This window comes from Choloepus didactylus, chromosome 1 (assembly GCF_015220235.1).
Source record: "Choloepus didactylus isolate mChoDid1 chromosome 1, mChoDid1.pri, whole genome shotgun sequence".
Classification (NCBI taxonomy): Eukaryota; Metazoa; Chordata; class Mammalia; order Pilosa; family Megalonychidae; genus Choloepus; species Choloepus didactylus.
The window spans coordinates 159265308-159524399 of NC_051307.1; the positions used below are offsets into that span (position 1 = coordinate 159265308).

General features: G+C 39.2%; 3 protein-coding genes and 4 pseudogenes across 7 annotated transcripts; 2 read left to right on the forward strand and 5 right to left on the reverse strand.

Annotated features, from left to right (window-relative positions):
* Window positions 1-19088: 19088 nt before the first annotated feature.
* On the reverse strand, window positions 19089-62347 carry IL20RB (interleukin 20 receptor subunit beta). Of its 2 annotated transcripts, none has more exons than XM_037827988.1 (7): window positions 61985-62347; window positions 47482-47608; window positions 46485-46675; window positions 42357-42481; window positions 39206-39356; window positions 35919-36061; window positions 19089-19918 (listed from the first exon to the last, which is right to left on the reverse strand). In XM_037827988.1, the coding sequence occupies exons 1-7, from the start codon at window positions 62055-62057 to the stop codon at window positions 19811-19813; spliced, it is 918 nt and encodes a 305-aa protein (XP_037683916.1). In that variant the 5' UTR covers window positions 62058-62347; the 3' UTR covers window positions 19089-19810. The 2 variants fall into 2 exon arrangements, with proteins under 2 accessions (XP_037683916.1, XP_037683925.1); XM_037827997.1 differs by lacking the exon at window positions 61985-62347 and adding an exon at window positions 48090-48133.
* Window positions 62348-71580: 9233 nt separating this feature from the next.
* Window positions 71581-176340, reverse strand: NCK1 (NCK adaptor protein 1). Of its 4 annotated transcripts, none has more exons than XM_037844397.1 (4): window positions 176251-176340; window positions 89923-90166; window positions 74487-75199; window positions 71581-72458 (listed from the first exon to the last, which is right to left on the reverse strand). In XM_037844397.1, exons 2-4 carry the CDS (start codon window positions 90146-90148, stop codon window positions 72264-72266), a joined length of 1134 nt encoding a protein of 377 aa, XP_037700325.1. In that variant the 5' UTR covers window positions 90149-90166; window positions 176251-176340; the 3' UTR covers window positions 71581-72263. The 4 variants fall into 4 exon arrangements, with proteins under 4 accessions (XP_037700325.1, XP_037700331.1, XP_037700337.1 ...); XM_037844403.1 differs by lacking the exon at window positions 176251-176340 and adding an exon at window positions 175901-176178; XM_037844409.1 differs by lacking the exon at window positions 176251-176340 and adding an exon at window positions 158374-158393.
* LOC119526237 lies at window positions 107492-126386 on the forward strand (annotated as a pseudogene).
* LOC119526246 lies at window positions 126563-128833 on the forward strand (annotated as a pseudogene).
* Window positions 144976-147194, reverse strand: LOC119540304 (annotated as a pseudogene).
* A 5292-nt stretch (window positions 176341-181632) lies between the features above and the next one.
* On the reverse strand, window positions 181633-243225 carry SLC35G2 (solute carrier family 35 member G2). Its single transcript, XM_037828011.1, has 2 exons — window positions 243092-243225; window positions 181633-183076 (listed from the first exon to the last, which is right to left on the reverse strand). The coding sequence occupies exon 2, from the start codon at window positions 183056-183058 to the stop codon at window positions 181820-181822; it is 1239 nt and encodes a 412-aa protein (XP_037683939.1). The 5' UTR covers window positions 183059-183076; window positions 243092-243225; the 3' UTR covers window positions 181633-181819.
* Window positions 221678-222458, reverse strand: LOC119527701 (annotated as a pseudogene).
* Window positions 243226-259092: the final 15867 nt, after the last annotated feature.

Here is a 259092-nt window from a genome sequence, read left to right on the forward strand (position 1 = left end):
TTGCCTCTTCTAGAGGACCCAGTCACAGAACTGGATTCCAACACTCACGGAAACTTACAAGGAGTAAGTTCCTACTGTGTGCCGTGCAATATGTCTGAGCCCTAAACAGCAAGTGCCTTGAGCCCATCCGAAGCTGTGTATGACCAAGAGCAGCAGAAAGTCTTTTTTTCCTTTTGGGAAAAAGGTCTGTTTAATCATTTCAGTAGAGATAGACATGAATAGTAGAAAGTTGTGGAGATTCCACAACTCTGAGATGTTCCCTATTCTCACACCCTGAGTCCAAGAAAAACAGGAGACACCAGTGGCCCAGGTTTTTTCTTTGATGTGGAAGTGACAAGTTGTGATATGGCCTCACAACTGCACTGATAGATGTGTTCCTTTGGGAAAGATTGTTTGGTTTCTTATTACTTTACCCTCATCAAAATCAGTGTACTTTTCTAAACTGGAATTTTATTTCAATAATGGAAATTTTTCAGCCATTAATTCTCCGCGTATTTCCTCTCCCCTGTTCTCATGATTTTTCTCATTCAGGAACTCCACTTGGGTGTATATTTGGAACTTCTCAATCTCTCCTCCATAGCTCTCAACTCTTTATTCATATTTTCCATTTTCTTTCAGCACAGTATTACATGTGATTGTTTTTCTCTATATCTTTTAGCTCACTTATCTCCCTTCAGCCAGACTAGCCTGTCGTTTATCCTGCCTTTTATAATGTTTATTTACTCAATAAAAATATTTTTCATAACTACACGTTCTTATTTAATAATCTCCTGCTTCCATTGCAAGGATTCTATTCCTTCCTTACCTCTTTAAACATATGAAACAAGATTTTAAATTAAAAAGAATATCCAAATATAAAACCCATCACACACTGCAAGGATATAAAAAGACTGAGTTGTCGGACATTACAAAGGTTTTTGAAGAAGATGTCTTTAGAGAGAGCTGTTGGAGTGGTCTGAGTTCCACTGCCCCCAGAGAAAGGGTCAGAAGAGGGGAGTTTGCTTCTTAACCCCAAGTCTGGTTGTCTGACGTAAAGAGCTTAGAATGTCCTCCTGACATTGGGAAACAAAGAGAATGTGTGACTTGTTCATTTGCAGTTGGCCATAGGGCCTGTGAATGGGGAAGTGTGCGGGAAGTCACCACCCTCACCTATGATTGTAGGTAAAAGATGCTTGAGGGTTTCCCATTGACCTAATATAGGTCATGTGGAAAAGAGGGTCACCATGAAGATTTTTTAAATCTTGCCCAATATATTGATCCAAAAGGATAATAGGACCCAAATAGAGACATCTTATATGGGGTAACAGAAAGAAAACCAGAGGCTGAGGAGGGAAACTGCAGCTGGAAAAATAAAATTCACTATAAAACTCCTAGAAGAAAACGTAAGGGAACATCTTCAGGATCTTATCTTAGACAATGGATTCCTAGACTTTACACCAAAAGCACAAACAACAAAAGAAAAAAAACAGATAAATTTAACTTCACCAAAATTAAAAACCTTTGAGGTTCAAAGGACATTATCAAGAAAGCGAAAAGACAACCAACAGAATGGTAGAAAATATTTGGAAACCATTTATCTGATTAGGGTTTAATATCCAGACTACACAGAGAAAAATCAACAACAAAAAAGACAAACAACCCATTTTAAAAATGCATCAAGGATGAAAGAAAATATACAAATGGCTAAGAAGCAAAGAACATGTACAGATTCTCCAAAGAAAATATAAAAATGACCAATAAGCACATGAAAAATGCTCGACATCGTTAAACATTAGGAAAATACAAATCAAAACCAAATTGAGATATTACCTCATACCCACTAGAATGGCTATTATTTTTTTAAAAAAATGGAAAATAACAAGTATTGGCAAGGCTGTGGAGAAATAGAAACTCTTATGCATTGTTGGTAGGAATGAAAAATGTTAGAGCTGCTGTGTAAAACAGAAAGTTAAGTATGGAATTACCGTATGACCCCACAATCCCAGTTTTAGGTACATACCCAAAAGAATTGAAAGTAGGGACTTGAATAGATAATTTCACACTGCTGTTCATAGCAGTATTATTCACAATTGTCAAATGGTGTAAGCAATCTAGTGTCCAAAAACAAAAGAATGGATAAACTAAATATGGTGTATACATACAATGGAATAATATTCGGCTATAAAAAGTAACGAAGTTCTGATACATGCTACAACATGGATGAATCTTGAAGATGTCATGTTGAGTGAAATCAGTAGGACATGAAAGGACAAATATTGTATGATCTTATTAATAAAAAATAATTAGAAAATGTGAATTCATAGAGTCAGAAATTAGAATACAAGTTATCAGGGGTGGGGGTGGAGAATGGGGAGTTAATAATTGGTACAATGTTTCTGCTTGGGGTGATGGAAAAGTTTTGGTAATGGATTGTGGTGATGGTGACACAACATTGTGAATGAAATTAAACCAGTGAATTGTATACTTAAAAGCGATAAATATGGAAAATTTTGATTTGTATATATGTCACCAGAATAAATTTAAAAAAAAAAAACCCGTACTATGCAACACAAAGAGTGACTCCTAATCCAAACTATGGACTATAGCTGATAATATAATTATAGTAATATTGTTTCATCAATTGTAATAAGGTACCACACTGATGCAAAATATTAATAGGGAAAACCGTGTGTGGGGGGGATATATGGGAACTCTGAACTTAATGCACGATTTTTCTATAAACCTACAATTGCTCTAATATTTAAAAAGAACAAGCAGCTTTATCTCTTATAAGAGTTCAAAGTTTTTATTATTATCTAGAACCAGAATATTTAAATTATGAATTAAACTGTGATTTTAGATGACTGTAGAGCTTTCTATTACCCTTGAGTGACCAGAAAAGTCATCCATTGGAAGGGAAAAAATCTGCCCCTACTAGGTAAATGTTAAGGGAGAGTGGGAGATGACCATGAGATACTGGATTTTCAGATTATCCATTATTTCTATTTCTTCCATTGTGAGTTTTTCTGTTTGTTGAGTCTATTAAATATGCCTTATGATGAATTTCCTTCTGTGGTTTATCTTTCTGCATTACTGCTCATTCTGCATGGGAAGTTTTCCCTGCACAAGTCCTTCCATGTTAGGTATTTTGCATCTACCTCAGCCCATTCCTTCCTGGTTTTATACAATTTGGCCAGGTCTTATGTTATGAGTTTGAGGTGTTTGCCCTCAGTCAACAAAATTCCTGAGGCTGCACCCCTGTATGGCACTGGTTCAGTTTCCATTTTGATAGATGCCCCTTTTCCTCCTGAGCTGTGGGCAAGCAGCTCATTTTGGAGTTTTTCAGTCCCAGTTCACTGGACAGTTAAGACACCCAGTCTCTTCATTCAGTAAACATGGATCCAGTCTTCTGCCAAGCAGGGGGTTAGCTCATCCCCATTACCACACAAGCTTTGAAGTCCAGCCCTTATACGCAGTTCCTTCTAACCTTCTTGGACTACTTCATCAGCTTCTATTCACCCTGTAATATTCTTCTTCATTCTTGGTCCACAAAGAAATATATATATATTCATATTTAACACACATATATATGTATGTGTTTGGGGAAGGTTACAGAGGGGATTTGATGTGTTCTCACTTTACCATCTTGAGCAGAGTTATTCTGATCATGTCTCAATACTATTGAGCTAGAAAGTTACCACCCCAGGTCATCTCAGGCCTCCAGCAGAGGACAAGCCCATTTCCAAAGTGGCAACATCTTCCCCAGTGATGGGCAGAATTTGCTTCGTGTATTGAGTGGTTTGGGCTGAAATCCCTCCCTCTCCTCTCCTGTCCTTCCCAGAAAAGTGGATGCCTCTGCATGAGAGCTGATGAAGGGCGGGCCAGCCCAGCATCTTGGAGAGCCGCAATGCCAGAGGTGTCCCCAAACCTTCCTTCCCACAGTAAGGAGCCTGAGCGGGGGCTCAGGACCTACAGATAAAAATCTGAGGTGCAAACGCAGATACCATGTGGTCAGACTTTCTCTCCTACTCCAACAGGCTCAGAAGGCTCTGGCACTCAGTGGCTGCTGCTTTTCAGGCTCCTGTTCTGTCTTGTGGCTAGACCATCAGCTAGCCTGGCCTTGGCTGTCCTGTCCAAGACCTAAAAATTCAACAACCAGTCAAGGCAAGGGGGTAGGAAGAGGGGGACTGAGCACTGCCACAGAGAGTCTAGACCCAGGGGGCAACACAGATACCTCAGGAACTGCATTTGCTTGGCACAGATGCAGCCCATATAGCCACACCCCACAGACACCAGCACCCACACCCTGTCCAGAAGCAGAGCAGCTGCCCAATCAGCAAGGAAGTAAGCAGGCTGGAATCAAGGGCCACCATGCACCAGCCACTGCACTAAGAACTTTACACACATTATCTCATTTAATTATCTACTCATCCTGACATGGGAAGTGCTGCTATTAGTTCTACTTTCTAGATGAGGAGTTGATGCTCAGAGAAGTTATGTAATTGCCCAAGATCGAAGTTTTTAAGTGATAGAATCAAAAACTCAAACACAAGAAGGCTGAAGCTGGGACAGAGTCCTTGGTCCCATCCTGAGGCTCTCCCGGATGCTGAGCATGTCCATCCTTCATCAGCTCTCATGGTCGGGTGTCTCTTCTTCTGGGCAGGTCAGGAAGAGCCTGGGCCTGGTGTGGACCACACGCCTACCACGGCACTGGGGAGTCGGGAGCAGCGGAAGGCCTGCAGCCATTGAAAGAAAAAGAGACCCTTCCCCTGGCCCTGCAATGAGTCAGAGCAGGAGGACCCTCAAGGACCATCTAGTCCAATCTCCTCTGTTTACTGAGGCAGAAACCGAGTATGCGAGTCGGGTCAGTGACGTATCTAAGCTCACACAGCAAGGAACCAGCTACACAAGGATCAAACACATCTCCAAACAAGAGCATCCTCCAGTTTAGTGTTTCTGAACCCTAGCCGCCCTTCCAAATAATCTGGAGTTTTGTTTTTCCTTTTTCTTTTTTTCAGTGGCAGATTACCAAACTCACCCCCAGGAGATTCTTCTTCAAGTGGTGGAATGAGAGACCCAGGCATGTTTCCAGGTGAGTCACTCTCCAAGTGACTCTGGCATGCACCAGAGGCTGGGGTCTGCTACTCCAGTCCCTTTTCACTTTCCACCCTTGATTCCTTCCTCTGCTTCCAGGCTTCTAGAAGGAGTAGATTGCCACCCTCCACTCCTCATCACCCCAACCCACCCAAGCTCCATGCAGTGCGACCCTCAGCCCCCACTGTTGAAAACGGCTCTCCTACCCAACCCAGTGGCCTCTTTTCTGAGCAGTACAAGATGCTTACAACCACCTTCTCCTTGCAATTCAGCTCCCTCAAGTTCTAGGAAACTCCAAGGATGGAGAGAAAGAACACATGGACCTCTGCTCAACCTCAATTCTCTGCTCATACCTCCTTATCTTGTGTTACTCATCCAGTCCCTCCCTGTGTTGAAAACTGCCATGCTCTGGCACTGCTACTCCTATGGCCTTCTGGGCATCAATCACCCCAAATCCAACTCATCCCACATAACCATGTCATCCTCACCTCCAAGCATGGCCCATTTACCTTCCTAGTCTCTGCCCAGACTCGGAGTGATTATCTCCTCCATCTTCTTCATTGGCCACATACACTGACCACAGGCAGGACTGACTGTGTAATTTGTGGGACCTAGTGCAAAATGAAAACGCCAGGCCCCTTGTGCACAAAGCAGGAAAACATATACTGTAGTTACAGGTATAAAGCTTTTTCCTTTCTTCTGCAATCTCTCTCTGCACTTGTCATAGAGTTTCTTATTTGGTGTTTAATATTCTAAATAAAGAAAATTTTTAAAATTTAAATTATTATTATGAAGTTTACTGTTCAACTTTATATTATGCAACACCAATTTTAAATGCAAGTATCAGAGGATTTAGTTCATGTGCCAAATTACCAGAATTATGCAATTCGCATTTTGTGACTTGTCCCCAGAGAGTCCCTCAGGCAGGCCAGAAGAGACAAACACAAACCAAACTCAGGAAGTTTGGAAGGAGCCAGAGAGGATCCCCCAGCAAGTGTAGACAGTCACAGGGGTCTGAGGCCCCTGCCCCGAAATGCAAGGTGCCCAGTGCTCACCGGAGCTGCACCTCCCCTGGGGATGTCAAACAGGCATCTGCCATTCCCACAGGCCCAATGCCCCATCCCACAGCAGAGGGTGACCCCCAAGAATCTTCAAACCTCCATGCTGGGACTCTCTCCATACATACCTGAATAAGGAGTGGATGAAAGGCTCACCCTGGCCTAGACATGGACTCCTACCCGCTGCCACCAGACACGTCATGATGTTGCCAGCCCAGAGTGGGGACAGCTGTCACCATGCCCTGTGCCAAGATGCCACAGGATGGGTGTACCTGCGCTGACACCAGGTCCCTGCTGGAAGACACAGCAGTAGACATGAGGTGGGAGTAGGGACAGAGAGGCTGGACAGTCCCAGGGTGCCAGGAGATAGGGCGAGCCCACCTGGGGGAGGCAGCAGAAGCTGAGCCACAGTGAGCCCCCGGCACACACGCCACTGCCCATCAGACTGCTCTTACAGAGCACAAGTCCCAAGATGAAATTTGAGATTCAAAATACCTACCAATAAACCCCAAGTGTGGGCCCTTTTGAGCACGAGGCCCTGTGCTACTGCACTAGCCACAGGCTCACGAAGCTGGCTCTGACCACGGTCTGTCCACAGTTCCCCTGGAATGCCTCACCTGGCTGATGAAACCACCAGGCTTCCTGCCCTTCACCACATCCCTCCTCTGTCCCGTGGCACTGCTGCCAGCATGGGAGGCCTGCCCTGACTGGGTCTGCCCTGCCCACCCTCCCTGGGCTTCCACTCAACCCCCTGCCAGGAGAGGAGATCACCACAGTCAAGACGTGTTAAGCCAAGGAGGCTGCAGTCTTTACCACTCAAGACAGCCTCCACTTCACCACGAGGGCCTGAGTGGTTCCTGCTGGAGACACGTTTGTGGGTTCTCACCCACGCTCATCGTGGAGTGGGCCCTGTTGGCTTGGTGTTATCATAGGACCCTGGTCCCATGGTCAAAACTGTATAGACCCGGAACGGACTCCCAACCCATGAGCAGGCTCAAGCAGACTCTTCCAAAAGAATCTGAACCAAGAGACCCAGATTCAGGAGTTGATCACTGATGATCCCTGAAGCTGGGAAGGTCAGGAAGCTCGGGGTCTGTGAATCGCTAAGAAAGAACAGAGAACCAGCTTGCACCAGGGGAAGAAAAAAGCAGATGGCCACAGAGACAAAGACACAAGTCCAGAGGAAGAGCTGCAGAGCTGATTTGGCTGCTGAAGCCAACCCAGAGGGACGATTCCAGGTTTGGGGAGCCCTGAAGCATAAACAATTTTACCCTCTTTATAAAAAAGAACACAAAGTTTGAGTACAGAATTAGGCACAGAAGTGAAGATTTAGTTAGAAGTCAGAAAGTAAATCACAACGTACATTACAAACTACTTGACATGCCTCTGTACTATTTTTCTCACATTCTGGTGACTTCCTCTTTGTAGGTCAATTTTGTAGTGTCACTGTCTTTAGAGACAAAAGAAAGGTAATCTAATCTTACCTCTAGCATGATTGATCAAAATGTGCTTTTTGCTACGGAGAGTTTAGAAAACTTCCCCTCATTTTCACAAGTGGATATGGGCAAGGTTGTGTATGTTTTCAGGATTGTTGCGAAGTTTGGAAAAAACTCTAAAGAGTTTCCTTTACATATGAACTACGAGCTTTCAGGGCATTTCAAGTTCTCTGCATTTGTGTGTATGCATGCATGCGTGTGTGTGTGTGTGTGTACACACATGCTCTGACTAAAGTTAAATACTTAAGCTCTCTTTGAACTGATGACGCTCATTGTCCAGTTTGTCATCTTTGTACGGACTTATTATAGAATTTGTGTTAATTTACTCATCAGGAAAGAACTTTCTTTTTGATTAGTCTTGTGGAAATAAGACCACAGACCCATAATTTTTTTTTTAAACAGAGCTTTTGCTATTTACTTAAGAACTGAGTCCAGGGAGAAATGAAGAGGGCCAACCGCCAGCCAGAAGCCAGGGTCCATCAAACCGCAATACCTAACTGTCTATTTTAGGGGTTCTTTTAATACATGGGTATAATTAAAAAAAAATCCTGATTAAATTTTTAACATTTTAGAACAATTTTAGATTTACAGAAAAATGAGCAGAGAGCTCATATATCCCTCTCCCCTATCCACAGTTTCTCTTATTATTAACATCTTGCATTAGTGTGTATATTTGTTACAATTGATGAAAATATTGATGCATTATTAGTAGCTAAAGTCCATAGTTTCCATTAGGGCTTACTCTCTGTTTTGAACAGTTCTACAGATTTTGACAAATGCACAATGCTATGTATCCATCATTATAATATCATGCAGAATAATTCCACTGCCCTGCAAACCCCCTGTGTTCCACCAAGTCATCCATCCCCACCCCAAACCCTGGCAACAACTTATCTGTTTACTGTCTCAGTACTTTTGCCTTTTTCAGAATGTCGTACAGTTGGAATCATACAGTATGCAGTCTTTTCAGACTGGGCTCTTTCACTTAGCAATATGCACTTAAGGTTCTTCCACATCATTTAAAAGCTTGAAAGCACACTTTTTTTAATCACTGAATAATATTCCTTTGTATGGATGTAACAGTGTATTCATTCAGCTACTGAAGGACATCTTGGAGGCCTCCAATTTTTGGCAAATATGAATAAAGCTGCTATAATATTTGTGTGCAGGTTTTTGTGTAAACATGAGTTTTCAACACATTTGGGTAAACAGGAGTGTGATCACTAGGTCATACGGTAAGCCTATGTTCGTAGCATTGTAAGAAACTTCCAAACTTGTCCAAGGAGCTCGCACAATTTTGCATTCCTACCAGCAACGAATGAAAGTCCCTGTTGCTCCACATCCTCACTAGCATTTGGAGTTGTCAGTTTTTTTGGATGCTATCCGTTCTAATAGGTGTGAAGTGGTATCTCGTTGTTTTAATCTGCAATTCCCTAATGACATGATGTTGAGCATCTTTTCATGTGCTTATTTGTCATCTATATGTTATTTTTGGTGAGGTGTCTTCCAAATCTTTAGCACATTTTTTAATTGGGTTGTTTCTCTTATTGTTGAGTTTTAAGAATTTTTTGTGTATTTTGGATACAAATCATTTATCAGATATGTGTTTTACAAATATTTTCTTCAGATCTGTGGCTTGTTTTTTCATTTTGTTAATCCCAATTGAATGTTGATATTTTATGTGGCATTGTCCAACTCAACGTCACAACTTACAGGCTATTCAACATCTTTTCCCCTTGAGTCATAAAATACCTTCTGACTGATATATTCATGTTTATTAGCTTCTATAATAACATTTTTCTATTAAAAGACTCAGCAAAAATGCATTCTATTTTTTAACTTTTTTTTTTATTGTGAAATATATATGCAGAAAAATGATAGATTTCAAAGTACAGTTTGGCAAGTGGGGGTTGCGCACCGTGCACTTCGGCGGGGAAACCGCTTGGGAGCGTGATGGGTCTAGTGATTCCCAGGATCCCATGTGAAATGACCCTGGGCTGTGCGACTGAAGTTTCAACTTCCAACTTCCCCTGCTTGCAGCCAGGCCGGGAGTGCCTGGCGCTGCAGGGCGGCTCATTTTCTCATCCCCGCCTCTCTGCCCATGCACGCCATGAGTGCTCCGGGCCTCCACGGAGAAGGGATATGGGCACAATCCAGTCATGAGATTGGCTCTGCTCTGCATCTTCCCCGCCCCCCGCCCCTCACCTGAGGGGAGGGCCCTCAGTCTCCCCCAAAACCAGGTGCCCAGAGCGGCCTGCCTCAGGGGTGGGGGTGGGCACTGGGCACCCCAGCAAGGTCTCCGTGTGTGGGTAAACAAGCCTGCTGGCTCCCAGGCTCCCACGCAGGAGCTCCCAGCTGTGGAGCTGGGCGGGAGGATCTCCTCGGCCGGCTGCAGAGGTAGGAGTGAGAGAGCGCTGCTCCTTCAGCACCCACTCTGGCCTGCAGGGAGCAGCCTGCCCCAAGTGTGGTCACGATTGAGTATGCTCACCCCGTCCGCTCAGTCGTAGTCTCTCCACTTTTTCATCAGGTCCTCTCTATATAATGCAGAAGTCTCTCTCTGGTCTTGTACCCTGGAACCGCTGTCCGTGTTGTTTTCTGTCTTTTCCCTAGTTGTTCCGTGCTGGAGGGGTGAACTCTGCCTTGCATGATATTTTTATAACTCAACGTTCCTTGATGTAAACTCTTGCTCCTTTTTGTGTGTCATTTTGGACTCATGGTCCTCAGATTTACTGTCTGGTAATTGTGCTCAGCCAATGCTCTATTTCTGACACTCAAGTTGTCTCAACTTTGGGCAGTAGGAGTCCCTTTCAGATTGGCCCTTTTAACCCCACTAACTTTTGGAAGCTTCCTGGCTTTTTGGCCCAGCATGTTGTTCAGGCTCACCTTGAACTTTCAGCCCAAAGGATGGAACCTGCCTTTTCTCCCAGCTTGCTTTCAGGGGCAAAAGAGTATTCGAGACCAGGATGTGGAAACCAAAACACATTGTGGGGTGAGAAGCCCCTGGGCCATTTCAATGGACAGAGCTACAAAAGGTATGTATTTTTAATTTAACTGATTTTTTTCTTTAAAAAGCACGAGTTAATAATTACTTCTCCAGTCTAGGTCTAACAACACAGTGTTCCTACTAATTCTTCATTCTACAGTTGTGCTTCTTTTTCTCTTATGCTAAAGCTCTAGATTCCCAACCAAACAATTATTTTTATTTTTAACTGAGAAGAAAATGGTTCTATAGTAACTACATTAATGCAAGTTATCCAATTGCCTAATAAAGTTCAAATTTTTCTAGGACTTATTTTTTTGTTTTAGACTACTTTCTGCTAAGGATTTGCAAAGACAACCTCTTTAGTCTAGAGTCATTCTTAATTTCTCACTCTGTTTATCTCTGTGAGCCCCTATGTGGTATATAGTTTTGGTTCAGCTGTTTTCCTTCACTTCCAATTTGAAGGCCCTGGCATTCAAACAGTGGACAGATGAAATCTGTTAGAAGATGGAGACTGAAAGCCACTAGGAGCGAGAGAGGATGTAGTAAGATGACAGAGACCTCTTTTCTGTGAGCTGATGGAGACCTACAGCAGTGCAGGGGCCAAAATTCTGCATATTGGTTTCACTTCACTACCATCTGGTCCATCTACGATGGCCTAATACAAGGTATACAATCAAGATTTGTGCACATGATTTCTGGCTGAATGAACAAATCCTGGTTCCTGTTATCTGATTTCAAAATTTATGTTACTTTCAAATGTTCAGCTGGTTTTCTTCTTTTAACTGTTAGTCCTGTTCTAATCTTCCAAGCTTTTTAACTTATTTTGCTCCTTTTTATGAGCTGTAGGGTCTCCCTCCTTTTAAAGTATTCAATATTCCCTTACCAACCTAATATATCAATATATATGTACTGTTACATATACAGTGAAGAATCCAATTATTCTCCAATTAGTAGTAGCTTGACCAAGAACTACTCAAAGTTTTGAATTTTCTCATGCAGGAGTGTCAATTTTTTTATGATTATCCAAGAAATAATACCTGTACATGCAGTAACTTAAGATTTTGGCCTGAAATTCTCTTTCAATTTATAGGTCAAAATTCAAACTTGACTTCCTATGTATAACTGTTGTCCTTATTTCAATCACATATAAACAGAGCGTTGCAGCCCATGAGGGCCATGCCAGTCCAAAGGCCAAAGAAGACAACAAGCATTTTCTGATACATGAACTATTACTTAGAGCTTAGTTACAGGGTGAGAAGTCATGGAGAGATCATGACAGCTCTCTCAGGCTGGGCAGGCATCACATTCACAGGGAAGATGACCAAACCATGAAAATTGGACAGAAGGCCTTTTATAAGGGTTTAAGACAAAGGCCTTCCTAAGGGTGGGGGGAGCATAGATGCAGGAACAGGTTACTTTGACCTGGGGGGTGGTGAAGGAAGGATTAGAATAGAACTTGAACAATTACATTTTGTTCTTTTTGTGAGACTAAGAGCCTCTCACTTCCTGCCTGCTTGCATGAAGTTACATTTTAATCATTTAATCAATTTACTCTTTTTCCCTTTACTGGCTTAGAAAGACAATAGGTTAAACATTTAGCTGCCTAGGTCCTGCAGACTGCTGTGCACCAAAAGATCTGCAGGCCTGTTTTGCTCAGGCCACGGGTTGAAACACAGAGTATAGAATTACAAATTCTCAGAAGTCTTTGGAAAACTACAAATACTAATTATCCTAATTCTATGCAAAATTCAAATTTCCCAAAACCAAATATACAACCGTATACACTTCAATAAAGTTTAAAAATATATAATCAGATATATCAAATTATGTCACAATTAATTTTTTAATGACTAAATGATGAATCAGATTATTTCACCTTTAACCAAGTCTTAGAAATTTCAACTGGAAACTTTTCTGAAGAGTCATACAATTTCCATATTATTGGGTTCTAATAGAACAAGTTCATAAAAGATACCATTATTTATAATTTCATATCATACTGCATCATATTTACAATACTCATTAGCTATTTAGTGTTCATGGAGAAATCCAAATTCTTGCCCGGAATCAAATATGCCATGCCCCAAATTCCTTCTATAGGAGTTGCATTTATGACTTCAGAGTAAATCACAAATTTTGATTCTTTGAATTTAAGGAAAATGGATACATTATCTGGTTTCAATTTTTAATGCCTTTTAAATTTTAAAATCCCCAATTTTAGAATAAGTATTTTGGGGGGGAAATGAGTAGGAAAATGACTCATTAGCCAAAGAAAAGAGTGGGCATCACCCCCTACAGACAGCCCGCCACCACCGCATCTACATGCATCTCTAAAATCTGGTCTTTTTGCTTTCGGGCAACATGTTTAGACACCCCACCCCCCACCCCCCACCCCCCCCCCCCGCCTTCCTCCCAGCCTCAGGCTCAAGTTTCTTATTAATTCTTCAGCTTCAGGCTTTCCCTTACCTATCCAAAATCTAACTTCTCTTTCAGAGAGGAAATGGAAGGGGAGGGGAAGGGAGGGGAGAGAAGCAGGGCAATCATTGGTTTAAAAACAGTACAGTTCATATACTTTTTAATTCCACAAACAGACATCCAGCATCACTTATTCCATCTGGCTAAAAATCAACAAATCACATTCAATAAAGATATTCAAAAACATCCAACACATTTCAGACTTTTTACCAAAGTTTAACTGTTTGTTGGGAGGGCGCCTTTCCAAGAAGAGGGACCCTGAGGTCTCTGGATGTCATTTTAATTCAACAAATTTAAAATATATTTGTAACCTTCCAACCTTTTTTTGTAAGTGAACAAAATCCTCTTTCCTGAAAAAGCGATTACTTCATAAATTAAAACTGAGTTGCTTATAGTTACACATGTGTAAACTTCAGTACCTACTCGCCACCATCTGCTAAATTAAACTCTTCATTTAAAACACATTATTCTTCCACACGATTGGCCCTTCATAAGCTAGGCTTCATTTGAGAAGAGGGCTTCTTCCATTATGATCTATTTTCAATTGCAAGACTCAAAAATCCAGGTTAGACAGTGGAAGGGTTAATTTCAATGGAACAGCTTCACCTAAGAATGCCTTTCAGAGTATTTAATGCAGGTGGGATTCTAGTTCCTGGAATGTAACTTCCTAAGTCTGGAAACGAAGATGGTGTTTTATGGGCTTAATTTTGTATGTAGGCAATTGGATAGAGGACTTGCTGGCATCTCCAGGAAATTGGGAGGCTTGATAGGTGAGTAGTTTTAAGTAATTACAGGAGCAAATTGTAAAAGTTACTAAGGCTTGTTTGGGCCCTCATTTTTCCAACAGCCAGGTTTGCTAAGAAGTTCAAATTTCCCCAGGGAGTTCCGATGGAGGGACCAAGGACGTGAACCTCCTCCCTGGGGACGTGAACCTCCTCCGCACGTTTGCACTTTTGCTCTTGCAGCTTTTTGCATGAACCTGAGGAGGCTTCTCAATTTTTCCTCTACAGTCCTTTGTGGGTTTTACACCCTCTCCCGGACTTGCAACCTCTCACTGAGGGAGGCAAGGAAGGACTGTGTTTTCCTTTTTGTGAATCTCATTGTCCCGCACAGACTGTGCTCCCATCTCTGGCACAGACTATTTTGTCGTTGTTAAATGCTGGAGGACCTGAGGGTGCCAGGACTGAGCAAGAGAAAACTGCAATTTGGGGTCAACTCTGGTGTACCAGTTCCAAATTCCAGACTGGAGACCACCGTAGTTTAATATGACTGCATGGCAGTGGGACCCCTCCTTGCTGATCCTTGGGCTTAGAAGAACCCCCAGGAAGTCAGTCTAGCCCAGGGATGAAAATTAGATGCACAGAAGAAAAAACACCCAAAAAACATCTTCATTTTCTTTTATGCCCCAAATCTTTCAGGCCTTAGTTTTTTGGTTTTGTTTTTGGTGTTTCTGTTTGTTTTTATTGTGGTAACATATATACAACCCAAAATTTCCCATTTTAACATCTTTCAAGTTATCAATTCACAATTTGATTCACAACGTTGTGCTACCATCACCACTATCCATTACCAAAACTTCTCCATCACCCAACAGAAAACTCTGTACCAATTAAGCATTAATTTAATCTCTTCCTTCAGAGACTGGGAAGGGAAACACAGAAGAAAGACAGACAGACAGACTGAGCCTGCAATGTCTAAACAAAAGGCTTTGCCACGGAACTCCTTGGCAGGAGAGAATATGAGGAGGAGGACATGAGAATAAGACATCAAGGGGTCTTGGAACATGTGGGAGTTCTGCTGGCAGCTTCTAGGGGTAGAGGGGGTTGGGGGTTATCTCCAAACCACCTCCCACCCCTCACATTCTACCCTAGTTTTCAGGCAGCCTGAAGAGCTCCTAGAAAGAGAAAGAGAATAGAAGCAGGGCAAAAGGGCCTGGTGGAAGACAGACTGGACCCAGAGGAGTTCAGGCCAAGAACTCTGTTCACACTTGTCTCTGGAGCAGGATGGAGAATCATCACTGTACCTGGCATTGGGCCCACACCCTTTGTACCTTATGGTAAAAATAAAGTGTTAACGCTTTCAAAGTGTTCCACTGTTCACAGTATGGTCTCATGCAGTGTGCAGTTTAACTAACATCTGCCCAGCTGTTAAAAGGAGAGTGTGTGTTCACTTCCTCTCCCTCACTTCCATAATGGAGTCTCTTCTGTAATGTGAGACCCTAAAGATAGGGATTGATAACCCTGTTTTGCAGGTGAGAAAACCCAGGCTCAGAATTTAAGAGACATGCCCAAGGTGGCCCAGCTCTTCTGGTTGGAGGCTCTCTGTTCTTTCTCTTCCTGCCTCAGCCAGAAGTGGGGAGACAGCAGGCTGTGCACTGAAATGGAAAGCAACCTGGGTGGCGGCATTCACTGCCAGGAGGGGGAGCCCCAGGTCTGTGGCCCCTTCTCGACCTTCAGGGCTGGGCTCCCCGGCTGCTGAGAGGGAAGGGGAGGAGCTGGCGGGCCGGGGGGTTCGCGGGCCCTCCCTGTTCTGAGACCCTGGGCAGAGGGAGCCCAGTGAGCTTAATCACAAACAGGTACCCTCAGGAAATGACCCAGCTCTAAGTCTGGGCCCTCCTAATGCTCTGCTCTGGGCACTCAAATGCAAATTCTACTCACAACCAGTCCCGAACAACCTCTGTGGGTTCGCTGCTCCTCTCCTGGCCAGGAGGTTGCCTGTGTTCAAGAGGGGAGCAGAGTCCACGGTGGGGAGGGAGAGCCAGAGGGAGGCTCCCGGCGATGTGCAAGGGACCGAAACAGCGGAGGTTTGTTAGAGACCAACCCCCTGGAAGTTTTGTCTGAGCTCTCATTCTAGGAAACATGCTGAAATGTCCTTTATCCCGGAAGTATAGAAAGCCGCGCTGTTCAGCCGGAGCAGAGGGGGACTTTCCCAGCACTTACCACAAGGTGGCGCCAGACTCCCGTGGCCGTAATGCGGCCCTTCCCTTCTGGTAGCTCCGGAAGCTGGCAAGTGTCCTAAAGGGATGAAGTCAAGCCAGGTTCAAAGGGGACTGAGAGATGTGCACCCATGGAAAGTTAGCCTAGGCTAGAGATAAAAATAGGGAACACAGAAAATAAAAAAATCCTGTTTTTTTGAATAGGTGAGGAATGGTAGCACAGAGTCTAGACAAACAGAATCTACAATCCCTCCCTAAAAGGAACTAAAAAGGCTTTGGCATGGAATTCCTTGGCAGGAGGGGAAATAGGCAGGTGTGGGCAGTGAGGAGGCCTTGCAGGTGTCTATGTGGGGCAGGGTGGTCTTGGTCCAGGGAGCCATGGTGGTGGCAAAAAGTAGATGGATTCCAGAGAAACCACTGGAAACTGCTATGCTCCAAATGCAGATTTCTTTCATTGCAAGGTGATGCCCCAAAACAGGCCACCAATAAAATATAAGACACCCAGTTAAATTTTAATTCCCTTTGGGGCAGATCTATCTTAAAAATTATTTGTTGCTTATCTGAAATTAAAATTTAACTGGGTCTCCTGTATTTTTTTATTTACTAACTCTGGCAACCCTACCTCTGGAGCCTCAAATGCACACGTGAGGGAAACCAAGAATTTTCCAAGCCCCAGAGACCAGAAGACTTGGCGTTACCGGGGAGAGACCTGAGTGGCTCTGAACACTTCCAAAGAAGCAGAAGTAGACCAGGGCCAGGCTTAGTAGCTCCCATAGGTTAAGCCTATGTGAGGCCACGAGAATTCCTGTGTGGCCACAGGAATGCTGACAGAGACCCCCATATGCTGCCTCCATACTGCCCATCCATCCCACCAGCTCCCCAAGAGCATCCATGGACTAGGAAAACCAGGCCTGCACAGAAATACAAAGTTGTCCAGGCCCTCCCTGCCCAATATATGTCCAGTTCCTCTTACATCTCTCAGAACATCTTTTTTTTTTCCTCCCTAGGACTTGGCATCGTTTGTAGCTCTGCATTTATTTGGATGACTGTGAGCTTCAGGTCCTCCTCCCCCAGCCAGCCTGCTATGCTCTGGGAGGGCAAGGACTGTGTCCCCATTGTATTCCTGGTGCTGAACCCTGGCACATGGTAGGTTTGCAACAAGCTTTTGCTGGACGAATGAATAAACAAAAGGCCACAGAATCCTAAGTGCATGTACTGGCCAGGCCACTCTCACCAGGCCCAAATTCAAGTCCAGCCTGGCAAGAGACAACTGGCTGGCTGCTTTGACAGGACTTCTTTCAGTTGGTGTACCTGGGATTGAATCAATGGTGAGAACAAAGGAGCTATAAGAACTGGATTTGTGTGAGCATGTCTGGGGGAACTAGAATAAAAGAATCTTTAGGGCCGCCCCAGGTACCCAGGACTGCCCCCTCCCTTGGCAGCCAGCCAAGCTGGGGAAGGCAGGTGATGACAGTGATGCAGCTAAAGTTGGGACACTAGAGACCATTCTAAAGATATCTCCATATGTTTCCCCTTCTCAGTAGCCTTGTTTCTTTCCCTGCAGTCCTCCCTGCACTGGTGCCGCCAAAGATTTTTGTACCTTAAGGGAGAGAGTATCTGAGGAGGGGAAATTGCTGTCAGGTAGGAAGGAGAAACAGAGAAACTTCCAGAATAGGGGGAAGAGAAAGGAGAGTAATGTTTAATTTCTCTCAATACAGTTTTGTAATGTTCAGTTAGACTTATTCCTAGGTGTTGGACATTTTTCAATGCTATTATAAATTGCATTTTTTAAAAAATTTTATGTTTTAAATGTGGCTCACATTGTCCCCAAAGACTACTACTTCGATGTCGTGGTTTGTTGTCACAGGTCTCTGATCCGTAGTGCTGAGTCAGCTTACAGGCTGTGTGTATCGGGGGGCTGTGGGCAGTGGGTGGTGGGAGAGAGGGGTCAGTTGCACCACGCAGCCCTGGCAGTGATAGAATTTCACAGGGGCACAGTAATTTCCTGAGGCAGTTCTTTCTCCCGATTTCTTTCCAGATCTCAGGGTACCTGGCCAGAATAAATTGTTAGTGTGGAGTCCAGTTTGGGCCTGACAGCTCCCACTTGACGCTGAAATGGAACCCGGAATAGAAGTGCGAGTTTGAGAATGATGACGATGTGGCCATAGGTGTGGGAGGGAATGGGTGGGACAGAGAGACCATGAGGACTGTCTGCGATGATTTCATATCATCTGAGCCCCACGTGACTGCATTGGAGTGCACATGTTCTTCATGACAACTGGAGGCCCTCAGGCCTCTTGCGGTCCGCCCTGTTGCAGCGGACATTGTCTGCTGCCAGAGATGTAGGTCAAAAGTCAGACATTGCCAAAATTCTGGTTTCTGGATTTGCTGGGGCCCAGGAATTGGGGGTGGAGACAGACCAGTTCAAAGACTCCACAGCTGGGAGGGAGTGGGAGCTGAGAAGGGAGGCAGAGAGGTCTTGCCCATCCATCCCTTCAACCTCAAGAAACTTCCTCCTTCCTTTCTTTCCCTCACCTTGGCCCTTCTTACCTGATGGGGAAGAGTGGTGGGAAGAAACTTCCAGAGTTGAGTTGGGCCCTGGATTAACAAGCTGCAAGGGGGTCAAGGGCACCCTGAGTGAGCCATCTTAAGGGAAAGAGGGCTCCAAAGGGAACTCCTGTGGTGAGAGGCCTCCAGGAGAGACCCAGGAACACCCTGACCAGGTGAGGCTGCAGCTGGCTGCCTCGGTTGCCAGTTCTCATGTGGGCAGAGGCTGCCCCCTTCCAAAGTAGCCCCCATCCGTGCAGCCCAGGGCCTGCAGGGGGAGGACTGAGACTGCCCCTCCCTTGCCCCATCCCCTGCTTGGGCTCAGCCCTCATCCTCTCAACCAAAGGTGTTCCTTAGGGGCCTCTCTACACTCAAGATTAATGACATAACTAGAATCCTAAAGACCACTTTTTGGCAGAACCAAAAAGGTAACCCAAGGGGGCCCCTTTTTATTTTTCATTCTGCACTTTACCAGCTCTACAGGAAAAAGGAATACAGAAAACATCACACTTTTTATTGACATCATTCTGTATCTTCATCTCATACACATACATTTTACCTGTTGTCCACAGTATGCACACACTATTTACTCTTTCTAGAATTTCTTGTATCTTCAACATTCATGCACATCCCATTTTCAGTGGGGGTGTGGCCTCCCTCCAGGACATGTATTGTAGAGTTTACTGAGCCATTCACCTCTGCACAGGTATTTGGCTTGAAGTGAAATCAACACCATTGCAACTTCCATTTCTTTTCCAGGTTTCCTCTGGGAAAGTGAGCTCTCCAACCCAACCAGTGTGTAGGGTCTTTAATAGCTCTTGTTACCCATTTGTATCTTGTGCTCCAGAAAAGGTGAACCAATTATATAATGTATGGTGTCTCCAGTTTACCCACAGCCCTGCAAGTGCTGGGTTTTTATAATATCTAGTTTAACAGATATGTAGTTAATTTTCTCTCCATTTTAATTGAGAAAATTGAGGAGCAGAGAGTTACTTTTCCCAGGTTCACTCAGCTAGTAAAGAGCAGATCCAGGTCTAGAGGTCACGTCTCCTGACCCCCAGCTAGTGCTCGTCCACCAAATCACTCTGCCTCTGAAGTTGCTTCTAGACGTGGACACAGCAGGCTCTTCTGGCTTCTTCTGTCCTTTGTCCCTGGAGGATAACAGAAACGAAGCCTCCCCATCATGGTTCCTGTGTCATGCAGACCAGGTTCTCAGCTTCCACTGGGCCCTTCCCTAAGCCCACTAGATCCAGACCCTAAAGAGCTCCTCAGAAGGCAGCACAGCCGTGGCACAGGTGTCCACCTCTTCCCTTCTGCAGCTGATTAACTTCTGGGGTGAACTGGTTATTTTCTGGAAAGTAATTTTCATTAATAGTCATTAGATACTAGTAGCAGTAGTAAAGAATATCAAAAAGTTCCAACTGTTTGGTTAATTAACTTTCAAGTAGCAAAAAAGCTCAGAGACTGTTCTGACCCCTAGAGCAGGGACTTCTGACATTTGCTAAGACCATCTGTCAGTTCACTGCCCTGCAGTTCCCTGGAGCCCTGGTTGGTCAGTGGTCCATTCACTGGGACCCTGCCCCACAAAAGCAAGGTAATTCTGATTTAAAAAAAATAATAATAAATCTAAACTTCTTTCACCAGAGAGGTCTGAAAACAATGACTGGTCTGAGACAATCTTTCTTACTCATATTTCATGTTCTCCATCTTCTCCTCGCAACCCCAAAACATAAACAAAACTGGTTGTAACTTTTCGGAGGAACTCTTCCATACATTGCTAGCCCACTTACCTGCACCCAGAGTCTCCAGGTTCTGTAATTGCCTTCAAAAGCCCTTCCCATCATCACTCCAAAGAATGACACATGGGCACAAACTGGCACAATGGTTTGCCCCCAACTCAGTCCTCCAGAAGACACCAGCTTCATCAAGCCAGTTATCCTTGGTCCTTGTTTGTAAGAAAACAATTACATTTACAATAGCAATTAAGAGAGTCAAACACCTAGGAATAAATCTAACCAAGGATGTAATAGTGTATGCCCAGAAAATTACAAATCATTGCTAAAAGAAATTGAAGAAGACCTAAAAAGGGGGGGGAGGGGCATTCCATGTTCATGGATTAGAGAAATATTGTTAAAATGTCAATTCTTCCCAAAGCAATTTACAGATTCAATGCAATCCCAATCAAAATTCCAATTACCTTCTTTTCAGAAATGAAAAAGCCAATCATCATATTTATATGGAAGGGTGGGGCCTCTGAATAGCCAAAGCCATCTTGAAGAAGAAGAATGAAGTTGGAGGACTCACACTTCCCAATCTTAAAACTTATTATAAAGCCACAGTAATCAAACCAGCATGGTACTGGCATAAGGACTGACACATAAACAAAGGGAATCAAATTAAGAGCTCAGAAATCAACCCACACATTTATGGCCAACTGACTTTTGATAAGGAGGCAAAGATCACTCAATGTGGAAAGAATAGTCTCTTCAATGAATGGTACTGGGAAAACTGATCTCCATTTGCAAAAGATGAAGGGGGCCCCTACCTCACACCATATACAAAAATCATCTCAAAATGGATCAAAGACAAAAGAAAGGAAAAGAAAAGGAAACAGATCAAAACCATAAAATTCCTCAAAGAAAACATAGGGAAGCATCTTCAGAACCTTGTGTTTGGCAATGGTTTCTTAGACTTTACACCCAAAGCATAAGCAACAAAAGAAAAAATATATAAATTGGTCCTCATCCAACTTAAAAACTGTTGTGCCTCAAAGAACTTCATCATGAAAGTGAAATGACAACCTACACAATGAGCACAATGAGAGAAAATATTTGGAAACCACATATCTGATAAGGGCTTAATATCCAGAATTATAAAAATTTCAACTCAACAACACAAACAACCCAATTTTTAAATTGACAAAAGACTTGAATAGATATTTCTCAAAAAAAGATATACAAATGACCAAAAAGCACATGAAAAGATGCTCAACATCATTGGCCATTAGGGAAAGGCAAATCAAAACCACAGTGAGATATCATTTCACACCCATTAGAATAGTTACTATTTTAAAAATGGAAAAGTAAACATTTTGGAGAGGATGCAGAAAGGAACACTCATTCATTGCTGGTGGGAATGTAAAATGGTGCAACCACTGTGCAAGACAGTATGGCAGAACCTCAGAAAGCTAAGTATACCATATGACATGGCAATCCCACTACTAGGTATATACCCCAAGGAATTGAGAGCAGGGACTCGAACAGTTGTCTTTTGTTTGTTTGTTTGTTTGTTTGTTTTCCTTCCCCCATTTTTCTACTCATCCATCCATAAACTAGACAAAGGGGAGTGTGGTCCATGTGGCTTTCCCAATCCCGTTGTCACCCCTCATAAGCTATATTTTTATACAATCGTCTTCAAGATTCATGGGTTCTGGGTTGTAGTCTGATAGTTTCAGTTATCTACCACCAGCTATCCCAATTCATTAGAACCTAAAAAGGGTTGTCTATATTGTGCATAAGAGTGCCCACCAGAGTGACCTCTCGGCTCCTTTTGGAATCTCTCTGCCACTGAAGCTTATTTCATTTCCTTTAACTTCCCCCTTTTGGTCAAGAAGATATCGAACAGTTGTTTGCACTCCAATATTCATAACAGCATTATTCACAATTACCAAAAGATAGAAGCAACCTAAGAGTCCATCAACAAATGAATGGATAAACAAAATATGGTACATACACACAACAGAATATCATTCAGCTGTAAAAAGGAATGAAGTTCTGATACATGCAACAACATAGATGAAACTTGAGGACATCCAATTGTGTGAAATAAGCTTGTCACAAAAGGGCAAATATTATTTGATCATACTAATATGACTTAATTAGATAAGCACACTCTTAGAGTTAGAATCTAGAATATAGGCTACAGGGGATGGGGTAGGTGTAGGAAATAGGGAGTTAAGGCTGAAAATGTCCAGAGTTCCTATTTGGGACGATAGCAATGTTTTGGTAACAAATGGTAATGATGGTAGCACAACATTGTGAATGTAACTATCAGCACTGAATTATTTTTTGAATGTGGTTAAAAGGGTAAATTTTAGCTCACATGTATGTTACCAGAAAAAAATTAAAAAAACACATGGAACTATACAACACAAACAGTGAACCCTAAGTTAGTACAATTATTAAAATATGCTTTCATAATTTGTAACAGATGTGTATGCAAGGTGTTACTAATAGGATGGTATAGGAAATCTTGTATTTTATGCATGATTGTTCTTAAACCCACAACTTCTCTAATAAAAAAAGAAAGTGAAAAGACAACCTACAGAGTGGGACAAAATATTTGGAAATCATATATTTGATAAGGGTTCAATATCAAGAATACATCAAGGGGAGAACCTAAGATGGCAGCTAGGACAGACAGGGCAAAACACACCTCCATGAAAAATACTAGATAAAAACCAGAAAGTGACCCAGAACACCAGTTCCAGCGATGCACCAGCTGGACAAGGTCCACTAAATCCACAGAAACCGTGCACTTGGTGAAACTAGGAGTCTGCGTTCTGAAACGAGTGAGTAAGCCTGCTGAATGTCCAGCAACCATGCTGCTGTGTGAGGAAACTGTGGGTTGGCATTTGGAGGTGGACTAGTTCTTTTTTAAAGAACCCAAAAGCAGCTGCAGATACAGCAGTGAGAACCACACAGTGAAGCGCAGCAGGAACGGGCTGTGCAAATGCCTCAATGTCTGGCATGGGAGATAGCCTTTCGCACACCCACTGCTAATTGTCTCCAAACAAGGAAGGCAGAGGTAAGCCAAAAGGGGAAAGTAACCATGCCCCTTGAAGCCATCTTCCCAGCGGGTTGGGAACGCTCCTACCTGGCACCAGTGCCACAGCCCAGAGCCACACCAAAAAACCCAGTGTGACTGGAACTGTTTCCAGCAACGCGCATACACCACAACATCGGGCATGGACAGTAGCTTTTTGTGCACCCACAGCTAATTGTCCCAGATCTGGGAAGGCAGAGCTGTGAGAAAACTGGGAAATTGACACACCCAGCCAGCCATCCTTACAGTAGGCTGGGAATGCACCTACACGGCCCAACAGCCCAGAACTTCCCTTGAGGAACAGTACGCACTTGTGACATAGCACAACCTTCCCTCAGCAGAGGCCCTAGAAGGGCACCGCTTGGAAGAGGGACCCACTCAAAAATCCCAGGGACCACACACCAATACCAAGGACTTGTGGGTCAGTGGCAGAGACAATCTGTGGCAAGACTGAAATGAAGGTTTAGACTCTTGGAACAGCCTTAAATCTCCAGGAACACCTGGGAGGTTAGATTATTAAAGCTGCCCTCTCTCCCTAACCGCTCAAACGCCCCACAGTCAGGGCAGACAGCACCAACAACTCACCTAAACTTGGTGCACCAATTGGATCCCACAAGAATCAGACCCCCACACACCACAAAGACAAAGTTGGGGAGAACTGACTTGAGGGGAATAGGTGACTCACAGACACCATCTGCGGGTTAAAGTGTACGCCACCAAGCTGTAGATCTGACAAATTAGAGATAAGTCTGTGAACAGTCCTACATATCCTAAAAGAACCCTATCAAGTAACGCAAATGCCAAGAGGCCAAAAACAACAGAAAATTTTAAAGCATATGAAAAAAACAGACAATATGGAGAACCCAAACCCAAACACCCAAATCAAAAGATCAAAGGAGATGCAGTACTTGGAGCAATTAATCAGTGAACTAAAGACAAGCAACGAGAGCATGGCACAGGATATAAAGGACATGAAGAAGACCCTAGAAGAACATAAAGAAGAATTGCAAGAATATATAAAAAAAAATAGATGATCTTATGGAAATAAAAGAAACTGTTGACCAAATTAAAAAGATTCTGGATACTCATAGTACAAGACTAGAGGAAGCTGAACAATGAATCAATGACCTTGAGGACCACAGAACAGAAAATGAAATAACGAAAGAAAGAATGGGGAAAAAAAATCAAAAAAATCAAAATGGACCTCAGGGATATGATAGATAAAATAAAAGATTGAAATATAAGACTCATTGGTGTCCCAGAAGGGGAAGAGAAGGGTAAAGATCTAGAAAGAGTATTCAAAGAAATTGTTGGGGAAAACTTCCCAAACCTTCTACACAATATAAATAAAGCATAAATGCCCAGCAAACTCCAAATAGAATAAATCCAAATAAAGCCACTCCAAGACATATTCTGATCAGATTGTCAAATACTGAAGAGAAGGAGCAAGTTCTGAAAGCCGCAAGAGAAAAGCAATTCACCACATACAAAGGAAACAACATAAGACTAAGCAGTGACTACTCAGCGGCCACCATGGAGGTGAGAAGGCAGTGGCATGACATATTTAAAATTCTGAGAGAGAAAAATTTCCAACCAAGAATACTTTATCCAGCAAAGCTCTCCTTCAAATTTGAGGGAGAGCTTACATTTTTCACAGACAAACAAATGCTGAGAGATTTTGCTAATAAAAGACCTGCTCTACTTCAGATACTAAAGGGAACCCTACCAACCAACAGAGAAACAAAGAAAGGAGAGAGAGAGATAGAGAAAGGTTCAGTACTAAAGAGATTCAATACTGGTTCATAAAAGGACAATAAGAGAGAGAGGGAAAAAATATATCTGACAAACATAAACCAAAGGATAGGATGGCTCATTCAAGAAATGCCTTCACAGTAATAACATTGAATGTAAATGGATTAAACTCCCCAATTAAAAGATATAGATTGGCAGAATGGATTGAAAAATATGAACCATCAATATGTTGCATGCAAGAGACTCAACTTAGACACAGGGACATAAAGAAATTGAAAGTGAAAGGATGTAAAAAATATTTCATGCATGCTACAGCCAAAAGAAAGCAGGAGTAGCAATATTAATCTCAGATAAAATAGACTTGAAATGCAAGGATATTATGAGAGACAAAAAAGGCCACTACATACTAATAAATGGGGCAATTCAACAAGAAGAAATAACAATCATAAATATTTATGCACCCAATCATGGTGCCACAAAATACATGAGACAAACACCAGCAAAACTAAAGGAAGCAATGGATGTTTCCACAATAATTGTGGAAGACTTCAACACATCACTCTCTCCTATAGATAGATCAACCAAACAGAAGGCCAATAAGGAAATTGAAAACCTAAACAATCGGATAAATTAATTTGACTTGACATATATAGAACATTACATCCCAAATCACCAGGATACACATTCTTCTCTAGTGATCACGGAACTTTCTCCAGAATAGACTATATGCTGGGACATAAAACAAGCCTCAATAAATTTTTTTTAAAAAGTTGAAATTATTCAAATCACATTCTCTGACCACAATGAAGTACAATTAGAAGTCAATAACCATCAGAGACTTAGAAAATTCACAAACACTTGGAGGTTAAACAACACACTCCTGAAATAAATGGTTTATAATATAGAATGTAGGGGAACTAGCGATAGAGAGCAATTAATGAAGGGGGAAAGATAACCCAATAAGAACAGATAAGCTATCATGGGTAAATTTAGCATTCTGGGAATGCCCAGGAATGACTATGGTTTGTTAATTTCTGATGGTTATGGTAGGAACAAGGTCACAGAAATGTTGCTAAAGTATTTATTTTAGGTTAGTTGTCTTTTTCTTACTCCCTTGTTATGGTTTGTTTGAAATGTTTTTTTTATTGTATACCTTTTAAAAAAAATTTTTATATAGTTAATTAAAAAAAAGAGTTAATTAAAAAAAAAAGAAAAAATATGCAGAGCCCCCTTGAGGAGCTGGTGGAGAATGCAGGGGGGTTGGACTTCCCCACCTCGATGGTTGCTGATGTGCTCACAGACACAGGGAACTGGTGGTTTGATGGTCTGAGCCCTTTACCACGGGACTTGCCCTTGGGAAGACTGCTGCGGCAAAAGAGAGGCTAGGCCTCCCTATAATTGTGCCTAAGAGCCTCCCCCCGAATGCCTCTTTGTTGCTCAGATGTGGCCCTCTCTCTCTAGCTAAGCCAACTTGGCAGGTAAAATCACTGCCCTCCCCACTACATGGGATCAGACACCCAGGGGAGTGAATCTCCCTGGCAACGTGGAATATGACTCCCGGGGAGGAATCTAGACCCGGCATCATGATATAGAGAACATCTTCTTGACCAAAAGTGGGATGTGAAACGAAATGAAATAAGCTTCAGTGGCAGAGAGATTCCAAACGGAGCTGAGAGGTCACTCTGGTGGGCACTCTTACACACAATATAGACAATGCTTTGTAGGTTCTAATGAATTGGAATAGCTAGCAGTAAATACCTGAAACTATCAAACTACAACCCAGAACCCACGAATCTTGTAGACGATTGTATAAAAATGTAGTATATGAGGGGTGACAATGGGACTGGGGAAGCCATGGGGATCACACTCCCCTTTGTCCAGTTTATGGATGGAGGAGTAGAAAAATGGGGGGGGGGGGGGTACCCAGTGTTCTTTTTTACTTTGGTTGCTCTTTTTCACTTTGGTTTTTATTCTTATTGTTTTTGTGTGTGTGGCAATGAAAATGTCAAAAATTAATTTTGGTGATGAATGCACAACTATATAATGGTACTGTAAACAATTGAATGTACGCTTTGTTTTGTATTACTGCATGGTATGTGAATATATCTCAATAAAAATGAATTAAAAAAAAAAACCAAAAACCTGGGATTATATAACATAATGAACCCAGTAGTAGACGATGTCTGTGGTGAATAGTACAAATATAGGAATGTTCTTTCATTAACTATAACAAATGTACATCACTAGTACAAGATGTTAATAATAGGGTGGTATATGGAAAAAATACACCTAATGAAAACTATGGACTACAGTTAACAATATTTTAGAATTCTTTAAATATAAACAAATCTGTAGAGACAGAATTAGATTAGTGGTTATGTAGGGCTGGGGAAGGATAGTGGGATTCAGAGGTGACTGCTAAGGGGTATGGGGTTTTTCTTTTTGGAGTAATAAAAATGTTCTAAAATTGATTGTGATGATGAATGCACAACTCTGTGATTGTACACCTTGGATGGATTGTATGGTATGTAAATATACCTCAATGAAACCGCTGAAAAAAAAAAGAAGCATGTTCCTGGAGCAAGTCTGCTGCCAACTGGCTGCCTTCAAAGCATGAGATTGACACTGACTGGCTGATTCAAAAAAAAGTTAGTCTTCTCTGTATATATTATGATGGCCATGACAATAAAATTTTGTCACATCATGCAAAAAAAAAAAAAAAAAAAGAATACATCAAGACTCCTATAACTCAACAACAACAAAAAGACAAACAATCCAATTTTTAAATGGACAAAAGATTTGAAGACATTTCTCCAAAGAAAATATACAAATGGCCAATAAGCACATGAAAAGATTTTCAACATCATTAGCTATTAGAGAAATGCAAATCACACCCACCAGGATGGCTATTATTTTTAAAATGGGAAAAAACAAGTGTTGGAGAGGATGTGAAGAAATAGGAAGCTTTGTAAAATTTTGGTGGAAATGTAAAATGGTGCAGCCACTGTGGAAACAGTTTGGCATTTCCTCAGAAACTTAGTCATAGAATTTATCATATGACCTGGCAATTCTATTTCTTGGTATCAACTCAAAAGAATTGAAAGCAGGGTCTTGGGCAGATATTTGTACACAGAATTATTCACAAAAAGTGAAAGCAACCCAAGTGTCCATCAACAGATGAATGGATAAACAAAATGTGGTATATATGTACACTGAAATATTTCTCAGCCATAAAAAGAAATGAAGTCTTGATATATACTACAATATTGATGAAACTTGAAGACATCATGTTGAGTGGAATAAGCCAGACACAAAAGTACAAATATTGTATGATTTCCCTTATATTAAATATGTAGTTATAATGAGCAAATTCATAGACACAGAAAGCAGAATAGTGGTTACCAAGGGCAGGCAGTGGGGGATGGGGAGTTATTGCTTAATGGGTTCATGTTTCCATTTGGAATGATGAAAATTTTCTGGAAATAGATAGAGGTGAAGGTTGCACAACACTGTCAATGTACGTAATGTCACAGAATGGAAAATTTAAAAATGGTTAAAAAGATATTTATGTTATGTAGAGTTTACCACAATAGAAAGTTTTAAAAATAAAAAGTCAAGGAAGCCCTGTGCAAGAAGGGCTCACTGAGTGAGGGCGTTAGGTGGAGCCCAGCACCAATTCTTTGCTGCTGGTCCTATCAGAGGCTCAGGACACTGGCTGTCTCAATCTGCAGTGTTTAAACTTGATCAATTTTTAAATTCTAGAGCAGCCCTGTCCAACAGAAATGCAATAGGAACCAAATACGCAATTTTAAATTTCTATTAAACATTTTAAATATTTTAAAAAGTAAACAGAAACACGTGAAATTAATCTTGCTAACATTTTATTTAATACAATATATCCATAATATTATCATTTTGCCATGGAATCAATGTAAAAAAATTCATGAGATATTTTACATTCTTTTTTTTTGTTCTGAGTCTTCAAACTCTGTTGTGTGAGATGTGCCCATCTCAATTTGGACTAACCACAGTTCAAGGGCTCAATAGCCACATGTGACTAGTGGCTACAGTATTGGAAAGTGATGTCTAGAACATTTCAGAAGGTGCAAAATTGTTGACCATAGGTTAGAACAAACTTTAAACCAAGGCTCAATTGATTTTTGAAAAATATTTGAATTAGTTATTTTTTTTATTTTTTTAATTGTGGTAAAATATGCATAACATAAAAATCATTTCACCAGTTTTAAGTGAACAAATCTGTGACATTAAGTAACTGACAATGTTGTGTAACTTTGAGCACAAGCTATTTCCAGAATATTTTCATCATCCCAAACAGAAACTCGTACCCACCGGGCAATAACTTCTGTTCCCCCTCCCCCGCACCCCTTGTAATCACTGATCTGTTTTCTGACTCTATGAATTAGTTTTCTTTTTATGTTCTTTTTTTTTTTCCCCACTTTTTCTTTCTTGGTTCTGCCAAGCCTATGTACTTACAATTTCAGTAGCAGCTGCCTTCTTAAGAAATAGCTCAAAATAGTTAACAGCAGAAGAGCATAGCCAGAATTTAGGTGATTCAATGCTTCAACAATAATCCAAATTGGATGTTATACTTATTAAGCAGAAAACACCTGGGGAGAAGGAGATTTAAAAAATATACCTGGAGCTCATCACATCTCCTTGTAAATCTACATACATAACCTCTCCTATTTGTCACTATGGAGGATTTTTTCTTTCATTTTCCAGTTATCTTCCCCAATCACTTTAGACTGATTTGTTTTCCTATCTCCCCTTTATGGATTAGTTTTTAACATTTAAAAATCAGAAGATTTCTCATGAAATACCTGTATTCCTGGGTCCTCTTCTAAAACTTTGAAGATTTGGTGGCACTGGCTCACATTCCCTCTCAGCAGCACACCACTGTGGCTGAGAAGCAGCTGTGTTCTTTAGAAGGAGCTTATTTCTTGCAATCTTCACTACCCCTCCCAACTGAATTATATTCATGGCAATACACATGCATTTGAGGGGGGGGCCTGCCTGAACTCCCACAGGCATCTGAGCTCACAAACCCCACTTTCTATTAAGGATAACAAGGTCATACTTGGGATGACCACCCTTTTGCTTGTTACTCACATTACAATGGAATATGACAAGAAGCAAGAAGAGAAAGAACGAAGTGCATCATAGGGAAAAAAGAAGCATTTCTGGGTGAAAGACAAAAGAAATTCTATTCTTAAATAGTGCATATACACTGGGCTGATATTAATACGATTTTCATTATATATGTTTTTGCTTTAAACTGTTACTTGGTGATATGAACTTGAATAGAAAGAAATTCCTAATGGTATATTTCAGAGCACAACCATCAGCAACTGTGAAATTGTAGATGTAGACATGAAATATTTTATCCATACAGAGAAATTAAACGCTAACCAACCTAATAGGGATTTTTGAAGAATTGTCAAGGATTGCCACTTGGTGATTTTCCATAGTTTAATTTGGAAAGATGTGTGGATTTTGCAAGGATGGCTGGAAATTGCTATTTAATAGTTTGGAGGATTATTCATAAGTAATGCAAATGTTGGCATCCAGGTGGGCTGAGCTAAAGTCAAGGTGGGGGTGGCAGGGAAGTGGTAGTGGTGATACACAGCTGCAGAATGTTTGGGAATTAATAGAGACTAATGATCTGTTTCTTACACAGCACTGTGGGAGAATTCAAAGACTCAGAGAAAGTGTCTGCTTTAAAAATCTGAGAGTGAAAACAATAAAAGTTAAAATCCTCATGGAAAAGAAGGCATGTAGGAACAGACACTGTAATGTTGGAGGAAGAATAGAAAAGGAGAATAGAGAAGCAAAAGATATTCAAGCGTGGTGGTATCATTCCGCCATGCTCTAATGAACGTGGTCATGCTGGCATTGTCTCCAGTCCTCGTCTCTGGTCTAACCTAAGCTGTTCATTTTTCTCCAAAAGTTACTTTTAGGGTACAGCTCATAGTGCATTAGGATTCCTAGGAGTTCTAGCCACCTGAGGACTTTTCTTGTGTACCTGAAATCCGATAAGGAACTGACCCTTTATATGATTATTTCCCTGACCCTTACTCTGCTCCTCACTGGGTCCTGAGAAAATAATACTGTTCCTGATCCTGGGACAGGGAGGAAAACTCCTGGGGCTCAGAATATAGGTCCAGAAGAGGAAAAATGAGGGAGGATGCTCAGAATGGAATGACCTATATGTAGAGGGAAATCATAGGCAACAGCATTGAGAAGGAAACCACAGAAGTTGACTAATTGGTGAAGCCCAGCTGAGGAAGGCTGATCTTTACACCATTTATGGAAAAGAAGAGGTAGTGACACCCCTGACCCAGGAATACTCTCTTAAATTTTGGATTAGTTCAGGGATTCCTCTTTCATTGCAGGATTCCACTTCTACTTATAGCAGGGGAACACAAATCAGACTGAAACTTCTACAAATTAAAAACTTTTAAAACTGACCAAAATTTAAAATTAACTTCCATAAATTACTGGAGAGCAATCAAAAGTTGACACTTGAAGGAAGGGAATGTCACTGGATGAGTTTCCAATTTTTTACAGCTCTTTGCCTGAGGGCAAGTCCCACTTGAAGCCACAATGATGGCAGAATTATTGGCTTGAAGAATAAGAGGACAGAATTTGGTGCAAACACAGAAGATAGAAAGTGAGAGGAGAAATCCCAAAAAAAAGAGAACCAAAAAGAGAGAGCCCCAAATTCTGCATGTAAATTTGATTCAGTCCAATCTGTGACTCACCTCTGAACTATGCAGATGTGGGGCAAACTCCAAATAGTCCATCTAAGGCTAAAAGGACTAACAGATATCAACTGCCTATTGCATGGGAGACCAGAGTTTAGAATTTGCATTCATCCAAGTTGTACTGCTTTGAATCTATTATGTATTCCAGAAAAAGCCATGTTCTTTTAATCCAATCTTCTGGGAGCAGACCAATCATAGGCGGGACTTTTTGATTAGATTATTTCCATGGAGATGTGACCCTGCCCATTCAAGGTGGGTCTTAATTAGTTTACTGGTATCCTCTATGAGAGGATAAAAGGCAGAGACATTTTGTAGAGAGATCAGAGATACTTAGAGAGAAAACATCCAGAGACAGTTTGGAGACAGCTGTTGAAGCCAGAGCCAATACAGACCCAGATGCTTGGAGATGCTAAGAGATGAAGCCCAGAGTTTGCCCCAGAGAAGCTAAGTGAGAATTCACAGACACTGGAACCAGAAGCTGAAAGCAATGCAACCCAGGAGAAAGGACAAGCAGATGCCAGCCATGTGCCTTCCCAGTGACAGAGGTGTTCTGGATGCCATTGGCCTTCCTTTAGTGAAGGCATCCTCTTGTTGATGCCTTAGTTTAGACACTTTTATGGCCTTAGAACTGTAAATTTGTGAACCAATAAACCCCCTTTATAAAAGCCAATCCATTTCTGGTATTTTGCATACTGGCAGCTTTAGAAAACTGGAACACAAGTTAACTGCCTACTAAAGCAAACAAACAAAAATCAGTGCTCTTCAGAGGCATATAACTAAAGCAAACAAACAAAAATCAATACTCTTCAGAGGCATCAATCTGTACAATGTATTATTCACAATATCCAGAATATAATCCAAAATTATTAGATGTACAAAGAAACAGAAAATGTGAAGCACACAAAAATAAAAAGCAATCAATGGATACTTTGACCCTTATGGTGAAATTAGCAAAAATTTTAAAGCTGTAGAAAAAGGTATTATAATTATGCTCAAGGACATCAGAGAAGTTATTCTCATATTGAATGAGCAAATTGAAAATCTCTGCAGAAAATATTAACTGTAAAAAAGAACCAAATGGAGATTCTAGAACTGAAAAATAAAATACCTGAAATTTAAAAACAAAATCTACTAGTAGTACCTTAAAGCAGATTAGTGATAAGAGTCAGTGAACAAGAAAATGGTTCAGTAGAAATTACCCAATCTGAAGAACAGAGAGAAAAAAATGTTTTTAAGAAATGAATAGCACCTCAAGGACCTGTGGGAACAATATCAAAAGGTCTAACATACATGAAATGGAAGTCACAGAAGAGAAGACAATGGGACAGAAAAATTATCTGAAGAAAAATGGCTGAGATTTTTCCAAATTTTGGTGAAAAAATATAAACATACAACTTCAAGAAGCTCAATGAACCACAGGCAGGATAAATTTAGAGAGCACATCTAGGCACACTTTAAGTTCAAACTGCTGAAAAGCAATGGTAATTTGAAAGCAGCAAGAGAAAAAAAGGACACATTTCAAACAGTGGAACAATGTTAAAAATTATAACTGTCTCCTCTCCAAAAACAATGGAGCCCAAAAGATAGTTAAACAACACTTTTAAAGTATTGGAAGAAAGAACAATTGTCAATTAAGAAGTCTATATTCACCAAAAATATTCTTCAATAATGAAGGCAAAATAGAGACATTTTCAGGTGAAAGGTAGCTAAGAATTTGACACCAGCAGAACTTCATTACTAAATGTACTACAGGAACTTTTCAGACTGAAGGGAAGTCACACCAAATGGAAAGACAGATCTCAGGAAAGAAGGAAGAGCAACAGAAATAGTAAATATGTAGGTAAATATAAAAGATTATTTTAAATGCCTTTAAAATACATATGACTTTTTAAAACAAAAATATTGCAAGACTCTTACATTTCATATGAAGTGATACAATATTAACTCTGGGCGAACTGTGAGAATTTAAGGACACAATTGCTAGAACAACCATGAAAAAAATAATATGAAGAAGTTTAACTAAAAAGTCAATTGATAAAGTAGAATTCTAAAAATATTTAACTCAAAAGAGGTAGGAAAGGAATAACAGAGAAGCAAACAAACAGAAAACAGATGGGAGAAACACAAAATAAATAGTAAAGTGATGGGCCTATATCCAACCCTATCAATCATTACAGCAAATGTTAATGGACTAAACATTCCAATTAAAAGGCAGAGATTGTTGAATAGACTTAAACAGAAAAGCAAGACCCTACCATATGCTGTCTATAAGAGATGCACTTTAAATATAAAGACAGATGGGTTTAAAGTAAAAATATTGTAAAAGATACACAATACAAACAGTAAACCAAAAAAAGGCTATTTTGATATCAGGACAAAAATATTATCATAAACAATCATAATGATTGTCATAACGGTAAAAGAATCAATTACTTAGGAAGGCATATCAATCATAAACATATATGCACCTAAAACAGTTTCATTATATATGAAGCAAAAATTAACATAAATAAAATGAGAACTAGACATCCATAATCATAGTTGGAGATTTCGGCAAACTGCTCTCAAAAAGTATTAGAACAATTCTACAAAAAAAAAAAAAAAAAAAAAATCAGTAAGGACAAAGATGAGCTATCAAACATTTTCACCTAATTGATATTTATAAAACACCACTCCAACAACTGCTTCTTTGAGCCTCTCAAGTTCTTGCTGAAGGGAAATGAAGCCTCTCCCTGTCCCCTTGTGTTTGATAAACCATGTTGTTTTTATGTTTGATGGTAAACCATTCAGTTATTCAGCATGGGCTGGAGGGAGAACTGATGAGAAGAACATTGGTAAGCTCTATGAAAAGGGCTAACTAAATAAGTTTAATATATGTAAAACCTCAGAAAATTTTCTGCGTTTTAGAAAGCTCTGTGCTAGGATTGGCTAATGTGGTTATGACTACCAAGCATACTAGAGAGAAAAGGAGAGCTGGCATTTGGATAACAGGGTGGAGGGATGTCCTGAAGACGGGATTATAAGCACAATTATTCCTCCTGTGTAGGGAGAGAAAGCAGGACCATGCAGCTGTCACAAGTGACTAATTCCAAAATAAAACACTTCTGGGTTGCTAAGGAACCATGGAAACGTGTAGCTTGCAGGCAGTACTGGTTCGCTCTGCGGCTGAGAAGCTGACTGCTAGTTGCCCCTCTCAGGACAGCACTATGAGAAATACCTGGGGTGGTGGGGATTTTTGTTTGTTTGTTTTGCTTGCTTGTTTGTTTGTTGAGCGGCTGTGTGTAGTTGGGATGCTGAGAGAGGAGAGGGCGAAGGAGGCAGCCAGATGGAAAAGCTGCTGGAGGCCATCTCTGTTTCCCCCACCATGGCTTAGGAGCACACAGGGCCTATCCCTGTGTGAGGCTCAGACTTGTGTCCCAGTGTTCTTAGGAGTAAGATAAGAATCCTGTGCTTGGGAGGAGCTGGGAAAACGGGTAGTGATACTATCCTTGGATAGTCACTGTGCAGATCCAGATTGCTTCCCCCACCCCCAGGCAAAGCACAGTCTGTGACTTCCAAGTTCACACACACACATTCTTCACCCTGAGAACCGATGAGGCCATTGGCATGTGAATTGAACATGTTGTGTCAAAACATGTTATTGGATGTAGCCACTGTTAAGATTGTGGGAGGGACCAGTCTGGAAACTTAAGACTGTGCATGACTCCTGAGATAACAGGCATCCAGGGCTGTGCCACACACTTGCTCCTTTGGCCAGGCTGGATGCTGTGGGTGAGAAGAGGTGGCCTGCTGGGAGTCCCAGGGAAGTCACCACTCTCTGGAGAAGGGAGGTCTTCTCCAGCCCTTCTGCTTAGAAGTGAAGTCCTGTAAGTGCTCTTCCCCCTTTCTGTGCAAATGTTTGTAAACCCACAAAATGTGTGCCCATGCCTAACTAAGGCCCAAACTACATCTGGCCAGTGTCATGCTGAAAGGAGAAGAGAAAATTCCTACCAAGGTGTCAGGGAGGACCACCACGGGGCAACAAGAGTACCGGAGCAGCTGGCCCATTTTCCAGATGGAGAGTGGCACCACCACAAGGATCAGCATGAAGACAACAAATGCAAACAGGGCCAGCGCCAGGGGGAGGGTCTCTCCTGGAAGCAAAAAGATAAGAAACAGCCTTACAGTGAAGACAGAATCCCCAATCCCAGGCCTCCCTCGGTCTCCTGGAGTTGGTTCTGCACATTGGCCAGGACAGTGGATGCCAACATCCTAAGAGTTGATGTGTCTGCTCTGTTGACTAAATTACCACCATAAAAACCATTTTTCTAGACTCCAGATTAAGGCATAGTCTCCAGAAAGTCCTGGGGAAGATTACTATCATTTTCTTAGGAAGAGAAAGGGAGGAGGTGAGCATCACATATTTGGCCACTAGCCATGTTAGCTCATAGCTTGACGCTGCTGCCAAGGGGATGGCAGAGTACCAGGCCCTGGGCAGTATGGGGGGGGGGTGCGGAAAGAGAACAGCAGAGGGGAGATGGGCGATAACCGAAAACAAAGCATGCTCCACAATTTGCTCTTGGCATTGATTCATATTATGGGGGGAAATACTGAGTTCAGAAAACAGTCACAGAATATATCAAGCACCTATTATGTGGGCTAGGGCTACTCCCTCCTGGCACTGTGCTAAGGGCTGGGTGTGTATTCCTTGTTCCTCACAACAGGGGTGAGTATCCTGCTTTCAGAAATGAGGAAATGGATGTTCAGAATAGCTAAGTGGGTTACCTAAGGTCACTAAGGTGGGGCTGACTCCAAAGTCCACGGTCATTCTACTTAATCTATGGAGCAGAAAGTGCCAGTCGGAGCACTGAACATCCGGAGATTAGGAACAGGGGAGGGAGAGGAAGACGGGTTATTTTCCCATTTCTCTGTTCTATGTGACCTCAAACAATTCATTTAACCTCTCTGGGCAGGGACTGCTCATCAGTGAGGTGAAGGGGTGGCAGAACCAATGAAGTCATAGAGGAGCTGGTGGACTCACACACCTGGCTGGGGGAGCTATATGTTGGCCCAATGCTTTTGGAAAATATTTTGGGAGCACACACATCGAGAGATGCAAAAATGTTCATACCCTTTCATCTACTTCTAGGATTTTGATTCCAAAAAATAATCACAATGAAGAAATGTATAAAGGGGTTCATGGCAACATCTGGACTTCACCAACAGCCTCATAACTGTCTTCCTCTCTGTCCAACATGGCACACATACACCCCGTACCACCTTCTAGGTGTGCTCTGATTTATTTTCTTCATAGCAGTTACCGTCAAGTGAAACTACCTCATTTGTTAACTTGTTTATTGTCTATCTCCCCAGTTAGAGGGTAAGCTCTAGGAGGGCAGAAACTTTATTCTCTGCTGTATCCCAGCGCCCAGGCCAGCAACTGGCATATAGTCAAGGTTCAGTAAATATTCATTTAATGAATGAATGAATGAATATCATCTTCAAAAGCAAATCAAAATGATTTAAAAATGGGAATGATGATTTAATATATATGGAACATCAGCATGGTAGGATAATAATTTAGCTATTAAAATGAGAATTAAGATACATGCAGGTTTGTTCATTATAGCATATATCTAGTGACAAAAGACCAGCAAGCCCAGAATATACTTATTAATAGGGACATGACTTATTTGGAACACTCCTTTATTGGCTTATTTTTCATCTTTTCTAAAAATGAAGTAGATCCATATGTATTGACGTGAAAAGATGTCCATAATACACTACTAAGTGAAGACAAGCAATTAACAGAACAGTAAGAATGTAAAGTCCCATTTGTGCATGTGAGCATTGGTATTATATTGTGCAATTGTACTAAGCATGTGATTTGTGACTACTGTATTAAGCAATACCAATTGTATTGAGCACTGGTATTGTGACAATGGCTTGAAGATTAAATGTCAAGCTGTTACCAAAGGAAATCTCCTGAGTGGTGTAAGGGAGAACGTTTACCTCTTACTTTATATTCTCATGTCTTGTTTGAAACTTTTAACAAGCTTGACTTATTATGATATTTAAAGTAGTGTAAAATGGTCATCAGAAAATCTAAATGGAAAATTGTATGAACATGATGTGAGTGAAAAAGCAGGTACAGAGTGTATGTACAACACAACTACAATATATGCCTACACATGGACAGTGACTGAAGGATAACATCCCCTTCGAGGGCAATTTGGGAACAGCAATCAAACTTCAATGCATATTTCTTCCAGCTTCCAGGAATTTTTCTTTCAAATATACACACACATGCAATGTGATCTATTATACAGACTAATTAATTGGAGCATTGAATGTAATAGCAAAATATTGGGGGAAAATTCAATGCCCATCAAACTAATTAAGATAATTTAACAATGGAATATTATGTAGCTAAAAAGAAGGATGAACAAGCTCTTTTTGTACAGACAAAGAAAGATCTTCAAGATACATTATGTGTAGAACAGTATTATTTTTGCTAAAAGAAGGGACAATCTATAAACGGTATTGTTGTTAACTTATGTATGTATTAAAAAGTCTTTAGAAGGATATACAAGAAGCTAGTACCTCTAGGGGAGTGGAAATTACATGCATGGGTAAGAAGAGTGTAAAAGGAGAGTTTTTAATGTATATCTTATACTTTTTTTGAACCATAAGAATGTACTAAATATTCAGAACAAAAATTTTTTAAAAGACTAAAAGATTATATGCAAAAATGTAACTAGTAGTGTTTGAGTGGCAGGATCATGAGGTATGGGTATTTTGTTTTATTTCTTTTCAAAAAGGTTTTTAAATATTGTAGGTTTTTTGCCATTAACAATTCAAGGGAAAAAAAATGAGTCAAATGAGAAGATTCCATAGGTTTTATTTACATAAGATTCCTGCCAGGTGAAAGAAGCTACAATATAAAATGTGGTGCCTGCTTACAAAGTTTGAATCTCTGATGCCCCTGGCTGTCTGTTCTGCAGCCCACCCCCCTCACCCAGCTGATCCACAGGCAGTTGCCATCTGGTAAACCAGCCTTGGACCATTTGGCCCCAGGCCCAGAAAGCTTTCAAGAGCAAAGTACTCCAGACTGCTACTCATGTGACCCCACACCCCTCGGCCCTAGGGTGGACGCCCACCTCTGGGGAAATTAGGGTGAAGAGCTTTCCCCTCACCAAGGGAACCCACCCAGCCTAGGGGGCAGATCAATGAGACTTGGAACCAGCATCACACCAAGGAGGGGCATGTGCAGGGCTCCGGACAACCGGCCATCTTACCTTGCACCTCGACACATTCTGCCTTGTTGAAGGCACTGTGCCTCCCGATGATCTTCACAAATGTCTGGGCCTTCACACAGTATGTGGCCCCTGGCTCCATGGTTTCCAGGTGCACTGGAATGCCTCTACTCCTCACCACTTTGATATGTTCCTTTAGGAGACCAGAAAACACAGTTACACCCAGAGGGTGGTGGGACAGCAAAGGGCGTGAAGAGCCAGGAAGTGAAAGCTGCAGACATTTCCCTCCAGGATGCATACAGGAACCTTCCTTCTCATTCATTCACTCATTCATTTATTTCTATTTATTGAGCACCTACAATGGACCAGGCATTGTTCTAGTAACAGGGACACAGCATTGAACAAGACTGACAATGTCCCCATACTCATGGAGCTTAAGTAGGGGTGACAGACAATATATAAATACTTGCCAGGTGGTGACAAGAGCTATGAAGAAACATGTAGCAGGGTAAGAGAGTGAGGAGGGGGCACCATGTTAAATGAGGTAGTTAGAGAAGGCCTCCCTGACAGTCCAACATTTTGGCAGACCTGAAGGTCAAAAATCTGACTTAGGAAGGGGCTTAGCATGGCCGCTGCTGTCAGGGGAGATTAGTGCACAGCAGCAGTGTAGCTGGTGGGCAGTGCCTCTTTACCCATCCATCTGTCCACCCGTCTGTCCATCCATCTGCCCACCCCTCCACCTCCACTCCAAGGCCTGTGCTCTCCATCTGATCCTGTGGAGTCTTGTCTGGGCCAAGCTCAGATGACTCAGGGTACACACTTCTCTCTCTCCACGGGCTGTGCCAGTTACAAAGGGTGGGAATGGACTCCAGCCCAAAAAATCTGAAAAGCTGCTTGTGCCCATCCTGCCCCATGCCCAGGCCCTGACCTGGCACCTACGCCAGTCCCCGGAGAGCCATATCCTACCACCGGGCTGCGATCCAGCGGGGAAGATGTCAAATGGGTAAATCCCGGAAACCAGTGTCATTGCTTGCCCTGCCTCCCACACTGCCATCCAGGGGAAGGTACCCCACCTACAGACCCCGGAGAGTGGGTGGTGGAGCATGAGTTCTGCCTCCCAGACACTGCTGTTAGATCCAGGATACCCTGGACCTGAAAAGGGCCCAATCAGGGGCTGGCAGCAACCTGCTTCCCGTGAGGCTTGTCCTGATAAGATGGGCAGGATCTATGAGATTCCTCTCCAGGAACAGGATCTTGGGAAACTGAATATTGAACTAAAAGCAGAGACAAAGAGAAGAGGACACAATAAGGGGCAGTCAGGCCTGAGAGGCCTTCAGGGGCCAGGCAAGGTGCAGTCACGGGTGCATGCAGTAATGAGTATGAGGGAGCAGAGACTGTGAGTAGCAGGGGAGTGGGCCACGGAGAGAGTGCAATGGAGGGAACCCAACACTGGGAAGCTGCCTGGTTGTACCAGCTCCATCATAGAGTCCCAGACAGCCCCTTATTGCTCCATGTTAATCCTTATGATAAAGCCTGTCTTTCCTTGTGCTGATTGGAGTGGGTCTCTGGTACTTGTCACCCAATTGGCTTGGACAGGGACTCCATAGCTTGACTGTCAGCGAGTTCCAGCTCGAGCTCCACCCTTTCTGCTGTTTAGATGCTCCATCTGCGAGGACTGACCTCCCACCCCACCCCAGCCCACGGGAGAAGGGCAGCATCTCAGGGGCATTCTGAGTGGCCCACCCACACATAATTAAACAAGTTTATTCATGAACCAGCTCTCAGCAACCTGCCTACACTTCTGCACCCTGCCCAGACACACACCCTCAAGAGACTTGTGCCAGACTCAAATGCTTTTGAAATCATCCAGTTGATCTAGAACAACCTGGCCAGCTGCCCCTAAACATGCCAGGAAGGGTGGCTGAGGAGACCAGCTGGTGAGGAGGAAGAAATGCATTGAAATGATGTATGGGCCCAACTAGTTTAAAGCAAGGAGACAGACACACACGTCAGTAGATCTGACCTGAGAAGGCTCCCAACCAAGGCTTGGGGTGGACTAAGGCATTTTTATTTGTTTGTTTGTTTGTTTTGGTTTGGTTTTTCCTGGGTTGTTCATCCTTTATTGATTTTTTTAATTCAGTTTTATTGAGATATATTCACATATCATACAATCATCCACAGTGTACAATCAACTGTTCACAGTATCATCATATAGTTGTGCATTCATCACCCCAATCTATTCCCTGAATATTTTCCTTATACCAGAAAAAGTAAAAATAAGAATAAAAAATAAAAGTGAAAAAGAACACCCAAATCACCCCCCTATTCTATTTTTCATTTAGTTTTTTGTTCCCATTTTTCTACTCATCCATCCATACATTGGATAAAGGGAGTGCAGTCCAGAAGGCTTTCACAATCACACAGTCATCCCTTGTAAGTTACATTGCTATACAATCATCTTCAAGAATCAAGGCTACTGGGTTGCAGTTTAACAGTTTCAGGTATTTGCTTCTAGTTATTCCAATACCTTAAAACCTAAAAAGGGCTACCTATATAGTATGTAAGGATGCCCACCAGAGTGACCTCTCAATTCTGTTTGGAATCTCTCAGCTGCTGAAACTTTATTTTGTTTCATTTTGCATCCCCCTTTTGGTCAAGAAGATGTCCTCAATCCCATGAGGCCAGGTCCAGATTCATCTCTGGGAGTCATATCCTGTGTTGCCAGAGAGATTTACACCCCTGGGAGTCAGGTCCCACATAGGGGAGAGGGCAGTGAGTTCACCTGCCGAGTTGGCTTAGTTAGAGAGAGAGAGGGCCACAACTGAACAACAGAGAGGTACTCCAGGGGAGACTCTTAGGCACAATTATAAGCAGGTTTAGCCTCTCCTTTGCAGTAACAAGTTCCATAAGGGCAAGTGCCAAGATAGAGGGCTCGGTATACCAAACTGCCAGTCCTCAATGTTCGTGAGAACATCAGCAACAATCCAGATGAATTTTAAAGAAGAGGCTGCTGGGATCATCAGCATACTCCTCATCTCTGCTTTCCAGGCCTGCTCATCCTCAGGCCACTCCAGACGGGGAGCACTGCCGAGGGCTGACTTTCCTAACCAACCCCCCAAGAGGTCTGTGCTTCCTCCTCCAAAGCCTCAGAGAAACAGAAGACTGACTCCAAGGCCAAGTCCGGAAGTCTCACCTTGGTGCCAGGCTCACTCCTCCAGTAGGCCACGCGGAACTCAAACTGGGGCCCCAAGTCTTCCAACTCAATAACCAGGTGGAAGCCATCCTTGGTGACCGCCATCCAGGGTGGGGTGAGGATGGCTGTTGACAAGACAAGGGGAGAATCAGAGCCAGCCTCAGACAGCCCTGGTTCCACTGGTCCCTGGAGGGAGGGGGTTGGCCGAGCTCTGCAGCATGCAGAAGCATGCACACAAATACTGTACTGTGCTCAGCTGGTGCTCAGTAAATGCTTTTTTAATTTCCTTCCCCAAGAGGCACATATACAGAAAAGTGACTAAATATTCAGGATAAATTCTCTCTTTCAGTTTTAAAATTTTTAATTCATGTTCCTCTTTTTACTTTTTCCACGGAAATTGCTCCTTCCTTGGCTCATCTAAGTGAGCAGGTGCTGTTTCTTAATGCTTGGCAAACACCTATGTGAGTGCAGGTCTATACTGAACACAATCGTGGCCCACTCTTTGCCCCTTAGGCATAAACACACCTAAAGGGGGCATTTGCCTGCCGGCTACCCATGTAGATGAGTGACACATACCAGCTGCTGCTGCTGACTTCCAAAAATCAGCGCATCAGCAGCCTATGAATGGGTTGGCCATGCTATTCTCAGCCCAAGGATTCTTCATCTCATATCCTGACTGGGGCTAATGGCATGTCAGGGTTTTACACATTCCCATAATCAACTCCAGAAATTATAGCATGAGCACAGATACCACCTTTCACATTGCCAGATCCCCAACAGGGAGGCCAGCAACCCCCGTGGATACATTTGCCTCAGCCAGCCAAGAACAGAAGGGCCCACACCAGCAAGCTCTACCTCCTCACTGCTGCTGATGGACCCATGCTTGTCTCTCAGAGCCAGACCCTGCAGGACCAGACGGGCCACCCTGGGCGGTTGGCTTTGGCTTGGGAAGCAGGGTGGGGTGTGTTCTGGTCTAGATCCCCTGGCTTTGGGGTCAACGGACACTCAGAAGAAAGGTAGCTCCTGGAGGGGGTTTTCAGAGAACAAACCATGTCCCCCTCGTCTACCTCATCAGGGGAAGGATATGTGCCTGGACATCTGAAAAGCTGCCTGGATTGGGGACAGGAGGACTTGGGAAGTCAGGGGCCATCTGTGCAAAAATATCCAGTCCAGAGACTTCACATGACCACACAGCTATCTGTGGAACTATCTCTGAAACACCTCCAGAAGAAAAAGAGCTGTTTGATTCCTCCATTTTAAACATAACTTAATTGGGTCCTCTGATCCCCATCTTTACTGAAAACAGAATTAGAGAAAATGGCCTAATGCTTCAGTTCACAGGATAATTTTTTTGACAGTATTGGGGTAGGAACCTCTGTTTATTGAGTACACACCATGTGCCAGGCTCCCACACACTCCACATACTCCTCTCATTTCATCCTCAGTAAGATAAATACTATTCCTGTTGTACAGGTGGCATAACTGAGCCTCAGAGAGGTTAGGTGACTTCTCCAGAGTCCAACAGTTTATGGCCAGAATTTGAGCCCATGTCTTTCAATGGCTCTAGCTTCTTCTGTGTGGGGTATATGGCCTCTGTACTAATGGATCTCAAGCCCGAATGCACTTGAGAATAACCTGGGGAGATTTTCTACCCCCACCCCCAATGAATAGGCCCTACACAGATCATTTCAATCAGACTCCGTAGGAGTGGACCCCACACATCAGTGGTTTTAAAGCTTCTCCTATGGTTCCAATGTGTAGTCGAGGTTAAGAACTTCTGCTCCGAACAAGGCTTCCCTTTAAGAGTAGGAGATGCTTTTCAGGAGAGCCTTCTACCAAGATTTTTCACATGCCCAGGGAAAAGTCTGGGTGGCCTTTTCCAAAGGCAAATGAACAGACTTAATGCCCTACAAGGCCCTGGTTCCATCTCAGCCCAGGGGCTAACTCCTTGCCCAGAGAACGCACAGGACTGCATCTCAGAGGAGGAGCTGCCTGGCTCCTTCCCACCTCCACTCAGGTACAGAAACTCCCGTTCCCCAGCTCCTCCCACTCCCACAGCCAGACCTTTTCTTATTTACACAGGTCTTCTGAAGCACCAGTTGTTACTGCACAACCCCGCCTACATACTTCAGTAAGTGCTCCCTTATCTTGATCTGACACATGCCTTCCTTTCCAATAACAGTGGCCAGCCCCCAGCCATGGGCTTGGCAGGGGCTCTGTGTTCCCAGGAGCCAGAAGAAGGAGGTGCTGGGTGCTCCTGGGCACTGCAGGCAGAGCTGCAGTGCCCTCCAGTGCCCTCAGCCTCCACCAGTGCTGGCTGCTTCAGCCGTGTCCTCCCAGCGCCTGGGGAAGGAGGCCCAGGCAGAGGAACTCCCATTCTGCATCAAAATTCCTTTAATGGCATCCAAGCCTGCTTGGCTCTTTTCCTGCCTCCCGCGCATCCCTCCTCTGCCCTCAGGCTCTCAACTCCAGGCATCCCTAGGACAATAATATTAATAATACTAATACCTACCAATAGTTGAGTTCTGTGATGACAGCCCTGCACTGGGCATGCTGCATATAGCACCTCATGTAATCTTCACAACTACTCAGGGGGCAGGCCTGTGGCCCTCTTGCAAATGAGGAGGATGGGACCCAGCCAGCAAGTGGCTAAGCCAGGATTTGAACCAGGTCTGTCTAACTCCAGTGGTGCCAACTTCCCCTTCAAATCTATCTTTACCTTCCTTAGCCCCTTCCAGCTTGGGCTTCACCCACCTTCTAACCCCTCCTGATTTCCATCTGGTCTCATACATTCCTTGGTGACCTTTGGCTCATCCATCACTGTAGATGCTGCGCCAAAACTTCCTCTGCCCTCACAGCAGAGGATCTTCTCCCACCACGTCTGGAAAAGAGGCCACCCAAGGCCCTTCCCTTGCCTTTCCTGCAGCTTCAAACTGGTTACATTCTCACTCATGCCTGTCTCAGAGGAGGAGCTGCCTGGCTCCTTCCCACCTCCACTCAGTTCTCCACCCCAGCAGCCTGACCGCCACCCCCAAGGTTCCATGGAGCCACTTTTTCAAGGGTCCATCCAGAAGCCTCCTTCAGGCCCTTCCAGCTCTTCTAATCTCCCCTCCGTGTCCCTCTCTCTACCTGCCCAGTCTCCTGCTGGTGCCTTTCCTTCTGCCCACTTTTTAAACCCTGGGATTGTCCAGGGCCCTGTCCTGAGTCCTCTTTTTGTCCCCCATATCTTGTCTCAGGACAATCTCCTCTGCTCCCAAGCCTTCAGCTATTAACTTTTGTGCTGTGTGCTGTGTGTCTGGCCTTGACCTCTCTGAGCCCCAGGGTCTGATTTCCCGCTGCCAATCAGACACCCACAACGTATCTTGCAAGTACTTCAGTCTCAAAGAGCCCTACGCCAGGGGTCTCTCCTCTTCCCCAAGACCACTCACTCCCACTGGATTCTCTGCCTGGGATGCTATTGTCCCCAACCCCAGGTGGAAGCTGGACACCATCAGTGCCTTTCCCCACTCCTTCCCCCAGCAACTTGTCTCCAAAGCTCAGTCCTTTCTTACACAGCCACGTGTCTCTTGAATTCATCTTGAATTCACACTCTGCCATATTTTGCCACCCACCTTGATCCTTCCCTTACTTCTTTCTCAATCATTTTCCAGGTGCTTGTGCAATAGAAAAACTATTTATTTCCCAAAATAGAATGGCAAATGTTTCTGGTGGTTCTGTTAAATGTGTAAATCCTGTTGCACAAAAAGGCAGCTCATATATGCAGTAAATGTGGGGTTAATGAGGGCACCAGACGGGAGGCCAGGAGAGAAAAGGCAGTCCTGGCCCCATCTCCCCACTTGCAGAGCAGCTTTCCTGCCATCAGATCCCCAAGGTCAGTGTCCACACCACCTGTAGACCCTGACAGAGACAGTCAGAAATGACTTCCAAACTGAAAGGACCTGCGAGAGAGGGCAGGTGGGAAGTAGTTGGCAATTTTTCAAATGTACAAGTTGGGATTGTTTGTGTTCACAGCGCTCTGGCTTTGCAAGACTGTTTTGATGATAGAGAGAGCTCCGGAAGTCTGGATGAGTGTGGATTCCTGAAGGAGAAGCTGGTAGGGGTGGAGGAATAGGGAGACAAGTGCCTTACTTGAGTTTCGATTAAAGGGCTGCTTCAGGGTGCTCCAGGCTGAGGTCTGTGAGCCCAGGGAGGCCCTGACCCGGAGGTTGTACAGCACAGAGGCAGTGATATCATCAGTGACATCGCACTTGGGGTCTTTGGTGAGTGAGCACCAGCTGCTGGGGATCCAGACGTGGCTCCTGTATAGGCTCTCATACTCCCTGGCCAAGGAGAGGAGCACAGAGCATCACATCATCATGTCACCTCCTTCTTCCAGCCTTAACGATAGTTGCAAGAACTTGCCCTCATTCTCCTACTTATTATGGGTCAGCAAATTAAGTATTTGCTTCACACCGCAGGTCCTCCACATTCCTCCCTCACCAATCACCCATTCTCTCTCACTCCTCTTATCCACAGACAGGAAACCCAAGCATAAACTCAATGCATCCAGGTCTCTCTGTCTCCACTGTCACTACCTAATCCCAGCCACCACCATTCCTTGCCCTGCTGAGGTCTCTTAACTATTCTCCTATTCCCGCTGTTCTTTGAACCATTCATCACTCAGCAAACTAGAACATTCCCCTCCTTAATGGCTTCCCTCTTCCCCATGGCTACGAGACTCTCTGGCCTCCTCTCCCACCCTTCGCCTAAGCGTGATGTTCCTGCCACACTGGCCTCCCTGCAGTTCCCTCTTCATGCTGGGTTCTTTTTGCCTTAGGCTGTCAGGTCACTCTGTCTCAATGCTCTGCCCCTGCTGTTCACATGACCGACTCTTCCTGTCCTTTGGAGATATCAGCTGAAATATCACCTCCTCGGAGGCCTTCCCTAACCGCCCAATTCTCTAGTGTATCACCCCTTCAGCTTCCTCCTAGCACTGATCACTATCTGAAATCACCTACAGCTGTGCTGCCCAAAAGAACATTCTGTGATGATGGAAACGCTCTGTATCAGCATTGTCTGATCATGACTGTGTCTCCAGGAACCAACTGCTGTCTAAGGGAGAAAAAGTATTTTTAAAAAAACTCACCCCTGGTACTCAACAGAATAGTATATTGGTTCTTCAGGCACAATCACTGGGCTCCACCTGAAGAGATGCTTCATGTTGGTTGAGTGTACAGAGAGATTCTGCGGGGCAGGCAGAACGACCACTCCATCTGGAATCGAGATAGACAGATGGGCTGACAAGTGGGCTCATATTGGGGGAATGCCACTTTTAACTAGTGTCTAATGAAAGGCCTCACACGTTTATGAGCTAGAAAAGACTCTAATTCCATCATACTTTTGTGAAGGCTAAGCTTTTGTGACCATCTTCATTGTTATTCTGCCTTTGATAAGACAATGGCATATTAATAACAATAATGGCAAGTATCTATTAATCACCATGTTCTATCTAGACCATGTGCTAAATTGTGATCCAGTTATCTCATTTAATATTCACAACCATGCTGGGAGATGAGGACCATGAGTCTCTCATCGTACCAGTGAGGAAACTGAGGCTCACTGTTTATAAATCCATGACCAACTGACCTGGATCCAGGCCTTAACCCTGCCATTAACTAAGTAACCCCACCATTAACTAAGTAACCCTACCACTAACTAAGTTACCCATGCAGACTCCTGCCAGCTTCTCTTCACCTCCCTTTGCTGCTACTGCCATCCTCAGATACCAAAACACATCCCTTCACGTTCCCCAACAAGGCCAAATGACAGCAGGGAAATGTTGGGAAGGGACCAAGCCAGTTCTGAGGCTCCGCCCCAGGAAACAGCTGGCCCCTCAGCCAGTCTGGACCCAGGTGACTGCCCGCACAGGTGTGTGTGGTGTGTCCAGATTATGCGCACAGGGGGTCTATGATTTGCACATGGAATTAGAGGCCTGTGAAGCTGCACCTATACTCTCAAGGTCTTTGGAAAACCCCAGGGCTCATTCTTGCGTCTAGCCCCAGAGTGCAGTCTTGTCGCTCTGCTGTGGTTCTTCTCCTCCCCCTTTCACAGGGTTCTCTTTTAACGTCCAACACCTGCCTCTCTTTGCTGTTACAGTTGCAATGATAACATCAAAAGCACAGTGTGTTGTGGAGCTGGGGCCCCAGCCAGAGACTTTTCATCTCTGTACCTGACTCCAGATTAGCACCTGCTGCTTGTTATCAGGCACTGTGACCACAAGGGGAAGGGGGCTTCCAGGGACACCCGGACTCGTTCCCCTGCGTCTCCTCTAGTGTAGGACCTTGGTGACATACCTCCATCTCGTCCTCAGCATCCACAGGCCTGCCCTACGAGGAAACACCTAGGGCCTCACAAGGGAAACTCCCTGTGCCCCCCATGCCTACCTCACACTCACCCAAAACACGGAAAGGAAAAGGGCTGGTTGGGGATTGAGGTGGCACAGGAGGGCGGGGCTTTGTCCTCTCTGACATTCTTCCTCTAGTGAAGTATCCAAAACATTTCCTTCCACCAGCTATTTGGAGAAAATAATACTATTAAAACATGAGGGATTCTAGCTCCTGACCCACCCAGTCAAGGAATGCAAGGCAGTCACAGGGCCCAACCCCTTTCCAGATTCCATCAGCCTCAGCCAAGAGCCTTGAATCCTCTGATTTTCTCTCCTGGCTCACTGCATATCTGATTATGTCCTTATTGTTCCTTTTTCCTCTCAAGTAGGCTAAGGGAGCTGTTCCAGTCAAATCCCTGTTCCCTTCCCCCCTCACCCCTACTCTACCCATTTCCATACACCAAAGGTTCTCTCCATGAGTCACTCCTCTAGGTGCCAATCTCGTTTCATGTCCCCAGCTGCTCTCTTTGGCTCCACTTCTCCTGAATGGATCCTGGAACACAGAAGACTTCTTTCTGCCCCTCCACAAGTTCATCTTGTGCCCAGCCCATTTACTGGGAATTGACCCCTAAATTTTCAACCTCTGTGGCTTGTTCTCTGCTCCCCAAGAGGTCAAACCCTGATGCCTCTGCATCCCACTTCACTTATTTAATTCATGACTTGGAGGGGTGCAATGAGAATCATCAAAACCATGCTTATAAAATGACAGGCACAAATTAGGTGCTCCTCTTCCCTAAATCCTATGGAAGAGACTTTAGGGCCATGCTACTTTACCCCAAGTACCCCAAGAGTTGCCTGTAGCCTGCTACTGTGAGGGGCTCTATGCTATTGCAGCTGGGGAGAAACTGGGGAAGTAGACAGGGCAAGAAGGAAACCATTCTAAAATTACTTCAAGGCCTTTACGGAGACAGCAAGGAGTCCAGCAGAACAAGGTCAGTTGAGAGCACTAAAGATGCTCTCAAGAGCCAGCAGCTGGAGCCTCCACCAGCCTCCAGCTGGAGCCCTTGAAAACCACAAAAAGATAAAATAGGTAATCTACACAGTTCCATAACCATTAACGAAATTAAATTCATAATTAAAAAACTCCTGAAAAAGAAGTCTCCAGGCCTTGATGGTTTTACTGGAGAATTCTACCAAACATTTAAAGAGTAATTAACACCAATTTTACACAATCTCTTGTCAATAATAGAAAAGAAATTTATTTTGAGGCCAATATTACCCTGATACCAAAACCAGGCAAAAACAGTATAAAAAAATTAAACTACAGACTAATATATCTCATGAACTTAGATGCAAAAATCTTCAACAAAATAGTAGCAAACCAAATCCAAGGAATTATATACCATGACCAACTGGGATTTCTTTCAGCTATGCAAGGCTGGTTCAATATTAGAAAATTAATTAATGTAATCCACCGTATCAACAAGCTAAAGAGACAAATCATATGATCATATTGACACAGGTAAAGCATTTGACAAAATCCAACACTTTTATGATAAAATCTCTTATCAAGTTAAGAATAGAGGGGAATTACCTCAATGTAATAAAGAGCATCTACAAAAATCCTAAGCTAACATTATACTTAATGTTTAAAAACTGAGTGTTTTCTCTCTAAGATCAGGAGTAAGGCAAGGATGTCCTCTTTCACCACTCTTACTTAAAATATACTGGAAGTTTATAGTGACTGCAATAAGGCAAGAAAAAGAAGTAATGGCATACAGGTTGGAAAGGAAAAAATAAAAGCCCTATTTTACAGATGACATGATTTGTTTCTGTAGTAAATCTCAAGGAATCTACCAGAAAACAAAACAAAAACAAAACAAAACAAAAACCTCCTAAAACTATTGAGTTCAGTAAGAGCACAGGACACACGATAAATATTTAAAATTAATTGTATTTCTGTATGATAGTAATTAAAAATTAAACTAAAAAGGCAATATCATTTACACTCATTCAAAAAATGAAATATTTAGGTGTAAATCCAAAAAACCTATATGAGATTTGTGTGCTGAAAACTACTCAATGCTGATGAAAGAAATCAAAGATGATCTAAACAAATGGAGAGACATAATGTGTTCATGGAATTGGAAGACTTAAAATAGTAAAGATGTCAACTGTCCCAAAATGATATAAAGAGATAATGTAATTCCTTTCAAAATCCCAGTAAAGGTTTTTGTATAGACAAGATTTTTCTAAAATGTATATGAAAAGGCAAAGGAACTAGAATAGCTTAAACAACTTTGAAAAAGAAGAATAAAATGGGAGAAATCAGTTACCTGATTTCAAGATTTACAGTAATCAAGACTGAAGTATTTGCAAAAGGATAGACACATTAGATCAATGAAACATAATGGAGATCCCAGTATTATACCCACACAAATATGCTCAACAGATTTTGACAAAGGTGTAAAAGCAACTCAGTGGAGGAAAGATGACCTTTTCAACAAATAATCCTGGACCAACTAGACATCCATAGGCAAAAAATTTGCTTCAACCTAAACCTCACACCTTATATAAATAGTAACTCAAAATGGATCATGGCTTAATGTAAACTTTAAAACTATAAAACTTTTAGAAAAAAAACATAGGATAAAATCTTTACGGCTAGGCAAAGAATTCTTAGACTTGACACCAAAAGCAAGATCCAATTAAAAAAAAAAAAACAACTGTAAGTTGTACTTCACAAAAATTAAAACTTTGGCTCTGTGAAAGACCCTATTAAGAGGATGAAAAGTCAAGCTACAAACTTGGAGAAAATTTTGCAAACCACATATCTGACAAAGAGCTAACATCTAGAATACCTAAGGAACTCTCAAAACTCAGCACTATAAAAGCAAACAATTCAACTAGAAAATGGACAAAAGACTTGAAGAGACATTTCACTGCAAAGGATATAAAGGTGGCAAATAAGCACATGAAAAAAATGTTCAACAGCATTAGTTACTAGAGAAAGGCAAATTAAAATCACCAGATAATACTACACACCCTTCAGAATGGCTAAAATAAAAAATGACAACACTAAATGTTGACAAGGATGGGGAGAAACTGTATCACTTATATATTGCTGATGGGAATGTACAATGGTATAGCCACTCTGGAAAACAATCTGGCAGTTACTTGTAAAACTAAATATACGTTTACCATTTCACCCAACAAATTGCACTCACAGGCATTTATCCCAAAGAAATGAAAATTTATATTACATAAAACCTGCACACGAATGTTCATAGCTGCTTTATTTATAATAGCAAAACTGGAATCATCCCAATTTTTCTTCAACAGGTTTGTTTGCTCTTCAACAGTTGAATGGTTAAACAAACTGTGGTACATCCATACCATGAAATTCTGCTTAGCAATAAAAAGGAACACACAATAGCTTAGATAAATTTTCAGGGAATTATGCTGAGTGAAGACAGCCAATCCCAAAAGGCTACATATAACATATAACATATTTGAAATGTCAAAATTTTAGAAATGGAGAACGGATTCTTGGTTGCCATGGCTTAGGAATCACGGCTGGGGAGCAGGAGAGAGGTGGGTGTGGGTATAAAAAGGCAAACGCTGGGAGATCGTTATGGTGCTGGAATTGTTTAGTATTTTGACCGTAGTGGTGGATACATGAGCCTACACACACACACACACACACACACACAAATACACAGTTATACTCACACACACTTACACACATGCACACACACGCACACACACACAAAACTGGGGAAATCGAAGATGGGTGGATTGTATCAATGATGTGAATATCCTGGTTGTGATATTATACAGCAAGGGATATCCCATCTTTTGTTGGCTATATTATGTTAATGCAATAATTGGCACTTTGTGACCCTCTTCTCCTACCTGTGGAAAAGGTCCAGATCTCGCTCCATTATGTGCAAAAATCCTCAGTCACACCCCTATATTAAAATAAAAGCTGCTTCTTTCTGAGTTTCACAGGCAACATCTCCAATGTCTTATGCTATTTTTACAATATACTCCAAATGTCATCATTGCTTTGCTCATGTCAATGTAACACATGCACATTGGGTATGAGACAGATAAACAGTAATGCCCATGAACTACTGATGTCAGGGGACATTTAACAGGGTAACAGGAAGTATTGTGGCACTACATGACGGGGGATCCATTTTGTGCTAGTATGCCAAATAGAAAAGGACACTACAAAATGGGAAATGTATTTTCAGCTTAGACTCCAGAGGAGAGTGACTCTTTCCACCCACAAAGGGTTTAGAAAACCTTCCAATTGTTAGAGAAGGTTACTTGTGGTCCTAAAACACAACTAAAGGGAAAGAAAGAACTTTGTTATCCATAACACAGTCTTGTTAACAAGGAACATCATCCATCAGCCAGGAGCAATGTGTACTGAAGTCAAGTCTCTGAATCAACCAGTTAATAAAGACTCTACCTGATGTAAATGTGCAAATGCAAAAACAAAAAAGTAGTCAAGGAGAAAGGAGAAAGCAAGTTCAAAGTGTGAACAGAAAAGACATACCGGTCACAGTAAGGAGGCTTCAGAATCTGGAAGACGTCTTCCCTCAGCCATACTGGTTGAGGATTCTCACCAGAGCTAAAGAGAAATACTGGAACCCACTGAATATTCCTTTGGTTCCTTGTGAATATTTATGTTTTTGTTATTACAGAGTGAACTGTAGTATCATCCTCATTCTAGAGGGCTGACTCAGGCATCTCAACAAGGCCCGCGGGATGGGGTCTCTGTTGGTGGTTCCAATAGAGACTTGAGCTGAGTGGCCATGTCCTGACTTAGGATTCTGGTACTCGGTGTGGGCAAAACTAACCCACCAAGATCTCTTATAGAGCACTGCATTCACAACACTGATCTCTCTCTCTCTCTCGGGATCAGTTAGTTTTTTATTGAAGCTGTAACAAATTATCACAAATTTCGTGACTTAAAACAACAAAAATGTATTATCTCACAGTTTCGTAGGTCAGAAGCTCAACACGGGTCTCATTTGGGCTAAAATCGAAATGTCAGCGGGGTGGTTTTCTTTCAAGAGGCTGTAGGGAAGAATCACTTTCCTTGACTTTCCCACCTTCTAGAGGCCCCCCACAGTCCATGCTCATGGTCCCTTCCCACCATTTTCAAAGCCAGCAATGATTGGTCGAGTCCCTTTCATGCTTCTAATTTCTTCTTCTGCTTCTGTTTGTCTCATCCTGAGAACCAGGAAAGGTTCTCAGCTTTTAAGGGCTCATGGGATTACATTGCCCCATTCTGGTAATCTGGGATAATCCCCCAGGATAATTAAGATCCTTAATTTAACCACATCTGCAAAATCCCTTTTTCCATACAAGGTAACATATTCAGTTGGGGGATTAGGGTGCAGACTTCTTTGGGGGGCCATTATCCTGTCTACCAAAAGAGACTTGCACTTCAGAGGATATCCATTAAATTTAATTATTCCTTCCAGACTTTCTCTATACCTGGCCCTTTTTGCCAGCTGGAACCCCCATTTGTGCTTGGCCAGAGCTTGAGGAGATCCATGACCAACCTTGGCACAGCACTTCATCCTCACAGCCTCTCCCTCACCCCACTCCCGGCTCCTGCCCTGAACAGGCAGCTCCCGTACTTGACTCCCTCACATTTGCCCTCTGCAGTATTAGGAGTTCAGACTGTTCTTGTGAGCCAGGGTTTGGGCTGGCTTTGGACACCAACCACTACCACCCACCTAGTAAACCTGTGTTCCTGTCCCAGCCCAGTGGATTCCAGGCCCATCAACTCAACTCCCTATAAATTCCCAGGGCTCAGGGCATGGAAAACAAATTCAGCCACCTTCAAATTTCCACGTTTTCTTTACCCTTTGACACTATTCTTCTGATCCCTCTTCTGGTTTCAAATTCTGTGTTTGCCCTTCCCCCAACCCTGCATTGCTATTTCCGTGGTCCCTACTACTCTCATTTTGAAAAATCCATTTTTCCACTAATTTCTCTGAATTTTTCTTCCTTTCCTTTCTCTTTTGCTCTGTAAACCCCAACGAACAAGTCATTTAACATTGCTGAGCTCCACTTATCTGTTCAATAGACCTTACGAACTTCCTTTCTCCAAGATAGTGAGGCCCCCATGAGATCATGACGCTTGGTTACTTACAGTCCGAGCGAAGCCCATCTCAGCCTTGGGCTGCTGGGTCTGTTCCAGCCACCCAGCTAGTTTACCATTATGAACATGGAAGCTGGCCTGGAGGAGCTGGCATTGCTCATATTGCTGCCCTTTCTTCAGGGGGTCCATAAGGGGTCCTTCCTCTCCACACGGTCAAAGTATCATGCCTGTCAGCAGGGCCCTTGGTCCCTAAATGCTTCCCGTGACAGCACATTATATTCAGAAATGTCCTGAATTAGAACCTTGTAAACAGATCCTGGCTCTACCATTCTCTGGCTCTGCAGTCTAAGGTCTTAACCTTTCTTAGACTCGGCTTCTTCATTGGTGGAGGTCAGAACTACTCCCAGGCTTATTGTGGACCCTCAGGGAAGGGGAAGCCTGTGCCTGGCACCATACCTGGCAGGTATTAATGCTCGATATTAGTAAGTCCTCCTTTGTGAAGTAGGCACTATTGTTTTCCCTATTTCACAGGTATTTCCCAACCCCACTTCTTCTCTCTGTGCCTCTTCTACCACTTTATGAACAATTTGAAGTCCTTTTCTGTCCACAAGAAAAGTCATCAGGCCTACGTATAAGCCCCTGTTCCCCAAGGCCATTCCTCTTTAAAGGCATTTCCCAGCCAGCCCAAGTCATCTTGGCCATCATCATCAACATTATTAACACACTACAATGACTCTCTCCATTCTCAAAAGGGAACCTCTCATCGGCCAGTAAAAGGCCTCAGGCTTAGGAAAAAATCCAAGGTCTCTGGTGTCAGTACCAGAGACCTTTCTTTATATCACTGTTCCAGTTTGCTAATGCTGCCGAAATGCAAAACACCAGAATTGGATCAGCTTTTATAAAGGGGTTTTTTTTGGTTACAGAGTTACAGTCTTAAGGCCATAAAGTGTCCAAGGTAAGTCATCAACAATCGGGTATCTTAACTGGAGGATGGCCAATGGCGTCCAGGAAACCTCTCTTAGCTGGGAAGGCATGAGTTCTGGTTTCAAAATGGCTTTCTCCCAGGACATTCCTCTCTAGGCTGCAGTTCCTCAAAAACATCACTCTTAGTTGCTCTTGGGGCATTTGTCCTCTCTTAGCTACTCTGGAGCAAGAGTCTGCTTTCAACGGCCGTCTTTAAACTCTCTCTCGCCTGCAGCTCCTCTCTCAGCTCCTGTGCATTCTTCAAAGTGTCCCTCTTGGCTGTAGCAAGCTTGCTCCTTCTGTTTCAGCTTATATAGTGCTCCAGTAAACTAACCAAGGCCCATGCTGAATGGGTGGGGCCACACCTCTGTGGAGATTATCCAGTGAAAGATCTCGTCCACAGTTGAGTGATCCCATCTCCACAGAAACATCCAATCAAAAGTCTCCAACCCAATCAACACCAATACATTTCCTGCCTACACAAGACTGCATCAAAGATAATGGTGTTTTGGGGGACATAATACATCCAAACTGGCATAATCACCATGACTGACTTCTTTAGTGTCTAGGCTCACTGCCCAGCCAAAGTGTGCCTTTCAGCCATAGCCAACAACTTGCTCTTCAGGGACAACTCCTGAGCCTCTCTTCCCCACCTCCCCTCCCCAGCCCACTGTCTAGCAAGCAGATGCAGGGCTCATGTGGATTCCAGGAGACCTCCTCAGCCTGGGTCAGGTACCCTCCATTCTTCTCGTGTGGCCCCTTCAGCTTACCTCATCATAGTCCTTTAATCATTAGCAACATGGTACAAAACTTAGGAGCGTGGGCTTTGTAGTAAGACAGTTGTGGGTTTGAATCCTAGCTTTATAACCTATTGGACATGTTCCTAACCTCTCTGAGTACAGGTATTTCAAATGCAAACAATAACCACGCCTGTGTAGATACAGCACAGCAAAGTAGTTAGGAGCAAAGAAAGTGGTTAAGAGTGAAATAGTCTGGCTCTGCCACTTACTACCTGAGTGTCATGAAAAAAGTTACTTATGCTCTTTGTTCCTCAGTTTCCTCATCTGTGAAATAGAGAAAACAATAGTACCTACCTTACAAATTTGTGGTGAGGATTAAATGAGATAATGCATGAAATGTGTCTGGCACATAAGCGCTCAATAAATGCCTCCTCTTATTACTACTACCATGTATGCATAAGCCCTTGCTCCACAGACTTTCACTGGTTTACAAAGATTTCCCCAATAGTCGTGAGGATTAACTATCTGGCACTTAGTGAGCACTCACTAAATAGCTATCATCTTTTAACAGTGGAAGCAGCTCCAGATATTCATGAATCCAGCCGACAACATGGCCTAAAACTTCTCTCTCAAATAGAGAGAGAAGTAACTTATTTCAAGAGAGTTACCATATATATATAATCACAAGAAGAAAAGAACAAGACTGAAATAAGACATGGCTGCTAAGCAGCCTGCTAATATTGCTCACTGCCTAAGTGACAAAGGCCCACATCCCATCTTCAAAAGGTATGCAACTGAATTCACACCTCAGGAAAGTGACAGATTATTCTAGTGTCTCAAAATATGGTCTTTGCTCCAGCAGCAACAGCATTACCCAGGAGCTTATTAGAAATGCAGACTCTAAGTCTGCATCCTATACTTTACCAGAACCAGAATCTGCATTTTTAACGGGATCTCCATGCAAGTCACATGTACACTAAAGTTTGAGAAGCACTGGTCTAGAGGCTAGATTAGTGGGTCTCAACCTTGGCTGCCCATTAGAATCACCCAGGGAGGTAGTTTTATATTTTTTATTTTGAAATAGTTTTAGACTTACAGAAAAATTGCAAAAATAGTAGAGAACTCCCATATACCTTTCAACCATCTTCCCCTATGTACATAACTATAGTACAATTATGAAAACTAAGATATTAACATTGGTGCAGTAACATTAACTAAACTTCAGTCTTTATTCAAATTTCACGTTTTTCTACTAATGCTTTTTTCTGTACCGGGATCCAACTCAGGATCCTACGTTTAGTTGTCATATCTAGTTAGTCTACTCCAATTTGTTCCTCAATCTTTCTTTGTCTTTTATGACTGATGCTTTTGAAGAACACTGGGCAGTTGTTTTGTAGACTGTTTCTCAATTTGGGTTTGTCTGATGTTTTCTCATCATTTGATTGACATTATGCATTTTGGGCAAGAATATCACAGAAGTGACTGTATCAGGTCATATCCTATTCTCTGTGTATCTGACAGGATCCTGATGTCAATATATCTTATTACTGGTGATGTTAATCTTGATCACTTAGTTAAGATGGTGTCTCCACCATAAAGTTGCCATTTACCCCTTCATAATTAATAAATATCTTGGGGGAGATACTTTGAGACTACGAAAATATCCTGTTTCTTTCCAAACTTTCAGCCATCAGTGGATATTTCTTGTAACACTTACTACTGTGTTGTTCTAATGGTTTCTATTTATTAATTGGAATTGCTCTGTAAGGAAGAAATGGTACTTCTCCCCCAGTCATTTACTCAATTATTTATTTGTATCAGTAGGGACTCATGGATATTTATTTTATTCTAGGTTAAATTCCAACAGTGTTGTTATTTATTTGTTACTCAAATTGCTCCAGTTTTGGCCATTGGGAGCTCTTGTAGGTTGGCTCCCATATTCTTTTAGACTTCCCCCCCATCCCCTATCCTTTTTTTTTTTTTTTTTAATGTTTTTTTGTTGTTGTTAATGGGCTTTTTAGTTTGGGAATTATTTTAGATTTACAGAAAAATTGCCAAAAAAAAAAAAAATACACAGTTCCCATATGCTCTTCACCCAGATTTCCTTACTGTTAACATGTTTCATAACCATGATATATTTTGTCAAAACTAAGAAACCAACGTTGGTACATTATTATTAACTAAACTCCAGACTTTCTTTGGATTTTGCTAGTGTTTCCACTAATGTGTAAAACTATTTCTGTCCCAGGACCCAGACAGGATACTATGTTGTGTTTAGGCTTCCAGCCTTTATTGAGCACTTCCTTACTGACTACCAGATGCTCCAGACTGGTCTTGTATTTTCCCTGCCCAGCAGGAATCAAACACTTCTCTAAGGAGCCCCACCCAAGGAGTTTTGAGAAATCTCAATGCTCAGGCAGCACTCTAGATTAATTAAATCAGAATCTCGGGTTTTGAAGTCCCAGCATTTGTATTTTTTAAAACTCCTCAGGTTATTCCAATGTGCATTTGGGATTAAGACCCACTGATCTAGACCTTTCTTCTGCATGCTAAAGTATTGTTGAAATTATGAATGTTAACAATCCCAAAATGCCAAAGACTTAAGTTTATTTCTCAGCACGTTCTTAAATTCCCTGAAGACAAGAGACTCTGTTTTGTTCTTCTCTGCCAGAACCCAGCACAGAGAAGATGTCAGAAATGTTGAATGAATGAAGAATGGACAATTGAACCAAGTCTTGGTTGCCTTAGTGAAATTGGCCTCGGACTGACTTCTTTTCTCCTAATTCTTCAACCAGCTTATATGAGTGCTTTTTGCTGCTCTAAGTCTTATGCTGAACTCCCATTACCTACAATCTTGAGTCAGTGCAAGGGAGGCAGCATGAAGGCTGCCCACCACAAAGACTCTGGACAAACCTTCCAGGCAGAAAACACTGCGTCCCCTCCCTGGAAGGACCCATGTCAGCTTCCCCTCATTGGAACTGCTGTCACTTCCCTCATTTGGGTCCTCTTCCCCCACCTTTATTTCCATCACCCTTATGGCAAATGCATCAGATAAGGCAGTGCCATCTTCTCTCTTTCCTTTATTTTGTCCCTCCCAACTCCTTCTGGCCTACTTCAATGTCTCAGCTTCTTCTGTAGAGAAGTTAAAAGGGCACAGCCTCCAGGACCAGCAAAACCAGTCAAATCCCAATTCCACTACTTATGAGCTGTGTATCCTTGGGCAAATAACTGAACCTCTCTGAGCCTCTGTTTCCGAGTGTATAAAAAGAAAATAATACCACCTACGCCGCAAGATTGATGTGAGAAGAAAACATTTTTCATAACCTAGAGCACAATCATTGTTGGTATTGTTATTGTTATTATTACAGGTACTGGGAATCAGTTTCCTGAAACACTCTCTGTTATTCGGAAGGGACAGGGCAAGGCACATGAGTTCCATAATATAGAGCAACAACTCTACTTATCTGTCCAGAGCTCTACAGTAACTAATAGAAAGAAGTCCATTTAGAATTTGCAGAATTCATTGCAGGTACCTACATAATCCAGAGGAAATAGTCAAAATTGCATAAAGGCAATCTCAGCTGAAGCAATTATCTACTGACACTGTCACTTGTTTGAGTGACCAAATAGATAATAGTAACTAACATTTGGGGAACACGTTGAAGTCTTCAAAGTGCATTTGTTTGCTCCATCTCATTTCACCTCCCACAACCCTCATGCAGCTATTACAACCATTTCACCGATGAGGAAACTGAAGTTACATAACTTTATCACTGAGCTAGTAAGGGAGAGAGAGCCAAAACAAACACAAGTCTTTGGGGCTCCAAAATTCTTGTGATTTCCACCAAACCACACTTTTCTTGTGTGTGTGTGGTTTCTTTTCTTTGCAAGTTTATAGATGCTGGAAGTGTATATTCACCTCCAGGTCTGTTTGAAACAGGAATTTTCAGGAAAAGGCTTAGAAGTCTAGACTGCTTCATTGAAGAAAATGTAAAGTTAAAAATTACCAGCCTTTCCCCTTCTCAATTTGACCTCCCCATCTTCTCCCTTTGGCTGGGTAGAAGAATAATTCCCTGGCAACTTGTTGCCCCTATCAACCTAATCCATCAATTAACTAACCATTCAACCAGCAGGCTTAGCCTCTGCTGGGGGTTATGGGGACATCAGGAAAGATGCCCAGGCCCTGCCCTCAGGCCAGCACAGGAAACAGAAGTAACCCACAGAAGCCAGAGTACATGGAGCAAGCCACATGGTCAGGGGTCAAGGAGAGAGAGGTCCGTAGGAGGAGACCCTTCTGGAATAGGCTTGAGATGGGGAAGGGAACTGGAGAAGGTACTTCTGGTGGGAATTAAAACACAGGCCAGAAGAGGAAATGAGGGTGAAATATGCCAGCTGTGAAGACAGTAGCCATGCTGCAGTCCATATCTATTTTCAAGGAATAGTGAAAAATAGGGTTGAATAAATAAAGAATAGGTCCTGAATAGGCTGGGTAATGAGAAAAAAAAAAAACAAACAGAATTTGGACAACAAGTGCTGAGAAATTGGGAGCTGTAAAGGTTTTTGAGCTAGAAAAGAACCCCATAAATTTAGTGTTTAAGCTAGGTCCACATGTTTACAAATCGCCTTAGCACTGATTTGTTGCCTGACTTAAACTAGCTAGAATAATTATTTCTCAGTGTAAAAAAAAAAGAAGGAAAAGAAAAAGGCATAAAGTACTGGAGACTTCCATTGACACTGCATGGTGCCCAGAAGCCTGGAATATTAAAATTAGAAATTTCTCTTAGACGTGAATTGACATGAAGAAATATCAAAGGCTAAAGAGCTGTGATTTTGAAATGATAAAACAGGTAGGTACAAGCAGAGTGTAGCAGAGAAAATTACATATACTCACCAGCTAGGAAAATGCCCCAAACCAATTATTTTTAAAACACTAAGGGATACCCTGACTGCTACCTTTTCTGCAGTGACCAGGAGAGGAGGGAAATCCAATTTTTGTAAGTCTATCCCCAATATTAAACTCATAAATTACGTCTTTTTATTCATGTATATTTTGTTAGAATCATTAATTATTTTACTTTAAGCTGTCCTGCTTCCAATTCACATCTCCAAGGCACACACAGAAAGACACAGATTCCTACATTGTACCATGATGTAAAAAACAGATAATGAATAAATAACAAAATGCATGGATCTCTGGTAACCTTCTGACTATTTATTTTGATACTTTAGCTTTCTAAATTGTTCTGTGAATGTTAGCAGAAAGATTTCTAAGCACAATGCAGACTTTTTCTTTTCTTTGGGAGGTGGGGGTGAAGGTTTAGGAAGTCAGGAACCTTTTTTAAAAAACAGACATAAGATGTTCAATACATATATTTTTCAGCTTCTTAATTGTCTTGAGTCCCAGACTATTGGCTGTCTTCCAATTCAAACTTACCTGTGAGGAAAGATGGGATCAAGGCATAGAAAAACCACATGATAAGACTTGTTGAGATTTCTTCTAGAACCATCCTGAGGGTCTGTGTTTGGTGGATTCAGTTTGGCCTGGAATGTTCTTTCCTTCTGGGATGAAGTGTCCTGTCCACCCCGGCCATCCTTGCTTCAGAACACAGATGTTGGGGCTGAGCTCCGAGACACAATGGAGTATGAATTGTTCCGGAAACAGGAGCCAGGCCCAGACAGCTCAGAAGGGGTGGACACCGCAGCAACCTCTTCTCTGCCCAAACCCAGTGGTTGCTTCAGGGGGAGTGGCCTAGGAGAGCTCCAGAGAAAAGCTAATTCTGGAGAGCCTGAGACTCTGCCTGGAGTTGACACCTGGACCTCAGGCTCTGTCTTGGGGGACCCTGGATGCCCTATGGCCCTCCCCTTGGCGTGAGCAGGCAGGATTATCTTCCCCCCTCATCAACTAGTTCTCTTCTTCCAACTCTAATTCCTGCGAATTCATTCAAGCAGGATACTAATTAGCTCTTTCTGCTAATATATACCCACTTCATTAAAAAGCAGAGAAGTTAAAAAAAAATTAAATAACTTTTAAAAAGTCAGGAGGCAAAGATGATTATGTAGTTCTATATTTGCTTGAATTTGCAAAAAGAGAATCTGGAAGGAAACAAGATTGGATATCTTTTCATACTGTTCGATTACTGAACCATTTAGATGTATTATTGAAAAATTAAAACCAACTTTTAAAATTGGAAGGTAAGCCCTATTTGGCCCTTAAATGTCAGTTCTAACCACTCTACATGTTCAAAGGCAATAGTGGAAAGAACATAGATTAATTTAGAGAAGAACAGATTTTGTTTCCAGTTTCAAAATTTACTTGCAATGTGACCTTGGGAAAGTTAGTCATTCATTTATTCATTCAACAAATATTTACTGAGGGCCTCTTATGTGTTAGATCCTAAGATATCACCAGTTCTTGTCCTTAAGAAGAACTTCCCAGTTGGTGGAGGAGATGGACTTGAGAATAATCATAAATCAATACTGAAAATGCAGTGACAGAACTATTCAGAAGGGGATAGAGGAGCACTAAGGAGTTAACAAGTAACCTAGCCTCGGGGATCAGAGAGGGCTTCCTAGAGAAGGTGAATTCTGGATGAGTATTTTAAGCACTTTTGAAAAGAAATCAGCCAGGTATGGAATGTTCAGGAAAACACAAGAATTGTGTTATAACAGGGGAGTAAGGCTTGAATGGCAAGAGGTGGGCTAATGGCAGACAGAAACAGGATGCTAGAAAGCTCTGAATGCCTTGCTAAGGAGTTTACAATTTATCCCAAGAGCAATGAAGGTCAAAGGAGGGGTTAAAAACCCAAATCTTATGTCATTTCCTGCATTTGAGCTTTAAAAAGTTTATGACTAGTGGAGAAAGCGCTGGAAGGGGCAAACTAGAGACAAAAGAGCCAGAAGGGAGCCATAGTGGTCAACTAAGGCAGGAGATATTTTTGGCCTTCACTAAAGTTTCCAATGGCTGTAGAAAGAAGTAACCAAATTCAAAAGACATGAAGGAGGTGGAATTGACAGCTCCTGGATATTGTTGAGTGGATGGGGAGGGTGGGTAAGGAGGAGCCTAACATGACTTTCAGGTTTTGGTTTGGATAGTTGGGTGGATGCAGCGCTTCAACTGAAACAATGAAGAGGAGGGTGGAGAGGGTGCACAGGCAGGGTTGGAGGTGGTGCAGAAAAAGTTTCATATGTTCAGCTTGAGACACTTTGAGATGCCTAATAGAGCACGGGGAGTCTCTCATTTGTAGATGATCTTTGCCTCAACTTTATGAATCTCAAGGGTACGGCACCATTTCCCCTACCTTCAGCATTTTAGTGGTAGCTGAGATCAAGAAACAAGTGATATCATTCAAGGAGACTAGGCAGATTAAGGAGAGCTCTGGATGTGTCCTTGGAGAAGGACAACATTTAAGGACCGGGCAGGAAAAAAGAAATAGGGGAGAAATGGTCAGAGAGGTAAGAGAAGCAACAAACTGATCCTGGAAACCATGGAGTGATTATCAAGGTGGGGGTGTGGTGGGGGTGCAGAAGAAAAAGCCAGTGAGTTAATCATTGGAACGTGCTCCCTGGATTTAGCAACTGGAAAACCATTTGTAATCTTAGCAAGAAGAGTTTCAGTGGAGGGCTTGGATTAGAAACTGGACTGGTATAGATTAAGGAATGGATGGAAAAAGTAGAAAGCCCAGTGTTCTGTTGATGAGAAAAGAGGGAAAGCAACTCCATGAGCCTCATTTTTCCATTTATAAAATACACAGTTGCTTAATAGTTGTAGGAATTAAAGAATGAAGACAAAGCATATTAGCACAATGCCAGGAATGCTGGTCTTCATAAGTGGTAGTTATCACACTTCTTATGATAACAACATTAAATAAATTAGTGTAATTTTCTTTTTCCTCATTAAATAAATTTTAATTAAACAGCTAGGACACTCTAGGTTGGGGCATAACATCAGAGAAGTGGTCCTTCTCAGAATTTTACAATATGGCTGGAGTGATTTGAATCAGCTCTTAAGTCTGACTCCAAGGTCCTCAATCCCTCTCACCACCTGAAATGGACTCCAATTGGCTGGCCCTTTGCTGCACAATCCTTTGGCTTTGGCCCTTGAACCAGCAAAGAGAAGGCTCCTAGTTGGAGGTACTTCCTGGAGGTGGTAGTTAAAAGCATGGTCTCTATAAAACGGCACCTTCAGCGTCCCTTCTCCAAGCTGCCATACCTGGCCCAATTCCCTAGCGGTCCTTCAGCGAAATCAAAGTTCTGCATTCAGAAGCCACTGCGTAGCAGACCCGACTGGCTGAGAGCTGGACTGACCTTGAGAACCACCATCTTACTATGGGGCTATTTCATCAACCTACATAATGAAGATGTTTAGAGTATAAAAGAAGAAATGAGTTGAAATAAACTTTCGGAATACTAATGTAGTATGCTCCATGTAGTGATTACAGCCATTCCTCTGAGTTTACCAGTTTTTGAGTTGTAAATATCAGAGAAAAGGTTATATATGAGCATATAAAAGTCAGCATTTGTGTGTTGCATCATTAAATGAAAAAAAATAATAATAAAAGCATGGGCTCTGGAGTCAGACCCTGGTTTTGCATTCAGGCTCGATACTCAATAGCTGTGTTTCTTTAGGCAAATCATTTAAACTCTTTGCCTTAGTGTCCTCATCTGTAAATTGGGGACAATTATAATGGTCACTAACATACAGGACTGTTGTGAGGACTAAACAAGATGGTACCCTTAGAACAGGGTCTGGCACAAAGCAAGTATGCAGTAAACATTGTATGTTTACCATTTTACTACACCATGAGCAAGAACACTTGGTGCACGTTCTCCTTGATGCTAGCACTGAGTCCATGGCCACTATGTCTGTGCCCTGACCTCTGGTCACCAGCTGCATGTATATGATCTCTCACTGCTCTCTGGCTGATTCTGGCTTGCCTTGCCTTTGGGTTTAGGCACACCCCAACTTGGAGTGCTTCATATATGCCTGGCCTCAACATCTGTCCCCAATGTGTACCAGGTTCCTATGATATGTGCTAGGAATTGTCCTAAAGGTTTTCCATGCACTATCTCATTTGACATAACAGCCTTGTGAAATAAGATTCACAAAACTCCCCACTTTCAGATGAGGACACAAGGCTCAGAAAAATTGAGACTTGCTGTGATCACAGAGCTAAGTTAGGGATGGAGATGGGAATTCCACCCAAGGTCTGCCTAACTCCAATTCTTTCCTTTCTACTATTTCCCAATTAATAACAAAGAAGGACTCACAATGTGTCCTAGGGGCTTAGGGGAGTGAGCGATTCAGGAGATTAGCAAATGCTTTATAGAACTGGCAGACGTCAAAATGGAATTCCAAGGAGGCACCCATTTAGATTTGGGGAGGAGGAGGAGATGCAGTCATAGTTCAGCATTCCAGCAGAGAGAATGACATGAGCAAGGCCCAAGGACAGAAAGCCTGAGGAAAATATCAAACTGAACTAGAGGGTGAATAGGAAGGGAACACGAATGCAAGGTGTTAATAATGGAGGAGGGGATTATGTGAGAACTCTGTACTTTCTGCATGGTTTTTCTGTAAACCTACTTCTCTAATTAAAAAAAAAAGGGAACACGCTTGCTTGCCTCAGTTTTTGTTTTAAAAGAAAGAAAAAGGAAGGGGTAAGCAAAAAGTAAATGGATGAGAAAAAGAATAAGACTCATTTAGCTATGCTGTGGGAGAGGAAGATTTGTTCCAAGAACCCCGAGATCTTAAGATGGATAATTAGCTCTCCCTGGGCATGGGTCCCTGTCCAGACGACCCTGGCCCAGTGCTGCCATGCCCTGACAATCCTTCACAAGCAAATATCTCTGCCCTAGGCTCAGCACACCTCAGGGGGCACTTAGAGGGAATGCCACCTGTCAGTCACAGCTTTTGAACAGTCTTTCAGGCCTGATTCATGATCCAACAAGCTCAGGCCATCAACCTCTACCTGGGCCATGCTAGTGGGTGAAGACTTACGGATGGCTGTGCCTCACCAGCTAGCTCCTACCCTTGCTTGGACACCTCTGACTCTGATCTTGCTTTACTCTTCTGGCTTTGAGTGCTTCTCTTTTTAGACCATCTCCTCAGCTGGTGGTGATCTCTTGTGTATGCAACATGCCAATCCTAAACTACCCTCTAACTGTTGCCTGCATTTCTTGGGTTGATTTCCACTACTTTCCATATATTTGGAGGATCATCCATACCCAAAGATGAATTGCTGGAAGAATAGACCTACTTCTTATCATAAAAGAAGGATTTTTTTTCCTATTCCACTATTTGCCACGTAAATCTTTAATTATGGGAGGAAAGGTATTGGCAGGAAGATAAAACTTTCCTGGAAAGTTAGAGAGAGGCAGTGGTGATGAGGAGGTTGGTGGATTCCTAAGCCCTCTGTACCTTGTAGGGTAGGGACTAGAATGAGGCAAGCAAGGATTCTAGGACACAAAATTTGAGGCATTCACTCTTAGGATCATGCAAATGCAGGCTCTGGGGCCCTGGCACAGGCTACAGTCAGCTGCTCCATTCCAATAACCCTCACCACCAAGTTTCATAAATATCTGTGCCCTATATTTTAGCAATTTGATGTTTTAGTTGGAAATTAACAATACTTTCCTAATGCAACCCATTCCCTCAAGTTTTTTCTTTCTATAACAAAAGGAATACAAACAGTGGAACTTCCCTTGTCTTAGACTCTTCTAAAACTCCTGCTTCTACCAAGTCTGCTCCAGAAGTAATTTTCACATTTTCAAGCTTTGGTTTTCAGGGTTCCTACATCCCTTTTTTCATCTCCTCTGAACACTCTTTAGTTTTTCAACTTCCTCCCTAAGGTGTATTGTCTGGTCACCAGTACAGAACACAAGGAACTTAACCTCCCTTGACTTCAACTCTTTCCTCAAGGTGTCATTAAGACTTAAGCCTGCCAAACTATCCTCCTTCCTGTAGTTGTATAACTTATTATTTTTTTAATGTGACACCTCTAACAACTCTTCTTATGATGGAGAATGAGACTTTATTCAGAATAGCCCTTTGTAGTTAAAAGTTCCATATTTAAACAAATACTATTTTATTCAATTTTAAAATTTGAAAACCAGAAATCGTGAACTGTAAAACGAAGAACAATGTGTGACTTTCAAGTGATTTTGGTTGCTGCATTTTCATTAAATCATGAAGTCACTAATCCTCGTCATTAGTGTTTCCATTATTTGGAACACACATGCTCAAAGGTCAATTTTATCAGGCCTCCTTTGATCATCCTATATAACACCCCCACCCTCATCAACCCCCTCAACCTGCTTTATTTTTCCTTCAGAGCACTTATTCTTTTGGCATTACATCACAAGCAATGTAAGTTCTATGAAAGTTTTGTCCGTTTTGTTCACTATTCTACTGCTAGGGTAGAACAGTACCTGTGGCACCTGGGTAATCAAATATTTGCAGTGGGTCTGACAGGATGGACTGATGATGGATAAATACCTCCGAAAGCTATTTAAACATACATATATTCATAATATATAGAAAAAACAATTCAAAGAAATTTTTTCCATCTTGACACCAAGTGACTATGGAGTTCCTGATGAAAAAGACTTGTCTACAACATCCCCCTAGAACTGTCTAGAAAACATATCAAAAAAGTAAGAGCCTGGCATAAATTCTTTCCTAAAGGGTCAAGAAAACAACTTTTTAATAACCATTCCTGCACTTAGCCTAAAATAGACAACACAAGTTTCATTCTGAAATCCACCCTTCTGTTTTCCATAATTTCCCAAAGGCTACCTGCAAAGTATTTCCATAGCTGAAGATATAAGTCATCTGAGCCTAGAAAGTAACTTAAAGCACCCAAATTATATCTTCACTACTTTAGACATAAAATTTTAAATGTCTATTTCTAATGTTTGTTTTCCTGTTTGAAAGTAATCATCATTCCATGAGGTACAAGAAAATATGAAAAGAGGAAATTGAGTACTTTGGCTTTTTCTGTCTTCTGTTATTTCTTGCAACATTACTCCACCAAGCCTAACTTAGGTTCTACTCATTCAACAAACATAAATCAACATCCTGTGCATACTTCCAAATCCAAAGAGCACCTTATTAATAAATTAGAAAAGTACATTTTAGCCCCTCAGCCACTTGGTTTAAGTCCTGTAACAGCAAGAAATCAGGGTGTGGAGGAAGCATAGTATGCTGATCTGTCAAATGTTTATAAGACAATAGAGTTGAGTCACATAAACTTGCTAAACCAATAGAACCAGCTATCAGAAGACAGGATAAGCCAATGCTTCTTACTTTGCGGAACAGTCAAATAATGGTTTTCCCCCCCACTCAGTAATTTGGCATTTTTAGAAGTCCACTGGATGCTGTCCAAAGAATGAAATGAGAATATCATATCAAAGGTTCTTTACAAAGGACCCCCTTATCTTCCAGCAAAGTAGTAAAATGAAAAAGTTTAAATCATGCTGTAATGCTACACTCTTTATTTACTGAATTGGACAGTGTATCTGGAGTGGTTCTATAATATGGTAGATTCCAAACTGAAAATTTTCCATGTTAGAGGAAGAACGGGGTAACAATGACTACATTTGGAGACGTGAATGAGGGAGATAAGGGTTAGAAGGGAGACTTTTTCATATTACCTTGTACAACAGTAGAAATAAGGGAGCACTGATACTAGGTTGATTATTGCCTTGTGGGAAATCCAACTTCAGTGTTGTCAGTCTCTTATTTTTCAAAAGGAAAACAGAGCTCTGAATTTTACATGGAATCCTCCAAATTGTTAAGTGGCTAACAACTAGACAACTAATTTTTAAAGCACTGTGTGGGCCAAACAATATTCCCAAATAAGGCCACTGTGCTTGGTTGTGCCCTGAACAATAGACCACGCCAAAAGATGGAGGTGAAATTCAGATTTCTCTTCTCACCTAGAAAGGGGGCTGGGTGTACCTGGAGGACTAGCTGCCTTTTACTAATTCTCACAAAGGTATTATATGGGTGGTGGCCCTGCTTCTTTGCAACCTCAGGATTAAATGACATAATTATAGCATTAAAGCTGGACATAATTTATGTGCCATGTGGCTATAAGGTTGACCTTATTCTAACAACCCAAGTTACTCATCTGCTAGGCCTTTTTATTTCTTCCAGCAATGGCAATGGATTGTACTTAGCCTTCTTATTTTACTTAGTGACAAATCTGTTTAACACACCGTCTTTAATAGTGCTATGTGTGTGTATTACTGTATACAGCGGTATGTGTGAATGTATACTCAGTTGAAATCTAAGGATTTATAACCAAATAAGAGATATAGCAGTGATAGCTTTTCTTTGTTGTTAAGTTTATACAAAGTTGTGAAAAGTCTTCTTTCAAGATTTCGGAAAAGTTATTTGTAAAAATGGGTAGGGCAAGGGGCGTGTGTGTGTGATGTATATTTAAATTGGTACTAAGCATTTCCTCACATATAGAAGAAAACCTCTGTAATACTCTACTCTGGGTCTAAAAATAAGCATATAGAGGGCAGTGTGTCATAACAGAGAAAACACCAGGCTGGGAATAAGGAAATCTAGTTTCTAACCTCAGCCCTGATATTACCTAGCCACGTACATGTTTTCTAAGGTTGTTCTAGTTCTTAAGAGAATTGCTTCAAGTGAAATTCATGCTTATAATAACAGCCATCAGTAAGGATTGGTTTAAGATCATTTAAAAAATTGAAAAATGTTACAGAAGTACAAAATTAAGTAGTTCCCAGTGAGGTTTTCATCAAAGTATAAGAAGAATACACAATAAATATGATTGGCACACATGGGCAATCTGGGAACTCTCTTATGATAAATCTAATTATGGCACAGAAATATGCATTCTATTTTCAGTGCTACTTCTTTCTCAAAATCATGCTCTATTAAAATCTGCTCAGTGGGGTTTGCTGTAAACAGCTCATGTCTCTATTAATTGCTCCTTTTTAACAAACATCCTTTTTTTTTCCATAAGGACAATGGGGGGGGGGGGACAAAGAGGTAGAACAAAAAGAAAGCATCATCAGAAGTTTGTTAAAAAATAAAGAGATGTTTACTACCTATTCATTTTACAACCCACTTTAAACTATTTTCCCTCTATTTCTATTCATGTGGTTTCACAGCAAAAGAGTATACATGACTTATTTCCATTAACTAAACTTAACTATTAATAATTACCTTATTTAACAGAGTGGCACTGAAATAGAAAGATAATGAAATATGGATTAAAAGGCTTTAAAAGCAGATGCAATGAAGATGAAGATTCTGTACATCAATGTCTTGATTCTATTTACTGACTCCTGTTGCTTAGTGGGAGAAGCCAGGGCTGCCACCCAGTGGCAACATACATCTGAATTAGGCAACTGCAATTCTTTTTAGATCAGTAATTCTGGCATACTGAATGCCTGTTTATAACATATCATAGAATGTAAACATTCATATACTTAGGCAACACTGAGGAAATTTTTGGAAAGATCTTACGACTTTCTACTGATTTTCTTTCACCTACAGAAGTAGCTTTAATATTTTATAATAGCCTCTCATCCATACACCCAAAATCTTGCTTGGTAAACAACAACATAATGGAGGCACCTGCAAAAATAAGATTTAAAAAATAATATAATTTTTTCTAACCATGAGCATATCCCATGGTTCCCTCAGGTATGGAGTACTTGAGAAAAGTACATCATTTTAGTGTCCTAGTCAACAAAACTCAAAGAAGGACAAGAAGATATGAAATACTATGCCTCACAATTATTGATGCTTGGGGTAAGAGGGGACAGATGAGGTGACAAGTATCTCATATCTCCTATTTCCCCAAAACTTGGCCACAGCCGTTTCACATTGGTGCACTCATAGTATGTCCAAGTACAAGAGATCTTTGGTAAAATAATGCTAGGAAAAGAAAACACTGCTAGAGCATCCATTTACACTTTGAAAAGCTAAATATTTTACAAAGACTCCTTTGTTCTCTTGAATAACCGGATGAGAGACAGGCACACACACACACAAAATCTTAAGAATTTAGTGACTTTTGCTTCAAACATTTGTAAATTAAAATTGTACAACATGAAACCTATATCCCATCTGTTTTGCTTTGCGTTGAAGACAAAGAGCAAATTTTTTAAAATAATGGCAGACACAACATACTTGGTATTCACACTGGCTGTGACAAATACCTGAAAATTTCTAATTTTTCATTTATTATTGCTATTCAGTCACAGAAAAGATTAACACTCTCCAAGAAATTTATTTTAGCATATGCCATATATCAATATAAGAATTTTATATGAGGAAAAACCATGGTGGAACAACTGACTTACAAGGAAATAAAGGAAAGGCAATAAAGAAATTCTTCCATGTAAAGACTTATGATCTGCATTATTTGATTTTTTCAAAATACAAAAACTTATAATTAAAAACAAAGAGAAAAACAGCAAAGAAGAAAACAATAAAACAGAAGACCAAGGATAAGCAATGGCTTTACGCAGATGTCCTGCATACGCAGTATGTATGTATATGCTCAGTTATAACAAAAATATTTATGTATTATAGTTGATTCTTAGACAGTTACAAACAGCAATTTCCAATCAAACACAACTGGGCCAACATTTTCTCAGTCTTCCAACACTTTCTCAGTCTTCAAATACATGACAAATTAAAGCTGTGTAGCAGTCACTTCTGATCAACAGTATCATGATAAATGCTTGATAAGATATAATTTTTCTCCTTGTTCACTGGTAAAAATTGGTGCCTTTTTGTAATGTTCTACAAGTTCTTCCATGGTGCTGAATTTGCGCTGCCCAATACAGTAGACAGTCTCTTTTAGTTGGACTTTAAAATGCTTGTTTTTCCCTTGTGCTTTTAGTGATACTGAGAAATCATTTGGCTAAAAGAGACAAAACACGGATGGTAAGTATTTTGAGAGATATCCATTAGCATTTTTGTATTAAACTATTAATTTTTTTTTACTAAATACTAGGCACTGTGCTAAATTATTTACATAGATTATCCCCCTTACTGCACAAAACAAGCCCATTTTACAGATGAGAAAACTTGGGCTCAGGAAAGTTAACTTGCCCAAGATCATCCATATAGTTTATAACAGAACCAGTATTCAAACCCAAGGTGTTAGACTCCAGAATATCTCAACTAATATACTCTGTAACACTCATGACAAAGCCTATAATTTAACTTCTGAAACACAAGAGCTATCTATCTGCTCTTCTAGTCAGACTACAGGAAAAACAAATAAGAAAATCTGAGACAACTGCCCCTTTCCAATTTGTAGTTGCTGTCTTAAAGATGTTTTGAATTCTCAAAATTGGAGGATACATGGATACGAATTAATCTGAACTGGAATGAAAGAGTCACAAACTCAAATGCCTACAAGGGCCAAAAAAGTAACATAAACAAGTGACAAAGTGGGGGAGGCAAGGTGAATGGACAGAGGGAATGACAGTTCATGGTCTGTCTAAAGGAAGCGGCTACTTCTCAGCTGTGATTGTTACCTTGTGAGAATATTGGCTCAATGTTGATAGGTCTTCCTATTTTAAAAAAGAAGTCTGAAGTCTGGATTTTTACAATAAAACTCCCAATATTTAAATGTTGGAAATGAATTCAAATGTTTAAAAAACATTGTGTAATCCAAACAATATATGAGCTCATTACCCTAAAGGTTATACTGCTGAAAATAATGATATATTTTGGCTAATGTCTATGGCTCAATTACTCAAAGGAAAACACACACAAAGAACACTGCATTCAAGCTACTTTCTTAATTATTTTGCTTGGTTTGGCTTTTTTGACCTAACACTCTTCTAAGCAGTCTAAATCAACCCCAGATGCCTCTTTTTATACAGTTACTCACAAAGTTTCAAACAGTGGGCTTCTTGTAAAAATAGCCCATATTTATGGTTACTTTCTTATAACCCATTCCAAGATCACTCTCAAACTCTGCCCATTGCTTGTCCCGGAAAGCAGAGGCCAGCTCAGGCATCTAACAGAAAACAGATCAAACCACTCTTCCCTACCATCAACCACCTGCTCTCCTGGGGGTTAGGTAGAGGTCCCATTTTCCTGACCTTTATATCAGACAATTCAATTAATCTCAATCTCAACCCCCCTCCCCACACACACACCTACACCCACACTCACACACCATACTTACAAAGGTTTTCTTCTGACTTTCAATCTTTTCTTATAACTACATATATACAAACAAACCTAATACTAATTATGATTTGTTAGTGGAAAAGGTCATTTTTACAAGAAATGAGAGTCATCAAATTCTAATATCCTAGATGGTAACCCCAAGAGCCCACATAACTATATTCTTATTTAATTTTTATGGTTTTATAGTTTTATTGTTTTACTAGTATTGCAATATAATTTACTGTTTATTGCAAATGTATTCCAAATACAGTAAGTGTTCAAATAGGTTATTGAGGTACATAATAAAAGTGTATTCCAACTTCCAAAACAACCAATTTATGAAGAAACCCAAATATCACTTTCTTAAATTTAGGGACTTCCTATATGATTAAAGATTGGAGTAATTATATTCTTATCTATTGGATCCAATATCAATTTAATAAAAGTTTTTCCAGTTTAGTCTACTGCAGTATTCTATTCTCAGTGAAGAAGCCGATGTTTAATTTCCCCCATTTTTCAGTTTAATGCAACAGAAAATACTTCAGAAATGCAAAATCAACAAATTAGACAAGGTCAAATAATCCAGGGTAGTATCAATGCCAGGACTATATTTTATTCAAAATAGATACAATTGGATAGAACACTGACTTTAGCTTCAGAACATTTATGTTTATATCCCAGGTTACAACCTGGTTAACTTCAGGGAAGCCACTTAATCTCTCCAATCCAATAAAAAAAATTTTACATTAGAAAACCAACTTACCGAAGATTCACTATCACGAATAAGGAAATCCCCTTCGTGCCCTCTCTCATTCAATGCCATTTCTGCTTGATGCCGGGTAACTTTTCCATAATACCATGGATTGCCAGCAAATTTTCCAGTGAGTGAAGGCCTAATGTAGTCACACTGAGGAGGTGATGGTTCCAACCCTGAGGTTAGTGGATTATTCTGCATAATGGTAACATAGTTTTTGGGCACCAGACCAACCATTCCATTGATCTTCCTGCATTTCCACCACTCAGGGTCATTTTCAGGCTTTTCAATAACATCCATTACATCTCCTTTCTCAAAATTAAGTTCTTCATCGTTGGATGAGCTGAATGGGTAAAGAGCCTGTACCACATGCAACACTTGCCCAGTATTTAGGTTATTGACGACTGCTGCTAATTTCTCTGACAGGGAACCCACATGGTCACCTAAAGGACTGTCACCTTCTTCAGTTACATAGTTTGAAGGGAACCATCCAACTTGTCCATTGTAGCTTCCCCGCCACCACCCATCACTACATTTCTCCATGACGATCACCTTTGTCCCTTTTATCAATGATAATTCATCCTCTCTCTCAGCCATGTAGTTAAATTTCACATAAGCAGGCATGTTGAGGTCATAGAGTCGTTCTCCTGGGTCAACAAAGCTATCATCAGCAGGAGATGCAGAGTCTGGCACACTAGGTTTTCTTTTCACCTTTCCAATGCCTGTTTAAATAAAAAGGGGGAACAAGAAGAGAATACAAACAATGCTTGCCAAAAAATAACTGAATCATTTAAAAAGGATCTTCAACTCTTTATACTCTCTTTAAGCCTTTAAACTTTAATCAAATAAGGACCTAATTTCAGTTATGTGACAGTTTACCTTCTCATCTTTTCTCTTGTCAAAGGCTCTGAAATAAGTGCATAATTTAATTCTGAAGTTGTCCTAAATTAACAAATTTTCTCTTAAATGTAAATAAAATTGTCTCAGATCTAAACCTAAGTATACAAAGGCTCCTCAAGCCCATACTCTTCTTGTCTTAGTTTATTAAACTAGATTCTACAGTTAGCTACACAGAAATAAAACAATTTAAATTACAACTTGATATGCAGTAGAAAATTTTAGTTATGTCTGAGTAATCTTCCCATATGCTTTCTGTTCCTAGATCCAGTCTGGTCTATTTACCCCATAGATTTATTTTTAAATAATACATAATTTGTTTTTCTCCCTCACTCCATCCACATGTAAGCTACGCAAGGGCAGGAATTTTTGTTTACTTTGTTCACAAATATACTCCCAAGAACCTTGTACAGTATTTAGCGCACAGTAGACGCTTAATATCTATTTCTTGAAAGAAATGAGAAAATCACCATATGGTACTATCATCACAAATATATGCTACATTAACCTCAATTTCAATCAGACATTTTTACTGCTGCATTCCCTTTAGTATTTCATTCTTTAAAATGACCCTTTGTCACTTTACCAAGAAAACAGGCATTCCTAGGTAAAATTTCTCAAATACCTTATAAATGTCTCAAAACTTAATCATTACTCTCCCTCTCTTCCTTCATGTAAGTCCCCAAACCTAATCCTTCTGGGTTCCTAATGTCATCTTACCTACCTCTTCTGGGTCTCTTTTTCCATCCCTGTTTCCCTCTTTTCAGTAGTCTAAAAATACACTCAGGTCTCCTCTATTCCAAAATAGCTATTTCAACTTTGTGACTTCTTTTAAACTACAGCATTCTTTAAAAAGTTGTCTTCCAGTTCTCCCTAACTTTTCACCACTCACTCACTCCTAAACCCTTACAATCTGGTCTTCTATCCCATAGTTCTACCATCCTCATGAAATATGTGTCAACTCTTCACCGCAAAATCCAACAGTGTCTTTTAGACTCTTTGACCTTCTCAAGCTCACTATGAAGCATCCAAGATTACAGACTACTCTCTCCATTATATTTCCTCCTTCTGTCTTTGACTTCCCTATCTCCTCTTTTCTCTCCTGATGCCTTTAAATATTCTTGTCTGCCTTTGGCTAGGTTCCTCTAAACTTTGCTATTATAACATTGCATTGTAGACTTACTGTCTTCCTTTAAAAAGAGAGAGAGCTTCCTGGGGCAGAAAAATGGACCTTAATCCCTGTACCTCCAGTGGTTAGCAGTACCCACACAAGCAGTAAGAACAAAGTGAATAAGTGAATGATTCTTTAGCTGAAAGTGTTTCCCAGGATGCTATGCTTAGCCTTCCCCTCTACAACTTCAAGGAAATTACACACTTTCATTCTCTTTAATCTCTATGTAGAAGATTCACTGATGTCTTTGCAGCACTAAGCTTTTTTAATTCAAGCACTTCAATCCCAACTGTCACTAGATACCTACCGACTGTACCATCAGCACCTCTAACCGAATAGCGATAGGTAAATAAAAACAACCTACCCCCTCCCATACCAACAAATCAACTTCTTCCTTCCAAATTCCTATACTTCTGGTTAACAGTACTTTCATTTTGTAAATTCTCCACCTCATGGGTGACATCACCCATGATGGAGGAGGCAATTCCATCTCTCCAGAAAATCAACTAATTAGCCTACAAAAACTGCCAGAAGCAGCTTTTGCAGAACTCTGGAATCTAGTCAAAAACTTAAAAAGCCTGAGAAAGGCATGGTGAAGAAAGAAGCTGCCTCTCTGCAGTGAGAGCTGTGCATTTTAAACTACCCACCTACCATTCCCCACATCCCAGATCAGTAGTGACTGTGAGGATGGCAGCGTGCACTCCTGAATCAAGGAGAGAAATGTTTCATCAAAGAGAAATTCTGGCACCAAAAAATACAATAACTGAAATGAAAAATTATCAATAAAAATAGTGTGATAATAGCATAAGGATACACATATAGAAATAGAATTGAGAGCCCTGAAATACACCCATATATCTACTGTCAACTGATGTTTTACAAGGTTGCCAAGATAATACAACAAGAAAAGAATAGTCTCTTCAGCAAATAGTACAGAGACATCTGGATATCCACATGCAAAAGAATAAAGTTGTACTCATACCTCACTTTGTATACAAACATTAACTTAAAACTAATCAAAGATCTAAATGTAAGAGGTAAAACTACAATATTTCTAAAAGAAAACACAGCGGTAAATCTTCATGATTTTGGATTTGGCAATGGATTCTCAGATATGACACCAAAAACACAAGCAACAAATAAAAAACAGATAAACTGGACTGCATTATAATTAAAATTGTTCATGCATTAAAGGACTATCAAGAAAGTCAAAAGACAACATACAGAATTGTGAAAAAATACTTGCAAATCATGTATCGGATAAGGGTCTAGGATCCAGAATATATAAAAACTCTTAAACTTAACAAAAAGACAAGCAACCCAATTAGAAATGGGCAAAGGACTTGATTTAGACATTTCTCCATAAGAGATACACAAATGGCGAACAATCACGTGAAAAGCTGTTCAAGTCAATAGCCATTAAGGAAATACAAATCAAAAATCACAAGATACTGTACTCACAAAAATAACTTTTATTTTTATAAAAATGGAAAAAAAACTCATGTTGGAAAGAATGTAGAAAATTAGAACCTTTGTACAATGTTGGTGGAAATGTAAAATTGTGCAGCCACTGTGGAAAATAGCTCGGCAGTGCCTCAAAAAGTTAAGCATAGAATTACCATATGACCTAGCAATGCCACTACTAGGTATATACACAAAAGAAATGAAAACAGGTACTCAAACAAATACTTGTACATACATGTTCATGGCAGCACTATTCACAATAACCAAAAGATTGAAATAATCAAAATGCCCCTTAAGGTATGAGAGGATAAACAAATTGTATATATACCATACAATGGAATATTATTTAGCCATGAAAAAAAGGGGGAAAAGTTCTGATACATACTACAGTGTGGATAAACCTTGAAAACATGCTACGTGAAAGAAAACAGATGCAAAGCTCACACATTATATGACTCCAATTACATGAATTATCCAGAATAGGTAAAACTATAGAGACAGAAAGCAGAATAACTGATGCCAGGGGCTGGGAGAAGGGGGAAATGGGGAATGATTGCTTTATCAGCATGGAGTTTCCTTTTTGGATGATGAAAATGCTTTGGAACAAGAAAGAGGTGATGACTGCATAACATTGTGAATGTATTAAATACAACTGTATTGAACACTTTAAAATGTTTAATTGAATTGTGTGAATTTTATCTCAATAAAAAGGACTTTTAAAAAATCCCCACATCAAATCCTTACTTATTTTCCCATGCCTCCTTACTTTCCACACTTTCCATTCTCATTATTCATACCCTAGTTAAGGCCTATTATGTCACACATGAGCCTTCACCACCCCCCTAACTAGTTTTCTTATCAATCCAATCTCTCCCTACTACAATCCATCATTCATGTCAACCAATCTAATCCTCTTATAATACAGCTCCAATCACATGGCTCTACTGTTCAAAAGCCAACAGTGGCTCTTCCCTGCCTATGAAATTAAGAGAAACACTCTGCCTAGATCCTACGGCTCTCTCTAGTATGCCCTCAGCCTTCCTTTTCAGGCTTATTAATATGGAATATTTTTAAAAGCAAAGACCTCAGAATCAATCCACCTTTTGGTTCAAATCCCAGTTCTACCACTTACTAGCCATGTAATCTTAACCAAGCTGTTTCAGTTTTCTGAGTCTAGAAATGGAGAAAACATCATTTACCTCACGAGAGTATTATGGGAATTGAATAAAATAATGTAGAGTAATTGCAAAGTATGTACTGAAATTACCCTAAATTCTAATAAAAACGGACTCCGTGACATCCCTGAATAACGTTTTTCACCTTCATGACTCACTGTATCTTGCTTGTCTGCCTGTTTCTCTCCAAAACCTTGTAACTTCCACCTCTCAAAAATCTACCCATTTAAGAAACATGGAGCAAGAAGATTAATAAAGTAAAAACAGCTTTTTAATTATTTTATTAATCTTCTTGCTCCATGTTTCTCAACCTCTTTCATTTCCCATGCTCACCCACCAGTGAGGTACGAGTTCTCCTTTCTTTAAACACCCTATCACTTCCTACATCTGAGGTACTTATTTTATAGCTTTTCCTGTCTTCTAAGTCTACATACTACAATATAAACTTACGAGGGAAGCATTCTATATCTCACTGATCTTTTGTATTTCCTATAGCACCTAGAACTGTGCACGTAGCAGATGCTCAATAAATGTTTTTTAAATTGAGTTAAATTCAATACTGATATAAGGAAATACAAAAATTGTTTTAAACCTGAAAATAGACTAGTTCCAAAATGACTTTTTTTAATTCTGAAAAAATGTTCTAAGACTAATTATACATTATAAATAAAAGGAATAAAAGAATTTTTAAACAGACCAATAATTAACATCTCAAAGGGGGAAAATGCAACAAAACAACCTATTTTAGTCTTAAGAGGCCAGAAATATTTCAGGGAAAGAATATGAGCCCAGAATAAGTCTTTTCTATGCAACAAAAAAGCCCTCCATCTTTCTTCTGAGCATGTCTTCAACCTCATACCTATTTCTCTCTAACAGACTGTTGCTACAACTAATGCTTCAGCCATATCAACCTCTTTAGAGTTACCAAAAACCCACGTTCTTTGCACATGATGCTTCCCACCTGAAACACTTCCCCCCATCCTCATTCTTCAAGAGTCAGTCCAGGCATCTTCCCATGAAGATTTCCTTATTTCTCCACCAGAGTTATTTCTTCCTCCTTTGTGCCACTAGTTATATATTTTTAGTATAACATTCAACACTCTGTATACCAAGATCTGTTTCTTTGAAATCAGGCACCATGTTTTTAATTACCTTTCTAACCCCAGTGCCTTGTCCATATTAAGTGTTCCATTAATGTTTACCGAATGACTAAATAAATGCATGCATAAACAAATATCACTAGTCAGTTACTTGTGCTGTTCCTCTGCTTGCAATTCTTTGAGAAGATCCTGTTTATTGCCCTTTGCTTCTACTGCTAGAAAACGGTCCTTCCAATCTCTCGCTATTAATGAGCTAGTAGATGCAAATGTACTTTACAAAGTTATACAAATATTATTATTAGTTTCTCTTAGTTTCTAAATTTTTCCAGCCTTGTGGTTAGTTCACCACCATCATCCTAATCTCAGTTAGTCCTCAGTGCATCAACTTCCTCTAATCTATTGCCTTTCCGACTCTAATCATTACTTTCTCTTCTTTCTCCATTCTTTAGTCAAAAAGGTTCCATTAGGAAAACTCTAACAAAAGACATCCGTACTTTGAATTTTAGTTCTGCTACTTATTGGTTATGTGAACTTGGTCAAGTTATTTAATCTTCTCTGAACTCCAGTTTCCTTGTTTGTAAAATGGCAGAGTATATCACCTACCTCATAAAATGTTTATAAGGAATTTTTTAAAGTTAATATGTAAAGCAGTTAGCACAGTGCCTAGCCCATAGCAGGCCTACAATCATTGGTAGTTATTATGTTCCTACTTTCTGGTGCTTCTGGCATTTAATTTTTCAAAAATACTTATACCTTTATTATCCCACATTATAGATAGGCATGGTGGCGGTTTGAAGGGGAAAGGCTCAGCTCCAAGCCTTGCAGGCAGGAGGAGGTGCACAACTCTGAGGCAGTCAATTTCATCACTAGCTTTGTTTTAAAAATAATTGTTGGTGATTCCAATCTTCCTATCACTCCTATCCACTGACCTTCTCTCTTCCTTTAGCAGTTTCTTAATCAGAACGATGCATTATAAACTCCTCAAAAGTTTTTAAAAACCTGGTTAAGCATTGTAAATATTCCAGCTTCACATGACAGTCATCCTCTTCCTGACGCAAGGCAAATCTTTGTACCCACAACTATTCCTTAAGCAACCTGGTTTCTAAATCCTTAATATGCAGGATGCTGGTATTTGGAAGCATCTGAGTTTCTCAATCCGATTGTTAAAGTATTTATCCAAATTTGTATAAACTACTTCATTTTTTATTTGGCCAGCACAACACACTAAGGAGTTACTGCATCCCTTTTCCTGAGCACCTGATAGACCTAAATCAATGATATCACGAAATATTGAGATTTTTACCATCTATATTACCACAGCAACTCTTCCTAAGTTTTTTACTCATGTAAACTGCTGCCAGGCCAGTCTCACCAATCCTTTCAATACCTTTTTAAAACTTAATGCAGGGAGAACCTAAGATGGCGGCTACATGAGACAGGGCAAAAAAACACCTCCATGAAAAATACTAGATAAAAGCTAGAAAGTGACCCAGAATACCAGTTCCAGTGATGCACCAGCCAGACAAGGTCTGCTAAATCCACAGGGACCATGCATTTGGTGAAACTGGGAGTCTGCATTCTAAAACGAGTGAGTGAGCCGGCTGAAAGTCTGGCAGCCGTGCTGCGGTGTGGGGAAATGGTGTGTTGGCGTTTGGAGACGGACTAGTTCTTTTAAAAAAAAGAACAGCTGCAGATACGACGGGGAGAACCACGCAGTGAAGCACAGCAGGAACAGCCTGGGCCAACGCCTCAGTGTCTGGCGTGGGAGACAGCCCTCTCCAGACCCGCTGCTGATTGTCTCGGGGCCAGGGGAGCAGAGGGGAGCCAAAAGGAGAAAGAAACCCCGCCCCTTGCAGCCATATCCCCCGCGGCCTGGGGACGCTCCCGCCCGGGGCTGGACCCACAGCCCAGAGCCGCGCCAAGAAACCCAGTGTGACGGGGAGTCTTTCCCGCAGCACCGCGCACATGCCACAATATCGGCCGTGGACAGTGGCCTTTAGTGCACCCACAGCTAACTGTCCCAGAGCTCGGAAAGCGGAGCTATGTGAAAAGGGGGAAATTAACACATTCCATTCAGCCGTCTTTACAGCAGGCTGGGAATGCCCCTGCACAGCCCAGTGGCCCAGAGCTTCCCTGGCAGGCCGGCACTTGTGACGTGGCACAGCCTTCCCTCAGCAGAGGTCCTGGAAGAACACAGCTGAGAAGGGGGACCCGCTTGGAAATCTCAGGGACCCTAAGCCAATACCAAGGACTTGTGGGTCAGTGGCAGAGACAATCTGTGGCAAGACTGAAATGAAGGCTTAGGCTCTTGCAACAGCCTTAAATCTCTGGGAACACCTGGGAGGTTTGATTATTAAAGCTGCCCTGCCTCCCTAACCACCAAGACACATGCCCCACATTCAACGTGGACAGCACCGACAACACACCCAAACTTAGTGCACCAACTGAACCCCACAAGAATCAGACTCTCACACACCACAAAGACAAAGTCGGGGAGAACTGACTTGAGGGGAATAGATGACTCACAGATGCCATCTGCTGGTTAGTTAGAGAAAGTGTACGCCACCAAGCTGTAGTTCTGACAAATTAGAGATCAATCAAGTAAAGCAAATGCCAAGAGGCCAAAAACAACAGAAAATCTTAAAGCGTATGATAAAACCAGACGATATGGAGAACCCAAACCCAAACACCCAAATCAAAAGATCACAGGAGATGCAGTACTTGGAGCAATTAATAAAGAACTAAAGACAGACAACAAGATCATGGCACAGGATATAAAGGACATGAAGAAGAGCATGGCACAGGATATAAAGGACATAAAGAAGACCTTAGAAGAGCATAAAGAAGAAACTGCAAGAGTATATAAAAAAAATAGATGATTTTATGGAAATAAAAGAAACTGTTGGCCAAATTAAAAAGATTCTGGATACTCATAGTACAAGACTAGAGGAAGCCGAACAATGAATCAGCAACCTCCGGGACCACAGAACAGAAAATGAAAGAACAAAAGAAAGAATGGAGAAAAAAATCGAAAAAATCAAAATGGACCTCAGGGATATGATAGATAAAATAAAACATCCAAATATAAGACTCATTGGTGTCCCAGAAGGGGAAGAGAAGGGTAAAGGTCTAGGAAGAGTTTTCAAAGAAATTGTTGGGGAAAACTTCCCACACCTTCTACACAATATAAATACACAAAGCATAAATGCCCAGCAAACTCCAAATAGAATAAATCCAAATAAACCCACTCCAAGACATATTCTGATCACACTGTCAAATACTGAAGAGAAGGAGCAAGTTCTGACAGCAGCAAGAGAAAAGCAATTCACCACATTCAAAGGAAACAACATAAGACTAAGTAGTGACTACTCACTACTCAGCGGCCACCAAGGAGGCGAGAAGGCAGTGGCATGACATATTTAAAACTCTGAGAGAGAAAAATTTCCAACCAAGAATACTTTATCCAGCAAAACTCTCCTTCAAATTTGAGGGAGAGCTTAAATTTTTCACAGACAAACAAATGCTGAGAGATTTTGCTAATAAAAGACCTGCCCTACTTCAGATACTAAAGGGAGCCCTACCAACAGAGAAACAAAGAAAGGAGAGAGAAATATAGAGAATTTTAACAGACTTATAGCGAACATTACATCCCAGGTCACCGGGACACACATTCTTCTCTAGTGATCATGGATCTTTCTCCAGAATGGACCGTATGCTGGAATATAAAAGAAGCCTCAATAAATTAAAAAAAAAAAAAAAAAAAAAAATTGGATTTGTTCAAAGCACATTCTCTGACCACAATGGAATACAAATAGAAGACAATAACCATCAGAGACCTGGAGAATTCACAGACACCTAGAGGGTAAAAATGAGGGGGAGATGAAAACATTACTGGATAATCAAAAGCTGAGGGACTTCCATCACTAGATCAGTCCTATAAGAAATGCTAAAGGGAGTTGAGCAGGCTGAAAGGAAGGGACACTAAACAATTGACTGAAACTACTTGAAGAAATAAAGATTTCCAATAAAGATCACATGGTAAATATAAATACCAATACTACTATATTTTTGATTTGTAACTCCAGTATTTACTTCCTACAGGATGTAAAATACATAAACTGTAATGATAAATCAGTGGTTTTGGACTCAATGTAAAATATGTAATTTTTGACAAGAACTACATAAAGGTGGGGGAATGATGGAGTATAGGAACATAGTTTAGGTGTCCTATTGAAGTTAAGTTGGTATCAAAGAAAAACAAGATTGTTATAGATTTAAAAGGTTAAATTTAAGCCTCACAGTAAACACAAAGAAAGTATCAGAGAATATGACCATAGAGATGAAAAGTAGAGTATAGGTTACAAGAAGAAGGGGAAGGGGCAATGGGGAGTTAAGAAATGAGTGCAGGGTTTCTGTTTGGGGTGAAGGGAAATTTCTATTAATGGATGGTGGGAAGGTGATAGCATTGCCACATTCTAAACGTGATTAATCCCACCAATGAAATGCTAGGGAGGGGGTGGAATGGGAAGATTTAGGCTGTATATATGTTTTCACAATTGGGGAAAAAAAAAAAAAAAAGACAGTCTAAATAGATGACAATTAAATGCCAAGGATGATCCTGGATGGGATCTGAGGATGGAGGAGAGGAGGCTCAAGGGGACACAGATGGGACATAAGGAAAAAAAAAAGGAAATATAGAATGTAAGCTTTGTATCAATGTTGAATTTCTTGAACTTCTTAGCTGTGCTTAATGGGACTGCATAAAAGAAAGTTCTTGTTCATGGGAAAGGTATATGTGAATTATACTGTTTGTTCAAAGATGTGTGCAGCTTACTCTCATATGTTCAGAGGACAGAGCAATAGATGATGGATGATAGACAGGGAGGGAGGGAGGGCGGGAAAGAAAGAAATGGTGGTGTGACAGGATGTTAAAGTTGGTGGATCGGGGTATCGGGGGGGTCGGGGTATGCTGGAGTTCTGTGTATGGAGTTTGTATTGTTTTTGCAACTGTTCCTGTAAGTTTGAATTTATTTCAAAATAAAATTTAAAAAAACTAAAAAGTTTAAAAAAAGAAAAAAAGAAAAAAATGCAAATTTTACATTAATTTCTGTTCATATTCAACTATTTCTACCTAAAGTTTTTTTTATTTTTTTATTTTTTTATTAGAGCAGTAGTAGCTTTATAGAAACATCATGCAGGAAGTACAAAGTTCCCATATACCCCCCTCACATACACTCAATTTCCCTATTAGCATGTTAGTTTGGCACCCAACCTTTTAGCTTCCAAAATTACTACTGAACACAGTATATTAGTTATTGCTTCCAGCATTAGGTCTTCCTACTTTAAACATGATGGCTTTCCTTCATGTAAATCATTGACTAAATGTTTAAAGGAATGGGCCCACAGGAAGTGTTACTGCTTCTTCTGATTCCCTAACAAACTATTATTAGGTTCTTGTACTCTTACTTCTCTAAAACCAGTTTCTCTCTCATGGATTTCTCCTGATTTCTATGACACATGTAGGATTGCTCAGTTACTTTCCAGGACTATAGACTTTTAGTGTTAGAAGGGACTTCCCAGGATCATCTACTCTTGTGCAACTCCCTCCTTCACAAATACGGAACAGGAAATCAGGAAAGTTTAGTTATATACTCTAGTCCACATGGTTAGTTAAACAGTATATCTAAGAGCAGGACTAAGGCATTCTAACTGTACAAATATAAGGTACTCTTTTCATTACAGGTTTTCATGTAAACATTTGTATTTTCATCTGTTCACTTCATCTACATGAAATAAAATAAATTATAGATTTTGATTATTCTCTGTTCTCTCCAAAACAGTATGTTCTTTTGTTTTCAAGAGTATTCTTCTGGCTACCACAAGAAAGCATGCACTTTTCTCTACTTTTTATATATGTTCAAGGGGTAGGTGGGTGAATAATCTGTCTCTATTCTGACAAGTTGACTAGCAAAATAAATAAAAAGTTTTGGGGTGCTACAGGGATTGAGGAAAGGAAAATTTCGGTTACAGATCTCAAATCCTGACCCTCAGTTCTACTAGTGCACTTAAAATTAACCATCAACTCCCTGAGACTCATTAGAGAGAATAATTTTATCTTTTTACTGGTAAGCTAATATACTGACTCACTGAATCAATGATAAAATACATTCTTTTTATACCGTTTCTGGCTGATTACTGGCCAGCATTGCTTATGACCAAACCTAGCTATGAAATCCATTATAAAAAATAACAACCATCATCTGCCTCCCTACCAGAATATCAGTTCCATCAGTGTTAGTGTTCATTTTTCACTCTATGATTTGTGACAGGCTTATAGGTGCTCAATAAAAATGTACTGATACACAAATGAATGAATAAATAAATTAATAAGTTCTTTAAAAGGAAAACTGACCAAACTTTCTGAAAATGGAAATGCAAAAGATGTGAAAAATTAACAAACACCAAAACTTAACAGAAGTTAAGACACACATTCTACAGGAATTCACTTGGCCACCAAAGCTAATTAAAGAAGCAATGAGTCTTCATATTACAATAACAACATTCTTATTCAACAAAGTGCTTGCTCCTTTTCTATTTTGCCCTTTTCCTTGGAAACTCTTGACAGGTTACTCTTTGTTTCCTTAGACTCCTTATGCATATGAGACTTCTACAACAAATCCTGTGTTCATTTCTGTAGAAACACCAAGCAAATGTTTAAGGAGATCAAATCAAGTTCACATTCTTAAGGGCATAAAAAGGCTGTCAGCAGACATACAGATTAGGTTCTCATAAATTAGTATGAGCATTACTTTATGACATGAACTAAAAAATAATGCCAATAATTCACTATTTCTTTTCAGTGTTTCTATTTTCTTTGTACACAGTTGCTCTCAGAATTCATTTCAAAATATCAAATCTCAGATTCACCAAAATAGCAATTTCTAACACTCCTACATTGGTTAAATCAAGCCATTCTTTTTGCTGGTACTTTCATTAAACTTTATTTCTACAATGATCCTCTAAAATCTAGGTAAAAAGTACTAAAACAATGTTTAATCAAAGCATGAAGATGAAGAAACTTGATCACCCAATCCTTTTTTCCCTAACATTTTCAATATGTTTACAATTCTTCTAACAAACTTCATATGCCTGTGCTAAGCTGAAGTTACTCAATTAGAATTAACTGCATCAAACCCTACTTGTTATTCAAGCATTCATACTAAAACATTTAAAAATTATCAAGTCAAAACAAGTATTATTTGATATATCACCTATAGTTTACATTATATTCCATAAACAAAATAAAGCACCAGCCTATATAAACCCACCAGACTCTCTTCATGGAATTTTCCTTTAAGCTCACAAAAGTGAAAAATCTAATTAAAAACAACAAGAAAACTATTGATTGAAGAAACAGATTAACTTACTGAAAAAATCTTTAAAGACGCTTAACCAATCCATTTTGGAAAAAGATCCCGTGTTCTCTTGTGTGTTTGTCACACAGCTCAGGGTAGTTCTCAGTGAACTTCCTGGTCTATTCTGCAACACTGAAACTTCCCACACCCAATCCATGTGACTTGGCCCACACCCAGGCAATAAAAAGTTTTTCTGAAGCTTCTCTATTTCCAAAACATTTTCTCCCTTAAACTATAAAAGAATCTGCAAAACAAGTATATAATGATGGCCACAAATATGACCTTATTATTCAGTTATTTTGCAAGAAGCTTTTAAAGCAAGTATTTTTTTTTTACTAGTTAAAAATACATTTATGCATTCATTCTTTTCCTTTGTTTTCTCCTTTTCCTTCCTAACCTTCAAAACAATGTCTCCACCAGCATAAACATTGGGAAACAAATCCACTAATTACATGGGACATTTACATTACCAAAAAGTAGGGCAGAAATTCTGAGAAAAAGGAGAAGGTGGGCTGACGCAAAAGCCGGTTTAAAATCATCATCACACAGGCTAACTATGGATCACTAACTTAAAAGAGAATGATTCTAAGCACCCTGGAATACAGGTAGTGATAACTGTAATGTAACAATAAAGTTAACAGAGATTTCCTAGGACTTAAATAGATATAGCCCTGCTAAAATTCTCTCAATAATATCAGAAAGCAGTAAGGAAAGTTTCCCAGGAGTATCTACAATAAACATTGTATATAATTTGGCTTTAAAAAATTATATCCAGTAGCACCTAAAACTGGGATATTCTTCCTCTTTACTCTATGATGCTAGTTTTTTCACTATCTTTTTTTTTAATTAACTAGGACATATGCTCTAGATCCAGGATACCCGCTTCTTCTTTAAAAGGAACAAAAAAGTCTAGGTATGGCCCTAGTCCCTTCTGTGCCTTACCACTACAAGACTTATTTCTTGACCTTAATTGTTCCTCATGGCTCTAATAATCAACATATTTTAAACAAATGTCCAGTTTTTACAAAACCAGAAATATTCCTGGTTCTAATTCTGGTCTATTCAGCTGTTTAAGGAAATCTCTCTCTGATTTGGCTTCCATTTTAAAAACTAAAAATAATAGTCTTATTTGTAAAACTTGAAAAAAAGTTAATTCAAAATACAGCAATTAAATGTAATGGTGAAATTTAAATTAATAATTCCATCTATTAAATCATCTTTATAACACTGGAAAATGCTCAGTGATCAATATTCTAACATCTTAATATCTTACTTTGAATTGTACTATATTTTAGTTTTTGCTATTTTACAATGGTTAAAAACATTAAAGATTTGTCTTCTACTGCTGATAATTAAAATGACACTCTGGTCTAGAATAACAAGATGAATAAGAAATAATGAAAACTAACATAAAGCAATTAGTCAGTAATATTTCATATTTGTTCCCAGCACCATTAAGCAACAACATGCCTGCCTGAGTACAAAGATGAAATTCTGTCCCTCCCAATTCCTTCCTGTCAGCCAAGAGTTTAATTTTTAAAAAACCACCCCCAAACAGGAATTTCCTTCCTATCGTTCAGCCAGGCCCAGTGGGAAGCAGGCTCCACTGTCTCTGTCCCTAAAGAAGTGCCAGTAAAAAAACTCGATACAGTTAGAGGAAGAAAGAGAGAAAGAAGGGGGGGTAGGGGAGGAGTGGGAAAGAGATCAGCTCTTTAGATGCTCATCTGCAGTAATGATCCAGTTTAAAACTCTTATCAAAGAAAAGAATGAAACGATGATTTGTTTTTTAAAGTTAAGTTCAAAATGTAAGCCATTTGATGTCAAAATATAGATAGCAATGTGCCATGTAAAATAAGCTGCGGCGATGCCAAAAAGCAATCCTACATCTCTCACTTATCCCTGCTTCAATTAGAGGCAGAATATAGGTCAGAGTCAATTCTGCTCATTAGCACCACTCTGGCTTGACCCTTGAACTCAGGCAGTCCACCTGCCTAGGTTTACAAAAACTGCCTCTTAATAACATTTTATGACCTTCACTGGCCTCCTGACTTGAATACCTGCTATGAGCCAAACTTACCTTGCCTACCTGGAATTCTAGTTCCTGGCCTTTTCAAGCCAATTCTGCCCACTGTTGTCAAAATTCTTTGTAAAGAACCAAGCTCCAGAATCCATTTAATAGAAGTTTTGTTTGTATGTTTGTTTATAAAATACAAAACAACTTACCTAAGGTATCCTTTAGGTTTTTTACAATAGATGCTTTCCGGGCACTGTTTTTCCTTTCCACATAGTTAGAAGGCACAAAACCAGTTTTATTCATGGAATTTCTAACTCGCCACCAAGATTTAGAATCATCCAGAAGCCATAATCTCTCATTCTTCTTGATGTCCAGCTCTTGTTCTTGTTGGGCAACATAATCGAATTTGGCTACTACCACAACTTCTTCTGCCATTTTTCAGCAGCTTCAGCACTGTAAACATGTAGAAAATATTTTTATTTAAGATTGAAATAACAGTCATCTATATGCTTTTCACAAGACACAGACACCTAAAAACCTAAGAACATTGAAAGGTTGAAAGTCAAAGTATGGGGGAAAAAATATGCCAGGCAAATATTAACAAAAAGAAAGGTGGTATAGCTGTAGTAATATCACACAAAAGCACTTTAGGACAAAAACCACTACTGGCGATAAATTCACCACACAATGATAAAAGGTTCTATTCGGTAATCTAAACTTAAATGTACCCAATAACACAGCTTCAAAATAAACATTAATAGAGCCATAAAGAGAAATGGACAAATCCAATGTCAGAGAAGACAATTTTTAATGTAGCACAATAATAAAAATTACAAGGAGACAAAAAAAATTGTTGAAGACAGAGAATAACTGACACCACAACCAATATATTTGATCTAATAGACACATAAAGAACTTTACTTACAACAATTAGAGAATACAAATGGAACATATGTAAGTATCAATCAAATGCCCGGTCATAAAGTCTCAACAACTTTCATGTAATTGGTATCCAGTAACCATATATTCAGACAACAACTAAAAGAAGAACACTTCTAAAATCTCTTAAGTCAAAGAAAAAATCATAATAGAATTTTAAGAATACTTAGAACTGAATGATAAAAATGATTTTAATCTAACCTTGGGGAAGGTAGCAAAATGAATACATAAATGGAAATTTTTTGAATGAAATGGTTACACTGAAAAATTAGAAGAGCTAAAATAAATTAATGAAATGAGCACTTATCTTAAGAAGTTACAAGAAAACAAGGAAGAATGGAAGGAAGGAAATAATAAAGATAAAAACGGAATTTAATGAAACAGAAAACAAAGATATCAAAAAATAAAAACAGAATTTAATGAAACAGAAAACAAAGATATATCAGAAAGATTCAACAAAACAAAAAGGTCGTTCTTTATTAAAACTTTTAAAATTGACTTATTTCTGGCAAGACTGATCAAGGAAAAACAGTAAAAACACACCCAAATACTAGAACTGAAAAGAGAATAACAATTAGATGCTGCATGCAAAAGATATGTAATATTATAAACAACTTTACCAACAAATCTGAAAATAGGTGAAATGTCCAAATTTATATAAAAATAAAAATAACAATAGTAATAAAATTGAAAGTTATTAAGAAATCTTCCCATAATGAAAACACCAAATAGTGTTTTCAAGGCAAACTCTATTAAAATTTAAAGAAAGGGTAATTCCAATTTATACAAACTCATTTAGAACAAAGAAAGGAAAATTACAAGGCTAACTTGCTAATTAGCACTCTTTGCTTTACTCAGAGATTGTGTTTTACATAAACAGCTATCCCTGGTTTAGCAAGCAAATAAATTCAGTTTTCTGCTTCAGATATCGACTAGCAGTCTCTTCTTTCTACTATGAAGCTAACTGTTCAATGTTCCCAGGGAAAGTCGTCTTAATCTACTACACATTGTTTACCCCTCCTGAAAAAAAAAAAATGATCCAAGTATGTACAGCAGCAAAACAACTAAAGAAGCTAAAATGTATGATGTGGTAATCAAGAAACAATGATGAGCAGAGAAAAATCAGGAAAAAATATTTGTATTCCTGCAATTTTTCTGTGTTTGAAATTACTTGAAAATAAAAAGTTATAATCAAGCCTAAATAATTACTGATATCTGATGTGAAAAATTATAACAATGAGCAATAGGTTTTCTGAGAAACTGAAAAGCTAGAAGCAGAGATATTTTTTCAGGGATACCTGAGCATTGACTCTGCTTCCTCCCCTACGTACACAACACCCCCATACCCCCCCGCACACAATTAATATAAAATTTAATGCAATTTAATTGCAGGCCCAATGGAATTTCTTTTGCAACTTGACAAACTGATTTTAAAATAAACATGTAAAGAATATTTTGGAAATAATGAGAGTTGGTATAATGACATTGTAAGTTGCTTATCCAGCATTTTCTCTTTTCCTAACAGTATCCCAATTACCTTTCCAATTGCCACCATTCTATTATTATTTTAGCCCTGCTACTTAAGAGACTGACCCTACCTTCAAAGGTACGTCTGGATTAATCAAAGCCCTGACAGTATATTAGAATTACTTATAGAGCTCCTAAAGAAAATACAGGAGTCAGGGCCCTCACTTCTCTAATCAGTCTGAAGTGTCGCCTAAGCATGAGTATTTTTAAAAGCTTCATGACTAACGAATGTACAGGCGTGGTTCAGAAGCCAATCATAACCATCTCTCTCCCCTTGCCTGTTCTGTTCACATTAACCCAATTAAGACCAATGGAATGCAGGGTCAAGTATGTTTAGAACTTCTAGGAAAAGCTTCCTGGTTCTTCAGAAACACAGTCAACAAGTGTCTCTGGATTTTGTCATGGACAGATGTGAGGTCTGGAAGTACTGCAGCTATCTTGTCACCAGATGGAGAATAAAGCTGACAAACAAGTAACTGCCAGGAAACAGAGCCAGAGCTGCTAAAACAAGCACTGAAGCCTACCCTTTGAACTTCCAGTTCCTTGGACCAAAAAATCTCTCTATTGTAGAAGACAATTTTACCTGGGTTTTGTTATTTTCAGCTGGGTTCCAAATGTAGGCCAATATCAAAATATACTAAAATGCAAAGGCAATTAAAACAATATGATACTGGCACAGAAACAAACAGATCAATGGAATATAGACTGAGATCTGAAACAGATACACTTACATACAAATGTTGCAGAAGTCCTCATCTCTAATATACCATCTTTTAATTCTAGTTTAGACCTTTGTGCTGGTTTGAATCTTTTGTGTACCTCAGAAAAGCCAATGTTCTTTTAATACAATCTTGTTGGGGTAGAACTATTGTGGGTGGGACTTCTTGATTAGGTTGTTTCCATGGAGATGTGACCTGGGCCATTCAGGGTGGGTCTTAATCCCCTTGGCAGGAGTCCTCTGTGAGAGGACATTTTGGAGAGAACTCAGAGAAGTTAAGAGAGACATTTTGGAGAAAGCCATTTTGAACCCAGAAGCTAGGAGAAGGACCAGAAGATGTTGCGATGTGCCTTTCCATGTGACAGAGGAACCCCGGATGCCATCAGCCTTTCCTCAGAGAAGGCATCTACCTCTTGATGCTTTAATTTCGACATTTTCATGGCTTGAGAACTGTAAATTTGTAACCTAATAAATCCCCATTGAAAAAGCCAACCCATTTCTGGTATATTGCATTCTGGCAGATTTAGCAAACTGAAACAACCTTCTGAAAGTAGAAGTAGTACCCCAAAGCACTGGTGTTATGACCTGAATACAGAATGTATTTTTGTGGTATCGGATTCACACCTCCCCTAACCTTTTACAGTGGACTCACTCACACCTAATACAAAGTGAGTAATTTTTTAAAGTGACTTCCTTTGATGAAGCTTTCCAAAGCAATCAACTTAGTTTTCAAAAAAAACAACTCTCTTTTAGCACACTTTCATTATGTAATACATAAAATTATAATACACACACTTGGAAGAAACAGGCTTAGAAATGCAATACAACTGACTTTTGGTAAGCAGATCCAGCTCAATTGGGGGGAGCAGAAATGTGTTAAGGGATCAGGGTGAATACTATGTAATAGTAATGGAGGGGTGTACTGGGTTGAATAGCGTTCCCACAAAATTCATGCCTACCCGAACCTGTAAATATGAGCTTATTTGGAAATAGAGTCTTTGCAGATATAATCAAATTAAGAGATCATAGTGGATTACAGTGAACCCTAAATCCAATGATTGGTGTCATTATAAGAAGAGGGAAATGGGAAATATAGACAGAAGACAAAGACACAGAAGGAAACCCATGTGACAATAGAGGCAGAGACTGTTGTGATGTAGCTACAAGCCAAGAAATGCCAAGAATCCTGGCAACCATCAGAAACTATGAAGAGGCAAGAAATGATTCTTCCTTAGAGCCTTCAGAGGAAGCATGGCCCTGGTGACACCTTGATTTCTACCCTCCAGAACTGTGAGAAAATAAAATTTTTACAGTTTTAAGCCACCAGTTTGTGGTAATTTGTTATGGCAGCCATAGTAAAGGAATACCAGGGGGTTAATTAGAAAAGGCAAGTCAGTTAAGTAAATTACTCTGTGTGTATAAACATACAAATATGTAAGAATTTCCCAGATGACAGGGGTGGCCTTTTAAATGATGAGAAAGAATAAGTAAATCAATAACTGATACCAAGACAAATGGCAATTTTTTTAGGAAAAAAATGGTGTCCTAGGTCACACAATATACAAAAGTATGTTATTAGACCAAGGATTTTCCCTTCCGGGATGATGGAGTAGATATACTTTTTCCCTATTTCTCCAGCTAAATACAACTAAAAAGCCTGGACATTATATATAAAACAGACATCAAATAACTCTGAAAGGTGAAGTGAAAAAGGCAGATAGGCTACAGACCTCAGTCCCCAAGAAAGAACATGGTCGTAAATTCCCGGGGTTTTATTTTTGCTTCATATACCCTGGACATGGAGCTGCACTTCAGCAGCCTAGAAATACCAACAGGCACAGATGCAACTAGCAACAACAAAAGCCTGTGATCGCCAGTCAAAGGATCAAAATGTGGCAGCCAAGCAAAACAATAAACTTTTAGACAAAAGCTTAGAGCAGTTTTTGTCTAATCTAGCCAACCTCCACAAAAAAAAGTATGGCCCCATCAATTTCTACAAAGGTCAATTGGAAACCCTAGACTTCTACCCAACATCTTTGCCAGGTGGTATAAGAAAAGGTCAACTTAGGGAAACAGGATTTTCACTGTACTGGCCAGACTGTAAATCAGCAACGATATAAAAGAACTCAACATCGTCAACACCAAGCAGATAATTATGCCTAACAGTCACCCCCAGAGAACCTCTTTTATTGCTCAGATGTGGTCTCTCTAAGCAAAACTCGGCAAATAAATTCACTACCTTCCCCACTATGTGGGACATGATTCCCAGGCGTATAAGTCTCCCTGGCAATGTGGGACATGACACTCAGGGATGAGCCTGGCCCTGGCATCATGGGATTGAGAAAACCTTCTTGGACCAAAAGGGGGAAGAAAATGAAACAAAATAAAACTTTCAGTGGCTAAGATATCTCAAATAGAGATAAGAGGTCATTCTGGAGGTTACGCTTATGCATTATATAGGTATCCCTTTTTAGTTTCCAGTAACTAGGAGGAAATACCTGAATCTGTTGAACTGGAATCCAGTAGACTTGATTCTTGATCATGATTGTATAACTATATAGCTTTTACCATACGACCATGTGATTGTGAAAACCTTGTGACTGACACTGTTTTTACAATGTATTGGCAGATAAGTAATAAAATAAATACAAAAAATATATATAAATAATAGAGGGGGATAAGAGGTACAGGATGTTCTGGGTGTTCTTAGTTTTTTCTTTATTTTGGAGTAATGAAAATGTTCTAAAATTGACTGTGGCAATGAATGCACAACTATGTGATGATACTGTGAGCCACTGATTGTATACTTTGGATGGATTATATGGTGCGTGAATATATCTCAGTAATATCGCATTAAAAAAAAACAACCAATAGGATCTAACTGACATTTATAGAATATTCCACCCAACATAAAAATATACATGCTTTTCAAATGCCCACAGAATAAATACCAAGATAGACCGTTTCCTGGGTCACAAATCAAACTTCAGCAAATGTAAAATAATTGAAATCATACAGTGTCTTCTCTGACCACAATGGAAACAAAACTAGAAATCAATAACTGAAAGATAACAGGAAAATCCCCAAATGTTTGGAAATTAACAACATTGTTTAAATGATCCATGAGTCAAAGACAACATTTCTAGGGAAATAAAAAACTACATGAATAAAAACGAAAACACAACATAGCAAAATGCATGAGAAAAGTCTCAAATCAGTAATCTAAGTGACCAACTCAAGAACCTAAAAAAAGAATGGCAAAATAAACCCAAAGCAAACAGAAGGAAACAGTAAACAGCAGAAATCAATGAAACTGGAAACAAAAAAAGAGAAAAATCAATGAAACAAACAGCTAGTTCTTTGAAAAGATCAATAAAATTGACATACCTCTAGCAAGAAAAAGAGAGAAGACACAAATTAACAATATTAGGAATGAAATAGGAGTTATTATTACAGAACCTGAAGATATCAAAAGGATAAGGGAACCCTATGAACAACTGTACACACATAAATTTGACAGCTTTAGAAGAAACGGACCAATTATTCAAAAAAACACAACTCATCTAATATGAAACAGAACATGAGAATATCCCTCTCACTATTCAGGAAATTTAATTTATAATTTAAAAACTCCACCAAAAAAGAAATATCCAGGCTGAGATGGATTCACTGAGAATTCTACCTAACATGTACTGACAGTGACACAATAGTGCTGGATGTTCTAGCTAGTGCAGTAAGCCAAGAAAAGGCAATAATGTGTATACAGATCAGAAAAGAAGAAATAGAACTGCCTCTATTTGAAAATGACTGTCTATTTAGAAAGGCCCAAGGAATCTACAGAAAAGTTTCTAGTACTAAGTGAATTCAGCAAGACCAAAGGATACAAGATGATCAACATGCAAAACCAATTGTATTTCTATATACCAGCAAAGAATATGTGAATACCAGAATCAAAATACAATACAATATACAATAGCTAAAAAAAATACATGAAGAGGACTTGTATGCTGAAAATGACAAAACACCAATGAAAGAAATCAAAGATCTAAATAAAAATGTACATGAATTGGAGAACTCAACATAGAAAAGTTACAGGTGTAATGCAATTCTTATCAAAACCCCATTCTAACATATATATGGAAAGGCAAAGGAACTGAATACCTAAAGCAATTTTTAAAAGAAGAATAAAGTTGGAGGACTCATCCTTCTAAATTTCAAACTGATGTAGCTATAGTAATCAAGACTATGGTATTAGCAAAGGGACAGACATATTAATCAAAGGAAAATAACAGGAAACCCAGAAACAGATCCACACAAAAATGCCCAACTGAATCTTTTTTTAATGTAAAAAAATTTTTTTTTATATAATTCAGCAGAATACAGAATTTGATTTTGATGGTTATTTTCTCAGCACTTATTAGATACTCCTTATTCTCTAGAGTCTCCTGTTGAGTCATCTTTTGTCACTCTAATTATCTTTCCTCTGTAGATAACCTTTCTTTTCTTTCTAGCTTTTAAAAATATTTTCCCTTGTATTTGCTGTTCAGCAGTTTTATCAGCACATACTTTCCATGCATGAATTTTTTTAAAATGGATCTTGTTGAGGATCTGTTGTTATTCTTCATTCTGATGACCCACTTCTTTCATTAAGTCTGGAAAATCCTCAAACTGTATCCTTTTATAACTTCTCTCTTCTATTTTCTCTATATTCTTCTTAATGGACTCATTTGATGTATAACAGATTTTTTAATTTTCTGATCCACAATCCAGCTGAGTTTTGACAAAGGTGCAAAAGTAATTCAATGGAGGAAATATAGCCTTTTCAACAAATAGTGCTGGAGTGATTACATATCCATAGGCAAAAAAATAAACCTCAACCTAATGTCACACCTTATACAAACGCTAACTCAAAATCAATCATGAACTTAAATGTAAAAGGTAACACTAGAGAGAACCTAAGATGGCAGCTAGGTGAGACAGCACAAAAAAAAAATCTCCATGAAAAATACTAGAAAAAACCAGAAGGAGACCCAGAGTACCAGTTTCAGCGATGCGCCAGTTGGATGAGGCCTCCTAGCACCACAGGGGCTGTATACTTGGTGTAACCAGGAGTCTGCGTTCCGAAACGAGTGAGTAAGCTGGCTGGAAGACCCGCAGCCATGCTGTGGTGTGGGGAAGCCGGCGGCTGGCGGCTGGAGACAAACTGGTTCTTTAAAAAAAAAAAAGGGAAAAACCCAGGAGCGGCCACAGTTGTCAATGGTGGAAACCGCGCAGCGAAACATGACAGGAGCAAGCTGAGCCAGCCTCTCGGTGTCGGCCATGGGGGATAGCTCGTGGCAGACACCCTCGGGACCAGGGGAGAGCAGGGGAGAGCCAGAGGGAGGGAGAAGCCCAGCGGCTTGTAGCTAGATCCCCGGAGGGCTGGATAAACTCCTGCCCGGAGCTGTGCCCACAGCCCAGAGCCCTGCCAGTTGTCCCAGAGCTGGGAAGGAGGAACTGTGCGAAGAGAAGGGTTTGTGGAGACGCCCCATTCAACCATTTTTGAGTCGGGCTGAGAGCGCCCCGGCATGGCAGGGCGGCCCGGGGCTTCCCTTGAGGGACAGTGCACAGTTGTAACATAGCACAGCCCTCCCTCAGCAGAGGTCCTGGAAGATCACAGCTGAGAAAGAGGGCCCGCTCGGAAAACCCAGGGACGCTGCACCAAGTCTGGTGGTTTGTGGGTCAGCGAGAGAGAGGGTCTGGGACGGATCCAAAATGAAGGCTTAAGACTCTGGTGATGGCCTTGAATCTCCAGGAACACCTGGGGGGATTGAATATTAAAACTGCCCTGCCTCCCTGGCCACCCGGACACACGCCCCACATTCAGGGCGGACGGCTCTAACAACACACCCAAACTGAGTTCACTAACTGAATCCCCACAAGAATCATTTCCCCACACACCGCGGGAACAAGGTTGGGGAGAGCTGACTTGAGGCGTACAGGTGACTCACGGACACCACCTGCTGGTTAGCTAGAGAAAGTGTACGCCACCAACCTGTGTTTCTGAAAAATTAGACTGGCATTTTTTTTTTAACAACTCGAAAGAACCCTATCAAGCAAAGCAAATGCCAAGAGGCCAAAAACAACAGAAAATCTCAATGCATATGATAAAACCAGTCGATATGGAGAACCCAAGTCCAAACATCCATATCAAAATATCTGAAGACACCCAGTTTTTGGCTCAATTAATCAAAGAACTACAATCAAGGAACGAAAACGTGGCAAAGGATTTAAAGGACATCAAGAAGACCATGGCCCAGGATATAAGAGACATAAAGAAGACCTTAGAAGGGCATAAAGGAGACATTGCAAGAGTAAATAAAAAAATAGAAGACCTTATGGAAATAAAAGAAACTGTTGGCCAAATTAAAAAGATTCTGGATATTCACAATACAAGATTAGAGGAAGCTGAACAAAGACTCAAAGTCCTAGAAGTCCACAGAACAGAAAATGAAAGAACAAAAGAAAGAATGGAGAAAAAAATCGAAAAAATCGAAATGGATCTCAGGGATATGACAGATAAAATAAAACGTCCAAACTTAAGACTCATTGGTGTCCCAGAAGGAGAAGAGAAGGGTAAAGGTCTAGAAAGAGTATTCAAAGAAATTGTTGGGGAAAACTTCCCAAACCTTCTACACAATATAAATACACAAAGCATAAATGCCCAGCAAACTCCAAATAGAATAAATCCAAATAAACCCACTCCGAGACATATTCTGATCAGACTCTCAAATACTGAAGAGAAGCAGCAAGTTCTGAGAGCAGCAAGAGAAAAGCAATTCACCACATACAAAGGAAACAACATAAGACTAAGTTGTGACTACTCAGCGGCCACCATGGAGGCGAGAAGGCAGTGGCATGACATATTTAAAATCCTGAGAGAAAAATTTCCAACCAAGAATACTTTATCCAGCAAAACTCTCCTTCAAATTTGAGGGAGAGCTTAAATTTTTCACAGACAGACAAATGCTGAGAGTTTGCCAATAAAAGACCTGCCCTACTCCAGATACTAAAGAGAGCCCTACTGACAGAGAAACAAAGAAAGTAGAAAGAGATATAGTGAATTTTAACAGACATATATAGAACCTTACATCCCAAATCACCAGGTCACTCATTTTTCTGGAGGGATCACAGATCTTTCTCCAGAAGGGACCATAGGCTGGGACATAAAACAAGCCTCAAAAAATTAAAGAAGAAAAAAGAAAATTGAATATATTCAAAGCACATACTCTAACCACAATGGAAGACAAATAGAAGTTAATAATTTTTTGAATTATAACTCCACTATTTACTTCCTACATGATATAAAATACACAAACTCTAAGGACAAATCAGTGGTTTTGAACTCAATGTAAAATATGTAATTTTTGACAAGAACTATATAAAGGTGAGGGAATGGAGGAGTATAGGAACAGAGTCTATGTGTACTATATAAGTTAAGCTGGTATCAAAGAGAAATGGGGGAAGGGGCAATGGGGAGTTAAGAAATAAGTGTAAGGTTGCTGTTTGAGGTGAAGGGAAATTTCTAGCAATGGAGGGTGGGAAGGTGATAGCATTACAACATTCTAAATGTGATTAATCCCACTAATGGAATGCTAGAGAGGGGGTAGAATGGGAAGATTTAGGCTGTATATATGTTTCCACAGTTGAGAAAAAAAAATAAAACAGTCTAAATAGACAACAATTGAATGCCAAGGATGACCCTGGATAGGATCAGATGATGGAGGACAGGAGGCTCAAAGGGACATAGTTGAGACATAAGGAAAAGGAAATATAGAATGTAAGCTTCGTATCATTGTTGAATCTCTTGTACTTCTTAGCTGCGCTTAATGGTATTTCATAAAAGAATGCTCTTGTTCATGGGAATTGTATATGAGAATTCTAGTGTTTGTTCAAGGAGGTGTGCAGCTAGTTCTCTTATGTTCAGAAGACAGAGCAATAGATGATGGATGATAGATAGGGAGAGACGGAGGGAGGGAGGGAGGGAGGGAAGAAATAGCAGTGAGACAACATGATAAAGTTTGTGGATCGGGGGGTATCGGGGGGTATCGGGGGGGGTCAGGGAATGCTGGAGTTCTGTGTATGGGGTTTGTATGGTTTTTGCAACTGTTCCTATAACTTTGAATTTATTCCAAAATAAAACGTTGGAAAAAAAAAAGATAACACTATTAAACTTTTAGGAAAAAACATACGAGAAAATCTTTGGGATATACAGTAGGCAAAGAGTTCTTACACTTGACATAAAAAGGAAGATCTAAAAAAGGAAAATTTGATACCTTGGCCTTCATCAATTTAAGAGATTTTGCTCTATGAAAGACAAGACGATGAAAAAGTAAGCTACAGGCTGGGAGAAAATATTTGCAAATCATACAACCAACAAAGGACTACATCTAGGATGTTTATTAAGAACTCGCAAAACTCACCAGTAGGAAAACAATTAGAAAACAGACAAAAACTCCCTCAACCCAATTAAAAAACTGGCAAAGAACTTGAGACTAGACATTTCTCCAAAGAAGATATACAAATGACCAACAGCACTTAAAAAGATGCTCAACATCATTAGTCATTAGGGAAATGCAAATCAAGACTGTGAGATACCCTAACAGCCACACTAAGATAGTAAGATTGTAAAAATGGAAAACAAAAAGTGTTGGTAAGGCTACGGAGAAATAGAAATTCTCATACATTGTGGGTGGGAATGTAAATTGGTGCAGCCACTGTGGAAAACAGTTTGGCAGAACCTGAGAAAGTTAAACATAGAATTATCATATGACCCAGCAACTCTACTTCTAGGGATATACCCAAACAAAGTGAAAGCAGGGACTCAGACAGATATTTGTACACCAATGTTCACAACATTATTCACAATACCCAAAAGGTAGAAGTTACCCAATGTGTCCATCAACCAAAGAAGGATAAGCAAAAGGTGGTAAATACATACAATTGGGTATTACAGAACCATAAAAAAAAAAAAATGAAGTGCTGATAAATGCTATAACATATGGATGAAGCTTGGAGACATATTGAGTCAGACAAAAATGACAAATATTGTATAATTTCTCTTATATGAAACACTTAGAATAAACAAATTCATAGACATAGAGAGCAGAACAGTGGTTAACAGGGACTGGAGGGAAGAGGGAATGGAGAGTTATTGCTTAATGGGTAAAATTTTCCATTTGGGATGATGTAAAAGTGTTCTAGAGATAGTGGCAAAGGTTACACAATGTCAGTGTACTTACAGTCACAGAATAGCACATGTAAAAATGGTTAAAATGACTCTGATATTATGTATATTTTACCTCAATAAGATATTTAAATATAGAAACAAAAAGAGAAGAAAAAAGAAAAGAGAAAAAAACAGGCAAAAGATATGAAGAGACATTCGTTGAAGGCATATAGATGATGAATGAGCACATGAAAAAATGTTCAACATCATTAGCTATTAAGGAATGCAAATTAAAATCACAATGGAATGTCACCATAGACTGGCTAAAAAAATAAGTGACAATATCAAATGCTGACAAGGATACGGTGGAACTGGATCACTCATTATGGTGGACTGAATTGTGTACCCCAGTTTGGACATGTTTGTGGTCCTGGTCCACATTCTGGTTGATGTGGACATAGTGTAAATAAGATCTCTTCAAGGTCTTACTTCAGTTAAAGTATGGCCCAACTGAATCAGGTTGTGCTTTAATCCATAGTCCTTTTACTGTAGTCCTTTATAAGCAGAGTTAAAGTCAGACAGAGAGAAGCCAAGGGGAGCAGACAGAGCTGGAAGTTTATAGAACGCAGGAGAGAAAGGAGAAAACATCACCATGTGCACTGTCATGTGACAGAAAAGCCAAGGACCAAGGAATGCCACAGTCTTCAGGGAGAAAACATTGCCTTACTGACACCTGGATCAGCCTTAAAACTGTGAGCCAATAAATTCCATTTAAGCCAACCTATCTGTATGGTATTTGTTTTAGGAGCAGAGAAACTAAAACAGCAGAGAAACTAAAACACTCATACATTGCCGATGCAAATATAAAATGGTACAACTGGAAAACAGTTTGGTAGCTTCTTAAACAAATAAACATACAACTACCATATAATCCAGAAACTACACTCCTGAGCATTTATCCCAGAGAAATGAAACCTCATGTTCTTACAAAAATATTAACATGAATGTTTATAGCAGCTTTATTTGTTAATAGCCAAAAAAGTGGAAACAGTCCAGCTGTCCTTCAATGGGCAAATGGTTGAACAAATCATGGTACATTCATACCATGGAATACTACTCAGCAATAAGCTATTGATATACCCAAGAACCTGGATAAATATTCAGGGAATTATGCTGAGTGGAAAAAAAAAAAAAAATTCCTAACGGTTATATACCAAATGATTCCATTTATATACCATTTTCAAAATTACAGAAATGAAAAACAGATTATTGGTTGCCAAAGGTTAAGGGAGAATATGGGGGTGGGAGGGAAGTGGGGGTGGCTATAAATGAGTAACATGAGGGATCCTTATGGAAATGTTCTATATCTTGACTGAATCTATGTCACTACACTGGTTCTGATATTGTACCACCGTTTGGCCAGATGCTACCATAGGGATCTCTAAGGATTATTCCTTATAATTGCATGTAGATCTAAAATTATCTCAAAATAAAAAGTTTATAAAGCAAATTAGGCTGATTAAAGACTTAAAAATAAAAAAGGCAAAACAAAATATAAAATATATAAATAATTTTTTCATATTCTTGATGCAGGGAACTACTTTCTTAGCATGGTTCCAACTACCAGAAACTGTAAATGAAAAACTTAAAACTTCTGTACAGCCAAGGACATTAGTTTCCTACTGCTGTTGTAAAAAAGTATAACAAACTTAGTGACTTAAACAATTTATCATCTTACCATTCTGGAGCTCAGAAGTGTAAAATGGATCTTATAGGCTAAAATCAAGGTAACAGCAGAGCTACATTCCTTCTAAAGGCTCTAGGGGAGAATCCATTCTTCGCCTTTTAAGCTTCTAGAAGCTGTTCACATTCCTTGACTTACAGCCACATCACTCTAACCTGCGCTTCTGTTGCTAAACCTCTTCTCTCACTTTGACGCTTCTGCCTCCTTCTTATAAAGATATTTGTGATTATTTTGGACCACCCAGAAAATCCAGGATAATCTCCTTATCTTGATAGCCTTAATCACATCTGCAAAATTCTTTTAATCATGTAAAGTAGCAAATTCCACAGGTTCTGGGATTAGGATCTCTACACGCTGGGGATGGGGGTAGGTGAGAAGGGGCATTATTGTGCCTACTACCATAATCAACAAAGTTAAGGTACTAATAAACTGGGGGAAATATCTGTTATATGTGCTTAGTACCTGTGATGGTTAGGTTCATGTGTCAACTTGGCCAGGTGATGATACCAGCTGTCTGGTCGAGCAAGCACTGGCCTAACCATTGCTGTGAGGATGTTGTGGCTGGTTAATAAACCACAGGCTGGTTTATTAAATCATCAGTCAATTGGCTGCAGCTGTGACTGATGACATCAATGAAGGGCATCTCTTCCACAATGAGAGAATGTAGTTGGCTGGATTTAATCCAGTCAATCAGTTGAAGACTTTTAAGCAAGACAGAGGACCTTCACTTCTTCGGCTGCCCGACAAAGCATTTCCTGAGGAGTTCGTCAAAGTTGGCAGTTCGTTTCCTGAGTTCATCGAACACGTTCATTAAGTTGCCAGTTCGTTTCCTGAGGAGTTCAACGGACATCTTCACTGGAGTTGCTGGTTTGCTGCCTGCCCTAAGGAATTTGGACTCGTGCACACCCACAGTTGTGTGAGACACTTTTATAAATCTTATATTCATAGATATTGCTTATTGATTGTTTCCCTAGAGAACCCTAATACAGTACCCATTAGAGAATTAAAGCTCATACAAAAGATGAAAAAAGATAATAAATTTAAACATTGGCAAAGGACAAAAAGCAATTATAGAAGAGAAAATACAAATGGTGAAAAAGAATTTGAAAAGATCCTGAATGTCTTGACAATTAAAGAAATGAAAAATAAAACTGAGATACTATACTTCTCCAATATTACCTAGTGTAAAAGAATGTACCAAAAATAGGCATTCAAATACATTACTGGTATTGTAAGCAAAAAGTGATACAAAGCTTAAAGTTTTTAGTTATGGAAATTTTCAAACATATATAAAAGTAGAGACTAGCACAATGAACACCCTACCTATCACCTAACTTAAATGATCAATATTCTGTCTTTGTGGTTCATCTATGACCCTATTTTTTTTCTTTTTGGTAGAAGGGGAGGTTAAAATATTTTAAAGCAAATCCCAGACATCCTATGATTTCACCTATAATTACTAACAGATAAGAACATTGTAAAAACATTAGCACAATACTATTATTATACCCTTCCAAAATTAACAATGAATCAAGGGCTTTTGCCCTTCTTTTTGCCATACCAGTTGCCCCTTTGGAAGTCTGCTAAAACCTATAAACCTCTACTCATAGTAGTATTTTTAAATACATAAAAATACACACAACTCTACATGGGACATGACTCCCAAGGGTATAAATCTCCCTGGCAACCTGGGATATGACTCCCAGGGATGAGCCTGGACACGGCATCGTGAGATTCAGAAAATCTTCTTGACCAAAAGGGGGAAGTAAAATGAAACAAAATCAAGTTTCAGTGGCTGAGAGATTTCAAATGGAGTCGAGAAGTCACTCTGGAGGGCATTCTTATGAGCTATATAGATCCCTTTTAGTTTACAGTGTATTGGAATAGCTAGAAGGAAATACCTGAAACTGTCGAACTGCAACCCAGTAGCCTTGATTCTTGAAGAAGATTGCATAACTATGTAGTTTACATGGTGTGACTGTGTAGTTGTGAAAACCTTGTGGCTCACACTCCCTTTGTCCAGTGTATGGACAGATGAGTAGAAAAGTGGGGACAAAAACTAAATGAAAATTAGGGTGTGATGTGGGGGATGGAATGTTTTGGGTATTTTTTTTTTTTTTTTTTTTTGAGTGAGAAAAATGTTCAAAAGTTGATTCTGGTGATGAATGCACAACTATATAATGGTACTATGAATAGTTGATTGTACACTGGATGATTGTAGGGTATGTGAATATATCTCAATAAAACTGTATTAAAAATACACACAATTAAGAAATTCAGTAATCAAAAAAATTTTTAAACCATGTAATGTAAGTGCTTCTTTTTTAAGGTTAATAACTCCTGGAATAATTAATTCCATCTAATACTGCTGTTTGATTTTCATAACTATTTTTTTTAAATGCCTTTTTAAAGTTAGCTTGTTGGGACCAGGATCCAAATCAAGTCCACATAATTGCACTTTAGTTAATATATCTTAAGTCTCTTTAATCTGTAACACAGCTCTCCTTCCCCACTTTTCCATGCCATTTATTTGTGGAAGAAACTGCCTTTATTTGCCCTGTAGCATTTCCCATGTTGTATATTTGGCTGATGTGTATCCTCATGCCATGATATGACATGTTCCTCTATTTACTCTATCTCCTATAAACTCGTAGTTATATGTAGAGGTTTTAATTTTTCTTGTTATTCTTGCAAGACTACTTGGAAAGTATTCTCATGTAATCCTTACTGCAACATCAAAAGGCACACTATGTCTGGCTATCTCATTTTTATTAGTGTTAAGATCAAATGATAGATTTAGTAGTATGAAGATGATTCATCCATTATAAGCTTCCCCATCACATTACCTAATGGTTTTTAGCAGCCACTGATGAACATTGTCTGAATCTACTCTTTCCAAAATGATGACTTCCTAGCTTTACCTGCTTTTAGAAATACTATGATTGTCCTATAAAGAATTTTGCCTCATTAACTATTTGATTACACTAATATACAGACTGCACTGGAAAGGCAGAATATACACTTAATTTTTTTTTCTTTCATCAATTTTCAGAAAAGTGGACTTACAAGATGCTTTATCCATTGTATTTCACTGTATGTATTCCATACAGCATTCCTTCTGATCAAGAGATTCACTTCCCAGTAAATAAATGGGACAACGAAGCAATGGAATTCACTGGTCTGGCCTTCATCCTGAAGAAGCTGGCTTGACAGAACAGTAGAATGGCCTTTTGAAGACTCACTTTCAGCACAAGCTAGGTGGCAATACCTTGCAGTCTTGGAGCAATGTCCACCAGGAAGTTGAACATGCTCTGTATCAGCGTCCAATATATGGTGCCATTTCTTCCATAGTCAGGATTCACAGGTCCAGGAATCAAGGGGTGGTGTATCACCTAGCGATACACCAGAACAATTTTTGCTTCCCATTCCTACGACCTTATGCTCTGCTGGTCTAGAGGTCTTGATTCCTAATAAAGGACTCTCTTCCATCAAGAAACACATCAATGATACCACTGTGGAAATTGAGACCGCCACTGGGCCACTTTGGGCTCCTCATGCTTCAATTGACAAAGAAGGGAGTGACTGTACTAGCTGGGATGGCTGATCCTGATTACCAAGGAGAAATTAGGTTGCTATTACACAATGGAGCTAAGGGAACAGTATGTCTGGAATACAGTATTACCATATCCTGTGATTAAAGTCAATGAAAAACTACAATGGCCCAATTCAGACCGAAATACTAATGACTCAGATCCTTCAGGAATGAAGGTCTGGGTCACCTCACCAGCCCAAGGACCACAACCAGGTGAGGTGCTTGCTGAGGGCAAGGGAAAATGGAAAGGGTAAAAGAAGAAGGTAGTTATAAAATATCACCTACAGTCACATGACCAGTTGCAGAAATGAAAACTATAATAGTTGAGTACTTCTTCCTTGTTTGTACAAATATGCATATATATTAAGTATATTTGTTTTCCTCCCTCTCTTATTTCCTTATCATTAAACATAAGACATATTAATAATAGTTCACTTTATATCACAGTATTTAAATTACAGGATTTCAAAGGACAAGACTATCACTGAAGAACTTTACATCTTTTTCTGAGGAACAGGTTAGTGTGGTTTTGATTGTAGGCAGAATAGCTGTATCATGTTAGGCAGAAATTATGACTTTATTATTGTCTTTATTTGGAGATAAGTACATATTAAGGAGAAGTGTATGGGTGCCAAGTTGACAAGGGGTGGACTATGATGGCCAGTTTTGTGTGTCAACCTGGCTAGACTATAATACCCCCTTATTCCAACAGTTATCTAAGTGATGCTGTTTAGATATTTTGGAGATATGATTAAATTCCATAATCAACTGACTTTAAAATAAGACAGCTTATCTTAGATAATCTGGGTAGGCTTGATTCAATCAGTCTAAAGGCCTTCAGAGCAGAACTAAAGCTTCCCTAAGGAAGAAATTTTACCTTTGGACTGCAATTTTAGCTCATGCCCAAGAGTTCAGCCTGCCCTTCCTGATGGCCTGCCCTGTGGATTTTGGATTTGCCTAGCTAGCCCCACAATCATGTGAGCCAATTCCTTGCAATCAATCTCTTCATATCTATCTCCTACTGGTTCTGTTTCCCTGGTTAAACCCTGACTGATATACCCAGCCAACTTCTAAAGATGAACAATCAGTTTCTGTTTTAGAATTATTATGAATTCATGGATTTTTAACATATTTGATATATTTCAATCCACTATAATCATTTTGCTTTTTGATGCTCAAATTGTCCCATCTTTGTCCAGAGTGAGCTCTTTCAAGTTGGTTCCTGGGCTTTTTAACATGACCCCAATGGTTTTTGATAAGGTTCTTACTTTCAGGCACATATGGCCCAGGCTTATCCTGTAAATTTCCTGCCTAGGATGTGGAGCTAGCCATTTCTGTAGAGTTCTAGTTCCTTTTAGTGAGAAACAGTATTTGGAGATGACAATCTGGAGGCTTGTGGTGCTCAATGCCACTGGGTTGTCATTATTTCCAGGCCTTTCCAGTGGGAGGAAATAGAAAATAGGTATTTTTTAGAAAGAGAAAAATCCTAGATTCATATTGATATTTTAAAATTCAAATTAAAGATTATAGATATTTCTACAACCTACTTAACTTTATATTTGCACAACTTTTACTCTAAGCTGAATGCCTTGGTTCCTAATGGCATTAAAATGATCACTTATTTGCTTTATCTGACAATTTATTTGTAAAAGTTTCAAAATAATAATTCTAACATCATTAATGATAAGGCTACTAAAGTAAACTTTAAGATTTCTTTGTGGCTCCTTTTGTTCTTAGGATATGTCCAGTAAAAATGTTTTAAAGTCATTTGAGATATTAATAGCACTGAAATATATATCTGAAGGTGAGTAAAAGGGGGAACATTAGATTGTATATACAGCAGCAGAAAAAAATTTTTTTTAAATCTTTGAAAGTGCCCTACACAAAAGGTGAACCTTAACTTAAACCATGGACTACAGTTATTAGTCCAATCATACAATTGTGCTATTGGTAATTGTAACAAATGTTTCACATCAATGCAAGGTGTTAATAGGGTGACATATCAAAATCCTATATTTTAACTATGATTGTTCTGTAAAGCCACAAGTTCTCTAATAAAGAAAAAACAAAATGAAAAAAAATCATTTGAGATGGTTCTTCTGTGTGGCCAGGACAAGTGGATATATTAGGTTCATCTGTTTCTGTTTCAATTTTTGGAGATCACTATTTTTTTTTTCCCTTTTTTATTTAACTTTATTTCACAATTACATAAAACATGGTTCTAAAAGTAAAACTTTCAAACAAAGCACATTCAGAGAGCTTTGCTTCCATATTACCTCTTTTCTCTCCCTTTTCTCTCCTTCCTCCTATAGGACTACAATTTTTTATTCATTTATCTTTTATTTGGCTTCTTTTTCAAAATAAGAAAACCCATATATAAATTTGGGAAATTCAAATTTTCATTCCCCCAACAAAACACATAAACACACATGGATGAGGCATACATTGTGAACCTCACAACATTGTTTATTGTTCTGAACCTTACTTTTTTAACTTAATAATATAACAATATATCCAGGAGATCATTCCATATGGTATACAAGATTTCTTTTTATTGCTGCACAGTACTTTCATCATTATAAAGGCAACATTGTTTCCTCATCCAGACTCAACTGATAGACTCTGAATTGTTTCGTCCAGTCTTCTGGTATTAAACAGTGCTACAATGAATAGCTTCACATATATTTCATTTTATAAGTCTGATACTGTACCTTTGGGTTGGAGTGACAGAACAATGTTGAGTTGAAGCTGAAGGTTTATATAGTTTTGTGGGATTCACCAAAGTCCCTGCCACTGGCTTTTCTTAAATTAAGATTTATTCACACACCATACAATCATCCAAAGTATACAATCAATTGATCACATTACAATCATATAGTTGTTCATTCAGAATGCCAATCTATTTTTTTTTAACATTTTCCTAGTACCAGAAAAAGTGAAAATAAGAATAAAAAAATAACACCCAAATCACATGACTCACCACTCTATTTTTCCTTTAGTTTTTTGCCCCCATTTTTCTACTCCTCCATCCATACAATGAATAAAGGGGAGTGTGATCCACAAGGCTTTCACAATCACATTGTTGCCCCTTGTAGGCTACACTGGTATACAATCGTCTTCAAGATTCAAGGCTACTAGGTAGTAGTTTGATAATTTCAGGTATTTACCACTAGCTATTCCAATTCATTAAAACCTAAAAAGAGTTATCTATATAGTGCGTAAGAGTGCCCACCAGAGTGACCTCTCGACTCCATTCGGAATCTCTCAGTCACTGAAACTTTATTTCATTTCATTTCACATCCCTCTTTTGGTCAAGAAAATGATCTCCATCCCATGATACCGGGGTCCAGACTCCTCCCCAGGAGTCATATTCCATGTTGCCAGGGAGACTTACACCACTAGGTGTCAGATCCCTTGTGGCGGGGGAAGGCAGTGAGTTCACCTGCCAAGTTGGCTTAGCTAGAGAAAGAGGGCCACATCTGAGCAACAAAGAGGGATTCAGGGGGAGATTCTTAGGCACAATTATAAGCAGACCTAGCCTGTCCTTTGCAGTAACAGGATTCTTTAGGGCAACTCCTGTGGTAGACGGTTCAGCACATCAATCTGCCAGTCCTCAATGTTTGTGAAAACATTAGCAACCATCCAGGTGAGGAAGCTCAAAACCTCTGCATTTTCCCCCAGCTCTCCATATTTTTTTTTTCATTTTTTTTAATTAACTTTATCAAAACTTTAAAACAAAACAGACTATATAAAAATTTTCAAACAAAGGAATAAGGAAAAACAAATAACCTAAAATAACTATATTACTTCCATCATGTTCCTACTCTACTCCAAGAAAATACACAGACTACAACCCAGGAAAGGAATAAGAAACCTAAGGTAAGGAATAAAGACTAAGATAAGGAATAAGAAACCTAAGATAACCTAAGACAACTAAGATAACTACATTTCTGTGAACTTGTTCCTACCATACCCACTAGAAATTAACAAACCATAGTCATTCCTGAGCATTCCCAGAATGTTAAATTTACCCATGATAACTTATCTGTTCTTATTAGATTATCTATCCCCCTTCACTAATTGCTATCTATTGCTAAGTCCTCTATATTCTACATTATAAATCATTTATTTTGCATTTTTCAGTGTTCACATTAGTGGTAGCATACTTCTCTTTTTGTGCCTGGCTTATTTCGCTCAGCATTATGTCTTCAAGGTTCACCCATGTTGTCATATGTTTCACAACATCGTTCCTTCTTACTGCCGTGTAGCATTCCATCGTGTGTACATACCACATTTTATTTATCCACTCATCTGTTGAAGGATATTTGGGTTGTTTCCATCTCTTGGCAATTGTGAATACTGCTGCTATGAACATTGGCGTGCAGATATCTGTTCGTGTCACTGCTTTCAGATCTTCGGGTATACACTAAGAAGTGCAAGTGCTGAGATTAAAGGGTAACTCTTTATCTAGTTTTCTAAGGAACCACTGAACTGTCTTCCAGAGTGGCTGAACCATTATACAGTCCCACCAACAATGAATAAGAGTTCCAATTTCTCCACATCCTCTCCAGCATTTGTAGTTACCTGTTTGTTTAATGGCAGCCATTCTAATTGGTGTGAGATGGTATCTCATTGTGGTCTTAATTTGCATCTCCCTAATAGCTAGTAAAGCTGAACATTTTTTCATGTGTTTCTTGGCCATTTGTATTTCCTCTTCAGAGAACTGCCTTTCTGTATCTTTTGCCCATTTTTATAATTGGACTGTTTGTACTACTGTCGTTGAGTTGTGGGATTTCTTTATATACGCAAGGTATCAGTCTTTTCTCACAGATACATGGTTTCCAAATATTTTTGCCCATTGAGTTGGTGGCCTCTTTACCTTTTTGACAAATTCCTTTGAAGTACAAAAACTTCTAAGTTTGAGGAATTCCCATTTATCCATTTTTTTCTTTTGTTGCTTGTGCTTTGGGTGTAAGGTCTAGGAAGTGACAGCCTAATACAAGGTCTTGAAGATGTTTCCCTACATTATCTTCTAGGAGTTTTATGGTACTGTCTCTTATGTTGAGGTCTTTAACCCATTTTGAGTTCATTTTTGTGTGGGGTGTGAGGTATGGGTCCTCTTTCATTCTTTTGGAAATGGATATCCAACACTCCCAGCCCCATTTGTTGAAAAGACTGTTATGTCCCAGTTCAGTGGCTTTGGGGGCCTTATCAAAGATCAGCTGACCATGTATCTGACAGTCTATCTCCGAATACGCAACTTGATTCCATTGTTCAATATATCTACATCTGTCCCAATTCCATGCTGTTTTGACTACTGTGGCTTTATAATAAGCTTCAAAGCCAGGGAGTATAAGTCCTCCTGCTTTGTTTTTCTTTTTTAGAATGTTTTTAGCAATTCGAGGATCTTCCCTCCCCTAATAAATTTGATAACTAGCTTTTCCAAGTCTGCAAAGTAGGCTCTTGGAATTTTGACAGGGATTGCAGTAAATCTGTAGATGAGTTTGGGTAGAATTGACATCTTAATGACATGTAGCCTTCCTATCCATGAACATGGAACATTTTTCCATGTTTTTAGGTCCCTTTCTATTTCTTTTAATAAAGTTATGTACTTTTCTTTGTATAGGTCTTTTATGGCTGGTTAAGTGTATTCCTAGGTACTTGATTTTTTTAGCTGTTATTGAAAATGTTATCTTTTTCTTGAGTGTCTCTTCAGTTCGGTCGTTTCTAAAGTATAGGAACATTACTGACTCATGTGTGTTAATCTTGTATCCCACTACTTTGCTAAATTTGTTTATTAGCTCTAGTAGCCGTATAGTCGATTTCTCAGGGTTTTCCAGATATAAGATCATATCATTTGCAAATAACAACAGTATTACTTCTTCCTTTCCAATTTAGATTCCTATTATTTCTTTGTCTTGCCGGATTGCCCTGGCTAGAACTTCTAGCACAATGTTGAATAATAGTGGTGACCGCAAGCATCCTTGTCTCATTCCTGATCTTAGAGAGAAGGCTTTACGTCTCTTGCCATTGAGTACTATGCTGGCTGTGGGTTTTCCATATATGCTCTTCATCATATCGAGGAAGTTTCCTTTCAATTCATTACCTTTTTTTTTTTTTTTTAGTTTGCATTGATTGTATTTTCTCCCCAATCCCACCCTATTTTTAACACCTTGCAATGTTGACATTCATTTGTCCTACCTCATGTAAAAACATATTTGTACCTTTTATTACAATCATTGAGCACCCTGGGTTTCCCTGAGTTACACAGTCTCAGTCTCTATCGTTCGTCTTTTGTTCTGGTGTCCCACATGATCCCAGCCTTCCTCTTTCAGCCATATTCACAGTCATCTTTGTTCAGTGTACTTACACTGCTGTGCTACTATCTCTCAAAATCGTTTTCCAAACCTCTCACTCCTGTCTCTTCCTTTCTGTTTGCAGTGCTTCTTTTAGTGTCTCCTGTAGAGCAGGTATCTTGTTCACAAACTCTCTCATTGTCTGTCTGAAAGTATTTTAAGCTTTCCCTCATATCTGAAGGATAGTTTTGCCGGATATAGGATTCTTGGTTGGTGGTTTTTCTCTTTCGGTATCTTAAATATATCACCCCACTTCCTTCTTGCCTCCATGGTTTTTATTGAGAAATCCACACATAGTCTTATCAAGCTTCCTTTGTATGTGATAGATAGCTTCTCTCTTGCTGCTTTCAGGATTCTCTCTTTATCTTTAATGTTTGATAATCTGATTATTAGGGCGTAGGCATATTCAGATCTATTCAGTTTGGGGTACGCTGTACTTCTTGGATCCGTAATTTTATGTCTTTCATAAGAGGTGGGAAATTTTCATTGATTATTTCCTCTATTACTGCTTCTGCCCCTTTCCCTTCTCTTCTCCTTCTGAGACACCAATGACACTTAAATTCTTGCTTTTCTTTTTGTCTTTAAGTTCCCGGAGATGTTGCTCATATTTTTCCATTCTTTTCTCTATCTGTTCTTTTGTGTGTAGGCTTTCAGGTGCCTTGTTCTCCAGTTCCTGAGTGTTTTCTTTTCACTCTTGAGATCTGCTGTTGTATGTTTCCATTGTGCTTTTCATCTCTTGCGTTGTGCCTTTCATTTCCATAGATTCCACCAGTTGGTTTTTTGAACTTTCAATTTCCACCTTATGTACGTCCCATGTTTTCGTCATACAGTTCATCTCTTTGGCCATATCTTCCCTAAACTTTTTGAATTTACTTATTATTAGTTGTTTCAATTCCTGCATCACAGTTGAAGTGCAAGTTTGTTCCCCTGACTGGGCCATAACCTCATTTTTATTGGTATAGGTTGTAGTTTTCTGTTGTCTAGGCATGGTTTCCTTGGTTACCCCAGTCAGGCCTCCCCAGACCAGAATGGGCTAAGGTCCCAGAAGGAAGAAATATTCAGTATCTGTTTTCCCTGAGGGTGTGTCTTAGAAAATTGGTACACCCTCTGATGCCTCCAGTCACTGTGCTTTTCTGCTCAGCAGGTGGCACCTCTTAGCCAATAATTCTTGACTGGTGTAAGGAGGTGTGGCTGTTTTCCCCCAGGCTCTGGGGTTTGGTTCTGAATAGAAGGCAGGTAGTAGAGCTGGGCCCTACCCCTTTCCTCTGAGAAGACAGACCCCATACATGGAGGTCATTAGCATTTCAATGGTCTCTCTCTGCCTGTGCTATACCCTTGTCTGGGTTACAGAACTGGGAACTGAAAATGGTTGAGGCTTTCTCCACTGAGCCAAAAAAGCAACAGAGTCCCCATCAGAGCTAGTCTGAGGCGACTCTCCGGCTCTCCAAGGTCAGTCATCACCCAAAGCCTCTGTCTGCTTGTTGGGGATTGGTACCTTGTAGTCAGCAGTTCACACTCGCTAATTAAAACACCCGTTGGAGCTCAGCTGAGCTATATTCATTTGCTGGGAGAGAGCTTCTCTCTGGCACCAGGAGGCTTTGCAGCTCAGGCTGTGGGGGGAGGGGTCTCCCGATTTGGATCCACAGTTTTCACTTACAGATTTTATGCTGTGATCTTGGGTATTCCTCCCAATTCAGATTGGTGTATGATGAGTGGATGGTCACATTTGTCCCCCCGGATTATTTACTAGTTGTTTCTGGTTTTTTTTAGTTGTTCTAGGGGGACTACTTAGCTTCCACTCCTCTGTATGCCACCATCTTAGATCCTCCCTCAATTCATTACCTTTTGAAGTGTTTTTATCAAGAAGGGGTGTTGGATTTTGTCAAATGCTTTTTCAGCATCTATAGAGATGATCATTCGATTTTCCCTTCTGATTTGTTCATGTGTTGTATGAACATCATTGATGTTCATCATTGTTCATCACTGATTGATTTTCTTATGCTGAACCATCCTTGCATGCCTGGAATGAACCCCACTTGGCCATGGTGTATGAATTTTTTAATGTGTTTTGGATTCAATTTGCAAGTATTTTGTTGAGGATTTTTGCATATATATTCATTAGGGAAATTGGCCTATAGTTTTCCTTTCTTGCAGCATATTTACCTGGTTTTGGTATTAGAGTGATGTTAGCTTCATAAAATGTATTTAGATAGTGTCCCATTTTCTTCAATGTTTTGAAAGACTTTTAAGTAAGATTGGTGACAGTTCTTTCTGGAAAGTTTGGCAGAAATCCCCTGGGAACCCATCTGGCCCTGGGCATTTATTTGTGGGAAGCTTTTTGAAGATTGATTGAATCTCTTTGCTTGTGATTGGTTGGTTGAGGTCTTCTGTTTCTTCTCTGGTCAGCCTGGGCTGTTCATGTGCTTCCAGAAAATTGCCATTTCCTCTACATTATCTAGTTTGTTGGCATACAGTTGTTCATAGTATCCCCTTATAATTTTTAAAATCTCTTCGGGATCTGCAGTAATGTCGCCTCTCTCATTCATTATTTTGTTTATTTGGGTCTGCTCTTTTTAATTTTGTCTAGTTAGGGGCTTATCAATCCTGTTGATCTTCTCAAACAACAAACTTTTCATGTTATTTATTCTCTCTATTGCTTTTTGTTCTCTATGTCATTTATTTCTGCTTTAATCCTGGTTATTTCTTTTCTTCAACTTTGTTTAGGATTAGTTTGCTGTTCATTTTCTAGCTTCTTCAGTTGCTCCATTAGTTCTTTGATTTTAGCACTTTCTTCCCTTTTAATGTATGCATTTAGAGCTATAAATTTCCCCTCAGTACTGCTTTTGCTGCATCCCATAGGTTTTGATATGTTGTGTTCTCATTTTCATTCGTCTCTCTATATTTAGTAATTTCTCTTGCTATTTCTTCTTTAACCCACTGATTGTTTAGGAGTATGTTGCTTAACCTCCGGGCATTTGTGAATTTTCTAAGTCTCTGATGGTTATTGACTTTTAATTGTATTCCATTTTGATGAGAGAATATGCTCTCAACAATTTCAATTTTTTTTTAAGTTTATTGAGGCTTGTTTTATGGCCCAGCATATGATCTATTCTGGAGAAAGTTCTATGAGCACTAGAGAAGAATGTGTATCCTGGTGATCTGGGATATAATGTTCTATATATGTCTGTTAAATCCAATTCATTTATCAGATTGTTCAGGTTTTCAATTTCCTTATTGGTCTTCTGTATGGTTGCTCTATCTATAGGAGAGAGTGATGTATTGATGTCTCCCACAGTTATTTTGGAAACATCTATTGCTTCCTTTAGTTTTGCCAGCGTTTGTCTCATGTAGTTTGGGGCACCTTGATTGGGTGCATAAACATTTATGATTGTTATTTCTTTTTGTTGAATTGTCCCTTTTATTACTACCTAGTGGCCTTCTTTGTCTCTCATAACTTCCTTGCATTTAAAGTCTATTTTATCTGATTAATACTGCTATTCCTTCTTTCTTTTGGCTGTAACTTGCATGAAACATTTTTTCCAACCTTTCACTTTCAATTTCTTTGTGTCCCTGTAACTAAGTTTCTTGTATGCAACATATTGATGGTTCATATTTTTTAATCCATTCTGCCAATCCATATCTTTTAATTGAGGAGTGTTATCCATGTACATTCAATGTTATTACTGTGAAGGCATTTCTTGAATCAGTCATCCTATACTTTGGTTTATGTTTGTCAGATACATTTTTCCCCTTTCTCTCTTAATGTCCTTTAACATACCCTTATTGAATCTCTTTAGTTCTGAACCTTTCTCCATACCTCTCTCTCCTTTCTTTGTTTCTCTGTCAGTAGGGCTCCCTTTAGTATCTCAAATAGGGCAGGTCTCTTGTTAGCAAATTTGCTCAGCATTTGTTTGTGAAAAATTTAAGTTCTCCCTCAAATTTGAAGGAGAGGTTGCTGGACAAAGAACTCTTGGTTGGCAATTTTTCTCTTTCAGAATTTTAAATATGTCATGCCACTGCCTTCTTGCCTCCATGGTGGCCACTGAGTACTCACTGCTTAGTTTTATGCTGTTTTCCTTGTAAGTGGTGAACTGCTTCTCTCCTGCTGCTTTCAGAACTTGCTCCTTCTCTTCAGCATTTGACGATCTGATCAGAATATGCCTCAGAGTGGGTTTGTTTGGATTTACTCTGTTCAGAGTTCGATGGGCATCTATGATTTGTGTATTTATGTTGTTTAGAAGGTTTGGGAAGTTTTCCCCAACAATTCCTTTGAATACTCTTCCTAGACATTTACCCTTCTCTTCCTCTTCTGGAACACCAATGATTCTTATATTTGTAAGCTTTATGTTGTCCATCATATCCCTAAGATCCATTTCAATTTTTTTTTTCCCATTCTTTCTTTTGTTCTTTCACTTTGTTTTGTCCTCTTAGAGCTCGGTGACTCACTGCTCAGCTTCCTCTAATCTAGTACTGTGAGCATCCCAAATCTTTTTAATTTGATCAACAGTTTCTTTTCTTTCCATAAGATCGTCTGTTTTTTTATTTACTATTGCAAATTCTTCTTTATGCTCTTCTAGGGTCTTCTTCATGTCCTTTTTATCCTGTGCCATTGTTTGTCATTAATTCTTTGATTAATTTCTCCAGGTACTGTGTCTCCTCTGATCTTTTGATTTGGGTGTTTGGGTTATCCATATGTTCTGGTTTCTTCATATGCTTTAAAATTTTCTGTTGTTTTTGGCCTCTTGGCATTTGCTTATCTTGATAGGGTTCTTTTAGGATATGCAGACTTATTTGAACAATTATCTCTAATCGTCAGAACTACAGCTTGGTGGAGTGCAGTTTCTCTGACTAATTAGCAGGTGGCGTCTGCAAGCCACCTATTCACTTCAAGCCAGTTCTTCCCAACTTTGTCTTTGTGGTGAGCGGGGGTCTGAATCTTGTGGGGATCCAGTTGGTGCACCAAATTTCCATGCGTAGTTGGCGCTGTACACCCTGAATGTGGTAGGTACGTCTGAGCAGTTAGGAAGGGAGGGCGGCTTTAATAATCAAATCTCCCAGGTGTTCCTGGAGACTTAAAACTGTTGCATGATTCCAGACCTTCAGTTCAGTCTCACCACAGTTTGCCTCTGCCGCGGACCCACAAGTCCCTGATATTGATGTATGGTCCCTGGGACTTCCATGTGGGTCCCTCTTCCAAGCCGTACCCTCCTTGGGCCTCCGCTCAGGGAAGACTGTGCTACATCACAGGTGAGCACAGTCCCCAAGGGAAGCTCTGGGCTGTGGGGCCATGCAGGGGCATTCCCAGCCCACTGAAAAGATGGCCATATGGAGCGTGGTAATTTCCCCCTTTTTGCGGACCTCCGCCTTTCTAGCTCCGGGACAATTAGCTGCGGGTGTGCGGAAGGCTATCATCCACGCCAGATACTGAGGTGTGTGCACGAGTTGTAGGAAGCACTTCCCGCTGTGCTGGGCTGTGCAGTGCAGCTCTGGGCTGTGGCGCCGAGCAGGGGTGTTCCCAGCCCACTGAGAAGATAACTATATGGGGTGTGGTAATTTCCCTCTTTTCACAGACCTCCACCTTCCTAGCTCCGGGACAATTAGCTGCGGGTGTGTGAAAGGCTATTGTCCACGCCAGATACTGAGGCATGTGCACGGACTGTGGGAAGTACATCCCGCCGTGCTGCACTGCGTGGCTCTCACTGCCAGATCCACAGCCACTTTTGGGTATTTAAACTAATTCATCTCCAAACGCCAACCCCCGGTTTCTTCTGACTACAGTGTGGCTGCTGGTTCTCCAGCAGGCTCACTTACTGTTTCAGAACGCAGACTCTCAGTTTCACCAAGTGCACGATCCCTGTGGATTTAGCAGACCTTGTCCAGCCAGTGCATTGCTGGAACTGGTATTCTAGAGCACTTTCTGTCTTTTATCTAGTATTTTTCACGGAGACTTTTTTTGCCCTGTCTCTCCTAATCCGCCATTTTCCAGCCCCACCCATAGGCTTTTTATCATTTGTAATCCCAAAAATATGTGAGATTGTCTATTTCCTCATAACCTTGCCAACAAACTAAGTTGTCAATCTTGATTTTTGCCAAGCTCATTAGTGAGATATGGCATTTCAGAGTTTTATCTCTATTTCTCTTATTAAAGTGAGATTGAGCACTGTTTCTTTTGTTTAAGGGACATTTGCATTTGTTTTACTATGTGGACTACCTCTTCATATCTTTTGCCCATTTTTCTATGGCGTGACTTTTTCAATTTTTAGAAGCTCTTTATATAGCAGGAATATTTGTCCTTTGTCTATGATATCAGTTGCTAGTATTTTTTTCCCCAGTTTTCCATTTGTCTTTTTAGCATGGTATGCTATTTTTCAGGTACAAAGTTTAAAGAACAATTTGCCAACAGCTCTCAAAATTTTAAATGCACATTTCTTTCAAACAGAACCTATATACTACAGAAAAAAATGGTGTAGGTTCCCAAAGTCATGTGTGTATAGATGTTTACTGCAGTCTATTTTGGGAAAATTCTGATTACAGATGTTTGTATATGCATTAAAAAGTTCTGGGAAGATATACACTAATGTGTAAACAGTGGTAGCCTCTGAGTGGTAAGACAGGTGAGACTTTCACTCTTTACTCAACAGAATTGTGTAGTTTGAATTTTTCACAATAGATAAATATTAGTGTAATTAAAAAAAACATACTTTTAGGTAATGGACAATACTGTGTTTTAAAACTTCAACTTCCGTGTGAGACCAAGGGAAGAGATGTTTATTTTGTTCAGGATCTGTATTTCCTAAACAATTTAGCTCATATAGTTTGTTCAAGTATCATAATTACATGGAACTTTAAATAGGAAGTGAGACCCGGTAGGTTTGTACAGGTTAGTGTAAAATAGCAACACATCCCAAAGTTATTTGGACAGAGAATAAAAATATATATGCAGGGCCCCCCTGAGGAGCCAGGGGAAAATGCGGAAGTGTTGGACTTCGTCGCCTGGACTGTTGCTGATGTTCTCACAAACATTGAGGACTGGCGGTTTGGTATACTGAGCCCTCTTTCTTGGGGCTTGCCCTCATGAAGCTCTCGTTACTGCAAAGGAGAGGCTAAATCTGCTTATAATTGTGCCTAACAGTCTCCCCGAGTACCTCTTTGTTGCTCAGATATGGCCCTCTCTCTCTAGCTAAGCCACCTTGGCAGGTTAACTCACTGCCCCTCTCCACTACGTGGGACCTGACTCCCAGGGGTGTAAATATCCCTGGCAACGCAGAATGTGACTCCCAAGGATGAATCTGGACCTGACATCGTGGAATTGAGAACATCTTCTTGACCAAAAGGGGGGTGTGAAATGAAACAAAATAAAGTTTCAGTGGCTGAGAGATTCCAAATGGAGTTGAGAGGTCACTCAGGTGGTCACTCTTACACACTACATAGATAACCCTTTTTAGGTTTTAATGTACTGGAATAGCTAGAAGTAAATACCTGAAACTATCAAAATGCAACCCAGTTGCCTTGACTCTTGAAAATGATTGTATAACAATGTAGCTTACAAGCAGTGACTATGATTGTGAAAGCCTTGTGGATCATAGTCCCTTTATCCAGTGTATGGATCGATGAGTAGAAAAATGGGGACAAAAACTAAATGAAAAATATGGTATGGGAGAGGGGGTGATTTGGGTGTTCTTTCTTACTTTTGTTTCTTATTCCTATTTTAAATTTTTCTGGTATAAAGGAAATGTTCAAAAAAATAGATTGGGGTGATGAATGCACAACTATATGATGGTACTATGAATGGCTGATTGTACACCATGGATGACTGTATAACATGTGAATATATCTCAATAAAACTGAATTTTAGAAAAACAAACAAACAAACAAACACCTTTAAAAGTGGGAAATCAATTGAAAGCTAGCTAATAAGGACTGGGATCCAGAAAACAATGTAGGGGATAAGGATATATAGGCAGGGGAAGAGGAAAACAGAGATGCAAGAAAGTTAGCAGGTATAAAAATAAAGCTACTTTACAGGAGAAGCACAATTAAAACCTAAATCCAGAATATAAAGGGAAAAAATTACTTACAATTTACCTTTCCTTTGATGACCAATCATTTCTTCACTATTCTTTAACACGAAAATAGCTGACTTTGGCACAAAATAGCTGACTCAAATTTTAGAGTCTAGACAGGGAGGAAGTATGTATTTAAATGCAATAACCACAGTGAGATGAGACACTTACACTATACGAAAAGCGACTAAGGCCAACTGAGGAAACAGAAAGGTGATGCTTCCCATCTCATGTTTACTCTGGAGCAGGCACTCAAAGTGAAATATGCAGAAACATCTGCACTATTTAAACAGTCATTTTTCTCTTGCTCTCTTTTAGCCAAGCTTACTTAGTTCAATTACATAAATTAAATATAAAGTGACTCCACTGTACTCTGATTCTGACTAGAGACTTAGGTGAAAAGTTCATCAAATTCTGGTACTAAAATTTCAGCTCCATATTTCCAACTGTATTCATGATATTTCCACTTGGATGTTCCTGGTTCCTACACCTGCTTTCTTGATGACCCTGTACCTGGCATCTGAGCCCAGGAGCCTCACCAACTACTGTCCAATTCCTGCTGACATCAAATATTAATTTCCCTTACAACAACTATCTGTTTTGGTACTCACTGCCTGCCTGCTCTGCTCTTATCATACCAACATCATGGACCTTAAGCTTGGAAACAATCCCAGTTTATAGTATTCACACACCCAGCTAGACTTTTCTTCCAGGACTTACTTCCTGATCTCAGATTTATTTTTCAAATTATCTCAACATTCATTCTCAAACTGGACCTATAGATACTTGGTGATCATACTCTTGGCCTCTCCTGATGCGGTTATCACAAGAATAGGACACAAGCTGGATTTAAAAAACTCAACTATTTCAGTGTGCCACTTAGGACAAAACGGAATTTACTGTTTTAGAGATCTTCATATGATCCCTATGACTGGAAAGGGATCAGCAGTTTAAGATGAAGACACCTAATGGCTTAAGATCAGAGGTTTTCATCCCCTCACAGAGACTTGGAGTGGACAAAATCATGTAACTCTACCAAGGAATGTTTACCAAATGTCCATAACCTGGGTTTAATTCCCTAGGCTTGTATCACACAATACTCTTTAAAGTATTACCCTCACTTTACAAAGCGTGAGATAGAGACTAAGAATAAGAAGTTAAATGACATTTCAATGTTGGAAAATAAGTGATAGAAACCAGGATTCAAATTCATGTACTTTTCATTACCATGCTGACTCTTAAAGAACAGAGAAAGAGTGTACACGTTAAAAAGTATGGAAACCATTATCTACTAACTCAGCAATTTTCAAACATTGTGGTCTCAAAACACTTTTAAATGCTTAAGAATTGAGAATCCCAAAGAGCTTTTATTTATATGGGTTATATTTATCAGTATTTACCATATTAGAAATTAAAACTGAGAAAATTTTAGAATATTAACTCATTGAACAAGAATCATATTTAACCCAACACATTTTAACATATGAAAACACTTCTATAAAAATAATTAATTATATTTCCCAAAACAAAAACTTAGTGAAAGGAGTGCCATTATTTTACATTTTTGCACATCTTTTTAAATGTCTACCTTAATAGAAGACAAGTGGACTCTCATATCTGTTTCTGCAATTCATGTGTCATGTTGTTTGGGTTGAAGTATATGAAGAAAAACCCAGCCTCACACAGATATGTACTTAGAAATAGAGTATCTTAAGAAATTTTTCAGATATTGTGGATATTCTGTTTTGATACCACACCAAAACTCATTAGTTTTAATGTGAAGTCTAAAAACATACCAATGAACTTTTCATACCATTATATTCAAATTCATTGGCCTAAGCAATTTTAATTCAAGGGAAGATGGGAGTACACCCATAGCAGTCTCCAATTGATTACAACTAATGTATCCGGAAAATATACAAGGAATAAGTACCTGAGAACTAAGAAAAGAAAATAGCAGGCAGACTGGGCAAGGAAATTAAAATTTGAAAAAAGACCAATACAATGGCTACGTATTTCCTTTTGGTCCCACCCTCCACCGTGTACTTTATTTCCTGGCTTGATCCAAAGGCAAACAGAATAGGGACTTGTGTGGCAGGTGCAGTCAGAAAATAACTCCAAGAGATGCCCATCTGGCCAAAAGAATGGGTAAAAGGGTTCCCAAAAGCCAGAGAAAGTGGGTTAAATTTCAGTCATTGGTATTTTTTTTCTTTTTCCCTTTTGCAGTCCTATCCCAAGGTGAGCTTCAGTTATGGATCTGCACTGCTGCCAAAATGGTAGACGTGGAATATGCATTACAATCCAACACAGACTTCCAGTAGACCTAGATGGCAGCTAAGATGCTCCAGGGTGCCGTTTCCCCAGAGAATCCTTGAAGAACTAACAAAAACAGGCAGAGCTGTCTTCCTCAAAACTCTGGAGAGTTAGAGGGCTGCAGTAATTGGGTAAGTGCTGAATCATGAAAAAGCAGCCAGAAAAATGGTAGGCTAAGCTTGTGATGCCATGCTAGCCCTTCACTCACCCCCACCCTGTCATGAAGAGAGCCTGCACTCCCACTGTGGGTCCTGGTTCTGTTTCAGAATGAACACAGTAACCCCTTTACACATATTGGGGTTCCTGTATATCGGTGCCAATCTATCTGGTGGAAGCATGAAGACTGAACCACATAACTTATCTCGGGCTCACCCACTCAGAATTTGCCCAGAAGACAGAGAAGCAGCCTGAAGACAGCTAAAGCAGTGTCAGAAACAATTATGTACAAGTGGCCTAGCACATATGGTGACCTGCATTAAGTCACACATTAGAGCACCCAAGAGTAGGTGAAAGGCCATTTCAAAAGGAATACAGGGGGCATTCAAACTCCTGTAAACTGTAAACAGGAGAATTCCTAAAGTTATAAGCAAGCATAAGTCCAGGAACAGAAGCGTGCTCCATAGCCCAACCCAGGCTAACACAGGGCACAGAGGACCCAGCACGTGGCATACACCTTGCGCTGCTCTTGATAGGAGGGCTAAGACCACCAGTCAAAGCAGAGCCAATTGGCAAAGACTGTGAGTAGTGCTTTTTGCTTTGGTTTGTTTTTGTCAGCTCTATGCACTCAAGAAAATCTCTGTCATATCACTAGTTGGATAGAAACTTAAGGAACAGACAGCTGAGGGACTACATTCCAGAATTAACACTTAAAAATATTAAAATGTACAGTGTGCTACAAAAGACTACAAAGCAGACAGAGAAACAGGAATTGACGGCCTGTCAAAAGGAACAAGAATAAAAGTCCAGAAATCATCAACAAAGAGGACCAGACTTTGGACATATCAGACAAAGACTAAAAATATGATCCTCAATATGCTTGAGATAAATGAAAACACAGAAAAAGAACTAATAGATATGAAGAAAACAATAAATGAACAATATGAGGATCTCTTTCAGAATCTTAATAGGAACCAAGCAGAAATACCACAGTTACAGACCCCAATAACTGAAATGAAGAAATCCCTAGAGGATTTTAATAGCAGATTGGAAATGGCAAAAGAAAGAATTAGTAACCTTGCAGACAAGGCAATTGAAAAGATTCAGAATTATGAGCAGAACGAAAAAAAGAATTTTATAAAAGCAAACAGCCTAAAAGACATGTGGGACACCATCAAACGCACCAATATATGCATTATGGGAGTCCCCAAAGGAGAAGAAAGAGAGAAAGAGACAGATGGAATGTTCAAAAAATAATGTCTCTGTGTAGCTGGGCATGGGGGCAAGCAGAGCACATCGGAGGCAGCAGGGAGCAGACTGGGGTCGTCAGCACCTCATCAGGGATGCAGCGGCAGCAGTTGGGCTTCCCGCCCTGGTCAGCGGCAGTCTGAGGGACACAAGAAGGGGGCTGGGGGAAACCACACCTGGCTGGCCAACATAAAGAACCTGCCCCTCCACGTCATCCACCTGGTGTACAAGGATGTTGACAATGCTGACCACTGACTCTGATGGCATCAAAGTCATCCCCAATGAGAAGGAACTCACTGTCCTGCACGTCACCATCAAGGGCCCTGACAGAACCCTATAAACTGGAGGCCTGTTTCACATGAAACTCCTGCTGGGGAAGGAACTTCCTTGCCACCCCACCCAAGGGCTACTTCCTGACCAAGATCTTCTACCCCAACATGAGCACCAACAGCAAAATCTGTGTCAACATGCTCAAGAGGAACTGGACGGGAGAGTTGGGTATCCAGCATGTGCTGCTGACTATCAAGTGCCTGCTGATTCACCCCAACCCCATGTCTACGCTCAGTGAGGAGGTGGACTGCCTACTGTTAGAGAACTGAGGAGTACATGGCATGCAACCATAAAGATTCACTTAGCTGTTGATGGGTCCAGTGGCAGTAGGTCTGAGACCAGCTGGGCTCTGGTCGGGGCAGCTGCAGTCTCCTCCCGAGGGGCCCAAGGCCAAGAAGCACACAGGCCAGTGCAATAAGAGGCTGGCAGCCAAAAAAAAAAAAAAAAGAAGGACAAAAGCAGGACTGCAGCAGCTGTAGGGGGCTCGCCCTTATCCCCTCCCTTCTCTCCCTGACCCTGTTCATGCCTCCAACTGTGTAGGGTATGGGGGACACTGTGACTGGGATTTGTTTTTCTAAATAAAGTTAGAAATGTGGCTAAAAAATAACAATAACAATAATGGAAGAAAACTGCCAAAATTTAATGAAACATGAATATGCACATTCAAGAAGCCCAAGGAAACCCAAACAGGGTAAACTCAAAGAGTATCACAACCAGACACACAGCAATCAAACTGTCCAAATGCCAAGAAGCAGCAGAGATATCTGAAAGCCGCAAGAGAAAACCAACAAGGTATGTACAAAGGGGTCTCAATAAGACTAGTGCCAGTTTCTCATCAGAAATCATACAGGCAAGAAGGCAGTGGGACAAAATATTTAAAGGGCTGAAAGAAAACAATTGTGAACCAAGAATTTCATATCTGGCAAGATTTTCTTACACAAATGAGGGAGAGATTAAGACATTCCCAGATAAACAAAAGCTGAGGGAGTAAGTCATGACTAGATCTGCCCTACAAGCAATAAAGGGAGATCTTCAGACTGAAAGGAAAGGATACTGGACAGGGGATCAAAGTTGCATACAGAAATAAAGACCTTGAGTAAAGGTAACCATATAGGGAAAGATAAACACGAGCACTATTGTATATTTTGGTATGTTACTCCACTTTTTTTTTACTTCTTCCAGGTTCTAAACTGCAAGGGCATAAAAAGTAACGATAAATCTATGCTTCTGGACATACAATGTATAAAGACAGAATTTGTAACAAGTACAACAAAAAAGTGGGGGGACAGAGGGATATATGAACAGTATTATATTTTACTGACATGAAGTTGGCATCAAATCAAACATGATCATTATAGATTGAGGATGTTAAATTTTAGCCCCATGGGAACCATAAAGAAAGTATATGAAAAACATATTCAGAAAGAAGTGAGAAAGAACTCAAAATGGTCAATACAAAAAAATTAAAGAAATATGAATGCAGGCATTAACAGAAGATTTGAGGGTCAAAAAAAGTATAATATTTACATAGAGAAAATAGCAAAATGGCAGACGAAATTCCTGCATTACCAGTAGAATTCTTTTATGAGGTTTCAGCCCTGCCAAGAGGAGACTTTGATTTGGGAGTTTCTTACTGGAAAATATTTGTGTTCAGCTACTCATGGTCTGTCCCCTCAATCATGGTCTGTACCCTCAAAAAGGGGTAGACTCAGCCCAGAGACAAGCCTTGGATGATGATGTCACGCAGGTCATGGAAATAATCAACATTAACACAAAGGGCCAGAGAGTGTCGATTTTAAGGATATACAGTATGGTTATCATCGTGTTAACCCCAGCTATGGGGCTGAATACATCCCGGATTTGCTGCTCCTCTATAAAAAGCACAAAGGCAAGATGACATTTCTATGAGGAAGCATGCATATCTATAGCAGACCTTCAGCAAGATCCAGTTCATGAGGTTTGGCACAAGGAAATGGATGCCAAGGAACTGGCCAACAAAATTAACAAAGAATCTGGACCCTTATCCTTTCTCTTGAACTCCCTGAAGAAACTTGTTTAATTTCAGCTCCCTGGATCAAAAAACAAGCCACAAAAAATCCAAAGATAAAAAGACAAATATTTTGATTCCTTTGTCTGGACATTTTGATAAGTTTGTGAGATTCATGGGAGACTTTGAAAAAACATGTCTTATTCCAAATCAGAATGTCAAGCTTATTGTTCTGCTTTGCAGTTCTTACTCCAACCCTGACAAGACTAAACAAGTTGAACTAATGAGAGATTATTGCATTAAGTATCCTAAAGCTGACATGTAGATTCTGCCTGTGTCTAGAGAATTTTCCAGAGCACTAGCCCTTGAAGCAGGAACTTCCCAGTTTCACAATGAATCCTTAATCTTCTTCTGTGACGGTGACTTCGTATTTACTACAGATTTCCTTCAGCAATGTCAAGCAAACATGGTTCTGGGCCAGCAACTATATTTCCCAATTATCTTTTGCCAGAACGATCCAAAGATTGTTTTTAGCGTGAAAGTTCCCAGTGACAACCATTTTGCCTTTACTCAAAACCCTAGCTTCTGGAGAAGCAATAGGTTTGGCATGACTTGTATTTATAAGGGAGATCTTGTGTCCAAGTAGGAGGCATCAATATTTCCATCCAAGTCTGGGGGGCTCGAGGATGTAGACCTTTTCAACAAAGTTGTTCAAACAGGTTTGAAGATGTTTAGAAGCCAAGAAGTAGGAGTAGTCTACATCTACCATTCTGTCTTCTGTGACCCCGATCTTGACCCTATACAATACAAAATATGCCTGGGGTCCAAAGCAGCCACATATAAGTCTACATAGCAACTGACTGAAATGTGGCTAGAAAAAAAAACAATCTAAGTTATAGTAAAAGTTGCAACAATAATGGCTCAGTGACGATAGCCTAATGTCCAGCTCTGCTGGAAAAGACATTTTTAATTATCTAATTTATTTTCTTAAAGTTTTTTGTTATAATCAGTTTTTGAAGTCCATACAAGGATATATGATACACGCAATTTTCTTACAAAGGATTCCTTTAAGATTAAAATTGAGCTTTTTGAACAAAAATGTGATCAATGTTAGTCTTTGAACATATCTTCTTGCTGAACATTATGTAGCAGACCTACTTGATCATGACTTGAAACATATCTGATGGACAAAACATTTTTCTACATTTCCTTTTCAAACTCATTTGCTGCAGTCCAATGGCAGAAATGGTGGCTACTCCTGTAAAATATTATTACAACAGAAAACAATCACTGGCAAATGTTCCACTATGACTGTTAACATTGCACAGATTCTACCATTTGTCTTTTTTTACAATGATTTTTATTTTTTAAAAAATCCATTTTGTGTTTCAGTTGTAAAGTAAGGAAATGTGCTCAAAGCCATATTATCATCTTAGAAGAGCTTTCCAGAGTTGATTATTTCCCCCAAAACTGTACTTCCTGTGGTCCTGTAGGTATTAAAGCAAGGGGAGTAAGGAAAGCAAAATGTGCATGGCTCGTCTCGTTTTATAGACTAGGGGTCACTGGTTTTGCCTAAACGGACCTGGCAATAAATTCCAAAGAGGATTTGGCATTTTCTCTCTTCTGGGCCCTTCTCTTTAGAGGGTAAAATGTTAATATTTAGAATGGCAAAGAAGAATGAAATCTAATGTATGCAAGCTCAAAGAAAAAAAAAACACCCTGATGAAAATATTGGGGAAAAATTTGTACCCTGTTTTGTTCACTTCATCTGTGTCATATTGATGGAGGTGGTTATTTCCTTCTTTAATTTGTTTTGTTCTCTCCTTTGTACCTGAAGTACCTTTATTTAATATCCATTGTTTTGAACTCAGTGATTTCTGGAGTATCTGTCAGTTATTAGTATTTATGTGTATCGGGAGTGTGTACTCACTATTCAGTACGTGTTATTTGCAGTAAACTTATGTCCAAAGATTTCTTTTTGAAAATGCTCCCCTCCTTAATTTTATATTCCTTACTGTTTTATTAAAATATTAAGTGTTCGTTGACAATTTTGGTGCTCATGTGTTTAGGGGGACAAAAGTAAAATGAATCTGTCATTACATCAGAAAGTTTGTTTTAAGCTCACAGATCAAATGTATCTAAGTGAATTATTTTTTCATTTAGATTTCAAACAATGATAGGATTGCTATTTTAATATATGTCCCTGGAGATCTGCTTATCTGTAAATAGCATATTGCTCATTTGGAAAAATATATCAGTGAACAATAAAAATATCAGAGTGGAAATGAAAGAAATAGAGATAACAGAGAGAATCAACAAAACCAAAAGTTAGTTCTTTGAAAAGACCAATAAAATTGGCAAAACTTTAGCTAGACTATCAAAGAACAAAAGAGAGAAAACACAAATGATTAAAATCAGATATGAAAGTGGAGACATTTCTACCCTACTTTAATAAAATGGATTATAAGAGGATACTACGAACAACTGTATGCCAACAAATTAGATAACCTGGATGAAATGGACAAATTCCTGGAATCACACAAACTACCTACACTGACTCAAGAAAAAACAGAAGATCTTAAAAGACCAATAACTACTAAAGAGATTGAATCATTAATCAAAAACCTTCCCACAAAGTAAAGCCCAGTACCAGATGGCTTCACAGGGGAATTTTACCAAACAATCCAAAAAGAATTTAACATGCATCCTGCTCAAATTCTTCCAAATTACTGAAGAGGAAGGAACCCTCTGTAACCCATTCTATGTGGCCAGTATCACCTGAATACCAAAGCCACATAAAGGTACCACAGGTGCAAAAAATTCTCAACAAAATGCTAGCAAATGAAACCAACAGCATACTAAAATAATTTATACACAACGATCATGTGGATTTTCCCAGGTATGCAAGAGTGGTTCGATAAACTTAGGGTGGTCACTGCCTAGACTTCCCTGGAGATCGGGAAAGTGATTAAACTAGAGGAAGGGGTAGCAAAACACAAGATGGAATTTAACAAAGGATTATGAATACTGAATCTTCATATAATTTTTTTTCTTAGTTGCTGGGATATTAGAATAGCTAGAAGGAAAGAACTGAAACTGTGGAACTTAAACACACAGCATCCTTTCAAATTTGTTCTATAGCTACTTGTTAAATTGTGATTTGAAATCTATATCTTTTTGTACATATGTTATATTTCACAATAAGGAAATAAACTATGGTACTATAACTTTTAACAACTTTGGAAATTTCCTATGTAATTACTTGTTAAAGCATACTTTGAAAGCTATTACCTTTTTTGTATATATATTTCACAATAAGGAAATAACTGAAACTGTGGGACTGTAACCTATAATATTCTTTGAAATTTGTTCTCTAACTACTTGTTAAATTTCAGTTGGAAAGTTATCACATCTATGTATATATGTTATATTCTACAATAAAAAATAAGATAAAAAAAGAGTGGTGGTTCAATATAAGAAAATCTATTAATGTAATATACTACATTAACAGAATGAAGGGAAAAAAACCATGATTATCCTGATTGATGCAGAAAAGACCTCTGACAAAATCCAACACCCCTTTCTTGACAAAAACACTTAGGAAACTAGGAATAGAAAGAAACTTCCTCAACATGATAAAGGGCATATATGAAAAAACCCACCACTTACAGCACACTCAATGGAGAAAGACTGAAAACTAAAATCACGAACAAGACAAGGATGCTCACTGTCACTATGTTATTCGACACCACACTGGAAGTTCTAGCCAGAGCTATTAGGCAAGAAAAAGAAATGAAAGATATTGCTATTGGAAAGAAAGAACTAAAACTTGCAGACGGCATGATTCTACACATAGAAAATCCTGAAGAATCCACAAGAAAGCTACTAGAATTAATAAATGAATAAAGCGGAGTGGCAGGGAACAAGATCAACATGCAAAAATCAGTTGTGTGTTTTTTTTTTTATAAACTAGCAATGAACAATCCAAAAAGTAAATTGAGAAAATCATTCCATTTACAATAACACCAAACAAAAGAATAAAATATCTAGGAATAAATATAACTAAGAATATGATAGACTTTTACACCGAAAACTACAAAATATTGCTGAAAGAACTCAAAGAAGATCTAAGTAGACAGAAGGACATTCCACATTCATGAATTATAAGATTAAATATTTAAGATGGCAGTCTTACCCAAAGTGATTTACAGATTCAACACACTTTCAATCAAAATTCCAATAGCCTTGTTTGCAGCAATGGAAAAGCCAATCATGAAATTTACATGGAAGAGGAAGAGACCCCAAATAGCCAAAGCCTTCTTGAAAAAGAAGAACAAAGTTGGAACACACACACTTCCCAATCTTAATACTTATCACAATAATCAAAACAGCATGACACTGGCACAAGGACAGACATTTAGAACAATGGAATTGAACGCAGAGGTCAGAGATAAACCCTCACATCTATGGCCAACTGATTTTTGACAAGGATACCAAGTCCACTAATGGGGAAAAAATAGCCTCTTCAACAAATGGTACTGGGAATATTGGAGCTCATATGTAGAAGAATGAAAGTGGACCCCTACACCTCACACTATATACAAAAATCAACTCAAAATGGATCAAAGACCTAAATGTAAGAACCAGAACTATAAAACTCATAGAAGAAAAAATAGGGAAGCATCTTCAGGACCTTGTTTTAGGCAATGGTTTCTTTTACTTTACAGCCAAAGCATGAGCAACAAGAGAAAAAATAGATAAATGGGACCTCATCAAAATTAAAAGGTTTTGTGCCTTAAAGGACTTTATCATGAAAGTGAACAGACAACTTACAGAACTGAGAAAATATTTGGAAACCACACATCTGATAAGGTTTTAATATCCTAAATATCTAAAGAAATCCTACAACTCAACAACAAAAAGATAAACACCACAACTAAAAAACAGGCAAAAGACTTGACTAGACATTTCTTCAAAGATATACAAATAGCCAAAAAACACATGAAAAAACGTTCAACATCATTAGCCATTTGGAAAATGCAAATAAAAACCATAATGAGATACCACTTCACAGCCACTAGAATGTCTATTATTTAAAAAAAACACAAAAAATAACGTGTTGAAAAGGATATGGGGAACTAGGAACACACTCATTGCTGGTGGGAATGTAAATGGTACAGCCACTGTGGAAGACAGTTTGTCAGTTCCTTGGAAAATTATGTATAGAATTACCATATGACCTGGTATTCCCACTTCTAAGTATATACCCAAAAGAACTGAAAGCAGGGACTCAGATATTTGCACACTAATGTTCATAGAAGCATTATACACAATTGGCAGAAAATGGTAGCAACCCCTGTGCCCATCAACCGATGAACGGATAACAAGCTGTGGTATATACTCAGAACAGAATAGGAATGTAATTCTGATACATGAGAGAACATGGAGTAACCTGAAGACATCCTGAAGAGTGAAATAAGCCAGACAGAAAAGAACAAATATCTTATGATCTCACTGATATGAAATAGCTAGAATAAGCAAATTCGAGTCAGAAACTAGAATATAGGTTAAGAGAGACGGAGATGGAGGTAGGGAATGGGGAGTTAATGCTTATTTGATAGAGAATTTCTATTTGGGGTGATGGGAAAAGTTTTGGTAATGTATGGTGGTAATGATAGCACAACACAGTGAACTTAATTAACAGCACTAAATTATATACTCAAATGTGGTTAACAGGAAATTTTAGGTTACCTATATGTTACAATAAAAATTTTAAAAATAACCACAGGATTGTTAATATAAACAAAAAACCCTAATGTAAACCATGAAGTATTGTTAATAGTACAACTTTAATAATGTTTTTTCATCAGTCATAACAAATATGCCACACTAATGCAAGGTGACAGTGGGGGGGAGGAGGAAATATGGGACTTCTATTTTCTGCATGCTTTTTCTGTAAACCTATGACTTCTTTAATATATATATCCCAAGAAAAAACAATCCCTGAGTGGTACATATGACAAGCAGACCCAAACAGCACAACAGATATTTAGAAAATGAAACTGACACTGGAAACACTGCCTACAAAAAGCAAGCATAAACTTGTTGTTTGAACCTAACCATACTGATGTTTGCTAATACAACAAAATCAACATTCTTGATATGATTTTAACAGGATCCAAAGTCTCACAATATAATATACAACATGTCCAGGATACAATGCAAAATTACTCAAATACCAAGAAATAGAGAAATCTGACTAATTCTCAAAGAAACATACAACCACTAGATGCTAACCAAGAAATGAACCAGATGTTGGCCTTATCAGACAAAGATGTCAAAACAGGTTATACAACCATGCTGCATGAGGTAAAGACAAACACCCTTGAAACAAATGAGAAAATAAATCTCATCTGAGAAATAGAAACTATTAAATAGAATCAAATGGAAATTTAAGACCTAAAAAACCCACAATATTTGAAATAAAAATTTCACTGGAAAGGCTGAATAGCAGAATTAAGATGATAGATAAATTCATTTGTCATGGCTACTGTAACAAATAAACATAAACTGGGTGGCTTGAAACAACAGAAATTTGATCTCTCCCAGTTCTGGAGACCAGAAGTCCAAATCAAGGCATCAGCAGAGTTATAACACCTCTAGAGGCTTTATAGTAAAATTCATTCATTACCTTTTCCAGCTTTTGGTGGCTACATCACTCCAATCTCTGCCTTTGTGGTCACACTGGGTCTTCTCCTTCTGTCTATCAAGTCTCCCTCCACCCCACTCTTATAAGGACACTTGTCATTGGATTTAGAGCCCAACTGAATAATCCAGGATAACTGCCTCTTATCAAAGTCCTTAACTTAATATCTTTTGCCATGTAATACTAACTCTTTTACTATATAAAACATTCACAATTTCCAAAGGTTAGGGCATGGACATCTCTTTTTTTTGGGGGTGGGGCACTATTTAGTACACTACAATAGAAGAAAGACTGAGTGAACCTGAAGATATCTCCATTTAAAAACAGTGCAGTCTGAAGAACAGTGAAGGAAATTTTTTGGAGGGGAAAAAAAAAAAAACAGCTTCAAGGACCAGTGGACAATATCAAAAGGGCTACTATTCATATATTTGGAGTCCCTGAAGGAGAAGAGATTAGATAAAATGGCTTAAAATTTTCCAAAGTCAGTGAAACATATAAATTACAGATTCAAGAAGCTAAGCAAATGTGGTACTGGCGTAAGAGTAGACAGATAGACCAATGAAGTAGAATTGAAAGTTCACACATAAACCATCACATCTATGGTCAATTGATTTTTGACAAGGGTGCCAAAATCATTCAATGGGGAAAAAAGTTTCAACTAATTGTGTTGGGACAATTGGATATAACACATGTAAAAAAAATGAAGTTGGACTCCTACCTCACAACACATTAAAAAAAAAAAACTCAAAATGGATCTTATATTTAGTTCTAAATATAAGAACTAAAACCATAAAATTCTTATAAGAAAAGGAGGAGTAAATCTTCATGACCTTGCATTTGACAATGGATTCTTAGATACACAGTACATCCATACAGTGGAATATTATTCAGTCATAAAAAGGAATGAAGTTCTGATACATGCTACAATGTGGATGAACCTTGAAAAACATATGCTAAGTGAAAGAAGTAAGACTGGAAAACTCACATGAGTCCATTTATATGAAATATCTAGAATAGGTTAAGTCTAATGGGACAAAAAGACCAGTGGTTGCAAAGAGCTGAGATGAGAGGGAAATGGGAAGTAACTGCTTAACGGGTATAGAATTTACTTTTGGGGTGATGAAAAATGTGGAACTAGACAGAGATTAGAGTTGGGTTGTCCAACAGATGAAGAAAAATCTTGAAAGCAGCCAGAGAAAAATAACACATTATGTACAGGGCAGTGATTCTCAATAGGGGGTGATTCTGTGCCCCAGGAGATATCTGACAATGTCTGGAGTCATTTCTAATTGTCACAACTGGGGTAGGGGTGTAAGCACTACTGGCATCTAATGGGTAGAGGTCAGGGATATTGCTCAACATCTTACAATGAACAAGACAGCTTCCCAACAACAAAGAATTATGGGCCCAAAATGTTATTAGATGAAAGCTTGAGAAATCCTGATGTAGGGGGAAACAATCATAAGACTACAGATTTCACATCAGAAACCATGAAGGCCAGAAGACAGTGTAAGCACATCTTTAAAAAGCTGAAATAAAACAAGTGTCCACTGAGAATTCTATATTCATTAAATGTACCCTTCAGGAATGAAACAAAATAAAAGATATTCTCGGATGAGGGAAAACTAAGCAAACTTGTTGTCAGCAAACTGGCTCTAAAAAAAGAAAGAAAAAACACTACAGGATTCTCTTCAGGCTAAAACAAAAATGACAACAAAGGGGAACCTGATACTTAAGGAATGACAGAAGAGAAACAAAAATGGTAAAGAGCTGAGTGAATATAATTTTTCACCCCTTAAATTTTTAAAAACAAGGCTCTTGAGAGAAAAAATTGTAACGTTATTGTGAAGGGTTTCAATGGGTGCAGGTGCAAATTATGTGACAATTATTATATGAAGTTGGGAGGGCAATGGGACCTATATAGTTGGAAGACCACATTTTATTAAAGTGGTAAGATAGCTCTAAAGAGACTGTGAAAAGTTTAAGTGTGTACAATGTATTATAATCTCTAGAGCGATCATTAACAAAATAGGACTAATAAATACAGCCAAAAGCAACAGATAAGTTTCAATGGACACTAAAAAAACACTAAAAGAATCCAAAATGAAGACAAGGAAAAGAAAACAGAGGGCAAAAAAACATAAAACAGATAACAAATAATAAATTTGTAAACCTAAATCCAAAACATCAATAATTACATTAAAAAGGATCTAAACATCTTAATTAAAAGACAGATTATTCAGACTGGATTAAAGAACAAAATCCAACTGTCTATCAGGAACTGATTTTAAACATGATGATACTGACAGATTTTAAAAGAATTAGAAAAGCTTGCAGATCTTATGGTCAACATGTTCTCCCTATTGCTCTCACCTTACTGCAAGAGGCCCTCCCATCATCCTGTCCTTGTAATAAACCTTTCAAATAAGTCTCTCCTTCCTAAGTCTACATTTGTTTTTCATGTGACAGTATGAGCACATGCAGTTTTCCTCCTCCAGACTGACCTCCCCCACAAACAACTCCCACTTGTTCATAAAGACAAAGTTTCAGCATAACATACTCAAGAATCTTCCTTTTCCCACTAAGGCTGGGCTAAATAACTCTTCTCTTACCACCACAGCAATATATTCACAACATTCTCACTGTACTTGCCAAGCCATATGGAAATTATTTTTAACTTCTGTAAGGTCCTCAAAGGCAAGTGCTACTGCCATACTTTCATCTCCCAGAGTCCAAGCCTGCACTTGGTGCTCAACAAAATGTTGAAAAGAACCAGAATATTCCAGGTTCTTATGATCTCAAAAGATTGTGCAACAGCCTCATAACTGATCTCCCAGCCTACAAGGTACTCTCACTGCAATCCATATTCCAAACAGCTGATAGGTGAATATAAATAAAGCACTGCTCTGATGATTTTCCTGCCTACTTAAGGATCTATAAAAGCTTCCTAAGGTTTTATGAAGATTTATGACATATAACCGTCTTTTCTCCTACAATTGGTCCTATCTTACCAAACCCCCTCTCCCACCCCCACAAAAAAGTGAAAGGATCATGCAAACACTAATCAAAAGAAAGCTGGGAGACTGGCCAGGATACAGTCCACTGAGAATTAAATGCACCACACCTCTTTATACCAGTGGGGAGCTGAAGACTTACAAGCACCACCTGCTGAGCAGGATAGGAAAAGCACCGAGTCTAGAGGCTTCACAGGAAAGTCGGATAACCTGCTCCTATGGTAAACTTGATACTGATTACATCTTCCTCCTGAGACCTGGGCCTGTGTGGTCTGGAAAAATCTGATTGGGGTAATCAAGGAAACCAGATGCTCAGACAACAAAAAATTTCAAGTCACCTTAGGAAAAACAAAGACATGGCCCAGACAAAGGAAAAAACTTACACTTCAACTGAGATAGAAGAATTGAAACAACTAATTAAAGATCATGAAACACATATGTTAAATCAATTCTAAAATCAAATCAACAAGTTGAGGGAAGATATGGCAAAAGAGATGAAGAATATAAAGAAGACACTGGGTGAACATAAGGAAGAACTCAAAAGTTTGAAAAAACAACTGGCAGAACTTATGGTTATAAAAGGCACATTAGAAGAAATGAAGAACACAGTGGAGGTATACAGCAGCAGATGTGAGAAGGCAGAAGAAAGGATTCATGAACTGGAGAACAGAAAATCTTAAATCCTACGCACAAAGGAATAGACAGGAAAAATACTGGAAAAATACGAGCAATGTCTCAGGGAGTTGAATGACAACATGAAGGGCATGAATGTGTGTGTCATGGATTTCCCAGAAGGAGACAAGAAAGGAAAAGGGGCAGAAAGAATAATGGAGGAAATAATCACTGAAAATTTCCCATCTCTTCTGAAAGACATAAAATAACAGATCCAAAAAGTGCAGCATACCCTAAACAGAATAGACTGAATAGACCTGCACCAAGACACTTATTAATCAGATTATCAAATGTCAAAGACAAAGAGAGAATTCTGGAAGCAGCAAGAGAAAACAATCCATCACATAAAAGGGAAGCTTGATAAGACTATATGCGGATTTCTCAGCTGAAACCATGGAGGTGAGAAGGCAGTGGTATGATATATTTGAGATACTGAAAAAGAAAAACCGCCAACCAAGAATTTCATATCCAGCAAAACTGTTCTTCCAATATGAGGGAGAGTTTGTGAACAGGATACCTGCTCTATGGGAAAGACTAAAGGGAGCACTCTGGACAGATAGGAAAGGGCAGGAGAAGATTTGGAGCACAATTTTGGGTGATGGTAGCACAATAATGTAAGTACACTGAACAAAGATGACTGTGAGTAGGGCTGAAAGAGGAAGGTTAGGGGCATATAGGATACCAGAAGGAAGGATAGATGATAAGGACTGGGACTGCATGACTTAGTGAAACCTAGAGTGGTCAACGACTGTGATAAAATGTACAAATATGTTTTTGCATGAGGGAGAACAAGTGTCAACTTTGCAAGGTATTGAAAAGGGGCTGGTATTGAGGAAAAAATACAATCAATGCAGACTGAAGTCTATAACAGTTAACAGTAACATTGTAATATGCTTCCTTTAACTGTAACAAAGGCAATATACCAAAGCTAAACACCTGTAAGAACGGGATATAATGGAGGGTATAGGATCCTTGGCATTGGTGGTGGTGTCTGACTTTTTTATTGTATTTTTATTTTAATTTTATCTTTTCTTTTGTTGCTTTTTAGTTGTCATTTTTTCCTTCTTTTTCTTTTGTCTTTTTACTTTTTTCGCCTCTTCCTCTTTCTTTGTGTAAGAAATGGAAACGTCCTTCTATAGACAGAAGTGATGAATGCATAACTACGTGATTATACAGAGAACCACTGATTGTTTACTTAGGATGGAATGTATGGTACATGAATAAAACTATCTAAAAAATAAACAGAGGGAAAGAAGTGTTGGAAAAAATGTGGAGAGAGGGATGTACCTAACCACCGTTGGTAGGGAAGTAGAATGGTACAGCCCATCTGGAGGGTAGTGTGGTAGTTCCACAGGAAGCTAAGTATGGAGTTGCCATATGGTCCTACAACCTGGTTATTGGCTATTTACTTGGAAAAACTGAAAAGAGGGACACAAAAGGACATTTGCACAGTGGGGTTTCTGGTGTCGGTATTCACGATTTGCAGTGGATGGAGGTGACCTAAGGATACATCGACTGATGAACGGAATGGTAAACTATGGTATACATACAATGAAGTACTGAGCTACTACAAGGAGTGAAGTCGTGAAGTGAATGGACATTGAGGACAGTATGTTGGGTGAAATAAACCAGAAATGAAAAGAAATATATTGTATTGCCTAACTAATATGGATTAATCATAATGTGCAAACTCTGAGACCTGAGCCTGAGAGTATAGGTTATCAGGGGAAAGCTTACTGTAAAGGTTCCTAGATTGTAAGGTATTATGGCAGTTACATCTATTCCTGAGTTGTAATGGCTATTTCTAAATTTTGAGATGCTGAGCTCCTTGTGAATAACCTGTTAAGTCCCTGGAACTTTGGGTATCTGTGTGACACCTGAGATCCAGAGCCAGAGTCTGGCCCCTATGAATGTCAGCATTACCCCATACAGCAAATGTTAAGGAGTCTGAAAAAAGAGATCAGATTTCAATTAGAGATATGAACGAAACGGACTTGGTTAGGACTAAGGTAAATCAGACTGAAGGGTAGAGGATGATATTGACTGTGTTTTAATACTTCAACTTCTGTGTAAGACCAAAGGAAGAGACGATTATTAGGTGAAAAATCTATATTATTTGTAACATATCATATAATTTAACCTGTATGGTCAGTTTATTCAAACAACATAATTACATGGATCGTTGAATAGGGAAGGGAATCTGGTTGGTTTGTACAGGCTAGTGTGAAGCTCCAATACACCCCAGAGTAATCTGGGCAGAGAAAAAAAATGTATTTGCAAATTCCCCTTGAGGGACTGGGAGAAAATGTGAAAATATGAAATTTCCCCACTTGGGTAATTAATGATATTCTCACAAGCATTGGAGACTACCAATTTGGAAGGCCGAGCCCTCGATCTTGGGGCTTGCGCCCTTAAGAAGTTTGCTGCTGCAAAGGAGTGGCTAAACCTACTTAAAATTGTGCCTAACAGTTACCAGCCCCAGAGAATCTCTTCTGTTCTCAGATGTGGCCTCTCTCTCTAAGCCAACTTTGCAGGTAAACTCACTGCACTCCCCACTACGTGGGACATGACTTCCAGGGGTGCAGGTCTCCCTGGTAATGTGGGACATGACTCCTGGGGATGCGCTTCACCCTGGCATCATGGGATTGAGAAAGCCTTCTTGGACCAAAGGCGGAAGAAAAAGGAAACAAAATAAAGTTTCAGTGGCTGAGAAATCTCAAATAGAGTCGAGAGGTTATTCTGGAGGTTATTCTTATGCATTATATAGATACCCCTTTTTAGTTTTTAGTGTATTGGAATAGGTGGAGGGAAATACCTGCAACTGTTGAACTGCAATCCAGTATCCTTGATTCTTAGAGACAATCATATAACTATATAGCTTATACCATGTGACTGTGTGATGTGAAAACCTTGTGGCTCACACTACCTTTATCCAGTGCATGGACAGATGAGTAGAAAAAAGGGAGACAAAAAATGAATAATGGGGGAAAAAGGAGTACGAGATGTTTTGGGTGTTATTTTTTACTTTTACTTTTATTCTTATTTTTAGGTTTATTTCTTGGAGTAATTAAAATGTGCAAAAAATTAACTGCGACAATGCACAACTATATGATGACATTGTGAAGAACTGGTTATACACTTTGGATGACTGTATGGTATATGACTATATCTCAATAAACTGCATTTAAAAAAAACTACAATGGATACCACTTCATACCCACTAGGATGGCTATTATTAAAGTAAAAGAAAATAACAAGTATTGGCGAGGATACAGAGAAAGAAGAATCCTTGTACATGGTTGTGAGAACATAAAATAGTGTAGCCACTGTGGGTAACAGTTTGTCAGTTCCTCAGAAAATTAAACACCAAATTACCATATGGCCCTGCAATTCCACTCCTAGGTATATACCCAAAAGAACTGAAAGCAGTAATTCGGTCAAATGTTTGTACACCAATGTTCACTGCAGCATTATTCATAATAGCCAAACAGTGGAAACTACCCAAGTGTCCATCAACAGATGAAAAGATAAATCAAATGTGGTATACACATACAATGGAATGTTATTCAGACAAAAAAAAGAAAAGGAATTAATTTCTGATATATGCAACATGGATAATCCTTGAGTACATCATGTTCAGGGAAATAAACCAGACAAAAAGTACAAATATTGTATGATTTCTCTTACTTGAAATACTGAGACTATCTAAGCACTTCATAGAGGCAGAAAGCAGAATAGTGCTTACCAGGGGTGATAGAAGAGGGGAATGGGAAGTTACTGCTAAATGAATATTTTTGGTTTAGGATGATGAAAATTCTCTGGATTTATAAAGTGATTAAAGTTACACAGTATTTTCAATTACTTAATTTCAAAAAACTGTTCCGTTAAAATGGTTTAAATCATTTTTATGTTATGTATATTTTACCACAATTTAAAATAAATAAGTTTTTTTAAAAAGATGCTCGAGTGGCTATATTAATAGCTGACAAAGTAGACTTCAAGATGAGGATAATTACCAGGGATAACCAAAAACACAAGATAATAAAAGATAATTCCATCAAGAAGATATAACAATCATAAATATATATGCACAATCAATCCTTATTATTTGCAAATTCTATATTTGCAGGACTGTTGTGGTACTTTTACAGTCATTCAGGAACATGCGCAGAGCAGCAAAAAGTTTGAGTTGCCTGACATGCATATTCCCAGCTGAGGTTAAAAAAGGGGATGCTCTGCCTTTTTGTTTCAGTTCTCATATATTGAGAGCCACATTTTCACATTTTCTTGGGGGTTTTTTGTTGATGGTTTTGCTGTTTAAAATGGTCTCGAAGCACAGTGCAGAACTACTTGCTGTCTAGCATTCCTAAGTGCAAGAAGGCTGTGATGTACCTTAAGAAGAAAATACACGTGTTAGGTAAGCTTCATTCAGGCATGAATTATAATGCTGTTGGCTGTCAATTCAATTTGAATCAGCATCTTTTAAAGAGCTCCAAATATCTGCCCATCAATGAGATTTATGATTTAAACTTGCTTAAATTTATGTTCAGAGGCTTTAATTAAATGTTGCTCTAAAATGTTCAGAAGGCAATGATACAGTTTCTAGATGGAGTTAAAGGGGTGGGGTGGTGGGAGGAGTCTCTAAAGGACAGGAGAAACAAAGAACTTCCTAGAAAATCATTGTATGCAAATTTAAGGAGGAAGCAAAAAGTATAAAGTGTTTTTAAACAGAAACAAACATAAAACAAGATTATTGATTGGCTGAGGAAATGTGATCAGAGGCTTGCAGGAACCTAACCCTGTATTTCCCCTATGAGCAATCACTGGTCTGTTACACATTTTTACCCATGCATGATTTTGCATCATCATGCAATATAAATTCACTGAGTTACAGTTATCATCACACTTCATATATCCTCTAGAAACCCTCTTTGTTTGAGAAAAAGGAAAATAACATCTCACTATTACGAAAAGAGTTTTGTCCTTGTGGACCCCTCTAAAAGACTCACTTAAGGGACATTTAAAGAATTGTTAATCTGAATATGTGGATAATACCAGAACAAACACCTAAAAGCACATTCTTCCCCAATCTACTTTTACAAATTCATTAAGGGTAGATACATACTAAGACTAACACTGTCAAATCATTTTATCACTCTTGCTGTGTATGACTTGTAAACTCTGCAAGGGGGCACTGTCTGCTATATGTACAAGTCATGACCCTTTTTGACAAGCCAGTTATTATATTGAGAGAGAAGTAAGGAACTAGCTAGTGGTAGAAGAAATTTTCTAATGGAGAATCTCCCATGCTAACACAAACACAATTTTAGAATCTGTTGTAACTTTTAACACAGAACTTGACAGTTTCCTGTTTCTGATAAAAATCAGCAAAGTGACAATACCCAAGTGACTAACTCCGGAAGTTTGGGTAGGTTGTAGATCTCTCAGCAAACAATAAAGGGGGAAAATCTTCAAATAACTAACTTTAATATGCTGTAAGTAATACAAAAGGTTTAGGCAGCTCATAAGATGATTTTATTCTATTGAATTTTTTTTCCAAACTGATTGCAAAACTATGTATTGCCACATGATCTTCAATATCGCCTGAGAAAACCAAAACCCCAAGTAAAGGCTGACAACGCAGGTAATGCGACTGGGCTGGAGCAGACCAGAATGTGGTTTTTACCCGGCCAACTGCTGAGGGCGGGGGGGGTGTGTGGGGGGGTGGATGGAGAGGCTGTGCTTAGACTCAGCAGGTGAAGGCTGGGGCGTCCTGTCAGGACAAGGATCGGGAGAGGCAACACGTGATCTGTTCAGACCTTCCAGATACATTTCACCATCAAGTCTTCTTTCCTCTGTGGGAAGGGGGGTAGAGGAAAGGCGCCTTTCCTTCCCGGGAAGCTATGCTGCCCATCAGCTCGTCCCATGTGTAGCTCTTTTCTTCTTTAAGAATGCTCACATGATTCTGTGAAAAATGTACAATGTTTTATACTGTAGAATGTAGGGGACCTAGAGATACCAATTAGTGGAGGGGGAATGATAATCTAGTAAGAACAGATAAACTATAGAGGGTAATCTCAAGGTTATGGGAATGCTCAGGAATGATTATGGTTTGTAAACTTTCTTGGATATAGTAAGATCATGTTGGAAGCAATAGAGTTATTTTAGGTTTTTTTTTTCTCTTATTCCATTGTTTTCTTAGGGGTTGTTAATTTTCTTGGGGTATGGTAGGAACATGTTGGAAGCAATGTAGTTATTTTAGATTATTTGTTTTTCTTACTCCTCTGTTTGGACATGGTTTATTAATTTTCTTGGGGTATGGTAGGAACATATTGGAAGCAAAGTAGTTATTTTAGGTTATTTGTTTTCCTTAATCCACTGCTTTGTTTGAAATGTTGTGGGGTTTTTTTGGTTGTTGTTTGCCTGTTTGTTTTTAATTTTTTGATAAACAAAGTTAAAAAATTGAAAAAAAAATCAGTAGAAAAATGGGAGTAAAAACTAAATGACAAATAGGGTGGGATGGGGGGATGGTTTGGGTATTCTCTTTTCACTTTTATTTTTTATTCTTATTCTGATTCTTTCTGATGTAAGGAAAATGTTCAGAAATAGATTGTGATGAACGCATAACTATATGATCATACTGTGAACAGCTGATTGTATACAATGGATGACTGTATGGTTTATGAATATATTTCAATAAAACTGAATTAAAAAAAAAAAAAGAATGCTCACATGACGCTGCTCACAGAAAATTCCATAATCTGCAAAATCACATCTTTCTGGGGAACTAGGGGTGATGTTTTTTCGAGTTCCCAACATGTACAGGGGCAGCAGACACATTTTTGGTGGTGGGCTCCCAGCTGTGTTCCAAAGAACTCTTCAATGAAAATCTCTGAAAGCATTTTTGAGGCACATGGCCTCTTGCTCTAGCTCTTTTACCCGGGCCTTAGTATTTGCTACAAACTCAAGGTCAGAATCAGGGGAACTACACTGTCTCTGGACGGGGATAACTCATGTTCCTTGGTATAACCGTAACTGCTCTGATCTTTTCCTGTTCAAGAGGAGTCTCAGGAAATCACCGATATCACCATTGTGAGATACCATCCTGCCTCCTATCTATCTGCTGGCAGAACGATCAATCAAAGGCGGCTTGGAATGGCGGTATACTTCACTCTCTAGACTGTCCGGGTTTGTTTCAACTGCAGCTTTAAACTCATAATCTGCATATTTAACCTCTTTACACAAGTAATCTAATAACTAGGCCTTTACAGCTGTTTTTCCAGAGGTTGTTTGTGGGTTTCAAACTCCTTATGCTCAAGAGCTATATAGCATTTTCTGCTTTTTTAAATTCTTTCTGGAAAACCACAACATGGTTGGCTTATGCGGCTTGAGACGCAAGTTTTCACTTCCACTCTCTTCCAATTGTTTAAGTAATTTATTTTGTGCCTGAAGCTCCAGTTTATCTTCTTTTAGTAGTGAATAATCATGCATCTCTTTAACTTTTTTCATTCAGCAAATGGTTTTGTTTTGTTATTGCCAAAGACTGGGATTTGACAGACTAACTCATGCTCAAATTCTTTCAGGCAATTTACACATTGAGTGAGTTCTTCCTTTTTTGAATTAACTGAGAACTCTTCTTGCAAATGCATTGCTTTTTCTTTATTCTTTCTTTCTTCTTCTATCAGTCTATTAGTTGTAGTGATGTATTTTTCCTTTAGTTCAAGTTGATACTTGAGAAGTTGATTCTTGAGCTTTTAGTCAAAGGTCTCCTCCAGATTCTCTATACTAAGCTCCTGCCCTATAAGTGCATCAGCCATGCTTTTAATTTTTCCTTCTTGTAGAATCCAATTCAAAAGCTTCAATTCTTTGCTTCAGATCTGCTTCTCTACTTCTTAACAAATCTGTATCTTTTAGGAGTATCTGCCATTGGGCATAAATTTCTTTTGTTTCAATCTCCTGGTGCTTTTGAAGTTTCTCAAGGGTATTCTCTTCCCGATAGTAAGGGCTTCCAATTTTGCTTGGCAAGCTCTCTCAAATTCATTCTGGTCAGCTAATTGCTTCTCAGACTTTCTTTTCTCTTCCATTCTAATTTTTCCTTTTTCAGTATCTTTAAAATACCTCAACTTTGAGCCATTTCTAAGTGAAGCTGTTGTTCTATTTCTCTCATATTCATTTAACTTTCCTTCTAAAGATTCTAACTTAGCATGCTGACAATAAGCATCTGCAAACTGATCATCAATAAGCTGAAGCTTCTCAGCAAGAGAGTCTCTGCTAGGAAATGTTGAACTTGTCTGAGTTTCCACGTCACAACTCTCTTTAGCCTGATGATATTCTGTCGACTCTTTTAAAAACTGAATGACACAACCTTTTTGGTTTTCTTTAACAAATCGTGAAACCAGTGATTTGTAGAGACTGGATTGGGGGTTGACTTTAATGAGTTGTAATAGCTCCTGCACAGTAAACACCTCTTCTTTTGCCAAACCACTTTCTGGAAAGAAAACAGAAAGGGAATACTCATAGCCACATCTTTGTAAGTGATCTGCCACTAGACAGTTGGAAGCACCTATTAAGAGGCCACTCCCTTCCACTGGAATGGACTGAGGCTGCAGTTTTCCGCTCAAAACAGGGTGCATCAATTGATGAATCAGCTGCTTTCTAAGTTGGATCTTGAGCGTGTCCTGTATACCCCAATCCTTAAGTATCTGGTAGAGCCTTTTGCATCTTGACTCAAAACATCAGACTTGGGGGCTACGTTAGACTGGAAGAGAAAAGGTGTTAATGAATTACCTGGCGGGAGAAGGGGATGTGAATTTCTAAAACAGATCCAAAGCCTCCAGGGAAGCCAGACGCTGCAGAGCTGGGAAAGGGCATTCCATTGAATTTTTAAACCCTACTATCTTATCAAGTAATTTTAATTTTTGAACACAATTCCTAATAAAATAACATGGACAAAAACCCCATTAATGGGAAAAAAGAACTGCAAGCTACTCATAAATACAGGCTATTTAAAATAAAGGATTTTCTGAAAGTATAGGTCAAATAAAATGCCATCTGACCTATCCACTTTTGAAAATATCACTGAAATGGACCCCAACATGAGAAAGCATAAAATAACCATAAAGGCAAAAGTTCTACATATACCAGAATTCATTCACTTATTCATTCAACAAATGTTTATTAAGTACTCATTACAGACTATGAAGGCAATGAGCTAAGGACTGAGAGTAAAGAAAGATATATCAAACAAAAATCCTGCTCTTAAAAAAAGTCTCACCTATTTTATATCTTCAACAAACTCTGTAATGCCTTATATGTGAAGAATCCTTAAATTACAATAAGCTGAACCAAGATCATATTAAGAACATATTGCCACTCTATAATCTGAAGAATATTACATTTTATATTATCTAAAGAAGTCATTTTATGTTACTGATAAAGTGAAAGTAATAATCTGACTAATATTGCTAAATTATGAGCAATTGTGGTATAAAGCACCAACTATGAAAAAGTATAACATACATAAAGAATTTAACGCCATAATTAAAGACAAAAACATGTAGCACACTAAATGAACTGTCTAATCCTTATTATACCATATGGTAAATTAAACATAAATGGCAAACTGGCCTCATAATCTACTGAAATTATTTTATATGCCAAAGTGAGTTTTTAGTTTTTCCTTTTAATTTTTCTACATGACCTATCATCAGAAAGTCAAGAGTTTTCCCTGACACTATAGAGCTTAATTTTCATTGCATAAATTCCTGTACTACAGTCATTTTCTCAAAGATCTGAATTGGACTCCCCAAAGCTAGTGCTGATGTTCTCTATGTCACTGACATGGCTAAAGGCTAAGGATCACTGCATTTCTTTCCATGCCCTCCCCACCTCCAATCCTTTCTTAATCTCTCTCCATCTCATCCTCCCCCATTCTCTTACACAAGTCTTCAACTGCACAGTGGTCTTGGTTATCTTAAAATACTAAGATATTAGTATTTCAGACAGAAACTTCTGAGCCAAGAAGGTTAGGGGTCTCTCTGCCCAGAGAGGAGTACCAATAGTTTTCAGGAATGGGCTTCGAAAGATCCAAGGCAAAGGGGATGAGAAAACTGGCAGAGCAGAGAGAAAAGAGTAACTATGAATAGTCAACTAGACTCAATGCATCTAGGAATATCAAAATAGGACATAAAATACACAGGCTGGTTTTAAAAAGAAGAAAGAGTGAAACAAATCGTCAGAGATGATCAAACAAGATGGGACTCCAGGTCCAGGGATCACAGCTAGAAAAAGGTGGGGACATACTATTCAAAAGGCCTCCAAAAAGTATGAATGACATATCAGAGACATTCTTAAAAGTAGCCTGAACAATGGACTTGGAAAAGAGAAAAGATTCACAAGGGACAAGTAAAAATTAAAATGAATTTAGATCATTTATAACTTTGCTTATGCAATTTCTCTTCCACGAATTTATCCTACTCAGATATGTGTGAAATTATGTCAGGTTATAAACTGCTACATTATCTGTCAATTGTAAAAGACTAGAAGAGCCTAAATGTCCATCAAAAGGGGACTGATTAAATAAAGTTATGATACGTATGTAATGGAATACTTTGCAACCACAAAACATATTTTTATGTATTACGAAAATATCTCTAACCTATATAATTCAGAAAAAATATCAATATACATAACAGTGTGGTTAGCACACTACCATTTGTGTAAAAAATTGGATGGTCACAAGAAGGAGTAGGAGTGAGACTTTTTGCCAAATATTCCTTTATACTTTTTAAATATGTAACTACATAACACAGCAGCCCTGGAAACTCAAAGACAATGAAGCAATGCCTTCAAATTTTAAGTGAAAATTATTTTCAACCTAGAATTCTATATACAACCAAATGACCAATCAAATATTAAGAGAAAAATAAAATCACTTTCATACATGCACACTCAAAAAATTTACTTCCCATGCACCCTTACTCAAGAAACAACTGGAAGACATACTCTACCAAAACAAGTAAAGGAAGAAAGGGAAAGACAGAGGATCCAGGAAGCAGAGGAACCAGTGAAGAGAGGCAAAGAGAATTTACTTCCGAGATGCTAGCCAAAGGAAATCTAGCTCTGAAATAGGTCTAGAATAAAGGGTCCCAAGTTGGAGTAGGAATCCAGGAAAAAGAGAAAAAATACTTGGTAGATTACATAACAGATATGACCATGTGAAAAATTATACAAAGCTGAATTTTAGAGAACCGCTGGAGGGTGTAAAAAGGCTTAGCTATAACTTGAAAGAAACCAAAGACAAGTTTTAAATAAAACCTAAATTTTAAGAAAAATTAAGACGTTACATAAGAAAGGAAGTTAACACACATAGCATGTGTTAGCTGTAAATAATATATAGTTGCATGGTCATAATAATGAAAATACTGAATATGGATACATCTCGATTAACAGAATCAGGAAAGATAAGAAAACAAATGTTCTTATTAATAGAAAATAGATAATATCTCAATTTAATAAATCAAAAGATAACACACACACACACACACACACACACACACATGAAATACCAGAAGAAACAGTTAAAAAAGTTGACAATGATTATCCTTTGAGGCAAGAGGCAAGAAAGGAAAGGCACAGAGCAAGACTGCTATTTTTGTTATAAGACTCTTATACTATTTAACATTTTAAACTATGTTCATACTATTTGGATAAGTAAAAAAAAAAAATCGAAAACCTCATTAACCCCTTAAAAAAAAAGCAAAATTAAGTCAGTCAAAATTTTGAGTAGCTGACTTAAAAAATGCCAGCATCCATTTGCTTTTCTTTTAAAAATAGTGTTTCAATTTCCTTCTGAGGAACTATCCCCTCCATTCCACTCCCCAATTCTATTTCTACATTTTTCAGATGGAGTTCTACCAACTCTGGAGTAGGAGATGCAATTCATGCATGGCCAACCAGAATATTAAATCCCTTAGTTCTTGTGACTAGTTCAAAACCAGACCTAAAACCCAAGTTGTACAGAGTGATTCTTGGGATGTCTGTGGTGACTACTGGGAAGACTCTTCCCAATGCACTAGAACCAGTGAGCATGTACACTTAAGAGAAGACAGGGGAGAGGCAGGGGGCATTATTACTTAATGGGTACAGTTTCTGTTTGGGGGATAAAAAAGTTTTGATGATGGTGGTGAGGGTAGTACAATATTGTGAATGTAATTAATACCACTGAATTGTACATTTCAAAGTGGTTAACTGGTAAGAAATTTTGTGTTGTATATGTTACCACAATAAAAATTAAAACAAAAGAAAAACAGATGTCACTATGTAGAACCTGACAATGAATGTGAGAGATGACAGAGGGAATGAATTCCTTCTTCTTTTTTCATAGTAACATTTTATTTAGCAATATAATCATTTTTACTGAATGCCTTAGCATTTCCTTTTTTTAAAACAGTTTTATTCATACACCATGCAATTTATCGTAAGTGTACAATCAACAGTGTGCAAGCCGCTGTTCAAGGATGTAACGAGTATACAGGAACCGGTCTAGGACTGAGAATGACCAATGAGGCTTATTGCAGAACACCTCATACTGTTCTCACATAAAGTGAAGTATGCTCCACAAGGGCTCGCACACTGTTGATTACTGCACACAGACAGCTAGATTATCAGGAATATTCTGTTCTGCCTCCACTCCATGTAGCATCCTCAGACTATTCCTAACCTGCCGAGAGGTCCCTAACTAAGATGCAAAACTGAAAGAAGCACTCACTCTCATAAGGGGTCCCGTGAGTGCAGGGTGTGCACCTGAGAGTGAGTGCCTCCTTAAATTTTGCATTCTAGGCAACTTGCTTGACTTGCCCTAGCCCTGACACTGCTTAATCCCCTATAAACAAAATACGCTTATGATACCTTATATTCCTTTCTAACCAAACACATGGGTTGAAGTCATAGCTCTGTCATTACTTAATGACTAAGGACATGTCATATCAACCTTTCTCAAACTCCATTTCCTCATATACAAAATAAGGGAATTTAAACCAGTAACATCAGAAGATTCCTTTTAAGCCCCAAACTATGATTCCAAGTTTCCCCTTAAATTCTCTGGACTAAACAAACCCAGTTTTGCCTTTATTTCATTTTTTCATTATATTAACCCTCAATATTCTGATTCTTACTCTTTAATGTACTTTGATTATGGCTTCTCTTATGACATCACTCCAAGTTGTACGTATTTCCAAAGGAATACATAAAACTAACACAATGCACAGGGGAACAACATTTCCCATGCTGTATTGTGTCATGTCATTTAGCAACCATATTCTCCTGACACATATTCTTCTGAGGCAACCTGAAATCCTGGGCATATTTAACTTGCAATTAATCATAATATTTGAGTATTTTTTCATATTAATTGCTACACTTAGTTCCAATTCTCCCTCATGCCCACTATGTACTTGCGTAATTTTTATTCAAAAATGGTTTCAGGACTTTACTACTTAGTTGTATTAAAGTTTACTATTCCTCCTATTATTTTTTGACCTATGCAAGCCAAAGACCTACTGGATTTAAAGGGAACCAGGTACAATGTTACTTAAAATTCCTGGGTACAAAAGTGCTTTGCAAACTCTAAAACACTGTGCTTGTCTATGTCGCAGGCACCTCTCACATTACCTCTCCCTACAAATGCTCTTCTGTGTTCTAAAACTCAGTAAATAATGCCACCAGTAGCCCAGTTGTCCGGATTAATGAACACTATCTCAGTCAACCCCCAAATCTCAAAGCATGTCCCCTTTCACCTCCTTAATAGGACTCAAATGAATCCACGTTATCTCCATTCTCACTAACATCATCTTAGTAATAACGATGGCATTCACCTTCTTAAGTGGTCTCCCTGTTTCCAGTCTCACCCTCTTCAAGTTGGAAGCATTTAGGCTTCTTAGGAAAAAAAGAAGATAAGCTCAGATATATGAGTTTTCCTTTTAAGTGCTTGCTAACTAGATCTGAAAGTTAAATAAAAAAGAACAAAACTAGAACACTTCTTACTCTAATGAAACTTTTAAAAAAGTTACAGACCTTAAATGTTCAGAGATAGATTGTGGTGATGAACGTATAACTATGTTATCATACTGTGGACAGTGGATTGTATACCATGGATGACTGTATGGTGTGTGAATGTATCTCAATAAAACTGAATTTAAAAAAAAGAGAAAAAAGTTATAGACCTTTAAAATTCCTGGGTTTAATGTCTTCAGTTTTTGGTTTCTTTGTAAATTAGATACTTTAGACCTTTACACTTAAGTCAGCTTTGGTGTTGACGTCCTGTTTAAATAAATTTACATAAGCAATAAAGCAAGGTTAATAGGATAATTTTACAATTTTTAAAATATATCAACTAATGTAAATTATGTATAGTGAATGGGTGATGATGAGATGGGGGAAAAAAACAACCCCAATATCACTGTTCTGTTCTTTCCCACAGCAGTAAAGATAAAATTTGAAAAAAGCATAACAGTTTTTCCTAAACAATACTATGTTTTCTGTTTGTTAATTATTAAATTCTACACAACCTAGGCTCCACACTGCATCCAGAGTGATCTTTCTAAAGCACAAATCTGAGCTTGTGACTCCTCTACTGAAAATCTTTCACCAGTTCCTCCTAGTCCACAGGATGAAGTCCAAACTCCTTAACACGCATCTCCCTGTATTCTCCACCAATACCCAGGCATACATAAAGGTCTGTGTTCTGTTCTCCAAATGTGACATGCTTAAAGGTTCTTTATCAGTGTACCCCTCTTCCTTTGGGACCTAAGTTCAGGACTCAATTCTCCAGGAAGTCTCATCATATCAGTCTATTTATTTTATTATAGCACTCAACATCCTGCTATTGAAATTGTCTACTTAAATAATGCCTATTTTATTATATACAGCAAGCTCTTAGAGGAAATAGACAAAAGTCTTCATTTTATATCCTTGGCACCCAAAGAGACTATCACGCATATAGTAATTAAAATTTACAGAATAAACATCGTAACTTTCAGCTCCCTTTGTATTGTTTCAGTCCTCAGTCTAGCATCCCCTTCCTCCTTCAGCAAACTCCTGCATATCCTTTAAGAACCAATTCACATTTGTTTTCTTTGTACCATTTTCCCAGACATCTCTGAGCAGTTGCACATTCCCTTTTTTGTGCTTCTACCTAAGTTTTGCCTTTCTATTACTACACTTATCCCACTGAATCTGAAATTCTCTTGTACTCTGTGGTGTTTTAAAGCTGAATGTACCCCAGAAAAACATGTTCTGAAGTCTGATCCATTCCCGTGGATGTAAACCGACTGTAATGAGGCTTCTGCAGTTAAGGTGTCACTTCATTCAGGATGGGTCTTAATCCTATTACTGGAGTCCTTTACAAATAGGGGGACAGAGGAGAAAGCCACAGAAGCAAGACATTAAAATCAACGAAACCCAGAAGAGAAAGGAGATATCAGCAGACACCACCATGTACCTTGCCATGTGACAGAGGAGCCAAAAATTGCCAGCAGCCAGTCTTGGGAAAGAGAGCATCACCTTGTTAATGGCTTTATTTGGACATTTTCCCAACCTCAAAGCTGTGAGTGAATAAATTCCCATAGTTTAAGCTGGCCCATTTGTTTTGAGCAGTCTAGGAAACTAAAACATACTCTTATTATAATTTCTATACATCCATATGGCAGAGACCATTACTTGTCCACCTATATGTCTGTACTCTTTTTCCTAAGTAATAGAACTCCCCAATTTTGAGCTTGGCACATGTTGCCCACAATAAAAACTGTATTTCCAGTCTCCTTTGGAGTTAGTTGTAACCAAAGAAGCCTTAATTGCAAGCAGCAGTCAGTTGCAGCTTGGCTCAAGTAACAGGTTCTGGATCCTAGCCCCATCTCTGGTTTTACTCAGTGTCCCTGGCTCTGGTCTCAAGCCTCATGTGTGACTCTCTCAGATGCTATGATCTGGCAGGACATGATTTCAGGGCCACCTCAACCTATTTCCAAATCCAAATCCTGGCAAAGCCATGGCTTTAGTCTCAGTTTCTGAATTGTACTTTCAATCCACTACTTCTACAGACAAGTTTATCTCACTTTTGAACAAGGATATTATATCTTTTTAATTCTCTTTTTCAATTTTATCTATCAATACTTTGTATTTAAAGCAGGCATACATTATTCATTTTAATATTTTTAAAAACTAATTATTAAAAAAAGTGATGATTCAATCAATTAAAACTAAGGGTCCCCACAGATATTGGTGAAGGAATGTTAATAAGAAAAGGCCATGACTGCAATTTTTTTAAAAGGCTATAAAGTTTTGTAGGATATTATGTACCCTTTGGTAAACAGAAAAAAGCACGGTAAAGTTTAAAAAAAAAAAAAAAACAGAAATAAGCCCAGATATATCTGATAGTCAAAATAGATATAAATGAATTTAGCTCATTTATTATAAAATAGAGGTTATCAGAATAGATTTTAAAAAATACAAAATTCAACTAAAGATGCTTATGAGAGACAACTAAAGTATTAATGGAGAAAGGCTGAAAATGAATGAATGAAAAACTACTTTGGCAAACACTAACACCAAAGAGGCAGTGCAGCAATTTTAACATCAGACAAAACAATTTTAAGGCAACATTAACAGGTATGTAAAGCTATGAGATATAGTAGTAAAATAATCTACTAAGAAAATATATTGACTGTATACATACCTCATTCTTAAATAAGGCAAAAGTAATAGAATTACAAGGAAAAATTAAATCTTCAACCACTTCAACCAGTCAAATCTTTAACTATTAGAAAGTAATAGATCAGAAAGTCCAACATCAGGAAGGATACAGAAGACTTGATTCACAAAATTAAAAGTCTGATCTAATAGTTAATATGGAGAATCCTCCCCCAAACAAAAATAAGGATATAATCATTTCAGGTACACATGAACATTTTCAAAAGCTGATTATGTATTAGGGTCACAAAGGAACACGAAAAAATTTCTAAGAACATGTATCTGAGACTACATTCTCTAATCAATATAATACTGAAATTACCAATAAAACATTTTTTAAATGTTTGGAAACTTAAAAATGTACTCCTAAACAATTGGTTAAAGAGGAAATCAAATCACAATTTAAATTATAAAAAGAAGAAGTGAATGATAATAAAAGTATTATACTATCAAAATGTGGGACTCAGCTGAAGTTATAGTCATACTATTTTTGTAACTGAACAAAAAAGAATGAATATGCCTAACTATATATTTTCAATCAGGAAAAACAAACAAAAAACCTGAATAAAGCATAAGGGAAATAAAAAGAAATTAATGAAAGGGAAAATAAAAAACAGTACCCCAGAGTAGGGAAAGGTTTCTCAAACTTAAGAATCGAAACGCATAAGCCATAAAGGAAAAGATAAATATGGAAAAGACTGACATATGAGTACATTAAGTTCTCTTCTTTAAAATCAACTTTACATACAATAAAGTTCACAAATTTTGGTGTAGAATTTGATGATTTTTGACAAATTTATACATTTGTGCCACCAGCACCACAATCAAGACTTAACATATTTCCATCACCCCATAAAGTTTCCTTTGTGCCCCCTACAGTCAATTCCCTCACCCCTGGCAATTAGAGATGGGCTATCACTACAATTTTGCTTTTTCTTGAATTTTATGTAAGTGGAATCATACAGTTGACATTAAAATTTTAAACTTCTATTTGTCAGAATATCTACTATTATCAAAAACATCAACTTACTTTTGGAAAATGTCAAAATAAAAAGTCTTATTAGAAGAGACAAAACTCTAGCAAGATTAGCATCACTGCAGAATGTAAACAGTAACCTGTCAGACATATAGCTGAGTAGGTGGCATGACGATGTTGGAATCCTTGCCTTCTGGTTGAGGAGCAATTCATCATTACCACAATTTACACTTGCTCTAGAAATGGGTTTACCTTCCCTGCCCAGAGTCTCTCCCAATACCTATAGTATCTCTGCCCAGCAGCCACCATCCAATGGCTTCAAAATGTTTGCTTTAGATACACGGAATCCACCTTAACATCACCTCAAACCAAAGAACGCATTTAATGTGGAAGGAAATCATTTGACCATGTTATCCATGGTCCTCTGACATATCACATTACCCAGAAACTACAGACTAACAGAATGATGGAATGGCATAGCAAAGGCTCAACTAAGAATTCACCCTGCTGGTCTTCCAGGATGCTATATATGTATTTAACCAATGTATTTAACCAGAGGTATGGTATTATACCTCTATTACCTTGAATCCATGAGTCCAGAAACCAAGGGACAAAAGTTGGATTGACTCTTCATCATCACTGCCAGCAACTAACTCGCAGAACTGGATTTTCCATCCCCACAACTTTAAGCTCTGATATATCAGGATCCTGAAGGAACTGCTTCCACCAGAGAACACAGTAACAGTTCCACTGAGCTTAAGGATATGACCACCACTTTGGTTACTTTGGGCTCCTCAGCTGACTGACTACCTGGCAAAGAAAGGAATAACTAAACTAGCAGTGATTACTGACCTTGATTATCATTAGAAGTGGTTGTACACAATGAGGATAGGGAGTAGTAGTCTGTCTGGAACTCAAGGGATTCATTTGGTGTGTCCACAATTAGTAATAGGTTAAGTGGGAAATTACAGCAACCATGGCCTAAAAAAGGCAAAGCAAAAAGGTGCTTAGATCCCTCAAGAATGAAAGTCTAGAGATCACAAGTAACCTAGACTAACTGAAGTGCTGGCCAAGTGTAAGGGAAATCTAGAAAAGTTGGTGAAAGAGGAAAATGATGTATATCAAATCCTTGCCTAAATACCAGTTGCAACAGTAATGATACTAGCCTGGAACACTAACACTTATATTTCTGTTGAATAGACTGCAGCTTGCAATCATGGGAGCTCAGTGATGGATAAGCCTCAAAGTAGGTTCCAAGAAAATCTGAGCAGAGCAAAAAGTGGATTATAGCAGAAGTTGTTTGTACCTCATCTTCATGCTCCCAGCCGCTCCCTTGATTCTAAGTATATTTGTTTGCCTACTGCTATTTAACAAATTACACAAACTTAGTGGCTTAAAACAACACAAATTTATTATCTTACAGTTCTGGAGGTCAAAAGTCTGAAAGAGGTCTTACATGGCTGAAATCAAAGCCTGTATTCTTTCTGGAGGTGCTAGGACAGAATCCTTTCCTCGCCTTTTCTAGCTTCTAGAGGCTGCCTGTATTCCTTGGCTCCTGGCCACATCATTCTGTCCTGTTTCCATTGTCATATCTTCTTAGACTGATGCTCCCACAGCCCTCTTATAAGGACCCTTGTGATTACATTAGGCCCACCTAGAAACTATAATCTCCCTATCTCAAGGTCCCACAACCTTAATCACATCTGCAAAGTCCCCTTTGCCTTCTGTGGTGGTTTGAAGCTGTATGTACTCCAGAAAAAAACATGTGCTTAAACCTAATCCATTCCTATGGTTGTAAACCCACTGTAAGGTGGAATATTTGATAAGGTTACTTCAGTTGAAGTATGGCCCACCTCAAGCAGGATGGGCCTTAATCCTATTACTGGAGTCCTTTATAAACAGAATGAAATGCAAACACAAAAAGAAAAAGACATGGAGGGAGTAGTCAGAAGCTGAAATCAACAGAACCCAGATGAGAACGGGGAGACCAGGAGATGCCACCATGTGCCTTGCCACATGTCAAGCTAAGGACCAAGGATTGCTGGCTGTCAGCCTCAGGACACCACAGTCTTTGGAAAGAAAGCATTGTGTGATGATGCCTTGATTTGGACTTTTTCCTAACCTCAAAACCATGAGCAAATAAATTCCCATTGTTCAACCCGCCCCATTTCATGGTATTTGCTTGAGCAGCCCAGGAAACTAAAACACCTTGCAAGACAATACACTCACAGATTTCAAAGATTAAGAAGTAGGCTTTTTTTTTTTGAGGGGGTGGGGATTGGCAGGCATTATTTTGCCTTTCACACTAACCACAGCTAAAGCTAATAGTTCCAGGTAAGTTTTTACTTACTTTCCCCATAGTACTCACTGTGAATCTTTTGCTTTCTGCCTTGCATCTTGAGGCCATGAAGTAGGACAGCACTGGGAGCCCATCTGGAAGGCTCTTGGTATAGCCCAAAAGTGGAGGAGGGGACGAGAAACAATTTATACCACCACCTGCACCACCACCACCACCCACCACCGCCACCAGGAAACCCTTAACTGATAGAGGACAAAAGCAGATGGTTAAAGATCTACTTCTGTCTATGTATGAGTTGACAATTCTGAGAAGCATCTAGATCCTCAAAAGTGCCCAGTGGGTACATCGACTGAGGAACAGAATGGTGAACTGTGGTGTGTGTGTACAATGGAATATTGGGCAACTGTGAGGAGAAATGAAGCTGTGAGACACACAACAAGGTGAATGGAACCTATAGACAGCATTTTGAGTAAACTACACCAGAAACAAAAGCAAACACTATAATGCCTCACCAATATGGACTAACTACAAGGTGTAAACTCATAATTGAATCTTAGAGCACAGCTTATTAGGGGAACACTTATTCTAACAGTCCCTAGATTGTAAGCTCTTACAGCAGTCATGTATATTCCTGAACTGTAACGGCTATCTCCAGATTCGGAGATGCTGATCCCTTTGTGTATAACTTGACTAACCCCTGGAACTCTGGGTATCCGTGTGACACGTGAAACTCAGAGCTAGAGCTTGGCAGATATGAATGCCAGCATTAGTACATACAGAACTGTTTAAAAAAGCTGAAAAAGAGTCCAGAATTCAATTAGAGATATGAATGAAATAGATCTGGTTAGGACTAGGGCAAATCGGGCCAAAGGGTAAAGGACAATACTGACAGTGTTTTAAAACTTCAACATCCACGTGAGAGCAAGGGAAGAGACGTTTATTTGGTCCAGGATCTGTATTTCCTAAACAATTTAACTCATACAGTTTGTTCAAATACCATAATTACATGGAACTTTGAATAGGCAGTGAGACCTGGTAGGTGTGCATAAGTTAGTGTGAAATAGCAATACATCCCAAAGTAGTTTGGGCAGAGAATAAAAATATATATGCAGGGCCCCCCTGAGGAACTGGGGGAAAATGCAGAAGTGTTGGACTTCCTCCCCTGAATTGTTGCTAATGTTCTCACAAACATTGAGGACTAGCAGTTTGGCATACTTTCTTAGGGTGTGCCCTCAAAGAGTTCGTTACTGCAAAGGAGAGACTAAACCTGCTTATAATTGTGCCTAAGAGTCTCCCCCTGAGTTGCTCAGATGTGGCCCTCTCTCTCTAGCTAACCCAACTCAGCAGGTGAACTCACTACCCTCCCCGCTACGTGAGACGTGATTCCCAGGGGTGTAAATCTCCCTGGCAACACAGAATATGACTCCCAAGGATGAATCTGGACCCAACATCGTGGGATTGAGAACATCATCTTGACCAAAAGGGGGATGTGAAATGAAACAAAATAAAATTTCAGTGGCTGCGATTCCAAATGAAGTCGAGAGGCCACTTGGGTGGGTACTTTTACGTGCTATGTAGATAACCCTTTTTAGGTTTTAATGTATTAGAACAGCCAGAAGTAAACACCTGAAACTATCAAATCCCAACCCTGTTGCCTTGACTCTTCAACACAATTCTATAACAATGTAGTTTACCAGGGGTGACAGTGTGATTGTGAAAACCTCGTGGATCACACTCCCTTTATCCAGTGTATGGATGGATGAGTAGAAAAATGGGGACAAAAACTAAATGAAAAATAGGGTGGTGGGGGGGGGGTGATTTGGGTGTTCTTTTGTACTTTTATTTTTTTTCTTATTTTTAATTTTTCTGGTATAAAGAAAATGTTCAAAAAAAATAGATGGGGTGATGAATGCACAACTATATGATGGTACTATGAACAGTTGATTGTACACCATGGATGATTGTATGAAATGTGAATACATCTCAATAAAACTGAATTTAAAAAAAAAAAAATACCCAGTGGGACTGAGCCCTAGTTGCAACAGCCAACCCATCAAAGTTCCCTAAATAAAGATGAACAAATGTTCAAAAAGATGAGAATGAAAAGGTATGCAAGAAAGTTCCCTTTTTCCCCTATGTTAATGAGTCTCTTACTTGTTTATTTGGAGACAATAAACACAAGTATCACATTCTTGTCCTTCACTTTTCTTCTTTTCTTGTTTCATTTTCCCTGGTCCCCTGCTTCTGTTCCCTGAGATCATTTCCCAAATAAATTACCTGCATGTAAATCTTTGTTTTCAGACTGTACTTTAGAGACAGCAGAAGGGGCAATATCATTGATTCAGTCAGTAAAGAGTTTTAGACATGGAAAAAAGAAACACTATGATTTAACAAAATGCATGCTATTTACATACATACTAGAGTGTCTAGTCTTTACCATTAATTCACTGTATAACTTGGGGCTGACTCCCTTAATTTCTCTCAGCTTTGTCAACTGTAAAATGAATGGTTTGACTTACATGATTCTCTATAATTCCTCTCAACTCTAAATTTTTATGACACAATGAACAAAATTATAGATTGGTGACAAGGGGACAGCAGAAAGTCAGAGTTATGAGATTATCACCAAAGAGGCCAGCCAGGGAAACTGTTCAAATAAATCAATCAGAAGGTAATGTAGTCTGGATTACAGCAATAGCAGAGAATATAGAAACGGGATAGAAAAAAGAAATTGAAAAAAAAAAAAAAAGTCTTGCAATATTCACAACTGCCAAAAGATGGAAGCAACCCAAGTGGCCATCAACAAATGAATGGATAAACAAAATGCAGTATATATATACAATGGAATATTATTCAGTTGTAAAAAAAGGAATGAAGTACTTTTACATGCAACATGGATGAACACTGACGAAGACATCCTGTTGAGTGAAATAAGCCAGACGCAAAAGGACAAATAATGTATGATCTCACTAATATGAAATAATTACAATATGCAAATTCATAGAGTCAGAAACTAGAATAGGTTACCAGGGGCCAGGGTAGGGAATAGGAAGTTACTGCAGAGTTCCTGTTTGGAATGATGGAAAAGTTCTGGTAATGGATGATGGTGACGGCAGCACAACATTGTGAATGTAATTAACACCACTGAACTTTAAATGGGTGAATTGTATGACATATGAATTATGCCTCAATAAAGCTGTTTTACAGAAAAGCCAACAATATTCAGTAACTGAATGGAATTGCAAAATGACGCATGAGGATAATATAAAAGATAATTAAAAGAGAATAAAAATACCAGTTTGAATTCTTGCTCTGCCATTTATTATCTGTGTGAGTTAACACGTTACTTAACCTCTGTACTTCTTTCGTAACACCTACCTACAGGGTTATTGTGAGGATTAAACAAAATAATACACAAAACACTTAGCATAGTACCTAATACATAATTATTCCTTCCCTGCCCTACCCTCCTACCCCACCTAAAAATCCCACTACCAATTGTATGAAAATATAAATTCAATGGTATTTGTATTGGACTTTATGATAAGGAAGTTGTCTGTTTCCAGATAGCAAATAACCCAAAAGTCACCACTTACATACTACTGACAAAGCAATTTTCAATTTCTAATTCACTGCAAGTTGAAACCAAAGGCAAAAGGAAACAAACTTTAGATAGCTCTTTTCACCAATTATCTCTTGACTTCCTCTTTCTCCTCCCGTCCTTCATTTTTATTACTTCTTCCCTTACCTGCCTACGTTTTTACTTTATCCTTTATTCCAAACTACTTTTCTTACTTAGACTGGTATTGATGGTAAGAAAGGCAACAATGTTATATGTTAAGATGGAAATAAAAAGACTGATCATGCAAGCTATAGGACAGTTCCAAACTCTGCCCAGCTAACCCATCAAAGTTCCCTAAATAAAGATGAACAAATGTTCAAAAAGATGAAAATGAAAAGGTATGCAAGAAAGTTCCTTCTTTCCCCTATGTTAATGAGTTTCTTACTTATTTATTTGGAGACAGGATTGTGTGACATCTACAGACTGGAACTGGAGTGTTTCAGTGTATTATCCATAATCAAGTTCCATTACCCAAAAAAAGAAAAAGAAACACAATCTCAGGTGCTCCAAATAATTGGTTTAATACAATTTGACATATTATTAAGCTATGCTTCTATTTAATTAAAATTTCATTTTAATATTAAATAAAAATTTACTCAATTCACAGTACTTTAAAGGACAATGCCTTTCAAAGGGACACCTGTGTTATACATGCTTCCGGAATAAAATTCAGTAAAAGGATGTGGTTAAGAAGCATAACCAGAACCTACGAACAGCCACTGTATTGACAGGATTTTGTATACTTTCAGATAAGAAAATCCCTACTAAAAACATTTCAAAATAAATTCATAAATGTTATCTCTATGTGGGCTTTTAGTACAATTCTAACTTTCTGTAACATTCTAAACAGAACACATCTCTTGAGAAAAGTTGCTACAACAAACCTCATAGCTTTCTCCCTCCTTAAAACTCATTAACCTTGGTACCTAACTGTATTGCCTCATTGAATTATTCACTTCAGAAATGTTTACTGGACACTTAGTGTAAAAGCATGTCAATAATGCAATATGTTATTAATCCCCACAACAACCTTATGAAGTAGATACAAATATCACATTTTATAACTGATTAAAGTCAGGTTTTAAAAGTTCAAATAACCTGTCCAAGGTTTTAGCTAGTAAGTAGAAGAGCCAAACCTTGACTTACTCAAAAGCTATTCTCTCCTTTGATAATTTTTATTATAGAAAATTTCATATATACATTATAGAAGGTAGCAAATCCCCTAAAGCCCATCACCCAGCTACAACAACCATCAACTCATGGTCATCTTGGTTCTGTCAGAATTTCCACCCACTCTTGCTCCACCACTGGATTAACTTAACCCTTTTCATCCAGAAACATTTCAGTGTATATCTCTAGAAGATAAAAACTCAAAGTTATACTCTTTACCATTCACATTAACCTATATCACAGAGAGAAGGTCCAAGGTACCCTCTGGTCTCAAACTACTTCAAGGGAAGTTTACATTTCAGAACCTCCAGATGTCTATCACAGGGAATAACCACACCAGAAGTAGCCGAACTAACCATCACTCTTTCCTCAAACTCTTTTTTCCTGATTTTCTTAACTCTATAAATTGGTTCTCCTCCTTCCTCTCCTATTCCTAGTTTCCAATTCGGGCTCCTCTTTCTCCCCTCCTTGAGCCATCTGCTCTTCTCAATAGGTATCCTCTCTCTGACAACTCATCCATTTTTATGGCTTCATCTTATTACCATTGGTCTGACTCCCAACTCTGTCTTTCCAACCATGTTCTCTAATACGAGCTACTGTTCAACAATTCTACTTCAATGTCTCGCTATCACTTCAAACTCAACTTGCATCAATGTAAACTTATCATCTCCAAAAAGCCAGTTCTTCTATCCTCTTCACCAATCCCAAACCACTATCTTCCCATTCACTCATACTCCCTCCTTTAGGTCAGACACCAATTTGTGTTGATGTTTCCTTTGAAATGTTACTCATTCATCCTTTTCTGTTTCATTGTCAATGCTCCCACTAAAACCCAAGCCCTCAGTAATTCACTTGAATTGCTATAAGACCTCTTGGTTACATTCGTCTCTCCACTTCAATTTATTCTATGTAATATTCATTTATTCATACAACGTATTTACTGTATGACTAAAGTGTGCTAGGCCCTGGCTGGGTGCTGGGGAATACAACACTGAGTAAGACAGGCATTTCATCCTAACAGAGAATGCAAGTAAAGCAAATTAAGAAAAATAATTTTCATATAAAATAATTACAGGTAGTGATAATGGCTGTGACAGACATAAACACAGTGCTATAATAAAATTTTGACAGAGGAAAGGAGGCCTACTTTAGTTAAGGCAATTGATATCAAGAGATGAAATTTAAGCTGAGACTTTGAAGGATGAGACTTAAATATTTAAGGTACAGTGTTCCAAGCAAAGGCAACTGCAAAGCTCATAGGTTCTAGGAGGAGAAAAGTTTGACGTATTATGGGAAATGACCTACTCTAACATGTTCAGAAAATTGTAAGGGGGAAGAGGGTACAAGGTGAGATTGGAACAAGACATAGTCAAGATCATAAAGGACTTTAGATTTTATTCGACATGTAATAAGTCATTAAAGGACTTTAAGCAAGGAAATTCTAATATATACTGTGACAAAGATTGCTAATGCTTATTAAAATCTGTGTTCTCTCCTTTCCTAGCATGTTGCTGTATTACCTGTCCTAGCCCCCTGCAGTTAGGTGGAATCGTGTGACGTGATTCTGACCAATGGAATGTAGGTAAAACAGATATATGCCACTTCCAGCAAGAACCTTAATATTTTCCTCCACATTCTCGTCTCCTCTCAAGATAACCTCAGAAGCCCTGAGTGTGTCCCTGAGTGACTGCATGGAGCAGAAGTGCCCCCACCTCACCACAATACACACATAGACTAGACTATGATGGGAGAAAGGAATACAAATTTTCATTGTGTTAAGCCATTGATATCTATTGTTTATGTTTATGTTAGTGATGCAAGTTGACTGCTAGACTATCAAAAGTCTTAAAAACATTTCTCTATTATGTAAAGATGAGTTAAAAGGAAAGACAGGAGTACAAGTCGGAAGACTAGTTAAGAAGCCAACAGTCCAAGTGAAGAGATGATGGTGGCTTGGACTTCAGCAGTATAGTGGCCATGTAGATAAAGAATAGAAGAATTTAAGATGTATTTGGAGGTAGAAGTATAGGGCTTGCTGATGGAGTGAAAGAGTGAGGATAGAAGGAAAGCAAGGAATTAGGTATGGCACTTGGTTTTTAGCAACTGGGCAGATGGCAATGCCACTTGATGAAATGGAAAACAGTGAGGAATGAACTAATTGGTGGGATGGGAGGGGCAGATTAAGAGTGAGGGAATCAAGAGTTTGCTTTGGCTGTGTTAAGCTCAAGATACCTATGAGGTATACAAGGGCAACAGCTCAATATACGTGGCATATTCTATTTTCCAAACATGCCCACATTATTTCCCATCCTGTATGTTCTTACAATGAAACGTAGACCTTACCTCTTAAGAGGAAGACAGTCAATGCTCCTCCCTTGAATCTAGGTAGGCTTATTACTATGGCAGAAGTGAAGCTATGTGACTTCCAAGGCTGTCGTAAAAGGTGTTACAGTTTCTACTTGGCACTCTAAGGATGCATCCTCTGGAGGCCAGTTACCATGCTGTGAGAAAGCCCAAGCAGGCCACAGAGAAATCCACATGGAGAAGAAGCAAAGCCCCCAAAGACAGCCACAGCTAAACTCCCAGCCAACTGTTAGCACCATCTTGCCACCTGTGAATAAGCAATATTAAAAGTGAATCTCTCCATTCTGCATTGGTTTTGTTTAAATATTTTGCCACTGTCCTGTAAGTTTAAAATCATTTCAAAATAAAAAGTCAGAAAAAAAAAAAAAAAAGAATCTCCCCATTCACCATTTGAGCCACAGCAGATGATACCATATAGAACACTGACAAACTGCCCTATCCAAGCTCTGTCCAAAATGCAGATTTGTAAGCAAAAAGAAATGATTAATGTTGTTTTAAAACACTCAATTTTGGAGTGGTTTTTACATAGCAATAGGTAACTGATACAATATATGACTCTGGAGCTCAGGGCAAAGGTCTAGCCTGGAAACAAATTTGTCAATCAGGCACATACAAATACTATTTAAAATCATGGGACTGAATGAAATCCCTAAGGGAGAGCACAAAAGAAATTCCAGCATGAAGCTCTACAACTCAAACCTAAAAAACTAAGCAAATAAAACCTACATGCTTATCATTAATTCATCTTCAAACTCTTTACCAATTGTCTATATCACCTCTCAAGATACACAGATATTAGGTATTTATCAACTCCCTTGATAAATACCAGAGCTTTCTGAGCTGCTCAAATCTGAACTTGCTGCTCTGGTAATCAGCTAGCATTCAGGGACTCCCTTTACTAACACCTAAAGATTCCCTTTTTCTCTTTGGAATTGGATCCCCTGTATTCCTTTTTTCCCTATTTCACTTTTTCATTCAGGACCACTCCTTTCTTTTGGTGGGCAGAGCAAATCACACAATAGCTTCCTGGGAAAGGAAGTAAAGAAATTTTTGTTTTGGAGACCTTACATGTCTTAAAATGTCTTCATTCCACACAATAAAAAATTTGGGAGGGTAAGGAATTCTGGGTTTGATATCATTTTCCCTCAGATTTTAAGGGAATTACTGTCTTCTATCTCTCTATAATAGAGTCTCTATAATATGATCCATCTTTCTTTCTGGATGTTTGTAGGCTCTTCTTTGCCCCTATATTCTGAAAGTTCATAATGACATAATTTAGTGTCTGTGTGTGCTGGTTAAGATATCATTCCTCAGCTTCACACCACTCATCTCTTCTTTGTAATGCTGGGCTGGAATCCTGCAAACCATATTTCTCCTTTGCTAGCTCGCTCCCTGTTAGGCCTTACCTGTAGGGTACACTAGAAAACCACTGGAAGACTGGGAGGAGGGAAAACGGACACACTCTTTCAGGTCAACAACAACCAACAACAGTTCTTCACCCTGGAGACAGCAATGGTTCTAGTAGCAGCAGTTGGAAGTAGCAGCAGATTTCTGCTTTTGTGTTTTGCCTGGCACTCCCAGAACAAGCTTCCTTTTGTCTCCGAAGATACCATTATCTCCTGAGCCAGGCAGCAACTTTTCAGTTCAGCAGGGCCTCTCTCCAAGCTTCTAAATTCTAATAATCCCAAAGTCTTTTCGTTGTTCCTTGTTGAACCATAGGGTTCCTCAAGCCCTATGGCTAGTAATTACTTCCTACAGTTTCTATCAGTGTGATACCTGAGTGTTCTATCTGGTTAAACAATTCTTAATATTAAATTCTGTTAAAATAAGTGGTGTGGTCTCCACTTTCCTGGTAGATCCTGACTGAAAGTGTGTTTTTTCATCCATTTTCCAGGGGACTTAGCAGCCTCCTCAATCTGTAAAACCATGTTCCTCAATTCTGGGAATTTTTCTTGCATATTTCTCACTGATAATTTTTCCTCCTCTCTTTCCTCTGCTTTTGCATACTGGCAATTCTTTCATTTGGAAGTTGGGCCTCCTGGACTGATTTTTTTTTTTTAATTCATTTTTATTGCGATATATTCACATACCATGCAGTCATACAAAGCGTACATTCAATTGTTCACAATACCATTATATAGTTGTGTGCTCATCACCAAAATTAATTTTTGAACATTTTCATTACCACACACTCAAAAATAAGAAGAATAAAAATTAGAGTGAAAAAGAACAATTAAAGTAAAAAAAGAACACTGGATTTTTTTTTTTTTTTTTGCCCCCATTTTTCTGCTCATCCATCCATACACTGGGCAAAGGGGAGTGTGGTCTATATGGCTTTCCCAACCACGTTGTCACCCCTCATAAGCTATATTTTTATACAATTGTCTTCAAGATTCATGGGTTCTGGGTTGTAGATTGATAGTTTCAGGTATTTACTGCTAGCTATTCCAATTCATTAGAACCTAAAAAGGCTTGTCTACATTGTGCATAAGAGTGCTCACCAGAGAGACCTCTCAGCTCCTTTTGGAATATCTCTGCCACTGAAGCTTATTTCATTTCCTTTCACATCCCCTTTTTGGTCAAGAAGATGTTCTCCATCCCATGATGCCAGGTCTAGATTTCTCCCCAGGAGTCATATTCCTGGACTGACTTTTAATTTTCTTATCTTTTCTCACCTATTTTCCAATTTCTGTCTTTTGCTCTCCTTTATGGAAGGTCTCATCTACTTCAATTCTACCCTTCTAGTTGAGTGTTTCATGCCTGCTATTAAGCTCTAATTTTCAAGAGTTCTTTCTTTGTTCCTTTTTTTTTTTTCTATTTGTTTTGATCGTCTATATTAGAGGCTTTCCTCGTGTGTCTGGTGCTCCTTACTGTCTGCTCATATTAATAATAAGGCCCTAAAAGCTGATTGTGAATAACTTAATGGTCTTTCCTCTTAGGCTAGTAAGAGAAGCATCCTCCAATCTACCTGACTGCCAGAATTCTGGGAGACAAATAGGAGAAGAGGCCTCACTCTAAGAGTCCCAACACAAAGCATTCTCTTTTAACTTAGGTGTTTTCTGTATGACACCTGGCCTTCAACTACTTCTAGTGCCCTTCTCTCCAGAGACACTGTTTTATCCTCTGCAGAAGATATATCTCAAGTCTTCTGCTAGGGAAGTAAAGGAGACAGTCACTCAGGATCTCGAGCTGCCTTTTTTTTTTCTAACAGCTTTATCAAGTGTCCTAGTTTGCTAATGCTGCAGAATGCAAAACACCAGAGATGGATAGGCTTTTATAAAATGGGGGTTTATCTTGCTACACAGTTACAGTCTTAAGGCCACAAAGTGTCCAAGGTAACACACCAGCAATCGGGTACCTTCACCGGAGGATGGCCAATGGTGTCCGGAAAACCTCTGCTAGCTAGGAAGGCAGCCGGCATCTGCTCCACAGCTCCGGCCTCAAAACAGCTTTCTCCCAGGCCATTCCTCTCTAGCAAGCCTGCTCCTCTTCAAAACATCACTCCCAGCTGCACTCACTGAGTTTTTTCTCTCTGTCAGTTCATTTATATGGCTCCACTGATCAAGGCCCACCCCGAATGGGCGGGGCCACACCTCCATGGGACCATCTCATCAAAATTATTACCCACAGCTGAGTGGGGCACATTCCAAGCAAATCTAACCAGCACCAAAAACGTCTGTCCAACAAGGGCACAAAGATAATGGCATCTGGGGGACACAATACATTCAAACCGGCACATCGAGATATAATTCACATACCATACCATTCACCCATTTAAGGTGTACAATTCTGAAATTTTTAGTATATTCACAGAGTTATGCAACCATCACCGTAATCAATTTTAGAACATTTCCATCGCCTTGAAAAGAAACCCCATGCCCCCTAGTCATCACCCCCAACCTCCTCACTGGTCCCCCAGTTCTAGGCTATCACTAATCTACTTTGTCTTTATGGATTTGCTTATTATGGACATTTCAAATAAACAGAATTATACAATATGTGGTTCTTTGTAACTGTCTTCTTTCACTCAGCATAATGTTTTCAAGGTTCATCCATTTTGTAACATGTATTAGAACTTCATTCTTTTCTACTACCAAAAAATATCCCATTAAATGGGTATACCACATTCTATTTATCTATTCATCAGTTAATGAGCATGAACAAGCTGCTTCTTAAACAGACATTCAAGCAATCCTCCTGTTTTTAGCACCATCCTCACCCTTGCATCCCTCCCTGCCAAAAATACCTGACCCTGATAGTTCTTAAGTCTGTAGATTCTTTTCTGTTCCTCCTGCTGCCAGTTTAGGATTGAGCAGTCTTAAACCTGGCTAAGAAATTTACCACCAGCCCTTCTGTTTTCCAGCTTCCAAATTTCACTGTTGTTGTTTATTTTTCTATTCTCTTTTACCTGTGTGGTTCAAATCTTATAAAAATACCCTTAACAGTCAGTCACCTTTGTGGCATTTGGAAGGGAATGAAGGTAAATGCATCTTTCACTCAGCCATCCTTACCCAAAAGACCTTTCAATTATTTTTAGCCTTTATTCTTTCTAATGTACGTATTTTTGGGCTATAAGGTTTTCTCTAAATATAGCTTTATCTGTATTCCTTAAGTTATGTCATATTGTCATCATTCATTTCAAAATAGTTTCTAATCCAATGTGATTTCTTCTTTAACCCCTGGGTTATTCAGGAGGATGATGAATAATTTCTAAACAGCTGTCAATTTCTAGTTATCTTTTGTAACTGATTTCTAGGTTAATGCAAATATGTCGGAAAACACACTCTTGAACTGATAATTTCAATCTTTTGTATGGCTCTGCTTGTATATCTGGAAAAAAATTTCCATAGGAACTTGAAAAAAAATATTCTGCAGGTGTTGGATGAAATCTTCCATGCATGCCAATTAGATTTGTTTTGTTAATTATTTGTTCAAATCTTTTATATTCTTTTTAGTCTGTTTGTCTTACTGTTCTACCAATTACTCAGAGAGTTATGCTGAAAAATACTGCATTATGCTTATGGGTTTGTCCAACTCTCCTTTTTTTTTCCCTACCAGATTGGCAAAGATTAAAAAGAATGTTAGTAGATACAAAGTTAACAACTACTATTTGTTGGTAAAGGTGTAAACTGTTATGCTTTTTACTGAACAGCAGTTTGGCAACAGTTAGCAACAACTTAAACATTTATTATCTTTGAATGCTGTCCTAATATATCTAGAAATAGATTGTAAGGGGAGAGTAGGGGAACATGACAAGCTCTTAATGTGCACCAGACACAGTGCTTAGAGTTCACATGGATTCATGAACTCCCATTTAAGTCTTATAATAATCCTTTGATTAGGTACTATTCCCATATTACAGATGAGAGAAATGAGGTTTATAGAGACTAAGCCCAAGTAAGTAGTAAGAAATGAAGCTGATATTGGAACCTAAAGCAGTCTGACTCCAGAACTTTTAGATGTATATATACTGACATGGAAAGAGAGTCACAAAAATCAAGTTAGAAAACAAGATGTAACACAGGATCCTATTTATCTTTAAAAAAAACTGTGCATGAATTTTCAAATTCATAGAAGCCAAGTCTGTAATATACATACTAAATAATACGTGATAAAAAATAAAGATCAGATACCACTTAAAGGAAAGAAAAATAATTATACAAGAACCCTGTGATGAGACTGCTCATACAATTAACACTAAACATTTTCTGGCCAGGGCTAAAAGGAAAACATATTTCACCTTTTTGCCTATGTTATTCCTGTTTCTCCCATCTGACATGTGGCCCACATTATCTCTCCCTCTCATTTCTGACTGATATCTGGGGGGAAAATACAACCACGCATATTATGTGTATATATATATATATATATATATATATATATATATATACACACATAACCCATTTATCTATATGTATATTACTGCCACAAAATAATTTTCTGGAATGAAATACTGGCATAAGAAATACATATTTAGAAAAGAAGTACCTGGAACAGTCCCTTACCTAGAGTCAATCTATTACCCCAGCTATGATTTACCAACTACTATAAGGCTGTTAATATGGCTCATTTGAAATATGACTTGAGCCAATTCTTCTGGACATACATCTGTCCCTTTTCCCCATTCTTCAAAGTATATGAGCCTCCCATGTTCTACACTTAGATGACAAGACAAAGAACAATACATACATACACGCATTATGTGTTCTGATTTATTTCTTCAACATTTTGCTTTTCCAAGTCTTCAAGATTTTACATCAAAAGAAGTATCTTTCGCATCTTCCTGATGAGTGTATATCCTACCAATTCTTATTTGTAACTTCCATGATATGCACTAGATTAGACAGAAATGAATCACTTCAGAAAGTTCCAAGATTATAAACTGAAGCATTGAGTAAGAGTAAAAAGTAGTAGCAGTCTAAAAACAGCTTTATCAATGGTAATCAGAAATTTATAGGCCAGGGTTGGTAAGCTTTGTCCATAAAGGGTCAGTGTAGTGAGTTGAATGGTGTCCCCTCAAAAGATATGTCTGCCTGGAACCTCAAAATGTGATCTTATTTGGAATAAAGACTCTGCAGATGTAATTAGGGAAAGGATCTTAAGATGAGGTCATCCTGGATTAGTGTGGGTCCTAAATCCAATGACAGGGGTCCTTATAAGAAACAGAAAAGATGATACGCAGAGACACAGGGGAGAAGGTCATGAGAAAGACAGAGACAGAGCCTGGAGCGATGCATCTACAAGCCAACCAACAGCAAAAATTGCCAACCAGAAGCTAGGAGGGAGGCATGGAACATATTTTCAGAGCTTCCAGAAAGAACTAACCCTGCCAACACCTTGATCCAAGAACTTCTGGCCTGAAAGAATAAATTTCTGTTGTTCTAAGCCACCTAGTTTGTGATAATTTGGTATGGCAGGCCCTAGGAACTAATTCTGCCAGAGAGAAAATATTTTAGGCTTTTCTGGTCACACACAGTCTCTGAAACATATTTTTCTTCTTCTTTTGTTTTTTACCATTCAAACCGTAAAAGCCATTCTTAAGTTATGGTAGTATAATTATGGGTTTTTGTTGTTTTTTTTGTTTTGTTTTTTGGTGGTTCCAATTAAAATAGAGATTTAATACATAAAGGGATTTTTTTTTTTTTTAAGAAATTAACCCACCAGGGCAAATGCATACAGGAAAGCAGAAAACAGCAACAAAATTTTGGAAGCTAAAAGACAGATGGATGACTGGGAACTCAGTGGACTGAAGAAAGGTGAAGCCTAAGCCAAGAGATAAAAAGGTCAATTTATAACTCAAAATTTTCAAAAGATAAAGGAACTGGCAGCCGCTGGTACTTCTTGAACTAGGAGAAGAACAGGTTAAATAAAAATGTGTAGAAGCTGTCAAATCCTTAGAAGTTTCCTCTCTAACTCTACCTACTGATAGAATATATGACTCTGACTGACAGAAATCTGCTGGTTATTTCTCTGGAAAGAGCTAAAAAAAAATAGAGTCCTTGAATTAGGGGTCAGCAGATATAATTAAGGGTCTGAGTACCATACCAAAAGTGGGGGGTGAGAAATCCAGTCCCTTATCCCAAAAAACTAGTGGCAAACCTTTAGCTTTCAAGTGGATTAAGTTCTTCCTCATGACCCAAAAGGTATCTCCCAGACATCAGGGTTTTCTCAAAAACTGGCTTTTAGACCACCATGCAATGAAATTCAGTCTATAAGTCCCCACCTGGCTTTCAGGCCTTTTAGCTTTTAATTGCCAGCAAATATCCAAAGATTGACGTCTGAAGTAAGCCTCCAACATGCAAGTTAGAGACCAAAACAAATGGAGAAAAAAAAAAAAAACAACTCAGAGGAAACAAACTCTGAAAGGAGAAGAAAAGGTTGTTTTGTTTTTTTTTTAAGTCATTTTATATCCTCAGAAATTAATGATTTGCATTCATGAAACCAGAACCCAATAGTATATAAGAAGGAAATTCTAAGAGAATAAAGAACTCTTGAGGATTCAAAATCTTGAGCAAAAATGAAAAATTAAGCAGAAGGCTTAGAAAATAAAGGATATCTCCCATATAAAATACAGCAAAAATACTAGGAGATGAATAATAGAAGAAACATAAGAAAAAAAGAAAACTAGTCTAAGAGGTCCCGCTAAATAACAGAAGTTCAGAGAGGGTGAAAGAAAAAGGAAGGGAGAAAACATTGATGAAAGAAGTAAAACATTTTCCCACACCTGATGAAAATAATTTTGCAGATTTAGAGGATACAATAAATAGCCAGGAAAACACATGAAAATAGCACATTCTTATTAAATTATAGAATACAGGAAATACAGACTTCCAGAAAGGAAAGAAACATTACAAAGGAGCAAAAATAAGAATATCTTCAGAACTGTCAAAAGGTTCACAAGCTAGAAAACAATGGGGCAATACTGTCAAAATTCTGAAGGAAAATTATTTCCAACCTAAAATTGGTCACCCAATCAAATCAACTGGGAAGATAGAAAAAAGGTTTTTATAAATGCAAGATCTCAACGTTTCACAGGAAGCTACTGTAGGATATTCTCCTTCAAAAGGAAGGAATAAACCAAGAAAAAGAACGACATGATTCACAGGAAACAGATTTAACACAGGAGAAAGGCAAAGGGAGTCACCAGTTTTATGATAAAGGGGGAAATCCCAGAAAAACTACTATGTACCAGACAGGGAGGGCAAGTTCAAGGAGTTTCAAAAACTGGTAGACACAGAAAGTGCAATGCTATTCCCAGGTATACATACCCAAAAGAAATGTGTATGTCCACTGAAAGATTTGTACAAGAATGTTCACAATAACCTTATTCACAATAGCCAAAAACTGGAAAGCAAGCCAAAAGTCCATCAATGTTGAATTAAAAAAAAAAAAAATTATAGTATATTCATCCAAAGGAATAGTATCAACTTAACAAAGTCAAGTTAAAGGAGCCATCCACAAAAAGAGTACATACTGCTTATATTTATATTAAGTTCCAGAACAGGCAAAATTAATTTATAGTGACCAGGTGAGAATAGTGGCTATCTGAGAGGGGCATGAGAGAGTCTTCTGCAGCACTGAAAATGTTCTAAATCTTGGGTGACGGATATATGGATGTCTACCCAAATGTAAGAATTCATTAAGCTATACATTTAAATCTGTGCACTTTGCAATAAAAGTTTAAAAGATATTGTCTCTAAACACATTTTTTCTTTTAAAGAAATTAATGAGATTTTCAATTCAATTCCACAAGAATTAATCAAAACATCAAAGTTATCAAAGGTCCAAAGGAAAAACAAGAAACCCAGCAGTACAAAATATCACTCAGTGTCTAACAAAGCATTCCATCTATGGTTCAGGTTTTACATGGACGTCAAAGCACTGGGAAGATCTGGACTAACAGGTAATACCTGGAGAAATAAAGCAAAGAATTTAAAATTCAATACATGAACAAGCACAGCTGTGGAGACCTGAACACTTTACAAATAGTATTTATAAATATTACAGCTAATTCCTACAAATAACAATTTTCCCAAAGAAGAAAATCCCAGAGTTTTGGTCAAGATAGAATGAAACTACTATTAATCCACCAATGCCTATTTATCGAGTAATCAAGTTGTAAAGGGGATGCCTATCTAAGAACTGGCCATTACTCACAATTACATAAACAAAAACACCCTCTTCTTGGATTATTTCTCCCATTTAATTTGTGACCTCACTAAAAGATGAAGTGCTTTATTAATCGTTAATGGTTGGTTTTTCACAAATATATCAAAGTAAGATTTTAAAAATTTTGCAACACCTACCCCTTTTGACCAGACACTGAGCTTCTTTTCTCCCCACCGAAGAAGAGGTTAAATAATCCTCCTTTAAATCCTTTTTATTCTTTCCTAACTGCTATGGCTTCTTACCTAATCTAACGGTTAGAATTATTTGGGGTGACTTCAACTCATCAGTTCGACATTAAATGAGCGCCTATAATGTTACGGTTCTCAGCTCCTGAACAAAACCTAGCTTCCCAAGCTTCTAACGGCGAATTAACTTTTGTGGAAACACGTAGGAAAGGTTACAAAACCAATCTGTCAAGATAATTTTTTTACCGGATATGTTACAACTCAAGCCAAAATCCCACAGCCAAGCAATTCGCAAATGAAACTAAGGCTGGTCCAGACTACCAAAAAACACCTAGATTTCCCGAGAATGAGGAAAACCACTGGGGGGAGGGGAGGACGTGCAGACAGCGTGTCCAGACGTCCACCCCTCAGTCCAGGGCACGGCTCTCTCCCCTCCTCTCGGGCTGGACGTGCCAACCCCTCCCCCGCCCTTCCCTTCTCCATCACATCTCTACCCTCCCAGCTTCGGTTTAGGCACACAGCAACTAACAGGACTTGTTAGGAGGTGAATAGGCAAGGAAGCGCGCGCGCCACACAGTCAACCTACCCGGCCTCGCAAGGGCTGCCGGCCCGCGCCGCTCACCCCGACGCGGTGCTCCAGGGACAGGAAGGGAGGCCACGGGGCCGCGCTGCTTGGGACAGCGGCCAGAGGGTCGCGCGGAGCCGCGGTGCAAACGCCCAGGCCCGGCCCAGCAAGCTCCCCGCCCCCTCCGGCTCCGCTCTGCTCTGAGCCGGCAGACGGCGCCCCCAGTGCTAACTTCGCCAGGGCAGAGGAAGCGACGCAGCGAGTAACAAACTGGGTGGACGGACAGGGGAAGGAGGGGCTGTCTGGTGGTATGTCTCTGCCCCGAAGCCGCCTCACCTCCCCTCTGCCGAGCTCAGGCTACTCCAGCTCACCTGACAAGGATACCAAGACGCCGCCGCGGCCGCCGCGATGGCCGTTACGGCACGAGGCCTGAGCTCGCGGCCGCGTAGCTCTCCGGAGAGGGGCGGGGCGGGGGCGGGGCGGGGGTGGGGACGGAGTGCGCGCGGCCGGTGGGTGGGCGGGCGGACCCGCAGGGCAGCAGAGCAGAGTGGCCGGGAAGTCGCGGGCGGAGCCGCACGGACGGGAAACATCTCTCCCGGCCCAACCTGATAGGCTCAGTCGTTCCCTTTTCTCCGGTCTCTGACTCGACAGTGGTTTGTGCTGCGCTGGGATTGAGCAGGCCGGCCTGTCAATCAAGCGCTGAGCTGGTAGTGTAGTGAGCGGACGCTGCGCGGCGAAAAGAGGAAAGAGAGCAAGATAGTGGGAAACGCTGGTTCTGGCCGTATTCACTTTTGCACCCTGGCTGCTCGGACTGATTACTTTGATCCTTTCTCCACAACGCCGCAGGAGCGACTCCACAGCAAAAACCCAATGCTTCCAGAGTTCAGCCCCAGCTACTCTGGGAGCGTCCTCCCTGGATTTTGCACCTGAGGATCTTGCCAGCTGAAGGTTCCTGGGGGCGGGAAGCGACAAAGAAAAAACAGCAAAAAGACTAGGAAATGGGTACCTGGGAGAAAAAATGCAAACTGTATGCACTTGGGCCTCAAACCGAAATAACCGGATCTGAGGGCCTTCAAAGTGCCCTGCTGCCTGGGCAGCTTCCAAGTCGTGTTGCAGTAGCCGTGCTATGAGGAGGGCAGTGCTACCTTCAGAGCCAGGTCCATTCTTAGTGGCCCAGCCCCAGCCACCTGCTGGGTGGTCGCTAAGTTGGTTTTCCCCACGCCGGTCCTGCATCATTCCTTGCTAACCCGTTGTTGCTCAGCTTCGGTGTCGCCTCCTCAGGGAAGCCTACTAGGTTACATACCTTTCTGGGAACACAGATCCATTTCCCATCAGAGCTGTTGTCCATATCCCCACCTAAATTGTAAGCTCCACTGTATCAGTAACTATGTCAGTTTTTCCCCAGTGCACGTGATAGATGGCCAGTAAATACTTGTTTGAGGCGTTAATACAGCTTTCTCCCCCTCCTCCTTTAATCCTGGCCCTGACTAAATCCCAGGCGGTATGACAGTTATTTGCATTTAACTACTCAACTTCAAAACGATTCATTTGAGTGCTGATGGATGCATGTGGTTTGCCAGACATGTAAAATCACAAGGTCAAGCACAAATCACCAGTAGTTACTTCCTGGCCCCAAATTGGTTGGGCCAAGTAAACCGTGAAATTCTAGGCAACAGCTATTCTGTATCTACATCCCATTATTAGCAACCAATCAATAATGAAAGTGAATTTTGGATTTATTCTATGGGTCTAAATAACTTTGCTTTATCATGGCTTTCTTATTTATCAATAGGTCTCAAAGTTTATAGATTGATATACTATTGTATCATTTTTGAAGCTGTAGAAATGATTGTCCAGAGATTAAATATTTGTCCAAAAGATCACATAGCAAACTCTTAGCAGAACCTGACTCAATTCAACTCTAGGTATATGTTGAGCATGTGATGGGAGAGAGAGCTATGATACAAATACAACTGGTAAAATACAGTCCTCACCTCCAGGTGGCTTTTACTGATACCTGAAGCAGGGAAGATAATCCCAGAAAAAAATATGCTTAAGTCATAAATCTAAATTTTATTTTGTAAAGGAATCTGTATTTTGAATGGGCCAGTGATCTGAGCAGACCCTTCACAGATGTCTTGACCTGTACTGTTGTATGTCGATTATTTAAACAATAGAAGCAGCAGCTCAAGAAAGGGAGAGAACTTAAATCTGCTTTTCCATAGAAGGGTGTCATTTCCCTATAAACGTATTAACGTGCTTTCTCTTTTAGTCTCCTTCATCACCCATTCTTACCAAGAACTCTAAATATATATTTGAAAAATAAGTCAAAGTAGAAAAATAAGAAAACAGCAATGAAAGAGGAAAGCATAGGAAGAAAGGATAGATAGGCAGAAAGAAACATACAAAAATTTGAGTATGGTGCACTTAGAAGGAATGGAGTCCATGTTCTTATGAGATGGGAGTTGTCCCAGAGACCACCTTTCACACACTGCCCCCCCAGCTTCTAAACATGCATCTGGCATGTGGCTTCTCTCCTTCAGTGGAATGCAAACCAAAAACAGGACTCATCTTTGCTAATTAGTGCTGAGTGGACCAGGGACTGGCCAGAATTAGGCAACAACAAAAAACGAAAAAAGGTGGGGTTTGGGATGTAGGCAGATAACCTGTCTATAAACAAAAACATGCAGATGACTCACCTCATTAATTCCAATGGATTTGAGAAGACAAGAAAGGGAAAAATGGCCTCCATCTCTCAAGGCCTTTCCAAGAAAAATATTGATAGTTTATAGTTATAAATTATTGGAGAGAATGATCACCAACAGGCAACAATGTTTAGGACAAAAAAAAAGCCCTATTAGCAAATGTAACTAATTAATCATAGGTTCAACTGTGAGAGATCAAAATTAGTCAGTAGACCCTGGTAACTAAAGTTCATTTCTGGATTAAGCATTTTTATGCTTTTATGGGAATTCATTCAACAAACATTTATTGTGGGTCCACTCTGAGGTAAGTACTACAAAAAGGTACTGGAGATCTAAAGCTCAGTCCTAACCTTAAAGGAGCTCAATCCAGTTTCAGATAATCAGATACAAACATATTTATTATTAATGTAGTAAATACAACAATAGATATATACAGGGTGACATCAAGCCAGAGGGGAGGAGAGTTATGTGGTCAGGCTAGGCAGTAAACTAACTAGGCAAAGAAGAGAAGGGCATTCCATGTAGAGGGGCCTGTATGCAAAAAAGGCATTAAAAAATAGTAGAATATTGCTGGAGCAGAGGGTGACTACAAATGTAATCAATAGCCAGGTGATTGAAGACCTTGTATGATAAGTTAAGGACCTTAGACTTTATAGGTGTTGAGAAGTCATCAAAAGGCTTTCACTCAGCTGTTTAAAATGTCATTCTGTGCCAGCTAAGCCCCCAAACCCAGAGGCAAGAGCTGAGAACATCAACCAGTTGCGTCCCCTTTTCCCATAATCTCATCACCCCTTTTCAACATGAACAATTTAGGATGGTCACTGCCTAGACATCCGTGACGATCAGGAAAGTGATTAAACTAGAGGAAGGGGTAGCAACAGATAAGACAGAATTTAACAAAGGATTATGAATACTAAATACATAATTTTATTTTTCTTAGTTGCTAGGGTATTAGAATAGCTAGAAGAACTGAAATTGTGGAACTGTAACCATAACATTCTTTGAAATTTGCTATATAGCTACTTGTTAAATTGTACTTTGAAAGTTATCACTTTTGCATATATGTTATATTTCATAATAAAGAAATAACTGAAACTGTGGAACTGTAACCCATAACATTCTATGAAATTTGCTCTCTAAATACTTCTTACATTGCATTTGGAAATTTATCACTTCTATGAAAATATGTTATATTCCACAATTTTAAAAATGTTATTCTATTGTTTTCTGTCCTCTACTGTTTCTAAACCAGCTGTATTTGTAATACTTATCATTGTTTTCCTGTATGCAATGTGTCTTTTTTTCTGGCTGCTTTTAGGAATTTTTTTTGTTTAATCTTTATCAGCAAACCATGATGTTTCTAGGTATAGTTTTCTCTGTATTTATCCTGTTTGGGCTTGACTAAGTTCCCTGGATCTGTAGGTTGCTGTTTTTTTAATCAGTTTGTAAAATTTGGGGCCAGTATTTCTCCAATTTTTTTTCCACTTCATTCTCTCTCCTCTTCTTCTGGGACTACATTTACACTGATGCTAGGCTTCTTAATACTCAGTACAGGTCATTCAAGCTCTGTTCACTTTTTTCAACTTTTTCTTTTTGTTTTTCAATTTGTTTAATTTCTATTGAGATCCAATGTCTAGTAATCCCTGAAAAATACAAATATTGACATTTTCTCAAAGCAAAAACACTGTTAATGGCTGTGTTTCTTTGAGGAAGGTTTGGAGACATAGCAGCCTCAAGATAGGACAATAGAGAGTATTTAATATTGGGTGTAGATGGACTTAAAAAACAAAAAGGGAACACTGATGTAGCTCAGAGATGATAACTACAGGGTGAAGCTACCAGACCTCAGGCTACTGAAAAAGGAGAAGAGGTTGGACTATCAGATCTCAGAAGCTTAGAGGAATGACCCCACTGAGCAGGAGCTCAGAACCCTGAGGAGAGGATGCTGTCCAGCTGATCCTCCTACTTCCGAGACAGAGATGATGAGGCTGGTTTGGGGGTTGCCAAAAGAAACTCAAGTCTGGAACCAATTGCTGTTGCTGAGGAAAGGGTTACTGCTTATTGCTGGGGTAACAATGACAGGAACTGCAAGCAAACAAGAAGAAGGAAGTCCCTTTTCTGCCTTCCAGACTCCCTCTAAAGCCCTTTATTGATGGAACCTAGTGAGATATCAGGTAGCATAGGAAAAACGTAGTTTTGGAGTCCAAGTCATAGCATCACAAAGGAAAGTATAGATGGGTGAATTTGGAGCTGAGAGACAGTAATAACCAGTACCATATCAACATTTGTGCTAAATTTGTAAGAATGGCCCAAAGTAGGAAAATATTACCTTATACATTTTTATAGATTTTAGGTTCATTGGAAAAGAATCTCAGGACACCATGTCATATCAATTTTCTGCTATACTGTGATTACTATTAGTGTCTTTTTCAGGGTTAAGGAGTACCTTTACTGAAGTTCACACATACACTTGCCAAAAAATCATAGAAAGGGCATGTTTGGAAGAGATATGTACAACTGAAGATACCCTACCCCAACATTAGGTCTCCCACTATCAGGTACAAAATGGCATGAATTAAGTAAGGGTGGCAGGTATCCAGCCTTTTCCCTACCACCATTTATTTCTTAATGCATTGCCTAATGTGGCCACAGCAAGGGGAAGATCAGTTTCCTGTTCTAACCTAGTACAATCATCACTGTCATTGAAAACCCAACTTCTTCCCTTGTTCCCTCTTTCTTGCCTCAACTCAAGCTCCCTAATCCAGCCCTATCACCTCTAGTTTTCTAATACATGTAAATGACAAAACAGGGCTTGGTATTCAGTATTTCACATTATAGTGTACTATTCACAAATGAAGATTTTTGAATATTGATGGATTTTTGCTGAATATTTGTAGAAAATAGGCATGAACATTATTCTACTTTTTGAACTCTTGGACCATAGATCTGAAAGGAGTCATATCTTCAAGGCTTATTTTCTTTAGTGATGAAAGTTAACATTCTTCTTCTTCCACAACTACTTTTTGTTAACAGTAAAGACACCAATGATATTTCACATATTTAATATTTGTATTTGAATATATTAGACTAAACATTTCTGCATTTGCATATTAGTTATATATTATATAGCACTCTGTCAATTATACAACACAAAAGACATTTATGACAGTTATAGGTGAACATTAAAATGGCAGTGTACGTATAATAATTGAACATTAACAAGATAATCAGGTATTCATTTAATGGGAGAGTCTAGTATTTCTTGATAATCCTGCCTTTTTAAATTCCTCCAGTAAAGTTTATAACCAGCCAGGACAAAAACACTAATCATAATGATTACCCCTCCAAAGACATCATAGACACTAGGAAATATGTGTAACACTATAAGCTGTAAGACCATAGCTACCACAATCTCTAGATGTTGTACTGTACTAACCAAAGCAGGATGGAATTTATCCAAGGCGTAATAAACACCTAAGAATGCTGCAGTAGAACAGACGCAGATAGCAATGAGATAACTCCAGGTTTCTCCATCTAATGGGATGATGGGTTCTTGAAGAACAAACATAGTAGACACTCCCCAGACTGTCCCAGTCCAACCAAAGGTAAACAGGGCAGTCCACATGCTGATCTTCTCCCGGATGGATCTGTATACTATCATGGAAAGAGCAGTGGTCAGTCCAGCCATTACAGTCATAGTATACCCAAAGGCCTCTTTCCAGGCATTTAAAAAAGAATTGTCTTCATCAACAATGTTGGGAATCATGACAAGACAAACACCTAATATGCTGCAAACAACTGTAGCCATGTCAACATAAGCCATTTTCTCATCTACAAGTAAAAAAGCCAAAATGGCACTGAAGACTGTAGTTGTGGCTCTCCACATAGTGGTCCCATTGCTGGGAGGAACTATTGAAAAAGATGTATATGCACAGGTAATAGAGATGACATTGCATACACCATAAAAGAAGAGTCGTAATCTGTACCCACTGGGTCCAAAGGGGGCCTCCTGATAGTAACATACGACTAATACAGATAAGACCTGCAAGACAGAACGGATAAAAATCAGTTCTAGAGATGGAACTTTAGAACGATCAGAAACAAGCCTAGTGATGAGAGCTACACATCCATGAGCCAAAGCAGATCCAAACAGTACTATCCACATTTTTCTGGATTGAAAAATATTTTTTTCTGCAAAGCTCTGAAATTGTCCAATTTCATTGGCCATTGGGTCTTCTGTGGGTGGAGGTCTGGAATCCATGGTTCCAAAGAAAGTTCTTCCTTTCCTCTTCATTTCACTCAGCAGGCCTTTCCTCGGATTTTCTTCCATAAAATTTCCATAATCTTCATTGATTTCTTCATATCCATCATCCCCAGGCTGCGGACAATGGGAAGTATATTTCACCATCACTGTGTTTGGATGTATTTTCACCCGTTTTTTAACTGGGTATTTTTTGGAGGGAGAAGTATCCATTTCTTCAGATAATCAAGTCTATTTTTAAAAAAGAGAGAGATAAATTTACATATACAATTGAAAATTTAGTTTTAATTTGTATTATAATCATATATAACAATTCAATGATAGAAAGTAGAGATATAACAGAAATCTTAAAAAAAAAGTCATAGGAAGAGATTATCTGGCAATACATCTTAGATATATGGAGTTCAATGAAATTGTCTTCTCTCTTTTCACTCCCATCTTAAATCTACCACTATTTCTGATTCTGCTTATTCTTTGTCTCATTCAGCTCTATTTCCCATCTTTGCTTCACCAACTGATATTTTTCCATCATTTCATTCCCACTGTCTCTCCACCCATCCAACAAGAAAAACACAGAAAAATAAATAGCAACTTACATCATACCTTTCCTTCTCATTGTGTCTATTTGTCTATGTTATAAATTATAAATGGATAAGTTGAAAGTCTTTTGTATAATCAATTCTTTGTAATACCATAGTCAGTTTTATATAATGAATTATAGTAATTTTCTACATTTGTTTTGGGATTCCCATAAATTTTCAAATATATAAATACACTTAATTAGAAAATAAAATAAAATGAATTTAGTAAAGTTCATGCATTGTTGAGAATGTAAACTGTACGATCTTTCTTGGACAGTATGTATTAAGATTGTAACTGTGACTACCCTTTAAATCAGGAATATTTCTAGGATTTTACCCTAAAGAGATGATTGCGAGACGCATTTTACCTTCTGTGTAAAAAAAAAAGGGGGGGGGGATAAGAATACACATTTGCTTACATAACCAAAGAAATTATGGAAAGATACAAGGGAAACTAATAATGGTGAGGTGAAACAGAGAAAAGGAGTAAGGAAAAAACCTTTTTACTATATTTTTTGTGTTGTAATTTCTGAATCATGTGGGTTATATTGTTGAAAAATTAAATTAAAAACTAAAATAAAATGTTCATCACTTACTTAAGAAAAAGAGAATACAAAAAGTGTGGGGAAAATGTATGCACAGCAAACCTTCATCAATAGAATACTATACTGTGAATCCATTAAAAATGTAGTGTAGATCTTAAATGACATGGAAATATGTCTACTACATATTATTGAGTGGAAAAAAAGTTAAAATTTTTGTAAGGATCAAATAAGATAATTCACATAAAGAATTTGGCACAGTGCTGACATAAACTATAAATGTTAGCCATGAATTCGGCTTTCATTTATAACTCTCTCTCACAAAACACTAAGTATCTCCTACAATGTTATTCTTTCTTTTATACCTGCATGTGTTCATTCCATTCTCATTCTTCCTTCCTTCCCCTCTTCCTTCCATTTTTCCTCTTCTTTCTTTCAAAGAATAAGTTCTTTTCTCCTTCCCAATGATCATTCCCCTCCCCTCTTAAAAAAAGAGAAAATAATTAAGGCTCTCTTGTATAGATCATTGGTTGTCCAGCGAAACCTAATTTTTTTGTCCTGGTGACATACTCCCTGTTCCTTGCCAAAAATTCATCTGTTCCAGAATCTTAAACCAAGGTTCAGAAATCAAATCCAATTTTGTTCTTTATACTGTCTGGATGGCCAACCGTTCCATTCCTGTATACTCCTTTCTCTTCTAAAGACACTACCTTGAATTGGAAGGAATCACAAACAAACAACAGCAACAACAACAACAACAAAAAACACACACACACAAAGAAACCAACCACCTGTGCCTCAAGTCCTTCAGTTTCCTAACCTGGTCCTCCCTTTGGAATCCTTCCTGTATAACACTATCAGATTAATCTGGTTATTCTATTTCCAACTTTTACACAGACATTTCCATTTCAAACCTTGACTTCAGCTTTGGTAAACCCAAACTGAATGAACAGTTTTGATCGGCCAAAAAGATTTTCCTTTCCCTAACTTCCTCATTTATGTTGGTGATACAACCATTTTTGTAGTTCCTCAAGCTAGAAACCAAGGAATTCTACCATCCTTCATCCATTTGGTCACCAATCTTATTGTTCCTTTGACTCTTTAAAATTTCTGAGAACTCCTCTTTACCCTCCAATTCCACTGTTACCTTTCTGTTTCTGGATCAGTTTACTGTGAATTTCTGTCCAAAATATTGTGACAGCATCCTAGTACTTCTCAAAAATCCATATATAATACCATTTCATGTTGATCTATCTTTAAAAAAATTAAAAAAAAAAAAACTTAGCTCAAGCTTTCCCCATTCAAGAACCTACAATGATGTCCTACTGACTACTTCATCTAATCTCAACTCTCCTGCTTGGCTTTCACCTAATCTAGCCCTGTTTTAGTTTGCTAATGCTGCTGGAATGCAAAACACCAGAGATGGACTGGCTTTTATAAAAGGGGTTTATTTGGTTACACAGTTACAGTCTTAAAGCCATAAAGTGTCCAAGGGTACCTTCACTGGAGGATGGCCAATGGTGTCCGGAAAACCTCTGTTAGCTGGGAAGGCACATGGCTGGTGTCTGCTCCAAAGTTCTGGTTTCAAAATGGCTTTCTCCCAGGACGTTCCTCTCAAAAATATCACAGTTCCTCAAAATATCACTCTTAATTGCTCTTGGGTTGTTTGTCCTCTCTTAACTTCTCCAGAGCAAGTCTGCTTTCAACAGCCATCTTCAAACTGTCTCTCATCTGCAGCTCCTGTGCTTTCTTTCAAGTATTCCTCTTGGCTGTAGCTCCTCTTCAAAATGTCACTCACAGCTGCACTGAATTCCTTCTGTTTGTCAGCTCATTTATATGGCTCCACTGATCAAGGCCCACCCTGAATGGGTGTGGCCACACCTCCATGGAAATTATCTAATCAGAGTTATCACCTACAGTTGGGCGGGGCGCATGTCCACAGAAACACTCAAAGAATTACAATCTAATCAACACACTGATACCTCTGCCCACACAAGATTACATCAAAGATAATGGCGTTTGGGGGACATAATACATTCAGACTGGCACATTCCACCCCCTGGACCCCAAAATGACATTATCTTTCCATATACAAAATACATTCATCCCATCACAATATCACAGAAACTTAAATCATTTCAGTAACAATAATTAAGTACAAGATCCCATTATAACTGATTATAGGCGTGGTCAGTCCTAAGGCATAATATTCCTTTAGCTGTGGATCTGTGAATTTAGAATAAGTTATGTGCTTCCAATATACAAAGGAGGAACATTCATAGGATAAACATTCTCATTGCCATAAGGAGAAAGAGTAAGGAAAACAGGGTTAACAGGACCAAAACAGTTCCTAAAACCTGCAGGGCAAACTCTATTAGATTTCAAAGTCTGAGAGTCATTTACAGAATGACGCATCCTTGGGGCTTGAGAGAGTGGGGGTCTAACCCTTCCTAAGGGCCTTTGTGGCAGTCCTTTCCTCTCACTTGGGTGAGTGCTCCAACATAACCACACATTGGGGAGACCACCTTCTTGGCCCCCCCTCCTCAAACATTGGGGCAGCACCTGGATTCCCTTCCATCTCCGGGGCACACGCTCAACCCCTTCAGAACAGTGTGGTGGCAGCCAGGCTCTCCCCAATTCCCTGGGAGTGTGCTCCCCTCTTTGGGGCTTGGGGTGGCAGAACATTTCCTGAACATCAAGGCAGAATGCCCGCCCTCGACCTCCGGGGCAAACTCACCCTTTCCATGGGTGTGGGCCACTCCACTCTCCCAGCCCAAGGCCTCTTTACTCCAGGCCTCAACCTCCATGACTCTCTTTGAAGAAATTTTTCCTTCAATTTTTCCCTTGTCTGTCTCCTCCAGCCCAGACCAGCAACAGCTCTGTCTATAAAGATCTCGCAAAAATTCTGTTGGCTTTGCATGAAGCAACAGGGGCCAAAGCCATCAGACAATAGGACTTTCCACAAATCCTTTCTGCGTTAACAATTTTCCAATCTTGGCTTGTACTGAAATGGCAGCTGGGTTCCATGTTTGGTTATATCCTCACGTTGGGCTGTAGCTTCTGGGATTCCACCCCCTGGAAGACTGTAATTTTCCAAGCCATCAGCTTCTGGTTTCTTTGAACCGCAGAGTTCAGTTCTCGGTTTATCTCTCTCTGCTCGCATTTTACTATAAGCTGCAAGGAGAAGCCAAGGTACATCCTTCACATGTAGTCTGGAGATCTCCTCAGCTAAGTCTTCCAGGTTGTCGCTTTCAAATTCTTCCTTCCATCTGACACCAGGACTCAATTTTGCTGAATTCTCTGCCACTTTAAAACAAGCATCACCTTTCTTCCAGTTCACAACACCACATTCATCATTTTTGTTCAAGGCCTCGTCAGAAGCATCTTTAGAGTCCATATTTCCACAAACAGTCTCTTCAAAGCAGTTTAGGCCTTTTCTATCAAGCTCCTCACAATTCTTCCAGAATCTTCCCCTTATCCATTTAAAAAGCCACTCCAACATGTTTGGTATATGCAAACTCAGCAGCAAAAGCACCCTACTCCTGGTACCAAAATCTGTTTTAGTTTGCTAATGGAGCCAGAATGCAAAACACCGGAGATGGACTGGCTTTTATAAAGGGGGTTTATTTGGTTACATGGTTACAGTCTTAAGGCCATAAAGTGTCCAAGATAACACATCAGCAATTGGGCACCTTCACTGGAGGATGGCCAATGGTGTCCGGAAAACCTCTGTTAGCTGGGAAGACACATGGCTAGTGTCTGCTCCAAAGTTCTGGTTTCAAAATGACTTTCTCCCAGGACATTCCTCTCTAGGCTGCAATTCCTCAAAAATGTCACTCTTAGTTGCTCTTGGGTTGTTTGTCCTCTCTTAGCTTCTCCGGAGCAAGTCTGCTTTCAACAGCCATCTTCAAATTGTCTCTCATCTGCAGCTCCTGTGCTTTCTTCCAAGTGTCCCTCTTGGCTGTAGCTCCTCTTCAAAATGTCACTCACAGCTGCACTGAGTTCCTTCTGTTTGTCAGCTCATTTATATGGCTCCACTGATCAAGGCCCACCCTGAATGGGTGTGGCCACGCCTCCACGGAAATTATCTAATCAGAGTTATCACCTACAGTTGGGCGGGGCGCAACTCCACAGAAACACTCAAAGAATTACAATCTAATCAACACACTGATACCTCTGCCCACACAAGATTACATCAAAGATAATGGCGTTTGGGGGGATATAACACATTCAGACTGGCACAAGCCCCTATCAATAGTTAGCTCCTTAACACACACACAGACACACAGACACACACACACACACACACACACACACTTTGCTCTGATCAGACCAGTGTCCTCCCTATATTCCCCTCCCATATGCACATATTTCCCTAAGCCTTCGCATTGGTTTCCCCTCTGCTCCGACTTCCTAACTACTGATCATCTTTTAAGGCCCAGTCCAAATTCTGCCTCTTAGAAACAGGCCATCTTTGACCTCTAAAGTGCAATTATTTCCTTCCTTGTGTGAATATCTGCAGTAGTCTTGTTATCCCAATTTGAACGAATATAGCAAGAAAACACATCTTTTATTTATGAAATCTCCATAGCACATGTACATGTTAAACATTCAGTAAGTGTTTATAGGCTGATTAAAGAAAAAAAAATGGATGTCTGCTAAAGCACATACTCTTTGTAGGAACCAAGCATGTACCAAGCTACAGGTTTTACATTTTATAATTTTTTGTGTGTGCAGTCTCAACTTAGTAGGTTTTTATTTGTCTCCAGTCACTACACCCAAATTTGCTATGTCAAAATTTTAACAATGGCCAGCAAGTACCTTAATGACATCTCAGTCAGATTCTATAACTTCCCACTTTCTGTCCATTGTTAAAATTTTGTCTTATATCCATTCAAAGCTTTCTTCTTCCCCAATGCAGGCCAGAATTTTAGCTTCAGGACATGAATGTAGAGAGGATATGCTCTGCTATTTTACACCTCCCATTCTCTCTCTTTGGAGTCTTGGGGATGGGGGGCAAGGTCTGCCTCTGGGACACCACCTCCATCTCCCTCTTCTAGATTCTAGCTTCTCTAGTGTATTGGCATGGGGAAGAAAGAAAAGAAAAGGGACAAATATCTCATATACTGGCTGCAGTTGGGTGACGATTTTTTTGATGAATAAACTTAGCTAAACTGAACTACAATCCCCTGTTATTCAAACACTAATCTAAGTGCTTCTGTGAAGGGATTTTGCAGATGTGATAAAAGTCCCTCATCAATTAATCAAAAGGAAGATTATACTGTGTAGGGCTGACCTAATCAGAGAAGCCCATTAAATGGGGGCTTAGGCCTTCCCTGACCTCAGCGATTCCAAAAGTTCATGGCCCTGAGGTTCCAGCCTGCTCATGATCTCTCTTTCCTTACTGCCTGTGGACAAGCTTCAGCCTGTGTTCATGGGGTTTCAATCTGCTTGTGATCTTCCCTTCCTAACTGCCTACCCTACAGACTTCAGACTTGTATATCCAGTCCCCTCAATTTCATAAGCCAGTTCCTTGTATTAAGTCTCCTACTGGTTCTGCATCTCCGGTTGATCCCTGACTCTGATACATGTTATAATTCTCTCTGTGTTGCTCTCTGTTTCTATGTTAAATCTAACAGACCATTGATTCCATCTGTGTTGTAAATGTCCAATGCAGGCTCTCTGGTAAATTCTATAGGGCCTTGCCAGTGCACAAATCTCTGAAGTTAGACAGCCTCCTGCTCTGGGGTGTAGAGCCCACAGAATTTTGCTGCCTGGTCTTCCTGCCTCATAACAGCCTTCTTCAGCAGGCACCTACAGTATTCTTGGCCCCAGGAAACCCATGTATCCTTGACACTCCAATCAGTGGTGTAAGGCTGCTTACTGATGCCCCTCCTCTCCAATTTCTTTCCTTTTTGCTCAAGCAAGCAAACGGCAAATTAAAATCTGTTGTCTGAGCAAACTTCCAGTTGGGGAATGAGAAGCACACCCAATCTTTCCAAGTATTGCTCTGATAACCTTTGCTCTCAGTTGACTTCAGTGGGGAACATCCCTCTCCTCTACCTCATAAGGAATGAGCATAACATTATCCTTAAACCACAGACCGATGACAGCCAATATGTCCCTGTGATAGTTTGTATTTTCCAAAGACGGGCACTAACATTATTAGAGAGGTGTGGTCTATGTCCCCTCCTTTTGAAACTAGGCAGTCTTTTGTGACTGCTTCAACCAACAGAATACAGCAGAAGCGATACAATGTGATTTCTGAGGCTAGGTCATAAACAGTGATTCAGCTTCCACCTTTCTGGCTGGACACAGGCTTAGAGCCTCAAGCTGCCAGGTAAGCAGTCTGACTGTGCTGAGGCTACCATGCTCTAGGGAAGCTCAAACCAGCCCACATAGACAGACCACATGAGAGGCCCTGAGACTACATGAATGAATGTACTTGGGATCCCTGTGGCCCAGCTCTGATTCCAACCTGCCCTAGACATAGTCATTTAAAGATGTTGCACTTCCTCAGAGCTGCAGAGGACAGTTGAAAGGCTACATTTGCTGGGCAGGTACTGAGTCAAGAATGTACAGCTTTGGGGAGCTATAGAAGAAACCCCTGGTGCCTTTCCTGTCCTCTCCCTTAGCCCCCTCCCAAGGGATGTTTGAAGCTGGTCAGTGTTCCCTTTATAAGTTTCTGGCTTTATTCTGGCCAGGAAACAATGACTTGGGATACTCCTCTCCAATGTGCTCCCCTCCTCCCAGAATTTGACCTCCAGGCAAAAGCACCCAGAGACAACAAAAGAAGTATAAGAAACAATTGAGGCAGATGGCCTAGGGCAAAGGCTTATCTGCTTTAAGTCCTGCAGTTAAACACCCCAGAGAGGGAGAGGGTGTGCTTCCTGGGAAGTAGAGGAAGCATTCAAACTCTTGTAAACAGGGAAACCCCTAAAGCCACTAGCGAGCACAAGGCAAGGACAAGGCGCAGGCTGGAAAACACAGCACAGACACTAAACTCTGCATTCTCCTTGGGCTATCCTTCTGGATAGGAGAGCTGAACTCTGAAGGAAACCACCAGCCAATGCAAAACCATTTCGCAGATACTGTAAAAGGTGTTTTTTGTTTAGATTTGCTTGGTTTTATCACCTATAGACACTCAAGAAAATCTCTAGATATCACTACGTGGATACAAATTCAAGAAACAAATAGCTCAGAGAATAAGTCCCAGAGTAATACTTTAAAATATTAATCTGTACAATATGCAACAATAGATTATAAGACAAACAAAGAAATAGGAAATGATGGCCTATCCAAAGGAAAAGAATGAAAATCCAGAAAACACCAATGAAGAAGACCAGACTGTGGACATAAGGACAAAAACTTTTAAAACTGACCTTCAATATGCTCAAGAAGATGAAGGAAAATACAAAAAAGGCACTAAAGGATATCAGGGAAAAAAAGGAATGATCAATATGAGACTCTCAAGAAAAAGATAGAAATTTAAAAAAAGAACCAAACAACTACTGGAGTTGAAGACCACAATAACTGAAATGAAAAATCCCCAGGAAGGTTTCAAAGCATGTTGGAGCAGGCAGAAGAAAGAATCAATGAACCTGAAGGCAAGACAATTGAGATGAATCAGGCTGAGGAGCAGAGAGAAAAAAGAATAATTAAAAAAAAAAAAAAAAAGCCTAAGACACTTTTGGGACGCCATCAAGCATAAATACCAATATATTCATTATGGGAATTCCAGAAGGAGAAGAAAGGAAAAGAAAGAGAATATTTAAAGAAATAATGTCAAAAATTCCCAAATTTAGCAAAAGTCATGAATGTACACATTCAAGAAACGCAGAGAACACCAAACAGGATAAATTTGAAGAGAAATATGCCCTGTCACGTACTGAACAAACTGTTGAATGCAAAGGACAATGAGAGAGTTCTGAAATCTGCAGCAGAAAAGCTACATGTTATGTACAGGGAGTCCCAATTAGAGAGAATGCCAATTTCTCATCAGAAACCATGGAGGCAAGAAGGCAGTGGGTTGAAATACTTAAAATGCCAAGAGAAAACAATCACCAAATAAGAATTTTATAACCGGTGAGACATTCTATCAAAAAATGAGAGAGACATTGAAACATTCCCAGGTAAACAAAAGTTGAGGGACCATTAGCCCTGCACTACAAACAATGCTAAAGGGAGGTCTTCAGACTTAAAGGAAAGGACCTTAGACAGTGATTCAAACTGGCATAAAGAAATAAAGACCTTCAGTAAAAGTAACCATATGGGTAATTATAAATGCCAATATTATTATATTCTAGTTTCTTGTATGTAACTTCTTACTTCCTACAGGTGCTAAAATGAAAATGCATAAAAAAATGCTAAATCTATGGTTTTAGACATAAAATGTATAAAGACATAATTTGTAAAAAGTGCAAAAAATGATGAGGGGACAGAGGGGTACAGGAACAGTGTGTGCATGTGCTATTAAAGTATATTTGGTATCAAATCAAATATGATTGTTGTATATTTAGGATGTAAAATTTTGACCCCATGGTAACTACAAGAAAAATATATGAAACATATATCTAGAAAGAAATGAGGAAGAATTCAATATGGTACAATACAAAAAATCAAATTATTGCGAAAGTAGGCATTAATGGAAGAATTAAGGGTCAAAAAAGGCATACAATCAACAAAAACTAAATAGCAAAAAAATGGCAGAATAAAGTCCTGCATTATAAGTACATACATTAAATGTAAATGGATTAAACTCTCCAGTCAAGAAGCAGAGATTGGCAGAATGATTTAAAAAAACTCATGATACAAATACATGCCATTTACAAGAGACTCATTTTGAATTCAAAAAACATAAGTAGGTTAAAAGTGGAAAGATGGAAAAAATACATACCATTCAAATAGTAAACAAAGGAGAGCTGGGGAAGCTATACTAATATCAAATAAAATAAACTATAAGTCAAAAACTGTCATGAGGGATGTGCCAGTTTGAATGTATTATGTTCCCTCAAACACCATTATCTTTGATGTAATCTTGTGTGGGCAGACCTATCAGTGTTAAATAGATTGTAATTTCTTGAGTGTTTCCATGGAGATGCACCCCACCCAACTGTGGATGATGACTCTGATTGGATAATTTCCATGGAGGTGTTGGCCCTGCCCATTCAGGGTGGGTCTGAATTAAATTACTGGAGCACTATATAAGATCAGACAGAAGGAGCAAGCTGCTACAGCCAAGAGGGACACTTTGAAGAAAGCACAGGAGCTGCAGATGAGAGACAGTTTGAAGATGGCTGTTGAAAGCTGACTCTTGCTCTGGAGAAGCTAAGAGAAGAGAAATATCCCAAGTACAACTAAGAGTGACATTTTTGAGGAACTGCAGCCTGAAGAGGAACGTCCTGGGAGAAAGCCATTTTGAAACCAGAACTTTGAAGCAGACACCAGCCACGTGCCTTCGCAGTAACACAGGTTTTCCAGACACCATTGGCCATCCTCCAGTGAAGGTACCAGATTGCTGATGTGTTAACTTGGACACTTTATGGCCTTAAGACTGTAACTTTGTAATCAAATAAACCCCTTTTTATAAAAGCCAATCCGTCTCTGGTGTTTTGCATTCTGGCAGCATTAGCAAACTAGAACAAGGGACAAAGATGGTCATTATACAATGATAAAAGGGTCAATTCCACAAGAAGACAAAACAATTACAAATATATATGCTCCTAATAGCAGAGCCCCAAAATATAAGAAGCAGATAGTGACAGATTTAATAGGAGAAAGATTGTTTTATATTAATAGTAGGAAACTTTAATACAACACTTTAAATAATGGACAGAATATCTACACAGATCAATAAAGAAACCGAAAATTTGAACAATACTCTAAACCAACTAGATCTAACAGATATATATAGAACACTTCACCCAACAAGAGAATATACATTTTTCTCAAGCATACACAGATAATTCTCCATATAGACCATATCTTAGATCACAAGATCTAAATGCCAATATTATTATATTCTAGTTTTTTGTGTGTAACTTCTTACTTCCTACAGGTGCTAAAATGAAAATGCATAAAAAAGAATGCTAAATCTATGGTTTTAGACATAAAATGTATAAAGATATACTTTGTAAAAAGTACAAAAAATGATGGGGGACAAAACAAGTCTCATTAATTCAAATATATTGACATCTTACAATGTATCATTTATGACCCCAATGGAATGAAGCTAGAAACAACAACAGAGAGAGAAATGGAAAATTATCCAACAACCAAAGGGTTAAAGAGGAAATCACAAGGAAAATTAGGAAATATCTAGAAACAAATGAAAGTACAGCATGCCAAAACTTATGGAAGGAAGTAGAGGAAGCACTCAGAGGGAAATTTATAGCTCTAAATGCTTACATTTAAAAAGAAGAAAGAATTCAAAATAGATCAAAGACCTAATATAGAAGCCAGTACCATAAAACTCCTAGAAGAAAATATAGGGAAACATCTTCAAGATCTAGTAATAGAAGGTAGTAACTTAGACCTTACACACAAAGTGCAAGCAATGAAAGAAAATCTAGATAAATGGGACTTCTTCAAAATTGAATATTTCTGTGCTACAAAGGACTTTTGTCAAAAGGGTGAAAAGGCAGCTGACTCAATGGGAGAATATATTCGGAAATCACATATCTGATAAGTCTTTGATATCCAGAATATTTAAAGAAATCCTACAACTCAACAATGAAAAGACAAACAGTCCAGTTAAAAAATGAGCAAAAGACATGAATAGACATTTCTCCAAAGAGGAAATACAAATGGCTAAAAAGCACATGAAAAGATGACCACTGTTCTTCACTAGCTATTAAGGAAATACATGAAAATCAAAATCACAATGAGATATCATTCCACACCTTCTAGAATGGCTACAAGTAAACAAACAGGAAACCATAAATGTTAAAGAGGATGTGAAAAAATAGGAACACTTATTCACTGCTGGTAGGATAGCCGCTGGGGAACAGTTTGGTAGTTCTCCAGAAAGCTAAGTACAGAGTTGCCACACAGATCCAGCAATCCCACTACTCAGTATATATTCAGAAGATCTGAAAGCAGGGATGCAAACAGACACTTGCACACTGATATTCATCGTGGCATTATTCACAATTGCCAAAGATGGACACAACCCAAGTGTCCATCAACCAATGAATGTTTAATCAAAATGTGGTATATACATATGATGGAATATTATTCAGCAGTAAGAAGAAATGAAGTTCTGAAGCACACAACAACACAGATGAACCTTGAGGACATTATGTTGAGTGCAGACACAAAAGGACAAATATTATATGATCTCACTGATATGAAATAATTATAATCTGTATACTGATAAATAAATGGGACCTTCTGAAAACTGAGTACTTTTGTGCTTCAAAGGGCTTTGTCAAGAGGATAAAAAGGCGGCCTACTCATTGGGAGAAAGTATTTGAAAATCATATATCCAATAATGGTTTGATATCCAAGATACATAAAGAGATCCTACAACTCAATGATAAAAATTCAAACAACCTAATTTAAAAATGGGCAAAAGTCCTGAGTAGACATTTTTCCAAAGAAGTTATACAAATGGCTAAAAAGCACACGAAAAGATACTCAACATCAATAGTAATCAAAACTATTTGAAAAGAAAATCAAAACTACAATGAGATATCATTTCACACCTACTAGAATGGCCACTATTTAAAAACAAAAAACTGCAAGTATTGGAGAGGATGTGGAGAACAGGAACACTTATTCACTGTTGGCGGGAATGTAGAATGGTGCAGCTGCTGTGGAAGACAGCATTGATTGTAAATGTTTAGAAATGGATAGAGGTGATGGTAGTACAGTACAGTGAGTGTAATTAACAGCAATGATATGTGGGTGTGAGTGTGGTTGCAAGGGAAAGTTTAGGGTCCTTTATGTCACTAGAAGGAAAGCCAGAGGATAAAACATGGTGCTGTATAACAGGAAGAACCCTCCTGAGGGTGAAAATGTTCTAGAATTGATTATGGTGATGAATACACAACTATGTGAATTTACTAGAAGACAATGACTGAACACTTTACATGGATTGTATAATATGTGAATTTATCTCAATAAAACTGCTTTTTTTAAAAAGTGGATGCCAAATTAGAAATGGTGGCTGTAAATCCCTTTGTGATCATAATAAATGCTATGGTCAGTCCAGGAAAAAGAAAAAGCAGCTTTCAAGGGAACGGCAGGAAACAGTAACCTGAAACTCCATATGTGAGAAGGAGACAAGATGTGAGACAACAAAATAAAAGCAGATGTGTTTGCAGTAAAGAATAAAATAAAATAAAATAGCAATTTGTTACTCATCTGGAAAAATAAAATTAGGTGGATCCCCACCTCAATTCCTAAATCAAATGGATAAATTCCTGAAGGATTATTTTTACATTAAATTGCAAAAATTGAAACTAACACTAAAATATAGTGAATATAGATTTAGATGAGAGAGATATTTCAAAGCATGAAGCAAAAGGCATAAGTTATAAATTATAAGTTTACCCAATAAAAATGTTTTTTTTTTTTAAAACTTGTATGTGGGCATTTAGGAATAAATACTACAGATAGGGCAAATTATTAAGAAAAACAAGAGAATTATTAAACAAAATTCTGTATAATTGTTACCTCTGGTTGAGGTGGGAGGGTTATCCACCAATTTTATGTCTATAAATTATCCTGTGGAATGAATAATACAAGTTTTTAAAGATATATTTCCAAGAGTGTTGATCCAAGCATTTTTATATGGGAAATAACCAAAAAATTCATTAATAGGTTAAATAAATTAGGACATACATACAAATGAAGGAATCCTACACATATATTAAAAATTATGTGTGTAGATATAGTAACATGAATGGATGCACATAATATTCTTTCAAATGAAAAAAAGGAGAATACAGAACTTCATGGGTATAATGGTCCTGTGTGTGTGTCCCTCTCTCAAAAAGAGAGGTATGTAGAAGGAAGTATTACTATTGATTATGTCTGGATGATTATATTTCTGGAAACATTTGTGGTCCTTTTCATATTTTTCTGGATCATTGGATGTTTATTAATGTGCAAGTATCATTTTGTCAATAAAATATGTTTTATTTTGTTAATTTTAAAAAAATTTATATGGAAGGGTAAGGGGCCTCAAACAGCCAAAGCTATTTTAAAAAATAAGAATGAAGTTGGAGGAGTCGTACTTCCTAATCTTAAAACTTATTTCAAAACCACAGTAATCAAAACAGCATGGTACTGGCACCAGGACAGACATACATCCAATGTAATCAAATTGAGAGTTCAGAAATTGACCCTCATATTTATGGCCAATTTAATTTTTATTTATTTATTTTTATTAGATAAGTTGTGGGTTTTTCAGAACAATCATGCATAAAATACAGGATTCCCACACACCTCCTCAAAATCAACACTTTGCATTGGTGTGGAATATTTGTTACAATTGATGATAGCACTTTTTTGTAAGTGTACTATGTTTTTTAACAGTAGTCACCTTTGTTACGATTAATGAGAGACTATTAAAATAGTACTATTAACTATAGTCCTTAGTTTACTTTAGGTGTATTTTTAACCCATATACCCCCTATTATTAACACTTTGTATCAGTGTGGTACATTTGTTATAATTCATGAAAGAACATTCCTATATTTGTACTATTACCTATAGTCCATTGACTATAATAAGGTTCACTGTATTAGACAGTCCTATGTTTTATCATTCAATTTTTATTCTAGCAACATACATCACCTGAAGTTGCCCCTTTTAACCACATTTACATATATAATTCAGTGGTGTTAATTACACTCACCACAATGTGCTACCATCACCATCATCCATTTCCAAACCTTTACAAGCAACCTAAATAGAAACTCTACAAATTAAGCATCAACTTCCTATGCTCTAACCCCAATCTATTCCCTGGTAACCTAGAGTCTAATCTATGAGTTTGCTTATTATGATTATTTCATAACAGTGAGATCATATAATATTTGTTCTCTTGTGTCTGCCTCATTTCACTCAATAGAATGTCTTCAAGTTTCATCCATGTTGTCACATACATCAGGACTTCATTCCTTTTTATAGCTGAATAATATTCCATCATATGTATATACCACATTTTGTTTATCCATTCATCCGTTGATGGGTTGCTTCCATCTTTTGGCAATTGTGAATAATGCCACTATGAACAACAGTGTGCAAATATCTCTTTGAGTCCCTGCTTTCAATTCTTTTCAGTATATACCCAATAGCAGGTTGCTGGGTCATATGATACTTCTTATACTTAGCTTCCTGAGGAACTGTCAAACTGTCTTCCACAGTGACTGCATCATTTTACATTCCACAACAACAGAGTGTTCCTATTTCTCCACAGCCTCACCAACACATGTAGTTTTCTGTTTTTTGAATAATAGCCATTCTGCTGTATATGAAATAATATTTCATTGTGGCTTTGATTTTCATTTTCCTAATAGCTAGTGATGTTGGGCATATTTTCATGTGCTTTTTAGCCATTAGTATATCCTCTTTGGAGAAATGTCTATTTAAGTCTTTTGCCCATTTTTAATTGGGTTTTCTGTCCTTTTATTGTTGAGTTACAGCATTTCTTCATATATTCTGAATATCAAACCCTTATCAGATATGTGGTTTCCAAATACTTTCTCCCATTGAGTAGGCTGTCTTTTCACTTTTGTGACAAACTCTTTTGATGTGCAAAAGTTTTAATTTTGAGAAGGTCCCATTTATTTTCTTTCTTTCATTGCTTCTGTTTTGGATGTAGTCTAAGAAACCATTGACTAACACAAGATCCTGAAGATGAATTCCCTACATTTCCTTCTAGAAATTTGAGAGTACTGATTCTTATATTCAGGTTTTTGATCCATTTTTGTATAGGATGTGAGATAGGGGTCCTCTTTCATTCTTTTGCTTATGGATAACCAATTCTCCCAGCACTATTTCTTGAGGAGACTAATCTTTCCCAATTGAGTGGAATTGGCAACCTTGTCAAAAATCAATTGGACACAGGTGTGAGGGTCTATTTCTGAACTCTCAATTCAATTCCATTGGTCAATATATCTATTCTTGTGTCAGTACAATGCTGTTTTGACCACAGTAGCTTTGTAATATGCTTTAAAGTCAGGAAGTGTGAGTCCTCCAACTTCATTCTTCTTTTAAAAGAAGTTTTTTGCCCTTTGAGGTCCCTTACACTTCCAAATAAATTTGATTAAAAATGGCTTTTCCATTTCTAGAAGTAGGCTGTTGGGATTTTGATTTGGATTGTGTTGAATCTGTAAATCATTTTGGGTAGAATTGACATCTTAAGAATATTTAGTCTTCCAATCCATGAGCACAGAATATCTTTCCACATATCTAGGTTTTCTTTGATTAATTTAAGCAATGTTTTTTAGTTTTCTGTGTACAAGTCCTTCACAGCCTTGGTTAAATTTATTCTTAGATATTTGATTCTTTTAGTTGCTATTGTAAATGGAATTTTTCTTGATTTCCTCCTCAGATTGCTCATTACCAGTCTATATAAATAGTATTGATTTTTGCATGTTGATATTATACCCTACCACTGCTGAATTTGTTTATTGGCTCTTTGTTATAGACTTTCTACACATAGGATCATGTCATCTGCAAATAGTCAAAATTTTTCTTCTTCCTTTTCAATTTGGATGTTTTTTATTTCTTTTTCTGACTAACTGCTCGATCTAGAAATTCCAGTACAATGCTGAATAGTAGTGTTGACAGTGGGCATCCTTGTCTTGTTCCAGATCTTAGAGGGAAAGATTCCAGTCTTTCGCCACTGACTATGATATTAGCTGTGTGTTTTTCATATATGTCCTTTATTATGTTGAGGAAGTTTCCTCCTATTCTTATTTATCTAAGTGTTCTTAATCAAGAAAGGTGCTGGATTTTGTCAAACACCTTTTCTGCATCAATAGAGATGATAATGTGTTTTTCCTTTTATTTTGTTAATGTGGTGTTTTATATTAATTGATCTTATGTTGAACCACCCTTGCATACCTATGGTGAAATCCACTTAACCATGGTATATAATTCTATTAACATGCCATTGGATTCAATTTGTAAGTATTTTGTTGAGGACTTTTGCATCTATATTCATAAGAGAAATTGGTCTGTAATTTTCTTTTCTTACAGTATTGTTATCTGCCTTTAGAATTAGGGTGATGTTGGCCTCATAGAATGAGTTAGGTAGTGTTCCCTCCTCTTCAATTTTTTTGAGACAGTTTGAGCATGATTGGTACTAATTCTTCTTGGAATGATTGGTAGAATTCACCTGTGAAGCCATCTGGTCCTGGACTTTTCCTTTTTGAGAGGTTTTTGATGACTGATTCAATCTCTTTACTTGTAATTGGTCTATTGAGGTCTTCTATTTCTTCTAGAGACAGTGTAGGTTGTTCGTGGGTTTCCAGAATTTGTCCATTTCATCTAGGTTGTCTAATTTGTTGACATACAGTTGTTCATAGTATCCTCTTAAGATCCTTTTTATTTCTGTTGGGTCAATAGTAATGTCCCCCCCTCGTTTCTGGTTTTATTTGTGCTTTCTCTCTTTTTTTCTTAGAAAGTCTAGCTAAGGGTTTGTCAATTTTATTGATCTTTTCAAAGAATCAACTTTTGGTTTTGTTATTTCTCTCTCTCTTTTTTTTTTAATCCACAATTCCATTAATTTCTACTCTATTCTTTGGTATTTCTTTCCTTTTGCTTGCTTTGGGATTTGTTCTTCTTTTTCTGGTTTCTCCAGGTGTGCAATTAGGTCTTTGATTTTAGTTTTTTCCTCTTTTTTAAATTTTAATAGTAATTTATTTGTCATTGTAATTTATGTAAACCAATCCACAATTTATTCTGAATGTTTTCCAGTAAAGTCTTTGTTCCAAATAGAAATGTTAAATTACAGTAAAAAGAAAAACTAAAAGAACATTTAGTGTATTATAAAGAATCATACTTAAAGGCAGCTTGATACCACAATCCAGTAACCTGTTCTGGATACTTGAAATACAATTCAACTACAATCATCAGGGCTTTTACAATTCATATTTCTAAACAACAGTATTATTTATAAAGAAGTGCAAATTGACTTTTACATTCAACTTTAGTTAAATGAAGGCACTCAGTATTCTTCCTGAATAATAACCTTTAGTTTCTCATAGTTCATGCTTACATCTATTCAGAATTTTTTTGTAATGAAATAATCTTCATCTACTCTTATCACAGCTGCATGATTTTTCTATTCTAAATGTAGGACGGCCATAATACATAGGCATTGAAATTAAACTGGGGGCCTAAGAACAACAGATTTTTCTTCTGAGGTTTTAAGTAACTGTGTGCTACAGACCGTGTCTTTTGTCTTTCTTCTTTTTTAATGTAAGCATTTAGGGCTATGACTTTCACTCTCAGCTATGCCTTTGCTGCATCCCATAAGTCTTGATATGTTGTGTTCTCCCTTTCATTTGTCTCATGATATTTACTGATTTCCCTTGCAATTTCTTCTCTGATCCACTGATTGTTTAAGTGTGTTATTTAACTTTCATATATTTGTGGATATTTCAGATCTCTGCCTGTTATTGATTTCCAGCTCCATTCCATTATGGTCAAAGAGAGTGCTTTGTATCATTTTAATCTTTTTAAATTTATTGAGACTTGTTTTGTGACCCGACACTTGGTCTGTCCTGGAAAATGATCCATGGACACTTGAGACGAATGTCTATCCTGCTGTTTGGGGGTGCAATGGTCTTGTCCATTTATCATATTATTCAGGTTCTCTGTTTCCTTATTGATCTTCTGTCTAGGTATTTTATCTACTGATAGCAGTGGTGTATTGAAGTCTCCAACTATTATTGTAGAGGTATCTACTTTTCACTTTTAAGTTTTGCCAGTGTTTGCCACATGTATTTTGGGGCAGTGTAGTTAGGTGCATAAATATTTATGATTCTTCTTTCTTCTTGGTGGCTTTCCCCTTTATTAATATATAGTGTCCTTCTTTGTCTCTTATAACAGCTTTTGACCTAAAGTCCAATATTAGTAGAGTTACCTCAGATCTTTTTTGGTTACTATATGCATGAAATATATTTTTCCAACCTTACACTTTTAATCTATTTGTATCTTTGGGTCTAAGGTGAGTCTCTTGTTAGCAATATATAGTTGGATTATGATTTTTTTTAATCTAATCTGCCAATCTGTGTTTTTGATTGGGGAGTTTAACCCACTAACATTCAGTGTTATTATTGTAAAGGCAGTTCTTACTTCAGCCATTTTGTCCTTTGGTTTTTACATAATATCTTTTTTTTTTTGTCTCTTGCTTCCTTTATTGCAACCTCCTTTTCTGTATAATTGATCTTTTGAGATGTATCTAACTGATCTCTTATTCATTTCTGTTTCTGTATATTTTTTAAATACTTTCTCTGTGGTTACTCTGGGGTTTATATATTACACAACCTACTTCTACAACCTAGTAATTTGAAGAGATGCCAACTTAGCTTCAATAGCTGTGCCAGTTTGAATGTATTATGTCCCCCTAAATGCCATTATTAATGATGCAATCTTGTGTGGGCAGACATATTAGTGTTGATTAGATTTTGGAATCCTTTGGGTGTTTCCATGGAGATATGATTCAATCAACTGTGGACAAAACCTTTGGTTGGATAATTTCCATGGAGTTGTTGCCCCGCCCATTCAGGGTGGGTCTGAATTAATTTACTGGAGCACTATATAAGCTCAGACAGAAGGAGCAAGCTTGCTACAGCCAAGAGGGGCACTTCGAAGAATACACAGGAACTGAGAGAGGAAGTGCAGTTTACAGAGACACTTTGGAGATGGCCTTTGAAAGCAGACTTTTGCTCTGGAGAAACTAAGAGAGAACAAATGCCCCAACAGCAGTTGAGAGTGACATTTTGGAGAGAAGCTGTAGCCTAGAGAGGAACGTCCTGGGAGAAAGCCATTTTGAAACCAGAACTCCGGAGCAGATGCCAGCCATGTGCCTTCCCGGCTAACAGAGGTTTTCCAGACACCATTGGCCATTCTTCAGTGAAGGTACCCGATTGTTGATGCATTACCTTGGACCCTTTATGGCCTTAAGACTGTAACTGTGTAACCAAATAAACCCCCTTTTATAAAAGCCAATCCATTTCTGATGTTTTGCATTACAGCAGCATTAGCAAACCAGAACAATAGCATGCATGTTCTCTGTTCCCATATCCCTCTGTTTACCCTCTTTATATTTTTGTTGTTGTTGTTCCACTTTACCTCTTTATATTTTGCACATCCATTATGAGAAAATAAGCATTTTTCTTGTTCAATTGTATTCTGATTCTTATAGGAATTAAAGAGTAGAGTTGTATATTGAGGATACAGTACTACTGAATTTTGCATTTACCCTTTTAACTACTATTACTGATAATCTTCATTTCTTCACACTACTCCAAGCCACTCTCTCCTGTCTTTTCCTTTCAACCTGCAGGACTCTCTTTAGTAATTCTTGTAAGGCAGGTCTTTTGTTCATGTACTCTCAGTTTCTGTTTATCTGTGAATATTTTAAACTGTCCTTCATTTTTGAAGGACAGTTTTGCTGGATAAAGAATTTGGGGCTGGCAATTTTTCTCTTTCAGTACCTTAAATATATCATACAACTGCTTTCTCACATCCCTTGTATGCATCAAAGCACTTTGCTCTTGCTGCTTTCAGAATTCTCTCTTTAGCTTTTGAATTTGACATTCTAGTTAGTATGTCTCAGAGTAGGTTTATTAGGATTTATTCTGTTTGGAAGGTGTTGTGCTTCTTAGACATGTATATTTAGGTCTTTCTTAAGTGTTGGGAAATTTTCAGTCATTTCTTCAAATAATCTGTCTGCCCCTTTTCCCTTCTCTTCTCCTTCTGGAACACCCATGACACATTTGCTTATCCACTTTGTGCTGTCATTCAATCCCTGAGACACTGCTCAATTTTTTCTACTCTTTTCACTATTTGTTCTTGTGACCATATGATTTCTTCTGCCTGTTTAAATCTGCTGTTGTGTGCCTCTAGTGTATTTTTTAATTCAATTTTATTGAGATATATTCACATACCATACAACAATTCACGGTGTACAATCAATTGTTCACAGTACCATTATATAGTTGTGCATTCATCACCACAATTTTTGAACATTTTCATTACCACACAGAAAAAAGAATAAGAATAAAAGTTAAAGTCAAAAAGAACACCCAAAACATCCCATACCCCCATCTCTTCCTATTATTCATTTACTTTTTGTCCTCATTTTTCTATTCATCTGTCCAAACACTGTGTAAAGGGAGTGGGAGCCACAATGTTTTCACAATCACCTGGTCACACAGTGTAAGCTATATGGTTATACAATAGTCTTCAAGAATAAAGGTTGCAGTTCAACAGTTGCAGGTATTTCCTTCTAGCTATTCCAATACACTAAAAACTAAAACGGGATATCTATATAATGCATAAGAATAACCTCCAGAATGAACTCTTGACTCTATTTGAGATCTTTCAGCCACTGAAACCTTATTTTGTTTCCTTTCTCTTCCCACTTTTGGTCCAAGAAGGCTTTCTCAATTCCATGATGCCAGGGCCAAGCTCATCCCTGCAAGACATGTCCCACATTGCCAGGGAGATTTGCACCCCTGGGAATCGTGTCCCACATAGTGGGGAGTGCAGTGAGTTTACCTGTAGAGCTGGCTAGAGAGGGAGGCCCCATTCTAGTATATTCTTAATCTCTACTATTGTGCCTTTCATCCCCATAATTTCTGTTATGTTTCTTTCTATATTTTCAAATTATTCTTTATGCTCACAGATTGTCTTCTTAATATCTGTGGTAGTTTGAAGTTCTATGTAGCCCAGAAAAGGTCACATTCTTTTAATCCATTTCTGGGAGTATAGACCTACTGTGGATGGGACTTTTTGATTACGTTATTTCAATTGAGATGTGACCCACCTCATTCAAGGTGAGTCTTAATCCTTTTACTGGAATCCTTTATAAGAGGATGAAAGAGATGAAATTAAGAGAAGCTCATAGAGAAAAGCCCCAGAGAAGTTAGGCATCTGAATACCTTCATTAGTTAACTCTGAAGTTCAGTTTCTCACTCTTATTTAGGGTTTTATTGTTGATTGGCTTTCTGTTAAGGCCCTTCTTTGACACTTGGCCCAACTTATTCTAGACCTTTACAATAGTCATTGTTTAACTAATCAGATTTTTTCAGCTTTTCATCATCTGAATCTTGCCTTGGATATGCAGTACAATTTTTAAGAGTATACTTTTTGTGTAATCATTTCACATCCAGGAGAAAGCTTCCTTTCTTCTGTTCCTTCCCTGGGAATCTTGATCTATTCTGTTTGTCTGTACAGAATTTTCTCCCCAACTCCCTTGTTTTGTTTAAATTCTCTCCCTCACTCAGTGCCCCATTTTCCTTACACTTTTTGGTTCCGAAACTGCCCCTTCTTACAGCAGTTCACACCCCCCCACCCCCACCCTTTTGCTTTCTCTGTGAGACTTTTCTGCCTCTAGTTTCTTCTCCATAAGGGCATCCCATCCTGGGAAGCCAGATGGGATTAATCCAGAAAGGTGGTTCACTCCAGAAAAGTCCATGTTTAGGTGGTCCAGCCAAGAGAAACTGGATTGAGTGAGCACTCCCCTTGCCATCTGTGGTCTCTCTCTCTCCCTATCCCCTTGGGACCCTTTAGTATGCAGTATTCCTCAGCAGCTTGTGTTCCACCATGGGTCTCTGAGGACTTGAGCATCTGTGCCTGGATATGCATGAAGTTCTAATGCCTTTCTGTGAGTGCCTCTGTAGTCTCTGTCCCCAGTGGGAGGTGGGAGAGATCCAGGGCTCTGCCTCTGAGCAGAACTGAGTGAGGGGAGAGGAAAGAGGACCAGTAGTCCAGGATAGAAATTTTCTACCTGACAGTTTTATTTTTCTCTGACTCAGCATTTGTGGAGTCCCTCTCCACTCTCTACCATCCTCCAGAGTTTTATGCAAGTGGGATGAGTCCTTTTATTTGCTAAATCTCTGGGGAGGTTTTTTTAGGGGATATCTTATGTCGCCATGTTGATGACATCCTGGCCAAGTGGTTTTTGACAAGGGGGAAAGGACCACTCAATTGGGAAAAAAAATTGTCTCTTCAAGAAATGGTACTGGGAAAGCTGAAACTCCATATGCAAAAACAAAAACAAAAAACAAACAAACAAACAAAAAGAAAGTGGACCTCTACCTCATGCCATATACAAAAATCAATTCAAAATAGTTCAAAGACCTACATATAAGAGCCAGAACTATAAAATTCTTAGAAGAAAACATAGGAAAGCACCATCAGGACATTGTGTTAGGCAATAATTTTGCAGACTTTACACCCAAAGTACAAGCAGCAAAAGAAAAAATAGATAAATGGGAACTCATCAAAATTTAAAACATTTGTGCATCAAAAGACTTTATCATGAAAGTAAAACAACAACCTACACAATGGGAGAAAATATTTGGAAACCACATATCTGATTAAGGTTTAATATCCAGAATATATAAAGATATCCTTCAATTCAACAACAAAATGATAAACTACGCAATTTAAAAATGGGCAAAAGACATGAATAGACATTGCTACAAAGAAGATACACAAATTGCCAAAAACACATGAAAAGATGCTCAACATCATAGCCATTAGGTTGTGAAATGCAAATCACAACTACAATGAGATACCATTTCACACCCACTAGAATGGCTCCCATTGAAAAAACAGAAAATTACAAGTGTTTGAGAGGATGTAGAGAAATAGGAACACTCATTCATTGCTGGTGGGAATGCAAAATGGCGCAGCTCCTCTGGACAAGAGTTTGGTGGTTCCTCAGAAAATTAAGTATAGAATTACCATATGACCTGACAATTACACTTTTAGGTATATACCCAAAATATTGAAAGCAGGAACTCAAATAGATATTTGCACACCTATGTTCATTGTGGCATTATTCACAATTGCCAAAAGATGTAAGCAACCAAAGCACCCATCAACATATGATTGCATAAATAAAATATGGTACATAAACACAATGGAATATTATTCAGCCATAAAAGGAATGAAATTCTGATACATGTGACAACCTATATGAACCCTGAAGACATCATGTTGAGTGAAATAAACCAGACAACAATGGTCAAATATTGTATGTTCTCACTGATACAAAACAATTAGAATAAGCAAACTCATAAAGTCAGAATCTTGAATATAGGTCATCAGGGGATGGAGTGGGGGGTTGAGAATAGGGAGTTAATGCTTAAAATGTACAGAGTCTCTATTTTGGATGATGGAATAGTTTTGGTGAATCCTTGTGATGATAGTGCAACACTGAGAATGTAATTAACATCACTGAATTATATGTTTGACTGTAGTATAAAGGGGAAATTTTAAGTTGTATATATGTTATTGTACTGGTTTGAATCTGTTATGTATCCCAGAACAGAGCATTTTCTCTTAACCCATTCTTGTAGGGGTAGACCTATGGTGGGTGAGACCTTTTGAAAAGGCTATTTCAGTTGAAATGTGGCCCAGGTCATTCAGGGTGGGTCTTGATCCTTTACTGGAGTCCTTTGTGAATAGGATAAAAGATAGTAAAAGCCCAAAGAGCTTAAAGAGAAATGCCCAGAGACATCTGGAGACAGCCATTGAAACCAGAACCAGGAGAGAAGGACCAGCAGATTTCACCATGTGCCTTCCCATGTGACAGAGGAACCCCAGATGCCAGCAGCCTTTCCTCAGAGAAGGTGTCTTCCTCTTGATGCCTTAATTTGGACATTAGAATTGCAAATTTGTAAACTAATAAAACCCCATAGGAGAAGCCAATTGTTTCTGGTATATTGCATTCCGGCAGTTTTAGCAAATTGAAACAGTTACTAGAATAAAATTATTTTTTTTAATCCATGGAACTGTGACACAGACAATGAAATCTAAATTAAACCATAGAGTTTAGTTAATATACAATTATAAAAACATGCTCTCTCATCAATTGTAACAATGTACCACATCAATGCAATGTGTTAATAGTGGGGTGGTATATGGGAATCCTGTATTTTATGCATGATTTTTCTGTAAACCCACAACTTCTCTAATAAAAAAGAAAGTTGGTTGTGCAAGATTTCAACCAGATAGATACTCAGATATATAGGAACTCACCATGGGAAAATTCAAGAGAAGGGAAAAAATAAAAATGACACACACACAGTCTTGTAGTCTGCCATGGTAAACCACTTGTACATTATCTCTATAAAAATATAAAAAGAAGTTTCAGAAACTTACATATTTCACTTAGGATAGATATACATGTAATGGCAAAACTCGCATTTGTCCATAAAAAATCTCTCATACTGCTTGACAAACAACAATCCATCTACATCTCTCTTAGGAAAACAAAACAAGGCACATAATCATTTCCCCCTTTTAAAATCTTACATTAAAGCATCCTATCAGAAAGGGACTAAGACAAGGAAGACGCTGACTGAATCAAAGATAACATTTTCAGCACTCTAATGGAAACAATCAGAATTGGGTTAAAAGCAAACAGCTTTTGCATTCCAGCAGCATTAGCAAACTAGAACAAGGGGTAAATGTAGAAATTCATTTTAGGAGATTAATTCAATAGATATTTATTGAACATTTCCTATGTGAAGGGTAGGCCCTGTGGACCAAGACAATAAAGCTCTATTGTGGAAGAGAATTTGTTCCAAGGTGTTCCAGTTTGCTAATGCTGCTGGAAGGCAAGACACCAGAAATGGATTGGCTTTTATAAAGGGGGTTTATTTGGTTACGCAGTTACAGTCTTAAGGCCATAAAGTGTCCAAGGTAAGGCATCAACAATCGAGTACCTTCACTGGAGGATGGCCAGTGGTGTCTGGAAAACCTCTGTTAGCTGGGAAGGCATGTGGCTGGTGTCTGGTACAGAGTTCTGGTTTCAAAATAGCTTTCTCCCAGAGATGGTGGTGTGACAGAATCTTAAAGGTGATGGATCGGGGTATCGGGGGCAGGGGGGCAGGGTATGATGGAGTTCTATGTATGGGGTTTGTACTGTTTTTGCAACTGTTCCCGTAAGATTGAATTTATTTCAAAATAAAATTTATTAAATTAAAAAAAAAATGGCTTTCTCCCAGGATGTTCCTCTCTAGGCTTCAGCTTCTCTCCAAAATGTCACTTTCAGTTGCTCTTGGGGCATTTGTCCTCTCTTAGCTTCTCTGGAGCAAAAGTCTGCTTTCAAAGGCTGTCTCCAAAATGTCTCTGTAAAATGCAGCTCCTCTCTCAGCTCCTGTGTGTTCTTCAAAGTGTCCCTCTTGGCTGTAGCAAGCTTGTTCCTTCTGTCTGAGCTTATATAGTGCTCCAGTGAACTAATCAAGGCCCAAGCTGAATGGGCGGGGCCACACCTCCATGGAAATTATCCAATCAGAGTTATCACCTACAGTTGGGTGGGTCGCATCTCCATGGAAACACTCAAAGAATTCCAATCATATCAACACTAATATGTCTGCCCCCACAAGATAGCATCAAAGAATACGGCATTTTCTGGGGGACATAATACATTCAAATTAGCACACCAGGTTTTGTCAAGAACCTTGTCATATACTATCTAAAATTCTTCCGCCTCCCTACCCTTCTGTCACTCTTCTCTCTGCCCAATCCCTTCCCTCTTTCCCCACTTATCCTTCTCAACTTTACTCCTGTCCCCCACAAACATAGCCTAGAAGTAGCCACTATTTATTCATGCAAATGATCTCAGCAAAAATGATATTTATTTCATTATTTTAAATGACAAAGCATTATCACGGTCAGATTCACATTCTGCTTTCACAATAGAAGAAACTGTTTTCATTTGCCTGAGGCCATAAATTCACTGGCAGGAAACGGGGATGATGATGGCAAAATATCTGTGCCGAAAACAAGAGAGAAGCTCCAACACCTGATCACATTTTCACTCCTCTGAGCCTTTTCCCTGTGCCACTTGGTATTTAGCCTCTGCCTCCTTTTATCATTTTATTCTCTTTATGTGTATGACATTGTTAAGTTTATAAAGTAGTCGTTCCTCCAGTGTGTGTGTTGGGGTGGGGGTGGTGGGATAGGCAACAGTATTTTTTAAAACCTTCCCAGTAATTCCAATGTATAATGTGCTTGTGTGAGAACCACTTGACTGGATGAGCTAAGGGCCCTTCTGGCTCTAAGACAATGAATCTTGGAAGATTACGTGCATCTGTGAGATGCTGTACTGCTGAGAAAGTCAGAAGATAGCCTAAGGCTGGAAATCTTGTTTAAAAAAAGAAGTGGATACTGAAGCCAGACTACCTAGCTACAGTATTTACTAAATACGTGAACTTGTACAATTTAACTTAAGCTCCCTCTTTGCCTATTTCCTCTTACGTAAAACTGCACAATAATAGTATTAACTCACAGAGTAGAATAAGAATATTAAACTGATTAGTACATACAAAAACTTAGTGTCTGGCACCTAGCAAGTGCTCAATAAATTTTGGCTTTTTTTTTTTTCATATTATTTGCCTGCCTGGAATGACCTGGTCCTCCCTTTCCTCCCTTGTCTAAATGGAGAGCTCATATTTGGACTTCAGTGATTTGCTTAAGTGTTACCTCTTACTCTGTAAAGTCTTACCTTGCCTCCCTGCATGCATTTGTTTACATGCTTGTCTTTACCACCAACTTTACGCTTCTTGATGGCCAACTTCCTCACCATTAAATCCCTGACCCCAAACACAGTGCCTGGCACAAACTGGAACTCAATAAATGTTTGCTGAATGGAATAGAATGGATTTGAAAACAAAGAAGAGGGAGGGCATGTAAAAGAATAGAAAATGATGGTAAGACTACTGACATCTTTACAAGAACTTATAGACTCAAATATACAAGTCTGCTGTCAGTATCATTGCTCAATCAATGGTAGTCTTAAGTTACCGGAAACCTGCGTGGTTTCCCTTAATAATCCAACCCTCATAAATGCTCAGCAGAACTCACCCTACCTTCTTCCTTTAGCCTCATCCCATGCCTGTCCTCACTATTCCAAACTATCTTAAATTCCTTAAATATGTCATGCTCTTTCATGCCTCTAGGTTCCCACATATGCTGTTTCCTCTTTATGAAATACTCTTTTTTTCTGATTTTTCACCTGGTCACTTCTCATTCATCAAGGTCCAGATTAAATATCACCTTCTCCAGAAAACTTCCTAAATCCACTCCCCTCACCAAATCTGAGCTGCATGCCCCACCCCAGTACCATCCTGGCACCTTCCATCGTAGACTGCATCGCATTGAATTACAACTGTGGTTTTATTTGCTTTTCTCTTCCACTAGACTAGTGAGGGTTTTAAAAGCAGAGACCATGTACTACTAATTTTTATATCTGCAGCACCTTAGCAGTGTCTGGCATGAGTGTTTGTTAAATGAATGAATGGACCATTTTTTAAAATAAAGCATATTTTATTAACAACAAAATATAATAGAACTAAATGATTTAAATGCAAGTAACTCAACTAGGGAGACTTATCCATTAAAATACTGCCTTAATAGAGGGAAATACCTGAAGCTGTCAAACTGCAACCCAGTGACCTTGATCCTTGAAGACTACTGTATAACTATGTAGATTGCATAGTGTGATTTTGTGACTGTGAAAACCTTGGGGCTTGCATTCCCCTTATCCAGTGTATGGACAGATGAGTGGATAAATGGGGACAAAAATTAGATGAAGACTAGGGTGGGATGGAGGGAATGGAAAGATTTAGGTGCTCTTTTTTGCTTTTATTTTTATTTTGGAGTAAGAAAAAGGTTTAAAAATTGAACCTGTTTGATGGTGCTGTGAATAACTGATTGTACACTGTGGATGACTATAGGGTGTATGAATATATTTCAATTAAACTGTATTTTAAAAAGTAGATGAACAATGGGGGGAGCAGGGGAATGGGATGTTTTGAATGTTCTTTTTTTATTTTAATTTTTATTTTATTCTTTGGAGTAACGAAAATGTTCAAAGTCTGATTGTTGTGATGAAAGCACAACTATAGGACGATACTGTGAACAACTGATTGTACACTTTGAATGACTGAATGTTATGCGATTATATATCAATAAAACTGCATTTAAAAAAAGACAAAAAAATACTGCCTTAAATCTGAAATCCTTATTCATGCTTCAAGAATAATAAAACATCAGGGTTTGCAGTATGGTTATTAAGAGAATGTGTATATTTATCTTCTCTATTTTTGCTGCTAGGTCTCCCAGATTTCCTTTGATACTAAATTCCTCAGGCATAGCTGGAGCTGTTCCTTAAGTAACTAGTATCTGCTTTTTGTAATTAAATCATTCTCAATCAATTAGGAAGGATGCTGGAAATACATGTCTTTCAACATCTCCAGGCTGAATTTCAGCTACCATTTCCCTGCTTCCCAGAGCACACTCATTTTGGCCCTGTCAGGTGAGTCCTGGCACCAGCAAGTCCACAGCAGTTTCACGTCAGGATCCCCTGGGCCTGCTCAGGAAAAGCAGGAGCTATTCACCATCATCAGATCTCTAAATAAAAAGCAACTCTTTATTTATTCCTATTACAAAAGCAAGATATGTTTATTATAGAAAATTCAGAAATGTGGGGGGGGGGGGTGGGGTAGTCAGGGAACACTATTCATAAACTTACTACCCAGAGATAATGATTGACCCTTTCAGGTCTTTTTCTATTTGTGTACACTTTTTTTTTTTAATCTTCATTTTATTGAGATATATTCACATACCACGCAGTCATAAAAAACAAATCGTACATTCGATTGTTCACAGTACCATTAAATAGTTGTACATTCATCACCTAAATCAATCCCTGACACCTTCATTAGCACACACACAAAAGTAACAAGAATAATAATTAAAGTGAAAAAGAGCTATTGAAGTAAAAAAGAACACTGGGTACCTTTGTCTGTTTGTTTGTTTCCTTCCCCTATTTTTCTGCTCATCTATCCATAAACTAGACAAAGGGGAGTGTGATCCTTATGGCTTTCCCAATCTCATTGTCACCCCTCATAAGCTACATTTTTATACAATTGTCTTCGAGATTCATGGGTTCTGGGTTGTAGTTTGATAGTTTCAGGTATCCACCACCAGCTACCCCAATTCTTTAGAACCTAAAAAGGGTTGTCTAAAGTGTGCGTAAGAGTGCCCACCAGAGTGACCTCTCGGCTCCTTTTGGAATCTCTCTGCCACTGAAGCTTATTTCATTTCCTTTCACATCCCCCTTTTGGTCAAGAAGATGTTCTCTGTTCCATGATGCCAGGTCTACATTCCTCCCTGGAAGTCATATTCCACGTTTCCAGGGAGATTCACTCCCCTAGGTGTCTGATCCCACGTAGTGGGGAGGGCAGTGATTTCACCTTTCAAGTTCGCTTAGCTAGAGAGAGAGGGCCACATCTGAGCAACAAAGAGGCATTCGGGAGGAGGCTCTTAGGCACAATTATAGGGAGGCCTGGCCTCTCCTTTACAGCAACCGTCTTCCCAAGGGTAAAACCTGTGGTAGAGGGCTCAACCCATCAAACCTATATCGTCCCCTATGTCTGTCTGTGGTCATGTTAGCAACCATCGAGGTGGGGTAGGCCAATACCCCTGCATTCTCCACAGGCTCCTCAAGGGGGCTCTACATATTTTTTTCCTTGTTTTTTTTTTTTTTAACCTTTTTTTTAAATCAGCTGTATGAAAAATAAAAAAATTTTTAAAAAAATTAAAAATAAAACCATACAATAAAAGAACATTTCAAACAGACCATAACAAGAGAGTAAGAAAAAGACAACTAACCTAAGATAATTGCTTTACTTCCAACCTGTTCCTACTTTACCCCAAGAAAGTTACCTAATATAGCAACATTTCTGTGAACTTGCTCCTACTATATCCATCAGAAATTAACAGACCACAGTCATTCCTGGGCATCCCAAGAATGTTAAATAGCTTATCTGTTCTTCTTGGATTATTGTTCCCCCTTCCTTAATTGCTCTCTATTGCTAGTTCCCCTACATTCTACATTATAAACCATTTGTTCTACATTTTTCAAAGTTCACATCAGTGGTAGCATATAATATTTCTCTTTTTGTGCCTGGCTTATTTCACGCAGCGTTATGTCTTCAAGGTTCATCCATGTTGTCATATGTTTCACGAGATCATTCCTTCTTACTGCCATGTAGTATTCCATCGTGTGTATATACCACATTTTATTTATCCACTCATCTGTTGGAGGACATTTGGGTTGTTTCCATCTCTTGGCAATTGTGAATAATGCTACTATGAACATTAGCATGCAGATATCTGTTCGTGTCACTGCTTTCCGATCTTCTGGGTATATACGGAGAAGTGCAATCACTGGATCGAATGGTAACTCTATATCTAGTTTTCTAAGGAACTGCCAGACTGACTTCCAGAGTGGCTGAACCATTATACAGTCCCACCAACAATGAATAAGAGTTCCAATTTCTCCACATCCTCTCCAGCATTTGTAGTTTCCTGTTTGTTTAATGGCAGCCACTCTAATCGGTGTTAGATGGTATCTCATTGTGGTCTTAATTTGCATCTCTCTAATAGCTAGTGAAGCTGAACATTTTTTCATGTGTTTCTTGGCCATTTGTATTTCCTCTTCAGAGAACTGTCTTTTCATATCTTTTGCCCATTTTATAATTGGGCTCTCTGTACTATTGTCATTGAGTTGTAGGATTTCTTTATATATGCAAGATATCAGTCTTTTGTCAGATACATGGTTTCCAAAAATTTTTTCCATTGAGTTGGCTGCCTCTTTACCTTTTTGAGAAATTCCTTTGAGGTGCAGAAACTTCTAAGCTTGAGGAGTTCCCATTTATCTATTTTTTCTTTTGTTGCTTGTGCTTTGGGTGTAAAGTCTAGGAAGTGGCCGCCTAATACAAGGTCTTGAAGATGTTTTCCTACATTATCTTCTAAGAGTTTTATGGTACTTTCTTTTATATTGAGATCTTTCATCCATTTTGAGTTAATTTTTGTGTAGGGGGTGAGGTAGGGGTCCTCTTTCATTCTTTTGGATATGGATATCCAACTCTCCCAGCCCCATTTGTTGAAAAGACCATTATGACTCAGTTCAGTGACTTTGGGGGCCTTATCAAAGATCAGTCGGCCATAGATCTGAGGGTCTATCTCTGAATTCTCAATTCGATTCCATTGATCTATATGTCTATCTTTGTGCCAGTACCTGTGTTTGGCAACTGTGGCTTTATAATAAGCTTCAAAGTCAGAGAGTGTAAGTCCTCCCACTTCGTTTTTCTTTTTTAGAGTGTCTTTAGCAATTCGAGGCATCTTCCCTTTCCAAATAAATTTGATAACTAGATTTTCCAAGTCTGCAAAGTAGGTTGTTGGAATTTTCATTGGGATTGCATTGAATCTGTAGATGAGTTTGGGTAGAATTGACATCTTAATGACATTTAGCCTTCCTATCCATGAACATGGAATATTTTTCCATCTTTTAAGGACCCTTCTATTTCTTTTAGTAGAGTTATGTAGTTTTCTTTGTATAGGTCTTTTACATCTTTGGCTAAGTTTATTCCTAGGTACTTGATTTTTTTAGTAGCTATTGAAAATGGTACCTTTTTCTTGAGTGTCTCTTCAGTTTGTTCATTTCTAGCATATAGAAACATTGCTGACTTATGTGCATTAATCTTGTATCCCGCTACTTTGTTAAATTTGTTTATTAGCTCTAGTAGCTGTATCGTCAATTTTTCAGGGTTTTCCAGATATAAGATCATATCATCTGCAAACAATGACAGTTTTACTTCTTCTTTTCCAATTTGGATGCCTTTTATTTCTTTGTCTTGCAGCATTGCCCTGGCTAGCACTTCCAGTACAATGTTGAATAACAGTGGTGACAGCGGGCATCCTTGTCTTGTTCCTGATCTTAGAGGGAAGGCTTTCAGTCTCTCACCATTGAGTACTATGCTGGCTGTGGGTTTTTCATATATGCTCTTTATCATATTGAGGAAGTTTCCTTCAATTCCTACCTTTTGAAGTGTTTTTATCAAAAATGGATTTTGGATTTTGTCAAATGCTTTTCAGCATCTATTGAGATGATCATTTGATTTTTCCCTTTCAAATTTTTAATGTGTTGTAATACATTGATTGATTTTCTTATGTTGAACCATCCTTGCATGCCTGGAATGAACCCCACTTGGTCATGGTGTATGATTTTTTTAATGTGTCTTTGGATTCGATTTGCAAGTATTTTGTTGAGGATTTTTGCACCTATATTCATTAGGGAGATTGGCCGGTAGTTTTCCTTTTTTGTAGCATCTTTGCCTGGTTTTGGTATTAGATTAATGTTAGCTTCATAAAATGAGTTAGGTAGTGTTCCATTTTCTTCAATGTTTTGAAAGAGTTTGAGTAAGATTGGTGTCAGTTCTTTCTGGAAAGTTTGGTAGAATTCCCCTGTGAAGCCATCTGGCCCTGGGCATTTATTTGGGGGAAGATTTTTGATGACTGATTGGATCTCTTTGCTTGTGATGGGTTGGTTGAGGTCTTCCATTTCTTCTCTGGTCAGTCTAGGGTGTTCATATGTTTCCAGGAAATCGTCCATTTCCTCTACATTATCCAGTTTGTTGCCATACAGTTGTTCATAGTATCCTCTTATAATTTTTTTTAATTTCTTCAGGATCTGCAGTTACGTCACCTTTTTCATTCATTATTTTGTTTATATGGGTCTTCTCTCTTTTTGATTTTGTCAGTCTAGCTAGGGGCTTGTCAATCTTGTTGATCTTCTCAAAGAACCAACTTTTGGTGATATTTATCCTCTCTATTGTTTTTTTGTTCTCTATGTCATTTATTTCTGCTTTAATCCTTGTTATTTCTTTTCTTCTACCTGGTTTAGGATTGGTTTCCTGTTCATTTTCTAGCTTCTTCAGTTGATCCATTAGTTCTTTGATTTTGGCTCTTTCTTCCTTTTTAATATATGCGTTTAGTGCTATAAATTTCCCCCTTAGCACTGCTTTTGCTGCATCCCATAGGTTTTGGTATGTTGTGTTCTCATTTTCATTCGTCTCTATATATTTAGCAATTTCTCTTGCTATTTCTTCTTTAACCCACTGATTGTTTAGAAGTGTGTTGTTTAACCTCAGGTATTTGTGAATTTTCTAAGTCTCTCATGGTTATTGACTTCTAATTGTATTCCATTGTGGTCAGAAAATGTGCTTTGAATAATTTCAATCTTTTTAAATTTATTGAGGCTTGTTTTATGTCCCAGCATATGATCTATTCTGGAGAAAGTTCCATGAGCACTAGAAAAGTATGTGTATCCTGGTGATTTGGGGTGTAATGTTCTGTACATGTCTGTTAAATCTAATTCATTTATCAGATTGTTTAGATTTTCAATTTCCTTATTGGTCTTCTGTCTGGTTGATCTATCTATAGGAGACAGTGATGTGTTGAAGTCTCCCACAATTATTGTGGAAACATCATTTCCTTCCTTTAGTTTTGCCAGTGTTTCATGTATTTTGTGGCATCTTGATTGGGTGCATAGACATTTATGATTGTTATTTCTTCTTGTTGAATTGCCCCTTTTATTAGTATGTAGTGGCCTTCTTTGTCTCTCAAAACATCCCTGCATTTAAAGTCTATTTTATCTGGGATTAATATTGCTACACCTGCTTTCTTTTGGCTGTAGCTTGCATGAAATATTTTTTTCCATCCTTTCAATTTCAGTTTCTTTGTGTCCCTGTGTCTAAGATGAGTCTCTTGTATGCAACATATTGATGGTTCATTTTTTTTGATCCATTCTGCGAATCTATATCTTTTAATTGGGGAGTTTAATCCATTTACATTCAACGTTATAACCGTGAAGGCATTTCTTGAATCAGCCATCTTATCCTTTGGTTTATGTTTGTCATATATATTTTTCCCCTCTCTCTATTAATATCTTTTATTGTACCCATACCGAATCTCTTTAGTACTGAACCTTTCTCCAAGTCTCTCTGTCCTTTCTTTGTTTCTCTGTCTGTAGGGCTCCCTTTAGTATCTCCAGTAGGGCAGGTCTCTTGTTAGGAAATTCTCTCAGCATTTGTTTGTCTGTGAAAAATTTAAGCTCTCCCTCAAATTTGAAGGAGAGCTTTGCTGGATAAAGTATTCTTGGTTGGAAATTTTTCTCACTCAGAATTTTAAATATATCGTGCCACTGCCTTCTCGCCTCCATGGTGGCTGCTGAGTAGTCACTACTTAGTATTATGCTGTTTCCTTTGTATGTGGTGAATTGCTTTTCTCTTGCTGCTTTCAGAACTTGCTCCTTCTCTTCCATGTTTGACAGTGTGATCAGAATATGTCTTGGATTGGGTTTATTTGGATTTACTCTATTTGGAGTTCGCTGAGCATTTATGATTTGTGTATTTATGTTGTTTAGAAGATTTGGAAAGTTTTCCCCAACAATTTCTTTGAATACTCTTCCTAGACCTTTACCCTTTTCTTCCCCTTCTGGAACACCAATGAGTCTTATATTCAGACATTTTATATTATCTATCATATCCCTGAGGTCCATTTCGATTTTTTCAATTTTTTTCCCCATTCTTTCTTTTATGCTTTCATTTTCCATTCTGTCATCTTCCAGGTCACTGATTCGTTGTTCAACTTCCTCTAGTCTTGTACTATGAGTGTCCAGAATCTTTTTAATTTGGTCAACAGTTTCTTTAATTTCCATAAGATCATCTATTTTTTTATTTAGTCTTGCAATGTCTTCTTTATGCTCTTCTAGGGCCTTCTTGATATCCTTTGTCTCCCGTACTATGGTCTCATTGTTCATCTTTAGTTCTTTGAGTAGCTGCTCTAGGTGCTGTGTCTCTTCTGATCTTTTGATTTGGGTGCTTGAGCTTGGGTTATCCATATCGTCTGGTTTTCTCATATGCTTTATTATTTTCTCTTGTTTTTGACCTCTTGGCATTTGCTGAACTTGATAGGGTTCTTTCAGGATTTGTAGACCAATTGAAATCCTTATCTCTAATTTATCAGATCTACAGCTTCGTGGAGCACACTTTCTCTAACTAACCAGCAGGTGGTGTCCACGAGTCACCTGTTCTCCACAAGCCAGTTCTCCCCTGCTTTGCCTTTGTGGTGAGTGGGGGAGTGAGTCTTGTGGGGTCCAATTGGTGTACCAAGCTTGCGTGTGTAGTTGGTGTTGCCTGCCCTGTATATGGGGCGTGTTTCTGGGCAGTCAGGGAGGGGGGGTGGCTCTAACAATCAAATCTCCCTAGTGATCCTGGAGTTTTAAAGCTGCTGCAATAGTCTAATCCTTCAGTTCAGTCCTGCCACAGTTTGTCTCTGCCACTGACCCACAAGTCCTTGGTATTGGCATATGCCTCCTGAGACTTGCGAGTGGGTCCCTCTTCCAGGCCGTGCACCCCCTGGTCCTCTGTTGAGGGATGACTGTGCTATGTCACAGGTGAGTGCCGTCCCCCCAGGGCAGTTCTGGGCTGCTGGGCTGTGTAGGGAGGCTCCCAGTCTGCTGAAATGATGGCTGAATGGAGCTTTGTTAATTCACACTGCTCCACCTTCCCAACTCTGGGACAGTCAGCTGAGGTTGCAGGGAAGGCTAATGTCCACGCCCAGTTTTGTGGTGTGTGCCTGTTATTTGAAGCACTTCCGTCACACTGGGTTGTCTGGGGCAGCTCTGGGCTATGGGGCTGGCGATGGGCAGGAGTGTTTCCTGTCCACCAGGATGATGGCTGTGAGCGGACACCCACCCCCTTTTTTTTTTTTCTTTGGAAGTTGTGGTGTGTAGTGAATTTTCTCAGCCACTGGATTATTGCCTTTTGTCTCAGAGCTCTCTTAGTTCTGCTCTTGACTTGACGTGCCCAAATTGCAAGTCTTTGAAGCTTTCTGTATTGGGCTTCTTAGAGTAATTGTTTTAGAAAAAGAAAAAAGGATTAAAAAAAAAAAAAAAAAAAAGGGCCCTCCTCACAGATCTAATGGGTTATTGAAATGGTAAGAGACAAAGCAATTAGGGCCATTAATGAAAGGTCCACAGGGCAGAGAGATCAGCTTTTCTTCGGGACTTGCATATGAGCCTCAGGGCCTGAGCGCTGCCCTTCCCCTTTCTATGTTCACCAGAACTCCAAAAATCCTCCGCTTTTATTTTGGAGTTTTTCATGTTGTTGTTTTCTATGCCTGTCTCCTCTCTGCTGGGCTGGCTGCTCTCGGATTCTCTGGTGTCTGGTCTCAGTCTATCTATGGTTGGAGTTTAGATCAGTAGAATGAGTTTCCGATAAGGGCTGCCACTGCAGGTCTCCCTTCTCCTTCCCGGTGCTGACAGCCCCTCCTCCCATGGGACTGAGCCTGTCAGGGAGGGGTGCGGGTCCCCTGGCCACAAAAACTTACAGATTTCGCTGATCTCAGCAGTTCGACATGTTCATGAGTGTTGTATGAAGTATGCCCAAAGTCAGATTGCTCTGTGGTGTCCAGTCCACGCAGTTGCTGGCTTTCTACTTACTTTCCTGGAGGAGTAACTAAAACATACAGCTCACCAGTCCGCCCTGTGTACATTTTTTCTTTTCAAAAATGGTATCAAACTGTACATCCTAGATTGTAACTTCCTCATTGTACTTGTTAATACATTGTGAACACTTTTCCATGTCATTAAATATTCTACAACATCCTTTTCAATGGCTACTTAATATAGATCCAGCAATGGACTTTGAACACAACTGGTCACTCATTAATTTCAACTTTCCAAGAGCCGAAAGGCAAATGGAACACCAACTGCCACTGATCCTTACTAACACACAGATGGATCCATAACCATCACAGGACAAGCCACATGAGTGAAAATGAACAGACAGCAATTTCGAAATTTCCCCTTAAATGTAAATGAATGATTTTTGATGGCCAGTTAAAGATTGTGAGTTAAACAGGAGATAAATTGGAGTGTTCATGTTTGCACATTTGGTCTCCTTTCAGACTTCATCTGTGAAAAGAAACTAGTTGAGAATAAAAGTGAACTGAAGTGTGTCTTTATCAATGTTTTACATGCTTATTTAGAATCAACAGATTTTTTTTTTTTTTTTGGTATTGAAAGGATTTGAGGCAACTATTCAATTAGAATTAAAGAAAAAATGAAATAGGAAACATCAAGCACAGATACTTCCGGGCAACTGAAATGTGTTTTCAGATTCGTTGGTCCTGAATATGGCTCTAGATCTTCTAATTTTGACAGCTGTATTTATTAAGCAATTTCTTTTTTTTTCCCAGTAAAAAAACTTCAGAAAATTTATGTGGGAAATAAGTATAAATTTCACTTTATGCTGTATTTTATATCTTAGTTGTGTTTGAAAAGTTTTGATTTTTGGATATATCAAAATAAATAATGGCATTTGTTGTAAGCAGTGTAATCCTCTGCTATTCCCCACCCAGGGTCCTGTCCGGGGCTTGCCTCTGCAGGGTACAGGGAGCCAGGTTCTTGGCTTTGATGGAGACCTGTCCAGATAGCATTCTTCCCTCAGGGTACCTGCTGCTTCCTCCTTTACCTGCTGCTTCCTCCTTCACCTGCTGAACAGGGCCCCGCAGCCCTGCTATTGGGTGGGGGGCAGGAGACAAAGATGAGTCGTGGAGAAGATACTGTTGACACAACCCCAGCAGTTCAGAAGCCCATGGCAGCCTGATGCAGGAACAGGGAGGGAACAAGAGCTGAAGGATTTCCCTTAAGATTTTCAAGATGCATTTTCTCCAGCTATCTTTTATTAACCCAAATGTTTCAAAAAGCTGAAGCTCTTAGGTTTGCAATGATGACTTTTGAACTTCTTCAAAGAGCCCGACTGCTTCTTTCCGTGCTTCGGGTCCTGCGCCCGGGCCACGCCGGTCTTGCCTCTGAGCCCACTGCTGTCCTCCCCCGTGGGCCTCTCCTGGTGGTCCTCACTCTCCGTCAAAATGGGGCCGGTGTGGTCCCCATTCTCGGTCCTCCCGGAGGCCTTCTGGGTGAACAGCTCCGGTACGTACAAGTCTGTCATGCTGTCGTCGCTCTGGGCCCCTCCTCCTCATGCACACGGGCTTCCAGAAGTCTGCTCCTCTGCCAGGCGGCCCATCGCCGTCCATCCAGCCTTCGCTCTTCCTCCTCTTGTGCAGCGGGCAGGCGGGGACGAACCCCACACCCTTCCGACCCTCTTCATAGCTGCACAGAGCCCTCGGGTACTTCCCGCCCTGGGTGTGCCGCAGCACGTGCTCGGATGACTTGTTGACGTGCCGCAGGATGAGCCTGCTGAGTATCTGGTGCGGATTCTTGGTGCTGGGCACAATGTGCTGCTCCAGCTCCGCGAAGTCGAAAGTTCAGCCGCCACCGACCTGCTGCTGGTGAGTCTAGCTGCGGGTGTAGACCTGGAGCTTGAGCAGGCGGCAGAGCAGCTCGTGGCCCGACAGGGAGCACCTCATCTTGAAATCGCCAGCTGCAGCCGCACGCCAGGTGCTGGAGCAGGAAAGCCCGCACGTAGGTGGGGGGTGGGACGACGACGACACACTTGGGCCTGGCTCTTAGTGCGTGGAGCTCAAAGCAATTTTTTGTGTCAGGCCTTATGCCAAGCAAAACTTTAAGTCCAAAAGAACGCTATGAAGTATGTATTGTAATCACCATTTTACAGAGGAGGAAATAGGTTTTGAGAGGTCAGATGACTTGCCAGTTAGTAGGTGTCACAGTTAATGGTGGAGCCAGGTCTGTCTTATTCTAATACCCAAGCTCTTCTGTGCCACACTGCAAAGCAGCCACTTGTACTAGGCCTCCCACCACACCCCTCCATTTTTCAGGTCCTAATCTCTGGAATTTATTAATGTTACTGTCCTACTTTGCTAATGCTGCAGAATGCAAAACACCAGAGATGGATTGGCTTTTATAAAAAGGGGGTTTATTTGGCTATACAGTTACAGTCTTAAGGCCATAAAGTGTCCAAGGTAACACATCAGTAATCAGGTACCTTCACCGGAGGATGGCAAATGGCGTCCAGAAAACCTCTGTTAGCTGGGAAGGCACGTGGCTGGCGTCTGCTCCAAAGTTCTGGTTTCAAAATGGCTCTCTCCCAGGACGTTCCTCTGTAGCAAGCTTGCTCCTCTTCAAAACGTCACTCACAGCTGCACTCCCTTCAGTCTCTTTGAGTCAGCATGTTTTATATGGCTCCACTGATCAAGGCCCACCCTGAATGGGTGGGGTCACACCTCCATGGGAGTATCCCACCAAAGTCACCACCCGCAGCTGGGTGGGGCACATTCCAAGCAAATCTAACCAGCACCAAAACGTCTGTCCCACAAGACCACAAAGATAATGGCATTTGGGGGACACAATACATTCAACCCAGCACCGTTACCTTACATACAAAGGGGAGTTAAGGTTGCAGATGGGATTAAGTTTGCTAATCACCTGACCTTTTAAATACATAGATTATCCTGGATTATCAGGGTAGGCCCAATGTAATCATAGGGAAAGGGGGAGGCAGAAAAGTCAGTCAGAGGAGATGTGACAGCAGAAACAAGGTCAGAATACTGCAGTGTGAGAACTAAAAATCGTGAGCATAAATTCCTGTTGTTTAAGACAAGCCATTGCATAGTATTTGTGTTAGCAGCCCTGAAACTAAAACACCCTGTCAGATCCACAGACACACTGGCATACCGTATAATATTTAAAACTGCATAGCATAGTCAAGAAGCCTCTCCTGCCTACTCTGCTTTTAGCAATATTATTTTAATACAGACTTCACTAAAGCATTAATATTTTGAAATTTACAGGAAGAGTATTCACTCACATACAATGCTTGGCTAATGAATCAAAGACAAGATAATATTGATGATCCCATAGCTTTAAATTGCTATTACCTGTTTTCTTGATGTGACAGGACAGTGTATTACAGTGACTCATAGTACACAATTTGCTTTCATTTGGCTTATGTCCTTATTGTTTTGAGAAAATAACTTGCAATTTATCAAGAAAGCTAGAATCAATTTTTGAAAGATGTCAGCCAGAATTGGTTGGTACTCTTGGGTAGTAACAGCACAGGATTTCCTTAAAGATAGCACTTTGAGCTCATACTGAAGGAATACATGACAACTCTGGTAAATAAAGACTTAGGACCACAAATTAGGACACAGTTTGAATAATTCCTTCAAGTAATCTTTGACTGGGGAACCTTTAAATTTCATGTAATTAATAACAGTTTTCTGAAAATGCAGTTATCAAAGCACATTTGTTCTTTTATAACTGTTTTGCACACCCTGTCCCAAACACATCTACTCAAATCTTCTTCTAGGCCCAGTTAGCAAATTTCAGGACAAATTCACTCTGACCTCTGATTAAGGTATTCCTCTAAGACAGCTCAGAGCCACAGAGAGGGCAAGAGCCATTGTAGCCTGACTCCACCTCCTCCCACACCCGCAGGACCTGTCAGCACATCTCGAGTTTTCTGGGTTGTGCACAGCCCAAAGTGACTCCTTTAATCTGCCATGTCCACTCCTTCAACAGGTCTAGACATCATGTAAGGGGAGCACTCAAGTCGTAAACTCACTTGTGGTCCATGAGTTCCATGAAGGACAAGAGAGTTCTCACTTATTTGTGTCCCTGGCACACAGGGCACATTTAATAAATGTTGATTGGACAAATAAATGTTCAGTCCTGAACTGCGTTCTACAACTGCTTTTTGAATTTTGTGCTACCCTGCTATCAGCTGTTACAACCATAGGCTCTGTTGTTCATTCTCCCATTTCTGCCCTGGCCTCTTCCTTGAGAATGTCCTCACATGTAATCTTTGCCACCCAGCTACAAGTCTACCTGTCTGTGCTGGGGACACTGGCTCCAGATCCCTGAGGAATCCCTGCTGTAAATCTTGCCTGCTCTTGGCTGCCTGCTCTCCTAGGGTTGCCAGAATGACCCAGCCAAGATTCACCTGGGAGAGGGGTCAGCATCTCTTAAAAGTTCTTAAATTGAGGGAACTTTAATTTGAGCTACATTATCGAAGAACTTTCAGTCTAAAAATAGGAAAGTGCTTGAACGTCATTCCTCATACCTCCTTGTCTTCCCAAGCAAATCCTGAATCACTCAGTGTGGAAGAAATAAGGAAGTGGCAATGAAATTTGACTGAAACAAATGCATTAAGGTTATTCACCAAAAGTCTGGCATTGAATATTTAGGATACAAAATACTAAAAAATTATTGTTTTTTTTAAACCATTTTTTCCATTTTCAAAATGTTTTGGGGGCTAGAATAAAATATACTTTGAATTAATATAAGAACAATAAATGTTAATATTATTAGGAGTACCTTTATGAAATATGGAAAGTGTCTTATTTATTTCAAAATACTTCAAAGTATTCATATGAATATTTACCACAAGTATTATGTCATTTTATTAAATCCCATATTAAAATGATTGCCTTATTACTTAGTACTTTTTATTTATACCAGCCACAAGTGATTATCTTCCACATTTTAGATTTTCCAGAGTAAAAGAGACATAATTTTAGACTGGACTTTAAATTGACTATAAACTGGTGTTTTTTTTTCCACACAATTTGTGGACATGATTGTATGGTGGTAACTGTTAGGTATTTGTCCTAAAAATATTATTTTGGGGGTTCTTTGGGATAAATTCTGATCTTTACATCCACATTATTGACTAGTAGGAAACTGAAATTAAATTTGATTCAAAAATTAATAAATTCCATCACTCTATCCATGGGCTTCTTGTTCCTGAGAAAAAAACAACTTATTTTATTCTGAGAGTCTATGGCTTGGCAACCTTGTCACATTCTGGGATCTGGTTTTGTGCTCTTACTTTGATAGTCCACTCTTTAAATAGGTTGCAGCTCTGTATTGCTGTAGCAATAGCTAGCTTTTCTGTTTCCATAACTGCTGGCTACACCACCTAACTCTGTCAACCATCTCGTAGTGTATCATCTCGTAGAGCCAGGGCAGGAATGTGGATGAATTCATCTAAATCCATCATCATCACCGTACCTTGCTGGTGACAGGTCAGTGGTGACTTCCTCTGTAAGCAAGACTCCCTGTGGTGCTAACAGATGCACAGCAGCACCAGAACTGGATGACAGGTCACTCATTTCATGCTAGAAGAGATTTGGGGCACTCCAGCCTGAGTAATAAACTCCTCAGCATGTTAGCTAAAATCAGCTTAAGAGAGGGTTACCTAGGTGAAAGAGAGTCCTTTGCTGGGCTGAAAAGCAAAAACTGACTGAGAGAGTGAGGGACAAAGTTCTCTGACAGGACTGAACTAGGTAGGATGCAGCTGGGGATGAGGCCAGCAGGGTTGGGGATGAAGACTGCATGGTTAAACTAGGAAAGGCAACAGTTACTGGATTCCAGAATGGGCCAGGCTGGGAGGAGCAAGGTATAGTGTGGTCTGAGGGATTAGGAAAGGTTGGGCTGAACTGGGCTATGGGAGAATGGAAGAAAGGCCTGAGGATTTTGCTGGGCTGTCTGTCTGAGTTATAGAAGGGGAGAAAACTATACCTGAGGGGCTTTGAGCTGGAGATTCGGCTGACAGTTCTAGAGCAGAAAGTTAGGGAAGGGATAGCCAAGAGCTTTTCTCTTGGAGTCAACAACTGGCTCTGGAAGGGACAGGACTGAGCAAAAGGAAAGAATTAAGTGACAGCAGAAGGTATGGAAAGGGGAAGGATGGATAAGAGTCATCAGTCTGATTAGAATCAGCTAAATATTCAGTCTTACCATCAGCCTGGAATCACCCAGGCCTCTTAGTCGTATAGGCAAAATTAAGTGAGAAGCCTGGTTCCTCTAGACACAATGGTGGTTAACGACTTTAGTAGTCTGTAATGAACCTTTCAGGAAAGGAAAAGGTTAACTAAGGCTGGAGGGGGGCGGGGGGAGCTTTCCTTATGTGGCAGTTTTCAAACAGGCAGGTTGATTTGGTTTGTGTGAAGGCAATGATGCCTAATTTGGAGCAGAGCAATTTATGTTGTGCCATTTAAAAATCCATCCTGGCACACTGTGATGAATGTGTTGGCTAGCAGTTAAAGACTTGCTGGAATGCAAGAGTCTTTCACCATCTATAATCGACACTTACCCTTCCAGGAAAGAGCCTTTCTAATCTCTGAAGCAGTGGATTTATCAATTTGCAAGAATATGCCATTCTCAATGAACACATAGTTATCATCTATCACTTTCTTACTGTCTTAAGAAAAAAAAAAAAGCAAACAATCAATTTGCAGTGAATCAGCACCTCTTAATTCAGCTGTGCTGGGGTGAAATCTGTTAAGGATGGCAGGAAGCCATTGCTGGAAGGGGAAGGGGCAGGAATAAATGATCCTTTTCTATTTCTCTTATCTTTTTGTATGTATTCGAGTAGTTAAATCACCGATTAGGTAGTATGCTAATTAAATGCGAAACAGATTACCGGGCTGTTCCAATATACTTGTTAGAGTTGTACTTCTTGGTTGCTTATCAGTTACCTAACTCTCATGAGAGAACAAACAGCCCAACTGAGTTCAAAGAAGCCTGCCAACCCCTGAGAATATGCATCAGTTCCTAACAAAAAAGAAACACCCCAGGATCAACAGACTCTACTCTCGAATCCCTCAAACACTATACATACCACCTGCTCACATTTTGTCCTGTTCATGCTGCTCTTTATCCATGAGAAAGCCAAGCCTGAAATCTCTCTAGGGGCCAAGACTTACAGAAATACCAAAGGAATATATTCAAAATTTTACAAATTTTGTTTGGTTTATCATAACTGATTCTCCATAGTGTTCTTCACAGATATGCATCACTAATGAAATTATACTCAGTAGCTTCTCCCATATACTACATTTCATTAAATAATGAAGATATGGTAAGAAAGGTGACCAGATGCCACCTGTTTCAGACCAAACTATAAGCCAAATTTGAAAGAAACTTGACAATGCCAGATTGGATAAGTGGCATACCAAGATTTATTAAAATCACTCCATTCCTTTAATGTCTGTAGAAGAAAGAAAAAAAAAAAAAAATATATATATATATATATATATATATATATATATATATATATATATATATACACATACATATAAAATGCTACTGAAAGGTTGAAAAAAGACTTTACTAAGTCCTTTCATTGGCAGGGGCATTGTATATGATCCACCTAATCAAGAGTTGATTTTATCCACAACATGTATCAAAATGTAAAATGTGTGTACTCTTTGCCCCAGTAATGCCATCTCCACGAATATATCCTAAGGAGATCACCAGTAAAATACACAAAGATGTACATGCAAGGATAATAATCATCATGACTTTCCTTACACAATGAAAAATTGGAAAATAACCTAAATTGTCCACTAATGGGGAACTGATTATAAAATATCAATACAATATTTTGTAGCCACCCAATACTGTTGAGTTTAAAAATAGTATAAAAAATATCCATGGTGTGATTCTATTTATTTACACCTGTGGATGGTGGAGTTATTCTGCATTTTCTTCTTTTTACTTTTTGTTTAATTTTCTACATGAATATGTATTTATTTTAAAATTTTAAAAATCAGGTTATTTTCATGGGAGGAAAAAAATCATTTCTCTGTACTTCAGTCAGACCAGAATAGTCTCTCAGGAAGCCAAATGTAGCTCTTGTGTTTCTGTGTCTCCTGTAAAAAGGAAAACTGTGGATAACAGACCATATTACAGAGAGAATTTGAATGGATGGAGTCCAGTACCCAAACTCAAAGAGGTGAAACACTGCAGAAACTGAGGATGCCTTATCATATGTTTGAAAGAATTAATTCAATCTGCTTGTGTGCATATCACTGTATTTTGATGACTAACCAAAAATATAATGTAGATTCCAAATGGCAGCAAAGAATATAAAATAATTACCATTGGGTTTTCTTACATAAGTTATCAACTCATAAATCTTCATGTTAATGTGGAAAAATCTGACCTGAACAGATGGACCTCATGCTGCTCTCTAAAACATGAACAGATTTCTGATCTTCTGGATCAGGAAATGAAGTCAGCACTAAAACAGCAGATAACTATCATCCATCCACTAGAATTTCAATTTAAGAGGCTGCTAATAAAAGCAGTATTTCCCTCTTTAGAAATATAGCACAATGATATGTTTATGTCAATGAAATGAGCTCTTGGTATAGTGACAGAATGTGATGAGATATTTGTAGTGCTGAGGCAGTTGGTTGTCTGGTCCCCAAACCTCACCAATTTTAGAGAATCCCCTCACTGTTGTTTCTTATCAGGAGGCAGCATCTGGCTACCTCCAAATTTCTCCTGCAATCCCCAAGAGGCTGCCACTCTGCCTGGTTAAATCTTTATCGCAATAGCTCAAGGGCCCCTTTCCTTTCAGCATCTTCAGAGCAGGTTTATAAAGGTTTATAAAGGGACCCGTTGGGCTAGAAAACCCAATAATGGTTTCTCTGTCAAGTAATTAACAGTTTTTAGGGTTGAATTCCTGCTCCACCACTTTCTAGCTTTGTAATTTAAGGCCATAAGGAGGTGGTCAGGGCTGAGGAACTGTTGGCTTTAGTGGGACCAGTGCTGAGGAGGGGCTGGAAACAAGGAAGTGGCCAGTGAGGTCAGGAGACTGGCCACACGCAGTGAAAATCAGTAAACATCTAAATATATTGAGGATAAAGGGAGCCAGATTTCTCACTGTCAAAGAATGATGTTATAAATAGGAAAAGGGTGAAGCTTAAATTGAATTCTATAGTGTTGGAGTGGAGTTAGAGATATTGGAGCAAACTCATGGGTTTTAATATTATAGATGGATACATATGGAAAGAGATATCGATGCATGTGTGTATTTGTGCATTTCCTAAGTCTGTCTGCTGAGATGGACTAAAAGCAATGAATCCCAGTAGCAATGACCACATCTAGTACCCATATCTTAGTTCTAAAAAAGCATTCTCCAGATCCTGATTCTAAAAGGAACCAGGACTCCTTGGAGAAATAGTTGATGAAATAACTGTAATCATTGGGGCAGGAAAAGAACAAGATGAGCCTGAACCATCTTCTTACACTAGAAAGGAAGTCCTCCGAGAATGCTACAGACACATCAAAAAGACACAGGAACCAGCTTGAAGGAGATTCCAATGGCCAAATTTGGGAAAATTTCAGCATCAAAATCAATAATGATATTGATGGATTATAAGCCACTGAATGAGACAGAAACACACAAGTCCATACTGATGTAAATAAATAGATAAACAAACAAATAATAAGGACAAAGGAAAAGCTCTTTCTTACAATAGAATACCAGCTAGTAAATGGAAAAAAGTACTAGAATTAGAAAAAAATCATCATTTGGCAATCATTGTAGTAATAATTTATTCACTTGTTTTATGATTCTTACCTGAATAAATTATGAATGGCAAAGTAAATGTTATGAAATGTTAACAGTTGGAGAACTTGGGTGAAGGATATACAGGAGTTTATTGTACTATACTTGCAACTTTTCTATAAGTTTGAAATTATTTCAAAATTAAAAGTAAAAAAAAAATTGGGGATAACAGAGCCTATCTCATAGGGTTGTTGGGCAAAGTACATGAGTTAATATGTGTGAGATGCTTAGAACAGAACCAGGCACATAAGAAATGTTCAATAAATGTTAGCTATGATGGGGATGATGATGATGAAGGTTGTAATGGTAATAAACTTCTGAACTTTAAATATAAAATTCATCTGAATCAGGCAAAGTTGACTCTGGCTAACTTATTTGTTTTCTCTTTTTAGATTTAAGAAATTGAAATAGTACTTATTTGTACTTGAGATTCTAACAACAATTTAAACTTTGTTTATTGTAATTTAAACAAACAGTGTTCAAGTAGGAGAATATCTTACAAACTGGTGTCTCCAAGCAAAAGACATGTTAGCAATTTTTTTTAAATAATCAAGATAGAGATTTTCACCTTTCATTAATTTAGATAATAGTGGTAATAATGAGAAAATATCACATGCATATATACACTATATATCCATATGATATATAGTAACATGTATATTTAATATAGGATAACAATATGTGATACTGTAATAATATACGCAGATTAAAAACCATGAGAGTTGAAAATGAGCCTGGTTCATCTACTCCAATTCCTTTGCAAGTAAGTATACTCTCTACAATATCCCTAACAAACAGTATAGTGTCTGACTGAATACCTACAATGACAGGAAACTACTTTTCAAGGCAGCTGTTCTAGTTTGCTAATGCTGCCAAAATGCAAAACACCATAAATGGATTGGCTTTCATAAAAGGGGGCTTATTTGGTTACACAGTTACAGTCTTAAGGCCATAAAGTGTCCACAGTAACACATTAACAATCGGGTACCTTCACTGGAGGATGGCCAGTGGTGTCCAGAAAACCTCTGTTAGCTGGGAAAGCACATGGCTGGTGTCTGTTCCAAAGTTCTGGTTTCAAAATGGCTTTCTCCCAGGATATTCCTCTTTAGGGTGCAGTTCCTCAAAAATGTCACTCTTAGTCACTCTTGGGTCGTTTGCCCTCTCTTAGCTTCTCTGGAGCAAGAGTCTACTTTCAATGGCCGTCTCCAAACTGTCTCTCATCTGCAGCTACTCTCTCAGCTTCTATGCATTCTTCAAAGTGTCCCTCTTGGCTGTACTAAGCTTGCTCCTTCTATCTGAGCTTATATAGTGCTCCAGTAAACTAATCAAGGCCCATGCTGAATGGGCGGGGCCACACCTCCATGGAAACTATCCAATTAGAGTCATCACCCACAGTTGGGTGGGTCGCATCTCCATGGAAACACCCAAAGAATTCCAAAATCCAATCAACACTAACATGTCTGCCCACACAAGATTGCATCAAAGATAATGGCGTTTTGGGGAACATAATGCATCAAACTGGCACAGCAGCCAACTGGGAGTCATTCTGATTATTAGAGAATTATTTTTAACTTGAGTTAAAATCTCTCTCCATGTTATTTCCAGAAGTTGTTCCTGCATATGTCCTCTGGGTTCACAAATTGATTTCCTCTTCTACATGACAACATTTAAATATAAGGACCTACTATTTCCTATCCTCCCCATCCAGGCCTTCTACCAGAAGTTTTCTCTTCTCAAAATTGAATATCCCCTCATTTTTCAACTATTCCATAGTTAAAACTATAATCGTGGCTTTCAGACTTCTCACCATCGTAACCGCTCTCCTCTGAATAAATGTCAGTTTCTACACTCTCCCCTATTGAGGGGATTCCATTTCAGTAAGGGCAACCTGAGATCGCTGAGATCACACCAGCTATTCTGGAAACCTCATGCACTCATGTGTTCTTTAGTCCTTCTTTCAGTCTGAAATGCCTATGATGTGGAAGACGCTGTGCTAAGACATTACAAGAGATAAGCTTAAGAAGACCTAAAACTTCTCTTAAGAAACCTAAGACTTCTCTTAAGAGCCAAAAACAGATGCAACAAGTGCCGTGTATGTTAAAGGAAGGAAATTATACAAGTAAATAGGGTAATGACAATTCTAGACTAGACCTATCTTGTTTTGGGATAGTGTGAGAATTTGTAAAAATCAGCAGGTTAGAATTTAAGCTAAACTAAAACAGAAACTTCTAGATTAGGAGAGATATTACACAGATTCGGAAGAGACAAAGAGTTTAAATAATCTTTTACCCTTGAGAGATCTGACAATATCATTTGTCCAGAGTGATTTGCATGCAACTCTACAGAGAGGTAAGAAAAATAGACTAAACTATTATGCACTAGGCTTATACCAAGTACTTTACATGTATTATCTCAATCTCACAAGAACCCCAACAAGGTAAGCACTACTGTTATTTCCTCTTTTTCCAAAAAATAAATAAAAACTGGAATTGTATAACTTAGTGAAGCCTAGAGTGGTCAATGATGGTGATTAAATGTATAAATATGAGAATAAATAAATAAATAAAGTGAAGCTCAACATCACCTTTCAGCACATTCGTTACAATTTAAACTCACAAATTACTTACTACCCAACAAAGCAATCTCTGGCAAACTCCTACCTCCTGCAACCTTCCTGGTGACCTACTTGGATAAGGCTCTCACTGAACAATCTGTTCCTCCCCTCAGTTCTAGAACATTTTCTACAGGATTTTGTTATAGTCCTTGACACACTGTGTCATTGTGAGCTGTGTATATAACACTAGCCCCTGCTAAAGTGTTATCTTTCCAAGAGCAGGAATTATGTCCTTATCTTTTTCTTGGTATCTCCAGGTCCTAGCACTGTACCAGACTCAATGGACGTTTGGAGAATGAATGACTCCTCTGGCATAGCTGGCCTGTTTGGGAAAAATCACCCTCTTAACCAGAGATCTCAAATTCTGGACCTAATTAGTTGTGTTGCAGAACTTTGGTTGCCACATTCTGCTACTTACCTTTACCTCCTCTTTCCTAATTTTGAATCAATGGAATTCAAGAAGTAATATAAGTATCTGGCTGTTTCATTCAGCTTTGGGATTCTCACCCGCATTTAGAACAGTGTCTCAGCAAGAGTTAAACAGCAGCCAGGGTGGCAAAATAAATAGGAAATTAGATCACCTAGACATTCTCCTTTCCTTCATCAAATTCTTAAAGTAAAAGTCAGAGTTAAATAAAGCTGTTGCTACTCTGGGATCTTATATAAAAGGAAAGAGAGGTACAAAGCATGTGATTTTGATACAGTCAGGAAATGATTAAACAAACTTAAAAAAAGACAATAGGCCTGTGGACTGAGTTCACATAGGGTTATAGCTATGAAATAATGTTAAGTGCACGTGAAGTATTATATATACCCACTGATCATATATAATTCTACTTCAGTGATAATTATAAAAGAACCTGGAGTGTAGAAACAATTTTAACATCTGTAATGTTATATAAGTACCAAATTTTAAAATTATGTATGTATATTAACATTTACTGATACAAAGGAAGAAAAAAGCTCTGTGATTGCAGCTCATCTCTGACATCTCCCTATCAAGTAGAATGATATTGCTGAGTCCAGACCAGAAAGTAGATGAATGAAAAATGAGAAAGAAGTACTGTTGTGAAATCTGATTATCACTGTCCTTCCCACAGCCATGCCAGTGGCCAGCAGACAGTGGCTGTTAATGTAACACTCTGACTACTGGAGAATATATTACTAAGGGCAGAAAGACAGAAAAAAATATGTGTGATGGTGGGGGAGGGGACATTACTTGATTCTATAATCAAAATAGGCAAGAGAACCATAAAATAAGAAGGAAGACATTCCATGGCCCACAACTATCTGGAACAGCAATTTATCAGAGTGTCTAAGAGTACCATCCTGGTGAAAGGTGGCCTCAAGAAGGAAAATAAAATAAGACTCTCAGCACCAAGAAAATGTTTAAAATTGCTCAGAAAAAAAAATGAAGGACCTGGTTAGAATATGAATACAGCCATATATTACCAGCAAATTCTAATCCCAAACTGAAAAATTATATTCCTACTCAGTCACTAGGAAGCAAAGACTTCTCAAGCAACTGGGGAGGGTCTAATCCCCATTGTGATAACCACAGAGTGTCAGACTACTAGATAGGCCAACAACCACAAAGAGCAGCTGGGAGAAATGAAATATCGGTAGCAATGCAATCTAAGTTAAAAGCCTTCCATTTGAATTAAGATATTGTGAAAATTAACTTTATTAGCTACAATCAAACTTATACCTGATTATTGGGTATATTTACATCTGTACCTGTTCTCTTGGACTTTATCAATCCTGTGTCTTTGAATAGACACTAAATTACATGAAAGTATGAAAATACAGTATTTGTGATTTATTAATATGTCAATTTCCCTGCCATTCCCCAAATATTATTTCCTCATGTGACTGAATTTGCTAACTCCCATTTCTAATATCTAAAACAGAAGTGTCAGCCATATTAATTAAATGAAATCAGTATGATTTGGGGCCTTGTTCAGTTTAGGCCCTTTTGCTTTCAACTACCCACCACCTGACTGCTGACTGACAGGTCTACCAACACAAACAGGAGACAAAGCCTATTTGATAGTATTTAGAAACAGAATTAGTGACTATCTAAATACAATATGATTCTGCATTCTAGTCTTAAGTAGTAAACTTGATTGTGCTCTTTCTCTCTATAGGGAATATTTTTATAAACTTAGGGTTGGGAACTCTTCCTAAGTGTTACACAAGGTCATCAAAAGATATCAAAAGGAAAAGGCTGACATATTTGACTCCAAAAATTTAACTCTTCTGTACAAAAGAAGGAACCATTAAAACATTTTTTAAGAAACGACAAACTAGAAAAAAATACAACAAAGGGTCAACATCTTTCATAGAAAAAGGGCTCTCAAAAACACAAGAAGGAGGTGGGGTGAGATGGTGGCACAAGGAGGTATGGAATTTAGTTAGTCCTCTGGAACAACTAACATATAGCCAGGCAAAACTAGTAAATAGTCTGGAACAACTGTTGAGGGCCATCTGTGACCAGTTACACGTTGTACACCAGTCTGGAATGGGTGGAACAGCTGAGATCACAGCATAAGAACTGTAAGTAAAGCTCCCCAAACTGCAGAGCTGGCGACCCTCCACCACTGACACAGCAGGCTGAGCTGAAACACTTCCCTGTGGGAAAAAGAGGCAGTCTGCTAGGAGGAAGGGAAGGTAGCTCAGCCAAGCTCCAACTGTCATTTTAGTTAACGAATTTGGACTACTGAATACAAGCCATGAGCACAGATACACCCGGAGAGGCAGGAAAGGAACCTGAGGTTCCTCGCAGCAAGAGCAAGCAGGGCTAATGGGGAAAAAAAAAACATAAATAAATAAAAACAGATGCTTTTGGAGTTGGCTGAGCTCAGAATACTGGAAAAGGGCTGTGTACCAAGAAAACAGACACATAGAACCTGGCACCAACTCTTGTTCTTGACTGGTAATTGAGGGGCTGGTGACTGGCTCTGAAAAGGGGATTTCTTTCTTTTTTCCTTTTTTTTCCTCTCAATCTAAGTAGCTCATTAGAGAAAGCCTCAGGCATTTTCAATTGTCAGTGCTGACCCAGGCAAGGGTTGAGTTAAGATAGTTAGAGAGACAAAAGAAGAAGTCAAAAGTAGGAGATAAATCCCTAAAGGGTTTATCTTTCCTAAGAAAAGGGGGAGGCAGGGCCTAGATCAAGTGGCTGCCCTCCCTCAAAGAACTCAAACCCTAGGGCTTGGGGGGTAAAAAAACAGAAATAACTTAAGCTTGGCTTCTGACACTCTTAACCCCTGGCAGGGATGGGGTCTACTGAGAATTAAAGGCAATGCACTTCTTTACACAGGTGGGGAGCTGTGGGCTGACAAGTGCCACCTGCTGGGCAGGACAGGAAAAGCACAGCACCCACAGGCCTCACAGGGAAGTCTGACAACCTCTGGATCTCATCCTCAGGGCAACTTGATACTGATTACACCCTACTGAGAACAGGCCCATCTGGTCTGGGAAAATATGATTGGGGTAATCAAGGAAACCAGATACCTAGACAACAAAAAATTATAAATCACAGTAGAAAAAACAAAGATATGGCTCAGTCAAAGGAAAAAACCTACACTTCAAATGAGATACAGGAATTGAAACAACTTATTAAAGATCTTCAAACAATATGCTACATCAATTCAAAAATCAAATTAATGAGTTGAGGGAAGATATGGCAAAAGAGATGAAGGATATAAAGAAAACACTGGGCAAACATAAGGAAGAACTTGAAAGTTTGAAAAAACAATTGGCAGAACTTAAAGGGAATGAAAAGCACAATAAAAGAGATGAAAAACATCTTTGAGAAACAAAACAGCAGATTTGAAGAGGCAGAAGAAAGGATTCATGAACTGGAGGACAAGACATCTGAAATCCTACAAACAAAAGAACAGATAGGGAAAAGAATGGAAAAATATGAGCAGGGTCTCAGGTAATTGGATGACAACATGAAGCACAGGAACACACATGTCATGTGTGTCCCAGAAGGAGAAGAGAAGGGGAAAGGGGCAGAAACAATAACGGAGGCAATAATCACTGAAAATTTCCTGTCTCTTATGAAAGACATAAAATTGCAGATCCAAGAAGCACAGCATATCCAAACAGAATAGATCTGAGTAGACCAACTCCAAGACACTTAATAATCAGATTATCAAATGTCAAAGACAAACAGAGAATTTTAAAAGCAGCAAAAAGTGACCCATCACATATAAAGGCAGCGCAATAAGACTGTGTGCAGATTTCTCAGGAGAAACCATGGAGGCGAGAAGGCAGTGGCTTGATATATTTAAGATACTGAAAGAGAAAAACTGCCAACCAAGAATTCTATATCTGGCAAAACTGTCCTCCAAAAATGAGGGAGAGTTTAAGACATTTTCAAACAAACAGACAATGAGAGAGTTTGTGAACAAGATACCTGTTCTACAAGAAGTACTAAAGGGAGGACTACAGGCAGATAGGAAAAGACATGAAAGAGAGGTCTGGAGAAGAGAGTAGAAATGAAGACTATTAGTGGGAGTGAAAAGAGAGAAAGAGAGAAAATAAAATGAAATGACATATAAATTCCGAAAGTCAAAATGGTAAACAGTAGACATCACATTAAGTGAAATTAAGCAGAAACAAAAGGACGGATACTGTATGGACTCACTAATATGAACTAACATTGGTGAGCGAAATTTGAGAGTTAAAATTGAGAACACAGATTATCAGGAAATAGAAAGAGGTTAGAAATTGGGCATTTGATGCTGAAGGAGTACAAAAGGGTAAACAGACTTGTACAGATCCTGAAATGGATAGCATAATACTATGTGATGGTAGCACAATATTGTAACTACACTGAACAAAGATGAGTGTGAGTACAGTTGAAAGAGGAAGGGTAGGGGCAAAGGACACCAGAAGGAAAGATAGAAAATAAATACTGGGATTGTATAACTTAGTGAAGCCTAGAGTGGTCAATGATGGTGATTAAATGTATAAATATGAGAATGTTTTTAGACAAGGGAGAACAAATAAATGTCAACATTGCAAGGGGTTGAAAATTGGATGGTACAAGGGAAAAAAATACAATCAATGCAAACTAGGGGCTCTAGTTAATGGTAACATTCTAAGATACTTCCAATAATTGTAAAAAAAGGCAATATACCAAAGCTAAACATATATAAGAGGGGGTTATAAGGGAGTGATATGGGATTCTTGGTGGTGGTGGTATTGCCTGACCTTTTCATCGTATTTTACTTTATTTTTATTTTTCTTCAAACTTTTATTTTTTTATTTGTCATTTTCCCCTCCTTTTCCTCTTTCTTTGTGGAAGAAATGGAAATGTTCTCATATAGGTTGTGGAGGTAAATGCATAACTATGTCACTACACTGGGAATTATTGATTGTTTACTTGGAATGGGTTGTATGGTATCTGAATAAAACTGTTTAAAAAATAGAGGGATAAAAATGCTGGAGAAGATGCAAAGAGAGAGAGAGAGAGATGTACCTATTCACTGTTGGTGGGGAAGTAGAATGGTGCAGCCCATCTAGGGGGCAGGGTGGCCCCGCAAGAAGCTAACTATGGGGTTGCCATATGGTTCTGCAACCCTATTATTTGGTATATACTTGGAAGAACTGATAGCAGGGACATGAGAGAACATTGCACACTAGTGTTTATGGTGGCAGTGTTCACAATTCACAACAGATGGAGGTGACCCAAGGGTACACTGACTGATCAACGGAATGGTGAACTGTGGTGTATACATTCAATGGAATATTGAGCCGCGGCAAGAAGAAATGAAGATGTGAGGTATGCAACTTGTGGAATGGACCTTGAGGATAGTATGTTGAGTGAAATAAGCCAGAATCAAAAAGATAAACATTATAACGCCTCACTCATGTGGACTAACTATAATGTACAAACTCTGAGAATTGAATCTGAGAGCATAGGTTATCAGGGAAAGGCTTATGGTAAAGGTTCCTAGATTGTAAGCTCTTACAGCAGTCAGATTATTCATGAATTATAATGGTTATTTCTAAATTCTGAGATGATGAGCTGTTTGTGTATAACCTGGTCAGTCCCTGGAACTTTGGGTATCTGTTTGACACCTGAGACTCAGAGCCAGAGTTCGGCAGCTATGAATGTCAGCATTACCCCATACAGAAAATGTTAAAGAAGTGGAAAAAGAGATCAGACTTTAATTAGAGATATGAACAAAATGGACTTGGTTAGGACTAAGATTAACCAGACTAAAGGGAAAAGGATGATATTGACTGCATTTTAAAATTTTAACTTCTATGTAAGAATGAAGGAACTGATGTTTATTTGGTGGAAAAAATCTATATTTTCTGTAGCATGCTATGTAAGTTAACTTGTATGGTCAGTTCATTCAAACACCATAATTACATGGAAACTTGAATAAGGGGTGAGATCTGGTTAGTTTGTACAGCTTAACATGTAGCCCTGATATATCTCAGAGTAATTTGGGCAGAGAATAAAAATGTATTTGCAAAGCCCTTTGAGGGACTGGGGTAAAATTGGAAATATTAAACTTCCCCACCTGGGGAATTCCTGATATTCTCGCAAGCATTGGGGACTACCATTGTAGTAGGCCAAGCCCTTCATCTTGGGGCTTGCCCTTATGAAGCTTGTCACTGCAGAGGAGAGGCTAAGCCTCTCCAGTGTATGGACAGATGAGTAGAAAAAAGGGGGGCGAAAAGTAAATGAATAATGGGGGGAGAATGAGATGTTTTGTACTTTCAGACTTTTACCTTTATTATTATTCTTATTTTCATTTTATTTCTTGGAGTAATGAAAATATTTTAAAAATTGATTGTGGTGATGAATGCACAACTATATGATGATACTGTGAACAACAGATTGTACACTTTGGATGACTGTATGGTATGTGACTACATCTCAATAAAATTGCATTAAAAAAAAACAAGAAAATTGGGCAAAGTCCATGAATAGGTAATTCACAAAAGAAGAAATTCAAATGAACAATAAACATATGAAAAGATGCACAATTTCTGTAAAAGTCACAAGAAACAAAATTAAAAGAACAATGAGATATCTTTTTTGCCTCATACATGAGGGAAATGCAAAAGGCTGGTTATCTCTAGGATGAGTGAAGATTCTAAAATGTCTTGGTTGCATATTGGTTGCACAGCAAATTGGTACAAGATTTTTAGAGGGCAGTTGATCAATATGCACCAAAATGTAAAATGTGCACTCTCCCTGATGCATCAATTTCATTTTAGGAATGTATCCAAGTATACAGGGGTATATTATAAGAATGTTCAATACAGCATTGTTTTTATTATCCAAAGCTGTAAAAAAAATTATTATAGAGAGGTGCAAGACTGGTATAAATGCCAGAAATTGTAAAGAAAAAAATATGTATTTGCATAAAAATGAAAAATTTCTATACAACACAAGATACCATAAGCATAGTTAAAAAAATAAAAAGCAAGAAAAAATGCAACATATATAGCAGTCCTTAGTGTACAAAGAGCTCTTACAAATAAATAAGAAAAATATAAGCACAGTGACAGAAAAATAAGGATATGAGCTAGCAATTCACAAAATAAGAAATAAATATAGCTAATAAATTAATGAAAAGATGTTTTTTGCCTCTCCAATTGGAAAATCATTTAAAAAAATGATAAAACCTAATTTTGGTGAGAGTGCAGATAATAACACACTAATTTAGTGTTTATATTTGTACACATTTTCTGTAGCACAATCTGGAAATGTGTATTCTTCCAATAAATATTTCTTAAACACTCATGTATCTGGCACTGTTGTAGATGCTGAGAACACAGGGAAGAATACCACCTGGGAGAAGACAGGAAATAAACAATTGAACAAAGTAAATGATACCAATTAATGTATCAAAAAATAAAATTTACCTAACCTTTGAACCCTCAACGTCATTTCCAGGAGTTTGTTCTAAGAAAATAATCAAACAAGTACACAAATGTTTGTTCAAAGATGTTATTTGCAGAATAATAGCAAAAAAAAAACAAAAAGAACGGAAATACCTAAATATTATGTTCTATCCACTCAGTGCAATATTATACAATCCTCAATGATAATAACTTAGTTTTATATGTATTGGTTGTTAAGAGATTATTAATAAACTATATGGTGAGAATGCAACCAATAGAGGATTGGTCCATTTTAAATGCATGTGTGCTCATCTAAAAGAAAATCTGTTTACAATAGTTTTCTCTGGTTTTATGTGTTTCTCTATTAGCTAAATTTCTTAAAATGAGCACACATTTTATGAAAAAAAAAGATACCAACATTTTGAAAAACACTTGTATTCTTTAAGAGCTTCACAAACCATATACCACAAGTATATTTGAAATTCCCTGCATTATGATGTATCTCAGTCATATTTTCTCCAGATTATAAATTTCTGTAAGATTATTACCTAGATATTATTCTGTATTAAATTTACATTAATCCTTTTTGCTTAAACTTCCTTTAGAAGTTTTTGTTTGTTTTTGTTTTTGTTTTTCTTTTGTATCATTATCAAATTTAGGTCTTTCTGGAATAGCTTTGTTCTAGAATTAAAATACTTAATTGTTCAGCAAAACACAAAACACTCCATCCCACAGGCTCTGTGCCTTTAGAACACAGTATTATAAAAATTAATGGTTCTGCAGAGTTCAGAAACACCAGAGATGTCAAAAAATAAAGATAGATAGGCTCTGGAAAATGTGTTGACTTGTAGCATGTGATGGCTTTGAAAAGGAATAAGTGTACCTACATGTGCGTTATGTTTGTGTGTATAAAGACATACATGCATTCTATGTGTTTGTATGTGAGAGTATGGTTACCTTGTGGGCTTGCACATAGGTAGCCAAATCTGTTACGCATATGCTTTATCTGCACCCCTAAGGCAAGTCACAATTTGCCTGTTTACTGCTTAATGGTATCTTCAGCAAACTGGCAACAACTGCCTGCATAGGGTTTCAGCGTCTGGCCAGCTCTACTCTGGCTATCTGCGTGGAGATAGGCTATTTCTGGTAAAGATGCCCAGGCGAAGCGCAAGGGAGACTGTGGCCAGGGAACTCAGTCGGCGAGGTCCCGTGAGACTCTTCAGCACCACGGACATGGGCAACTCTGTTCAAAGCTTTTTCCGGCGGAATCGCCTGCGGAGGCCGCTCCTCCCTATCCGCCCCCAGCCCTGTCGGCCCCTTAGGTCACAAGGACGCGGGCTTTCGTCTCGCTCCTGGTGGAGCCCTGTGAAACCTGGACGGAGAAGGAGGTCTGGGCATTGCTCCCACCCTCCCCAACATGACCCTTCCTTCTACTCTCAATCGCGGCCACATGGGCGCAGGTGGCGTAGAAATTCTACAGCGCCCAGAGGGTGATCAGGGAGGGTTCCTGGTTTCCTCCCGGTGGCTGGAGGAGACTGAGCGCACTGCTCTGCGTCTCCAGCTGCCACACTCGGCGGTAGCCCGGCCCCTCCTCGCACAACTCCTTGCCCCCCTCTCATGAGGAAAATATTTCTACAAACCGTTTATTTACCATGAAAATCTCAACCCATACAGACTCGCGCTAAAAAGTCATGGACATGAAACAAGAAAGTAGTGAAAAATACAAAGTATTGTCCATAATTCTACAGCCATAAGTCATTTCTAAAAGCTGGTATTTGAAATTTATCTCATGACGCCACCGGAATTCATCCATGTCTGGGTAAGCTCCTGAGCGAGAGGAAAGCGATAGCCCCTAACCTTTATCACGGAGGCTGGGAGAGGACCCAGACAGGCGACGGTGACAGGAAATGGGGGCACCGGGAGGATAGCTGATGCTGCCTCTACCGACTTATGTCCCGGCTCTCCAGGAAAGCAGTGCAGAGAACTGGGGGTCCTGCGGCCCTACAGGATGCGTATAGAACCCCGGGTAGAAGTCTATGAAGGGAGCGGGGCGCCTAGCCCCGGGCCCAGCTCCCACACAAAAAGGGGCTTTCTGCCCACTAGGCGCGGCGGCTGAACGCAGGTGGGTGGGGTTCGCAGTCTTCTTCCACTCCTTCCCAATGGGACGCCCGGGCAGACAGGGACAAGGTCCCCAGTCCGCTGTTGCCGGCTGGCTCCGGGGTCCCGCTTACCTGCAAGTCGCGGCGAGGAAGGTGCGACCCGTGCTCCGGCCGGGGCTGCCCGCTGCCACGCGCCTAGTCTAGCCTTGGAGCCAGCTGCTGCCGCCGCGCGCTCCACGAGGAAATCCGCGGCCGGGGCAGCGGAGGCCGCCGGGAGGGGCGGGAGGGGAAGGGGCGCCACCGGCGCGGCCACTGCGCCTGCGCTCTCCGCTGTCGCCGCCAGGGCGCTTACTGAGGACCGCGGGGGCGCCCAGGATTTGTGCCTTGGCCCAGGGGGTTTCCCTCCCCACGAGGTGGAAGCGTCTAAAGCCCGTCGCGAGTCCCTTTAGTCTCCCTCCTGACAGAGGTGGTGTGAAGCAATATCCAGTCCGCGGGAGCAACACAGTTCTCTGGAAGGGGAAGGCAGCAGCCTCGATCCGTTTCCCCCCCCGACTGTTTGCGTTTAAAAATCTCGAGTCGATTCTTTAATATTTAAAGATGTGTCCAGCATATGCAAGTCGTGGGCCGGAAGGGTCTTGACACTGAAGAGCTGGTTCCTGGACTCGGGTCTCCAGCCCCGGCCAAATGACTATAGATAGTTCCTTGCAAACAGACCTGATCATCAAAGCAGTAGATTAGATGGGTCAAGAAGACAGGAAGGCATGACGCCTTAGATAGGGCAAGAAAAGGTGAGGCCTGAACTAAGGTGCTGGTGTGGGAAAAGATAAGAAATGTCTGCTGAGTTTCCCTCCAGAACCACTCTCCACCCTGCTCTGTGATCTGGGGCTGACCTTTACGGACTGCATCAACTGTCCTCTGTTTTCCTGTTTGTATTGGCCAGTAGGAGGCATTTGCAGTAGATCAGAGGGCAGAGTATTATTCAGGAACTCCCTTTCATCCCTAGCCAGCCACCCTGGCTATGTTCTTTATTGGGAAGCTATAACTCCAATCCTGTGGCCCTCTCCTACAGTTTCTCTGGGTTCTGGTTACCATGCCCTGCCCTTGCCCCTTCAGGCCTGGTGCTGGTAATGGCTCCCAGAGGTCCTTTAACCCTGCCCACACATTTTTAAATAGCCCCTTTATTAAACTCTTCTCAACTACTCCTTGGGTGTGCCATCTGTTTTCTACCTTTCCAGGACATTATAATAGATTTTAGTTCATTGTGGTTGAGATTCATGGGGAAAAAAATGAGTAAAAGCAAGATGGGTCTTCCAAAAGTTGGGATAACTACCTGAGCCATTTGTGCCAGTTTGGATGTATTATGTCCTCCAAAATGCCATGTTCTTTAATGCAATCTTGTGGGGGCAGATGTATGAGTGTTGATTAGGTTGAAACCTTTTGATTGTTTCCATGGAGATGTGACTAGTAACACCTTTGATTAGTGTGTGACCTGTTGATGGGATTGTTTCCATGGAGATGTGACCCACCCAACTGTAGGTAATACTTCTGATTAGATTTTTTCCATGGAGGTGTGGCCCCACCCATTCAGCATGGGTCTTGATTAGTTTACTGGAGCCCTATAAAAGCTCAGACAGAAGGAGCTCAGTGCCACTGCAGCTTAGAGAGACATTTTGAAGACAGTCATTGAAAGCTGAGGCTGGCATTTTGGAGAACCCCATTTTGAAACACATCCTGAGAACAAGCAGATGCCAGCCACATGCCTTCCCAGCTAACAGAGGTTTTCCAGATGCCGATGTCCTTTCTCCAGTGAAGGTACTCTAATGATGCCTAACCTTGAACACTTTATGGCCTTGAGACTGTAACTTTGTAACCAAATAAACCCCCTTTATAAAAGCCAATTGTACCAGTTTGTATCTATTATGTCCCCCAGAAAAAGCCATGTCTTTGATGCAGTCTTGTGGGGGCAGACATATTAGTGGGGATTAAATTGGAATATTTGGATTAGGTTGTTTCCATGGAAATGCACCCCACCCAACTGTGGGTGATAACTCTGATTGGATAGTTTCCATAAAGGTGTGATCCCACTCATTCAGCATGGGCCTTCATTCGTTTACTAGAGCATTATATACACTCAGGCAGAAGGAGTGAGCATGCCGCAGTCAAGAGGGACACTTTGAAGAACACACATGAGTTGAGAGAGGAGCTGCAAATGAGAGACATTTGAAGATGGCCGTAGAAAGCAGTCTCTTGCTCCAGAGAAGCTAAGAGAGGACAAATGCCCTAAGAGCAACTGAGAGTGACATTTTGAAGAGGAGCTGCGGTCTAGAGAGGAACATCCTGGGAGAAAGCCTTTTTGAAACCAGAACTTGGAGCAGACACCAGCCACGTGCCTTCCCAGCTAACAGAGGTTTTCCAAACACCATTGGCCATCCTCCAGTGAAAGTACCTGATTGTTGATGTATTATCTTGAACATTTTATGACCTTAAGATTGAAACTGTGTAATCAAATAAACCCCCTTTATAAAAGCCAGTCCATTTCTGGTGTGTTACATTCCGGCAGCATTAGCAAACTAGAACACCGATCCATTTCTGGTGTTTGCAAAACGGCAACATTAGCAAACCAGAACACCATCCTGATAGTTCTCTGGTATTGGGCAGCCATCATGCTAGGTGGTCTCCATACCGCCCCACCCTTTCCCCTAACCCCATTCCCCTGCTCCAGGCCTGAGGGGGCCAAAGACGGTTTGAGTAGACCCAGGTATGGAATCCAGACCACCAGTACCAGGTGCTTTAAGAAGCAAAGATTTCATAACCAATGTGTTCACAAAGGGGCAGGGGAAGGTCTGAGTGGCCAGCATAATAAATAGAATTTGGGGATGCTGCTTAATGTGGAGACACAATCTCTATTTGTATGGAGCAAATGCTGGTCCTCTTCCAATTGCAGCTAGGCTGCTTTTGAATGAGTCAATATTCTAAGAACACTTAGAATGCTGGAAGTCTGATAAAAATGTTTATGAAGGAGCTACTGAGTAAGGCAATTGCTGATTGAGGGTCTCTGGCTTTGTCTGTAGAAAACTCAAAGAATGTTCCCAAAGTGGAAAAAAAGGCAATAGGGTGAGTAACAGTCATTAAATTGCCCCAAGCACTCTGTATCAGCTTGGTCTGAATCCAGGACCTGATCATTTGTCAGGCTTCTAAAAGCAGCCAAACTGGTTTGACTAGTTTGATTCACACACACACACACACACACACACACACACACACACACACACACACCTCAAACAAAACAAAACAAAACCAAAAGAAACCCAAGACACTATCTTGGCAAAACTTGCCTCAGGATTAGCTGTTTGAAAACAGAATTAATGTCCAAGCAAATACACTATTCGTATGGAATACAAATGAGATCCAAAAATATTAACACAAGTATTTCTAAGAATAAGCGACCTTGGTTGTTCAGACAGCAGCCTGGGCTTTAATTGCTCTGCTATAGGTAAGAATTAGAAGGTATGGAAACAAAAGTAGCCTCAGAAAGCTAGACTGATCTTCAAGGCTCAGCTAGAGAAAGGCGGAGAAGAGAGCCAGAAAATTGTAGAGTTGGGAATGAGAAATAAAGAAGAACTACAGTGAGCTAAGTTTAGGAGAGAGGTTTTCTAGGAGTTTTGAAAGAGTGAGATTGGGAATTTAGCACAGCTGTCATTATGAGTGAGATATTGAGAGATAGCAAAGAAGAATTTTAGACACTTCGTTTTGTGTTACAAATGTAATTCCTCTGTGCTGTTACACTGAGGACTTTTTCTGACAAGTGTCAAAAACTCAAACTAAACTGACTTAATAAAAGGAATGTATTTGGCTTAATAACTGAAAAATCCATGGACGTATAGCTTCAGGCATGGCTGGATCTAGGGGTACAAACAATGTCATTAGGACTTTGTCTCTCCTTTCCTCTTTGTTGGCTTCAGAGAATCTGTTCTCATGTTGTGATTTCTTCCCACTTCCCCCTTTTTCCCCACCATTCAACTTATTCATTCTTATAGTTAGCCATTCCAGTAGAAACAGAGCACCTATTTCCCAACAGTTCCAATAAAATCTTGGAATTGTGTCTTATGGGTATATTCTGGGTCATATATCCAACCATATATCTAAGTCTGGGGACAAGGAATGGGGGAGGGGAGCCATTCTCCAAAGGAAAATCAAGACTCTGTTATCAGAAGTTATCACATGGTGATCAGCAGGTGAAAAAGGACACGGCCACTACAGGTACTTCTTCAAGAAACTTCAGTTAAGATTTGTATTTCTTTTTAATGTTTTTTTGGATACCGGTTTCTTTTGAAAGTGACATCCTGTTGACATGAGCAGTCAGGCAGCCGAAATGTTCTTTCAGCCTAAAAATGAAGTGAAATGTCTTGCCATTCCTATGGAAAGAAGTACCAGAAAACATTTTTAAAATGTATTTTGGTCTGAGTTTCTCTATACACACAACCTTTATTTAAGTAAAAGACCCCTTTTGTGATCCTTGCAAATGATTCAGATCCCTCAAAGCCCAGAAGTTATCAGAGTTCCCGATTACCATTGCAAAATACATGTTTACCCCATCAGCCCTACCACAACTTCACTCTTGCAATTAGAGTACAAAAAAGCTCAATACTTGCAGTTCTCTGAGATAAACGTCTAATAATTGGTTTGTTATACCCACACAGGAAGGCACATAGTAACATCCCATTTCAGGAGCATTCAGACTTTTATTAACCTCAAATACCTGGTCAACAACCACAAACCTTGAAATAAGTGAGGGAACTTGACATCACAAAGTCCAAGCACTTGCCTGAGTCTGAACTGTGTATAAAACTAAGGACACCAATAATAAGCACAGCTGCTTTCAACCAATCTAACCTTCAATTCTTTCTCCATTACCATTTAATACTCTATCACCACATTTGCTTGCTTTCATCACTTATTAGCTCTGTGCTTCAAATTACTTATCTAAAAAAGGAATAATAATAGGACTTTCTACACAGGGCTGGTTGAAGATTAAATGAATTTATACACGTAAAGGGTTTAGAACAATGAACTTAACCATCATACCCAGTAAGCACTCAATTAATGTAGGCTATTATGACTGCAGGGACCAAAAAAGTAAATCCTTCCAGGGGCTCAGTATAATAAAATAAGCTTCTTAAAAAGTCTAGGTGTAGATCATGAGTGAGGAGCATATTCTCTAAAAAAGTAGCTGCTAATTGAGCTTCAGGGACAACACGGAAATGTGAATCCAGAGTTAATGGATCTTTTTGAAGAGGGGATAAAAAACTTAACTTTTGTGTGAAAACTTCTGATTATTAAAAATGCAAATGTATAAACATTGTCAAACACAACCATAGCCCACAGTACTCCCAGACAAAAAAAGGTGAGCTTACAATCAAAAAATTAAAGGTCACTTGAGTAATCATCAATAGGGCAAGTCAGCAGATGCACTTGGGAAGAATATCTATGGCCTTACCTTGTTTGCACTGGCACTGTGGATCCTTTGGCACTGTGATATCAAGCTGTGACTCCCAGAGAATTCCAAGACCAGGTAATCTGCGAACAGTTCTTGGCTACGAGGTTACCTTGCCACCACCACGGGGACCTTCTGGCAAGAACAACTAGCTACTTTCTAAATCCCACATAGGGCATGCAGGAACCTCTGGATCCCTGCCATGCTATAAAGAAACCTAAGTAGGATAAGAAACATCAAGTCAGCCCTCACTTAGCCTTTCTGCCACCTCACCCTTTCACTCTGCTCTAGCCATCCTATGTTGGTGCAGAGCCACCCTGTGAGGCTGCCTCCTCCGACATTTCCACACAGGTAGTGGAGCCCAAGCACCCTCTGCTTTTATTTTTCTCCTCAGTCTTCTTACTAGCCTTACTGGAATTTCTGCTAGAAGGTTAAAGTCACATTGCAACAGCCTGCCTGTTTATGTCCACTATCTCTCTCTCCTCCTTTCTGCACTGAAGCACAAAGCTGAACTTTTTTTTCTCAGTGAATTCCTTTTTTAGGATCCCTGTGGTGGTAGATACCTCTCGCTAACTGGAGAGAAGGTCATATACATAGAAATGCAAAAGAGAAGAGCATGTTGATATTTTCTTTTAAATATCATCTCATTTTACAAGTAAAATGGATTGATTTTGACAATAAGGGAATATATTTCATGTAACTGAACATTCCGGAGTTTTAGGCCAGGCTTTATTCAGCTGCTGAAATAATGGGATCAGAACCCAGTATTGCTCTGTTTTTCAATTCCACTTCCTCATTACTGGCTCCTTTCTTAGAAAACTTCTTCTCTTATGTTTTCAAGATGACTGTGGTTCCAAGATGCTCCTGGAACTACATCTTCTTTGTTCATATGAAAGAAGAAGAGCACTTCTCATCTCCCAGTCATTGAATCAAAGTCCTGAGCTCAGTCTGAATGAACTTGTCTTTCCCTGATCCAATCACTATGATGACTGGAATGGTGTTTATTAGCTTAAGATGAAACATATCCCATTCCTAAAGCAGAGGAAGGGTAGTATCAATTTCTCCTGAAGCACATGGATTATGGGAATAAATGTTGGCCACCATTACCAAAGAAAGAGGGAGTATGGATTGGGTAATCAAAAGCAGCAAATGTCCACTTCCTCTGATGTCCACCAGATCTTATTTGGCTTATTGCCAAAATCAGTACTGAATAAAGTACTGAGAAACAAAACAAAACAAAAGTGAAAAACAGAAACCACTTAATCTTGGCAGTTTTTCTCCACAGTAGAGCTCAGGATCAGACTCAGGATCTGACTCCTGATCCTTACTCTGGGAAATTTCTTTTAACTAATATCCTAGTGGCTACACTCAATGCACAAAAATCCACCTGTCTCCTGAAGATCCTGGGCCACTTCTCCCGTCAGTCTCTGTCCCTGCCCTAGAACTTGGTCTGATCCTTGGTTGAGGAACCTGGTTTAGGAACCTGCCAAGCACAGAGGCAGACATGAGTTTTAGTAGGACTTAAAAACAGGAGTGGGTCCCCTGGTGGCAGCCATCCAGGGAAAATGGAATTAGCACTTCACAAGGCAGGGAATGCAATGGACAGCTTATAAGGGTTTAGGACAAAGACATTCCACAGCATATGAGAACAGAGTTTCAGCAGAGTCTCATGACACAAGGGTTTGGAGGTTTGTTATCAGCAGTGATCAGGGGAAGAGAGTATTAATGCTCTGTTTATGATACCATTTATACTTTCTTCCCCTGCCCTGAGGATGTCTTCTGACCTTTAACTTCTGTCCTGGTCAAGTTGGTGGCTAAGTGCAGCGACTTGTTCTCAGCGTGGAGGGGGATCCCAGGCCCTGGGTCTCCACACACAGAAGCCCACCCCTCCTTCCCACCTTTGCCCCACTCCCGCCCCCTTTCACTTCATCAGTCCTCTGCACCCTCTCTAAACACAAAAAACGACAGCCAGTCTGCTACCCAGTTTCCTAAATGGAAAGTAACTTCTCTTTTCTCTCTACATTACTCTTCAAGGACTTTTTCATTTTAAAGTTCTAGATGTGATTGCTCACACTGGGCATTTAATATTATATGTAATAATAATCAATTTAATAAAAATTAGAACAAACTCTGCTTCAGCTGTAAGGTGGTTTATGAGCCCCTTCAATGATCTTTAAGGAGTTGGAAACATGCACCCGGCAGTCTGCCCACACAGCAGGTGGGGCTGGGCACAGGCTCCTCAGGAGGAATGGAAGGCCTGAATTCTACCATTAGCTGTGCTGCTGTGCAGCTGTGTGACCCTGAGCAAACCAATTAATCCCTCTGGACCTACCAGTTCCTCAATTCTAAAACAGCAGAATTAGACTCAGTGTTCTCTAAGGTCTTTTTGCCACCCGCATCTAAGATTTTCTAAGAAATCTGTTTTGTTTTTAATAGTTCACACATGAGAAGTTATCAGTAAAGAGCTTTTATCTTTTTAAAGCAATAGTGATAACCAGGAGACAGTCATTCAGGCTGAATGCTTAAGGATGGGGGTGGGAGGCAGGGGGCTGAAAAACAAGATCCTTAGGTACACCCTGACCTGCCTCTACAGTCTCCAGTGAGCCTCAGATGACAGGTGCACAGCCTCAGGAGGCGGTGGGGACTGAACTCCAGGAATCTCCATCCTCTTTGGGCTGGCGAGAGGTTGAATTGTCTAGGTTCAGAGGATTCCTCCTCTGGGGACCCAGGCCCCTCTCCCATCACCCCTGTTTCCTATAAGAGGATCCTTACTAGGGTGTCCCAAGACACTTAAATTAAGATCATGAAAAGAAAGCATGAATTAACCTTTACTCTCTCCCCAAATCTTACTAAAACAACAGGGAAGGGATTTTTAAAAGACATAAATTCACAGGGACAAAGAGAATGGATAGGAAATGGCAGCAACTAAATTTTGGAAGCAAAACAATGCTTGGATAAATAGTAACTGGCTTAGCAGATTCTTGAAAACCATGAATCCTAAGTCAGTGATGGCAAAAGATGAGAAGCAGCCTGATTTACACTGCAAAATCCAAAGTACCTCTGGAAGTGGGGCTGAAGTGAAGAGTTGAGATTGAAAGTTCTTTTAAGAAGCAGTCAGATCCCTGGATCCTCTTCTCCACTTCACACAGCAGGGAAACTACCTTTCCCCCACCCCAGTAGGAGGCTGAAGGCTTTTTGTCTAAGAGAGGAGAGAAATGTTGTCTAGAGAAGGAAAAATCTGGGGGACTCTGCACTGTTGGACATCAGACACAGTTGAGGAAAGGGAGATCCATTTGGAAAACAGGAGGATTAAGTGAATGTTTACATACTGAATGTTGAAATCATCAGCCCCTCTTCTCCCTCTCAACTCCCCAAATGCTTGTGTTCAGGATTGTACTATCCAGGAGGTTGGTACTGGAGGAAACTTCTCTGAGGATCCTGATAAGCCCAAGAGAAGGATTTTAAAATTCTGACCTGGGGATTTGCCAACCAATCAGCTCTGCTAGAGCACTGTATAGTGAAATCTACAATCCACAAGCCCCAATCCATGCTCTCAGAGCTTCCAACCAGCTTTTTATGGCCTATATTTAAATATGAGCAGAGGCCAAAGATCATCACACATCTGAGGAAAGCCTCATAGAGTCCAAAACAGATAAAGGTAACTTGGAGGAAAGAGAGACTATCCAGGAAGAAAAAAACATTTTAAAAAAATCACCAAAATCCTCAGAGAGATGGATATTGCGTCAATTAAAGAAGAATAGGATTTTTTTAAAAAAGGAATATTCAGAGAATACAAAGGGAGACTTGAAAATTTAGAACAAATAAAAGATAAGAGAAATTTTTTAAAATTAGTAAAAGGTTGCAAGATAATGTTGAGACCATCTCCTATGACATAGAACAAAAAGACAAAGCAATAGAATATAGGACAGGAAAGATAAAAAAAAGAACTAGGAGACCTGCTTAGGAAGTCCAATATCCAAATAAAAGGAGCCCAAAAAGAAAGAACAGAGAAAACAGAGAGGACATCATCCTCCAAATAATTCAGGACATTACCCCAGAGTTTGCAGAGTGAAAGACCCTACAGAATACCCAGCATGTTGAATGAAATACACTCACATCAAGGCACATCTCACTGAAATTTCAGATCCCTGGTGTTCCGGTTTGCTAACACTGCTTTTTTGCAAAATACCAGAAATGGATTGGCTTTTATAAAAGGGGGTTTATTTGGTTACACAGTTACAGTCTTAAGGCCGTAAAGTGTCCAAGGGAGCACATCAACAATCGGGTACCTTCACTGGAGGATGGCCAGAAATCCTCTGTTACCTGGGGAAGCACATGGCTGGCATCTGCTCCGGAGTTCTGGTTCCAAGATGGCTTTCTCCCAGGGCGTTCCTCTCTAGGCTGCAGCTGCTCTCCAAAATGTCCTGGGAGAAAGTGATGATTGTAAAAGACTCTCAGTTGCTCTTGGGGCGTTCGTCCTCTCTTGCTTCTCTGGAGCAAAATTCTGCTTTCGAAGGCAGTCTCCAAAATGTCTTTGCAAACTGCAGCTCCCCTCTCAGTTCCTGTGCATTCTTCAAAATGTCCCTCTTGGCTGCAGCAAGTTTGCTCCTTCTGTCTGAACTTATATAGTGCTCTAGTAAACTGAGGCCCATGTAGAATGAGTGGGGCCACGCCTCCATGGAAATTATCTAATCAGAGTTATCACCTACAGTTGGATGGGTCGCATCTCCATGGAAACATTCAATCAAAGAATTGCAATCTAATCAACACTAATATGTCTGCCTACACAAGATTGCATCAAACACAGTGGTGTTTTGGGGGACATAATACATCCAAACCAGCACACCTGGGGACAAAGAGAATGTCTTCAAGCTTCTAGAGAGAAAATAAACAAAAACATAAATTAAGAAAAGAGGCTATATACAAAGGATCAAGAATCAGAGTTCTTGGGACTTCTTGGCAAGCTCTCCCATGTGCTAAGAGCTTCCACTCTTAAATGTGAGTCAAAGACAGAAGTCAAAGGAAATTTGTAAGTGATGATTGTAAAAGACTGTAAAAGGCTACCTAGGAGAGCACAGTTTAAAACTCATTCCCTTTCTACTACCCTGTGAGTGGCTAGTGGAGTGGGTTGGATGGAGCCCAGCAGCCATCCCTTTACTCTTCCTCTAGACCCCCACTTCCACCACCCCACCCTTTCCTATTCACCACCACAACCATCACTCTCTTTCTCCCTCTCTCTCTCCCTTTCTTCCCCCCACCCCCACCTCTCTCTCTCTCTCTTTCTCACACACACACACACACACACACACACACACACACACTCCTTTGATTTGAGGGCATGCATCATGTTGCTTTCCCTAAGAGCAAACGTTGCTGATTATGTCTCTACCCAGGAAATAGGCAAAGATCCCAAGAGCTCAGGCCTTGACAGTAGGAAGCTGCAATTCTTTCTGGACAAAGAGTCAGGCTAGATTTGGTGACAAATTCTAAATTGGCATAAGACTTTCCCATTTCCTTGAAGCATAATGCTCCATTTGTTGCAAGCTAAATCATATAGTGAGCCTGCTTCTCACACTGTCGGTGGGAAGTGTAATTCCTGAATGACTCCTGGCACATATTTATAGATTTTTCAGTCTTTCGGGGTATAAAAGATACCCAAAGTATTTTTTCCTGAAGATCTTTAAATAAATCTTGATCTCAACAGCTAAGTCATTGAGTATAATTATACAACACACTGGGAGTAATTTGCATAGAAGCAAAAGTTGAGGTAATGAGGATGGAAAAAAAAATTGAATGTGTAAAGAAACAAATATCAGAGGACTGAGAACTGGAGCCCCACCTTCCAGTTTGCTCCTGTTTAACAGTTAGAAGAAAGAAAAATAACTGTTCAAGTAGTTAGAGAGGGCAAAGAGGGGGTAAAAACCAGGTTATGTTACTAGGTCAGAAATCAAAGAAAAGAGAATGCTTTGAGGAAGGGTTGTTAGCAGACTAAAGATGTTGGGAGAACAAGAAGGAGGGGTGTAGCAGACCTGACCAGTGCCCGATCCCTATAGTTTTGGGTCTTATAGGGTAGGACTGTTGATTCCAACTCTCTGAGGGCCTTTAGCTGCCAGAGCCCCTTCTGTCCCATGAGTGTCAGGCCAGAAGTGCTGGAGAATTAACACTTCTCCATCTTTACCCTGGTGCAGCAGCCCTCAACTAATGACTGACTAGAGTTGATATAGAAATACCCCAGACTGCTCACCCCTAAGATAGGATCTAACTCTGAGGCTGTGCTCTAACCAATTCTTGATGTTCCCCAGCAGGATTAAGCTTCAGTTACCCACCGTGCTAAAGGATGACTACACACCATTTATTGGCTACCTTCCCTTTTCTTTCTGAGTTCTCTAAACCCTTCCTGGTGCTTTCTAGGATCATCTCCAACAGACACGGTAGCTGGAGATGAGGAAGTGGAGACAGAGATGGAAAACAACTCTTTCAAGAAGTTCAGCATCTAGAGGAAGGAAAGAAATACTGGAGTTACAAATGGGGCAGTGGGATAGGGCAGAGAATTTTTTTTTTTTTTTCATCTATCTAGAACAAATCCATGCATACTTTTAGAGATTTGACTCTAAGACCATTCCTGTCTTCCTGGAAATCTGTATTCTCTCTCCAGGGTCACCTCCTATATCTCTTCTGTTTTTACCCTCTCTTTGGTGGATTCTTTTCTTTTTTCCATATTTAAGTGTTTGCTTTTCTAAGGATTCTGCATGTGGATGTCTTCTCACTTCTCTCTGTACTTTCTCTGGGTAACCTAACCCTTTCACATGACTATACCTTTACGATACTGAGTACTAAATATGTGTCTTTAACCCAGGCCTCTTTCCTGGGCTCCAGACTCATATACTCAACTGCCTCTTTGTAATTTTTCCTGTCTATCCCACAGGCCCCTCAAATATACCATGAAAAAAACAAAAACAAAAACAAGAGAAAAACCTGAACTTAGCATTTTTCCTAAAAGTAGTTTTTTCTTCCTTTGTATCACATTGGTGAATGGCACTACCATTCACCTAGTTACCCAAATCAGAAAAGTGGAACTCATCCTGAACTCCATTCTCTCACTTATTATCTTCATTTAATTAGTCATTAAGGTAAGTCCTTCTCTTTTCTTTAACAACTCCAAAGTCCACTCATTTCTCCCCATCTCTACTGTTCCTGCCTCAGTTTAAACCATCATCATCTCCTGCACAGACAGCCATAAAAGTCTCCCAAGTGGTCTCACTGCTTCTAGTCTTGACCCCTTCATTACCTTCTCCACACTCCTGCCAAATAGAGCCTCTGATGCTTAAACCTTTCCAGGCCTCTTGGAAAGTGACTGTAGAGAGGTGTGCATGGACAGAGCTGGGAAGAACTGTGCCAAGAACCCAGCTTAAAGAATAGCAGCCTTCTGGATTCATCCCCATTTCTGTTTATGTATATTCAAGATGAGAATCTGGCTTCCCTCTCCTTCAACAAAGAAAATGAATCCTTTGGCATCTTTTCCTGGGGTCAGGCCCTGTGAATCAGTGTAGAAATAGGAAAGGCTTCTACTGGTATTTTTCATCTTTTAATGACAGCAACCAGGGGATGGCCCAGGGTTAAGAAGCAGAGTTAAATGGAGGTCACAAGACAGAGAAAGAAGGTGCAAAAGGAGCCTTCCCAAGATAAGCATCTTCAAAGTGAAGCCAAAGGTCAACATGATGAGATGCAGGGAGGAAGATTTCCTTTTCTTAAAAAACTCCTCTTCAGAGAGTTCATTCTGGTCCTGGGAGGGAGACATACCCATCCTCACTCCCTCAAAGTTCAGCAGTAACATCTCCTAAGATAGTGGTCTTCAATCTGAGACACACAAGATCCTGGAGGTACCTGAAGACCTTGCAAATGTTCAAGGGTAGGATGGTTCTAAGGAGATGAATGTTCAGATCTTCAACTTTCTCATTTCTTTTTATTTATTCTTTTAATGATTCATTCTGGTCTATCCGCTGCAGGTTCTCCTTTCCCACCTACACTTTTGCACTCACCCTTCTCCCTCTTTTCAAAAGACCAGCACATACATCTCACCCATCCTGAGTCTCATTATGGTGCACCAAAAAAGGGTGTGTGTGTGTATGGGAAGGGGACAGATTTGATATTTTGGTGTTGGTGTTGAGAAAGTGAATCACTGGATAACAAAACGTTTTCTAAGAGAAGTGTTTCCTATTCTTGAATTTCAACAAAATTGAAGGATTTCAGTTGTCAGCTGACAGCACATCAAGAATAATTTTTAGAATATATTATTATGATATTTTGGCATACAACTTAGGAGCTTGAAGCATCAAGTGATGTTTATTTATAATAAAACATCTTCCATTTCCATCATCTAATTTATGTAAACAAGATTTCTCAGGGCACATATATATATATATATATATAAACAATAGAAAAAGGAGTATGACTGATGCTGAATGCTGTCTCATTCCAGAAATAATTTTCATCCATCTATTCATGAACTAATTGTAAAAAATAGCTCATCTCATTAATACATTTATTTCCAATAAAATTTTATTTTTATGTTTAATATTTATCAAAGTTTGTGATGTATTTATGTTGTTTTGATTAAATGTGTACTTACATTAATTTTAATCCAGAAGAAATGTGTAAATAAAGTGTAATGGTCACAGGAAATGTTTTAAAATTTCATTTCAATTTATATACCTAATTTTTGTTGCAAAGAAGTATGTTAGGGTGATCCATGAAAGACTTTCAAGTCTAAAAACGTATTAGGATAAAATTCTGTGGAAGAAGCAGAATGAAAATGTAAGTTTCAGGAGGAAAAAAAGAACATTGTAAAATTTCCTGCTGAAAAAGAAGTTGTTCATATATTTTGTAAATGTATATTGGTTGGGAGAGGTTATTGAATTATTTGTTGTTTAGAATCCACTGTATTCATTTAAGAGTGATATAACAGTTTATTTTGAAATGTCAATACTTATAAAGTGCCAGAAACTATATCCTTTGCAATGATTAAATTTATGATGAAAATTTTAAAGGTCTACTTAAAAATATGCAAGGGGATACATAACTTTTGAATTTTTTAGCAAATTTATGATCAAAAATATTTGAAGACCACTGATTTAAGATTTTGCAAGCCAAGACATGTCTTGTTTTGGGTTTTGTTTTGTTTTTTGTTTGAAGATGACCAGAAAGAGTTCCAGGTCTTGATAACTGCTCCTGCCCTGAGGAAAAACTCCACAGCATGTAGCTTTATCTGCACATTTTAATTTACATCAGCTTCATATCTGGCTAGTCACCTCCTTTCCCCCTCACCTTGCATGCTGCCTCTCCCTCAACTCTGAAATAGAGCCATACTTGATCCTTGCAACTCTGCAACACCACCATAACATTTTACTCCTCTGGGCCTTTGCTCAAGCTGTTCCCTCTGCCTGGGACGCCCTTCACATCTCAACCCATTCTGCTCGCTGTCCTCATACAACAGGGAATTTCAACCAGAAATTGTCATCTATAATATAGGGCGATCACCTTAATATAGGGTGACCCACCATCCCAGTTTGCCCAGGACTGAGGGGTTTTCTGGGACAAGGGACTCGCAGTGCTAAGACAAGAACCCTCCCAGGCAAACCGGGATGGTTGGTTACCCATCAAGGGACTCCCAGTTACGCCTGGGGAAAAGCAGCCCCAGCTTTAGGGTATTAACTGACATCTCCTCCCTGCCAACAGATCTTTCACCTGTGAAAGACAGTCACTCTTCTTCCATATTCTAAGAGCAGTGTTTTAGGACAATACAGTTCAAATGCTTTAAGCATTTAAGTTATAATAATCCCAATTATCAGCACCCACTTTAAACAGCAGTTATTTTGTGATTTTAAAAGAAACACTCTCTTCTAATTAATTAAACTCATTCATTAATTAAACTCATGTTTCCTTATTCAATTTCTGCCAGTGCATGCCTAAGATCACTTCAAAATAATTTGTCTGTGAAGATTGGGGCTCCTAATGTCCCCAAAATAATTTTGACAGAAGCATTATAAATTTTCTGTGAATGCATGTATGTGTGTTTGGGAAGATGGGAGGTGGAAAGTTGATCCAAACCAAAAGGACAATTTCCAGAATTTCTCCGTGTTAGAATGTGGTCAGGAGAGAAATAATAGAGACATGTTACTGTGCTTGATTGATTAAGCTTCAGTATCCAATCTATACGATGAGCCTAGTAACATCTATTTTGAGCTGTTGAAAGGACTAAAAGAGACAGTATAGCAATGTGGGTAAGAGCACTGATTCTGGAGCCAGGCAGCTTGGGTTTGAATTTTAGCTCCACAGCTTACTAGTTTTGTGAAATTAGGCAAATCACTTAACTTCTCTGTGCTCAGTCTCTCATCTATAAAATGGGGTTAATATTAGAAGCTGTTTCACAGACTTGTTATGAGGATTTAATGAGTTAATATGTACAAAGTGCTTAGAACAGTGCCTGGCATATAGTAAGTGGTTACATAATAAGTATTTGTCAAACATGTGCTTGTAAAGTGCCTGGAGCATGAATAGGTGCCTATGAAATGGAAGCTATTATTGTATTTATAGGCATTCTTTCTTGGCTGTAATCTCCAGACTTTCAGAGAATAACTGG

What these genes read in the sequence shown, in the direction of transcription:
- IL20RB (XM_037827988.1), bottom strand. Translation starts at nt 62,057, where the DNA reads ATGGTTCTAGAAGAAATCTCAACAAGTCTTATCATGTGGTTTTTCTAT. An exon ending in AGAATGTGTCGAGGTGCAAG is followed by an intron (nt 36,062 to 39,205) that starts GTAAGATGGCCG and finishes TTTTGCTTCCAG; the next exon opens with GAGAGACCCTCCCCCTGGCG. An exon ending in TGGTCCTCCCTGACACCTTG is followed by an intron (nt 19,919 to 35,918) that starts GTAGGAATTTTC and finishes ATTACTTTCCAG; the next exon opens with AAAATAACCAGTTCACCCCA.
- SLC35G2 (XM_037828011.1), bottom strand. Translation starts at nt 183,058, where the DNA reads ATGGATACTTCTCCCTCCAAAAAATACCCAGTTAAAAAACGGGTGAAA.
- NCK1 (XM_037844397.1), bottom strand. Translation starts at nt 90,148, where the DNA reads ATGGCAGAAGAAGTTGTGGTAGTAGCCAAATTCGATTATGTTGCCCAA. An exon ending in AAACCTAAAGGATACCTTAG is followed by an intron (nt 75,200 to 89,922) that starts GTAAGTTGTTTT and finishes TTATTTAAACAG; the next exon opens with GCATTGGAAAGGTGAAAAGA. An exon ending in TTCGTGATAGTGAATCTTCG is followed by an intron (nt 72,459 to 74,486) that starts GTAAGTTGGTTT and finishes TGTCTCTTTTAG; the next exon opens with CCAAATGATTTCTCAGTATC.